General features: G+C 38.3%; 7 protein-coding genes and 1 long non-coding RNA gene across 24 annotated transcripts; 2 read left to right on the plus strand and 6 right to left on the minus strand.

Annotated features, from left to right (window-relative positions):
• Positions 1 to 3946: 3946 nt before the first annotated feature.
• On the minus strand, positions 3947 to 53840 carry SLC13A1 (solute carrier family 13 member 1). Its single transcript, XM_074901567.1, has 16 exons — positions 53807 to 53840; positions 27985 to 28118; positions 25969 to 26097; positions 25125 to 25261; positions 21036 to 21223; positions 20381 to 20438; positions 20229 to 20295; positions 19586 to 19749; positions 14923 to 15042; positions 13615 to 13713; positions 13424 to 13525; positions 7050 to 7153; positions 6058 to 6167; positions 5230 to 5391; positions 4192 to 4329; positions 3947 to 4090 (listed from the first exon to the last, which is right to left on the minus strand). Exons 2-16 carry the CDS (start codon positions 28081 to 28083, stop codon positions 3947 to 3949), a joined length of 1821 nt encoding a protein of 606 aa, XP_074757668.1. The 5' UTR covers positions 28084 to 28118; positions 53807 to 53840.
• A 4197-nt stretch (positions 53841 to 58037) lies between these two features.
• Positions 58038 to 112281, minus strand: ATP6AP1 (ATPase H+ transporting accessory protein 1). Its single transcript, XM_074901568.1, has 10 exons — positions 112169 to 112281; positions 105230 to 105356; positions 105056 to 105124; positions 98268 to 98461; positions 97172 to 97215; positions 92305 to 92390; positions 71959 to 72200; positions 71299 to 71352; positions 63376 to 63613; positions 58038 to 58247 (listed from the first exon to the last, which is right to left on the minus strand). Exons 1-10 carry the CDS (start codon positions 112279 to 112281, stop codon positions 58038 to 58040), a joined length of 1377 nt encoding a protein of 458 aa, XP_074757669.1.
• Positions 112282 to 120537: 8256 nt separating this feature from the next.
• IQUB (IQ motif and ubiquitin domain containing) lies at positions 120538 to 145540 on the minus strand. The gene is made up of 12 exons (XM_074903186.1): positions 145449 to 145540; positions 144776 to 145287; positions 143570 to 143728; positions 143298 to 143473; positions 142894 to 143049; positions 140165 to 140375; positions 136018 to 136193; positions 131069 to 131239; positions 129454 to 129630; positions 127753 to 128001; positions 123676 to 123861; positions 120538 to 121434 (listed from the first exon to the last, which is right to left on the minus strand). Exons 2-12 carry the CDS (start codon positions 145251 to 145253, stop codon positions 121309 to 121311), a joined length of 2265 nt encoding a protein of 754 aa, XP_074759287.1. The 5' UTR covers positions 145254 to 145287; positions 145449 to 145540; the 3' UTR covers positions 120538 to 121308.
• Positions 145541 to 149939: 4399 nt separating this feature from the next.
• On the minus strand, positions 149940 to 153759 carry NDUFA5 (NADH:ubiquinone oxidoreductase subunit A5). 4 transcript variants are annotated; one of them, XM_074903187.1, is made up of 5 exons: positions 153647 to 153759; positions 153100 to 153144; positions 151368 to 151484; positions 150583 to 150648; positions 149940 to 150144 (listed from the first exon to the last, which is right to left on the minus strand). In XM_074903187.1, the coding sequence occupies exons 1-5, from the start codon at positions 153713 to 153715 to the stop codon at positions 150043 to 150045; spliced, it is 399 nt and encodes a 132-aa protein (XP_074759288.1). In that variant the 5' UTR covers positions 153716 to 153759; the 3' UTR covers positions 149940 to 150042. The 4 variants fall into 4 exon arrangements, with proteins under 4 accessions (XP_074759288.1, XP_074759289.1, XP_074759292.1 ...); XM_074903188.1 differs by lacking the exon at positions 153647 to 153759 and adding an exon at positions 153226 to 153520; XM_074903191.1 differs by lacking the exon at positions 151368 to 151484 and having other exon boundaries at positions 153647 to 153682.
• A 967-nt stretch (positions 153760 to 154726) lies between these two features.
• Positions 154727 to 173029, plus strand: ASB15 (ankyrin repeat and SOCS box containing 15). 11 transcript variants are annotated; one of them, XM_074901571.1, is made up of 11 exons: positions 157524 to 157906; positions 160758 to 160856; positions 163923 to 164061; positions 165421 to 165473; positions 165569 to 165700; positions 166112 to 166270; positions 168297 to 168542; positions 169166 to 169337; positions 169703 to 170273; positions 170851 to 171004; positions 172520 to 173029. In XM_074901571.1, exons 3-11 carry the CDS (start codon positions 163952 to 163954, stop codon positions 172690 to 172692), a joined length of 1770 nt encoding a protein of 589 aa, XP_074757672.1. In that variant the 5' UTR covers positions 157524 to 157906; positions 160758 to 160856; positions 163923 to 163951; the 3' UTR covers positions 172693 to 173029. The 11 variants fall into 11 exon arrangements, with proteins under 11 accessions (XP_074757673.1, XP_074757676.1, XP_074757672.1 ...); XM_074901569.1 differs by having other exon boundaries at positions 160790 to 160856; XM_074901570.1 differs by having other exon boundaries at positions 157877 to 157906; positions 160700 to 160856.
• Positions 173030 to 181304: 8275 nt separating this feature from the next.
• Positions 181305 to 183517, minus strand: LOC141959330 (uncharacterized). Its single transcript, XR_012633432.1, has 4 exons — positions 183376 to 183517; positions 183120 to 183208; positions 182715 to 182814; positions 181305 to 181595 (listed from the first exon to the last, which is right to left on the minus strand). It is a non-coding gene; the product is annotated as an uncharacterized LOC141959330 (long non-coding RNA).
• A 247-nt stretch (positions 183518 to 183764) lies between these two features.
• Positions 183765 to 190198, plus strand: LMOD2 (leiomodin 2). 2 transcript variants are annotated; one of them, XM_074903192.1, is made up of 3 exons: positions 183765 to 184175; positions 188096 to 189442; positions 189780 to 190198. In XM_074903192.1, the coding sequence occupies exons 1-3, from the start codon at positions 183903 to 183905 to the stop codon at positions 189804 to 189806; spliced, it is 1647 nt and encodes a 548-aa protein (XP_074759293.1). In that variant the 5' UTR covers positions 183765 to 183902; the 3' UTR covers positions 189807 to 190198. The 2 variants fall into 2 exon arrangements, with proteins under 2 accessions (XP_074759293.1, XP_074759294.1); XM_074903193.1 differs by having other exon boundaries at positions 188105 to 189442.
• Positions 190199 to 209828: 19630 nt separating this feature from the next.
• WASL (WASP like actin nucleation promoting factor) lies at positions 209829 to 262393 on the minus strand. 3 transcript variants are annotated; one of them, XM_074903194.1, is made up of 12 exons: positions 261945 to 262393; positions 235645 to 235779; positions 234372 to 234458; positions 233733 to 233829; positions 228805 to 228828; positions 223296 to 223464; positions 220041 to 220083; positions 219488 to 219641; positions 218607 to 218624; positions 215682 to 216202; positions 214472 to 214580; positions 209829 to 212537 (listed from the first exon to the last, which is right to left on the minus strand). In XM_074903194.1, the coding sequence occupies exons 1-12, from the start codon at positions 262062 to 262064 to the stop codon at positions 212476 to 212478; spliced, it is 1539 nt and encodes a 512-aa protein (XP_074759295.1). In that variant the 5' UTR covers positions 262065 to 262393; the 3' UTR covers positions 209829 to 212475. The 3 variants fall into 3 exon arrangements, with proteins under 3 accessions (XP_074759295.1, XP_074759296.1, XP_074759298.1); XM_074903195.1 differs by lacking the exon at positions 218607 to 218624 and having other exon boundaries at positions 261945 to 262392; XM_074903197.1 differs by lacking the exons at positions 228805 to 228828; positions 233733 to 233829; positions 234372 to 234458; positions 235645 to 235779; positions 261945 to 262393 and adding an exon at positions 225597 to 226370.
• Between the last annotated feature and the right edge of the window lie 6067 nt (positions 262394 to 268460).

Raw genomic sequence — 268460 nt, forward strand, 5'->3', positions numbered from 1 at the left:
TTTAAAAGTACATAAGAGGATTTACACTGAAAGATTGATCTGACTATCCGATAGTAGTAATAGAACAGTCAATAAGCTTTTTCAAGAGTTCACTTGTTTTGTGGTTTCCAGTAGTCTAAAAGCACATCTTCCAAAAACAAAGTGAAAGTATATTAAATATAGCATGGCCATAGAAAAGGAAAACAAAGACCTGACACATCTCTCCTAATGAAATACATGGCAAAAGCTCCATTTAATTCAGCAACAAAAGGACCACAAATAAATAGTAAGTCATAAATATTACTTATGTACTAGTACAGTATATAATTAGACTAAGCTGAGACAAAGAAAAAACCACGCTATTTTATATGAAAATTATACACAAAGCAATTTACAAATAGTTAATGTAGTCATCATAAATTAATCAGCTCTTAAAGTAATTATAGATGGATTTCCACCATTTGTCACAGTACTCACAAAGCAATAAATATAATAGCAACATATGAAGATCATGTTTTCTGCTGGCATTCAGCATGGTGCCCTATGCCTGCAGTCAGAGCCAAATCCACCCACTGGGTACCCAGAGAGACAATCACTTTGAAATTCTCTTTTTCCTCCATTTCAACTCTCTCGGGCGAGGAGTTTTTACCAGTATTAATCTCTGCACTGCACAGTTGTTCATTTTAAATTAAAAGGTTCCTAAAAGCTTTAAAAATAAGTTATCAACAATAACAACTCAGCTCAAAGACTGTGTCTGACTCGTTCCTTAAACTTTTAACAAAACTAGGGGAAAAAATCCTCGTGATACCCTACATACATACTACCACCTGCTTGTTTATTCATGACTGGTTTACTTACAGGATACTCTCAAAAACTTTATAATTGATCATTTCATTTTTGTCACTAATTTGTTATGTTGTGACAGTTAAGATGCTGGTCACTGAAAGTCAGTTTATTTATAATTCTTCATTTCATTTTGATAATTTATAAATACTCATGGCCCAACAGATTACTAACTTCCTTTACAAATCCCACTCTTCTTTCTGTGCATGTTATTCACAGCATACACAGATTGTAATGAAAATAGTTTTTAAAAGTGAATCCTTCATTAAACAGTTTGAATCTTCTTTCTTGTTTACTACAATACTTTCTCATACTGTCTGTCCTGAAAAAATAGTTTAGGGAAGTTCTGTGGTCTGTTTTATGTGAGGGTTCAGACACGATGGGCCATTCTTATCATATTATCTATGATCCTATGAATAAGCCAAAATGTAAAGCAAATGAAGAGCTGAAAATCATCTGGCACAAACTGAGATTCAGCTTACACTGAAAACTGTATCACTTACTACAGTTGACAACTTCTGAAGAATTCTCTTACATGGTGAAAGATGAGTATTTTCTTCCATGAAGATATGCAACTTGAAGAGAGAATACCATGACTTCACAGAGCAGTGCGTGCATGGACCTCTGTAGACCTCAATGTCATATGCAAGGCTGAGGCTGCAACAGCTAATTCTGTATTGTGAACATTAATAAAATTGAGGATAGCTCATAAGCAGTCAACAAATTTCCTCTGGCTTAGCAACAGTTGCCACATGATTGTAGTGCTGGTGATTCTTTGCAGAGCAAACCAGTGGGGACTGAAAATACCACATTCACTGGGAGTGGTCAATGCAAGGCCATGAAGTGGACTGTCTCCCTTTTTCATGTTTCATTAAAATATTAAAAAATGGTTTTACACATAGAAAAAACTCTATCCCAAATAAATGGAAGAAAAATGAGTCTATTCCACTAAAATTAATATAACGTTTGTTCATTTGTTTAAAGACAAAACTTTTCACCACAAGGACAGTAAAGCACTAGAGAACATTACCCAGAGAATTTGTGAAGTCTACATCTTGAAGATTTTCAAGATGTGACTAGACAAATCCCTGAGCAACCTGGTCTGAATTCCGTGGTAACCTTGTTTTAAGCAAGAAGTTGGACGAGATGGTCTTCTGAGATCCCTTCCACCTGAATTATTCTATGATTCACTGTTCCCACTGCTCTTGAATAATCTGGAAATCACTGATGGAACTGGAAAGGTGATACTTGGAAACCTTAAAGTAAGAGTACTCTCTTAGCTGGTTCTCCTCTCTATGCCTGCAGGACCAAAGGCCTACATAAACCATGAGCTCCTTGTTTCTGCTGTACTTCCTTCTGGGAAAACACAGTGTGATATAATCCAAGACCTATATCTTCTATTTGTTAATTGCATAAGCATTTCCTTCTATTACCTAATGAGTTAGAGGCTTCATTTAGCCAGGTGTTGCAAATCTGTAATCATAATTATTACTGCAGGTGATCAGTTAACATTATTTGTACAGTCACAGCTCCTCATAGGCCTAGTCATAGACATAGCCCTTTCTTGCCAAGCACTGTATAAAAAATACAAAAAAAAAAAAAAAAAAAGGAAAACTAAAAGGGAGGTAGTCATCCTAAAGAGACAGAAGCCTCAGTCAGGCTGAAAAGTGTGGTGGCATGTACAGATAGCATGCACTTACAAAAAACCATCATCATTAAGAAAAAGTGCTTCTTTAATAATTTATATTGCAGCTGAATCTGCAACTAGTAGCTAAAGGAAGCAAACTATGTATATAACAATGTAATGCACTGTATTCTGGCATTATAGAAGTCATGACTGACACCTCTAAATATGCATTATCAAAACCAGATGTAAACAATTTAATCAAAAAACAAAAGCATATTGTTGTTAGGAAAAACTGATAATTTACACTAACTGTAAAAGACAGATTAAGATTTGCAGCCATCATAGATGTGCTACAAGGGATGACCCAAACTAAATACATGCAGCTTTGATTCATACTATTAGCTAAACACTCTTTATAAATTGCCACAGGTCTTCCCATCAGGTGAAAAGAACAACACTGTAGTCCTTACTGTGAAAACCATGTAACAACCATATAAACCATCATTATTTGAAGTTATCTTTAAACTTCAAACTTCCATTCTGACTACATTGCACTGTTTTGTGTTTACAACATTAACACAATCTAGTAACCTTAAACTATCCTGTAGAGATCACGAGCCTGCTGGTGAAGATGCATTGTAGTCTTGATTGATGGATTGAGCATCACATCTTCAGCACTCTATCTTGTGCTTTCATTCGTCAAGGGGATAAGTGTCTATTTTTGGCAGAGAAGTCTGATGATAATTTAGTCTCCATTTATACAGATAAATTCAGATCTATTAATACATGTCTATCCAGAAAAATACTAAATGACAATTACATGTTTTAGTGAGGTCCTGGAAGGAGGTAGACTAAACATATACTTAAGTATGTATTCTCCTTCCAGATTACAAGGTGCTGAACAGATAAAGTACTGTGTAAGTGGCTGTGCTGCTCTTCTCCATTTTCTGTGCATTTCTGACAGGTCTGTAAACTATGGTTCAAGACAATCCCCTGCCTGATCTTTTGTTTGTGATCAACACCGTTTCAAACAGACTTTGAATCTAGAAAACAGAAAACCAGTATGTTCTTTGACAAACCCCAAATATCACCAAAGTAATAGTAAGAAAATGTATTTGAAATAGTAAAATCTAAATCTCATTATTCCACTACCCTGAGAATAGGGGCAAATTGCCAGTGATAATGGCTATGCACATTTATTTTTCCTTCATAACATGAAGATATAAAAATTCAGACTCGCTGAACTAGATTAGAAACTTGATATAACTTTATGATACTTAGAAAGTCTACCACTATTTTTGATTAAACTCTCAAACTGGATCATCAGTCTCCAGGACTGTAAAATATAGCATTTATAGTAATGTGGATCCCTATTGTTGTGGGATTTAAAAAAAAAAAAAAAAAAAAGCGCATTTTAAGTGACTCACCACATGTCAGTGGAAAAGAAAAGAAACAAAACCAATCCAAACCAATCCCCAGGATTTTTTTTTCTTTTTTTTACAGCCCAGTGGTATTTGTAGAAGGTATGTTTGGTGCCCAAACCGGGTAAGTATAGAGATCAAATATAGGCACTATCCATGTCATAATTGCAAGCATAACTACAGCAACTCCGATGATGTTAATGCCCAAACCAGCTTTCACCTAAAGGAGAGGAAAAAGAAAGCAGAAACTCACATCAAGACACTGAAGAAAGTTTTTAAAATGCTAAAAATCCCCTTTAGGGAGTTTTGCTTAAAACTCACCATGTCCATAATAGTTAAATGACCATATGAAAATACAATGGCATTGGCTGGGTTTGCTACAGGAAGCAAGAATGCAAAAGAAGTACACAAGGTAGCAGGTATCAAAATGAAAAGTGGGTTCACATGTATGGCTTCAGCCTGTCACAAAATAAAAGAGAGAACAGCTGTCAAGGGACACATTTGCCAAATTAAATACATGAATACAAACTTATTACATTAACACAAGTGAGCTGTGAACAGAACAACCAGTTGAAATAGTGAGAAATAAACTTTTCTGTTAACTTATTTTTAAGGTTATAACTGGGAGTACTTCAGAGGAGAAAAGGTGATTCTAATACAGAATAGCTACTGAATTTTAAATTCATGCCTGATGTTTTCTAATTGTAGTTGAGTCCATAAAATAAGACTATTGCAAAGAGTATGCACAGTGCACAAGCACAAAAGAGCAAAAACACTGCAAGAAAGATGATAAAGTTGAATTTGTATGTAATACATGAAGGAATTCAATGAAGTGAGGACTAAGGTTTCTTTGTAAGAGAGGGAAAGGGCATTAGTATGTGTCTAGGCTGCCCAAGAGGAAAATTTACAGGCTAGAATATGATCTGTAAGTTTTGTAGAAGAAGAAAGAACTGGGAGTTTTGATAAAGATGATGATATATAAATACTTATAAAGCACATCTATTAGCCCTCTCTGCTCTTTGGTGATATTGAAAATTGCAGTATTAACCATTTTTGCTGAAGATGTGGTCCCAAAACAACACTAAGAGAGCTGTCCTTTTTAAGTTCTTCAACTATTTGCAAATAGGAATAACAACGTCAATTTTAAAGTGTTGAACTTTAACCTAATTTTACTGAATTTTCAGCATCTCTTGTAAGAAAACATCAAAGTAATCAAGTATCCAATGCACAACATGGCACAGCAAAAAGATGCATGAAGTATTTTATGGAGACTTTAAAAAAGATGCTTCTTTGAGCAGCCGTATTATTACATGGATGATAGAGGAGATTCTGATTAAAAGCAACCTGTGTTATACTCACCAAAGGAGATAATATGGGTAAAAATATTGTAATGGTAGCTGGATTGCTGGCCACTTCTGTTACTGAAGTGACAATAAGGCATGATATCAGGATAACCAACCACAAGGGTAATGATCCTAGAGGGGTCAATTTACTTGCTACCCACGCAGAAAGTTTTGAAACCTGCATAAGGAATATGAAAACACGATTATGTTTTACAAATCACTATTAAGAATATTTAATAAATGATATAGAACAGAAATTTACTTATTTGCTAATTGTGAAGTATTTGTGTAAAAGAGAAAAAAATCTGAAATATTTTCCATATTCCTACCACATATTTTTAAACACATTATTCTCATTCAATGATGTCCTATAGGAACCCATGCAAACTATATTCCATTTATTTGAGACGTCCTCTGAGACATTTAGAGGAGTCATAATCAGAGAATTGTAATATGGATATATCAGGCTTCATAGCCGGAGTTTGGACCCAAACCTGATGGATTTACTGGAGTAGTCAGCAGGGCTCCGTGTGGGAGGTACCTCAGTCACATGGGACATTAACCCTAAGGCTTTGGAAACAGTGTGTCTAGCAACTCTTACCACCATCAAATTAAATAACAAACAGTAGTCATCCTTGTGCATGGTGTTTGAAGACAAAGCAAACTCCTTTTTTTTGTAACCCTGCTTTCTGGACATCTTGAATATTCATCACATTTATTGTGTTCAGTATTGCTACAGAATAACTTGTTAACACAAGAGAATAACTGTGAATTCACTGCATGTCTGAATTGCTCCTGGTATGGGTCATGCTAGTTGTTCAGTATCTTCTGTAAATTGCTTTACCTCACAGCCGTCTGCCAGCGCAAACCCGCCACCAACAAGAATAGCTATTTCCCAGGGCATGCATGACTGAAATTCCTTCCAAGTAATCAGTGGAGTGTAACCAAAAACAGCTAGGAAAAAAAAAAATATTAAAAAACCCCCACCAACATTTAAAAACATATTGAAAAACATCTTGAAATAATCTCTTTGAGGAAGTACTTGGGAAACATTCAAAGGCAAAATCTGATCATTGTAAAATGAAGAAAGTCTTTGATGTGAACAACCTGTGCTTCCTGGGACAGGTCCTCAGCTGGTGAAAACTGTCACAGCCTGAAGACGGTACAGTGCTAACAGTGTTCGCCAGTGGAGCACTGGCCCCTCTCTCCTCCTTCCCTACATGGAAGAGAGCTATGGGATAGCAGTGAGTTTAATTTACTCAGTAAAACTGCACTACTCAGGCAGATTGTTGAGCAAATGCTGGTTTGCTTAGACTCGTTTAGGTTCTGATCTTGCATTCTCTGTGAACCCCCAGATCTCATTGATATCAGCAGCAGAATTGAACGTATAAAGAGGACAAGTTGGAGGTATACTTTAATCAGGGTAATTTCCATTTTGAAGGGGAAAAATTAAATGAGAACGGATTAATTTACCATGTTGAATTTTATAGGGTACCTTAAATAAGCACTAACATTTTAGAAAAATAAACCTACACCCTGCCCCATGAAGTCCCATTCAAAGCCCGTTGCAGTCAATGGAAAGGTGGTTTCCTTTGTTGGAAGAAAGCTGCAGGTAGCAGGTTCCTACACAGTTCTAGCTCTTGCAGCTCACATTGCGTAATTGTTGGCACTAACTTCCAGACCAGGGATACTTTATATCCCAGTAAGATATTATCCTGTATTAAGATTGTAACATTAATATTTAACAACATTCCTCTAACAAGTGCCGTAAATCATATTTAAGGTAGCATCTTAGATACCTTTTTGTAGTAAAATCCACATTAAAATATACTCAACTGTTTTCTCCATTTGAAGTCCTAGACAATGTTTTTGCTGGAATAATAAAGAACAGGAGGCCTATCACTAAGGCAGTTGTTGAATCAGTAGCATAGCCTTTATACCTAAGGAGAAATTAATAAGAAAAAAACCACATAAATATATGTAGTCAGGAGGAGTAGGGGAAAAGAGTGAGGAGGAGGATGGAGCAGAAGAAAGGAGCTGTTATGGATGGACCACAGCCCCCTGTTCCCCAATCCCTGCACCACTTGGTGCAGTTGAAAGAGGTAGAGGAGTCAGCAATGATGGAGTGAAGTTGAGCCTGGAAAGAAAGGGGAGTGGGGGGAAGGTGTTTTAGTTTTTGTCTTTGTTTCTCACCATCCAACTCTATTTTAAATTGATGATTAAAGTAAATTAATTTTCCCCAAATCAAGTCTGTTTGCTTGTGATGGTAATTGGTAAGGGATCTCCTTGTCTTTACCTCAGCCCATGAGGTTTTTGACCAAATTTTCACCCCTGTTGTGTTGAGGAGGGGGAGTGAGAGAGGAACTGAGTGGGCATCTGGCAGTTAGCCGAGGTCAGTTCACTACATCTGTAGAAATATTAGATGCAAACCCTCTAAATTAATAAACAAGCATATTAAGTAAACGTGTTATTTGTCACATATAAATGAGCTGGAAGAGGGGAATGTCTGGGAATAGCTGATGCTTAAACAACTAATTTTCACAGTTCAGTTATATATTTAATAACTTTAATATGCTCTGTAATAGATTCAGTCCAACAGGCCTTAAGAGCATTGTGCATACCCACAAAGGATGATGCTTTTGTAGCTAAGAGAAGGCAGCAGAGCTTTATTATCATCCTCCTATGGCTGTCACTACTAGGGTCATAGACTTAAGGGCCGTGTCTATTTTGGTCATTTCCAGTGCTTGAGACCTGCTTGCACTAGTGTTTCTTAAACTAATCTAATATCCTCCTAACTTGTACAGAGTAAAGATCTTGTACAGATCAGGTAAAGTGCAAAGTTGAGCTCTAAGGCCATTTTAACACATCCATCTGATTCTGTTACACACTGTTAGGTGGTAGCATATCCCAGTCTGTCTTATTTCAGTCAAGATGGTCATTCAAATCAGTAAGAACTTTGCTGAAGAAAATTAAACCCAACATTTTCTTAAACTTTGTTGTTATTATTATTTTTCTATTTTCTGTAAGTTCTTCTGTAAGTGTTCCTGAACCAATATACCAATATATTTTTTCTCTCAGCCTCATACCACATGCTTTTTTGCATATGTAGCTACAGCAGGTCCAATCATAACTTCCCAGCAGATCTTCCCAGCAGTTTAAGGTTTTATATTAAACCGGGGCTTTTCACTGAAAGGGTAAAATTATCTCCCAGTTATGTTACAAATGTATAATCTGGTAGATCCCTTTGTTTTAACAACCATGTTAGGTAAGAATCAAAAAACCTTAATATGCATGGCATAACCAGTATAGCTTTAGGTAAAATTGCCACAAAATGAAGCTGCCATAGAAGTTAGTTAAAGTGGTTCTCTAATGCATTCTGTCTCCTTCTTCCTGTTGTCTGCTAGCACAGAAAACACCTTTTAAAAAAACAGTTATTATTTTGTTATATTTTCATAAGGCAGATGGTTCTGCCTATATATCATCTTTAGCCTAGGGCCAGATGCACTGGATCTAAAGAGGAAAAATGTCTTCCTCTAGGATCCTTTCCTGCACTCTCTTAAGACTTGCTAGGAGTTTTGAAGGATGGCAAGATTTAGATAGAGAAACAATTCATGATGTCACTTTCTTCTAGGCAGCAGTTTCTTCGCAGAATAGGTGAGGTTGGAAGGCACCTCTGCAGGTGACCTAGTCCAACCCCCTGCTCAAGCAAAGTCACCCAGAGCCTGTTGACCAGGACCATGTTTGGACAGCTTTCGAATATCTCTAAGGATGGAGACTCCACGACCTCTCTGAGCAACCTGTCAATGTACATTCAACCTCATGGGTAAAAAGTGTTTCCTGATGTTCAAGAGGAACTCCCTGCATTTCTGCTTGTGCCCACTACCTCTTGTACTGTCACTGGGCACCACTTCTAAGAGCCTGGATCCGTCCTATCTGCATCCTCCCAGGTATTTTTAAACATTGACAAGATGACCCTGCAGCCATCCCTTCTTCAGGTTAAAAAATCCCAGCTCTCTCAGTCCCTCCTCACAGAAGAGATGCTCCAGTCCCTTAGTCACCTTTGTGGCCCTTTGTTGGACCTAGTATATCCTTGTCTTGTACTGGAGAGCCCAGAACTGGACACGGCACTCCAAGTGCTCCTCCTAACACAGCCCAGGATGCCATTTGCCTTCTTTGTGGCAAGGGCACGTTGCTGGCTCATGTCCAATGTGATATCCACCAGGACACCCCGGTACTTTTCCACCAAGCTGCATTTCAATTGGGTGACCCCTAGTGTGTACTGGTGCCTGGGGTTGTTCCTCCCCAGGTGCAGAAGTTTGCACTTCCCCTTGTTGAACTAGGGAAGTGCAGTTTTTGGCTCACAAAAGCATAGAATTCCTGATGCAAAACACCATTCTCAGAAAACCTGCTTGGGATACACACAACATCCTACTGTTAGTCATACTATTATGAAGGCACACATGGCACTATTCCAAACAGAAGCTTTTCAATCATTATCAAATTTTGAGATAAACATCTTTCAAAGTCCATTCATCCAAGCTGTAATACAATTTCATATACAACATCTACCTGTTTATAACACTGTAAATCTTATTGTCCTATAAGGAAGTAAAAAACTCTTGATTAAGGAGATCTCATAATGACTCCAACTGAGATCATTGTAGAGAACAGAGCTGTGAGCAAAAGCACATAGTGGCCTTAAGTTGGAAGTAAAGAAAGGAATAAACCATGCAGAAGAAAGAAAGAATACACTTAGGGAATAATCTGAGGAAGAGTGTGGGAAGCCCACCTTGTATAGATCAGCTGCAATCAGCTGCAGCCCAGCATTGAACTTTCTATTTCTTGTGAGGTTCATAAAGTCCTGGCCAAAGGCCAACCTGAAAGTCCTCTAATTGAAGCTTATACCCTACAGCCTGGAATCAGGCCAGAACATGGAAGGAAACTGCTGTGGAAGCAATGATGTGTGATCCTGTGCTGTCAACAGATGGGGAGGAAACAGGTGGTTTTATGCTGTGCTGCTCTCTCTAGTGTTATACAACATCTATTAAAACATCTTGATGTCTGCCTCCAGAAGGAGGTAACAGGGGACCAGAGCAGGACAGCAAAGGATTAGTCTTTAGTAGATTTACAAAATGTTATTAAGAATAATTAACTGGTAAAGGTAATGTATATTTGAAAGGCATCTGATAATGTTGCTTAGAAACGGGCTCTACTCAATACTGATACAGCAGAAATGTGGATTTAAAATTGGCTGACATTTCAAAAAGTAGCCCTTAAAAGGGGGGAGGTATCATCATTAAATACCAATATTTCTGCTGGGATTTAAAAAAAATCAGTGTTTGTATTTTAAAGGGGTATTCAGTAACTTGTGAGGATGCACACAAGGATCTGAGAACATGAACATGGGTGGTGAGAGTGATGGGAATTTGTTTCTGGAAACAAAACCTTGAGCGTTCCAATTCATTTGTCAAAACAAAGCTCATAATGTGATATAATTAAACCAGATACATATATCCTTAAAGCATCTATCATAGAAAAGTTTTTAATCCAGCAGGAAAGACAAAAACAGATGGCTGGAAAGTATATTCAGACAGAAAACTAGATGCGAGTTTGTCTTGTTTAGTTTGGCAACAGAGATGATTATCCACAAGGACAGACTATCAAGGAAAGCATTAAATTCCAAAATTTGAGGAACCTGGGCTTTGCTAGCCTGAAATCAAGCCTGGGTGCTTTCTGGGAATGTATGTTCTAATAAAAAAATCCAGTACTGGGTTTAACACAGAGAACAATGTAGCTCTTCTGACCTTCAGAATTGATGGTCCTGTCTGGTTTAAGAAGCTGGGAGTGGTGTGACTGCCACCTAATAGGACCCACTCACTGGTCTGGGCGGGTCTCAAGGTTACTTATAGCTCTGACATTCCGGCTTTTCATAAGGACAAAGCTCATCTGTGCAGGTGACAGAACTTCCCTGAGACTGGCTTGAGTCTGTGGGATAAGATCCTGTGGAAAGTATATACTACCAGATTTCTGATAAGAAATCAGATTTCTAAGAGCAGAGAATATTTCCTTACATTTGTTTCCTGAAACATAAACTTAAGGATGTTGTGTACATGCCTATCGGTATATTTAAATCCAAAGCACTGGAAAATTTTGTAGGCAGAGGCATTAGGGAACAAGTGTATGAGAGATGTAAGCTGCAGTTCACGCACTCCTAGAAGCCTCTTGGACATCACAGTGATGAGTGCAATGCAATCATTGATAGAACCACAGTTCCTGGGGTTTGAGTTCTTTTTCCTATTTCTTTGTTTTCTTTAAAGAAGATGGCTTACTACTACTCCCAGCTGTACCTGTGCCGGCTCCTTGTCCCACTCTTGGCTGAGAAGATTTCATTGCTCAGAAAAGTAAAAACCTAATTGCCTCATTTCATGTCTGTTAATGCAACTGATTGATAAATGAAAGCTATCTAGAAGGTCTTGAATAGTAATGTCTGAATAGTAAGAAATGCTTTCTTTCCCTTAAAGGTTTTGTTAGTGCGTAACACAGGCTTTGTTTCTCTTCAGTTTATCTCACCCAAATTATATCATGATTCAGTCTAATGTGACATGACACGTGCTTGCATTCGCTTCAAAGCAAAACATTAGAAAGCATCCACAAAGTAACATCCCTGTGCAGAACCTGTAACCACACATGAAAATATTCTGCTTTTCCCTGCAAGTGAATAAAATCCTCAGACAACAGTAACCAGACAACTTCAGATAGGAAAATATGGATCTCTGGACTGAAATAATTCATTCGAGCCCAAAGTCTCATATTTGAAAGATCGTTTACAATGTCTGTTTTCAGTATCAGATGTATCTTATTAAACAGTGCTTGATGAGAACTGAATGTTAATACAAAGCAGAAAGAGAAGCAAAGCCAGCCTGACTGCTTAGCTAGCTCATTGCTTGATTAGGTCAACACTCCAGAACCCCTTCAAGAATACAGTGTTTCATATGAGGCAATGATCATCAGCTCTGTTGTTGCTATAAGGGAAAAAAATACTCTTTTGCAGGTTTTTTGATAATTAAAAAGTAAATAATTTTAGAACAACCTTAGTTTTTAACACACTTTTTAATGCTATTTTTACACAAAATAATTTTGCTTTGAACTTTAAATCTTCAAAGGTCTACAATTATTCTTTTTAACATCCCTTACCAGACTTTCCGGCTGGGCACTGAGGAGGGTATGTCATTGTATGAATGGTGGGAATATATTTAAAGAGAGAAAGCATAAGGGATATATGGTCACATGTAATCTATGACAGACACACAAGAAAACAAAACAGAAAATTACCATCCAAGTCCAGCACTGGCCTCTGACCCATCCAGTAATAAATGGTAAATCCAGAAGGACCTAAACAGCACAAAGTTCTGCTCCTCCTAATCCTGCAACTACTTCCCAGTACACCACAGCAAAATTCAGATCTTTATCACAAAACAGAACTGAAATTACAGTAATTACAGCAAGAGAAATGTATTAGAAGTTCTTGCAAGAGTGACTGATTTCTTAGGGAAAAAAGTCTAGGTGATGTTGGGGAAGAGACTGTGCAACCAAGCTTCAGCAGAAAGCAAAAATCTTTAGTAGTTCCTGAATTGTTCCTGGCTTTTTAGTGGTTAGTTGAACTGTGATGTTGAGAGAGTTATGTATGAAAAGACAGTCATTTATATCATTAATTAGAGCTGTCAAAATAGAGGATGTTGGCCTGTATGCATATAAGTGTGGCTGTCATTAAGGGCAGTAGATAAAAATTCTAACGAAAGATTTATTCTTGAAATTGCAGATTTGATGAAGAAGTAGGATACTGTAACATCAATCATTATGCATTCACCCTCACTGGATCAAGTTTAAAACTGAGGTGTAATTCCTCTTAGGAGGCACTTTATTTTATCTTGTAATGGGTTTAGCACATTTCAGATATTGCACACACACATCTGAAATTGTATTTACCTATTCTGTATGCACTACAAAACTTTTCAACAACTTCAGCCTGGAATACTTCTAAAGTAGTGAAAGTATTTTAGGTTTCTGGGGTTTTTTTGGTTTGGTTTGTTTTGGGGTTTTTTTGGTTGGTTTTTTTTTTGTTGTTTTTTTTTTTTTTAATTGAGAAGAAAAGAAGGTATGTAGTTAAGACACAGTACAGTTCTTGTTGGTGTATCAGAAAGATTACTTACTCTGGGAAAAGTGAAGACCATCCTGGGATGAAGCCAGGCTCTCTGGTGAACCACAGCAGGGTCATTAGAATGAATAGGACAAGTGTAACAATTTCTGGGTAGCTATAGCAGAAACAGAATGGGTTATACATTTTCCTAAATTCACACTTGGATTTACTTGCTCTTGTTTACAGATTTATAGTTTGACATACCTCATTGGTCCAAGCTTCTTGTACTCCTCCTGAATCACTTGTGCTGAGGACTCTTCTCTTGCTGTTTTCTTCTTGCCACACTTGAACATGTTTTTAAAACTGTAATGTAAATCATCAATTCTGAACCATAAATTAGCAGTGTATACAGAAAAAAAAAAAAAAAAAAAAAGTCCAACCTTTCCAATTACCAATAGCACTTTACAAAAGTAAAATTTTCACTTTACAAAGCAGTATCTCCCATTTAATTATCACACACCAAACTCAGCATATTGGAATTAATTGACAAAGCCCAGTGAGAGATTGACAAAGACAGCAACAAAATGTGTCCTGTTATTGACTAGCTCATTTGCACAGGAAGGCTGAAACTTTAATCACGGAAACTAATTAAAACAATCAAATACATTACCTGGCTCTTCAATGAAAGTCATCTATGACTTTGTTTTGTAATGAAGAAGTTTGTATTGCATGAGTAGTCTGTATACTGATCAGCAGACTATTTGCTGTGAACAAGGTTTTCATTCTCGAATAAGACCCTTAAGACCCTCATAAAAAGAATGCTATCAAAACATCAAGAAAAATGAAACAATAAATGTTCACATCTAGACTGGTAAGCATGGGATGATTCTAAGTCTGCTTAAGAGTAGACAGTCTCACTCTTCATCTCTTCCACCATCAGCAGTAATGTAATTGTGGAAGACAGGTGACCCCATTGTTATTTCTGCAGATGTTAGTAACCTCATGGAGAATGAGGCTTTGAATAATCAGATCAATAGAAGTATTGTCTTCTCCAAAACCTTAAAAGCAGAAGCTCTGAGGGGAAAAAAATCCACTATGCCACCACACACAAATTTTGGAAAAGTGGAAGGTTTTTACTTCACATGTACAAATATAGTCATCCAGTTTATAACACAGATATTTCTCAAGTATTCAAGCCAATCCCTGACGCCAGCAAAGGGCGACATCCTGACTATAAATCTCCCAGTTTTAGACCAAAATGTATAAATTTTCAGTATTCTTCAGTCTTGCACATATGCACTGTTTAATGATGATGTGCATATATTCTAAATGAATGGGTATTATCATTTGTGATACGGACTTTTCACATTGGGCTGAGTAATCAGGGCTCCTTATTTTAGAAAATTCTTGTTCAGTACAGAGATTCAGCCATACTAATCAAGGATTCAAATTCACTGCTGCTGCATTATCTTCCTATTGAGCCTGTTAAACTTAAATGCAAAATTTACTCCTAATACAGAGTATCTCTTAAATCATTAACTTTTAGTTTTATTGATTATAACATTTACTTACTCAAACCCAAGGAAAAGCCACTGGAGCCAGACCCAGGAGAGCAGCAGAATAATAACTGTGATGGGGATGGAAAGGATAAACCAGGATCCAAAATTGATGCACTGGCAACCTGGGTAACGTCTGGATGAAAGTAAAAAAATCTGTTCAGTCGAGATTTGCAAAGGAATGGACTTGTGAGAAGTGCTAGAAAGCCCTGCTGCAAGAGTGCTTCTGGCTGGCAGCTGACTTCAGCAAGAGGTATTCTCTGGTGTCCTCTTCTTTCACCCTCTTGTCCTGTTCCTGATCATCATGACCATTACAGGAACTAGCTATGCCAGCTGTGACAGCACTGGATCAGCAACAGGTCTGAGGATCTGACACCTATCTAGGTGTGTCTAACCTGAATTCAGTAGGCAAGGAAGGGCCACTCACAGTGTTAAGGACCATTAGGACTATAAAGAAACAGAACTTGGAGAAAAGCAGTTCCTTGAGAGGAGACTTTAGCACAAGAAAATATACTCAAATGAACATGCTCCGATTAGCTTAGAAGACAACAGTGGAAACAACATTGAGACTTGTATTATTTAAGGTTCCATGAGATTCAAAACTGATTAAACCCAAAATTATTATTACTAATTTCCAAGAAAGGCAGGAATGTTGATTTGTTAGGTGGATTGTCTCTCCAGTTACCTTGTCTCTTTGAGGCTGTCTCATGTACTATTTATAGATGTGGGCCATTCAACTAGAGTCATGTGCATTTAAGAAAAGAAGAAATGGGCTTTGGTTTTATGAAAGAAATTATTTTACTCTTGAATGAAATAGATGCCAGGCAAAAAGGTGAGGTAAATGAATCCTGTTTTCCAATTTAATTTATGAACAGAAGTTACTCCTCCTTTGATCTCCTCCAGGTCTGCTGAGAGAGCTTTTAATGCTAAAAGTGAGAAAATTCTAGTCTCCTTGAACAACCTTCCTCCTTCATGCAAAAATCAGATGGAAGGGAAATCACAATATCCAGCCAGAGGCTGTAATGACTATTTCCAATTATTAGCCAATCTTCTGTATTTCAGGGCTTACTAGAAGAAAAGGAATTCTGATGGTCACATAGGTCTTTGAGGCAGTAAATGCTTATTAAAAATGCTTTCTCAAGTATTGTGCCAATTTTAGGATTGTTTATATTTGTTATGATGCTTACATATATTGCAATTAAAGTGCCAATAGGGACTGAAACCAAACTCCTACGAACTTCTTGAGGTGATCTAAATTGCAACTGTACATAGCAATGAGACAGTGAAACTGGAACAAGAAAAGGCATTGGGCTATTATATATATTGATTACATGGCTATTTAGCTTTTATTACATGATTAGCCACATCAATTTTTGAATGTACGAATTCCAAGACAGGAAAAAAATTACATCAGAATAGCAATGATTTAGCATTTCATCACTTGCTAAAGTGTTTATGATCTATATTGAATGATATGTTCTAATTCCTTACTGAGCAACAAAACAAGCTCCAGAAAACTTTATACTAAAGAGTCAATTCCTTTATAAAATGTTAAATTATTGTGGTCAGGTTTCACAGTCAGTTTGTGCAGGGCTGAATATATATGTAAATATTTCTAGTAATCTTAATATTAAAGTTAGGTATTATTAATCTCCAGAGCAAATATTCCTCAGGTAGAGTGGATGAGCAATTTAGATGACATAAAAGATGATTATATAGTGCTGATTGGATTATCTGATACTGTTGGATTATCTATTATGGGTCTTGTCTGAGGCAAGGATGGACAGGACACACTGAACTACTTATTTTCTAGACCTACTTCCTTTGAAAAATTAAAAAGTGTGATTAATTTTCATAATCCTTATTTTACGGTGGTTCAGTGCAAATAACAGTAAAATCTTTCCAGTCAAACGCTACAAATGCCAACAAATTTGGTTCATAGAACAAATCCGGGTAAGATTATTCCTTTTATGGATTTTATGAAATTGCTTGGGTTGAAAATAATGTAATGTTGGCAAAGTTTTATTCTTCATGTTGGAAGGTCAAAGTCAGTTACCAGACTAAAATTCAGGAAATTGAGTAACCTGTCAGTGAGCCTGACTGGAGAACCAAGGATTTCATAATCTTATTTACTCTTCCTCAAGCACAGGAGCACTCAGTTTTCCCCCTGACACAGTGATGTCAGGTAACCCTTTCTCTCTCTAATCTCCTCACAACCTTCCCCTCACACTGAGATGCAGCTGCCTGTGCTCTGGGGATCCATGGCCCTGCTCTAACATGACCCAGCTGTGAAACCTGGCTTGCAGTGATGAAGAAACTGCTTTGTGTGGGAAAGAGCTGTGAGAAAGTCTCTGCAGCAGAGCTATGTAAGATTAGTTAGGCAAAACTGCAGATGTGAGATAATGGACACGGGGATCTGCAGCAGACTGAAGGGTTCAGGAAGAAAAGTGCCGATAGAGAAAGGGATAAAACTAAAGGAAAAACATATGGAGTCAGAAGAAAGTGACTCAGCATCACCAAAGCTCTGTTTCAGGGCACAGTGAGGAGCAACCCATCTCATCCTCACTTATGTCTTCCTGGCCAATAAAGGCTTCTGGGTATCTTACGGATGGTGGTGAGCAGACTAATGTTTAACCTACTAGCTGGTTACACAACTTCTCTGTGTGTTAGCCAATACTTTTTTTTTTCTTTTTTTTTTTTTTTTCAGTTGGATATATTCTAGACAATATACTGTAGTGTCTCTTTGCATACAACTGAAGAATGAATAGGGTGACCCTGAGAGAATCAGTAACAAATCTGTCTTGAAAAGGAGCCCTTATGGAAGTTGGTCTCACTGGCAGGGATTTTTAGCATTGCATCAACATTTACAGTGTTTGCTTCTGCCCTGTGGAACACAGCATAATGGCAAGTCCTAAATGAACAGCAGGCTAAGGATTGCCAGCAACACACAGACTCTAATGCTAACACAGATATACTGGTTTCCTCTTCATGTGACAAACAAAAATGACAGAACTAGAGAACTTCAAACAATAATTCCAATTTATTTAATACTGAAATTAGGAAGATATGAGGAATATGGAATTTTGCAGTGCCATTTTAAGTTTTTTGTCACTGAGTGGGAAACCCAGAAATATGTTGTAGGTACAGCTCTTTTGTTGAACTACTCTACTTCAGATGCTTGTGATACATGAAGGTAGTCTGCAAATGAGTCCAAGTCATGCTAACAGGTCAATTCCCACTTCAGACAAGGCATAAATACAAATGAATCCTCTAAGGAGAAGGGCAGAAAGACAGATAAAGATAAAAATATTTGCACAGCTAGGTGGCAGATTCAGTTTAAGTTAAGGATTAGGCTCAGTGGTTGTGTAAGATTAAACAAAATCCAGGTGGGGTATAAAACTGGATTGCATATGCAGTGCTCCATGTATGGCCCATGCTCCTAGCAGAGGGTGAAGACCCAGGGAGAGAACAACAATCTGCTTATGCATTCTTGAAGAGATTGTTAACAGCTAAGACAAACTGAAAAAACAGCTGCAAGCCAGTTTTCTTCAAGTTTCCTACAACTTCAGGGAAATGAACAAGAACAGTTCTTATCCCTAGTAATCAATCCTGGATTCTTCTAGGCTCCTGAGTGTGAAGCCTGCTTGAACCAGAAACGCTTACATGTCTAAAACTTTAAATCTGAAGGATTTATAATGTCACAGCCTGCCCTGTGTAGTTCTTTGGCCCTGATAACAGGCACCCTTATAATTTCCATACTGTTTCTATTATTGCTATTCTCTTAGCACAGCCTCATTTACAAACTGTACCACCTTAGTTCGTTTTTGCAGCATGTTGAAACCAAATTTCATCCATTCATGGAACACAGGTTGGAAGAAAAGCTGTCAAGTATTGGGCTTTCAGCATTTTGCCATATGCAACACAGAATAGTGGGCAGAGGGTAATAAAAGGTTTGTGGTCTATTTTGTTCATTTTAAAATTAGAGTTGGAATATTTCTGGCAATTAGTAGTTTGCAGAAGAAAAAAAAAAGATCAGCAGAAACTACTGGTTTTTCAAAAGTTTTCGAATGAAATCTGCCAATTTTCTGTTTAAATTAGTTCTACTTAGAAAAGAAAAGGAATATTGAAGAATGTTTCAAATAACCTGAAAACAAATTGTTCTACTGAATGCAAAGTTTCAGACTGATTTGGAATTATTCTCTTTTTCTCTGATTAATGGACCTAAATTCCTCATTTCAGCAATACACTAAGCATAGCCTCCTGAAAATCTCCAGATGCTCTTTGTTAAGTAGACATGAACTTAACTCCTGCTGTACTTAGAAATGAGTAACAGTCAGATAGTGTCTGTTATATTCATGCTTAGTATCTTTCTCCTCAGCTAAGCCCATCTTTTTTCATGCAGCTATTCAAAGGGTAAAATACTGCCTAACCAAAGAATGTTCAACTTGTTGCACGTGTTAGGTGATCACTTAACAGCCTTTCTCAGTGTAAGGCAAATACAATCATGACATTTCATTTTATCTAATAAAAAATAACAAAATAAAGTAATAGAATCAAGAAATATCAAATCAAAAGGTGAGGTTTCTAATGCATTTTAGGGGACCCATGTGGGAGCTCAAGAAAGAACAATTAAAATTCTGGATTAAGAGGAATACGAATAGTTTAATACAGTATCTTACGTATTGAAGTGCTCAGCAAAAATCAGATTAGTTGATGTTCCTGTGATTGTGGTCAGTCCTCCAATGGTAGCAGAATAAGCCACACATAAGCACATCACTTTGAAAATCCCACTGTATTTGTCCTCTCTGCTCTTTCTCCCTGTTTCAGCAGGTTGTAGGTTCTGCTTAGAAGGAATATTCTCCAATTAATATATAAGAAGGGCTTATCATCAAGAACAAAAATAGGATTCAAGGATGTCCCAGAAGAGCCAGAGATTTTTCTGTCAATATAGCTGTATGCAATATGGTTTGGTTTGCTATTACAGTGGTACTACAGTTATTCATGAAAAGGAAAAGGAGTGAGAGTCAAATTCTGAAGTCCTTTTCCTGAGTTATCTCAGTCTTTATATATGCTGATATGCATACACACCTGATATAGAGAGTTTGTACTCTGGTGAGGTTGGTTTAACTTGTGTAAAATACACTCAGAGCACAAAACCACTAATGAAATGACTACATAAGCAAACTTTATGTATGTGTGTATCTACATGTATATCTCTTATTCACATGAAACTAGCTTCAATGCTAGCTATTACACAGAAGTGAGATTTAGATTAAAACTAAGTTACACACATTAGCTGCATAATAAAGACACCTTAAGTACCTGTTCCTTTTCTTTTTCATTTTCCTTTTCAATTGTGCACACAGTACTACCAACATTGTTGTTGTATCTGGAAAAACAAAGGCATGTATTGTAATAGACATTTTATTTAGATTAATTCTTAGAACAGAAATTAGTAAATTAATAACTATTACCCATTAGCTTGCTTTTCTTTCTCTTTCCAGTCACAACTTTTACATTCTCCTACATTTTCTGTAAGATAAATGCAAAGACAGATAAGTATTTAAGGGACCAAAACTGGAAAGGCTCCATCAGCATGTTCCATTCCATGCAATCACTTCAATTTCATCCCATGAATACATTTACCAATTTTAAAAACAGCTGAGTTGTACCCTACTCCTTCATGACTCCCATCCCCCAGAGTCTGAATCTTCTAATGAGGAGAAATCTTTCTGATTTACAATCTAACTGTGTACCTAACCAGTTTAGATTAATTTGTTCTTCCAACATTACTCTAGAGCTTACAAAGCTCTTTTCTCTTGCTAATGTTTAACCTGCAGTGTATTTATAGCCTGTAGTCATATTTCTTTTCAAGACATTTTACTAGGCTGAGCAAGCCAGCCCTTTCCCCCCCCACCCCCCAGTGTAACTGCTATATTCTGCACCTGTTCAGTTTTAAGTAATCTTTGTGAACATGAGAGACCTCACACGCAGTGGTCCAAGAGATGTCTTACAATGAAGCATATAATGATGCTAGTACTTCTATATCTGTTCAGCTTCATGTCATGTGGTGTTCATTCTGCTGCAGAGTGAGGGTGGGCAAAGACAAAAACTGCACAACATGCCTACCGTCCAGCTCCAGTGCCGGGTTGATAGAGCCATTAGAGCAAGACATCTCCAGTGCATCAGCTTCTGTTTCAGCTCTGATGATTTGCTGAGCTACAGCCTCTACAATTGGCATCACCATGGCAGCAGCAGAGGTGTTGCTGAGCCACATTGACAAGAAAGCACAGCTAACCATGAAACCCAGCATAAGCCTGGAACAGGAGAGAAGAATCTGTAGATGCTACAGCAACACCTCCTGTCACCACTCCATTTAATATAAATGGAAAGCTTATTCAACATAAAGCTTGAATGTAGGAAATTCAAAGCTTGTAATTGACCTCTAAAGAAGTTCATGAATTAAAATTATCTTGATCAAAGACATTGAAATGATTGTGGTTTAGAGTTAAAGGATGAAATATAAGTTGTAACAGAAGTAGTAATGTTTATTTACAGACCAATACTGTATTTTAATTACCTTTGAAGAAAGAGCTCCATGCACGTCACAAGTTCAAATGAAAGTTAAAATGGCTACATTGCTATTGCTATTGCTCTCATATTGTACAAGCTATGTCAAAACCCTGGACTTGTCGCTAAGGCTTCAAGTCCTCTAGATCCTAGTCCAGGTGTTACAGCAAGAAATATTAACAATTCAGTAAGTGGTACTTAACTTAGTTCTTAATCAGAGCCCTGTGACAGATGTAGGGATTATTTGTGATTCAATAGACATCATATTTGATATTAAATAGGAAAGTGAATGTTATTACAATGTTTTAGTTTTGTCTTGGTACAGCTTATGCTAAGTTTACTACAAATAGGAATTGCACTGATGCAATGCACTGAATTGCATCAGTGACTGGAGTCGCTCTAGTTTTAGACTAAAAAACCCAAATATTTCATGACGTGTCTGGTGAAGTTGGACAGTGAACTTAGAATACAGGCCACATTGTTATTTTTAATACATCTCTTGGAGCTGTAAATGAGTAGTCCTCTTGACTTTCTGTCCCAAGGTGTTGGCAGTGTCATTAAACACCTGCCATGCATCACCACATTGAGACAACTACTGTGAGTGGAGGGACTGTGGTGTTGCAGCATTTTCTGAGAAGTCATTTATGTGATTTGTAAAGCTCTTTGCCTAGCCTTGATCAAAAGTTTCACAAAATCTGTATAAGGATTACTCAGCACACAAAGACAATTATACAAAAATAATGTAAGCAATATTTTATGACATTAAAACACTGTTTAAAATGTCTCACATAGCCTTTCATGTCAGTTAACAGCAACATTTCAAACTTGATTTTTTTCTCAGTAGGGGCACCTTGTCTTTTTTCTATGTAGTTTTAATTGCATAATGATGAAATAATCTGCAGACCTGCAAATGGAGGACCTGATTCAACACAAATTGTCATCAGTGGTATAAAACACATTAACTTTATGCAGTTTTTGAATAAGTCCTCAGCTGGAAGTTGGGGAAGAACTGTGTTTATGCTGAAAATACTGGTCTGCTTAAGCTCACCGAATATGAATGTTCACAAAGTAGAGAAATATAATTTTAGTAAAAGTTGCAAGAGGATTTAAAATCAAAGCAAATTAAGACATTAACTAATGTGTTTCAGAACTGTTGGTCATAAATTTCCAGCATTTGATGAACTGATGGGCAGGTAACAGTTTAGTACAGTGTGGTGTACTCTAATGAATGACTCTAAAATGGATTTAAAAAATAATAAAATATATCCTAACCATTTCAGCCCCAGTTTTTCTACATTATTTTCCTGTAGCGGTGTTAAAAAATATTCTGCATGGAACCTTGGATGATAATTTAATTTACATTCAACTATAAACTCACTCTTTGCTATGTAATGCACAATCAATGTTTTATTACTCATTCTAGTCCTTGTAGGTTGCATAGACGTGTTCACCTTTCCCTATTAGTCTGCAGAACAGACCACATAGCTCAAAGGATGGGAGACCTTTAGGGACTCATAGAATCATTTAGGTTGGAAAAGGCCCTTCAAATCATTGAGTCCAACTGTTAATATAACACTGCCAAGACCACCACTAAACTATGTGCCAAGTGCCACGTCTACACATCTTTTAAAGACCTCCAGGAATGGTGACTCAGCCACTTCCCTGGGCAGCCTGCTCCAATGCTTGACAACCCTTTTGGTGAAATAGTTTTTCCTAATATCCAATCTAAACCTCCCCTGGCACAATTTGAGGTTGTCTCCTCTCTCCTATAACTTGTTACTTGGGAGAAGAGACCAACACCCACCTCGCTACAATCTCCTTTTAGGTAGCTGTAGAGAGTGTTAAGGTCTCCCCTCAGCCTCCTTTTCTCCAGGCTAAACAACCCCAGTTTCCTCACCAGCTCCTCATAAGACTTGTTCTTTAGGCCCTTCACCAGTTTTGGACACATTCCAGCACCTCAGTGTCTTTCTTGTAGTGAGGGGCCCAAAACTGAACACAGTACTTCAGGTGTGGTCTCTCCAGTGCTGAGGACAAAGGGACAATCCCTTCCCTAGTCCTGCTAGACATGCTATTTCCAATACAATCCAGTTTCTCCAGAAGAATGCAGAATCTAGAAGACTCCTGCTATTCTACTTCCACTGCTGCATCCCCCATGTCCTCTAATGCAGAAACCTCCTACAATGATATCTCTGCCTTGGGCTGGATGAGGCTCCAATTTGCACAGGCTGGCTGGGGACTCCTGCTAACGGAGGAGGAAGGCTGTGCACAAGGAACAGCATGCATCACTTTGTAGTGGGCACAGCTAACGAGCAGCAGATGCTGAGGTGGGAGGATCCTCTCCTTCACAGATCATCTTGTCATAATCTTATCATCCTTTTGTCATGATCAGGAAATGTGATAGAGCTGAGATAGTTATGAAGGATACTGCTTCCTCAGGGTTACAAAGCTGTCTGTGGAGTTGCTCTAGGTATCCTCAGCAGCTAGCTGTGGATTTCTGTATCCACAGCAAGTTTCCAGCACAGCACACCATCCACTTGTGTTCTCTTTTTCAAGATTTCAGCAAAAATGTGAGGATTTAGGAGTGGTCAAAGCAAGCTGAAATAACTGAAACTGCATAGCTCAAGAATATAGCTAAAGATAATGGGAGACAGTTGAACAAAAATATAAGGAGTATTTTGTCAAAAAAGAAAGCTACCAGCCATCAAAAATCAAAATATATGTGATATTTAAAATTAGGACAGACAATTCACTGAGGAATAGAAATAACCCAGCATTTCCATGACGTGTTATTAGTTAGATCACTTAAGAGGCATCTCATTTTTTTAGATCTCAGGTTTTTCTGTTTTTTTGACTTTTTACTTCCTGTCACTGTCTGCTTCCTGACAAGGAGTCATAAGCATCATGTATTCTGGGAAGCCAGACTTGCTCTACGGATCTTATCTACAGCCTTACTGGTGTGCTGACAGATGAATCTGTGGGCCTAAAGCTTTTCTGCAAGCTTGTAAAGCAAGTGAAGAACAGAGTTTTCATAAGATATATGCTGATAGCGTGTAGGTAGAGAGTATGTGATTTCATTTCCCTCATCACCTCATCCAGCTGGGGGAGTCCCTATTCCTTTGATATTTTCTTCACAGGTAGACAAAGAAAAAAAAAACAACAAAAAAACACATAAATAAAGACACTGTGTTTAATGTGTTTTTCCTTCCCCACCACATTTTTAGTTTTATAGCTTTTTTTCCTCACCATGTGTTTGAACTCTTCTTGTATTTTTGGGGAAGTGTCCAAACAGTATTGAAACACAAATTAATAATAAGCATATCACAGATTTTCAGTTGTAGGCATCAGATATGTAATGTACACTATTAAGAAACAGGACCCTTACATTATACACGAATTTTATACACAGATTTTTTTGTTCAGAAGGATCCTTATTATGAACAGAATCACTGCAGGGAACTTTAAATTAGGATTTCAGCAGAATAATAAAATGTCACTTACAAATCAATCATATAATTTCAAATATCTACTTTGTTTCAGTATAAAAGAAAGGCTGGATTTCTACTACAGTAAAAGCAGTAAGCAATTATTTCTGGAACATATAGCTTTCCACAAGTATTACTGTCCTTCAAGACATTGTTTAGCACGTACCATGCAGGGTTGACACCCACCAGCATCACCATTCTTAAAGCCACTCTTTTGTGGAAATTCCATTTTTCTATTGATGTTGCCAAACAAATGACTCCAATCAATAGCAGATGAAAGTCTTTAAAATAAGCAGATGCCACCTGAAATTAAAAAAAAAAAAAAAAGAAAAAAAAAGTTAACTAAATGGTGACTTTCTATTAGTATTTGATATTATCAGTTTAATGAAAATAAAATAATCAGTAAGGATATATATTGAAATAAGTACCAAGAAATATTTTTGGCCTAAATTTAGACTGTTAATCTTATTTAGCCAAATGATGCAAAAATGAATGCACTAAAGTGTATAGTGTTAAAACAAAACTAACAATAAGGTTTATGATATGAACAACGTAAGATCATCAGTCGCATCTCACATGAGAAATAAGTCACCCATGAAGTGCTGCTTTTATTAATTTAGTAATCTCTTCAACAGATAAAAGAACAACTTTAAACATAGAGTATGATAATCTGCGGCATCCTCTCTTTGACATGAAGATGTATACTCAGCATTTTTCACATGAGGTCTTTGGTGTGTCATCTCACTTCTGTAACATTAAGGATATGTTATATCTATCTAGCATTTTCCCATTGACTCATCTAAGCACTGAATCACAATCTAGAAAAAAATATTAAAGAAATATGAACAAGTCCTGACAAAGCATGCAAGCAAGTCTTGAGGCAGACCTACTGTGAATGACACTCGGCAAATCCATGGATTAGCCAATCAGGTTTCAACACTATATGGTTCTTTCTTTGGAGATCTTATCATTGAAATCCATAATATGATGAAGAGGAAAAAAAAAGTTACCTCCTTGGATTCCATTATACCAAACAATGGGAACATAAAGGCAGGGAGCAAAGCTGAAACAGCCAGAGGCAAAGCTTCTGTGAGCCAAAAGATGGCAACTACGAACAATGTGTATGCACATTCTGCTTCCTAAAATACAAAAAGCACCAACAAAAATATTAGTTGATCATCCAGGAAAAAAAAAAATCACAATTGCAAAAAGTCCTGCTATGTTAGTAGAGAGATTTGCCACAACTGAAACAAGTATGAGTCAAGGGACCTGGATTTACGGTACTTATTGTCTGCTATTGATAATCTCATTAAGATATGGAACATAGTCTGTGAAATAGTTTTAAAGATTTTTTTAAGAGATAGTAAAATTACTTATATTTTACCACTTATAAAAGGTGGGAAAAAGATCAGCTGACTTTTCCTTCAAGAACAATCATATAAATAATTCTGGAACATTGTCACACCATGAATTAACATAAATCACAAACATTCTGCAGTTGTAAGCAAAGCTTTACACCCCTAGGAGTACTTGCATTCAATAGTAGGTCAAATTTTGTCTCTCCTGTAAACAATGAAGTTTTGTCATCAGCATCAATAAGTCAAGGATACTATTTAATATAAAAAACATTGTGCAAGACTGACAAGAAACACAGTTGTTTTTAAGACTTGTAATTTTAGTGATTGTCTTTTATTTAAACTCCTGGAAAGTTTAAATAGGAGTTTTCTCCGTTTTTGTTTGTTTGTTTGTTTGTTTTTCAGGAGGATTTACTTCAGTGTTGCCTGTAGAATGCAGCCACAGACAAATATAATGAAATGAAGTTAGCCTAATTTCTTCTAGAATCCTAGAAACCTCTTTTGTGGAGTTTTGATTTACATTTCTGATCTTGAAGAAAATTGTTCAGATCTTTTAATGTCACTGGTTAAGGCATGAAACTACTCAACAGCAGCAGACGTGGTTTACACTGTGAAAGGAATAGCTTAATGAAATGAATCTGGCAACTTCTGACTGGAAAACATTGTTAAATGCAAGTCAGTCAGCTCTGGCTAGCATTTTTTATTTTGTGGGAAGCTTGTATTATGTATGAAAAAATTTGATAGTGTGAATTCATTTATCACCTAGCAAATGTTGATCTCACTTATGTCCTACTGCATTAAGAATTTCTCAAAAATTTCCACTCAGAGAGAAAAATTAATTATTGAAAATGTGACCTGAGACAGTGTGAAGCATGCTACTCTGTAACCACTACCTATCTGTGATGCAAGGACTTCTGAACTGAAATTTCACGTTTTGTTACATGATACATATAACACATGTGTGATAGTACCTCACAGAATTCCATTTCATTCTGGTGACATCAGAGCTGTACCGAATAGAACCACTAAAACAATTTGTAGATATCTGTTTCATCAGAAATTGAGTTGTCACAAGAGTTTCTGAATGCCATAGGAATTTATTTCAAGTAAAATAAAATTAAGGTGTCCTGCCATAACCTTTGCTCTATTTAAGAACCAGAGGGAATTTCTCAGATCATTGGTTCCAGTCATTTACTATCAGACAACGCAATATATGATGAACATAACAAAATCCATCATCAAATAAAAAAGTAATTACAGCTGTCTTCCTGACAATTCATCTCCGTTGTAATCACACTGAGATGTTTAGAAGTGACCAAAATGTAATAGTAAGGACAGGATTTTCAAGGCTGTCTTGATGATGTTAAATGAGAAAAACATTTCCTGAACAAGAAAACAAATATATCATTCAGAATTTCATGCACCCAACACAGAACCTTACATTAAAGTTGTTGTCTTCTCTACATTTCTATGCAAATACTCTGAGTTGACAAAAAAAAAAAAAAAAAAAAGAAAAAAGAAAAAAAGAAATCCACAATGCAAACATCATGAAAATATTCAAGGTCCCTTCCAACCCAAACATTCTATGATTCTGTGATTCTGAAAAGATCTGGGAATCTCGGGCTTGACGTACAGCTGCAAAATAATTACCTCTCAGAGCAGGTCACTTACTTTGGTTTTAATGATAAGTGGAAGTGGAAGTAAGAGCAGTGGGGTGAGGACAATGAGCAGGAACCTTCGGTAAGCCAGGAGGTAGCTAAGAATCTTCATGGTTGATAGCTGGTAGATGAACTTTCTTGCAGAAACTGCCAAAAAATAGGTCTGACTTTAAATAGCTGACTCTGATTAATATTTTCCCAAGTTGCCACCTTTAGCCATTGCTAAAGCAGGCCAGTAAAACAGGTTAAAATTAAATCTAGCTCTTTATTGTTTTAGTGAGTTTATTAACAGTAGGTTGATAAGATAAGTGTTCATCATAAACCAAGGCTAGATGTCAGACTCCTCATGACTTTCTCTCCTTGCCCTTCCTCATAACAAGTTTATGTAATCAGAGCAGGTTTTAAACAACCAGGTAACCAAAAATTTCAGGTGCTCTCCCAGTCACTGTTGGCTTCAGTAGGAAATCAAAACATCTAATATGTTCAAAACCAATTATGGCATTATATGAAAACATATACAAGATCATTTTGCTGAACAGACATAAAAATTCTTCATCTCCATCCGTGGAGATATTCAAAATTTTATACAACAAGGTCCTGAGCAATCTGACCTAGCTTTGAATTTTGCTCTGCTTTGACCAAAAGGTTGGATTGGATGACCTGCAGAAGTCCCTTTCAGCCTTAGGTTTTCTATTAATTCTATCTGTCTAGAATTTGAAATATATGAGAAAATCAGTTTTTTTCCTTCTGTCTTGCATGGCAGGGAGTGTATGATAGTTCATTTTATCTTCTTATGCAGAAACAGGATAAGGTGTTCCATGTACATCATATAAAGCTTTGAGGAAGGCTAAGAGTAGGAGAGTTTTTGAGACAAAAGTAAAAAGTAAATATTTTGCCTGAATTTTCCTGTTTTCCGTAAAATAAATCTTGGTACAATCTTTTTAATACAACAGAATAACATCAAATAAAGAAGCGGAAAAGGTAGGAAAGAGGCTTGTATACCATCTGTGGATGAAGATCAAAAGGGGAGAGAACACACTGTTTCATGCTCAGATTTTACATGAAGAAGCAAACTGGAAGAGGAGACAGATGAAGGAGTCTTTGAGCTATCATCAGAACCATTCCAAGGTCCAGTAATAAGCTTTTTACTATTCATATAACTTTTTGAATATAAGGATTCCATGTGTCAGGGAAACAGACAAACCAAGTGATCAGATTGCCAGGCTTGTGGACAAACTTTTGGTTTCAGGAAGGTAGGACTTTGATTCTACTAGGAAAACAATATTTCAAATCTAATGGACAGGAAGGAATTGATTGAAAACCCAAAGGCAGGAAATAATTTGGGGATGAAAGTAGTAATGAAATAACAGCCTTTGCTACTGCACAGAAAGAACTGGGAAAACAGCTTTGACATAACCTAGGGAACTCCCGAGAAGATAATGAGTCAGACCTCCTGAGAAGATAATGTAAGGGATAAAGAAGTTCAAGTGAACTGGTAGCTTATGAAATGGGCTATTCTAAATTATAATGACAAAGCTGGTTTAAAGAGTTCAGAGACAGTGAGCAGAGAGTGATATTATGGTGCCTGCATCAGGAAAGCTTCAAATATCCGAAAATGAAAAAGGAATTGTATGAGATCTGGAAAAATTGGCATCTGACTGAGGACTGCTATAAAGGCATAACAAAAATATAGACAAATAATTTCAGGAAGATTATGATGCAAAATCTGAGTGATGAAGAATGATGGAGATGTCAAAGAAAAATTATTTTAAAATGTCAGAAGAAGAAAACAGAGGAGAGTAGAGGGATTTAGTAAACAGAAGGGAAGACAAACTGCACATAGTGCTGGAGTATTCAACACTTTCTTTGCTTGAGTCTTCACAAAGGTAAATGGCAGCCAATTCTTTAATGAAATTAATTTTCACATGGAAAAGGGAATGTACTATGGGCACGGTAGTGGTGGGAGTGCTGAATATTTATATTTAATATATGTATTCAAGTCAATGGCTCCAGATGAAATTCACCCTTAATTCACAGGTGAGAATTCATGCAGTAATCTGAAAATTATTTAAGAATATATTTGAATATATTCTGATATGACATACATTTGAAAAACCGTGGCGGATTACAAATTCCTAGAAAATTGGTCAGACATACATAGAAATGAAATATAGCTAATATGTCACAGGAACTCAATCTAATTTTCTTCTTTTATGGGAAAACTAGCATAGTGATCAAAGATGTAAAATCTATGCATTTTATTTGATTTTAATACACTGTTTAGATGAACTAAGAGCAACTCAGAAGTAAGCACAGAAGCAGTGCTGAAGGGGAAATATGTTTGGGAGAACAACTGGCAAAAAAAGTTGGTTTTGAAGAGCAGTTACAAAAGTTTAACATTCATACTTGGATAACACTTCAAAGGGTGTTTTTAAGGGGTCTATTCTGATTAATTTTCTAGCCCACATTTTCATTAGTGGTTTGAATCATAAACTAGTAATGGGCAGGACAAAGATAGTACTTTGATATTAGACTATAAAGGCTCTTTTTTCAGCATTCTCAGATGATCATGGTTATAGCAAAATGTCATGTGGAGGTAGATGTACACATCAGAACAAAAGAGAAAAGGGAAAGAGACATCCAGTACTAATCCAAGTGAATTGTTGCTGCTCAGGCAGTAGAAATTGACCTACAGAATTAGCACTGAAATTCTCAAGCCTGTTGACAGGGCTCTGGCCAGGGCAAAACTACGAGATAAAAGGAAGATATTTCCTTCCAAACTTATGCTGAGATGTTTCTGGAGCAGTCAAGCTTTTATAGGTAACCTGAGACTGGAGCAACAGATTGATGCTTAGCTAAATAATGAATTTGTAGTGAAATAAGTTTAGTGGAGGAAGGCTGAAAGCTTCCTGAGAGACCATGGAATTTGACACAACACTTTCCTTATAGGTAGGGACGAGGAACAAGCCAAGGCATGGAAAGCTTCTTACAACGACCTTAAACATACAGCTCTGCATGTGAAGAGGAAAGGGGTTCTAATGTGATTTCAGGTATTACTGAATGATTAGGGGAAAAAATGGATAAATTCCATTTGAAAAATAAGGATGTGTTTGCAACAACAATAACAAAAATAAATAGAAAAGAGATGAAATTAGTAGGGAGAAAGAATATTTCTCATTATACCAGACACTGTTATCTGATCTTGGTCAGTATTGATCCCTCACTCCCTAACCTGCTTGGAATGCTTTATATATTTTTGCTATGTCTTGCGTTAACTGTGGAAAACTCCTGTGTGTTTTCTCAGTAGCTGAATTGAATTTTTTGCTTCATCTTTCCAGACCTCAGGAAAGCCTGTGGGGATGATCCTTTTATGCTGAAGCTTTGTCCAGATAGCTCTGTTTGCAACTTGGCTGAGGACGACTGTTTCTCTTTCATACTTGAAGAAGGGCTTGCTTGCTCAGAAACTCATAGTTGTGTGGGGCAACACAGCAGAGGAATTGTTTGAGAAGTAGGAAAGAAAAATTCTGATTCTTCAAAAAGTTTATTCTGCCATAAAACAAAGCAAGATCAAAGGACTTGCATGAGAGATCCAGTTATGAGGAATAAAATAGCAAGATGGGCATCATCACATCCCAATAGATATGATCAATAAGATAATAGTCATGTTCCTCTGGCAAGGAAAAAAGAAACCCAAACTTTCCTAGGCATTATGGGATTCTGAAAAATGCATATTCTGGTTACAGTCAGCCTGGGAGTCCTCTCTGTTGAGTGACCCAAAAGAACTATTTTGACTGAGGCCCTGAGCAACAGCAAGCTGTTGAACAGATCAAACAGCAGATAGTTCATGCAGTAGTCTATGGGTCAGTCCAAGCAGGACCAGATGTGAAGAACGTTCTCTATGCTGCCTTTGGGGAGCATAACTTCAGCTGGAGCCTCTGGCAGAAAGAAGCTGCAGAGACCCAAGGTCAGACTCTAGGGTTTTGGAGCTAGGGGTATAGGGCATTATTCCACTCAAAGACCTGGGTACAGTTGGTGGGCAATGTGGAAGAATGGGGAAATCTAGTGTGTACCCCGAGGAGATTAAACCTTGGAGGAAAATAACATGTGACTTGAGTTACATATAATAGGAAGTACTACATCAAGAATCACCTGAAACAAAGGAGAATGAGACTCAGCAGAAGCCAGGCAAGTTCAGCAGTGACCCAATCTGAGCCAATAATTTAACATGATATGCCATCTCTCCTGTCCGGAGCAACCACCATAATACATGAAACCCAAGTTATGAATTAAAGCAACTCAATGGACACTTTATGAACATTTTACAGGGGTGATCTATAGACTAAGGGAAAGATATATGTGTATATAAATATCATGTGACAGGAAGGAGTGTGGTACTTAATGGGGATGTATTAGATAGTATAAGATCTGAGCATGACATAAATGATATGGAAAAAGGGATGAAGATTGCACTGCCTCTGGGTAGATGGATGTATTTTGTTCATAACAGCCCGGATGGTGCTTGTTTGGATCTTGTGATGTTCTGGATTTCTGATTAAAAGCGTAGATAACACACCAGTGTTTTGGTTATTGCTGAGCAATCCTTGCACAGCAGCAAGACTTTCCCACTTTGCCCTCCCAGTAAGTAGATTGGGGGTGTTCAAGAAGTCAGGAGGAGACACACAAAGGCAGCTGACCCAAACTGACCAAAGGGATATTTCATGCCTATAAAATCATGCTCAGCAATAAAAACTGAGAGGGAGAGATGTTTAGGGGTGGAAGGCATCGCTCAGAAGTTGACTGGGCATTGGTCTGTTTGTGGGAGGTGGCCAGTGATTGCCTTTGTGTCAATTGTTTTATTTTGGTGGGTTGTTTTTGTTTTTTTTTTTTCTTATACTTTCTTTCACTTAAACTATCTCAACCCACAGGTTTTCTCACTTTTTCTCTTCCCATTCTCTCCCTGTAATGTTTGGGACAGAGACGGTAGTATCTGGGTAGTGCTTAGCTGCTGAACTGGGTCACCCCACCATACCTTGTTAATGGACTTCTAAATTACATTATCACTCTCTACTTTACCATGCATTTATCTTTTGACCATCACAGATACAATTGTAGTACTACTGTACAAAACTAAGAGGAAGACTTCAGTTAAATGATATTTCCTGGGAATGCCAAAAGCATGCAAAATTTTAGTACATTGTTCAGCAGGGCAGGATCCCTGGAAATGTGGAAAAAAAAAAAAAAAGCAAAAAAAAAAAAGCAGCAGTATTTCCTTGTCAAAGGTTGATCATATGGGATTAGCAGAATACCTTTATAGAATGAGATAAGCAACATTTTAGAGCAGCACATCTAATCTAGCACAAAAGTATTTGTTACACCAATATATGACTAATTACTGTAACAGAAAGGCTATATATCACTACAAGAGCTGTAAGATGGGTAAGGTACTGCCCAAAGGGAGGACATCAGTGGAAGAACAATCAGGGCAAAGGAATGTTATAAAAGCAGCTTATCAAAGATACTTGAGGGATTTATACTTTTATGAAATTTTATTAATGATCCTCAAGAGGATACCTATTGATAATCAAATTGACAGGCATTATCAACAACGTTGTGTTTTTTATATAAGAAGTTGAGAGCTTGATTTCTGAAGCTACCATGTTCTAAAACATGTAGTGGGCAGAGAAGAAAGCTCCAGGAATGGCCTGAGTAAGCACTGTGGTGAGATTCTCTTCTAGGTTTACACATCCATCTCTAAACTGGTTACCACAATCTTTTTCACAATCTACAGAGTGATGTAAGTACTTTCACCTTGCTTAACTGAGGTGTTTATACCAGGCTGAGGTGAATTACACTCTAAAGATGATTGTTTCTCTTCAGTGACGATAAAAAGCCCTAGGCAAATGGGCTGGAGCAAGATATCTAACTTTTAGATGTCTGTGCTAGGACAGATGTGTTCTATCCTTCGCCTGTTTGGGAAGAAGTCTTAAGAAGCTATCTTAAGTCAAGAACTGCTGCAAGAGACCTGGAGCACTGAGAAAAGAAACAACTCTCTTTTCCTTGGGTCTTAGAGTTTAAGCAAACAGATTATAGCATGTACCCATCAATAAACAAGATTGCATCAGAATTATAAACTTCATTATTATTATTATTATTATTAAATAATTAGTATTCACTCTCTCCTCATCATTGCAAAAAATAGAAAACATCTCTAATGTTATTTGTGTATTATTTTACCAGTGGTGGGGATCAAGGTGTTTTTTTTTTTACCAGAGAAAAATTAAATATCTTTAGTATGAACCCAACATTGATTGTCACCTTTTGAAATATGCCACTGAGAATAAATATTTACTAAACAGAAAGCATAGAAATTAAATCATAAGCACTAATTCCCCAAGATATTGCATATTCTGCAAGACTTTAAACCAGAGAGAGAGAGATATTCAAGACTCTGAAAAATATGTGAGCTTTATCTTCAGAGTGAGGATGGAAGCTTCTGAAAGAATTTGAATGTTGTATTGCTATGATCTTGGCCTGATTTACTAAAGAGTGGTAGTTAAAAAAACCTACAAGCCATGTTTTCTTTCCAATTTTCCTTGCATTTCTGTTTCTAAACTACAGAACTGCTGGGAAAGTGCTGTTTTGAAGATATTATTGACAACTTTTGAAGAAGCAGCTCACAGAAAACAGATTAAGCCTATTTTCAGCATGTGATGAGAGAAGAAGAATCACATTTCATACCTACATTCAGACTATTTCTGAATGGACAGAACCTGACATGTTGAATAAATTTCCAGAGTCCTTACTCCATAAAAGCAAACAAACTGAAAAGAAACAAAACCCAATGACTTGACTTTGAAAATTGTAAAGACTAAAAAGTTCACTATTCATTGTAAGCACATTATATCATTCCTTTCAGTTTTGAATAGAAACCAGCTGTGCCTGAAGCACATTAGTGCCATGATTTTTCAAGATGACCTGCACTCACAGCCTTTTTTTTTTGAACCAATTCAAGTGCTTCAGCAATTACTATATAATCTTCTATCTTTCTGAAGCAGAATCTTCTCTTCAAATGACACTAGATAGCACAGAGCTCCTCCAATATACTCATTATTCACCCTTGGTACTCTATTCCTGTGAGTCTTCCCACTGCAATCACTGGCCAGTATTTCCAAGGTGTAAACTACATATAAACTTCTTGTAAAAATGCAAAATGCAAATGAATAATGGGATTTTAAACCAACAAAGATCCTGGATACTGGTCTCATACCTGAAGCACACCCTGAAAACTTGAAAAGGCCCAGTTGCTTGAGACTACATCCATCTGCTTCTCCCAAACAACTCCTTGATAACGCTTTTCTTCACCTCTGAACTAGCTGTAAGCAAGGTAACTTCAGAACTGGAAGCAATTTAGCTTCATTAATGCAATACTGCACCTACAGTAAATAAGTTCTGCTGAGAGTGTTACCTGGACGGAGTATGACATTAACTAGGTGAGTTCAATTCCACATACTGAAACCCATCCTGGAAACCTGTCTCAGGAACCTGCTACTCAGCTTCCACAGCGTAAGTTATTTACTTGGCCAGGACCTCTCTGTTGAGCTCAGAATCATCCTCTTGATGAGGGAACTTCCATGCTTCCACTTTGTCTAATGTTTTGCTCCACCTTTATTCCAGAGGCTTCACTGAATGCCTCAGCTGCTGTACGTGGATGTTCAATGTGATCTTTTTAAGGACAGCAGACATTCTACCTTTGGGCAACCGATACCCATGCTCCTAAATTCTGGCAAAATACCCATGCCAATTATCAGTATAAAATACTGATAAAAAACAAAAAAGCCTTCAAAACCATACCATCTTCTGGCATATCCTGCTCACTGACTGAATGAACAATAATATCACTAAGAGACATGCCCTCTGGCTTGCTGTCATGGGACTCTGGCATGAAACCAGAACATCAATCTTGGATCATTTATAGGCCTAATTCATCATTTAACAACTTTTTGCCTCCCTAGAATAAGGCCTTCATATTTATTCTTGTTGAAAGATTGTTGTGCAGTTGGTGTGTGAATCCAAGGCTGCTGTGTGCACTAAAACGTTTAACCTGTAGTGGATCTGCATGGACAAATCTTATTACCAGAATAGACCCTATGAAAGCCTGGGTGAGTCTGTGTGCACACCAGCGTGGCCATACGGCAGATCAGTTTTCTTTCCTGAAGATTTTAGCACAAACTTTTCAGACTTCTTCCCACTGGAATGTGTACATTCCTTATATAACAAGGTGATAGAGACGGCACTAGAGTAAACATAGATTTGTAAGCCTCTTAATTTCATGAACTGCTAATAATATTCCACAAACTTACAAAAAACCACAAGCTTGGCAGTGAATTTCAAAATATATTTCTAAAAATAGAGCACAGAAAAGCAGATGTCATCTGATTAAACACCATAATATACTTTGAATTGTTATCATTTTGGAGAAGGAACTTTGATTTAAAATTATTTGCACACTATGACTCCCAGATCAGGATTTTCATTTTCTGAAGACTACACGTTCAAGGTCAAGTTGGATGGGGCTTTGAGCAATGTGATCTAGTGCAAGATGTCCCTGCACACAGCAGGAGAGTGGACTAGATCATCTTTAGAGATCCCTTCCAACCCAAACTATTCTGTATGTTTAGTCTCATACAGAATGCAAAAGCAGCAGGAGAAAAAGTCTGCCCAGAATGGCACTATAAAATACGGCTTTGTGTGCAGGGGGCTTTCCTTCATGACAACAAAATCTATTTTACATGGTCTTCTATCAACTAAAATTTGAGACAATAGTACCATAATGATGTCTGCCAAGAAACAACATGAGAAGGAAAAATATTTAAATCGTTTTATCAGCTGTTCGCTAGCTTAAGAGCTTTTTGTTTAATTATTTCAGGTGATGACAGCTAATCAAAAGTGGTATAATTATATATTTTGCAATTGATGTTGTCTGCGTGTTGATGACATGCTGATATCATCAACCATGCTGGCTTTTGTCTAAGATGTTTGATCAGTTGTGTTATTGTTGAGGAAAAATGTTCATCAGCCAAACCCATTAACTATTATCTTTGATTTATATTACGAACAAAATTCAACTTCCACTTCCTTGGAAACCACAGAGGAAAAATCTAAAGAGTACTAAATTTATTCTGGTGAAACACAAAATTGAATAGTTTGTCAAAAATATGTAGGAAGATTTAACTAATCAATGTCGCTATGTAAAATTTCTCAGTGGTGCAATTATTCTAAACTGATCATTCCCAGACTTAATCTTATTTTTTCATTTCATAGTTACTAGTAACTTTAAGTTTGCTTCCTTTCAGTAAAAGACATTTTTATTTCCATTTTATTAACACACTTTAAAAGTCTTTACATTTATTTAATATTCTGTCATCATGTTTAACTTTGTGGGAAAATAAATGCTTTTCTTTTTTCCCCTCAGGTGGCATTTTACTGATCAGATTTCTGTTATATTAATTATACGCTCTCTGCATTCAAGCTATAGAAATATAATTACATTTTCTTTTTTTGGTACAGATTTTTGGAATTCTTTATCAGATGTTTTCCTGTCTTGGCCCAAAACTTCACATTAATACTTTATTCTCCAAAATGGTGTGTTTTTCATAAATGTCCACATGTAAAAATACATGAAAAAATATATCTTATAATGGTTAGTTATGTGTAAAGGTTAAACTTCGTAATATGCTTGAGGTTGGAGGTATATATTCTGTCAGTATTCTTACATACTTTTTGTCTTTATAAAGTTTACCAAACTGCTAGATGAGCTCATCCAGATTCTTCTCACTGACAGGCATATATTTTAGATAATATTCAGTCTCATTTTCCTTGTTCCTTCCTTTAATTTTCAGTCATCCAAGTCACCCTTGTCCACCTTTAAGTGACCAGGTTATGGTCAACAGTAAAATTGTGGCAGTCATTTATAAGGTCCTGAGAATATTTCATAGCCAGATCAAAGAAGGGTTTATATTAATCAAGACTTCCTAATCTTTCACGAGTTTTGGACAATAAACACAGAGATATATTTACTCAGGGATTCTTTGTATTCTAAACTCTCTCAAAAAAAGCTTCTATGACAACTACCAGCAAAACAAACCACACAATTACTCCCATCTCCCCATGCTGAAGCAAGCAAACTCACAATAAAATTGGCTTGTGAAGTCTTGGATCTAGCTGAACATATTCCTCTGCTTACTCATTCAGTGCAAACTGTGTCAACACCTAGTAAACACTGTACAAGCTTGGCTTGGCAGTGTGTCCTCTGCTGCCTGAGTGCCTTGCTGGTAGTAAATGTGTGCTCGTAGTGTGCCCCAAGTCAGGAAGTCCCAATGAAATGGGCCAGGCTTGTGGAGCAAGTTGCTGCTTGAACAAGAGAGTAAGGTACTAGCACACATGACATATCACCAGCACCATTCAGCATTGAAGAATTTTCCTGTTAATGAAGTTTAAATTTCAGGCTGAAACTGCAGCAATGAGAGGAGGCTGCAGCCACAGTTTGCACTGGGGTGGGGTAGGAGGGGGTGGAGACAGTCTCTGCTCCCGTCTTCACGTTCATGTCCACGTGCACTTATTTTACTACTGACTAAAATTAATCACAGAAAATTAATGTAGCTATGTGGTTAATAACATGTCTTAATAGTCCAAAATGCAGATGCAGTGCTGCATCTACCTCTTCATTTTCCCAGTGTTTACACTATCCATGTCAAAGGACATGGCTTGCAGCCCCAGCAAAACCTGCTGCTGTCACGTTAAAGGGAGGCAGCTCAACTTTGAAGAGTAAATTGTGCTTGATAAGAATATATTTTCATAGATTATTTTTTCAGCATTATCACAAGGATTCTCTGAAGGAGTAATGGAGTGGCAGGAAAAAAATCACCTGAGAAGTTATTTTTTAAAAGATTTATGCTTCTGAGATAAAAACTGACCAAATGTAAATTCTCTTACATCTACAGAATTAATCTGCATGAATAAGGGTCTATGTGTCTGTGCCTTACTATTTTACAGGAAGTTTCACTGAGTTTGGGAGCAATCCGCTTAATGTGTCATGAGATAAGTAACATGAAACTTCATGTGCCATGCTGCAAATGTTTTTTTTTCTTTCAAGAAATCCATTTCTTGTGGGATGCAAGTGCAGTTTCATAACAAGAGAGCATATTTGTATCAATGTTGTTTAATCAACAGTGAAGGAAAACATGTATTTCAATGAAAAAATATATTTCAAGGAAAACGCATTTCAATGATTAAAAACTAAAATTCTGATGTAAAATCACATCATAAATCTCCCTTTGAATCCTGTAATGTGTTTATTAAAGTAATACAGAAAAAATATAGAAAAGAAATATATTAACCAGTAATTAATATTTTCTTTCAAAATACACCAAGTTCAGAGATCAGGTCCAGAATTTCACTGAACCAGATTTTAAGGCTCTTCCAATTGCCACTGGGTTTGAATCAGTGTTGAACTCTAACAGCCTGAAAGACCAGGGAGCAATAATCATGAGGTTTGGCTAGCACCCATCCCCTTGTCCCTTATTCTGCAATAATTACTTATTTCAGGTTCATAGCAAGCTGTAAATTAATATTGTAGGGCCATGACATTTTTGTGGAAAGATTCAGAATTCTTCTTAATTGTACCTAAGAGGATATATAAAAAACCACAGGAAGATGCTATTACTTTGTTATTAGAAGTAATTCTGAGCCTGTACTTAGGATCTTATGATATTTTAAGAGTGTTTTTTAACCTGTGTGTGCATTCCAGGTCTTCAGCAATTGTTCATTTAAAGCCTACCTGTGTCATCCTCTGAAGCCAACAGGGTTTCTCAGTACACAGTGGGCACCTAATGAATAACAAGTATGTTCAGTTACACTGCAGTCTGGGGAAATATTCACATTCTCTCAGGAGCTGACCATGATGGAAGAAAGAATAGAAGCCATTAAGGGATTTCCCACAGAAATGGCTAAGTGTAAGAAAAGGAGCAGGGCTAGGACTTCTGAAAAGTGCTGTTTTATTGAACATCCCCCATCCAACAACTGGAAACGTTCTGCAGAAGCCTCTCAGTCCTGATGATGAATTTTCATTGAGCCTCCAGCAGAATTATGCAATTTGTCCCCCAACAGAGCCCTGGAGCTGCCCAGTTCTCTGCCAGCTCAGTCACGTGAGGCTGAGCCTCCAGCCTCTGGGGTCAATGGGCTCGCACAAGTTTACATCAGTGGTGGGCAAAACTTCTCCAATAAGTGATTTCAACAAAATTCAGCAGATAGATTTACAGCATGTCTGCTATTACCTTTGTGCAGCAGATATGAAGCAGGAATGAATGAGCATGCTCTAGATCTTGCTGTATCAGTAGCAGTAATGCACATAAACTTGTTCAGGTAGCCAGGCTACATTTCCAGCAGCACCTGCCAATGCCAATGCCAGCTGGGAAGTTTAATTTTGGAAACATCTCATGCCTTAAAAAGAGGCAGCTCTACTGACCCACTCCAATGAGCTGCTTGCCTGAAGGATCTGCTTAGGTGAGTGAAGTCACATCACCAGATCCAGTGGGTGTAAATCAGGAAGAAAGTAACACAAAACATACTTTACAGGTCAGAAAAATGTCTTTTATGTTTTACAAATCAACAGTATTTCTTTACATTTATATGAAAGGCTTCATTAGCCATATGTTTCCAATTCCCAAGAAAATATAAAGGAGAAGGAGGAGAAATATACAACTTCAAAAAATATGTAAAGTATGGCAGTCTGGAATTCCCTACTGAAATGAGTTACGGAGAGACATTAATCACTGTACCCTCTAACTTGGCTTCAGGTCACTACCTTTACTCTTAATCTTTGCAATGATTAACAATCAACCAATTTACATATATAGCTCTGTAAAAGATTTACAGGTTCAGATTGCAGGAATGAGCTCCAGACATCACTGCAAGCTCCCTGTCTTTCTGGTTCTTCCAAATTAAACCTTGGATTATGTTCTATTCCCATCCTCCCCTGCCCCCCATGATCCCCCCTGAAAAATAAGTTGTCCAGACATAGTGGAATAATAATTTTAAAAAACCCCAAAATTTTGTATTTTGTTCTATTTCATAACATCATCATTTTTTCTAAAATATATCCTGATTAATTGTAACTTTACTCATGAAGAAGTCAAAAGCAAATATTTCAGGGAAAAATGTGTTTCTGTGTGCTGCTGGGTAGCAAGACACAGCAGCTCTGAGCTCTCAAGGGCTGGATTCTTACACACAAACTGAACAGCAATAGCTTAAATTAACTTCTTGATCAACTGTTGCATACACTTTTAACAAATTGTCAACATTTCAACGAAATTAAACTTTTCTCTCCTTTCCTGTTGTGTGACACAGTAACTTTTGTGGAACAAAAACACCCTTACAATCCCTGGTCAACTTCCCTTTTTACATTTTTACATTTTACATTTTACAAAAAATGTTGTTTTCTACCTGACTCAACAGTTTTAATCTCACTATATACACACCTATTTGTTCAATATAAAGAAAGTACTTAAAAACAAGAACTACATTCCCAGCTCTGGTACTCCAGGCCAGACTGACACTACCAACTATTTAGTCTCTCTATGTTTGACCCCCTGACAGGCGCAATACCGGTCCCTTTTTCCTGTCTCCTGTATTGAGATTGGCACAGCTCAGTGCTGGCTCATTCTGCACCTCAGCTTTTCCCGCGGGACACCTCTGCTGGGCTTTCTGCTTCTCCCTCAGAAGGGGAAACTGTTGGTTAACAGTGATCATTGCTCAAACAGCCAAATTCCTCCTGCTGGCCCACAGCTGCTGCTGGGGAGCAGAGGCCGACTCTGCAGCCCCAGTCAAGAGGAGGGATTGTAGCCTGACCTATGGATTTCAAAACCATATCTGTCTCCTCTGAGTGCTGAGGCTGAGACAGCTTGCCATAGAGATTTCTGCTGTGTGTGTTAACAGCATCCACCAAATGGGGTACCATTTCATTCAGGATCCTTGTGCTTTAGCTACGTACAGGCAATAAGCACTGCCAACCCAGTACAGCAAAGTATGATAAGAGTGGTTATGACAACTCTCCCTTACAGGATATACATGTTGTATGTTTATGCGGACACACACCCCTTTCCCCAGGTATCCTGAAAAATGACAGTTGGGGGTTAATCAGAGTTTCTGTCAGATTCTGGAAACTTTCTCCTGGCTAATCAAGTGGTGTGCAAATTCCTCTATCACAAGGTTCAATGCCTCCACATTCCTTTGCAGAGTGTCAGGGTGATTTAACAACAGGAAACCTGCTGCTGCTGGTTGCAGAGCAACCAGGGAGAGAAATTCTCTGTTATAAAAATTTGGTCTTCAGCCAGGCTCAAGTTCAAGTATTTGGGGCTGGAGAATAGCTGACCACAGCTAGGTGATGAGACTGAAAGGTATCCACAGCTTTGCAGTTTCCTCCCTAGACCACTTCCTTGCAGCGTTCCTCAAAGGAAACTGAGTGGCTTGAAAGCTTTAAAAAACAAAACAAAACAAACCCCAAACCAAACAGGCTGTATTATAAAGTGAGTCAGCTAACATTTTAAATTTGAAAAAATCAGCTAATTAAGACACTAATAAATTTAAATATATAAAAAAATATTTTTTTATACATAGCTGTCCCTCTCCAACATAGTCCTTTATTCTGGACTTGGTTTAGCTAGTTTTGTGGCTTCCTGACCATCGCAAACTCTGCACAGCTTTCCCTAATCTGGAGAGGCTTCCCCCTGGCCCTGTCAGGGGCTGACCGGCTGCTCCCTGCTCCTCACAGCATTCCCATCTCTGGGCTGCAGGTGCCCAGCTCCATGCCCTGCTCCCTTGCTGTCTCTTCCTGACGGCTCTTGGACCTGTCTGGAGCCTCAGCACACTTACTCATTCCGGAGCAATTTTCCCCATCTTGCCTTCTTTCCAGTTGGCTGCAGCCAAACAGTTTCTATTTAAAGGATCAGCATGAAAGCATCCATACTAACAAACCAAATGTCAAATCTGTCTGGCTCAAGATCTCAGCTGTGTGGACCAAATGGCTTTTTGGTGGCCAGCACTCAGGACAACATTAGTTAGACCCTGCTGCTCAGCCTTGGAGGCAAAGGGAACTGTGCAGTCAACAGCCTCATCAAAAGTCATTAACTCTGTTAATATCTTCCTCACCTCTCTTCTCTCTTGACAGGCCACATAGAGTCTCAGCTCTGGAAGATGCTTGCATAGTGAGCAGGAAGCATCACCGGGGCTGTGCCCTCATTGCCACATTTTGGTCACCTCAGCAGTCTGCCCTGGCTGCCTTCTCCAAGGCTGAGGTCCTGCTCCAGCTGTCCAAAGCCTGGAGCACACGGCTGCCTGCAGCAAGGACAGGCAGCATGAGTCTGGGACATGGGGAGCCCGATGGTGCAGACAGAAAGCAAAAGACCCTCCCTCTGTGCCTGTGCATCACCTGTGCGCACAGGGGCGACACACATCAGCCCTACCCCCTGCAAAAGCCCTGGTATTTTATCCTGAATTTGAACTGCATCACTGAACGTTGAGAAAGGCAGCTGCAGATCTGCAGAGAAGGTCAGGGGTATTGTGGATCTGACCATTGTAATTAAGGCCCATCCCTTAATTAAAAAAAAAAAAAAAATCCCAATCAGTATCGGCTAAGCTACAAAACAACATTCTTCTTAAGTGCATGCTGACTGTTATCAATACTGCAAGCAATGGAACTATAAATATAATCATTGGGAATAATTAGGAATGCAAATTAACATTGACTAATCTCTATAGCTAAACATATTTGGTTTACAGTTAGTAATCAATGTGTCACTAACAGTGGCTATGGCAAATTCAGGCAGCTTGGTGAGTTGTAGCTAACTGCATATGCACGCTGTGCTCTTCTTAGATGAGTTTCAAAAGTCTGTATACAGGATTCCCTAATTTCCTACTAATTCATTTTAACTAATTTTCCACTTACATTATTTTTTGCCAAGGTTGTTCTTTGCAGTGGTTCTCCATTGTTTGTTGTAGCATGATTTGACAAAGGTTTGTTACAGAAAACAGCAGGTCAACAGGCTGTCAATGCATTGCAGTAAAACCATACTCTACAGAAAGCACGTGCTGTATTTGTAACATAAGTGTGTATAAAGTTCAAAGTTATGACACAGCAACACAAACTATATTTGATACTCAAAATTTCTTGTAAGCTCTGTTACTGTAAAGGTCAGTAGAATGTGAATGGCAGTAAATTTTCAAACCTTTGTAAGTATATAATATTTACCACTTAAGGCAGGGTTTGGTAAAATTATTTATGGGCTACACAATGTAGTGTTAGTACATAACAGGAAATATTTATTTGTTAAAACTTTTCAGTAATCTTCACTAATATATATTTCTGTGTGTCTTACCATACACCAAAGGAAAGAAAAAGGGAGGTTGGGGGGGGGGGGGGGGGGGGGAACCGTACGTTATATTTGTTTATGTCTCTTTTGTTAATTATCCTTACTTTATTAAAGCTCATACATATATCCAAGGAGTTTATATTCATCAACTGGTAGTTACCGTTTCCAACAAGCTCACTAGAATATGCACCAAAACCAAATTAAAAATACGGAATGAATACAATCAAAGCAAATTCATTTAGAAGGTGAATGACTATTCACGGGATTCATTCAGCTCTAGCTGTTACATATATTCAACTTTACTTCCTCTGACCAGTGCCTTGCTTACAGTATCTGAAGCAGCTTTTTCAAAGGAAGAATGAGATTTTCCAGTGTTTTCTATATCCTATCATTTCTGTCTCTCTGCTCTGTCTTTCCTTTCTATCTGCTCATCGGTGAATTGCTGGCAGGCTGACCTGCAGAAAAACTGTATTTTAAAATGGTTTGTTTCTCTGCTTAACAGGACACAGTCCTCCCAGCTCAATTCATTTCACCACGGTGAGATTTGTGTCACAGTTAGGCAAACAGTATTACTTCAAGAGGAAGGGAAAAGTTTTCAAAACTGGCTTTTCAAAGTACTCAGCTTTACTGACTTGTTGGAAGTCTCCAGGCTTCACAAGAAATTGAACCCTCTGGGTCATTTGTATCTAACCTAGGTATAAAAATATCCTATTAATTTTCATTCATTCCTCAGATAATGAAATATAAAAATTAGTATCATTCTCCCTAGGTTTTAATATGTACTGGGTTTGAAGGATTACTTGCTCAAAGGGTGGTTGAAGGAGGAGGATGGACTTCTGCAGAAAGAGTAGGGGATTAAATGCATGTCACTTCTTCCACTTGCAATTTTTAAAAATCTTTTGAATAAAGGACTGTTTACAGAGCTTCTCCTCATTTTTTTCAGTTCATACACAATTAAGAAATCAGAAAGTTTCTCTCCTCTCAGCAAATTGTAAGGAACTAATGTGCATTAAATATCTGAGGATCTGATTCTGTTACAGTTACTTACTGAACATAGGGAGTTAAACTGACAAGGAAAACCACAGGGAGAAAATTGAAGAAATTAAAATGTTCTGAACATCTGACATTATGAAAATTGTTCCTAACACCAAAACCAATTAGATAGTAGAGGAGATATTCAGGGAAGTTCATGGGAGAGCTATGGTGGAAACAGTAAAAACAATTATTCAAGGTCTGAGAATAGACTAAATTATGATGAGATTTCTTATAAGAGATGGTGACACAATGAGCTTTCGCTATAGCTCAGTATGTGGCTGAGCGTAGCAATGGCAAAGCAGAGGCAGCATCTCTAATTCCCTCTAAGTGACAGCAACATGCACGGATTTGCTGAGCCATTGGCTTCTATAGCAGCATCTGGGTTCCCTAAATTTCTGTAAAGTAACCTACATATTTAACTAAATAAATACTGATTGAGGGTCTAGTTTTCAACTACAGTTTAAGTCCAAACTCCATGATTTTATGCAGTTAGCTTATGGCTGAAAAGATCCAGTCTCCTTAATAGGACTACAACAGTATTGTGGGTTTTCTGCTCTAAAATTGCCTTCCTTCTGTAGTTCTCAAAATTAACTGTGTTAAGAAAACTGCCGCATGAACTGAAAGCATGGACAACAGGAGAATGAATATGAATTTATTATCTCACTTTAGGTTCTTATCATCTTGATGCAATCATTGGGCAAAATATGATGAGATGATAAATGATAAGAGGATAAAATGTCAGTATTTGCCAATGATTTGAATGTCAGGGCACTTTTCCTTCCCAAATGTTTTTTAGGAGCAGCTGGATGCAAACATTCACAAACAAAAGCAGACAGAATTATAGTTTTGCAAAGAACTAGCAAGGCTTGCTCTGCTTCTCAAGAGAAGGTTAAAAAAGCTGGAGGAGAGGACAGTAAAAAACTCCCAACAACCAGAATTCATGGCTTCCAAGTACTTTCATATTACTTCATACTGAAACACCAACAAGGATGCAACTTGCTACAGATTCCTTTGAATTCTGGGAATCCTTTTTTTCCAGCTACTTAATTTTCACCAGCAAAACAAGCTGGAAAACTTCTTCTCTTCAGAGAAATGTTCAACTTAGATACCGCTACAGAACAAGATATAATTTACTAAATTCATTGAAGTAACTTAGTTAAATAAATTATGATCAAGGTTTATGTTCTTTTGGGTTTTTCGGTTGTTTTTTTTTTTAATCAGCCTCATCAGTGTGCTAAATTATTTATATTACAGTCTGGCCTACAAGATTCAGACTGAAACTGTGGACACATTGCACTGGCGATTTAACGTCTGGTTTCCTTCTAACTTGAAAACTTATCTTGAAAGAAAAAAAAAATCAAAACCTGCAGTAAAATAACCAAAATAACTTTAAAAGCTTCTTTTCATTTACTTCAGTGAAACAAACCTTGCTTTACCACTACAATAAGTGAGAGGAAAATTAAGACACCCGTCAAGGGTCTAAGTACCATTTAATCTAAAATAAAAACTTCTCCTTTTCCAATTTTTTAAACTAATGCTGCTTCACTGGCACAAAAGAAATAATGGTTCAGATTCTCTACCTGAAAAAGTGGATGTTCAGCTATCAAAAGAAGCATAAACCACTTTGCAGTTACATGGCATCATTTACCTGAGCATCTCCTGGCACATCTCAGTGATTCACCACTTTACTGAAGCAGAAATTGAGGCACACAAAGAGGAAGGTCTGAATTTTTGAAGGCAGCTTGTAATTAGGAGTGCTTTCACATTAGGGGGGTTAGCTTTCAGCAAAATTAACTTCCAGTCAATGAAAGTTTAAGTTCAACTGGCATAATGTTTGCTGCATTGGACAACATCTGCTTTTATTAACCCGTCTGGTGTTTGAGGGCCTCAGCTCTTTGTCTAAATTCCAATTGCAGGTATCATAAAACTATGTCCAAAATTTGAGACTGATGGTTTACCACTAAATGCCATGTTGTAGATTGTTGGTAGACTAAATGACAGTCAGAAAGAATTAATTTCCCCAGTTCTAACCTCTAGGTAATTTTGTCTCCCCACTCCAAGTCTTCCTGATGTACTTGCAAACTTCGTCTTTGAAGAATTATATTTAGGAGTTTAATATTTTAAGACCTAAAGAAAACTAAGAAAAAAGCATTTTATCTCAAGTTTCTGCTTCATACAGAGTAATTTAGAAGAGCAATACAAAATAATAATGCAAAGGAATGAACATCAAACCACCTGATATGTGAACATCTGTCAGTGACACCTACCTCCATGCTGGACCAAACATTACATCACACTACAGATATCTGCAACAGGAATGAAATCGCAGCTCCTTATCATGTGTCTCCTCCTGTATAAACTGAGGCTTTTCAAGGCAGAGTATAAAATTACATACTTATACAGAGAGCTTTTGAGGAGCAACAAGCTCTTTTATTCACTCCTAAATCTGCCTTAGAAAAGGGTTGTGGCAGTCTGCTGGGGCAAGGCTATTCAAGGATTGAGCAGGAGCAAGTACAGAATGATGTCATAGAGCTGAAATGTCCTACGGTTAACCTTCTCAATTGGTTTGCAGTCACTGAATGAGAGAAAAACTGAAAAATTATTTGGCTAACATGGCTGGTGAGCACTTCATTCATTTCAGAAATAAAAAGTCACTGAAATCTGACAGTTCCTATTTTGTCTGCTAATAAATGACCAAATCTCACTGACTTTTTCTGCTGAGAGTGAAAGCTATGCTGTCAGAGACATGACAGAAATACTCTTCAAGAATAATTAGTTCATCTAAGTGGTACACTTCTAACAATAAACTTAATTGAAGTTAAAGTTTTAAAAGTTCAAGCTTCACTTATGGAGCTATTTAACCAGTTACTTGCATCATAATTGACTCATCTGCTGCCATTTGCATGAAGATGGCTTTGGTGCTTTTCGTATTGCAAAAACAATTTCTGATTTGTTTACTAGAGATGTATGAGAGAAGATTGTGTTAATGAAACAGTGTGCATTTGTTTCTACATCAGCACTTCATTTAATAACCGTCCCTTTTCCTGCAGTATGTGTAAGCCTAACAAAAAGCCCGTTGATACATGGGCACTGCAGCCCTCTCTGGCACTGACTGCATGAGCCAGCCAAAGGAAATGGAGCAAGTGATGTTTATAACACAAGGACACAAGGGGTAAAGAAGTCTCTCCCTCTCCCTGACTGTGGTGAGGAGATTAAATTCCCAGTGACCAGATCTAATTCAGCCTGGGAACATAAACGGTTTACCTTTAAACACAGGAGGTTCACAATCCTTTCAGTCAGCCACATGCCTTGCAACCTCTTATTCGGTCAACTGTGCAATGAATGGGCTATGCCACATTTCTAAGATCAGGCCAAATCTGAAGCCCACAAAAGAAGATGGAAAAATTCCCATGCCTTTGAACCAGTCCATCATGTCTAACTGATGCTGTCCCTTAAATAGAGTTATCGTTTCAGAGCATCTGCCGGAGAGTGTGTATTATCCCTGGGCAGAGGGGGAGAGGGGCACCACATTGTGCTGGCACATCCCCTGTCATTACAGAAACAAGGGATGCCTGACAACTGAAAGAAATCAATGGCAATTTGCTCATAACTGCTTGGTAGAACAGCAGTTACTTTACTGATTAAATCATCAATTAACAAACAGAGGTAAAATTCAAAAGTTAACGGAAAATTCACAGTGTTGCTATGTAAAATATTCTCTATTCTGTTTTCAAGCTGTTATGTGATCTGGAGAAGTCCTGCTTTGTTCTCTCAGAGTCTGTTGCCATGGAAGTGTCTGAAATATCACAAGTTAAGTACTATAGCCTCTATTTCCTAAACAAATAAGCAGTTTTTCCATCTGCAAAGGACCACAAATGGTACTTGTGATGCTCTCAGATATGCGTTGCACTTGCCAAATGCTTTGAAGCACTGAGCTCAGCTCTAAGCAATTGGGTCACCTAACAGGAAGAACTAACTAGAACGTGATGCCTTGTCTGTGGGTAGAAGGGGGATGTTCTGGAATTTTAGAATTCACAGTATTTCCAAATCATATCAGGTCATCCCTCACTTCTGCTGCTTACCAGCAAAAACACACAGCAAACATGAAGAAAAGGGGAAACAAGGTGAGTTTCAACTCAGGCAAAGCTTAAAGTCAGACGTCCAGGTGGACAACATAGTCCCATGAACAAAAAGGATAAAACAACAGAAGGCTCGATATTCAGCTGCCAAACCACTTCTGCCTGTTAGGAAGCAGGATGATACCTTGTTTTTTTGGACAAAAGAGCTGACATCACTTGATTTGCTTCTCAGAAACTGTGTTCAGAAGAGCATAGATGCTGCTGCTGTGCCTGCTGCTTCCAAGGATAGAGAGGGAGAGAGAAAGACATCTTGCTTCCCCACTCCCTAAAATGCAAGATGACATGAGGCGAGCCAGCCCACAGTCTGCAAGGAGGTAGACCTGAACAGCGCAGCATGGTGTTTGTTTTCTCTGCCTGACGCATTCAGAACAGGCGAACAGGAAAACCGGGAGCAGTCTGACACTGCAGTCTCCCTCGGAGTCTGTTTTCAAAGAACAAATATAGTGGTGCTTACTTTTTCAGTAGGGGCAGATCTTATCTCAGAATAAAAGCTTAACTTGGAGAAAAATCTGCTTGTATGTTGTTTTTCATAACATATGCATTCTTACTGAACACAGTATATAGACAGAAAGATTTCCGACATTTAAAAACAGATGCTGTGGTTTCCCATTTATTTATTTATCACCATAAGAAAGAAATTAGGAAGAAGAAAGGAATTTCATCTTCTTCTTTAGAGGTTTCTTATTAAAACTTTTGCAGGATTTCATAGATTTATACAAAAGTATCCTGTGCAGGTCTTCCAATCTCATTCCAGAGCTACTATATATAAGAAGAAATTTTTTTTCCATTCCTCCATTTTCTAATTTCTAATTTGAATTTATCTAGATGAGAGCAAGTACAGCTCTTTTCATCAGAAGGAGACTTAAGGTTTGGCCCTTGACCATTGATCCTTCCAGCTTTTTGGCTAAAATGTCAGATGTAAATTCTGGGCTTCTTGTGCTTTTGGTGAGCTTACAAAAACTGAACTTTAGAAAAGTTAGGCAATGACTCATGATGTCCAGACCTAGCCACCTTGGCTAGGACTGAACAAGCTAAGCAAGGTCAGGTGCAGTCAGTGAGGTCAGCAGACCGAGTGGCTCTTGCTGGGAGCTGCACTGGTGGGCTGCACTGGAGCAGCAGCATTCCTGAAAGGTAGTGGGAGCACCACACCGAAGAAGGGAGGGGCATAAATCTGTATAGCCTTCACAGTAACACTTCTGGTTTTGGGGGAAAAGTGATAATTTCAGTGTCTTGGCCAAACCATATGGCCTGTACAACCAGCATCATCTTGTATATAAGCTGTGTTTGTCGTTTAATAAACAATTTCACACTGTGCTGTAGCACATCAGTAAATAGAGTATATGTTCTATGTTCTATGTTCTCTGATATGTTCTATGTACTGTCAAAAAGCTGCAGTCTTTCCATACACATGAAGCAATTTCCAACAATACTTTTTGATTTGGAGACGCTTTCCATATGAGAGTCTTGTATTAGTATCTGGTATGAAATGAGTGCCACCACAGTACCACCAGTAGAGCAAGGTTACTAAGTTCTTTAACAGAAGTATCTAGTAGGTAATCTTTTAACATTGGACTTAGTGTTTAAAGGGAAAAGATCATCCTCCTTCCAAATACACTAGAACAATAATATGTGATGACAATAATGAAATTCTTTCACTTAGAACACTAGTAACAGACATCATCTCCTCTGTTGTCAGTGCCATTTAGACTTCCTGTGCAAAGGGTGGGAGCACAGATTACATTACAGTTGAAGCTCTGCGCTAATACTTTGAGACAGGAGGTCCAATATATTACAGTATCAGAGGAACACATGAGCTATAATTTCGATCACTATGTAATTTCCAGATACAGTGACAGGCTCACCATAAACAGCTTTTAGAACAAGAGTCTTATTGCACAGCAGCTGAATCCAGTCCTGGATTTGCAGCAGACGCATACACTGCTGATTAGACAAGGTGCAGATTTTACTTAATGAGTAACATGCAATCTTACTGAATCTTTGAAGTGAAACCTTTGGCTATTCCAGATTAAAACGATGACCCTACTGAAGGAGTCCTTCACCCTTCTGATAAGGTAAGGTGGTAAAAGCAACTAGCTCATATGTTAACCAAGAGTTTCATAAGAAACAGAAGATAGTAATTCATTAGGCAAAAACCTATGTCTTTCTTAATTCTTAGACACAAATTTTATCCAGGGAAGAGTTTCAGATGTTACAATTAAGAAAACTGACTGTTAATCTTTAGCTCATTCATCTCTTGCCAGAAGCGTGCTCAGCTCAAAAATCAATGACCACTAAGGCCTTTCTGCCCCCTTGAACTTCAGAGTGCTATAAAAGCAATTATAACAGAAACATGTTCAGATTATGTCAGAACATGAGCAAACTCTAATTTTCCTGATATATTCAATAAAGAAATTTTTGTGCTAATTAGGGCAAACAAAAAATACCAAAACAAGACAACCCCACCACCACCACTAATTTCTATCAATTTAGGTATCTATTAATCACAATTAGACCAAAGAAATTGGTAGAAATAAGCCATTGAGGTCTAAATTCTGGCCTCAAAACCAACCAGCAAACCCACACAAACTTCTGTGAAAACCTAAATCAGTGAAAACTGATGCAACCGCTCTACTCTTGCTGTAAAAGTTGACATCCATGAAAGCTCTACAAGCAAAAGCAGGCTGTCTATTTTGTAATTGTAACACTAGTCAGTTATAAAAAGATAGATGAAACTTCATATTTTTACATTCAGAATTCAGCTGCCTGTTTCAAACACTCTGGGGTCCAATTCTGTCACTTTGTGCACGTGGTACAATAAATGCAGTATAGCTGCAGGGTTCCCTCCTCCCACTCCCTCAGAATTTCTGGAGGGTGGCCAAAGTGGCGGCTCCTGCCTTAGTTTGCAGACAACCCCAAAGAGTGGTTCTGAGAGAGAAAGATGAAGACTTGGATGATCTTCCAAGACAGCCCAGCATGGCACAGATTTGCACACCCTCACTGTCAGTGGCAGGGCCCTTCGTTGCCACCCTTGCTTTTCCAGGCAAGGACTCTGGTGACCATGGAGAAGTGCAAGGACTCTCACTGTCTATTGAGGAAAAGAGGATGATCCATATTTCCCTTTCTCTTCCACTTTTGTTTTTCCTCTTTTTCACTAACAAGAAGGGTTGAAACCACTGGGGGCCTGGGATATCCCTGTTCAATTGCAGTCTGAAGATACGGTAAGAAAAGAAGGCTACAGCTGGATCCTGATGCTCTTCAGGTATCTTCTGCTGTGAATAGATTTTAAGGGTCTTTGTTGCAGGTTATGAAACAGACAACTTCTGAGCCTGCCCTAACATATCGTATTAGCTGAACTGTGTTCAGGCATGTGGAGACAGAAAACATGCTGCCTAAAGTGGAGCCAGTCCTGACTCTCAGGCTATTGGCCATGTGGTCTTTGACCCTGACAGGGAACATGGCTGCTTGAAGGCTTTGGTTTCTCCTTTTGACAGCTATAATAAAAATCCTTCCCTAGTGTCACTATAATGTGTTAAGACATGAGTGTTTGCAGCTATCTGCTTTGCTCCTCTGACATGATTTTATTATTCAGCAGTAGGAATGACAGACAAGCACCTGCATCTCGTCTACTCTAGTGCAAAATATGATATATTACATCCTTGATGGAAAAAGAGAGCACAGTGGTGTTAACTTAATCAACAGCTGAGGTGCAAATATATGTGAAAGAAAGGCAGGGTAGATAAGGACAGTAATATGTCAAATCATGCCAGTATGCTTCAGTGAAAGGTATCTGTTAGATAAATTGATCGCTCTGCTATCCATATGTATCCATATTTATCCAGAATAAATAGGATACACAGAAATATAATTCAAACATTACATCAGAAAGTCCTTAACTTATCCACCTTCCAGAAGGACTTTTATGAAAGCATTTGTTGGGGCTTTTTTTTTTTTATGTTGCAAACATTACTTTTGCACATTTTAATTAAATAAAGGAAGTTGCATATGATGTCATGGTGACTATACACCATTCATTTTATGTTACTTCTATAAAACTAGTTAAAGGAGTACTAAGACAGACTCAAAATGGGTTTCCCAGTCTCCCACTGGAAACCCACATTGCCATTTGAAAAGCAAAAAATATTTAATCATTCAGTAAACTATCTTCCATTCTGGCAATAATGAATGATACATAAACCAGTCTAAAACTAAGTTCAACTATAATAATTCAAGAACATACCAGGTCCGAGGATTATAAAGAAATCCAGCCAATCTGGAGCAGGGAACCTGTGTTCAAAGAGGTGGCATACAAAATGTTGTGGTGAAGATATGGAAGCCACTTAATTTGTGGGACATCAGTAGCAGATTATTTGCTCTTGGGCTGTCACTGTCGTAAGTCTCCTTTCCACCCACACAGGTAGGAAGACTAAGAAAGACACTGTCCCACACTGTAGAAGTAAGAGACTACCTAGGGAACCACCCCTTGGCAAGATCTCATTTCTTTCTTTTTTTTTTTCTTTCTTCCCCCCCCCCCCCCCCCCCCCCCCCCGCACTTCAATAATTTTTAAGCCTTTAGAAATCTGAGTTCTGAAGAAACAGCTCTTTTCTCCTTGATTTTACATTATGTTTTAATAGGAAAGGGACTAATCTGAGAGCAGAACCTTTATTAGCAAACTGAAGATCAGGTTCCTTTACTGCAAGATACTAGACACCACTGATTTTTTTTTTTTGGTATTTGAGAAGACTGAAGGTGTTTTAATTTTGTTTTTGTTTTTCACTATCCAACCTATTTTAAACTGGCAATAAATCTTCCATAAGCCTGTTTTGCCCATGATAGTAACTGGTAAGCAGTGTCCCTGTCTTTATCTTGACCCACAAGTTTCTCCATCTTATTTTCTCCCCTGTTCTGTTGGGAAGGAGGAGGAACAGTGATAGAGCAGCCCAATGGGTGTCTTGGAGCTGGCCAAGGTCAACCCACCGCAGGATGCAAGAGAAAAAAACAGCCTGCAGGAAAAGGAGTCCCTGCCCACCTTGTCTGGGTTGTCTCACCCTCTTGGTCAATGTAAGATTAAGATTATCACTACACTTGCCTCCACAATCTTCACAACTTGCTGAGACCGCTGCTAATTTTTTTTTGCCAGCAGTGACCAGTATCCAACATTCAGGCTGCTTCTTGTATCTCTTGTTATCTTACGAGTTAGTTTCTCATGGACATTCCTTCTTTTCAGCATCTCTAGTTTCCCCTGCTTGATCCTTGTTTATGATAAAATAATTACAGAACCCTCTAACGGCTGGTCATTGCCTAATAATTCAGATTATTAAGTTTTACATATTAATTATTTATCAGTCACCCAAAAAGAAAGGAGGAGCCAATTACTTCAACTTCATTGAGTCTTCCCTTGACAGATGGAATGATTTATCTTCATTTACTGCCTACATAAAAATACTACTCTTTGACTATTTTTATATAATACTGTTTCATTATGATGGATTTCCATATCATTTATAACATAAAAAATTTTACAAGCAGAGAAACAAACAGACCAGGACACAAAGCAAACCTTTATCAGGTCAGGAGGTTCAGATTCCAGCTCCATCTCAGCTCCCCCCTCCAACAAATGATCATTACTGAATTTTGTAAAGAAATACCTTAACATGAGGCTTCAGGACTTTTGTGTTTAGGTTTGGGTTTTCTCTGGTTTTAATCCTGATTTTTCACAGTTAAATTGATTTTTCAAGTTGTGCCATAGTTTTTTGTTAGTTTCTGATATTTTTATTGACAAAGTTTCATTTATTTATATATTTAAAAGCAAACAAAAAGCTCCTACTTTTCTAACTGATGCTCTTTTTTTTTTTTTTTTTTTTTTAAACTTTGTAGAGAAATGAGCTAGCATTGACAGAAGTCAGTAATTCTGATAACTTCAGCGAGCTCTGGGGAAAATCCTAAAGGCTTACACCTTCCAGACGGAGCTAATATTCTGGCTGGAACAGCTCCCAAAGCAGGCATGTTTTAACAAGTACACCTGTGATTAAGCTGAATTGTGAAATCAGAAGTATACAGAACTGGAAAACCCCTGACAGGTTTCTAACTTTATTCAGAAAGGTAAACAAACTGGCAGGTCCAAATTCCTGATTTTTTTGAAGGCCAGCCCTATTTAAAAGGAGGGGATCCAGTCCTGCTGAAATCAGTGATCAGTTGTCTTTGTCTACAGCCACAGGGCACTGTGATGTGTAGCTGCAGGGGTTCAAGATGGTGTGGGGACTCCAGCAGCACACATGGCCCTGTTCATGTATAAAACAGGGAAGTGATCCTCTCAGGGGGGCAGCACATAGGTTCCAAACACAACACGAACCTGCCGCCGTACGTTCCTGAGAGGTCCCCCTTAACACAGCAAGGCAATATGGCACTCTCGTCTCTAGGAATCCTGTCTATGATGCCAATTTAATGTCTCAATCCAATGTTGGGGGAGGTTTCGATATGATCCCAAGAGCAAGATTAAGATTCAAATGAGGTCAAATGCCGTATGCATGTCGTATGAGGAGCGGCTGAGAGAACTGGGATTGTTTAGTCTGGAGAAGAGGAGGCTGAGTGGAGACCTCATCGCCCTCTACAGCTACCTGAAAGGAGGGTGCAGAGAGCTGGGTTTGAGAAGCTGTTCTTCAGTTCTTTATATCACCACTGTTGAACAAAATCTCTTCCAGATTTTGTTGAATCTAGATAAAAGTCATAAGAAAGTTGTATTCTACAAACCAAGTCCTTTGTAATAGCTTTCCTCTCTTCTAGCTATCAGTTACATGACTATTATGTCGGTTTTCAATTGTCACATTCATGTAACTTGCTTTGAAGGGAAAATCAATAAAACAAGTGCAGTTGTCTCTCCTGGAATCTATTTTTTGCAAAAAAGATGTGCCTTTCTAACACAGCATTTTTGTGTAGATCGAATGCCATTATTCTTTGAGGTTTTGAAAAACATTCGGGAAAAATATTGCAGCAGAGAAGTCAACTCTGCTAGTTACATGCCAGATTTCTTTTTGTTTTCCAGGTCAGGTTTGTATCATTCAGGAGGAATAGCTTCAGACAGCATTTAATTTACCTCTTTTACTGCATAATATAAATGTGACATCCAGGAATGATGGGTAGAAACTATTATTGGTCTAGTTAAATAGTTGACTCTAGCTGTGTTTCCTCTGTATTATTGTCCTATGACATGGAACAAGATCAGAAAATTTAGAATTTTTCTCATGTGACAAATGGAATTTTGTCAAAATTATAACTTTTTGTTCTTTAACTACTAATAGAACATGAACAGTCATAACAAAACATCACAGAAGAAAAATGAAAATGTTAATTTTACCATTTTTTACCATTTTACCATTGCTCTTTTACTGTCTCCTAGTTTTTCATAACATTTAGTAATTCACTCCATAGCCAGATTGCCCAATGAGAAGATGTAGTGTCTTTATTAATTGCAGAAGAATTCAGCACACTCTGAATGTTTTCAGGTTTTTGGAATCATTAAGATGACCATAAACATGCTCAGACTTAAACAGTACATAAGCACAGTGCTTCTAATGACTTTTTTTTTTTTCCTTTTTTATACAAATTTCGTAAGTACCCCAAAGGTACCTGGAAAAGAAGAGATGCTATGAAAATTACCTTATCTCTGTTAAGATGCTGTCTGACTGGCACATCGAATCATTCTAGGTTATTAGCTTGAACAGTTGTATTCACTGTCATGACACCAAATATAATTTTGTGGTCAGTTTCGACAAGGAGCTATCTTGCTTAGTAACTCCATTAGCTGTCCATGGCTAAAACAAACACATGGGTTAGTATTACTCAACATAATTCTCACAGGCATAAGTTAACATTAGAGGGAAGCTAAACCTTAAGCCACCCATTCTTATCTGTGATACCACATCTGAACAAAAAGATGTATTTTGAAAAGACTTTTCAAGACCATTTATTTAGTGACCTATACTTTATTAGTTCTGTACATTTCTGGATGGTTTTCTCAAGAGAAAAAATGACAAGACACAGTTCAGCCCTCTTAAGATGTAACATCAACATGACATACTTACTAAAGAGCCTTTAGAGAGACCAATAGTTTCAATATATAGTTTCCTATCAAATAAGCTATTTATCTTTCCCATTTATCTCTGTTGTGATATCCTTTCTTTGCCAATAATAATTAATCTGAAAGCAGTTTGTATTGCTCTTTCTAATATCCAGATAGAGTAATAACCTCTATAGCCTTACCTCAGACCGCTGTTAACAGATAGCTGTTAACAAATGATGGTAATAACAAGAAATATTGTTTCCAAGCATAAGGATCTTTTTTATATGGAGTTTAATTATCCCTTTCTGTTATGATATTTTTTTAGGTTACACATATTATGAAGCAGAAAGGTTATAAAAATTATAAATATCAGACCAGGAAAAGCCATAGCAGCATTAAGTCAATTCATGGCTATTCTGTCTGAGGAACTGACAGAGCTGGACCTTTGGGGTCATCGAATCTGCTGTTTGTTGTGAGCTGTGTGATCATATGGATTCCATAGGCCAAGATCCACAGCAAAACTACAGATATCACCAAACCCATCCAGATTCCAGGAGTGAAGAAACCTGTGCAGTCACTAGCATAAGAAAACCGGTTGTTTTCAACGTTGAAGCCTTGAATCTGAAAATGAAAAAAGGTAGATAGATGAGTTCAATTAAGCATGGAGTGTAGGCCCTACTTTCAGGAGATATGTGGTGATTACAAAACCCGCACCTGTTAATTACCACTCACACTCTGTCCATTAAAAAAGAGTGAAAACCAAGTCCTCTGCATAACAATTTTCCAGGTCTCCTTTTCACCCAAGAAATTAAAGATGCAGACTTAATTCGTTTGGCAAGAAGTAGTTTTCCCACTTCAGAAATTTTTATTAATTTTAGAAGTCCCAAAGGGGATGTGTGATCAGTATTACCGAATGACCACCTAAGAACCAGAAAACTCAAAGCTCTCAAAGACATGAGAGTTAAGGTGACTCCCAGATCATGAGATATGTTGAAATACTCTGAGATTTTTAGCTAATAACTCCTTGACAAGCAGAACTCCTGAAATCTACTTTAGAACGCATCTAATGAAGATGACCTTTTTGACTGAGTTCTAGTAAAAGTTCAAGGAGAAAAAAGTTGTGAAACTTTTCTTCCCCCCTCCTTAGACATCAGAGACTCAAGACAGGAGAGAGGGTTTGCTTTATTGAGATGTTGGATCTGTGTTGTCTATTAACATGTGAAATCCATAGAACCTTTTCCAGCAGTTAGAAAAATATGTAATATCTCTTTTTTGACTGGATTCTCAATGTCTGCCACTGACTGAGCTCCTACCATATTATTTGCCTCAGAAAAAACAACTAATTTGGGGATCTATTATCTGCCTAGATACCAATTTTGCAGACAGTATTAACAAACTGAATGCCATTGAGACCACTATCCTTCAAAAAAATTTGTTAAAAGCAGTCAAAGGATTAGAAAACTATGAAGGGAAGACAGTCCCTCCTCTACAAACATGCACATAATGACATAAGCACTGATTCCTTGAGAAGGAAGGGAATCTAACTGGTGGAAGAAAATGAAGGAGAGAAAGAATTAGTCTGATCTGAGGTTTTGAGTATTTCTTAAATAATTTTATAAAGACAAATAAAGACTGGGATTCTTATGTATTTACTGATTATTTGAAATGTGTGTCTAAGGAAAGCACCAAACATCATAAATCCAGCAGTAAAGAAACAAGGCCTTAAAACTGACTATTTTGTAGAAAATATTATAGAATAAAATAAAAAAGTATTATTTTAATTCACTTCCCTCACCAAGCAATAAGGAAGCGGAAGACCATGGATTACTACTTTTCTATGTTCCCACTCCTTGTTTACTCTATGTTTACAATAAACTAAATGGAAATCTTTGTGGTAAAAAAAAGTTTGTACTTCCTAGGAAAGGTGTTGGTACAAACACTGAAGAAATTAGTTTGTGGCTTGCATACTGTGCTACACCAGTAAGCACTCGGGATTTGAGTTTATTTGTGGCTCAGGCATCTAAAGATTATGTGTACACAATATGTGTGTTAAGACTAATACCTACACCTTCCAGAATGCTGACTAATAAAACTATGATCATATTCAGAACTAAGGACTATTTAGGTACTGTGGGAGTGAAGACAATTTTAGCATTTCAAGTTTTTCTGGGCCTCTTAGAAGAATCTTTCCAAGTCACATCATGGTAGCTAACTTGCAGAGACTGCCTGCTTTCACTATAGGCAGTCAGACTTCTGATTAAAGCAGGATTACTGAAAATAACCTTTTGGGTTGGTAACTGTTTGTGCAGTTTTACAGAACACAAGCAATTACCAAAGGCTTCACTTGTTAAGCCACTGCTTTGACAACAGATGAGAATGTGAATAGGAGTCATGAAATGTGGTCTGAAAGACTTATTCATAGTAAAAACAGAAAGCAAGTGATGATTTATGTCATTTATGTTCAAAAAATGGATGGAAATTCTGGAAAACCATACACACTTGCTACTAGGTTTACAAGAACTCTGAAACATTTAACAGGTATATTTGGTTTAGAAAGGCTTTACGACTTCTGATTTAGATCCAGAAATACTGAATTTTATTATGCCAATCCTATTGTGGGTTTTTTGGAAGCAGGATTATTCTTATTGAACCTTAGAGGTGAAAGCTTTAATTGTATATTCTTAAAATGCTATGTCTACTTCTAGGCAGGAGATGAAGTATATGCAGTGTTCTTTTATTGTTTTTCTGAAGCTATATGATTTCTGTGGGAGTGTTAGATCCCAGGTGGAAGATAAAAATGTGACTCCTAGCAGCATTTCTACCTATAGAAAAGTTAAAAATACTTTCACATATGCTTCTCTAATTTTTACGAATGTAAAAGCCTTTTGGACACAGGCTTCTGTACTGTGGAAGTTTTAATTTTAGTGTTTGGACCAGCATCATTTGTCTTGGTTATACTAGTCTTCATTTACTGTTAATTTTTAAAATATTTTTTGATGGAGTTTTCTCATCATCTGACCTTTGACAAAGCCTTCAAGTAAAATCTGTTGTTTTCATGACTCTTAAGTGTATACTGAACATCTAATTTTTGAACTTAGAAATATTTCAGCCACACAGAATCCTAATATTCTTGATTTTAAAGTTTATGGTAGTTTTTTCTTAGGAACAAAGAGGCTTCTAAACCACTGTGACACATGCTAAAGAAAAGCAGTGCTTCTGGTTGCAGCCTCCTCTTTAACCTCAAAGAAAATTCTGAGATTCTCAAAGGGATAAAATGTATCCATGGTAGAGCAACTATTCCTGTAACAACAAGAAAACCAACAAAAAATGCCACCAAAACCAGAGCAGTTTTGATACTGTGCACAGCTATGAGTGCTGACATCTTAGGTTATGGATATGCCTAGACAGCATCCCATAGAGGTTTTTTTAGGTGTGTCCTAGTTTCAGCCAGGATAGAGTTAACTTGCCTTGGACTGAGAGGGAGCACATCTAGAGGGGGCCTGGCCCACACTGGTCATTGGAGTATTCCATGCGTGACATCATGCTCAGTATATAGGCGAACAAGTGCTCTCTCATGGCCCATTTTGGTTTCAGTTTCCCGGTTGGTGCAGGGTGATTTCTGAGGAGGTCAGGATCGCTGCTGGGCGTGGGCTGTGTGCCGGTCGTTGGTTGGTGGGCCACTGCTGTATTTTACCCATTTGGACTTAATATTGTTGTTTTGTTGCTATTACTACATTTTTTTAATTCAATCTACGAATTTCTTCCCCCTATTTCACCGGCGAGGGGGGAGAAGTAAATGACTGGTCACGTAGTGATTGGCTACTGCCTGAGTTCAAACCACAACAAGATGGTAGTGACTGAGCCACCTCCAGCACTAAAGTAAAAGGCTTCATCATTTCTGACTGGCTTTAAAACAACAAGGTTTCACTGTTCAGGTGCTGTGTCCCCCTAATACAGGGATAATGTTTTCAGGACCCAGCATTGCAAGGTGCAATTGTACCAGCTAGATTGGCATTTGGATCCTGGTTTCTAATTGATTGCATAACACTGACATGAAAATCATGTACCTGAGTTTTAGCAACAAGATTTTGTGCTGGCTGCAACCACAGAGAACATCCCATGTGCTTTTTTCACCATGCAATAGAGCTTGGGGTTTTCGAAACCTCATTCTAGAACAAAGACTGATATTGAGATCAAACAGATTTTACTTTGTATAAGTGGAAGACATCTGGAAAGACATGATCTAGTTCAGATAGAATGTAGAAACAAGCCCAGAATGGTGACTTTCTGTTTTCTCACACAACAGAAAAGATCAGAACAAGACTTTACAGGTTTTTCCATGCTTAGGACTTGATCAGAGAAAAAGGTCTTTCCCAGGAGGAACTGCAAGTTCTGTTGTCTGAAGAGTAGAAGAAACAGCTGCTCCAAATCAGTAAGGAAGGTGGGAAACCTACCACTCCTCTCGATCAAGATGCCAGTGAAAAGTTGCCTACTAAGGATAGAGCAAGGCCTCTCTCCAAGCTTTAAGAAGGCAGCAGTACCAATGTATGTAGAAATTCAAGGAAAATATATGTTGTAAGTGGATGCCTTGTATTTTCATAGCCCATGAACTTTCATAGCCTAGTGATGCCAAAGTCTAAATTCAAAGAATTGACTAGGCAAAGTACAGTTGTGTGGACTCAGGTATTTTCAGGCCTTTCCATAAAAAATACCATCAGGAGGAACCTTCACAACATTGGTGTGTATTGCAACATTGCTTCTCAAAAAACTGTGGGACCTGACCCCAGAATTTATGGAAAATAAATCTCAGCACCAATGCTGCATCTTTGAGATATCCATTATTTAAGCAGAAATGTGAAATCTGGACTTAGATTACTGAGATTTTGTTTGTTATCAAAATCATAAATACAATTATATCAGCATTTGTATCCAGTTATCATGGCGTTAGCTCCTTGACAAAAAGAGACCTATTTTGATTTCCATGATCTCTTTGATCGAGATCCCTTAGTGCAATATTGGTTTAAGATATAAATGCTGATGTGCTTCTCCTGAATCAAGAGCAATGCTCAAAATACTAGATACAATGATCTACACCTCACATATATAGTCTGTAGTACTGAACTAAATACATAGAAAACATATGCCTCATAAAAAAAAAAAAAAAAAAAAAAAAAAAAAGCCACTGCTTTTCCTCTGGGCCATACAGGATCTAGTATTACGTCTGACTGAAGTCCATGGCAAAACCTTCTGCCAAATCTAATTGCACCTGGCTTTGTTTCGATCTGTAGTAGTACACAGTCTGTGTCACTGAAAAAGAGTAACCACACTAACAGGTACTTTCCTAGGTAAACAAAGTGCATAGAAATCAAATAAAAGCAAAATAAGCAGCATAAAGCCACCCACCTAAGAGGCCCATGTTTCCAATAGCAGCACAATTCATTAAACATGCATGGGGACTTAGTAATTCTTTACCTGATTAAGCTATTTGGTTTTATTGGTTTTTCTTTTCTGCCAACAACTTCACAGTTTTTTTGTTTTTTAAAGCTATGCTTTCATGTTCTTATTGTTCAGCAACTGCTGTCCTTTTTACCCCTTTATTGAATAGCTCACCTAGGGGGAACAGCTTTTCTTTTACGTTTTCCCTCAGGCTGAAATGAAAGTAAGGGCATTATGAATGTGTGTTGGTTAGCATCTACAATAGCAAGTAATAGTTCTTGGAATTATCTCTGAAATGGCAATGTGTACTTACTTGCAACCTGGAAATGAAAACATCCCAGTTTTTTGCCTCATTGTTGGATGGAATCAGCCTTGCAGGATAGAGATTGCTAGTTCCCACCAGCTGACAATGAAATGAATACTCCACAGGAGCAGACATGACAGAAACATTAAATTTAGCAAACTTTTCTCCATCTTGTACAATCTCAACTGAATCTAAAGTGGACCAATTTCTAGCCGAACCTCCATAGAACTTGTTGGTCATTAAAAACCTAGAAAGACAACAGAGGGGAAAAAAAGTGAAATTGTCAGAAAGAAAAAGACAAAATGACAGAAGAAAAAAGATAATAGTAATTTGATAAAGTACTGGTGGCAGATAAAGGTTCACTAATGCTAGCTGCAGACATCACAGTTGGCATCTTAGCTTGGCCTCCCATATCATTAGGATTGTTCATAAGTGAAGAGACTCTGTGAATATATTTTTACTACTTCTTAGAGTTTCACCTCACAAGCACAGTTTTCCATAGCTGTAGAAGGCAAGGAGCAAATGCAATTTCATTCTTCAAGGGCTTCTGCCAGTGCAATATTTCATCAGTGCCAACAGTTTATAATCAGTGGAGCATAACCTGAGAGACTGTCAGTAGGCCTGCAGTGGCTCTCAATAAATATTTTATGGGATTTTTTGAAAATTGCTTTTATGATAGGTACAGGCATGATAACCATTCTGATTTATCATTTCAATTCTTCCTTGGCTCAGATGCCTCTGCAAATGTCTGAATTTGCAGTAGAAGACAGAATTTCTTCACACTGGAGGGTGTGAAGGGGTCGTCAGCCCTAGTTTCCCAATTCGTAGTGGGTTAGGCACAAATAAATATTTTCTCAGTTTGAAAAGGTCTGTGTATGTGCAGTATTGTAGCAGTTTCCAGTAGTTTATAGTAATGGGATTTATATATATGTTACTACCACTGCAGTCTGAACACCTCCCAAATGTTCTGAAACAGAAATAAATGAGAACATCTAGAAATACATCCTGATCCTTTACAGTTCAGGGCTATGTCCTAGTCTTTACCACTTCTTACCCAGCTACTTTTACTTATTCAAGTTATCTCATAAGGAAATGGTAAACTTTTCTCCTTATTGCATGTTGCTTAATACTTTAACTATACTCAGTCTATGTATGGATTGCTCTATATAGTTTGCTGAAGATTTGTTTTGCTTATTGATAACCACAAAGAATTTAGAAGAGGAATATTTTTAGCAGTAAGTGAGACTTCTTACAAAATAGTATATTCTAATATGTCTGTCCCCAATGGGTAACACTGTATGGGCATTTTAAAATTTGAGGTATGTAAGGAACTGAAGGAAGTAATGTCTCAAACATTCATCAACACAGAAAACCTCAAGGACAAGCTGTGGCCTTTGTGATTAGCTTAAGGAATGTCACCCGAGGAAGCGGGAGTGTATTAAAGGATACATCCCCCACTCCCTTGCAGGTGCATCGACAAACCCCTTAGATAAGCCTCAAAGGGGGGAAATGTGGACTGAGTGAAACCAAATATTTCCCATCAGGCCCACAGACCACTAATCACTGGCTCCACTGTGTAAACCCAATACTTTGTGACTCTGTTGTGTAAACCAGATGCCATGCAGGCCTTGCTAACGACTGCCATTGAAGAGGTGACAAGAACTGGTAAGAGGTGAGCATTTCTGCCCCAGAAGCCAGATGATTGCTCAAGAAGCAGGAAGTCAGCAAAAATCTGGGAACTGAGGAAAAAAGAGATGGGCAGGGTGAGAATAAGCAGTCATCTGTAAATATGGCACAACACAGAATATTTTATATTTTATAGGGTATATGTATATATAAAGAGAATCTTCTCCGTTCGTTCAAACCAGTTGCTTTCAGTAGCATGTCATCCATACAATACAGAGTCTAAATTCAACACAAAAAATGCTCCTTAGGAGTAACATAAAAATTGTCAGGTTAGGTTACTACAGTAATTGACCCTTTTCTTCTTCTTCTTTTTTTTTTTTTTTTTTAAATAAGCTGTGGCTTTTGATTCATGTAACTTTATAAACCTCAAGAGTTTCAAAATGCTCAGAAGGAATTCTAGAACTAAAAGTGTCATTCAGGTAAGAAGAGGATATCTTGTCTTACATAATTCCTTACATTTTGAGATCAAACATCTCTTTCCATACAACATTCGGCTGCAAGCATCAGTGAAAAAGAAAATAAAATTGAATTTCAGCTGGTACACATTCACAAATACTTATGGAAAATATCCTATTGTTAAAGTGATAAAATTAGAAAATTAAAACATTCATTATATTAGATATTAATTGCTAGAAGAAACTAATCCTTTCCTGATATGCAGCAAAATCTGACCAAAATTTCCATGGTGTCTCAGTAGCAATGCTATAGGCACTAGCTGAAGGCCAGTTATAAGCACAAAAAAGTTTACTTAAATGTTTGTGCCAACAGCAGATGCTGGGTGTGCTCTGTACTTTTGCTAACAAGGTAAGAAAAGTGGTAAACAAGGAAATTCTTTGGAGAAGAATACCATATGAACAAACAAGTTTATAAGGCTATGTATGTGAATACAGTCTAAAGTGACATCCAAGAGAATGCAGTCTCTTCACATTGCACCAAAGAATAAAATTTTATGTTACTTACAGATTTATGAGAATTAAGGTTCTAATTAGTGAACTAGTTGAGTATGGTTAACTTAATACAGGCTTTTATTCTTAGTATTTTTCCAATCAACTCAAAGTGGATAGCCTCCAACAAGCATGTGTTTAACTGATAAGTGATACAATTATTCATTAAATTACAAGAAAAAAAGACATTCAAACAACAAAAATCAGTAGAATTACTGCATTTAGTTTTTCTCAGATGACTAGATACCAAGTAGAATGAGCATAAGATAGCAAATGAATGACAAGGGTAGGAGAGATAACTAAGGAACCCTGACAGGCTTGAGAGATGGGCCTGTGTGAACCTCATGAAGTTCAACAAGGCCAAGTGCAAGGTCCTGCATGTGGGCTGGAGCAATCCCAAGCACAAATACAGGCTGGGTGGAGAATGGATTAAGAGCAACCCTGAGGAGAAGGACTTGGTGGCGTTGGTTGATGAGAAACTCAATGTGACCCAGCAGTGTGCATTTGCAGACCAGAAAGCCAACCATATCTTGGAATATGTCCAAAAGAAGTGTGGCCAGCAGGCTGAGAGAGGTGATTCTCTCCCTCTACACTGCTCTCATGAGACCCCACCTGCAGTGCTGTGTTCAGCTCTGGGACCACCAACATAAGAAGGACATGGACCTGTTGGAACAAGTCCAGAGGAGGCCACGAAGATGAGTGAGAAGCTGGAGCACCTTCCTTATGAGGACAGGCTGAGAGAGTTGGTGTTCTGCCTAGAGAAGAGAAGGCCCCGGGAGACCTTAGAGCAGCCTGCCGGTTAAGGGGGCCTACGGGAAAGGTGGGGAGAGACTCTTTATCAGGGAGTGTAGTGATAGGATGAGGGGTAATGGTTTTAAACTGAAAGAGGGTAGATTTAGATTAGATATGATGAAAAAATTCTTCACTGTGAGGGTGGTGAGACACTGGAACAGGTTGCCCAGTGTCTGCCCCCTCCCTGGCAGTGTTCAAGGCCAGGCTGGATGGGGCTTTGAGCAACCTGGGCTAGTAGAAGGTGTCCCTGCTCATGGCAGGGGGGTTGGAACTGGATGATCTTTAAGGTCCCTTCCAATCCAAAACATTCTATTATTCTGTGATTCATTCTATGATTTTATCTGAAGAACTGGAACTACCTTGGCTATTATAGGAAATGTTGTGCTCGTACTGAACATTGGAGACAATACAGAAAGCAAACTTTCACACAGACATCATGTACTTTATGTATTGTGGCACAAACTACTTCTGATCATAAGCCAGACTCCCTTTGTGCCAGATAACCTAATGAACTCTAAATGCCACCACCTCTTATCGATCACCATCTTATATGGATATTCATTACAAGGAGAGATATTTCTGAAAAGAAAGCTAGCTGGAATTATTACTATTCCAACATGATTCCTGGGTCAATTCTATTCTACACATGCTATAAGCAACAACAGTCAAATACTTATCAGTGTGAGGAAAATACTAATGCTCTGCACTTCGATCCACTTTGACACCTTTTCCCAGAGAAGACGACATACAGGTGCTTGAAAGCTGGATGTAATCAGCTGGTGAGAGAGCTGAGATGATGCTTCTTCCAGCAAAAACTACTGCCCACTGCTCCTACCCCTCCTGCAGCAGTAGATCACTTTTCTAAAACTAGTACAACCAGGAACACTCCACAACCACTCCCTAAGAGCTCACCTCTCAGTGGCAAGTGCAGGAGGATGAATGGGACTGCTGCTCTTGCTAGAGAGAGGGAGAAGGAAGATGGCAGCTGTTTGCCTAGGATGAAGCAGCTATTGCAGCTGCTAGGAGGAGGTGGGATATGACTAGCTGCTCAGCATTAGGTGGTACACTAGTGGTGGTAAGGGCAGGCTCTGGATCCAGCTCATGCTGCTGATCTTAGAGCCTCTTTTATTGATGAATAAATTGAGATACTTGAATGTGGTCTTCTCTGTTGTCACTTTCAGTCTTCAAGGGATGCTCTCTTATACCTAAGCAAATAGCCTTTACAGGGGAAAATACTACAGTCATGGCTCTAAGCTCTGTTATTTCCCACCTCTTTGCCCTGCTTATGTTCTGTTTATTGAGGCAGACTGTAACCTTACCAAGGAGTTATCTTGAACAAAGATGGGGGAAAACAGAGGTTGTAATGTATCTCTGTGGGTTTTAGAAACTCTAGACATGCTGAGATCAACAAGGTAAATAAAGTGTTCCTGAATCATGAAAAGATCAATGGGTTGTTCTGGTTCTGTTGGGTATTTCTTATTATTTGCATTATATTCCATGCAATATTGTATTATGGCAGCTAATAGAGGCCTAAAATGACACAATTGTCTCTTAATTCAAGAGGTAATCCAAAAGAAAACAGCACAAATAACCAGATGTGTCTTTAGCAGAAAGTTTCCTTTATAAAGGCTTCTGAGGTGTTGTTGGTTGACACCAGCCTGTAGCCAAGCACCCATGTAGCTGCTTGCGCATTCCCTGGTCCTAGCAGGACAGGAAAGAGCAAAAATGAGGGAACTTGTGGGTCAAGATAAAGACAGCTTAATAAGTGAAGGAAAGAGGGAAAAAAGAGGCACAGAAGCAATTGCTCTCTACCTCCCACAAGCAGGCCAATGCACAGGGAATGACCAAGCAATGACTACCCTGGAAGCCACCTCCCACCTTCTTCCTCTATTCCACTTTTAATGCTAAGCACCTATGTCACAGATGAAAAAATAATCAATTTAGGCTTTTTTTTTGTTGTTTTTGTCTAAATGCCCTGAGGACCTATTAAAAGCCTGGATCACACTTAGCCCAGTGAAATAAATCAAATTCTCCTGCAAAACACAGTCTATGCTATTTTAATTACTTGCTGGGCATGACAGCAGTCAGTTCTTCACCTATTCTCTTTTCAAGTCCTCACCTATTGTTGAGTGTTAGTTTCTTATCCCAGTTTCAAGGGCTGTTTATGCATTTTGGTATTTAGTTATAATGCATTCAAGTAGAAGCACAGGTCAAGAGAAACCTTGTGAGTATTTCTGCCTTTACTACAACAGGCTCAAAGGATGTAAAAAAAATATTCCAGAATAAGAGAGAAAACATGAACCATTCACCTTTTGTACTGATGTTCTCCTTTAATTTACAGTCAGTGTGTCTGTAAAGTTGTTTCAAATTTCTTCTTTTCAGATGCACCTTGGACTCATGACCACATCAAATTTTTCTTCCAAAAATTAATTAAAATTATAAGATTTTAACAGATGACTGAACATAAATCTGAATAATCCTCATTAAACCATATGCATGCACTAACATCATATTTGATCTTATACCTGCTGCAGCAATCAAAATCTAAGATAAATGTTTCAACTGCCAAAGTATTTTGTTTCTATAGTAACATCCTCAGGTTTGCAATTTTCTGTTTTACAGTTGAGCAAAACCTGTTGACTACTTTAAAGAAAACCCCTCTAAAATCTATCAATTAACTTGGTAGCTAGTTTTGCAGCAGAGTGTCATGCTCCATAGGATTTTCAAGTGCTTTATGATTCGTATTAATTTCTTGGAACTGTAATTTTACTAGAAAACAGAGTATTATGGTGAGGATGGTCACATTCAGGACAAATGTAGAAAATAACCAGATTCACTCATACAGCAAGACATTACAGGAAAGCAGTGAAGACCTGCACTGGTACGAGCAAAGACACAAAATGAGAAACTAGGCCACTGTTTTGGTGGATCTGTCTGTATGAGAGTGAGACAGGAGCAGCAGACAGTAAACAGAGAAGCATCAAGGCAGCACCAGAGAAAGTGATATTTTGTGACTTGGAGTAAAAGTAAAGACAACTTGGTTTGAGAACAGTGTTTTTGGAATGAGATCCAAGGAAAATGTTTCCTTAATTCCCCATAGTATTCAGGGAAATGCATGTCCCTTTGATAATTTTACAGTATTGAAACCCAGAAATGTTTGATTCCATCACCAAGGACAAGTCTCAAGGATCCTAAACACAGCTAACTACAATATTCCAAAAAGTAAAAATACTATACTAACAGCAGTTTTATCTCTACATTATGTTCTTTCACAAATCTCTAGATTCTTGGGGGGGGAGGGGGGGGGGGAGATGTTAAATAACAAAGTATGTTTGTTTTTTTGCCACCTTTCATGGTCTCTGATGATGACTGCAAGTGTCTCTGTGCACTCTAAATGCAACTCCAAACACATCGCTGACTCCCTTCAACACAATTCCTTCTGGGGGCCCTTTTACATACGTGTAGAACGTCCTTCTATCTCAGTGTAAATAATGGTATTTATTAATTTGTGCTTATCATCTTTGTGACATGTGCCTGTTTTAATCTCCTACCAAAATGCTGTTCAAGCTCTGATTGTTTCCTACATTATTATTTTAAACTTCCTCTCTTTGGTTTCCTTGGATTTCAATTTCCCTTATTCAAGATGTCAGAAGCATTCTATATGGCAGAAGTAATTTGGTTTTCTGCTGCCCAGGCAAACATCCAGTCCCTCCTCTGATATATGCAAATTTGATTCAGTGCAAATTCCTTGGCCTGAGTCCTTCCCAAACAAGTTTAAGCAATTAACTGAGGTACCTAAATGAAAAAAGCAGGCCCCATTATCTTTGCTAGAGCTTAAGAAAATAATTTTAATGGCTGTTCCTGCTGCTGAGGGGAAAACTGAGGTTTGTGGACCAGCAGCTGTATGACAGCCCTCAAGCAGTAGCAGATGCTTTTCCCATCTCTAGAATCCACTAGCGAGAGCAACAGCTCCAAGTTCTTCCTTTGACTTTTCATCGCAAGTCTTCCCATTGCCTAACTTTCCTTCCTTCTTCTCATGGTAGGAGAAAAATGGCCTTGTCACCACAGAGCAGAAAAACTATGAGGTTTTGCACCCCTTATTAGCCACAAACTAGCTCTGACAGAGTACACTGGTAATCCAGATTAGGACTAAATACAACCCTGGCCATGCAAGTAGACTTCAGGCCCTAGAACTGTTTACAACTCACAGTTAGATTTCCCTGAGACAGGATCATGGTTTGATCCTATTAGCAAAACAGGATGTTTCATATACCAGTATCTTACAGTATGGTTATTTGCCTACACCACTTTTTCAGAACTTTAGCTGAGCACATTAGTATATTCTCTCTATAAAGACCGTATTATTGTTCTCCTGTATAGTAACTCATCAGAACAGAAACTAAATCCTAATTTCAAAAGCATTTTCACTTAACTCCTTCTCTTTTGGTACTAATTTACAAACAGGCTTTGTACGTCACAAAGATCTATTTAAGAATAAATCATAAATTACCTTATCTCTAGGCTGCTGATTCCATTCACTGGCTTTGTGTATTTTAATGACAGTCTAAGAATAAGAAACAGATTTGTAATGTTAGAGTAGGCAGCCTTAATTAGATCATTGTGACATTTCAATCACAGGGAATATTCTAAATCAATAGGCAATTATAGAAGTCATATAGCAAAGGTTCAGTACACAAAAAAATATGACAAAATATTTCTATAGTTCTTTTTACCCAAGAGCAGGTGCTTCAGAGTAAAGGAAAACAGAGATCATGTTTCATTAATGTACTTTGAGCTGAATTACTGCCTAGTAACTGGCAATACTCCTCTTCAAGGGAATTTTACAATGAAATTATGATCTCATAAATGCTGGTGGAGATTTCTGTGATTGTAAGATTGGGCATGGGGAAACCTGTTCGGACCAAATATAAACAAACAAGGAAGTAAGGAATGTAAGAGGGAAAATGCTGTGAAAGAAAGAGGCTGCATCTGAACAATTTTTGTGGTCTTTACTCAATCTCTTTCTTCCAAGAATATCCAATTTAAGTTTTTTGTATTTTGGATGCTTTAGAAAAAGAAAATTAAATTAGTATTAACTTGACATTGCACTATTTCTGATTAGTTTTCAGAATCACATGTATAATGATATGAAGTTTCTTGTGCTACTCACGTTGTGTTGATGTCTGAGCACTCAGAGGAATAAATATCCACATTCTGGGTTATAAATGTTGTGTTTGTCAAATCTATAAAAACTGAATTGTTGGCTTTGAGGCTGAAATTTCTAGCATAAAAAAGGATGCATGTATCATTTCCAGTGGTCACATTCAGAGGAGGATATGATAAACTGTCTTCTTCCTCAGTGGCCATTAACTGTCGTCTTAATCCCCGCACCACATCAGTTTTTCTAGAAATCTGGAATAACAACACATTAACAATTCATTTCCCTTGCAAGAAATATCAGTTGAACACAGAACTTCACCATTCTGTACCATGAGCCCCCTTCCCTCTTAAATCCTCAGTCAACCCAATATTTATTATTGTTTGCCTATTTACTTGGCAATATGGAGGAAAGTGAGGTGGTGTTAACCTAAGGTTCCCATGGTCAGGTGTCCACATGTGAAAACAAGCACCAGTGACTTTAGGCAAATGAACATAAAACCATGTTGTTAATGTTGCCTTAAGATAGTAGTATGCACTAGTGCTAACAGGTAGAAGAATTTTTTTTTTTTTACAGAAGATTATACTGAAAAAAATCAACTTTTTTTTTGCAATGAAATAACAAGAAAACTTCAACTTGCCAGTTCAGTGACCACCCCCCTTAGTAACAATAAGTTTTTGCACTCGTCCTTTTAACAGGCATGAAATCAGGCTACTTAACTACAGAAGTGTTAGATTTAGATTTAGATGGCTTGTGGAAAAAAGATCTATGCTCATTTGGTTGATATGGTGAACTCTGATAAGAGACTTCACTGCATATATACATTTGCTTTTAGGACTTTTCCAGGAATTCCCTTTAATAACTAATGCCTTTTTACAAATGTGTCCAGGGCATCCTTGATAAAACAGACTCATAGATATCAACAGTAAAAACTAGTGGACCTTATCAGCCAATAACTTAAACCTCTTGTTCATATCTTACTCTTCACTTCTTACCCTGTTCATATCTGGGCTATTCCATTTATTTTTAAGACCCATGTCAACTTTACAACTTTGTATTCTACAAGTGGCCTCTGCTCTTGGAAAACTTTGGGATACAAGAAACGAGAGGCATCACAGGGGTTATCAGAACTACCATTATGTGGAGCTATTGCCTGAAACCACTTTTAATGGGTTTAAAGACAGGCTAGGACCATTTTCGAGTCTGGAACAGAGGCTATAATATTGCTTCATAACCTGCCTGTGGAGAGGGGCCCGGAAGATTCTGTCACCTTAACTGCTGCTCTCTAAACATGGGCCATCTGTTATTTACAACACATCTTTGCAGATACCTCATTCTACAAACAAAGTACAATGGGCTGAGTTAAAAACCTTTGACTAAATGCTCAAATGAAGATTGCAATCTTCCTCTCCCATACATGCATACTTTATGAATTTATTTTTAATTCAAAGTAGTGCCTTTTCAAATACACCAGAACATGCATTATTTTAAATTAATACCATTTTCTTTAAAAGAAGAGTGTACAACAAAAGAAAATATTCCACTTTTGATATAAAACTTTTAATCTTCCCTTAGGCTCACCTGAAATGTAATCATTTCATTTCAAACTGAGAGGAAGAGCTGAAGTCTAAATTATATCCTGTCTAACAATTGACTTCACTATGTGGGCCCCGTGCATCGTCTAAAGAGGGCTTTAAAAACCACCTGCTAATAGCTGAAAAAATTCTACATTGGAGACTGTGACTGGACTAACTTGGGGGATTAGGTTTAAGTATCTTGAAATAAAAGAAAGCTATTAGAATATAATCATGAGACTACAGCTTTATTTCTTTTGCTCTGCTGCCAGTACTTTGTCATAAGGCTCTCACATAAAGATTCCCTCTCGTCTCTGAAAAAGCATATGAACTGAAAGAGCATTTGCCTGTGAAGAAGGGGTGTCAGGTATGAAGGAATCCACTAGTTGCCTATGCTTAAACCTATTTTAACAAATTTACCCATGACGAAGAAGGGCAGAAACACAGCTTGCCAAAAGCATTTCTAAAAGTGGGCTTTGCTTTGGTCATATTTGTGGCTGAAAATACTGTCAGTCACAGACTGTGCAGCCCAGCGAGTCCTCATTGTACAGCTCTAGGCAGGCAGGATGACTACACTAAATGGGAGCCTGAAGGTACCAGCTCTCTGCAGAAAAATGTCCCTCAAACACTTACTGGCCTGTATCCCTTCAGCCTGGAGATGCATTTCTTTAAGTTATCTGTGGGTGAGGTAATTTATCACATTCAAAATCAGAAAGCATTACCTCACAGAGATTCAAGAAAATATAGTCATGAGGCTGGAAGGAAGATCTCTGAAACACCCCAGTCTGTGACCAGCTGGAGACCTGAAGACAGCAGTCATTCCTCCCAGCTGACCTGCAGTGGGAAGCTGAGAGCTCACCCAGTACATCCCTGACTCTCTGTTTCAGGCACATTTTCTTATTCTGTTGTTGCTGGACAAACATGAGCTTACTGTATTAAAATCATTCTCTCCATGACATATAATTCATGCTAAACTATAAATTACAAGATACTTCCTTGAGAAATGGATTATATTTACATTGAATTCTTGTAAATCAAATTAGATTATTATTTCAGAACAATCCATGGTGGCAGTGTTGTCAATCAATGACCCGTATTTTATTCTGCTGTTTAGTGCTCCCTTTACCTAATCTGAAGAGTCACTGTCTTGTTTCTCTGGATTGATTAATGACCTTTTTGATCTCAGATATGCAGTGATCAATGACAAGACGTGATTAAATAAGATACAGAAAAGTATTTACATTGTCCTAGACCAGAATTGAACGTCGTAACTACTAACTGGACCAGCAATAGAAGTAGCCTGGTCAAAATTATTCCCTTTGATCTGTGTTACAAGCCTCCTAATTCAGAATCATCTCTTTTGGAAAGGAGAAAGGCAGCTGATCTGGCAACATTTTGATGCACCAACATACTGATATTTTTCAAAGCAAACAGACCTTACATCCAAAATTATTCATTTGTTTTGTTGTTGTTGCTGAGATTTTGTTGGCTGTTCTAAAATAGAATGGCTAGAGATAAGAAAAAAAAAGATTTGGGGCCATTTTATATATTTGAAATTACAAATATAAATTGAATAGTTTCAAACACATATAAGAAAAATAAAAAATACTGGAAAGATAAAATTTTCATTGGCTGAAATGATGAACGGTAATGAGCCACAGAAGCAGGCTACATTTCACACTAGTTTCAACGTGGGATTTTTTGGATATCAGTTCAACAGATGGTTATGCCTTCCTTTTCAGTCTTGTATTTCTTGGCTTTTTTATTGCTATGTTTAGGTGTGCACATCAAGAATAAGAAAACTGTCCTGGTGATGCTTGTTGCTCCATTTTTTTTCTGACAGTATGGATCTATGACCACATCCTCTCTGTGGAGTTGTTGCTCTTATTGTAACAGCTAGAGGAAGGGGAAGGTCTTTTTGTACTTTTAAGGAGGGAGGAAGAAGAGTCCACTCCCTTTCTCTTTTGAGGTTGTATCTTAGCCTAGTCACTACCTCCATACTGTACTGTATACTACATTGCACAGTATATACCCTACTTAGATAGCAAATGGTAATTTTTCCAAATGTAGTTATAACACAGTTAAACCAGCTGTTGGTTTCACAAAACCACATAAAAACCTTAGCTTATTAAAAAAAAAAAAAAAAAAAAGTGCAGTATAAGAACCAGCTATTGCTTAATGGTATCAAATTTCACAAATGCAGAAAAGAGCCTGAAAATATTTAGGGCATGCAGCTATAGAAAAAAGTTCAAAATATGTTGTGAAAGGGAAGGTCAAAGGATCCTTTTGGGTCACTTGTGGTGTCCTGAATCATGAGGTGTAACATCCGAGGAGGGGAGGGCAGGCACTGCAACTGCTACCACAGTACCCCAAAGACAAATACCTGTTATCTGAACTAGATTTTGGTTTTGGTATCTACTCATAATGTACCATCAGTAATCCTTTTGACAGGATACCAGGTTGACTGTACACTTGTATTTTCTCAATTTAACAGGGATACTTACCTTTTTTTTTTTTTTTTTTTTTTTGTGAGGTATTCTATATTTTTTCTATATAATTTTAAGAATGACACTAGGAGGCTGCTGTGTATGGAGTGCAGGGGTGCTGCTCCCAGCAGAATGGCAGATCATGCTGCTTTCTGGGGTTTGGCTGTGGCACATCAGAAGCCACTCAGCATTCATATCCCAGACAAGTATCAGCACATTTTGAATCCTTTTTCTGAAATTACCATTTCAGTTTCCTTCCCAAGCAAACAGGTCAGTTTTCCTCCATGTTTTCTAACTGGTGTAGCATCATGGCCTCACTACAGACAGCATCACCACCACCCCTGCTAATACATAAGTTTTTCTGAAAGATACTGTACCACAAATGCTGCTTGTATCGCAGTGATAAAGGTCAAAAATTGGAAAGGCAAGCATTAGAATTTGGTATAACCACAAAGATGTTCTTTGCAGTGTTATTTATTAAAGGACACGTATAGCAAGCAGAAGGAATGCATTTGATTACACTTATTTCATTCATCTGTCAGTGCAAGACTGTTGCATAACAGTGCTTTGAGCTGTCAAAATCTAGAACACTAAGCAAAGAGTTACCAATTATCTCTATTTTTGAGAGTTTGATCTGCTTACATTTTTATGATTTCTAATGTTTTATGGCTTTTGGTTTTTATTTCCCTTCTAGGCTGTCTTAAAATATAATCTCAATTTTGGCCCTAGATTTGGTGAATCTTGCACTCCATAGAAATCTCAAGCTGTTACCCTCTGTTTTATTGAGGAGACTGCATTTGTCCTGGATTCATCTTCTGATACACTAGAGGGTCTTACTGCCATCCAGAGGGACCTCCACAGGCTGAAGAAATGGGCTGACAGGAATTCCATGAAAGGGGAACTGCAAAGTCCTGTGCTTGGGGAATAACAACCCCAGGCACCAATACACACTGGTGCCAACTGGCTGGAAAGCAGCTTTGCAAGAAAAGGACCTGGGAATCCTGGTGGACGCTAAATTGAACATGAGCCAGCAATATGGCAAAGGAAACTAATGGTATCCTGGGCTGCATTAGACAAAGTGTTGCCAAGCAGGTCGAAGGTGGGTGATCCTTCCCCTCTACTCAGCTGGTGAGACCACACCTGGAGTGCTGGGTCCAGTGCAGGGCTTCTCAGTATGAGAGACATGAACATACTGGAAAGAGTCCAACAAAGGGCCACAAGGGTGAGGAAGGGTTTGGAGCATCTCTCCAATGTGGAAAGGCTGAGACAGCTGGAACTGTTTAGCCTGGAGAAAAGAAGGCTCAAGAAGGGAATCTCACAAATGTGTATAATTACCAGAAGGGAGATTGTAAAGAAGACAGAGGCAGGCTCTTCTCAGTAGTGCTCTGTGACAGGACCAGAGGTAATGGGCACAACCTGAAATGCAGGAGATTCTGTCTGAACATCAGGAAACACTTTTTCTACTGTGAGGGTGACTGAGCACTGAAGGTTGTCCAAAGAAGTTGTGGAGCGTCTATCCTCTGAGATGTTCCAAATCCAGATGGACATGGTACTGGGAAACTGGCTCTAGGTATTTTCCTGACTAGTAAGTGAACTACACATATTTTACCTACTACTTTCTCCAACTCCTATAGTTTGAATTAACTTATCAGCACAAAATGTGAACCATGAGATATTGTCTGTCCATCACCTACAAAGATATGAAATTAGGCATAGTACTTAGAAAACCCAATGGTTCAGAGCAGTACAAAATTCTAACCCAATGGTTCAGAGCAGTACAAAATTCTAAGCAAGTTCAAGTTGAAATGCAGGCTGTGATGCAGCAACTACACTCTTGTGCTCTGTTGCAAAGGATCTTACCTACCTGCAACTATTTTTGACTTTCATTCTTTATAACTAAAACTGACAGAGACAAAATTTCTGCTCTGCTGCAACTGAACCCAGAGGATGATTAAACTGCATTTTCCACCAGGAGTGTTTGTAAGGTGACCTAGTTATACTCAGAATCCCCCAAATATTTCTAGTGGATATGCTTAGCTTATCAGGAATTACCAGAAGCTCATCTGAATACATCTTTCTTGCTCATTTACCTATCTCATTCAAGGTGGTATGTTATCACAAATTCAAGGTATTTTTTCCAGTTTGAAATTTCTGTCCATATGAAATCACCTGAAATTTTATACCTTGAATATAATACAGCTAAAACTTACATATTTAAAGACTGCACAAATCCCAAGTAATTTCACTTGCAGGTGTTACCAGAACCAGAATTCAATTTCTGAAATTGCTCTTTCCTTCCGCATTAATTATCTTCAATGCAAACAGCATGAGGTAAAGCTACAATACAGTTTTCAAGGGAAACAAAGCAGGTAAAAATGTTCATTTAATAGATTCAGGATAATTTAGAAACCTTGCTTAGAAAAATCAATTTTTGTATATGTATATAAACCACAGTAAGGCCTTTGGATTTTAAGATCCAGGTCCTTCCATTTTGACTCAGACATATTTCTTGTCAACATTAATGATTTTTTTCCTGAGTAGAAACTTTAAATTGACCAGAATCACCAGTCTGCAGAAAAAGCAAGGAAGTATGTAATGCACTTCAGTGAAACACAAAATAGAAAATTTGTTCTAAAGTTACAAGCAAAGAGAGAAACATGCTTTAAAATAAAAATAATCTAATTCAAAATCCACCCATAATTGCACTATGACAATACTTGGCATAAGTATGGACTTGGATATCTGTATTGCTCACATATTTATGTGCATTCACACATACACATATATAGAAAGAATAGAGTGTAAATATACTCAGAAATGGAGAATTTCTCAGAAATCTTATTCTTTTCCCTGCTGACCACAAGCATCTATAGGTAGATCCAAATGGAGAACACAGGTCTGAAGGCATTTACAAGAGAACTGAGAGAAGGAGCTTAAAGTGGTCATACTTAACAGCACACACGAATTAAAATATTTTCAAACAGGATTAAGTTTGCATTGGTGAAACTGGAATGGACTCCTCACAAAAAAATGACATTAAACTTCCAGAAAATGCTTTCCTCCTTAACACTATACTTTCTCCTTTCTACTTCCACTTCAGTAGCTGGTAGGGAATCATTAGGCCACTGATTGCTGTCACACTGAAGTGAATTCTATGTTATTTCGCGCCTTTGCAATGCAACTATAAGCCTAACCAAGACATCAGAATAAATGTCAATAGCATGACATTTTGCCCAGAGGAATCCTTCATCTCTTTTTCCCTTCTTTATTAACATTCTGATAAATCAGGGGAAAAGGAATGCACAGAAATGAGGTACATTATATCAATAGCAATCATTAACAAAATCATTAACAAAAAATGATTACTATAATTTTAGTGCTCTGCAGGATATATGACCAAGCTTACTGTCTCACATTATCATCTGATGGCTTTCCTGTCCAACCATGTATACTTCTACCAGCAAGCCAAATGGCTCAGGGACTGTGACACTCAGCTCCTACCCAGTGTTCTGCATCTCCAAGGGTTTTTCACACAAGCAAGGCTGGGACACGAGTGTTAAAGTTAAATATAAGTCCCACTGTAAGAGATAATGATCTCACTGTGAAAGATAATGTTCTCTTTTACAAGTGATAGTAGTGTTACAACTTGTGGAGAGTACCCAAGTCATGATCAAGCACTTTAGATCTTCTGTTAGAAGGGACAATAAAACTGCAATATTTATTATACTGCTCAGTTCAGTGGACCGCATAAACACAATCTGCAGTGTCAGCTCATATGTTTATGGTTAGATGTGTTTCTTCATAGGCCTGTCCTTTTGCAGCACCGGGCTGTAAAACAGATCTCTTGACTGTCACTTATAGAGAATATGACTACTCTGTGCAACTGAATATGGTGCAGAGACGAGTGAGTTAGCAGGGACCATGCAAGTGACAGAAACCAGAGCAGAGGAAGGTGCTGTGATGCAGCACTTGTGACAGTGTTTTGCTTGGAAGACCTTAAAATAAGGCAAGGAAATTTTGCATGTATGGGATGCACATCCATAAATGCCACAGTAGTCCCAATTTTCTGAGGAAAATTATGCATCTTTCTGGTTATTTTCTCACTCCAACTTTTAATTGATTTTTACACAAAACTTTTTCAACTAACTTAAGGAAGAGTAGGAATTGGCCTATAAAAAGATCTTGATTTTACAAAGTAAAACAGAATATGTATAAGCTGGAATAGCACTGAAAGGAGCTGCTATACTTAATTCTCCACCTTAAATTTCGCTTAGGCCAAATAACACAAATACAATTATTCCAATTAAAACAATGTCTTGGTTATCTACCAGAGTGTTAAAAATCATTTACATCCTTTTAGCTAATCAGATTTTTCAATCTAATATACAAAAGAGAAAAAAAATATATTGTATTAAGAGCTTGCATTGTAAACCAGAATTAATCCTGAAAGGAATTTACCAGATTTATCACTCAAAGAGTATTCACTGATGCCAAGTTTTTCAGCTTTAACATTAGATTTTGGGCCCTGTTTCAGGCAATTGCACCATAAAGATAAAAGAAGCTACAGATTTTATATCATTTTTAGGCTGCTGAGGGGAATACCCACTCCACCTGGTTGTTTTCCCCACTTTCGTATGTCCATATGTGGAATCCAAGTTGCCATGGGAGATGTGAAAAAGCATGAGGAGCCTCTGCTGCAATAAGAAGAAATCAATATGTAGTGAGGGTTGGACTGAGGTTGGGGTCTGGTGGGTTATCTGATTGAAAAAATGCAGACAGGAGCCAAAATGTGTTATTCACAGTGCTGGGAGAGTTGCCAGCACTGTTTGTCCCAGATGTAGGCTAGTCACAGGGAAATCAAAAATATGAAGATCCATAAAAGTCTCCCTCCTTCCACTTAACATTTTGATCCTGCAGCACTTTGAGAACTAATATGCAAAACTAGGGAGCCTGTCTCCTTTTTTTCCTAACTTGAAGAAGGAGGTGTGGACAGGATGATAGTATTACATGTTACACTTTGAATTTTTATTGATACTTCAAGGACATGAATTTTTAACTTTAAGAAGTTACACATCACTCTTAAAATTCCTCAAGTCTGACTGTAATAAATCACAGTCTAAATACCAGTATGTTTTTCAGATAGTCAGATTCTCCTTGTAAAATACTGTGTTCAATGTGACGATGCCATTTTTTGCTCTCAGCATCTCCATCCGTGTGTAACAACTCTTTTGGGGAAAACAGAAAGGCAGAACTTGCGCTGAAAGACCTTGTGAGGGGATTCAGGCTCTGTCTTCCTAGTTTTGCTGAATCCAAAGGCAAAGGCCAATAATTCTAGCAAACTGGATCTCTTTGACAGAGAAGTCAAAAAAAGCATCTTTTTCACAGAAAATCAATAAAAAGGTACTTACCTTCTACTCTGCTGTCTTGCACTCAGTATCCACTTAATTTTTCTAACAGTAGTGTATGTAAGCTAGAAGGTATATATATAAATGAAACCCACATCATAAAGTCTAGACAAAGCTAATCTTAGAAATAACATCCATGCGTTTTTGGAGATCACCATGCTTTCTCTTCTCTTAATTAAAGTTTTTCTCAAAATAGATGTATTTCCATCAAAGCCAAAGTTAACCCTTCCAGTTAACACATCTCAGTCAATGTCATCAATCTCAATTTCATAATTTCCTTCATCTCTTACCAGTCTCTAGCTCATCAACTCAAAGAAAATGAGACCGAAGCATGCAACCTTTGCTAGTATTTAGGTATAACTGCCACCTCTGTGGCTGGTAGTAATTGACCCTTGTCATGATGCTTTGAAATTAAACTTCGGAAAACTGAATTGTATAAGGTGAGGGGTATTTTTTTCTAATACCAACCTGCTTCTAGCACTTTTGTGGGACTGCCTTAGCAGCTTGATGCCTATTAGCTGTTTCTACACCATAGCCAAGTTCAATGCCAGTTAATGGCAAGCCTGGCTGGGCATTTGGTTCATCCACAATCAGTTGCTCCTGCTGGCAGTTCAGATCCTGAGAAAAACTGTGGAGCAGTATCAAGGAATATTATTAGGGTCATAAGGAAATCATGTATTGGGGAGAAGGAAGGAGTTTTCAACAATGAGAAGGCAAAGTGGGATTCAACATTTACCTTGCAATAGTTCTGTTCAATGTAAGGCAAAAAACCCTCTTTATTCTGTTCTGGATTTTGAAAGTGATCTGGGTGAAAGCCCTAGAGGCAGACATATCTAGCTGTTAGAATACCTGGGTTTAACTTTCATACCATAGTGCACTAAAATGTAGAATGATAGTTTTTATGATTCATTAAGTTGTCTGTATGTGAAGTCACTCAATCATTTGGGCTAAAACAAAAATCCCGCCACAGAAGAACAGCTGCAATGTTTCGATAAAATTGTAAACATTGAGGGTTTAGTAAAATGAAAAGGACAGAACAAGAACAAAATATGCAATGTAATATCAAATTTGATGTCGGGTGCCATTTCATGTACGGCTTTTACAGCAATGACTCAATTAACAAATTAAATAAGAGGCCTGTGGCACTTTGGCAGGAAAAGGATGAGTTTCTTGCCTTTTTTTTTTGTCTACCAGTGACACTAAGGACATATATCATACAACAACCCAATAACAGTGATTCCTATGCAAGGTTGGAGTGAGCTGGTAAACCTACATGGATCTGTACGGGGCTACAATAATAGGTTTGATCCCATAAGAATCAAAGACTTGTCAACCTCATGCTGGGCAAATTTGCCTCTTCTCTTGCAGCATCCCCAGCTAACAGTCCAGAGGTCCACTGGAATGTCCTAGAGCCATTGGCTCTGGGTCTGCTATAGCTTGACTAGTGCTAACACAAGTGACTGCACAGGGGCCTGACTGTACAGGGCTATCTCTTCAAAAGATATTAGCACCACAAGTTTCTGTAATCAGTTTATAATTAGACAACTTTCTAAAAAGAAAGATATCATATGTTAGGTGACTGAAATCTGATTCAATTTAAAGTTGTCATCTACCAGGGATGCAGTAATACGGTCCTCAGAAAGAAATAAGATCTGTATTTCAATACACAAACACTGCCGTAACAGTCTGTCAACATTTTATTAACACCCTGGCCTAGTTCTTAGCTTTGTCTGCTAAAGCTCTAATGTGCAGACTTTGTGAACAGAGGCTTGTATGCAATTCCAGGTTCACAGATTTTTAAGGAAAAGCCTGTAGGATTTAATAAAAGTAAGTTTTAGAGAGAACATTTCAACAGAACTATTCACCACTAAAGCAAGTATATATTTCTCTATTGAAGTCATAAATATGCTTGAAAATTACACAAAAAAAATATGGTTCTCTATCCTAATTTTAGAGGTATGTATGCTGTACTGATGAGTTTAACGGCTGCATATGCACAATGGCTATGTATGAATAATGACAGCCCCTCTTTTCTGTTTCAGATGACAGAAGATCATTAGCTGATGCTTTGTAGAGAGTCTAATATTTCAGAGGATACCAGGCAGGGTAACAGTTAGAAAGTAGAGAAGAACACAACCACTACACGCATAGATATAACAGACCTAGAACTGTGCAACAAAATGTCTTCCTACCCCAAAACATTGAATTTCTAAAATTGGAACATTCCATGGCACTACATGAAGTGGATGAATTCTTTGCTGAAGTGAAAAGAAAGATAAAATATGATGTACCAGTTGAGACTAAAATGAAATAATCCAGGTTTCTTCTAACAAGTCTTAACTGTGTTACAGATTGCATGCACTAGAATTTAGGGGTTTATTATTCTGCCATCAGATCACCCATACTTGCCAGGATCAGGGAACTGCATTTTAGTGATTTTTGGCAAATTTTTATGTCATGTGTTGGAAAAGTGTGTCTTTGTTCCTCTAACAGCTATTCCTTTAACACAGACAACGGAGACTGCAATAGAAATCAAATGGTGCAGGATATAAATGTTTTGCCAGTGCATAGGCATCCCTGTGTTTGTACTCATTGGTTATTTTGCTAGATTTTTTCACTTAATTTCCTACAAATGGAAGGAAGACAAGAAAAAGTGCAGGTAGATGTTCAGGGCAAGGCTGCTCTGACCACATGCAGGAGGTACCTAGCCACACAGCACCAAGCTCCTGGCTCTTCAGCTGTAGGAGCATGTTGGGAGGAGACATACACTATGATCCCCTGGGTGGATGGGATCATTACCTGTTTCTAACACTTTGCTTCTCCAAAATGGGAATGTACCTCTGCCTCTGAAAAAGTTCATGCCTATGGGCTTTGGTGTCTGGAGAAGGAGCTGAAGATATAAGTCTCTGTGCTCACCAGAAGCAATGACTAGGGAAAGGATTCAGAGTTCCCTGAGGCAACTTGCAGATCCTTACTCACAAGGATCTTAGGAATCCAGCCTGTTTCACTGCACTGAAAGCAGAGAAAACTGCACCAATCTTGGGGTGCTACCTACCAAACTTCCAGCTGACACAGTCACTTTTTTTTTGTTATGGATTTCCTGGTTGCCAGCAGAACGTTTCCTGTGCAGCAGGCATTTTTTTGATGTGGCAACTATTTTAATTTTCAGAAGTGTTGCTTCTACAACTTAATAGGCAATCATGAGGAGGAAAGTCCGTGAGCTTCCTTTGGTGGAGCTTTGTTTAGCCTGTTGTGTGTCTCTTCTGGCTCATGGCCTTTAGTTAAGTAAGTAACATATTACCTTTTACATTCCTGCCCCAGAGAAATGCTATGTCAATATTGCAGCCTTCCACTACCAAGACACAAGACCAGCTAAACTGTGTGAGACCAAAGGTCTAGATCACTGCCAATGCTACTGGTAGTAACTGGCAGCTAAAAATAAGAAAAGGGTAAATACAAACAATATTTGTCCCAGGGTACCCTCCTTTATTTCTGTAATCTTTGGGTTAGAAACCTTCAGAGCTGAAGGCTGCAAATAAACACATGTAATAGGATCTTCTTTCATCCTTCCTATCTTTCTTCACTTTTGTCATGCAAAAATAGATTCTTTTGTTTCTTTAAAGTAATTTGGTGCTCCTGAATTCCTGCATTATGGTCTGTGAGTGGTGATAATCTTGAATACTGGCCAGAGATATTAAGTAATTATTTCCTGTTTAGCCTGTCCATGTTATTAATAGTTTTCTTTTTTATTTCCCTCTTGAATTGTCACTTTTCCTAACTAAAATATTTTAACCTTATAGCTCTACTGTATCCCTTTGGAGATGGGGTGGCCAGAAACACACACACTATTCCACTGGCAGTCCTGCACTCACCAAGGACTTAGTGAACTAGTTGATGCTTGCTGCTTTGCCTTCTTCCTTTCTTTCCAAATGATTGGTAACACTCTGTTCACTCTTCATTCCTCTGCTGACTGATGTTCCAAGAGATCTACCCACATTTGCACTGTAATCCCTCTTCTGAGAAATAACAGCCTCTCACCACAGTGTTATATGCATATTTAAGGTTTTCCTTAAGCGTGTTACTTTCCTTCATACTGGATTTCATCTGTCATTTTATCACCCAGTAATGCAGTGCTGTGAGCGGTTTCTCCAACTTGTCAGTACATCAGCCAACTTTGGCACCTTCAGATTTCAGTCCTCTTTCCACACTAACAACAACTCTGTTGAACGGTGCAGGCGTCAACATCAATCCCTACAGAATCTGGTAGTTACTCCCCACTGTAAACATCAATCCTTTATTTTTATCCTTTGTTTCCTACCTTTATATTTTTTATTTTTGACCCAGAAATAATTTCACCTTTGTACCTTTTTTACTGTAGCAACAGGATCACTTTTACCTATGTATTTTATACTTCCTAGAGAACACCAAATCCATATCATATTTTCTTCATATATGCACATATTTACTGCTTTAGTTTCAACTACTTTTGTCAGTACAGAAGGTAGGATTCCTGTTTATTTCTCCAGAGATATAGAGCCTTTTTTCAAACCCCATCTCACACTTGCCACTTCCTGTTCCTCTGGGATTAAGGCCAAACTGATTTATAATTCTTATTTATATATATCATATAAGTTACAAATTGTAAGTTGCATATTATAAATCATGACAATTAATAGTTTGGCAGTTTCTTAGTTTAATTAAAACAGGTGAAAATTATCTGGCCTTGGTGATATAACATTAATTTTATTGATTTATTCTGAAATCTCTTCTACTACCCCCTCAGTAACAGCAAAAGGTTTTGAGGCTTAATGATTACTGAAAAAGTCTTTGAAATGAGAACTTCTCTATGTTCCTCAACAGAGATGATCAGCACACAGACTCATTTTACTTTGTGTGGTCACTCATTTTTCTGAGTTCCTCTTTTTTATTAGATCAAATGCTCTCTGACAGAATTCCTGTCTAATGTGGTTTTATTAATAGCTTTTATGTTTTTTGCATATTATTCCTCTGAATGTCTTCAAGGCTGCAATATGATTTTGCCCTAAAATTGCAATAATTTATATTCCTTTTAATTTTCTGTATGCATACAGGACTTGGTTTTTGAAGCATGGATTTATTACATTTAATAGCCTCGTATCTTTCATTCTGTTGTTTAATTATGACACAGTTTGGGATGTTTCCATGTGGGGAGGAGGGTGAGGGGAAAGAAACAGTCTTTCAAAAATGCTGTTTGACGTATAGTTTTAGTTTTTAATATGCTGTGTTTAAACAGTTTGCATTCCATCTACACACAGTGTCAGTCAACATAATTAGTGGAGCTTACCGGGCAATTCACCAGATCACAGATACATGGATTATTTCAATTTTTAGGTTAAAGTTGGATGCTCTGCTCAGTCTCAGTCTTCAAAGGATCTGTTCCTAGAACAGGAATCTAGAATTCCCAGAATACTATCTTTGTCTCCTTGAATCCAAACTTCCTTTAAGATACAACAGCAGTCCTTTACAGATCTATTCTGTCACTCTAACAAATTTTTTTACCTTGGCATTTTCCTTCCAGAAAGCTTTTAGCATGCCTACCAACATGCCATATCAATACACTTGTTTACAGCTACACATTCCATTTATTCTATCTTATTTTAGCCTTATACCTTAACTTTATTCTGAATTATTGTGCTCATGACCTCTACTTATATATGACTGTATTTTTAAGAGCATTCATTTCAATTTTTACATGTACATTTTACCATTTTCTCTTTTTTTTTCCTAAGACAGAATCCACCCTCACCTGCATCCTTCACTACCATCCCACTCCAGTTTTCCTGGCCCTTAGTTTTAAATAAATACAACATTCTAATTTTGTATATATGGAACACCTCTATAGGCTTCATCTATGCCTTAAAAAGTTAGTTAACAACTGAAAATAAAAAAGTTGCTGATTAGATAAGAATAATAGTTTCATTCTATGTTGCTCTTCATTTCCCAGTGAAGTAGATAAGCATATATATATATAAAACCTAAAAAAAGCTAAAGTTGCAAAAAATTTTTAGTGAATCTTAATGCCCTAGTGTACAGTCTAGGGTTAAAGGTGAAACACTAGTTTTCAGGTATTTCCCTGAATTTCCCACTAACACATGGAATGAATCATAGAGAATTGCTAACAAGCATTTCTCACATCCTTAGCATTCAATTTCCAAACTAATTTGGCTAAATGTTTGTTCATTTTTTTCCCACTAGAATGACAACTAACTGGCTACAACCAGCCTTAAGCAGTTCTTTTGTAATGATTTAAAAAGACTCTATCTCTTTTAAATTAAAAAAAACATAACAAACCCCTGAGTTAGCTAGGAAATAATTAAGTGCATATTCTTAATCTACAAGTTAAAGTTTGTTTTTTATTTTAATAGAATTCTTTCAGTGAAGAGAGGACTAGAGGATGAAGAATTCCTGCTGTTTATTCTTTTAGGTTGGAAGCACTGATGCTTTATTATACTATGTCAAGCTATAATTGTTCCTTCAAGTGTAAAAAATACAAGGGTAAATGAATAAGGCAATTCCTATATTCAAGGATGCATAAAGATATTAACCCTGTAACCCCAACTCTGGCAAATGGCATTATAACCATTTTTCTAACATTTTGTTCATGGCAAAGCTCCCATTATATAATGTTTGAGTATGTTAAATGGTGAAAAAATTCTATTAATGAGAAGCTGTGAAGTCAGTGGGGTGGCTGTTGCAGAGTTTAGTCTCCTCAGAGTGGTGAACTGAATAATCAACAAAAAAAGAGAGGAGCCAGATGTACATGGAAAATGCAGCACTGCAAAATGTAATGCATTTTTAAAATGCATTAGGTAAAGGGCAGAAATAAAGAAAGTGCAACCACAAGCACTTGTCAAAGAAGATAAAAACTTTTCATATTCTTTTCAGCTGGGGTGCACATCAATAGCACCTGAAGATACCTTCAATAGACACTTTTTAAGAGTCAAATGCAATCACTTGTACTGCAGAAGCCCATGTTACTTGTGACTGAATAAAGTTCCTATAACTCATATTTCTTGGCTCTGAATGGGATCAAAGACTCAACACACTTAAACGCCAACTAGAACAGACAGTTTGTAGAATGAAGCAGTCAAAAGCCTACAGTAGCTGAAGCTCTCTGAAAATGTGGAGGCAGTAGACAAGGCTTAAAGAGCACTTCACAATGTATCTGTAAAAAGTAGAGTCAGCAAAATTAATATCAGCTGGGAAGTAGCCATAGATCTCTTTTTCGCAATATGTGGTTCCTTAGCATTCAATCTATCTGGGAAGAGATAACAACTATAAAACTGTCTTGCAGAAGTTTCAGAAGCAAACTTCTAAAAATGTGACCTAGACACCATCTGGATCTGAAGGATGGGCAACATGATGAGATTTATGATTTGAAGCATATCTATCTTTCAATCACTGCAGCCTTTTTAACCTCTCAATTACAGCAGCACTGGTAAAATTATGCATTACAACCACAAGCCAAAAAAACTAACTAGCAGCAAGCACAAGTAGGGGGGTGATTTTGATCACAGTCCCCAAGAACACAAACACATTCTCATAAATTCATGAGAACTCTTGAGGTAAGAGTAGAACAAGGACTGCAGAAGGGTTCATTCTCCCAAAGAAAAATAAGTTAACAAATGAGTTTCGAAGAGAAGAAAGGTCTTGGCAGGTGACTCCTCAATTCTCGGGTTAAGTTTCTGGTTTTTAATGAAAAAGAAGATGTGAAAAGTTGAGTGAGAGTTGTTTGATTAAATGTATAAGTTGAGAACTGACCTAAGCATGAGGACTGCATTTATGGTTGTCACACACAAAGGAGAAGGGTAAGTTTCATCTCATCCTACATCAGTCCCCTAAAAAATAGGTCAGAAGGATCATACCCTAAAAAGTCTTCGATTGTAAAGAGAACCCTGGTGGATGACTGCGGATGTAGACATTTACACTTCACTTGCTAAGAATCAGGTGATACAAATCAGTGTCAGCTCAATTCAGCCAGATCTCAAAGGCAAAGAATTTTAGAATGAGTGGCAGTTGCCTTGTTGGAGGAAGGCAGCTCCTTTATGACATGATAGGATATCCAGAGGAATCATCAACTGGTTAGTGAAACCATTTCATTTAAGCCACCAAACAGCCTCTGTTTCAGGATCTTAATTCTGTCTTCCAACTTCAAATGCTGAAACTGGAACAGAGCAAGAACCAGCCTGAATAAATCTCCATCGTGCATTGGGGTAATTAACTGACAACTATGATAGCCCAAAGGGGTCTGTAGCTGCACGGACTAAACTGAACAGCTCTTTCTTATCAAATCAGAAGACAAATTCAATCACAGAGGAGTTTTGCTTCTTGTCTCATTAATTCACTTTCTGTGAAGCCAGTACCAGTCTGGAATCTTTTCTAATATATGCATTTCTCACATTTCTTTTTCTCCGCTTGAGGCAACAGAAGAATGAGCGAATGTAACAAGATGATGCCACAAGCCATTAACTGCCCAACAGCAAGAAGGCAGAGCTATCAGGAGAGAAGTATCTCAGCTCCACTGTTTGGGATCTTCACTGCATGAAAATTAAAATTAATTTACTTCATCAGAAGGATGTGTCCTTTTTAAAGTTTTATATATATATATATATATATATTGTCATGCTTAAAGCTCATTTCCTTCATAAACAAGAAAAAGCCAACTTAGTAAATTCAAATCTACTGAATTGTTGCTATTGATTTTCAAATGTACTAAGTAATGTAAACTCTTTTCCTATATGATCAAAGACTTTTACTTCTCATATACAGTGATCTTGGTTCTCACTGGGGACTGACCCTGTAACTTCTAGATCATGGAATAAAGTCTTTATAGCTTAAGCAAAAAGTTAGTTCTTTAGCTTAAGGTTACAAAACAGTTGACATCTTCTGCAGTTCAAGTACAGCCAAAGATATGCAATACATACTAAGAGGTTACATGCACATGTACAAGCCAATGAATCTTCAAGGTACTTTTCATTTTGCCTTTTCTAGCTCTGTACAGAAGCTAATGATCTTGAACGCACTGAAATAACTTAAAGTTATTGTGGGGGAAAAAGCATCTTTCAAATGGGTTTATATGGTATTGAATTTACAGAATTAAGAAAAGTTTAAATTGCTTATTTAAAAAAAATGCAGAACATCTTAAAATACATTGCTTTAATTATTTAAAAGTGCTCACTAAGTCACTTTAATTTAGAAAGCCTGTTGAAATATGCATAGATTTGAAATTCAACAAACTTTTAGAATTGCTCAAAAAATTCCTTCTCTTGACACCAATTCTTTCATTAATTAAAAATATTTTTCATTCCAATTGTTCTAAATGCAATTTCCAGCGAAGAATGCTCATATCCTTTGACTTCAAACAGTAAAGAGCCATAATAACAAAATTATTTTTATTTTTGTTTTGGATCTTTGTTTAAAAAAAAAATTACAAAAAAGGCAGATTAAAAGTCCTGGACTCATGTCCTCTCCTTTACCACAAGAACATCCAGTACAGAGAATACCAATGTAAGCTTGCTTCCTCATTCTGCTCTGTCCTTGTATTCTAAGTCTGGTCTTCAAAACCCAGTCTCTGGAAATGAATTTCACAGGGTGGATTATTGAAGAAAGTTCTTGTTTTTCTTCAGTAGAACTAGCCTTTTTCCTAGAGTCTGAAGAGACTATTCTGATCATCTTGTTGGATACCCAGAGGTTCAAGATCCTACCTCCCTGTAAAAACCCAGATTGTTTCTGATCAAACATAGAACACCTTTGGGGGTCTAATCTGCTTTTGGCTTAAAGAATATTTATGAAGTGTAGTCAAGTTGTCTCTTATTCTTCTTTTGGATAAGCTAAAGGAATTTCACTCCATACTCATTTAAAACAACTTTTCTAGGTTTTGTTCTTGTCTTAAGAACAATTGTGAATTTTTCTTAGTGTTCCCTCCTGAAAACACTCCAGCTTCTCAAGATCATGTCTGCAATCCTCACAACTGAACTAGACAATTCCACTAATGGCTGTTCTGTTGCCTAAACCAAGGAAATGGTATCTTCTGTATTCTCAAATGACTTTATCTTGAGTTTGAATTAAAATTCAAATTAAACTAAGCATCATATTAGAAGCTCAGATGTGTTACCACTGGAACAGATTGACATGTTTCTTTCAAAGCTGCTGATTTTTAGGACACAGCCCATCCCTCATATGCCTCTCAGCTGGAGTTGTATTCTGTGTTCGTCAAGGCATGACTGTCTTCCATTTAATCGCATTAAAATTAAAATTTGAATATTTCTTGATTACAACCTGTATATCATGCAAAACAGATAACTCTATATAAATAACTATTCTGCATTGCTACTTACTGCTAACATATGACTTGATCTATAAATGATGTTCTGACTATCAGCAAGGGTGAAAACTTTACCTTCCAGCTGTAAATACCAAGTATTGACTAAAAAGAATGAAACCAGTTAATTAAGAAATGGCTACATTAGTTGCCTTCAGTTAATTAACAACACTCCATCTTTACTGACCAGACACACTAAGAAGCTCAATAAGGTTCCACATAGAATTTACTCTAAAACCGCTGGAGTTAAATAGAAGAAAAAAAAAAAAAAATCTAAAATTACAGTCCTTAAAAATAATAATAAGTTCTAAAGACAACGGCAGATTTATGGTCTCCTAGAACAGTAAAACTTGAGTAGTTATGTGATATAGCTATTGTACTTGAAAATTCATGCAATCATTTCTGGTCAAAACCTCATCTAATACAGATTGCTTGCTTGTATAATTTTGAAAATCATCTACAGCATTCCTCTGTAAACATTAAGTTGTTAGATGCCAAAAATCTGACAGTTCTAGGCACTGAAAATTACTCACCCTTGAAGGTCTCACTGCAGTATAAATTACTGAAAAATGAATCCCTCGTTCCTGCAGATCCATGGTCAGTCTTCCAATTATTTTGTCTATAAATAGAAACATGTATAATTTAACAAACACTGTAAGCTGAGAAAGCTAAAATTCTATAGCAGTTGGAGAAGTAATGAGCTAGGTGTTTACGCTTCTTTAGTTTATTTAAGCAATTTAGGTGCTCGTACCATTTATATGTCAATAGGTACAAATGGGATAAGACATGTTCAGTGTCTTGAAAAATGCACAATTTCAATGAGACAATACAAAACAAATACATTACAACAGTTGAGAAAAAGGGGTGATTTTGAAACTGAAAAGTAAATACCGTAGGAACAATACTTGAAAGGTTGAACTTTGGGCAATTAAAAGCAAGAGCAGAAAAAATAACTTCAGAAATTAAAACGGAATTACAAAGTACGCAGAACTAATCACTGAGAAACAATACTCAAAATGTAGTGTTTAGTTTGGGGCATGATATGCATAATATTGTCAGCAATATTCCCTTTTGCTTCAGTGGATTTAAAGCCTGATTCTCCACCCTCAACAGGATATGGAAAAATTTGCTGTTGATTGCAGTGGAGGCCAAAGGAGAAATATTGTGAAATATTTCTGAAAAAAGAAGGAAAAGTCAAGTAAGGAAGAGAGGACCCTTCAAAGACATCCAAAGACACCTCTACATAAGATTCTGCTTTAGTTCTGAAACCATAGGCAGTTGTCACAAATACCTGCAACTAATAAATGTTTACAAGCTGTACGCAGAAATATTAACATCTGCTTACGTTAAGGAGCATAGTAGTTGTGAATCAAGAACCATTTTTAGTGTTGTTACTGGGACCATCAGAGAAATAAGCAAGCTGACTCACATTTATTGTTTCAGTGCCTTCCCACTTCACCCATGTACCAGGCTGGTGAATGGATATTATATAGCCTGGACATAAAGGCTTCTCAGATTCTGAGGTTATACTTTAAAGAAATTGTATTTCATTTTCATGTACTGGAAGTGGAGGTTATATTATTATCCTTTTTAACCTCTTATATTTACAATAATTATCATCTCCTGGATGAGTAAAATGTTTAGCTTTTGTATAAATGCAAGCATTAATTTTTCTACAGGGTTTTAACCAAATCAGTCAAGAATCATAGCTATGTAAATTTTCCTTCTAAAAAAACATTGCTAGAATGATCTACTATAAGAAACGGAATTATTATGAAAAACAACTGCTTATATACTGCTAGTGTGGAGGTCCAAGGCATTATATAATGTAGATTTTGTATTCTATATGCACAGAGTGCAACTCACTGAAAATTCTCAGCAGCCTCATCTAAAATTTGTGGAAGAAAAAAAAATACACAGAAAAATGCACATCTGTCTTTGTTTTTTCTTTCATTAAAACGACCAATTGCTTGCTAAAATAACACATTATTTGCATTTCACTTCAATAAGGAGCTATGTGTAACTATAGTTACCAGTAATATCTATAATTCTTGCCTTTGGGAAGATTCTAGAGGCAATTTCTTCATTCAGAGAAGTTGCTATGAACACCCTTAAGACAATAGAGTTGATACAGATCTTTCTTTGCCTGTGATCAAAACTCTACCTTGCTTATGAAGTATCTACAGATTCTCCAAGGAAAAGTCCCCAGATTTTCCATCACGTTTTAAAGCACCTAAATTACATGCCTACATGGGAACATTAGTCATTGCAAGCTCACTCTTTAATGGAACAAGAGGCATCTCCAGATGGTGATATTGATGTTAGAGTAATTTTAGAGTGGTTCTACTGAAGTTTGTGGGTTTTTTAATTTTAGATAGCATGGATCAAGGAAACAGTACGTAGTCTATGAATGTAAAACAGTTTGTCTAGGATAATACTTTCCCATTGCCATAACTGCCTGCATCTATGCCCTGGTGGAAGGATTAAACCTTTCTAATTCATTGAAGACACATCCCTTGAATTTCACCAGGGAGTACAGGATTAGTGCTATTATTAATTTCTAATCTACCTTAATTTCTCTGTATGATTTTACACATGGATGGAAGGGATGGAAGAAATGAACTGAGAAGAAATGTTCTGGAAGGAGAAAAGTGAAAAGAAAGGAAGAGTACAAACTACAAACTAGAGAGAAAGAACAGAAAAGAGTGAGATGAGAGGGGGCAGAGAAGAGAAAGAGTGAAAAAAGGAATTCACTGAGAGTCAGAATGGAAAAAGGAATACATGCGATGTATTCAACTAAAGAGCCTCATTTTATGCAGATGGAGTCATAGGCAGCTTTGCCATTGATTTGAGGTATGCTGGATCCAGCAGGTAAGACAGAATGCAACCTTCTGAGCAGGGAAATGCTTAGGAAAACTGGCAAAAACTGAGTAATAATTTCAAATTCCACCTCATGCAAAAGAAAGAAGAAATACTGAAAAGAAGCATAAAACCCCCAGTACGTCTGAATACCTTGAAACTAGAGCAGATTTGGTTTCTGAATTCTAGTCTGGGTTTCATAATGAGCCTCATTTTAATAACGCACTAAAAACTTCTGCTTACTCCAGCTTCAAGATATTTCAGAACAGCACATTTTCCTTGGGCAGAATCTGAGCCCATTTGTTCTGTCTTGCAGAGCTTCCTGTCTGCAGTGAGTAAAACAGCAGGAGAGATTTCTCTGACATTTTATCACATTGGATTTTAAAACCCTCTACAGCTGAAAGAAAATAAGTTCCTGTGACAAACATAAGAGGTTTTTGAAATTCTAGGCAGCCTACTACAGGTCTGGAGTGTTTTTCTATGAGTTTACTGTTAATACTGAAAAAAAAAAAATTACAAGCAATATTTATGGGTTAACAATTCTCTTGTTACATTGTAGGTATGTGACAAACAGTATTTTTTGTTGCTTAACAAGGTAGGATTGAGCAGCAGTCCCTCTATAACAAACACCAATAACTCATGACCTTGCAAGCACTTCTGACCTTGGAGAGTCTCCTGACAGCAACATTTGGCAAATGACTGTAGTTGTGCTGCAAACAGTACCTAGACACCTAGACCTGCTGGAGCCCAGATTGTGTGTCTTGGAAGACTCTGTTTGGGACACATCCACTACTTTAGGAACTACTCTCTTCCAACTCTCCCCCAGCTGCTGCACAGACCTTCAGTGGGACAGTTTTAGGGAACTGTGGCTCAGTAACTTTCATTTGAATTAAAACTTCCTGGTTACTTCCACTTTTTATTCGCATTGAGTAGCTAAACCAGAAGGTGAAGATTCAGCCCACACTCCCGCTTTTCTAGAGAACAGCCGAGACAACGAATATTAAGTGAATATTTTGCACTTGACCATACAAAATGACACATCTTCCCTGATCCACACACCTTTTTCCTATAACAGGTGATGGACACTAACTGGAAAGCTGGTATAGCCTGTTCCTCCATCATCCCACAGGGACCCCATTAACTTTGCTGTTCTAAAACAAAGTGGCCTGAGGTAGGGTTTGGGGAGCTTACTCTTGAGTTTGTGCAGTTGATGAAAGAAATGTCCCATAAAGAAAAAGCTGATGTTTAGCCAAGGCAAACATTAAGCCAAGGCTTCTCCTATCTAATATGCTCTGGGGACAAGAAAGGAGAACTAAACAGTTCAGAGATGGAAATCCAGCTGTTTATTTGAGTATAAAAACCACACTCACATTGGAGTAGTGCAAAAACAGAGAAAAGAACACACCACTTGTAGTGGTAAGGCATTAGCTGTTTTTTTCCATCTGCTTAGCCACAGGGGTGTGGCTCTCAAATCACAGCTAACCCTTGCAGGAGGTTAACCTCCGCGGGAAAAGAGAGCACAAACGCCAATATGGAGGATGCTATCTGTTCAGTTTATTAACTGCGCAATTGCTTTATATACCCCTTTCTTTACATCGCAAGATCTTTAGTTCCCTGTGCTTTCCGTGCATCACGAGATCTTTTCATGTGCCTCTGTTTTTCCTGTACATCACGAGATCTTCCGAGCGCCTCCCCCTACAACCACTGAATTCAGCACTATTATTTTCTCCTAATTTTCAAATCTGCTTCTGATTTTACACCCCCAGCTCTGGGCAGAAACAGTCACAGGCATTAATGATACTGTTTAATTATCAGCTCACTACACTACACTACACTACACTACATGTCCCTGAAACTACCACTACAGTGATTTGAAGACTTCATAACTCAATCTCTAATTTAGAATAGTAAGCAAAGGCCCTGCAACAAACCAGATGCCTCTCAGTGCCTCTTTGGTATATGGCACCTCTTTTTCAATCAGATTCTAGGCAAGAAAAGTTTTATTACAGTATTATACGGAGACATTCAACTCTAACAAGTAGCCTTTAATACACGCAAAACCAATAAAAGACTCTAAAATCGAAGGCTGTGAAGGGCATCAGTATGGTTTTACAAAGATTAGAAAAACATTTCCTATTCATTCAGACATCCTCTGTTGAGACCAAGACCTTCAAACTGCTGGATGAGCCTGACACCTCCAGCTGCCAGTGTGCAAGGTGAGATCCAAGGTGACCATCCAAGCCACACAGATATGCAGGGTTCATACTCTGAACTGGGAGTATCTTGGAGCATGAGCAGAGAGGTGAATTATCATTACATTTCAGGTTCCAGAGCTGTATCCATTTTGATAGATTTTTAATCAGGCACTCAGCACTTGAACACTATGACTGCTATAAACTATAGTACTATAGATGGGGGAAAAGAAAACCTTTAAATAGTAGTATTACAGCAAAACCCAGGAACTAGAGAATAGAATCTGCCCAAGTGAAAACACAGACTTAAATGATGAAATGTTAATTACATCTTGGTCACATTGCTTACCATTCTCAGCAATTGCTTCCAGGGTGGAAACCTCATTTAAACCACTACAAAAAGAATAGGAGAAAAATAATTAAGTCTTTTCTAGGCAAGAATACTGTGAACCAGAAATGTACAAAGATACTGACTAGTAAAAGGATTACCATCAATCAGTCCCTCCATCATTATCTCATATCCTCCTTATGACCCTTTTTAATCTTCAAAGCCATTTGGGACAAGGACCACATCTTCAGCTGATTCATCAAACCCCTTAAATTTCCTTAACTGCAGAGAAGCCAGACTACTGATGTTATTTTGACCAGTCTCTGTGCAGCTTTCTTTTAATTTCATGTTGGTACCTTGTCCAACATTTGTACATGAACTCCTTAAAATGGGTATCATGTCTTCTTTTATGTGATATGATAGCTATAATTGCACTTCCTTAAGACCCATTGATACATCTACCATATACCAACATGTACAACAGACCAAGTAACAGGCTAGGAAGAAGAAGGAGCTGGAGAAGCTGAGCAGAAGTACTCAATACAGCCAGGCATTATATTTTCTAAATATACATTCACCTGCAGGAACAGTGTCTCTCTACATCTAATAGATCACAGTTGTCATAGGCCTGGAAACATGAATTTTAGTCCTCCTTTCTAGTATGATGAGAACCAGTCTCTTTATTCATATTAACTTCAGGTTTGTCTGTATGTTTATTTGCTTGCTTATTTATCCTGCCAGCTTTCTTGACCCCTGGAATGCCTTCTAGCAATTAATTCTGCAGGTTAATCATGTGTTGCATAAAATAATTCAGCCTTTCTACTAAAAGCATGTGCCATTTACTTTTATTAGTTGTCCCTTTGTTCTCATATAATGAGGCAGACAAAATAGGAATGCTTACCTGACTTTCTCAACGTAATTCATCTATTACACCTGGTAAGCTCATCAGGGACTTTAAAAAAACCAAATTCACCCTTGCAAGAAAAATAACTTTGCTAACCCTATAAGCTTCCACTTCAGTTTTTAAATTTCCTGAATATAAGTGACATTTTCAAAAGTGACATTTTTAAAAATCATAGACTCGTGTGGGTCAGTTTTGTTTGTGACAAGCTCCTACCTGCCAAGTGGTTGTAGCTGAACCACCAGTAAGTTTGGTTTAGATGTATTCACTTCAAGCTGAGAGACACTGAGATTAGTTATGTTTGTTAAATTCCAGTCTCCTGACTCCTGAAGAAAGCTCAGAAGATATTTGGTAGCCTCGCAGTCAACAGCTGGCAAAACTAAAGACGAAGGTGAATTCTGAAGAATTTCCTGTAATAAAATTATGAACAAATTATTTACTTGTTAATAATTAAACACAAACCTTTTTTTTATGTATCCTTAATTTAATATTCAAGGTGAGGAATCACCATGGAAAACACCATGTGAGTTCTCACCAGCTTGGTGCTGGCTGCAGGCTGCTTCTGGAAAGGGGCAGTGAAGGAGACACTCATGTTGCTCTTATTCATTCACCTTCCTGGGGCAAGCTTAAGGCATTTAGCAACATCAGGTTCTTACTGTCCTACATGTGTGGTGGAAGAGACAGATGATGTAGAAGTTCTCAAACTAAGAATGTATTGGAGAGACAGGTTTATGAACGCTGCTAGAAGCAAAGCTTATCAGATGTCCTCAGAGGTGAGAAGGATCAATGTCAGATACCTCAAGTTCCAGCATCTCTGTTCAGTAGAGTCATACTTTGTGTAATAAATACCCTTCGTGTACATCCTGGTGGTACAGCACACAGTAGAGACAAGTGTCTAATTTTTAACAGTTAAAGCAAGCTACATGTTTCACGATCTACAGAGCCTCCAGACACACAAACGAACTTCATATCATGTACTTTCTGTCTTTCTACTCAAAATACAAATGATAAAGCTCAGGCTGAACTAGTTCAGATGATCAAGCATCAGGGTATCTATCACTGTTTACAATTCTTATAGCTGAGTTTCTGATGGAAATATTTGAGTGAAATAAGTTAAAAACCACTTTCATTCTATGAATTTGAAACCTGCATAGTGAAAAAACATCTTTCCAAAGATTTTTCTTGATAATAAAATTAACTTGAAATATTCAGGGAAAGAAAATGCAAGATGGAGACTTGAGAATGATCAAAACTAATGTACTCCAAATTTAATGGGAATATTAGAAGATATTTTTTCAGAGTCCTAATTTACAACTTGTTAACGTTGCTTTCCCATTTTCTACATTTAGTCTAGATTGAGTCTGTCACTTGATCCAACATGCAGATATTCAAGTTGTTATAGACTCTCTCTCCCCCTCTAACGGATGCAAGTGTTGTGGTGTTGCTAACACTTTTCTCCACCTACTCTTTTTCCTTTTTGTCTGTTCTCAGACTGCCTACCACTTTTCTGACCTGCTCTGGCTCTTTCTAATTGCTCACATGTTTTCCTTCCTAGGCAAAGGCTAGTTATTTTCACATTTTTATAGATGCTCATAACAGAGGATTATCCAGTATTGTCTGATTCTCCATCCTGATAGAAAAATAATTGCAGATATTAAAACAGAGCAGAACCTGATCTGGTTCACAGGTCTTTGAGTAGCATTTTTAGCACCTCCTGAAAGGAAAGGATAATGCATTTCATGTTGGTTTGTCTGCTTATATGAACTTAGAGCTAAAATTCTGAGCAATAGTCAATTATTTTATTTTACTTTCAATATTTTGAAATCCCCTGCCCCCTAGCAGCAGCCAGAATGTCAGCAACCACTTCTTCCAAGGATATATATTAAGCAGATTACTCATTTATTGTAGAATGATATAAAATGCGTCATTAATGAGTAACATATGAATTGTGCCTCTGCTCCTAACCAATCCTGCACTGCCATCTGCCTCAGCTTCCAGCCACTGGTATACAACTGTTTTCCATCCAAAGGGCAAACACAGCTGGATATTTACCCAACAGCCTCAGAGAGCCATTCGGGTCCCATGCCTCTTGTTTGTCCTTCTTGACGTTTGGTCACTGCACATTTGTCTTTACAATACCCCTATGTTCCTTTACGCATTTTAAGATTTAAACTGCCATGCATGTTCAAAACACAATAACCCCAAAATAGGGCAGAGAATGAAGAGAAGTACTGTGAAACATCTGATTTTGCATTCTGCTAAAGGACTAATCAAAGAGGCACAACCACACAGTGCTAGGTAAAGGGAGAGGGAGAGGGAGAGGGAGAGGGAGAGGGAGAGGGAGAGGGAGAGGGAGAGGGAGAGGGAGAGGGAGAGGGAGAGGGAAGAAAACCTCCTATTGATCTGATGGACTGATAGCAAAACTTCCTACATTAAATGCCAGAATTTATAACCTGTCTATAGGCAGCTTACTCTGCTTATAAGTACATTTACCTTCTTTAGTGTCCCCTGAAACACCTCTCCTGAGTGAAATATTGCAAGAAAATTCACTTTTGGATTACATATATCACTGTTCGGGTTTTTTGGAAGGTATGTGTGGGATTACTGTGTCCACATTTCTAACCATCCTGAAGCCAACAGGCTGCACTATGATAAAGCTGTGCTTGGACTGACTTGCCCCTCTGGTTTCAGTGTTACGTTAACTGAATTGATATTGCACCTAAGCTATTTGAAGCTGGAATGGAGTAAATTTAGGTCTATCATTAAAAACTTGTGTTAAAATCTTTGTTAAAGACTCATGCATCCATCTATCAAACATCATGTAGGAGTACTCATTGTTCTGAACTAGATTACATTTGGTATCAAAGCTGCTAGACAGTATTGTAATAAAAATATTAGCTGGGAAAAAGGCTGCTGTTTCGGCTCTGGAAATAGTTGGGAACCTACACCCAAAGTAGGCAGGCTCTTCCGTGTAAAAGAGATGTTTTAAATCTTCATCTTTCACCTGTATGCAATTTAAAATATAAAACTATTGTATTTATTTTCTACAGCATTGGTCAATGGGTTATCTATAAAAAAGAAAAATCTATTCCAACAGATTTGGAAGCACATCTGTTTCTACACACAGTGATAATTGTAAAGAAAATTATAGCTGTTGCATTTTAACTTTCCAATTACTATTAATCTCACAGACTTACACTGTACTTGTGTTCTCCAAATGTATGCATAAAGCTATATATTACGATTGTAATGAAAATTGACCGGATGTGCTTTAGCTGATAAAATATGTTGCAGCTGCAGAAAGTATTGTTGAATAAATCTCCTTACTACTGTACTGTATGGTGGGAGACATGACACCAGATTTTTTTTCAAGGTTTATGGACAGATCCATGGAACTATAGAGAAGCAAACCTGAAGTCCAAGAATCAGATAAACTATTCCAAAGAATAAAATACGGACTATAACAACAAGGACTGATTATACTGGGAAAAAGCTGACATGGCTTTTGCCAAAAAATGTTGTGCCTCACAATTCTGCTGAAAATCTCTGAAGGAGTCAAGAGGCATGTACACCAGGGAGCTGTAGCTGATACAGTGTACTTCGATCCACATAAGGCACTCAACAGTCTTAAAGCAATGGCTCCTAAAGAAATTAAGCTGCTTTAGCATGAGGCAGTCTTCACATGGAGGTAGGTAAAGGATAGGTAGATTTGGTAAAGAGAGCAAGCAAGAAGTATAAAAAAGTATGTTACTGCACTAGGTTCTGTTCTGTTCCATAAGTTCATGAATTATCTAGAAAAAAGGCATAAATATTGAGCTAATGAAATCTGACAATTACACTGAATTATTCAAGATAGTAAAAGCAAGGGCTAACTGATGAATTGCAGAAACGACTTCTGGTACAACCTCTTGGGCAACAAAGTAGCTGACAAGATTCGATGTAAATTGATTTTAGCAGAGTGCAGAGTGAGAAAAAAACCCACTAATTTTATGTACACAATAACAGATAATAGAACTGAGTGTTACCCTTCAGTAATGAAACCATAAGAGGCACAACAGCTCTTTGAAAATTGCAATTCAGTGGCTGACAGTGATCAGAATTGAAAAATCAAATATTAGTAGTTTTTTGCAAAAGGCTAGAGTACAAAACACTATCATGTCACTGAATAGATCTATGATGAACTTATGTCTTGATTATTATGCAGTACTGCATGCCCCCTTGGCAAAAAAAAATAATACAATAAACTAAAAGAGGTAAAGAGAAAGGAAACAAAGAAAATCAAAACTATAGTAGGACATCTGTATCACACATGACTAGATAGTACCCAGTCTATGACCACTGAGTGAGGATATGATGGAGATTTCGAACCACGAATGGCAATGACTTACAATAATAATTATGCAGCTGCACAGCTGGCCACTAACTGGAGTGTGTTACCGTACACTGCAGTTCTAAGGAGCTGAGCATTGTCTGGGGAAAGCCAAAGCTATTATTACAGAAAAGTAGTTTGAAGGGTAGGTGACTGCTTGACAAAAAAGTTCCCCAAGTGCTAATCTTTGTATTTTAATTATTTAATTTTAAAGTTCTTTGAATGTTTAAGATAGATGATCTACCTATAAGATTCTTTTTGTACTAATGGAAATAGAATTCTTTTATTGCATACAAATTCATTGATCCCAAAAGCTCAAAACAGCTGCTAATGTAGCTGAACAAATCTAATATCTGCAAATGTCTCTGTGGTTTACAAGCGTATAACTCTTTTCCTTCTTATAGTACACATGCTGCTACATGCACATATACATTCTAAACGAGATCGCCAGTTTAGGTCTGTGAATAAATTTGCATTTCTGAAGTTCAAAAGGATGATACTAGAGTGACATGGAATGTCTACTATAGCTTAATTAATCACTTGTATAATATAGAGTATGAAGGTATAAAAAATGGTGATTATGCAACATCACAGATTCTGATTTCCCCAGTGACAAAATTCAGACCTGACCTTCATTTTGTTCTGTGTTCTATGAACATTACGGAAGAGTCTTTCATAGCATGATTAAGAATGGATTTCTTTCCCAAAGCAGCTCAAGGGGAGTGCAACTGATGCAATAGCAACTGGACAAATTTTTCAACCCACTGTTACATCTAAGATGGAACTGAATCATTAAAAAGATCCTTTCTGGCCCTAAAAACTACAAGTCTATGCAATAGATATTGACAGAATTCTTCATATGGGCACCTAGGTGAAAAATAAATATTTAATTTATACATCTCATTTTCTTTCACTCAAGTTACAGCACCTCACTCCCACAAAACTATGCCAGAAAAGTATTAATATTGCCAAGTCCAACAGAAGAAATCTAGGAAGTGCTGGAGTTAAGGTGAGCAATTTCTAAAGAAACGTAGTTTTAAAGAAGCTGTAATGAGAAAAAGTTTCTCAGCTCCAAGACAGAAAGGAAACAGATGCAAGGTCAGAAAGCAAACAGTTACTGACATTTATTCAGCTTGTTTAAAACCTGGGTTTAAATCTTTGCTTTGCCAGATACAGACCAAAGATAAACATGATAATTCATTTAGCTGAGTACCTCCTCACTAGGTTGAGGTTGGTCCCAAATCCACTCAATATAGCACACGATTTCTAACCCCATATCAGTCTCTGGACTCATTTGACCCTTTGGCTGTAGGCTCTATCTGTTGTGCTGATGAACTCCTGGTTGCAAGGCAAAAGAGGTTTTAAATACTTTAATGTCCCTCTTCTTAAACATCCAGAACCTACTTAAATAAGACCACCACATCATTAGGAACTTGCAATGCCACATGTACATTTCGCACAGATTTTGAAATCAAATAACTTTTGCAGTCAACCAGCAACAAAATTTGCTCCAGACGCAGCCTTGCATAGATTTTAAACCCAGAGAAGATAAGGCATACCAGAGAAATACCAGTACATCTGCCTGTGGACACAGCCACTGATCCTTAACACTACAAATGAATACTGCTCCCATTCATTCCTCAGAAAACCCATGTACATACTCTGAATAATTGTTTTTGTTCCAGCATCAGTGTTAAAATGCTCTTAGATGGCAAAGAGATTAAGATCTCCAGTATCAGTGATACAAGGAAGACATGAAGTTCTCACACAGTATAGATGTAGAGACAGGTAATATGTGAATATTTATGTATTGAATTACACATACAGCTTGCTGTGTGATGCTTGGGAATTTACACTTCCTTGTGTGCTCTGATAACAGTTACATTACTAATAGCTCTGTTCATTCCACACTGCCTGCAGGAATGCCTTTATGACTTCCACGTGTGAAGACTTCAGTTGTCTAATTACAGTTCAATAAAATGTCATGTAAGTACAAGCATAGCTGCTGTGCACAAAAATCTGTAAAACTCCTTAGTGAGGACAGAAGTTGAAGCTGCTGACCAGCTCAGGAGGATTCTGTCTTAGATTCTGTGCCTGGAGTTTACTTCATATCACTCAAGTATCATGACTTTTTTTCGTGAAGATTAAAGCAATCCAGTATCCAGTCATACAATAACCACATTCAAATATGGTACAGTTAACTCCCTGCATGAGCTTCTATTTTGATGAAAATAAAATGGGTGTTCGGTTCTGAAAATCTCTAATAAATAATTGATTCCTATAACTTTCTTTCTTCTATGGCTTCAAACGAGAATTTTGTGGTGGCAGTCTTGACATTTATACTGGGTTTTATGATACAAAATAGCAGCATGTTTAGGAAGAATTTTGTCAGTTATGATGAATTCTGAAAACTTGATCTTCAGAAATAAAATAGCTACAAGACAGATTTCTGCAAACTCAGTTGATTTTCTCTAACCCATCTGCTTAAACTGGAATAATCTCAATAAATAATTTAAATACGGAAACAGCAGCACTTCAATTTAATTTTCCCAATTATTGTCTGTTTGCATCTTTCTTACATCTTTTATTAATTTTAAATTCTGCATATAAAGAAATAAAAGAGAAAAATGCTTGCCTGAACATTTTGAAATGGATTCTTGTTACCGTAGGATTCACTGAGATACGTGAAATCATCTATGCTAAGCTGTAAAACAGAGAGAGTAGATTGGTAAGAAGGAGGAACGGCATCTCATTTAGGTACAGTCTTGTACTCAGCATTGGTGAGAGAAAAGGAATTAATGTTACATACCGTATCTTGCAGAAACAAAATGAGATTTCTGGAATTCTGGGTAAAAACAGGCTGCAAGAATACCATCAGTTCCTGTGCTGAGACAAGATGTCCTTCATGCAAAGCAGTGTCTGGATTCCACTGTGATCTACAAAGAAATTTATTATTTTTTTTCTGTAAAATTTGCTGCCAATGATGACATCTCTTCTTTAAATATGCAGCAGCAGCTAATGATATCGTCATGTTTGGATTAAGATCTGGCTTACAGTTCAATTTACTTTCATTCTACTCAAGAGGAAAAGATCTTGCCCATTTATGTTGATATCACATTAATTGTGTTACAGCAGGAATAAAATTGGTTCAACCATGATAACCGTCTCTCTCTACTTTCTTGTTTGTGTATGAGCACAGTTGCATTTTTCAAAAAAAATACCTACTAAGTGAAATGAAGACAAATATATTGAAAACATTCAGAGAGAATTCCCAGAGGGAATCCCAACTGCCAAAACACTTTCCAGTGCCATCAGATATCTTGGTGGCCAGAGAGGAGTACAACTCAGGCTAGATCACAAGTTGTCATAAAACAATATTTTTTAATAAATCTTTTGTTAAGTAAAAGTGACTTTTCAGTGTTATTGTAAGCAATATGTTCTCTCTGAAGGTTTTCATGATGAAGGAACCATTCTGTAGAAGCATCTCAGAAGAGCTGCCTTTCCAGAAGCAGGACCTCTTCTGAGCAGAATGGCTCAAGACACCAAGAAAGCTTAAGATTTTTTTGTCAGTCTGTCATTGTGAGGATTGGACAGAGAAATAACTCATGTATTCATTTTTACATCTACAAAAAAACAGTTATGGAAAAAACAAGAGGTGGCATTATTCTTTCAACACCTGATTAGGATTTTAACAGTATGCAACATGGGTTTATAGGGATGACATTTATTATGAAAATTTTGGTCCTAGGTAAAATTTTGACTAATGTAAAATTGTCATTCTGTAGAAAACCCAGAGCTTGAAGCACAATCTCCCATCTTACCCAAATGCACATCAGTTGCTAAAGCCTGAGAAATCAGGTATTCCAGAGCCCCTAACTGGTTCTAATTACAAAGAATAGAATATAGACAATTGCTGTGTGCTGTAGCATCAGCTATTATATGATTGCAATTTGGTGAAGCTGAGATGCTGATTAAATTTTCTAACCCCAAAGCGGTTCAGAAATGACCCTTGCACAGCAAGCTTTTATGAATGAGAACAATCTTTGCAGTCTCTCAAGATGGAGGCAGAACAGGGGTAATGAACACATAGACAGGTTTCTGTGTTGTTTCTTGGATAAGAAAAATCTGTATTTCACTTCAAGACTTGCCAGTAATTCCAGTGAAGATTGCTGAGAGTAAATCGAAAGCCTCTAATTGCACCCACAGCAGAGATAAAAACAGTGCAGTCCTGCAGTACTAGATACATAGCTTACTTCAGATCTGGGGCTTTGGAACAGTGTTAGAGCAAACCGTACTTATGGAAGACTCTTTCAGACAACGCACTGCAGATGTTAAAATCAAATTCTAGTAGATCTTCTGCCTGTCACTTTTCGAAGTTTAGCAGTAAACCTTGCTGTGCAGGAAGGAAATTTTTTTCTATTTGATTTAAATTATCATTTGATATTTTCTTAGTTTTACTCAGCATTTTCACTTTGTTAATTTGTGCTTGCAAATCCACACTAACTTATATTTATGAAGCCAAATAACTCTGAAATTGTAACAGACATGCCTCAACTTTTCAGAAAAGTCAAACCTCACGATCTCAAATATTTAAGTATAATCTATAAAAAATAAGATATTTGAAAACACGAAAACTCCCAGAGATTCTGAATTACTATCCCGGGACTGACTTCCATACTGACTTTATGCATGACATGGTCACACCAAAATGCTAATGATATTAAAGGAAAAGAAGACAGATTAAATTAAAAGGTGTTAAAAAATGCCTTGTGTGAAAGGAAATATTGGTAAATATCTTGTTATATTTATTTAAAAAGCTAACTGAATAAATCTATTTCATGCCTAATATTAGAAAAAATTGAAGATTTGAGAGCTTTTGGGACTTGCAATTAAGAATAAAAGTTAATAATACTGTTATAATGCAGCATTTGCCTAATACTTGTATTCAGCATATTATATATGCATTTATTATTCTTTTAAATAGTTTGCTGAGCACTATGCATGTCAGTAGGCAAGACTGCACCCTTCATTGAGTGGGCTGCTACTGTCAGCTGGGTGCAACAATATTCTCACCATGGTTCAGACAGGAAATGTCAGTGTGTTTTACTAGCTGGTTTAGTGTGAACTGTAGAGTGAAATGTTGATACGTGACTGCCACAGACAGTACATCATTGACGATGTGCTTTATGGAACATATAGATTGGTCCATCCCTTTGAACTCTTCACCTCAAGTGCTCAACAAGAGATCAGTAGGATGTAACAGGCAGTAGGCCAACACACATACTGATTGCTACTATTGATTGCTCACACAAAATTTTATGTCCGAAGATTCTCAGCCTTGCGCGGTCAGCTGCCTGCCAGACTTAACATCCCACCGTAGAACCATCCTGGGGTCCTCACCTGTGGGGGCTCACAATGACAAACATCTCTACTAATACATGTGCTTTAATGCTGGCTAAAAAGGAGGAAACTTAAAACTCAGCTGGTCTGTCTTTCCTCAAATAGCCAGACAATGCACTAAAGAAAGAGAGGAAAGAAATCTTAGCTTGGTATTTTGCTTCTTTCTAAGTGCTAACTGCTTGCCTAACTGCTCTGGCATGACAACAAGTTTAAGCATGCAGATTCTTCTCTGACCAGTGTTCTTTCTAGGTAGAACTGGGATTTGAACACTTGTTTTTAATGGAAGAAAAGATTTCAAGATTTCCTGTATCTGAACCCACCAGAAAGGGCAGATGGTTAGATAACAGGACGTCTGTCACTCTAACTTGTGAGCTTACAGATTTGCTTTGTAGCTGGCTTCTGAACTCTTGCCTACAAGTTATTTTTGTCAGTTGTCTCTTTCAGTCACCTTGTGATTACCATATAAGAAAGAATATTTTCTCCTGCACAAAAGAAGTAAACTGGAATGCATGTTAGCACATGGTAGCTACACAGAAGTCAAATAAAGCTAAAACATTCTTCAGTTCTGCTGTATCCTTTTTATGTTCCACCTTCTTCCATTAGATTTTTCAGTAAATTCCTTGCAGTTTTAGGAAACACCGCAAATGTATAATTTGACATTAATGCCTTCTTGAAGTCATTTATAATCTGGATTTGCCAGAAATTGATTAATTTCCTAATATAAGGATAGCATAAATGAAGGTAGTAATATATTTTCAATGACTGTAAGCAAAAATAATTCTTAAAACAAACACATGAGGGGACAATCGCAAAAGCTAATTTTAATGAATTTACTTCCTCAAACTCCCTGCCTTATCTGTGGAGGGAAAGAAATTCTTTTGAATTCAAAATGACTAAGTCAAGTTTCTGCTGCATATTATATGCAAAGGAACCTTCCCATTTCTCCTGCTTCTAAAAGCAACCAGAGGATATTAGTTTAAAGGCTAATTTAAGATGAAGGTAAATTTTTCCAGGCCAACGTTATTTGGGGAATATCCACTGATATATTAGTATTTCTTTGTGAAAAGCAGGACACTGTGATCTACTGAGTTATTCCCACTTCATCTTTCTCCTGAACTCAATGTAGAAAGATTATTGTTTGGTAGACAACACTTATTTTTCTCAAAGTAGAGATTTTAGATTTCTTTCTAGAGGAAAGAGGTATTTGATTTACTAATGTCCCTGTATGCTCTGCACACTGCATGTGTTTGTCAGTTGCAAAAATAATCTGCAGATGACATCATCTTTAATAGCATGATTACAGCACAGTAATAATGCATAAAAGAGAGACTTTGAAGTGTTATATTCTTCTAATATAGCTGTTCTGAATTATGACTTACACACACTGGCTAGTTCTAAAGAAGTGCAAAATATATCATCCTTCAACTATTCAATATCATATCCCAACAGATAACCTGGGAGAGGGTGATGGAATAGAAGTCTCAACTTCTATTGAACTTTTAAACTGGTGGGACATGTTTCCACAAAGTAAAAAGAAATCCATTGATAATTCCTGCACTTTTTTAGTTACCCTTCCTAAAACTCTTCATAGTTGTTTCTAGATTTCATAAGCCTGTTGATTGCACACTGCAAACCTTGCATCACTACAGAGTATCAAGATGTAAAGCATGAAGTTAAGGGTTAGTAATCAAAAGTTTCTCTTACTGTTTCTTTATTTTATAAGATAACATAAATCTTCTTTCCAGTTGCTTCTTTGACTTTCACCAGAACTAATTTCGGCCCCACAAGAACTTCACCTTTCAAAAATGCAAAGGTCATGGTAGGAGGAACACTTCTTCCAGAAAATGTTCTATTTGTGGAAACATGAAACTGGTTTAATCAGTCCACTATCCTGATATTCTTGCTCTAGATTTGCATAAACCTGAATAATCTGCAGTAGAGCAAGTTGCTAACTGCATCTTGGTGGAAACTTTGCTTTTATGACCACTGGGGGTTATATATTTTGCTTATATTGACCACAGGTGTGTTGTTTATATAAACTAGGCAGTAAGGACAAAGGAATCACTGATCTTTTCTTAGACTCTTGGGATCACTTTTGTCCTAAGACCAACTCTTTCCAACATTTACACTGTTTTTAAATACAGAGGTTTAGTACTCATACAACATGTCGATCATATAGAGGTAAATTAATTATTTCGAGTATAAAAAAAGCCTTGATGTCGAGACATCCATTTATTTCTTTCAGGTGAAAAAAAATAAAGTTACCAAATCAAACTTCATCAAAATTTTCAGATTTCAGCTGTGGCTCCCCAAGGACCAGAGGTTCAGTTTCTGGAAAGGGTTAAAAGATGGCTAGACATATGTCAAAGATGGTATTAATTACTACCAAAAAGAATACAATGTCCAGGATATGTATGAAAAAAACACAGTACACACCTCCTTCACATCTGTTTTCCATTGCCCTCAATATTACAGCACAACATATGAAAACACGGAAAAGTAGCATGCTTGTCTATATGACACTATACAGGGAGGAAGTTCTCCTGAAGAACTTTATCTAACTCCTGATGTTCATAAAATTTATGAATCCTCCTATTGCTGTCTAAAAATTTCTACATTAAAAAGCAACAGGAAAAAAAAAAAAAAAAAAAAGATTAACAAGATTTAGCTCTCAGATTTAAATCTTAATAATGTTCCCTAAAGACAAAATATTTACAGTGGGATAAATGAGAGCAGAATTTACTCTAATTCTCTTCCTAGCCTAGTGACAGCTTGGTATTTCAGTCTCCCAAATGTGTTGAAGAATGACTTGAAGGCTCATGAAAGGTAGAGTGAATCCAGCTCAACTATCTGAAAGGTTAATTATCTCCCAAGAAGCCATTGTTTGGTTCCTTTCTCAGTTTACAGAACAGGAAATCACTAGCAACACTCTGGGAATTAACAAAGCAACAAAGATACAAAAGAAGCAAATCCCATTAATTCAGACCTGACAAGAGTTGATGACCAAAGGCTTTCAGAAGCAAAACTCCCACTGCACAAGCACACACAGCTTGCTCACGCCAGCAGGAATCCCTGTCACTGCAGCCCCTTCTTTTTATCTTTACAGCAAAAGTGAGGGTTAACCTGTGCACCAAGGCTATTAACAGTACAGGAAAACATTTTATGCTTATGAAGTCACCCAGACAGATTGTGACAAATTCCAAATACTGTTAGTGTTATGGATTATTTATATTAGAGAAATGAATAAATACACAACTAGGATCAGACCTGTTGAACTAGGTATAATACATATGTGCTTGCAGAGGGTATTAGATGAAGTCTCCATGAGAGGATTTACAATTTAGACAAACTGGGTTAAGAACGTAGAGGATTTAGGAATTGGGAGGAGAGTCAAGTGATATACTCAGGCCAAAGCATGCCTTAGGCAAACCTGGAGTACAGTAGATCTGCTGTCGTCTTCCCACCCAGAAAAAGGACTTTGCCTTTAGGGCTTCCAATCAGTCCTGTGATCCCCTAAGCCCCTCAGGAGCATATTCTTACCAGCCGCTGACATTGGCTTACTGTGTTTTGAGGCAGTACATCCTGGACAAAACCAACGTGTATGCCCTGCAGGGACAGCCTTGTGAATAAGTGGCGCATAGTCCTTTGACAACTTAATACATCCAGTACCCCACCTGAAGCTACTGCGTTGCCCAAGTTGCTGTATTTCTGGAAATCCCAAGTAATTACATAAAATCCTTAAAATCTGCATGAATAAATTTCCTGGTTGGAAAAAAGAGGTCTGTACCTCTTTCAAGGCAGGTTCAAATTCTCATTTTGTAACTACATACAAACCCCTGAATTTCACATGTCTCTCTGGATCTGTCAAGACTCTGCAGTTGTTTCTAACTGCTGTACATACAGCAATGTATTCTATTACAAATTCTTCATTAAAAAGGACATTAAAGTAAAAACCCCAGGATTTAGGAGTTAGAAAATGCAGATATTGAGGTTCCCCACACAGTTTTTTGTCAGCTCCTTTTTGTGAGACTGCCTTATGTTGTGACTTATCACAATATCTCCAACAGTGGAGTTCAAGGTTGCTTAGGGTGAATAAAGCATATCTACTTCAGATTTGAAGAATATAGATTTTATTTACTTCTTACTGCCTAGCTTAGAACCCTAAAATTATAAATAAAAATGGGTAAATTCATCTGTTAGCTTGTTTGACTGCTGAGAGGCAAATTTATTTATTGGGCAATTTAATTGCCCAGAGATAATTTACCACAACTGATGATATACAACATATTCTGCACACACACACAAAGCAGTAGCATAAGTAGAGATACTCTTTTATTAGATTTCTTACCTCTGAGTTGACCAGAGCAGCATCGGTACATGCTCCACTGACAGAGACATTTTGAACAGCACAGCAAGGGTGCCCAACAACAAGGTTGGAAGAGCAGAGCAGGACTGTGACATGACTCCAGGCAAGTGCATACATAACTGGCCAGCTGCAAAGGAAAGTCTGAGCAGATGCCCAGCTTCACTTCCCGGTTGAGTTGCAGCTATCCGGATTCAGCCAGGCTGCTGGGTGAGGTTGCTCCCTAACAACAGCGGGAATTTTTCAAAACACGTTACTTCCTTAGCTTGAAGTAGGGAGTTATATTTTTATTAACTTTCAGGTTTATGTTTAAGCAGCTCATAAAACTCTCCACAGTATAACCATAGACAGATTCCTCTAACATTCTAGTGCAAGGGAGAGTCGTGAAGCCCAAACTCCTGTCCTACTGTTTTCTAACACCCTGATAACTGCACACTGTTAACAGTTGCTCAACTTCAAAATGGAGTTTATAGAAAAGTTTTCTGTACTGCACAAAATGTATTCTGACGAACTTCTGTCTTCTTCACTTGCTACATATTATCATGTCCCTCAGCTTAGCTCTTTCACATGTATTGAGAGCTGGTGTCACACATTTGGGTGTTGACAGGTTTGAAATCTGCAGTAAATCTATCCATTGCAGATTCCAGCAAGAAGGAAGAGAGTGAGAAAACGGTACGTTTGGAGTGTATCCACTGAAACATGGAATTATTTAGCTATCTTTCGCATGGAGCAATGCTGTCCCAAAAATCAAAAATATCAAAAGTCAGGAGCAAATTATACTTATTTCAGAACCCGACATGACTTCAGTAATTTCACAAGTCTCATACAAGATCAAAATAGTCATAGAGAATTTCTTCGTGCTGGGAAGCAAATTCCTCCAGCATACTTTTTTGCTCCTGCCAAGCATCGAGCTGTTTCTACACCTTGTGACTACATTAGGCAGCAGCAGTCACTCAGCGTGTGTTTGGCACAGGGCATGGATGCCTTGTCACAGTCAAAATAAGATGTTAGGGATAATACACAAAATAAATTGTTAGCTATGTTAAAACAAGTTGTGATAAGGGAAAAATAAGGAAGCACAGTGAAAATATTAAGAGAAGATATAAACAGATATCAGAAGACATGCACTTCTGATACTGAGCACACCTAGCTTGATTAATTAAATTAATTTCTCTTAACTCACAGCATACTGTTACAGGGCTGTTGTCTAATATAAAACAATTTGTTCATCACTTCAATCTGAAATAGGATTTCTGAGACAAAAATAATAATTTTGAGGGAAGCAATAAACCCAGTCATCTACATGTTCCTTTTCTTCTCCATGTTACCTTTACATAACACTGAATTTAACGCTTTAATAGCACTTTTTCCTCTTCTTCTCAGAGAGATATTAGAAATCTTTCACATTCCTTTTCACAAGTCCATGCTTGTTCATCTGTTTAAGGGTGCATACAGGTAAGACAACAATCCAGAGCACAAAGATAGGGGTAGAAATGGAATGCCCTAGGGAGAATTTAGTATGAATTGGAATAGCTTGGTCAACACAAGCAAAATACTTTGTAATTCTCTAAATGGTTGATTTTTCCATGGTATCTTCCAGAATGTGAGAGATCTGGTTTCACCCATAACTGTCCGGAATAGTCTTGCCAGTTTATGTGAGCATCTCCTGCCCACAAAGCCAATCCACTGTCTTCCTGTCTGCTTCTTACAGTTAACCTTCATAAGAGATGAAGATGAATTGAAGGTCACGATTATATAAGTCAGGAGTGCACAATGTGGTTGTCCACAGAATACTAAAGGAGTCAGACTTTTAAGCAAGACTTTCAATTTTGCAGAACCTGCTAGATTTCCATTGAAGTTGGCAGTCTAGAGAAATAGTGCATTACTACCACACTTTTATTCCAGTAAACCCATGCCTTCTCAGATTGTGATTCCTTTCATACTTTAGCTTGCACAATACAGGGACCCTTGCTTTGTGAAACAGCAAGAAAGCAGCATATATTCCTATTCTTCCAACATGAACCAATGAAGAGTAGTAGGTTCTAGTAGCTCTCCTTCATTACTAATACAGTTCATAAATATGACCAACAGTGCCAGGACTTCCACATCAGAATAAATCCTCAACAATCTGATCTGAATCTATGGAAACCAAGACCAACAAATACATAGTGCTGTACAAATATGTGTTGTAACCTGACAGGAAACTCACCACTAGAGCAAATGATTCCTTACTAAATATTTGACAATTCTATACCTTTTAAATGGCTGACTAGTGCTCAGCTCTATTATTACAGTGCATTCTCATAGGACTAAAACATTTACATCATTTCAAAAATTCCACTGCTGGCATGTGCAACTTCTTTTACAAGTTCATTCTCAAATGCTGACACCCTGGATGAAAAGCCTGTAAGTCATGTAAGAGAAGCCTACCTCTTTACCCAGAAAGATCACGGAGCAGATACTCCTGGAAACTATGCTAGGGGACATGGAAAATAAGGAGGCAATTGGTGTCAGCCAACACAGCTTTACTAAGGGCAAATAGTGTCCAATGAATTTGGTGGCCACCTACAACAAGGTTACAGTACCGGTGGATAAAGGAAGAGCAACTGTCGTCATCTAGCTGGGCTTCTGCAAAGCATTTGACACTGTCCCACATGACATCCTTGACTATCAATTGGAGAGACATGGATTTGATGGATGGACCACTTGGTGGATAAGGAATTGGCTGGATGGTTACACTCAGAGAGTTACGGTCAACAGTTCAATATCCAAATGGAGAATGGCATTCATCAGGTGTTGGTACTGGGACCAGTGCTGTTTAACATCTTTGTCAGTGACATGGACAGTGGTATTGAGTGCACCCTCAGCAAGTTTGCTGATAACACCAAGCTGTGTGGTGCAGTTGACACGCTGGAGGGAAGGGATGTGCCATCCAGAGGGACCTGGACAGGCCTGAGAGGCGAGCCTGTGCAAACCTCATGAAGTTCAACAAGGCCAAGAGCAAGGTCCTGCACATGGGTCAAGGCAATCCCAAGCACAATTACAAGCTGGGTGGAAAATGGATTGAGAGCAGCCCTGCAGAGAAGGACTTGAGGGTATTGGCAGATGAAAATCTGACTATGAGCCAGCAATGTGCGTTCACAACCCAGAAAGCCAGCCATATCCTGGGCTGCATCAAGAGAAGTGTGGCCAGAAGGCCAAGGGAGGTGATTCTGCCCCTCTCCTCTGTTCTCATTTAGATCCCACCTGGAGTATCATGTCCAGCTCTGGGGCCCCCAGCATAGGAAGGGCATAGATCTCCTTGAGCGGTCCCAGAGGCAGACCATGAAGAAGAACAAGAGTCTGGAGCACCTCCCTTATGAAGACAGGCTGAGAGAGTTGGGCTTGTTCAGCCTAGAGAGGAGAAGGCTCTGGGAAGACTTTATACTGGCCTTCCAGTACTTAAAAGGGACCTACAGGAAAGATGGGGAGGGACTTTATCAGGAAGTGTAGTGATAAGATGAGGGGTAATGGTTTTAAACTGAAAGAGGGTAGATCTAGATTAGATATAAGGAAAAAATTCTTTACTGTGAGGGTGGTGAGACACTGGAACAGGTTGCTCAGAGAAATTGTGTCTGCCCCCTCCCTGGCAGTGTTCAAGGCCAGGCTGGATGGGGCTTTGAGCAACCTGGCCTAGTGGAAGGTGTTTCTGCCCATGGCAGGGTGGGGGTGGAACTGGATGAGCTTTAAGTTCCCTTCCAACCCAAAACATTCTATGATTCTGTGATTTCTAGAAGTCATGACATTTTATCAGGAAAAGAAAACTGTTCCAATAAATGGTCAAATCTGACAATTTCCATTAGAACTGAGTAAATTCTTTAAAGGCACAGTTGATCATATTTGCTTGAACTTCAGAGAAGTACTCACAAGATGGTTTTGGAATCTGTTGGTAAAAAGGCCTTGACTTTGGAGCCTAGATCTTTCCAGTATAATGAGAGCAAACGATTGCAAAGTATCAATGCCTCTTCAAAGAATAGACTGTAAGGTGAAATTCTAACCCTCTCTCTTCACTTCTGAGAAGTGGCTAAAGTGATAGGCTTATAGAGTCTCTTAAATTGTCGCTTAGAGGCTGAGACCATGAGGAGTCCACATTCCTGAAACACGGGTGAGAAATGCTGGGTTCATCTCAGTTCTTTCCCAGATGTAGATACTCACTATCAGGAAAAGGGGATCGGTCCATATAGCTTGTATTTCTCCTTCTGCAGTAGCAGAGACATGTGGCCAATTAACACCTGCAGCTTACCTCACAGGACTCTTTTGTGAGCAGGACTCTTCGAGCATGAAACAAAATTTGCCTTCTACCCACCTCCAATGCCACTGGTAATCTGTTTCCAGAGGGAAAAGTTCTGGCTTTCTTCCCACATGCACAAATAGGTAATATGTTAATTTGGTAATGCACTCTGTTTCCCCAGTCCCAAGATGAAAGTTCATGCTATTTCCAGGATGTAATTTTCTCTATGTCTCAAAGGAAGAAGAACTCAGAGAAATTTCTCTCTTACCTCCTCACCCCAGAAGATGTCCTCATGAACAAAGCATTCAGTCTCCTCTTAGATAATAAAATTATTGTAAAAACTGATAAAACAGGATTATAATTTAAATGTGTGAGGATAGCAAAGTAGTTGCTGACCAGTATTTGCCACATGGAAAACACTTTTTCAATAGGAAATAATACTAATAGTAAATGAGATTTAAAAAAAAAAAATAAAAAAATCTTGGATTCTTTTAATTATTATTTATTTTTTTAAAGAGCCTAAATTTGAATATGTCTATTATTTGAGCTGGGGGAAGAGGTTCTTTAATATGCTGCCGTAATACCATGTTATCTCTCAAACTTATTACTCAAGGATCAAATTTGCATGCAAAATGGATGACACTTATTTAGTCACCTACCTATAGATAGTTCTTCTGGTTTATCCTGCACTGTAAATTGTCCTTGTTACAACAGTCATCCCTTTTATCCTGACTTACAGTCCTAAATTTACCTTCATCCCACACAAATCTGGAATTCACACTTCTTATTAAAATTTTTTTACATCAGGAATGTAGAATTCTGAGGTTGAGATGATTTTTCTTCTTTTTTCTTTTAAATAAAAGGACTCATAAGAATAAGTAATTAAGCTTCTATCATATTGGTCTTTTCAGTTATTTTGTATGAGTCCTATATTTCAACTTGGACAGGATAAGAAATACATAGCATATATGAGTGGCACACAGTTGTAAAAGAAAGCATGTATAAATCCAGTGAAATGGGTAGGAATAGAATGTTAATACATGGTACATCAATGTTACAGCTTCTCTTAATAAAATTATTTTGGTTAAACTGAGATACATGGTAATGGAGGTATTTTTTTCTTCATTGCAGTTAATGATTTGACAGCAGTCTGAGTTTCAGTATTTTGAATTTGTGCTGGATTTTAAAAAAAATCTTCATGTGCAAACAGTTCTAAACCTGGACTAAAGATCACCTATGGATTTTCAAAGAAAAAGACCTATGGAAAATGCAACAGTAAACTGTGTGTGCTTTTACGTATACCAACAGACATCAGTCAAAAGGGGTTTTAGGTTCCTGCTCACAGGTAAAAGAACCACTGAGATCTCATCTCATTTTAATTAAATGAAAGAAAGGAATAATTTTGAAAATTCTCTTTGCAATAGATATTTCTTTTTCTTATCATTTGGCAAAAAATCTTTATTTTTAGGAGTGAAGAAAAAAAGAAAAAGGAGAAAATATATTCAGATGCATTTGCGAGCCAAATTTACTGAGGGAGCGAAATTAAAATCCCACTCAATAGGTTTTTCTCATTCCTTTTTTTCAAAGCTTTCTTCACTTCAGTTGTTCCCAAACTGTGGTTTGTGGAGAAATATTAAAAAGGAAAATTCAGTTTGTTTTCAGTTAAAAGTTTGTTCATAAGTAATATGGTAATCTGAGAGAAAACAATCTGGTTTTGTTTCAAAAGTTCTAAGACTGTTTCTATAAGGCAGAATACAGACAGTATACCCACCAACTGTGCTCCATCTCACTTGTGTGTGATTTGGTTAGTGTGTGCAAATACCCTCCAAAAGATCTAGCTTAATACAAGGTATAACCTGGTTTTTGAGATACTACCAGCTGTAGAGACAGGGAGGATATACCTTTCTTTCATAATTGCCTCCCTAGTATTAACTTCTCTTTATTTTTCCATTAACCTACTTTAAGTCAGACATTTTGGATGCAAGAAGCCAGGAGTCACAGAATAGTATCATAGAACCATAGAATGTTTGGGGTTGGAAGGGAACTTAAAGATCATCCAGTTCCACCCTTCCTATGCTGGGGGCCCCAGAGCTGGACATGGTACTCCAGGTGGGATCTAAATGAGAACAGAGGAGAGGGGCAGAATCACCTCCCTTGGCCTTCTGGCCACACTTCTCTTGATGCAGCCCAGGATATGGCTGGCTTTCTGGGTTGTGAACGCACATTGCTGCTCATAGTCAGATTTTCATCTGCCAATACCCTCAAGTCCTTCTCTGCAGGGCTGCTCTCAATCCATTTTCTACCCAGCTTGTAATTGTGCTTGGGATATGCAGCATCCTAAGTATATATACTCTAGGATATATATATATAATCATTAATCTGAGTCTGAAGTTTTCAGTCAGGTTTTTCCAGTATTCATCACTGGCTGATACAGAGAATGCTTTCATTCTTCGTACTTGTCCACTACCTTTTTTAGTATCATTTGTAAGCTACATAAACAAGTGAAGCAATACAGTAACTACTACAGAAAAGTTTTAAATTAATTCCTTTTCAAAATGTAATAGAATTATGAAAGCTATGAACAAAAAGATGTAAAAAGTAATTGTTTTCAAATTCAGTACCAATGTCAACAAAACATTTATGATGATGAACTTAGCAATTAAAGAAAACTAACATGAATGATTTTATACTAATTTCAATTATACTAGATTTTTTTAAAATATTGTTATTCTATTTTTGAATTATGTTGGCTTTACTTGGCTTTTCCCTAACAGAAGGATTCAATTACATATCCAAAATATTGAAAATACTTTTTCAATTTTTCAGCAACTCTCAATACATCATGTCCTCCAAAACATTGTTTCCATGCTTTCAAAAGCCATTTTTGGACAGTGACTTGAAGGAAGACATGAATTTTCAATTTACACAGGTAGTCACTCATTTTGTGGACAGCCATCTCACAAATATAAGTCCTAAGTATCCAATTCACTATAATTGTGACACAAATTTTTAACTACTTATACAAGAGCCTTCACAATGTGATTAAATGGCACTGCCATTATCAGGGACTACCTTCTGGACTTCTGCATAAACCAGAAAATTTGTGTGTATGAGCAATTGTCTATCAGGCCAAAACACTAGCTTACTTAAGAATACTGAACTGCATCAGTATTCAGAACTCTTCAAGCATAAATCTGTAATACTGTATGAGTTTTGGGTCCCTCAAATCAAGAAAGGCTTTGATAAACTGGAGCAAGTTCAATAGAGGTCCATCAAGAAGATCAGGGAGCAGAAGCACTTGACACGTGAGGAAAGGCTGAGGGAACTGGGCTTGTGTAGCCTGAAGAACAGAAGGCTTGGGGAAAAACTGCTAGCCAAAACTTAAAAAGATATTATTAAGAAGATTAAGCCAGACTCTTTACAGGTGTGCATGTTAGAGGATGAGAGACAACATACTCTATTGAAATGTAATTTTTTTTTTAAGGTAAGGACAGTCAAGCACTGAAATCTGTTACCATTAGAGGTTATAGATTCTTCATCCTTGAAGGTTTTCAAGACCTGAATGGATAAAGCTTTGGGCAGTTCAGTCTGACCTTATAGCTGGTTGTGCTTTGAGTAGGAGATGGACTTCTGAGGCCCCTTCAAACCTGAATCATTCTGTGCTTATCATTCCTGCTTATCACCTTATCATCCACAAGGTGACCCACTTAGTGGATGAGGGAAAGGCTGTGGATGTTGTTACCTAGACTTTAGTAAAGCCTTTGAACTGATTGGTTCAGTACTGAACTAAAATCCAGAATCTGAATGCAATGGTAAAATCAATGGAAAGAGTCCAGTGATGTTAGAATGCACTGGTCAGTCAGTTACTGGTTCTACAGTTCATGTTCTGTTGAGGGAGTCAATCCACTTTACAGCTGCTTGTTGCCAAATATATGCTTATTTCTGTTTGTAAATGCTACTGCTTTTTCCTAGACAGTTTTATTTGTCAGAGAAAAAGGTTTTGTCCTAGGTCAAAAACACGTAGAATAGAGGTTTCAAGAAGAACACTGCAGTTTTTTGTAATTCTTTATTGAATGTAGACCATATAATATTTTTCTCTGTAACTATAATCGAACATAAACATAACTAAGGTTATGGAGAGAATTGACTTCTACCTTAAATAACACAAGCTCCTCAAAAAATAAACATCTTCAAAACAGTTTTCATTCTGCATTTCAAATTATAAGTCTGAGTTACAATAATTTTAAGATCTTGGATACAATAATTACATGCTGGAAGTTCCACTATCACCATAAAGATGAGCTATAAAATGTGAAGTTATTATTTTGCACCAATATTTTCAAAGCAAAACAACTATTTTTGGAAGGGCATATCAATTCTGTTCTGTAGGAATTTAGGGTTTGAGGGGTTTTCTGCCTTATATGCTTAAGATGAGAGAAATAAATTTAATACAATGGTTATAGTAAAATTTTTCTAATTAAAAGGTGACAAAGAATTATCTACATTCCTCCAACAGGAGTATTATACTACAGATGGAATGTTCCAAACAACACAGGCATAAACAGAAAGAAAGTCATTGCTATGAAAATTTAGAATTTACAAAGACCATCAACAGCATTGTACTTTTTAAATAATGAGGTTACAAAACATGAAATGCAGTTATATTGACTAGTCAAGAACAAACTATTTTATCCTCAGAAGTTTATTTTGATCTGTGTAAAACAAGGTATTGATGAAAAAGTACATCTCCTTAAAACGAAGGAAATCAATAATACAGCTAGCTTCTTTAACTTCAGTTAACTTCACTTAAGAGTTATGTTTTTGTACCAGTAGGAATAGGTGTAGCTATTAAAAATTAATTTTCATTAGCCTGATTGTCACTCCTATGGAAAACTGATGTCATCACTGGAATCTGAGCAAAATAGGTTTTTGCCTGAATATGCTTATGTTTTATTCTTTGAATAAATGCTGCTTCATAAGCCTGAAAGGAAAAAAAATGCAAATCCCATTAAATACAATTAAAATATCTAGCAATCTACATGTTGCTTCATATTTTAGACAGCATAAATAGTGACCCTGTAATAAACTCAGCCAGATAATTTATTCATATACGATACCTAATGAATATTTTGTAGTTCTATACTGCTACCTTACGGCCCAATAATGAAAATGACTGACCATACTTTGTGAAATATTAGTCACCTTTTGAAAACAGAAGAACTTCCAGCATTTTATATCTGTTCAAGATAAAACTTATTTATTTTCAGGTGAGAACATTTGTACTTACTTTTGAAAATTAAAAAAGGTAATGCTTAGATATCAACATTTGCAAGGTGATGACTATAAGAAATTTCCTCGATAAGAATCAGAGTGATTATTTACAAATAATCATGGCAGCAAGTATTTTGCCACATTTCAGTCAGCCTTTGTGTTCAGTGGTGATGCTTTGCTAAATTTCTAGTGATTAGTAGTAGCTCAGATGATGCAATAAATAACCATAATATTTAGTTGAAAAAGCCCTTTGCTATCACTATAGTCATTGTTATGAATAGATGCAATTAAGGAAAGTGCTTGAGAGGCCTTTTTTTGTTTCAGTGAATGAGAAACAATCACTCAATGTATGACATTCTAACTTTGCTTCATTTTCCTTATTTAACGCTCTTTTTTTTTTTTAAAAAAAAAAAAAAAAGAAAAAAAAAAAAAGGGTTTGGCCATTACCAGTGAAGAAAGGTGACTCCTCATTATACCTGCTCCACTTCTATTTTTGTAGAGCTAAGTGAATAAGTGAAAACACCTTATGATTTTTAGGTAGGCTTGCATACCTTACCTGATGCTCTTCTGGCCTAATTCTCAACTCCACTGAAGCTCTGGACCTAATCAAGTTAATGGCAGCTCTTTGACTATGACATCCAGACTTATGAAGTTAAACTGTATAATCAAAGTCTCTGCCTGCCATAATTCTATTAACATACATTTGGGGATGCAGAGAAGCATCACTAGATTCAGACTGCCTGAACAGCCTTGCTGACTGAAAGAGACAGGGGAGTCAATACAGGAATTTCCAGCTTGAAACTGATTTTACCTTTTAAAGGTAATGCTCACATAAACCTGTGTCTGCTTGAAAACACAGGTTGGGCACACGCATGAAAAGTATCATGGATAGCAGAATTCCCTTTACTTTTAAAATTCCCTGACCGATATATTTCATCCCCAAAGCAAACCTTTCATTATGAGAGCAATTCATTTGCTCTGTCAGTTTAGTGATCACATACTCTTAAGAATTCCAAAAAGAAGAACAATGCATAACAGCTGAAGTTGCATTTGTAATGCACACATTTTGTGTTAGAAATTGAATTAAGAACACCCTGAACAAAAGGACACCATACAACAATGACCTCAGGTCATTACTTACATAAATCAATAACTGAGAGGTGAAAGGCTTAATAATCCATTACTAATTGCAGGACAAACACAGTTCATTGAATTCTCCCACGCTTCAGAAAACTAAATACTCTACCATATGTTGTCCGGTGGAGTGAAATATTTATCAGACTACCATGTTTAGATATGGAATTTGGGGAGAGTGGTGTTTTAATGATTTCTTTAACAAACTATTAAGCTTTTTAATTCAGAACAGCAATTATGGTTTTATTGCTTAATTGCAAACTATAAGATTACATTGTCAAGGGTACTTAAATGACATCTATGTAAGAAAATTAATTGAGACAAATTTTATTATGACAACTGTTTAAGTTCTAGACAAAGAGCCATTCTGTTATTTGATAAGAAATTTATAAGGCCAGAAACTAATGAGGCCAGAGCATGTGCAAGAGCACAGGCACACAACTGTCATATGGTTAGTCTTTAATGTGTTTTTCATCCAGGTCAGCTCTTGTCTGATCTCAGCTGAGGGAGTAGCATAGGCATGGCACTGTTCTCAGTAAGCAGCATGGATAAGGCCACTTAGCTTCTTACATTTTGGGAGGGAGAATCATGGCAAGGCAGAGTTCAGGTACATGGATGCAAGTTGTACATGCCAGCTGCTCTCTGGAGTAGTGCCTGGTTTATTTAATAGTACAGGTGTAATCATTTAAATAGTCACAATGCACCAATTTAAGCATGGATGAGTGTAAGGACTAAATTTGGCCAAACATCTTTAGTCACAAGATTCTATTAAAACATAACATAAATATTGTAAAAGATTAATCCCATCAAATTTTACCTTTTGAATGTTACACAGTTTAAGATGTGCATCTGCCTCGTCTCTACTGAGGAGAATAGTGTTCCAGGGAGACCATTCATGGTGCTTATCCCATCTGACCATGACCAAATCATAGAGGTCACCGCAAGCACTGAGAGCTGACCGACAGCCCCATATGTTTTCAATCAGGTACTGCAGATCTTGAAGCTTAAATGGAAAATAAGGTTAAGAAGGAAGAAGCATGTTTCATTCTACAACAAAAGCATTGTAAGCATAAAAGAATGCAAATAAAGCTCTGAGTAAAAAACTTTTCTATGCATATGTCAAATAATCACTTGGTTAAAGAATGTCAATACATACACATCTTCCCTTAGTATGGTGTGGCAATTGTTAACTATATTTTTCTTGTATCATGTCTAAAATATTACATTCTTACTTCGATTGTCTCTGCCAATGGCAATTCATATCTTCCACTGACATTCTCATTGCTTAACTGCTCTTATAAAGCTTCTTAAATCTCATGTTTTTCCTCATACAGCATGCTTAAGCCTGTTCAGACCTTTCTGGTTAATAACAGTAATCCATCTCTGTCATTGTTCAGATGACTTCCCCATTTCATTCTGGGATTCAGAATTAATGTTATTCAACAAATGAGTTATTACACTACTAACTTACATAAAGTTTACATATAATCAGAATAACCTAGAAAATGTGAGAAATTAGGACAAGAAAAACTTCCACCTGTGACAGACCTCAAATCACCGCCTGCTTTGCTTTCTTCCCCTCACTCTGCTGTTGACATATGGAGAGTTCATTGTGCTCATGATACTGTTGCCAAATAAGATTATAAGACCAGGTAGCTATGCTATAATATTAACAAAATACAATATTAACAAAAAATAATAGAAGGTCTGTTTGTAAAGGTTCTCCAGTACAGAAAGGCCTTTTTTTAGTTCTACCTATAGTTTACTTTTTTAACTTTTAACCTGTGTCTCAGGTTAATTTATTTCAATCTTAATTTGTTTCTTTTACTACTAGCCATCTGAAATCACTGCTAAATCTTGATAAACATAGCCTCTTGAATGAAAGAAAAAAAAAATTGGGATGGCAGTTACCACTGAACTTTGGCAAGTTTTCCTGTTACTCTCCCTCTTCTCTGTATTAGTTATTCTCTGTACGTCATGGAAAATTATTAGAAGATTTTTATCTACAGGAATGTGTAAACAACAGACTTTTAAATAGATTTTCCTCCAAGCTAGCCATTTGAAGACAACTCATTCCTCTAAAAAGAAATCTTGACTTAATTAATTAAATAATGGTGTTTACATGTTGCTTATGAAATTTCTGACAAAGGATGAATGAAACTATACCAACCCAGCATTTTAGTGAAATACAGCCTCATGTATTCTCATCCATCTTGCTTCCAAAATCCAGGAGCCCATGTAAATTCTTGCCAGGGAAAATGTAAGATAAAAGCTGGGCTTAGACCCTCCACTGGTAATAAACTACTACTGATTCCAAGAACATAGGACTTGTCCTACATCTGGTCTTAAATCTGGTACTACAGGGCTTCCTTTATTAGGTTTCACTAACTGGCATCTATTTTCAGTATTTCCTCCTTTTCACAAAATTTCAAATAACTTCTGTATCTTCTTCTTAGAAGACAGAAATTTGCAAGCAGACATAGTAGCAAGTATTACTATTTTTGTGCTAAGCTACACATCTCAGTAGTTATCTATACTGAGGCATATAAGGGTCCATGTAGAACAGATCCACAATTTTACTCTTCCTTTTTCCTGAATTACAATTTTTTTTCTGCCTGAAAAATAGGCAAAAGCTTGTTCTATGTTAAAACTTCTCAGGTTATGGGAAAGAGTTTCATTTAAGATACTACTGCACTTTCTAAAGGTAGGCATGCATTTTGCTGTGAAATTTTAGAGTTAATTAATTTCAAATTATGTCTCCCCGCATTTGTTCTGTGCTCACAAGAAACAGAAGTGGCCTTCAAGTACTGTCATCTGACAGGTTGGGAGCAAGTATTATTGGGAGCAAGCACTGAATGCTCAGCAGGTGAGACAGGGAAACAAGGGTAGGCAGCACACTGATAAAGGAGTTAAGTGTATTTGTAACTACAAATGAATAAGACATTGCCATTGGGAAGTTGCTCATCAAGAAAAATCAAAGCCATATATGTACTATCGATTGGAAAGAGTATGGCATAGTTAAACTTTCTGAAAGAATAAAAGGTAGCCTCAGGCCTTGACATATTTGCTGAACTAGTTCATTTTGATACAAAAAAGGTTTTTAGCTGCAGTAAGTGGAACTTACTGGAACTACCTTAACTCTCACCAATGGGTTTTTTCCTTTTAAAACTTATCAGCACTCATATAAGTAGTCAGCCCAAACACAGAATCAGTATGCAAGAGATCTGAAGAAAAATCTTTTATCACAAAAGTCTTGCATCTATCCACAGACAATATAATCAGAGTCAGTAATGGTACTGCACTGGACAATGAATAAAGCTGTCACAGCTGCTCCAAAAGACTTTTAATTGGGCCCAAGTAATTTCTAGATGCCCAGAGCTGTTTTCTAGATATAAGTACACAAGGGGACAGACAGTTGTTGTGAGGGGAAGGAAAAAAAAACCCAAGTAGCTCAGAAAAAATTTAATAATTTAAGGAAATGTTAGGGGAAAACCCAAGGAAATTAATAAGATACAAACCTCTGTTGTTTAGATATTTACAGCTCTAAAGAAAAGAAGTTAATTTGGATGAAAATGACACAGTATCTAGAGCTGTTGTAGTGGTACAACCACAAATGGAACTGCAATGAGGGCTTTCGGCGTAAGCAGTTAAGCAGCAGTCATGTTTCAGTGCATCAATGGCCACCAGCCATTCACAAGTGATGTGAAGTGAGAGAGGTCCAGAAGATTTTGGAGGATGTTTACATATTAAGATAAACTAAGTTAGACACAGACAAAAAACTTTTCAGCTTAAGTGAAAACCAATATAAATGAACAACATCACAAAATCCAGGTTCTTTGAGAATATTTCTTAATACAGGCATGATAATTAAAGAATCCCAATCTTCCTTTTGACAGCTGCCATGGGCAAAGTGCTAAACCACAGCATGGCTTGTTTTGATAGCAGTGGGTTATTCATGACTGGCTTTTGTTTGCTTGGTTGTTGTTTCAGACATACCAAAAATATAGTTCAAAATCTATTCTATGAATGTTGATGCTGTAGAGATTATTACTGAATGTCAGAAAGTTCAAATAAATCTATGCTGTTCAGTATTTTCAATAAGTAACACTTTGCAATTACCTCAGATTTAAAACTTTCCCAGTGGATGTTGGATGTCAAATTCTTTTGCTGACAAAATAATAACAACTAAAAGAGAGAATTTGCTGAAGACAGAGGCAAGAAGTGCTTTAAACTGAGTTGCACCAGTAATGATTACTAAGAAACATTAGCTACTTAGTAATATTGCAGAAGATTACAGATGATTACAGATGATGGTAAAAAATTTAGAAGATTAAAATATTTAGTGAATCCCTTTCCTAATAAACGCAAAAAAGCAAAAATTCCAACTATACAGATATTCTACTGACATAGAATAGGAATGTCAAAACCTCAGTTCTTTTATTTTTTTTCTTTCTGAGAACACAAAACAATTTAGTTATATTACTAAAACAGTCCAAATAATGGGGTTCAAAATGTTTTACTAGCATTATGTATTGAACAATATTATAGTCACAAAAGCGTTATTGTTGATTTACTGATGATGCTAGTGTCTTTAAGCAACAGGATGGCCATAGCAGAGCCAGAAGAATTATTTGGATCATCTGATTCTTTGACCAGTCAGCTAGACTTCTACCTTCTTTTAATGCATAGCTTGTAAACACTTTTGAAAGTACAGCTATACTTCAAGAGTTTAAGTGCTGCTTCTTTACAGTATGGAATGTCCCGTATCACAGGAATAAGTTTTTGTAGCTTTTAGCCTATTTCTCAACCTGTCAACAGCATACACAAAATAAAAGGAAAAATTATAGTCAAAGCCATTGGTTTCCATTATTAGCAGTGCTCTTTCAGACAGTACCTGAACTAAGTAAACAATTTCAGCATCATCCTGATAATCAGCTTCAGACTTTCTGAGATTTTCTAGAATAAGTTTGTATGTCAAAAATGCATCTCGTCGCCGAGCCTCATTATCAAGTTTGCAACACAAGCGACATCTGCCAATGGTGCGGCAATTAGCAGGAAGAGGAAATTCAGTAGCTGGTAAGTAATTTTCACAACTATGACAGAAATTAACATTTTTATAAAGCTTTAAGGGATCTGGTGGAACCTAAAAGATTTAAAAGAAAAAAAAAAAAAAGTTAATTTACCACAAGTATCTTTGTATTACTTGTATTCCAACAGAGCTAGAGTTGGAATACAAGTAATATTTGCAGGAATATATATTCCTGCAAATATTCTAATATGTAAAAGCTTTTATTTATGCAGATTGTCAGCCATTCTGGAAAGATGGTAACACAGAGGAAACGAAACTAACTATTTTGCGTTTAATTTTTCATATAGAATCTGTCCTTTATGTCAAAGATAAAACCCTGAGATTATAGGTATATGGATATTTTGGCATAAGAATATAAAATCAACAGAACCACATGTCCAAAAACAATATAGGGGAAGACAATAAACTAAACTTGCTAATGACTTCCTCATTGTTTCATGGGTTCTCAAAAGAATATAATGTAGTCTGTGCACAGGGCCCAAGTCTGTAATTGGGTAGTCTGAGTAGTCTGATAATCCAGCTACCTATTGTGGTCATCTGCCTTTTTTTGAAAGTAGCCTGAGGATTTGGTCACTTTGACTGTCTCTTGATGAACAGCCATCTTTTTTGTGGTCTACAGAAGGTTACAAGATTCAAATATAGGTGCAATTCAGCCTTCAACTCAACATACAGTTAACCAAAAGGTACAGAAGACAAAGATCTCCCATCTCCAGTTTCTGCTATGGCACATCTAGGTAACCCTGTTCATAAACGTAGTGTAAAATAACTGTTAGTTGGTTCTAAATCCGACTAACAGTTACTGACAGATTCTCTACTCCTGAGATACCATCAACCACTGTAAGAGGAATCCTCTTCTGACAGATGCAGAATACATGTTGCTGCCTAAAGCTGCAACATACAATAGTGAATTATATTTTTAATTGTAATATGTAGTTGGAAAAGGAAAACAATCATGTGACTTGAGAGGTGTCTATCACTTTCTCCACTTCCTTGCTAAACTTCCTCACAAAGTAGCAACTGGTTGTACAACAGAAGCTCGTAACAGTTCTTGCTTAGGTGCAAACTCATTAGACATCACTTTAACAATGGCAATGTTGTTTCTTTCTGGATGTATGGTATGCTGCCCCTTCTCTGGTGGTAAAAAAGATAATTGTCCTCTCTGTTGGTTCCCCATTTGCTATTACATTTTGCTGCTACCATCCCATAAAATCTACCATTTATAATTCTCAGATCTTTTATTTCATACATAGAGCTCCTGGGCTCTCTCAGTGCTATCAGCCACTTGTCAGATTCTTATACCCGCATCTATGCCCCGTGCTTCCTATATGACTATATAAGCTTATCTGTGTGAAGCCTGTGTACTTGCTACATTCTACTTCTTGAGGAACAACTCCAGCAATTATACAACAAAATGTACAATAAAAACCTTTCATTGTTTTGCATTCCCCTTCTACATCAACCTTAGTTCAATGTCCACTATGTCAGACTGCAAAATAAGAATAATACCTTAAGTACCCTAGCAACTCCAGGGTTGAACTTTGGAGTTTTAATGTACTGAAGAAATAATGTACAAATTCTTTTCCTCAGTCCTTCTAAGTTGCATTCTTTCACCTCTCTCGACATAAGATCAACTTCCCTGTCAATTAATTCCACTATTTCCTGTGTTAATTTACATTCATGTTCCTGAAAGAAAACACAAAGTAAAAGGAAAACAAACACCACAACAAGGAAGCAAACAAACAAAATAATTCTAATGCAGATATGAAAGCAAACTATGGATTCAATACCAATCATCATTCATACCTCTGTATGTTCATGTAACAGTATGTTCATAGAAGAACCCTGCAGCGTCTTAGGAAAACAACCTTCAAGAAAATCAACGTAAACTACAAAGCTGAGAACACTAACAGATTCTGCTTTAAGGGGCCTGTATATATAACTAAATCTGTGAGGCACTGTAAACCTGGAGGCATTAAAAAATGCTCAACAGAGGCACACAATGTATGCTAAATTTGCAGTCTCCAAAAGCCCCAAGAACTACCTCTGTAAGAAGCCTCCTTTGGCTATGCAATGGGAGCTGTAATGTCTATACAAAGTAGATGGTTAAAAAACCCCCCAAACGTATAAAAAAACCCACCACACGAAAGGCAGGAGGGGCTTTATGAGTATGCTTGGAAATCAGTCAATTGTTCAAATGCTTAGGAGGAGATTTTTCAGAGTCAGATAAGAGGTAAATGAGTTCAATGTTTTCTCACCTAAAATAGTGCACTAATTTACAGGAATTCTAGAATTTGTTTGCTACAGCAATATCAACTTGTATCAAGACAGGTAGGAGTTCATAAACCAGCAGTGCTCCCAGTGCTATATTGGCTTTAGATCAAATTCTGGTACTACCAAAGTAAACAGCAAGATGTTTATTTAATAAGACCAGGAAGCAGCATTCTATTCTAGTTTGACATCAACAGTATCATCCTGAAAGTACCGTGAAACTCATATTATTATTTTGTACATGCATGCATAAATAAATAATTAAATAAAATATGAAATACTACAAGAAATGCAACCAGCTTCTAATTTACTAGGAACACTGGCAGCAGCAATGAGAGTAGGGACTGAGAGGCAAAGTAAAAAATTATTAAAAGTGAGTATTTGCTACCCATAAAACTGGTAACTCAAACCAACAGAGAGATTAGGTTCTAAACAGACATTCCAAAGAACTGAGAAGAAGAAATAGTAATAGCCACTTAAATCTCTGCCAAGGTTTTTATCAAGTTGTTATAAATGTTAAGCTAAACTTAACTACTAAAGTTAAGTACTTAAGTACTAAAATTGTATTCTTTATTAGTACACAAAAAAAGTCTAAAACCATGGAGTTAAAATTCTAACACAACTTGAAGAAAAATGTGCCCATCACAAAGTGAAATACGAATTTAGAGTATATCTAACTAGAATGTAAATTACACTCTTATGCCAGGTGGTATATTAGGCTTTCTCTTGCTGCCAGCTGATCACCCTGGCACCTGTCTGCCAGAAGGATTGCTTATGTGTCAACATAATTAAGTGACTGTATCTTTAGGAAGTACAGCTTCAAACTAAACATAAATAGAAAAATAAAACATACCTTCACTGTACGTCTGAGTGTTAACAGCACATCTATTCTCTCATCTTTTGGGATGTTGTTCATGCTAATGCTGCGGTAGATTTCAAATAGTTCTCTGGCATGGAGTGTGTACTGTGTATCCATTTCAGTGATTTTTCCATCATATGCTTTCCATCTCTTAGGTTGTGCACACTTCAGAAACAATTTGTATAACTCTGAGCTATTATAATCTGATCACCAGCTGAACAAGTGCATTATATTACATCAAGTTTCAACAGAGCAAATAGGGACTTAACATTAATGCTTGACTAATACAAAAGGCTAATTCTATTGTCAATATTTATACAGTACCTTTTCCACCAGAGCAAGTATTCAATTGCACACTTTGTTTAAAGTTGCAGGACATGAAAATTTTGACTTACGGTATATTAAAAGTAAATAATATTCTCCTACAGGGATATGCTCTACTTCTTTAAAGTGAATTTACTGACAGTAGTGTTAGAATACATTTGCTCTGTATTTCATCTTGTAGTCATAAATCCCTCTAAACTATCAGTAAAAATCAATGGGACTGTTGACAGTGTAAAGACAGCAAATTTAAGGCCTCAGAGTCTACTGCGGTACAAAATATCTCCAGGGAACTGTTCTATTTGTGCTAGTTATACAGATGGATAGAAGGCATAGACTTTGTTAAAGCTGACTAAGGCAAAGTATGAATTTACAGCTTATTGGATAATTCACCTAGCTTCTTGTTTGCTAACTTAGCCACATACCATATGCCTACTACTTCAACTGTCTCTCTGCACATCTTTAACTTTTATACACAGTGAGAAAGTACACGGTCTCAGCTGCCCCACTCAGTTCAAAAAGTCCAACCATTCTTCTCCTTCAAGAGGGCTGGGTTTGGCTGCAAATCACACTGTTATATAGGGAGGCAGGTATCTAAATCAAATAGAAAGATACTCATTCTGTGTATTAATTATTCTCTTTCACTGTATTTGCAACTTGAGTGTTCACAAGCACTTGTGAACTTTGCAGTCTCAGTGCGAGTTAACTACAGCAACACTTCATGCAGCATTCACATGCCTAGTATTTTTCTGGATATGACTCCAGCATTGACGTAATCATTATTTTGTCCGAATATACAGACTTGCTATGGTGATAAGTCATAAAAATACCAAGAATATTAGATAGTTAGAACAGATAGGATTAGTCACTACCACAATCAAAATAGAGCACTCCTCACTTTTAAATAAATAAATTGCAAAGTTAGGCAAGCAAAAGAAGGACAAAATAATTGAAAAAAAGGATTTAACACTGAATAACTGACGTTTAATTACATTATCAGTGGGGGTGGAACTCTAATTAAAGGAGGAATTGCTAATCAGAGGTCACAGTTGAGAGCCAAAACTGATTAAGAAATGCAATATCAAAACGAGACATTAGAAAAAATAAAACTCTTAATTCCTCAGTGAAAACTTCGAACTTCTGCAAAATTAGAGAGGTGATTTTCTCTCTGTCATGAAAATGGATCATTCTGCTATAACTTCATGACTTTGTTTCACTATCTTTGTATGGTACTAGAAATTCTAAAAAATCAAACCAAACCAAAAAAAAAAAAAACAAGCAAAGAGAAAAAAACCCCACCAATTTAGAAAGTGTAACGCCCTCCTTTGTATGGTAGACTGTACCTACATTTGATTCTCTTCAGTGAAATCACTTTTATGATAAGACAGAAAGGTAATTTGCTTATGTGAGGGAGAATCAATGGACAGAGTTTACCCTAGGAAATGGTTATTAAAACTAGGTTCTTCTGATAAATTTGCAACAAGCCATATATGACCTAGCAGTCTTGGTATTCCACTCTGCAAATGACTGTTAATACAGTCAAACTATATTATGATAACGTCTAAATTATTCAAAGCAAGACATCGTATCTGTAACTTCTGTATTTTATATTACAACCTCATCATAACTGGGTATTATATAAAATAAAATAAATTAGAAATTATGCAGCTTTTTAGTGGGGGGAAAAAAAAAAAAAAAAGACATCAATATAAAGAATTCCAGTATTTCAGAAAGAATCACCAGCTTTCTGATTTCAGGACTAGTTTCATATATTCAGAATTAATGCAAGAAAACTAAAACTTCAAGGTTTTTTGCCAGCTTTTTCCTGCGTTTTAGTCTGCTGGCAGTGCTGTGGAATTTACAATAATCCTGTTATCTGTATTACTTCAGAGAGCAACTACTACAACTGCACTCTGCTGCCAATGCATGAAAGCAAAGAAAAGCACCTGAGGAGAGAAACACACCACCACAGACATAGAAAGAAAAAGGTAAGAAAAGTTAAAAAAATCCATAGGATGGGGGCAGAAATAGCACAAAGTATGAAAGGTATGAACTGAATGATAGTTAATAACTACACAAAATCCTTTAAAAAACCATTATTGCTGTATAAAAGCTTAATCAAGTAGTTCCTCTTCAAAATACAAATGCTGAAGAAGAATGAGCTCAGCATAAAAAAAGTACCCCCCAGAATGTAGCAAACATACAACCAGTAGCAACCACTGTAAAAGCACACATGCATGAGGAGGAATATGCTTTAAGCAGCAAAGAAGGGAACGAAGGTTTCCATGGAGAAGCAAGTTTAATATCACATTGGCTACAGAAGCGAAGTGAAATGCTTGAAGTATTCAGATGTGAAAGATGTTATTTCAACTTTAACTGGCAAGTGTCCAGATTAACATTGTCATCTAAAAGTTCAAGAAATAATTGAATAAGCTATAATCTAGCACTCCAACAATAAATTTCATACTACAGTTTAAAGTATTGCATTGTTATAGTCATAACAAACCATTTGAGACTTCCAAAAATACATTTATTTTTTAAGAAATGCAGAAAATGGTTATTTTCTTTACCTCTAAGTTAGGCTGTTATCTATGTCAACAATTTAGTACAACACTCAAAATCCTATAGCGGACATGATAAAAAAACATGAAAAGAAAAAGTTGCACTAGTTCAGAAGCTCACTAGATTTTCAAATTAAAAAGAAACTAGTCTCTTTAATGAAAAACATAATTCAAACATTTAAAATATGTATAAATAAATTAGTAGTAAGGTGCTGCAGAAAAACGTCTACTGTTTGGAAAAAGAGAGCATCTCTTGTCTCTCCTGTGCCTCCTGAATCTCCAAACATCAATTGTCTCTAAGAATTCTGGTACTGAAGAATATTTTGCCTCTGATTCCTAAAGGTAAGAAAACTGTATAACTTGTGATAATATATACTGGAAGTAATCTATATAGGTTAGGACAGTGAAAAGCAGTCCTTAAAGGAAAAATAAAGATAGAGACTCAGTTGAGAGATAAATATATTTACTTTCACTGTTCCAGGCTTCTTTTTCTAAGAAGATAACAGAATAGACTGTAAATAGCAAAAGCAAACATTTAACATGATTCAAGGTTTTGATATCATTCCAAAATATGTAGTTTTCTGGTTTTTTTCACTCTTGAAAGCAGTAACATCACAGCAATAAACCTGGTAATACTGCCACCAACATTTCAGATAAGTAATTTGTTTGTAATGAAGAAAGGTAGTAGATTTTATCAAATCACTTTTTACAGCCCAGTTCCCAAACATCAGTAACAAAAAGAATGAAAAAAAGTATCTTTTGGCCAAAACAGCCATTTTTACTTTTTGAGCACTAAATAGTCAAAATTTAAAAAAAAAAAAAAAAAAAAGTTTAAAAAAAAAAAAAAAAAAGTAAAAAACCTATTTCTGTTGCAGTATTTTGTTTCATAGTTATGTCACATACTATGAAAACAGCCAGAAAATGAACTGTTTCTTTTTTCTGAGGGGGTGGACTGCTGGGACACCTACCTGAAACGGTCTTTTTTGTATTGTACATCAAGGTGCCATTGTATCTAATGCCATTTTATATCATCTTTGTATATGAATGCTCATCTTTGTTTTATAGATAAAAGCCTGAAGAACACTTGTGTTAAATTTCATCCTCAAAATTATTCAAGAATAAAATCTCAAGTTCTAATGCAACTGAAACTAGTGAATTAATAACTGTGTTCAATATTATATAAGATTCAGTCAGAGCTCTTCTGGGTTTCTATCTTGTACATGAAAACAGAGTAAATGCTTTCTTTAAAGACAGACATATGATGACCAGGCCTGTGCTCAATGGGGAAACAAATAACAAATCTAGTTTCTGAAGGATAATATTTCTCAGGGAAGAAGAAAAGAAAGAATCAATTAATCTATTCTGGAGGGTTAAAGTTTAATTTTGCAAATACTTGCTTAAACATCTGCATTTACGTTTAAATGAAATAGCGAACTTTGCACTATAGCGAACAATGAACAGGACATACCAGAAGGAAAATCACTTAGTCATTAGTTTTGATTAGTGAAACTGAGTGTTTTTGAAAGAGAAGCTAATAAGCAGATTTTTAAAGTTTCAAAACCAGATTAGGAAAGAGCATAGTTTCATGCATGAATTCCTACATCATTGCAATGAACACAATACAAAATATAGAATGGTATGCAATATCCTAATGCTTTATAACCTCAGATAACCATTCTGAATTGTTAGAATTTGAGCCTTTAATGTTGTTGAGTGCCATCAGAATCACTTTAGATCAGAATCAATCAGAATCACGTTCTTTATGCAGAATTGTTAAATAATACAAAATTCATCCACTCAGTTCTATTGTTTTATATTATATATACACACCTGAGATTTACCATAGACATAGGTAGTTAACAGTATTAGTGATGCAAGGTTAGTCCTTCAATCGGTCACGGGGCTAAGAAATTCTCAGCTTGGAAAAGTAAACGTACTGAACTGCACTGACATGAACAACTAGATAATCTGGATATTTATAACATTAGCATTCACAGGATTAACAAAGTTACAAAAGTTACTCTGATATTCTTTATGTTCATCTTAAATTACATCACTGACCTTATTCAGAAAGTGCAGTATTGCTTTTTGTTGATTCTCCTCATCTGCATTTAGTTTGTGTCTCCCAATGGCAGCAATCAGCTGTGCCTCTTTTTCCAGAAGTCCACAAAATGCTGCCTTTCTTTCAGCTCCAGTAAGAGTTGTATTAATCCATTCAGTCTCCTCCTGCCTCCATACTACAGATACAAATATTTTGGGTATTTTTACAAGATGTTTTCCAGTGAAACTTCTACTTTCATATTCAAGGAATAGCTAATTTTCAATATTCATTAAAAGCCAGTTTCTGTGTTAGGGAACTGATCATTAGGCATAGTTTTAATACACGCAAAATGGCCCAGAAATGAATGCAAATTATACAGATGTTCTGTGAGAGCATGTGTGTGTACAACCATTTCAAACTGCCAATTCATACTACAAACTCAAAGATGGGTTAGGATAAAAAGGAGCTCTATGTGAAAAAAAGAATTTAGCTCCTGTGGAAACATGCGATGAAATGGATTTCTTCACGATTTTGCATCTAAAATAACTGTTTCAGACTAAAACAGCTCCAAAAGATATGAGCAATAGGAACTTTTCAAACAATTGCTCATCAAAGTCACAAGAAGAGATACCATGGAGATCTTCTCAACAGATTAAGGACAACATCTTACTGTAGTACCACTAGTATTTAGTGCTGACAATATCACTGCTTCTCCCTGCGTAAATCAGTAAAACCTAAAGAAGTTTGAAGTCCTCCAAAACTGAGATAAAACTTGACTGACAGTCATGTTTAGCACTCCAGGTCTTACTAAATATTTGAGTGGTATCATCTTTTGCCATCTAAGGCAGAAGGATGCACATTAATAATTAGACAGATGTTGCTTTACTCTCCCTTTCCTCTTCTACAGCAGAACCCTTCAAATGGAAGTGGCATGCAAACCACAAGATAATGACAGCAGCAGGTGAATCAGTATACACCGTGTAAGAATATGGCCTTCTGACTCTTAGGGTCAAATCACAAAAACACAGGTACATGCCGCACTTACAAGTTAGACTACTTAATGACAGAAACATACAGATGTGTTTCTATCAGGGTTTATTTTGTAGTATTCATATTTTTACTGTAAGTACTAGTACACAGACTATATGCCCTTACAGAAATCTGTTAGCAAAATCAAACTGTGTTTACTGAATCCTTTGCATACACTGTAACAATTCTTGGCTTTTCTGAAGAGTCTGTTCCATTTCAAATATCTGGAGTTTTGCAGGGAATTTTATAAAATCCAACACTTCAACATTCCTGAATAATCTCCCAAAGTGTTGTTATTGCTCCAGAACAGTTATGCAAAAGCAAAATCCAATGTAAAAAACAATCCAGTAAGTGATGCACACTTACTGAAAAAGTCTATAACATCCTGTATCAGGTAAGATTAGAGGCAGGAGGAGAGAAAGGAGGAAGGTTTATTTTCTGCATGTTCTTCCTTACGTTTTCCATTTAAAAACATTTAAATTAATTTCCTTAAGGCTCTCCAAGATTTGGTATTAATATGACAGCTGTTTGACAAGTTCTCAGTACCCAGAGATATATTTTTAAATAAAGCCATTTCAGCAAACAAAAGCACTGCATAGAATTAATTTACACGAAGCTTTATATGCCTGAAGGGGGCAGCAATTTCAAAGGTAGAGCTAATAAATACTGTAAGCAATTTTGTACTTACAGAAATGAAGATGCTGTCAGTTATCATCAATACTCACCTCCTGATTCACCGTGTACATGCAATCAAGTTAAAAACATTTCTCTTAGATCGTGTTTTACAGATCTTTTACTCATTATTTTTATTTCATTTTTTATAAAACAAAGAAGTTCATGCTTTTCAAATAAATAATGAAGGTGTCTATATGCAGACACACTGAATATATAGATAGATCTCTTTTACACCATACAGTCAACAGGCAAGTTTTTGTACCAACAGGAATTACATGTACTGGTTGACCCTGTAATAGTATCCCCCTGTTGTGATCAGGAGCAATAACCTTCACATATCTCTAGAGGACAAGTCTCATTCTATTACTGTCACAATGATTTAGCTCGTATAGACTGTTGACACTACAAGAATGTAAAAGTAGTTTCAGATGCAGGTAGAAAAAACCACAACTTCCTAGAACCACTAAGCTCTATTAAAATAAACAGTATGACTACAAGTCTCCATGTAGAGAAGCAACTCAACACCAGTAAACAAAACACAAACCAAAAAGACTGATAGCAGACCATTATTTTTAACAAAATGTTAAGAACAACTTTCACATACTAGGGTTTGTTCTGTTCCAGTTTTGAAGTGGCACATGCTTTTTCAGGTTGCCTAGATATTAAATTCCTGAGTATGCAAAGCTGAAAGTTTCATTTGTGAATCCAATGACATTAAATTAAGCAAAAAAGACATGTAAATAACCACAAATTTTAAATCTGAAAATATTGGGAATATCAGCACTCATTCACAGCTTTGTCTGCTTTGTTATTTCTATTGCAAATAAGAGTCATTACACTTAAAAAAAAAAAAAGTGGATCATACATTTGATACACATTAGCTAGGAAGCAGTTTTTTAAAGAAAATATTGCAGGAAATCAGATACCAAATAATAGCACTTGCCATAAGTAGGGAGGAAAAAATTGTTACTTGAGTACCTTGGCTTTTGATTACCTAGTAAGACACCTTCAACAGGGCTTGACTCTTGCCGAGTGAAAAGCTAACCACCTATGAAGAAAAATGGGGTGGGAAAAACAACCCCTAACAAACCACAAATGTCATGAAGATACTATTTCCAGAATTCTAAGGTTTAAGAGCAGTAATAATTTTTACATTTGCCACAAACAGTAGTATTTGTAAGTCATTTATACATTCAGATAAACTATGCCACACAAAGTATGAGAGCATTAAAAGATTAGGGTATAACTTGGGAATTCTTGAATCATGATCCTAAGCTCTATGAATAACACACATTACCAAATTTATGCTCAGTTTATGATGGAAGAAATAGCTGGAATAGTTTAAGGTAGGTCATGTGGCTTTGTAATAAAGCAGGTAATGCATTAGGCCAATTCTGCTATAGGGACAGTAATGTCCAAATTGACAAAAAGTTATACCATAAGCAAGCACTGTAGCCTTGGATAAGATATGAGTCGCTACGAGCTACAATGCAAGCATCTTGTTTGAAAGGAGACATTTAAAAAAGAACTCTTGCAATTACATTATATGCTGGTACAAGTCCACTGCTTTCTATTACTTTGTTTTTCCAAAAGGACATTTTCTAGGTTTTTGTTACATTTGCAACATTATTCTCCTGTAAGTTATGTCAAATATCTGTAGTATTCACCTTATTTTTCCAGGGAAGTTTAGAGATACTTGCCTATATGAGACAACATCCACTCCAACAGGAAAAGTAAGTCTTTCAAGACACCTTGTAGGATACCTAACAGATTTTAGAATTTCGACCACAGCGTTTTGTGAAACATGGAATAAATTAGAGCAAAGAAAAATCAGAAGGAGAAGAAGACTAGGACAAAAGGAATAACTTCAGTCATGTATTGTAAAATTCTGGCCAAAAATTTAATCCGTTATAAAGAAATGTCTATATTAAATGACGAAAGATGGATCTTAGTAGTAATTTCTTCATGGTGTTATTTTCAGCATCCTAAATGTAGAGTAAAAGATAAAAGGAAGTCTGATCCAAAAAAACAGTTCCTATTACTCTAGCCTGCCTGAACACTAGAGATGAATGAAAAAAAAAACCCTCACAAAACCCCCTGCCAAATAGCACTATTCTACAAGCAGATTATTTCCTAAAAAGGTGTGACGGTTTTGGCTGGTATGGAGTTCATTTTCTTCACAGTAGCTTGTGTAGTGCTGTGTTCTAGATTTGTGATGAAAACAGTGTGGATAACATAGGGATGTTTTAGTTATTGCTAAACAGTGCTTACACAGTGTCAAGGCCTTTTCTGCTTCCAGAAATATATGAAAGTCAAATAATTCTTTAAAAATGAAAGAAATTCCATGTAAGTAAAAAAAAAAAAATCAAGGAAGTAGCTATAAAAACATGTCAAAACCAGAAGAGTTTGTTTTAAACAAACTGTACTGCTCATTTAAGAGTATCCCTTTAAGAAAAAACTTACATTCTAAAGCATGGTACAGTAGCTCAAAGTCTTCTCTTGTTTTAGGGTTCAGTCTTCGTTCCTGTTCCCTTCTCAGTTTTTCATCTTTCTCTTTTTTTCTCCGTACTTCTTCCTGTGCTTCCCATGACAGCCTTAACCTTTTTTCTTCCCTCAGATTTTTTACTACATTTATAGCATGCCAACGACGGAAATACGTCTGTAATACTATTACCTATATGTGATATAATACCAAAGAATCATGAATTCATAACAATACAGAATAGGGTTTTTTTCTTAACAGTTATCTTTTCTAGCACATTTTCTAAGAGTTATATGGTACTCAAACTAATTTAAATGTTACAAAACCAGTCAGTACTGTTAGTACTGTACATTCAGTACTGTACTGTTAGTCTAAACACTAGTATGCTTACTTATTCAGGTAACTGCAGGAGTTAATCAGTGAGTACAGTGGAGAAAGTAGGTTCAAGTAATCAAGATAACATATAAACTGCAATTACTTTTTTTTTTCCTTTTTCAAATCTCTCCTTAAAAAACACCTTTTGTCATGTATTGTTTTTATTGTTTTCAGCCTTGTGGGGAGAGGTTCTCATTTTACTATCCATTTATACAGTGTCTAGATTCCCAATCCCATTTGCAAAATTTCTTTTAAATTTCTCAATACAAAAATCAACACACATCCACACAAAATCAACTGCATTTTATTTGTAAACAAATAATGAAAGTGAAATTACCAATGCTGTTATGACTGAACCTAAAAAAACAAATTTAAAAATCCGCCTTCCAAAGCTGTGGCCGTTAAAGACTAGGGAAATGTCTATACTAAGCTACAGGTGCACAATGCACAAGCCTGAGCTTCTGCCAGCTGAGTTAGCACTTGTACCACAAGTAGTTTAGCCAGGTCGATACCATGAGCTAATAAGCATTGTTCAGCATCGAAGGCTGTCAAATACAAACCCACACTAATATAGTTATACTGTCTCGAGAGATATCTTAACCTAACATTTCTCTTGAATACATCTTCAGCTACACTGCATTGTGCAAATCCATTCACTTGAACCAACACCAAGCTGATGTCTCTCTACTGTGCATTATAGATTACCTGCAGATACATTATGGATTTCAGTAAGTGGCAGTAATGATCAGAGTAAAACATATTGGCAGGCCTGAGGAAATGGCTACCTATTTGGGTTTCACTTCTACAAGACCCTTATTGCCATCAGCTCATGCTGACCAAGCAAGTTCTTACAGAAGACTTCTACCCAGAATAATGTCAACCATGTCAATACAATTATCCTTGGACACACGGGGAACAACTGTCTCTCCATTTAATTACATTCAAACTACTTTAAGTAATCAAATTAATAACTAGACCATTTACAAAGCAGTAAATGATGCTGGGTGTACTTAGGCGTGCAGTCACTGAATACATGGTTTTCAAAAAGCAATTTGGAACACCTAAATGGCATCTTCTGTACAATGACTATACAGAATCTGTCATCAGAATCGCCTGCATGAGGCGACTCAGTGCACCAAAGAACTCCACAGGCCTGTTGTATGTGTTTGAAGAGTCACGTTCTACCTTAATGGCAAAGGAGGAGCTTGAACACAATCCAGAACAGAGCAGTATGCCAAAAGTAACCTATCAGGCCTGTTAAAAAAACCAAACAAAGCCAAAAACCACAAAACCCATAAGCTGAATTCAGGTCTCCTAAATCTTAACCCAATACTTTATCCATTTGAGGCCATACATTAAGCATGTAGAATCACAGAATCAGAATAGTTTGGGTTGGAAGGGACCTTTAAAGGTGATCTAGTCCAACCCCTCTGCAATGAGCTGGGACAACTAGAGTGGGTTGCTGAGCCCTGTCCAACCTGACCTTGAATGTTTCCAGGGATGGGGCATCTACCATGTCTCTGGGCAACCTGTTACAGTGTTTTACCACCATGTCCTGGTTCAGCTAGGATAGGGTTAAGTTTCCCCAGAAGGAGGAAGGGATCTCCAGCTGGGTTATTCATACCATGCTGTCATGTCCAGCGTGGCAGGCGGGAACTTTTTCCTTTGTGGCTTTGGTCGCAGGGAGCATCGCGAGCGAGCTGTCTGTAACCATTGCGGTATTTCTCTGTATATCTTTTGTCTTGTTCACTGTTATTGCTGTTTATTGTTGTCATCATTGCTACTGTTGTTGTTCGGATTGCTTATTACACTGTTGTATTAAATTTCTTCTTATTTTAACCCGGGGTTTGTGCCTCACTTCCAGCCTGACCAGCTGTGGGTTGAGGAGGGACAACAGCAACACGGTCTCCGGTCCCCACAGGGCTTAAAACCATCACACACCATCATCATAAAAAATTTCTTCCTTATATCTACTCTGTACCTTAGGTCTTTCTAAAGAGGTCTTGAGAATGCCATAGGGACAAGCCTATTTTAATCCCTAATGCTCTATACGGAAGCTTAACTGTCACTGTAAGTCAGAAATCAGTAAAATCACAATTATTAAACGTTTAAAAAACCACAAGGTCTCAAAAGTCATTAAAAACACTAATATTATAAGTGAGCAGACACCCGTTTCCCCCATATCTGAAAGATTACAAAAGGTGAACGTTAAGCAGACATTTTGCAGCGCACTGTTAAATTCACTCTTTGAACACTCTGAACACTTATTAAATATTTAGATAACCTTTGTAATACTTCATTTTACAGAAACAGTTTCAAACAGATGAGAACTTACTGCTTCAAGTCTACGTTCATGGTATTCTTTGGCTGTAAGATACTTCCCAGGATTTATTAGCTTGTCAGTCATGTTTGACACATACAGGCCAACTTTAGCCATCTGTGTTGATGTTGTATTTTTTGTTTGTTGTGTCTTATTTATTTCAAAAGCCGTCTGAGGAAAAAATGCATGTCAGATTATAACAAGATATAATGAGATGATTTTTTTTCTTCATGACAGTAAGGGGCAAAATTGGCTATTTATAACAAAAATCACAAGATTGATGACATTCATCCACTAAATACTTTCAGTTGCACACTTATCGCTGATCTACTTCCTCATTCCTATGGGAAATAACTGTGTCAACATTCTATTTTGTTTGGCAAAAACAGCATTCTAAAAACACACTACAAAGCCATTACCTGTGTTTCCCTACAAAATAGCTGAATTCCTTTGTCAGGTTGCTTTTTGCGTATCGTTTGTGATCCTGCATTATGAAATTCAACTCCTGTTATCCTGTTCTTAAATCCACCCAGAAATGGTTTACGAAAGGTAGGTCTTTCAATTTTAACAATCACATCTTGGAATGAATCAGAATCTGTTAAAATGGAAATTCCAGGATATTGTTCCTTTTAGTAACAGATTGAGAGTAGAGTATGATTACACATGATACTCATATAAAACCAGCATTTACCTCTTTGTACTCTGACAGTTATGACATCAGGCATGTGGTAATCCTGTTGAACTGCTTTCCCAGGAAAATATTTCTGATCAAGACATAACTTCTCAGACTGGATAGTTTCAAAGTCAGCCCTAGTCTTCCCAAGAGCTTCATCATCCTCAATCATACTTCCTAAAAATAAAATCAAAATTAATTCCTATATGCCTTTCAAACAAATAAATAAAATAACTCAAGTTAACCCTGAGATGATTTTATTGAAACACTGCAACACAGAATAATCATAGATTTTTGAGCTGGAAAGACGGTCTACTTGAAAGCTGAAACACTTTTAAAGAGCTATCTAACATAATACTGTCACCACATAAAAAGTCATTCATACCACAACCTACTAAACCTGCTCCAGTTTAGACCAAATATACAGCAGCTGAATCATTGATGTCTTTCATACAATACTTGACATGCTGTTTATTCAAAGACTACATTCTGAACCAGATCTACTTAACTCAGAGCTCCAGAAACTACTTGGTTTTGATTTAGAGCTAAGAGTCTATCTGGCTTTGGTACAGGGCCCTTCCCAGGAAGCGATCACCGGCTACTGACAATGAGAGCATCTGAAGGCAGCCCGGCCAAGAGGAAGGTGGTCAGCAGCTCCATACTCCAAAGGGTCACTCACTGTGCTCGCCTGCTGAACGGGATGTGCTACTGTCTGAAGACCGAAGAAACGGGGCACTGAATTCTGAAGAGAAAGTAACACAGGACACCCAGAATGGAGAGGAACAAATGCAGGAAATGACAGAGTGTTTCAGGGACTGCTGGAGAAAGGCATGAAGAATGGAAGGGTGGCAGGTGACAGGGGAATCTAAGAGATGCAAAATAGTAAAGTGATTGCTGTGGTCTAGTCTAAACAGTAGCCCATGTACTCATGAATTATGCACTGCTGTTTTTCAAATGTGTGTACAAAAGACATATACATATTCATGTTTCTGAAAATGAAGACCACTATAAAATGCTGTATTAGTTCATAAATTGCTACTGCATTTTGAGATAAAGAATACCTTCTTCACCTTTTTGAGCATGCTTTATATAAGAATTTTAAAAGACACTTCAAGACCAAAAACCATGAACGGGGGGGGGGGGGAATATAAGAAGCCATAATCAAGCTGAAGAAAAAAAAAATCTTTAAAGCATCGATGTCCAACATTTTAATAACTTTGTTACCTGTCACTGTCCTGCTTGCTATATTCTCTGATAGTACTGAGTTTTGAGATGTTTGTTCTTCCCTTTCTGAATTTCTTAATTCAAGTAAAGTGGAATAATTCTCTTTTGTTACAGGAGATGTACTCTCAGGTGATGTGCTGAATGGGGCATCTGGCTCAAATACATCTTGCTCGTTTTTTCTGATCACTTCTTGATTGCCTAGTCCTTCGCTGGGTAACTCCCACTGCGCTAAACTTGACTGCTGCTCCTGTTCCTTCAGAGCTGACTGCTCCAGAGAAGACTGCTGCCCGCAGCCCTCCTCCGACTGGGCCGTGCCTGTAGCTTCTGAAAGCAGAGGCTTCTGTGCGGGGTCCCCGTTCCCAGGGTCCCGGTTCCTGGCCTCCTCGACTGCTCTTCCTTCTGAGGATGCAGGTGGCTGCTCTGCACCTGACCTTTCCGTTATAACAAGTTCAAGGCAACTATCCGATGTCTCTTCCATTTCCTAAAGTATCAGTTGCACGTTTTTAACCTTTCTGGAAAAACAATCACAGTATCTATTTAAAATTGCATACTAGCACATTTCTACTACCACACGTATGGGTGACTCAATATCCTGAAAAGGTTTCTCTGTGTCTACTCCCGCATAGCCCGTTTAGAATTACAGCCCGAGGTCTTTGCTCCCACCACCTCTCACCGGTGTTAAACATAACGCTCCCTAGCGCTGCCAGCAGGCAGGCGGCGCCACTCTTCCTAACGCCAGCCTGTACAGAGGGAGCAGCACTACCCGCAGACCGCACACCTTTAAGGCTTTTCCGTGCTGCCACCGACGGGACATGGGCGGGAATCCAAACCCATATTCATGACAAAAAACCCAGCAGCAAGCGGGAGGCGGCTCCGCCCGCAGCCGGGCAAACGGGCGACGGCCTCGCGCGCGCCCAGCTCAGCCGGCACGGCCGCGCGCCGCCCGGGGCCCGCAGCAGCCCTTGGCACGGGGCGCACCGGGGGCCGCAGGGCCGCGGCCGCCGCTCGGCGCCCGTTGGGGCTCCCCCGCCCGGCCCCGCACCTGCTACTTCCCCGCTGCGGCGGCTCTCGCTGGCGGCGGCGCGTCGCGGTAGCTATAGCAGCCGGGGGGGCGGCGCCTGGCGCGGCCCGGGGCCGCAGGGCCGGGAGCACGCGCACTGCGGGGCGGGCCGGGGCGGGCGAGAGGGCAGAAGGGCCGCGGTGGGACGGATAAAGGCTGGCAGACCCGCCCGGCTCCGTTCTGCTCCTGCACGGTTAACGGAAGCACCCCGGGGCCTCAGACCGTAGCACCTGCAGCAGCTTGTCGCTGCTGCCTCCAGGGCGGCCTTGCCCGACCTCTGTTAGGTTGGTAAGGGCGCCGCGCACCAGCCAGCCTGGGCACACCCCTGCTCCCGACACTTGCCCTGGCCCACGGTGTGAGGCACAGCAAGGTGAAAATCAACTCTTCGGGGTCTATAGTGACCTTAATGTAAGAAAACACCATTTTCCCTAGATTGTAGCAGAAATTGTGCTAATACGCAAAACTGTTCCTGGATATTAGGAAGAGCGGGTGTGTTTGGATGCTGACAACCCCCCAGCCTGAAGACCATCGCTTCCCAGCTGTGTGTCAGCACCTCCTGCAGGATGTGTTCGGCTGAACAGTGGTGCTCTCCCCTGGAGAGTCTGAGGTTCTGGTGTGAGCACTGAGGCTCCTGAGTAGAAGCAAAGACACAGCAGAATTAAAACCACGTGAAACTGAATTTCTTGGTGTTTTGTTGTGTGATTTCTGAGGCAACTCTTGCAAGTGTTTCAGCACACTACAGGAAAACAGACTACACTCAATTCACACAACCATTTTAGAGGTGAAATACACAATTCTGTGTCACAACTCTAGGAGAACCTTGAAAAAAATTTCTATTTCAGCAGGCATATCCACAGTTGGTAACAATATCCCATGATCACTGTTACCAAGTTTCACAGACTTTGCTAGGTGTTTTGAACATAGGCCTGCTTCTCATCAAAAGGACAGAAATTTCCCATTACTACCTTTAATGCTCTTTTCTCTAAAATTTGGATCAAACTTGAACTCGAGGTAGAACAGAACCAGGAGTAACTGTAAAAAGATAGCATGTCATTGTCACTATTATATAGTCAACTTGATTAAAGATGCAAACACTTTTTCAGTTTGCAAGATTTTACATTTTTTTTTTCTAATGAAAAGCATACATGCTGTAAATTTTTAAAAAGCAGTTTTCACTCATCCTCCCTTTGAACACAATCAGAAACTATGTCAGAGATTAAAATGGAGTCCTTTTCAGAACACAACTACTCCAAATAGGTTAAGCAGCAGATAGCATTTAGGAGTAACAAAAACCTCAGTACTACTACTACCTGGCAATATGAAAGTTGTTTTTCTGGTTTAACAGGCTCTGCTTCTATTACATCCCATCCTTGCAAACAAGGCAATTTTCACTCCCATAATAACCTCAATCAGATGATCTCAAAGTGTTTTAAAGATCTAAAGTTTATTAACTCTTAAGTCTTTCAGTGATTTACCTTGCCATATTGCAGCTGCTAATGATGAAATCCTTTGCATCATCATGTATTTCCAACATCGGTAATGGAGAAAAATCAAGTAAAATCATTGCAGGTAGTCTCCAAATTATGCCTTGCTCGCACATTCATCTTAAAATAAGTCATTTGCAACATAGTACTCCTAATATAGATTCTCTCTTGCCTGTAAAATATGTGCACTGTTTTCTTGCTACTGTGTGAATTTAAATATCAGATACACAGTTACAGAGTTAGTAGCAAGGTAAAAATTACTGCTTCCCTTCCTGGCAAAGATTTATTTTGAAATTAGCCATGAACAAGGACGATGTGAACTACACAACACTGTACAGAAGTCATACACTGTGACATCTCAAAATTGCAATGCGATTTCTTTCCTCCCTTTGTTCTCACTAACTGCTATTTAAAATCGATGCTACAACATAATACTAATTAATTTAACAATCTTATGTAGCACAGCTGATTAATTTATGCCAAGATAATGAAACAAAATTTAACCAGTGATAAAATAATGAAGTAACACATTTTGAGAATCTGATAAAAAGCTCTGGATGAAAAATCCTTATTAATGATTCCTACAGCTGGCTTCAGTAGAATCTTTTTAAGACTCAAGTTAATTGATTCCTAAATTAAAGCATTTGTGAAGGCTAATCCAGTGTTTCAGATAGAAAGGTTTAGAAATTATCCTATTTTGAGTCACATGAAAGAAATGCATATAGACCAGAAAAATCACTGGGAATATAAATTAGGAAATACAGTTTAAAAAAAATCCCCTCAAAGTAGTAAACAACTCATATTAGGGTCTGTACTGAGGACATATCTGTGCATTTGAGAAAGGGAGAAGATACGGGCACAGTTTTGATCAGTGCAGCTGCTTTAAGAGAATAGATATCAAATTTCAGCAGCAATTGGCCAAGAAACTTTCTCTCCCCTGCAATGAAACTCATGAGCTTAGAGGAAAGCTATTCTCAGACACATGGCAAATATATTTTCAATTGGAGAAAATGAGCAAAAAGAGTTCAGCTGATGTCCCAGTTATGAGACCAGAAACAATTCTAATAGTTGTCACTATTCTGGCAACTTCCCCCCCAGATATTGCATGCTAGTATCATACTAGACTTCAGGGGGGTTTATTTATTTTTTATTTTTCTTTCTCTCACATCAGCTCAATAGTTATTACCTAAAACAGTTAATTTCTCATCGGACATCATTCGCCCTCATTAAAGTTTGTAATCCTTTAATGTTTATAACGTGAAAGCTGTGGTTAACTTTAGCGAAGTCCTCTTATGGCATGCCATCTAGTGGTTTTCTCTCAGAAGAGACCAGCTTCTGCCTATTCCAAGACTGAAAAAGTCCTCAACAACAAATAATGAGGCAAATTATTTTCCACTTTTTCAAACTCTAAAAATTTCTGTAATTATAGTACTAATAGTTGAAAATAATGCTAAAGAACGGAGTGAAAATTGCTAGAGTATACCTTAAGTATACTGTTTTTCTCTTCTACTGTCCTACTCCCCAATACCTTGATTGTACAAACTATTATATAAAGATGTAATTATTAATAATAGTGATGTCACAGGTAAAATATAGGCCTAATGACTATGAAAAACGGCTATGACAAAATATGTAAGGTAGTGAAGTGGTGCTCTATCATAAACATTTAACAAATACAGCTGTAAACAAATACGGTCATACAGATATATTCCTATCTTTAAACTTGCAAGAACTTAATGGTACTGAAAAAACATGAGTAAAGGCAAACTTGCAAAGTATCTTTAGATCTTAGTCTGGATATTTTAATCGGGGCTTATAAACTTGTAAGTTAACAGAAGCTTATAAGTAAACAGAAGTTTTCAGAAGAGTCTAGCACTGTTTCCATTGAAATGTTTGAAAGAACCTAGATGTGTCAAGAAAGATCCGCTATTTTTTTCATACTACTACGTAACATTCAAGGTCACCAATAATAAACAATTAAATCTATAAAGTATACATGTTTATATACAAAGTCTTTGTAAGACCCCAGTACTAAAGTCTGTACCATGTGTATGACACTAACATACCAGCTAACCAAGAAACCTGTTCCTGCTGTCACCTTAAGGGGTGGTCTTCCTTCTCCCCCTCACCCCTGCAATCCTGGGATTTCCCAGTGCTTCCCCTGAGTCAGAATTAAGTGTTTATGTGGGCAGCGAAGCCAGCCAGTTCAAGACAGTGATTCAGCTGAAATCTAAAAAACTGTTATTTTTGGTAAGCATTGTTTTCATTGCTTGAGATCCCTGATCTCAGTATCTGCATAGTCATAAAGACCCTGGCAGTGGCTGGCAAAAATACACAACCAAAGGTGGGAGAGAAGGGCAGTATCATACTTTTCTACAACTTTTTTTGATTTCAAATGGTCTATGATACCTGTATTTGTTAACATACAAATACAGATTAAAATAAAAAAAAAAAAAAAAATCAGAAGGATGCAAATACTCTGTTAATAATAAGTTATAAAAGGAAATACACCAAAGGTTGGGTAGTACAACAGCTGAGAATTTTCTTAAAACCATTTTTTCAAGAAATTGGAAGCAGTCTTTAGATTATTAAATGTAAGTGGACATCGGGACAAAACATATTTTTATGAAGTTATTATCTTTAATTTAAAGACAACTGTCAGTAACAATAGATTAATAATTAACTTTTTTTTTTACTTTCAAGAGGTTACACCATGTTGAACATTATATTGGCCATCTCCACTGGTCAGAAGGAGGTTCTTCAACTAGAGGCTCCCATGGTTTCCACTGTATCATTTTTCTTGCCAGGGAAAGCTCATTTTCAGCCTGTTAACAAACACCATACATAAATTCTTAAATTCTATATAACTGCCGAAGTATTAAATGACCTCTATTTCAGTTCATTATCTCGGTGATGTCACTACCTATCACATTCACAGACTACCACCAGTTTAATCTATAAATATCAGAAGGAACTGTGTGTTTTGGGGGGTTGGTTTTTGTTTTTAAAAACTATATTGAATCACCCTCAAATACAAAGACAGTTTTCTTCACCTAGTCATTCCCAATGACAACTTCATATTTTCCAGTCTATTCGGATTATCCCCCAATATTATTCAATCATCTGCCCTTTACATTGATTTAGACTCTGTAAGAAGGTATGCATGCTATATATGTAAACATAATACAGCAAATGTGTTAATTGTGTTTGGTTTTATTACAGTCATCCCAATCCCTACGTGACAATTCATTTTCAGATTTTACCTGCACAATGACTTCTTCTATGTGACCACCGTTCAGTTTGTCCTGTAGTTTTTGCACATCAGTCTCCTGTGTATTCAAATACATATAAATGAATGCTTTGTTTTACTGAGAAGTAGAAAGCCCAGATAAAGCATGAAAACAATAATTTAAGCAGATCACACTCTAGTCTTCCTCACAACTACCATCAAATTAGCTGCCTTCTGTCATTTTACATTATCAAAGAAATCTCACACACTTTTCATTGGAAAACAAACATCAAACTCTCAATGATAAACATTAAATGGATACTATTAAATGACATTCAAAGAAGCATTAGCAGCTAAGGGCTTTAGTATATATCTGGTAAGAATTTTGATCATGGCTTTTTACAAAATGATATGCAACCTTCCAGTTATCACCTTAAATACACAATAGCAGTACAGCACAGTTTAATGTACTAAAAAGCATTTTAAAATGTCAAAGGCAAGGACTGTGCTATGATAATACATTGGTAAGAGAACATGCATTTTTTAGTGCAAATGTGTGGAAACGACCACTGTTTTACGAATCTTAAAAAAAAAGCTTTCTTCTAATTTTCACAGAAAACATCAGTAAGAAATTATTCATTTTAATATACCACCAAATATTCCATTCAATAACAAAAATAAACCTCAAGACGTAAATTATTTCTGAATTGATACCTGAAAGTTACATATACTCCTGAAAAACACCCATTCATTTTGAAAATCATTCTCATCCTAAAAATCTTTTCATGTGTAACATTTATGAAACATCACTGTACTTACCGTTTGCACCAAATTAAATCGTTGATTTACAATCTGCTCAGTGTATTTCCTATATGCTGCATCTTTAGGAATATTTTGCAGGACACCAAGGATTTTTGTGTACAGTATTCGCAGGCGCTGAAGTGACCACAAGACATGGTTAGAATACACAACTAGAATTATTTAACTTCTTGTCCTACTTAACCTACTAGCTATCTATCTATACACAAAATATAGTGTTATGGTATTCAATCCAGAAATGTAGGATTAACAAAATAACTAAGACTGAACCACAGAACTGTCTTGGCTAAGACTGGGATTTATCAGGATTGGGAAGTTACCACTGTCAGATTCCTCAAGAAAAAAGGAAAGAAACAAACAAGTAAGTTGCAATCTTAAGTACATTTGATGCAAAATGGAAACAATAAAAGCTGTGTTTCTAATACTAACTAGACTTCTAAAAAAATAAGGCGAATTCATGTCTAAACAATCAGTTTCTGAAAAATTACCTGGGAAAGAAACAAAAAAAAGCACATAAGCTACCAAAGCATAATGAGATTGATTTTATTTTTTTGGCACTTCTCCTAATGCTGGTGCAAAGCTCTGAGTGACAGACAGATCTGAATTAAACTAAAACGTGAAACTTTTATTGCTGGATTTAAATGCAGTGATAAAGGACACAACGGGTGGAAGAAATTGCAGCTTTTGAGCCATATGTTGGCTGGGTAACTGCATCTAACTGAGGAAGAATGGATATCATATAGGAACAATAAAAAATAGAAGCAGATAATGCAGTCAAAGAAATACAAAGAAAAAACTGGAAATGAAAAGGGGACTGGCATAGAATCCATACTTCAACTAAAGCACTGTTGATTTCTTTACTCATGGCTTTAAGTCACTGAAAAAAAAAAATGTAGTAAGCTCAGCCAGAAGGTGTCTGACAAGGCTGTGGACTGCTAGAATCATTTGTACAGAAGAATAATGATTTCTTCTATGTTTCTTTTTGATAGTGTTCTTAACTTTTGGTGGCAAAAGCATTTTTGAAATAAAATCATTGCATGGTAGGAAATTTCAAAGCATGAAGAAATGAAAGTTACTGAAGTCCTTTCAAAGTTTATGCCTCCCGAATATGCAAGAAAGATGTGGCAAACACAGTTTCACTACTGAGCCTGTGGAGGTAAAAAAAAAAGTATTCAATTGTCACAAGAATCACTTAATGTGGTTCCCGAGAAGCACTTAAGTGTTCCAATCTCAACAGTGCTAGCCATCACAGGGCCTTGAGGTGGCTTTGCACCACATGGTTAGCCTCTATCATGTAAGACTAGCCTACCCTCTTAGTATAGGTGTAAGTTATTTCAGTACTTGTTGGAAACACAACATAGCAAGGCAGCAAAAATCTGTATGCCTGTGAAGTGGAAATTATAGTTATCAAGAACCAAATTTAAAGATTTCTTTGCTTTTGCACTGGAGATAAGAGAAATTAAATAACGGTTCATAAAAGTACTTATACAAAGGAGGTTTCTGAAATTAGCACATGCGACAAAAAGTACATGTGCAGAGTAACTCCTAATGATATGAATTAAAACTTTAAGAAGTAATTTGCTTCCTTTTATCACTCTGAGACGTTTTTACACTTTCATTAAGTTGTCATCCCTTTAAAGTACACAGCGTACCTACATACACAAATATGTAACAAAAACCTTTGATCTCAGTGACAATCCCCATTAAAAACAGAACAAAACACGTGACATACCTCACGAGGGTTTTCCGATACAGCCAATCCTACAAGTCCAGTGGTCTGCACAAAGAGCATAAGTATGTCTAACATACCAAAGCATGAAATCCCATGCAGGTTATTTTGATTTGGCTCAACACACACCTGACGGGGACCGTCCTGGGTCATAAGCCTCTGCCTCCCACCACACGCACGGGACCTCACAAATCTGCTGCGTTTTGACCGGCGCACACGACGGGGAGAGACAGCGCGATGAGAGGGAGCAACTCACACTACAGAGTGGCTACTGCAAAGCCTCCCGGGTGGGGTGAACTCCGCTTTACCCGCCTCCTGCTCCCACACGACGAGCCCGCTCCCTCCACTAACGGTCGCTGCTGCCCCGCAAGCAGCTGGTGCCGGGCCCGCCGTCCCCCGTGGGCTCGGGAGGGGAACCAGGCCCTTTCCCCGCAGGGCGCTCCACCACCCAGGCACTCCCTACCCTCTCCCCAGAAACGGGACGGGGGTCAGCAGCACAGGACGAAGACGCGGCAGACTGTCCGGCTCAGGGACCTCCGCGGCGCCTCACCTTCCTCAGCGTCCCCGCCATGGCTGCGCCGCGCGAAACGCCCCCTGCGCCACCCGCCGCCGGGCGCATGCGCAGCGTGGGCGCCTACGGTCGCCCGGTAGAGGACATGGCAAAGGACACCCGGCCGCGCATGCGCCGCAGCCGCACCGGCTCCCGATTCCGGCGAACAGAGACGAGGCGAGACGAGGCGAGGCGGGGGGAGCCGCGCATGTGCCGAAGCATGGGCTTCAAACAGCGCATGCGCCAAGGCGCCGCCATTTCTCCTTTCCCAGGCCAGCCGGGCGCTCGCTGCCGCATGCTCAGGCGGGGGCGCGGGGGATGGCACTGGCTCGGTCCGGTGGGGTTTCGTTCTCTGAAGAAAGTCTGTCGGTGCGGTGTGAGGGCAGGCGGCTAGGCCCTTGCTGTGGAACTGTGGGCGGGGTAGGGCAGGGCGCGCCGCCACCCCCCCCCCCACCGCCGTGTAGCGGCTGGCTGCCCAGCCTTGGCGGGGGGCGGCTTGGCCTCTCCCGCGTGGCCTGTCCCGGTGTGGGGAGAGGGTGCCAGGCCTGCTGCACATCCGCGCCTCGGAAACTGTCACAGACTGGCCCGTGCGCAGTCTTTATTCATGAGAGGCGTCTGAGGGACAGGCAGCCCAGGTTTTGGATCCCAGTGCTTTTAGATGTGCTGTGTGTGCTGTAGCAGTATGCTACAGTTAATGCTTTGCTGCGCTTAGGTAGATGTCAATATCCCTTCTTAAGTATAAAAGTTTCCTATTAGGCTGCCTACATGGAAGTGCTAAAGGTAGCTTGTGGTCAGTTTGCAGAAGCTAGCAGTTTCTAGATGAGGAATGCTCTGTTGAAAGATGTGCTTACTAGAATTGTATCACACAAAGTCGTAAGTGCTGTTTGTTGTGTTTAGATTTTCAGCATGTTTCTAGTAAAGATGCAGTACACATTTGATTGATGAGTTTTGTGTGGCTGGTGACTGTACTCGAAATCAGCTGATTTTTGTCAAGTGATAACTGCCAGTAATGAGCTCTCAGAACTACTATAAGTTCATAATTCCTGACTTATTTTTCAGAATGTTTTACTGAGTCCAAGTGTAGTCCAAGCTTCAGAGTTGATTTCAAAGCTCCCTTTCATGAGTCATACAACTGTGTCAAGCCTTAAAGCTTCAGAAGTATGTTTGGCTGCTGCTCAGAGCAGTCTTGTGTGATATGTACTTGGGAGATAAAGCTGTTTATGTCCACACAAGGTGAGATTTTCATGTAGTAGATGTGATTTGAATATGTGTCAGCTTCTGTGATTCTTTCACACTGACATGTTGAGGGTTTGTAGGAGTTTATAGTACATGAATTCTAGTTTTCTGCAACATACATGTAAAAAAATACTTTCTGATTGATAATAACTTTTGTAACTAAGCATTTTTATGCCTAGGAATAGGGTCTAATTTAGAAATAATGCAGAAGCTTATAAACAATTAGGAGATTATATATTTTTTGCAAAATTCATATATTACAAGGTTGTAACTGCATGTATGTATCAGTCAGGTCTTCCCAAAGTTGATAATTTTCTACCTCAGAGATTAGTCATAAGTGTTCTGGAATTTGTTTAATAAGCAGAAGTATGCATGTATCTTCTGTGAATTTTAACCATGAGATTGATTTGACCAAGAAGATGTTTTAAAAGTAGGCGATTAACTGCAGAATCAAAATTAAGCATCAGTGTAATAAAATATGGCAAATAGGTAACTTCTTAGTTAATGGGATGAGTTAATAAAGCAAAAAGCTGTAAAATACTGACAGAAAATAGAAAACTTAATTAAGGGACTTGAGATAGTGGGAGAAAACAACAATTAAAAGACAGTTTAATTGGTTTTATTGGTGGAGATGAACATGGTGTTCATCTGAAGGTCCAGTTGTCTTATGGCCTAGCTGCTAAGTTAAAGGGTGAATTTTGCATAGTGAGTAAGATTTGATAATAATTGTGGTGTAACTTTCTATAGTGTTTATTCTGGACAAATTTATCTAATTCCTTTGGCCTGCTCCTGAGCTCCCATTTTCTATAACTGGTAAACAAACGCAACAAACTGAGTTTCAGAATATCATGGAGTTCTCCCTGAAAGCCAGCCTTTTAATAAGACATGCACCACTGCCATTCCACAACTAAAGCAAAGTTATTAATACAGTTTATATCAGGATTCAGAGTTTGTGCTTCACCACTTCCAAGTGTTCTTTGAGATTTCATCAGAGAGACCTGGGGTTTGTTTCCAAGGCACTGAGAATCTCTCTTTCTTGTCAAAATTACATTGTTTAAAAATTTCTGCCTTTTTTATTGGATCATCCCTGCATTTTTACCTTCTCTGTGATGGTCCAACCAGATGATCTGTCTTATGTTTACACTAACTGACTACAACACCAATCATTCTGTGCCTGTCAATCTTTAAACAAATTAGCTCAGTTAGCATCATTCAAACAGTAGTTCTGTCTGTTTAGACAACCCAAGCATGTAGGTGTCTTTGACACACCCTAGTACAAAGAGTAAAATATAGTAAGCCATGCTGATGAGACGGTTCATGAAATCAATCCAGAGTGACACAGTAGGAAGTTCCCCAAACTGCCAAACTGTTTCAGTACATTTTTTTTTTTTTAAATATAACAACTCCAAGACACAAGAGGTAGTATCAGAGTACCTTCAATAATTATCTGGTTTTGAAAACAAACCAAAAAAAACCCTAAAACCACCCACACAGCATTTCACAGTTAATATCTGTGTAGCACTGGGTACTCTGTTAGGAGTATTATCCTGTGTGTTAATACATGGCACGTAGGCACCCTAAGAAGGCCTTGCTATAGCTGTGACTTCTCTTCCCTTTTTGGTCTCACCAATGAATTTATCTCACTGGGAAGTCTTGTTAATTGCCATATACTTTGGTATCTGGAGAAGAGCCTCATTTATTCTGACTTTACGTGCATGGAACATAGCTGACTGATGGATTTATACCTTTTAACTGTTCAAGAGCAGAATCAGACACTTTACATAGCAATGCAAAATATTAAAAATATCTGAAAAGCTAAACAATACTGGGCTCATAACGTGGACATGTACAAGTTCTGATAGTGTCCTGGTTATGTAAAGGAAATGAAAGAACTCAAGGTAAGCAATTAAAACATTTGTGTTGTTTATATATATTATAAATACACATTTTAGATATTTTTTAATTATATAAGAATATATTTCTGTTCTTACCTCTTAGTCAACAGTAGAGCAGGGTCTCAGCATTGTTTCTATGTGCATTTGTTCTGATTTTTTTGGAGGCTTTCCATGCTTACTTAGGTTGCACTGGCAAAAGAAGTTGCAATGAGTATTTATCATCATTAAATGGTTTTCTTGATCTTGTGTCCAAAGATGAGATGCATGTAGTGCCTGAGTTAACTTACAGTTTTAGGGTTCTATAAATGCAAGTGAATCATGGGGCACAGAAGAGTTCACAGTGTACAATTTCATTGCATGGGAACAATTAAAGATAAATTGGAAGTTTGTTCTTTCGCTTTGTTATATTCCCTTGCTGTCTGTTCATTTTGGTAAAGATAGGAACTAATTGGTTAAAACTAAAACAGGACAGAGGTATTGCATCAGTGGTACGTATCGAGCTTCTTCCACATCCCATGCTTGTGATTTAACTTGCTGGGTACTGCTATTCTCAGTGTTACTCTGCTTTCGCAGCACTGCTCTCTGTGGTGCTGTGCCTCCTGCTTCTCTGTCCAATTTCAAGGTACTGAATCTAGTCAAATAAGTACTCTAAGTGGCTGCCATTGACTCTATAAAGCTTTGCATCATAGCAGCTTCAGAGGGAGAGATTAGTGTTTGGTGATGTAATATGGCGGGATCTACAACCAGTTAAACACTAAACCTCCTCAGAATTGTTTTAATTTATGTGAATATGTTATCAGATTTTGTTAATGTAGCCCTTGAGACTGAGTTGGTAAATAATTTATTTTCTTAATGAGAGCTGTTGAATCAATGAGGGCACAGATAATCATCTTATACCGTTCAGACCTCGTGTTACATTTGATGAGATTTTAGAGAAGTCATGTGTAATACTTTCCTGTGGGTCGCGTCTGCTTATGTTACAGTTGTACAAGGTCAGACCTTAATTTATCTAGCAACTGCGTATTTAATTTTAGAAGTATCACAGGACACATCAGATTGCGGGGCACCATTCCTGGCGGTTCAAAATGCAGGCCCCAGAGTAACAGTGGCAAGATAATGGGTTGAAAAGGTGAGAATATATTATATGCTCGCCAATTAGACTAACAGAGAAATAGTTTAAAACTGTAATATTTAATAGACTTGAGTCCAAATTTAGACTGCTATTAATTATTTTTTTGCTATGAATAAGCTCTTTGCATGCCTAAGGGCCTTCTATTTATAGAGAGCAAAGCTAGGATTGTCTAGTTTATTTTAAGGATAAGAAATCAGAATAACATTAACACTCACCTAACTTTAACTTTATATCTATGTGTTTAAAAGCAATGAATGCTTGATACACTTCTTTCCAAGGAAAAATGCAACTTCCATGATTAACAAGTACCTCAGTTTTTTTCAATTAAGAAACTTAATTAACTTAAGAGAGCAAAACTTTTTTTTTAAGGAAAACAGCAAGAAGTAATGTCTAGTTTTTAGTCATAAATGGAAAAAATACCAGAAAAATATCAGACTATTTAGAATGTTTTTAAAGGAAAATATTATTGGTAACACAAAGTAAAACTGGCTTAGATTAAGCATCTGCCATTGTTTCTGGTGATCTAGTGCCTGGTTCTGGTAAATGTGAAACTTTCCTAGGTGAATGGAAGAAGATTTTGCTGCTGAGCTTTTCAGCCTTTTCATTGTCACATCAGGTAATGTGGCAGGAATGTCTGCTGCTGCTGCTCAGTGTACCAGCCGTGCTGTTATATTCCTCTGTGATCCTAGTGGAACATCTATGCTTCAGTCAGACCTTGTCACTTCGGCACAGCATATTACAAGCAGTGATACAGCAAATCAGGCTCTCAAAGCATGTATAGACCCCTGGCAGTGGGTCCAGCACTTGTGCTGTGGTGAGCTGTTTGCCTTATACTTACTCTACCATGTCACTGCCACTTGCTACCTTACTGACTTTCTCATTCTATAGTATATTTTTAATTTCTGTGGGATAAGATAATTTGAAAACAGTACACCCAACAATTCTGAAACACTGCTCGTCTGAGACCTTTCTGGTTAAGTGTGTATTCAGGCAGAGCTCTGTGTTGCCTGGAGCACGGTCAGTCTGGGGAAGTAGGAGATTGCTGACCAAATGGGTATGGATGTTGTATGACTGGAAAAAAGAAAGCAAGTTTCTATGATAACCTGGAAACTGATTTCTTCCTGTAATCTGGAGATAAATGTGAGGTAGAAAGGCAATAAATTTTTTCTGAAAATAAAAGGATTTTCTTATTAAATTACTATCCTGCAAGATGTTCTGAGCTCTTAACTCTTCTTGGAATCAGTGACGTTGGAGGGTATTGATCACCTTACAGGACTAAACCATAAGTGAACATCTTCATAAAGATGCTGTAATACACCAGAAGAGCCTTTTTTTCCGAGACTTTGCAATGTGAGGGTCTAATCTAAGGCCCATATTAGTCTTCAGGAGTCTTTTTGGTTCAGGCTCAAAGATAAATATAATATGATTGGCTGTAATATAACTTTCAGTTTCAGTTCTCCTAAGGACAGCAACTTCAGTACGGCTTGCAGAGCATGAAGATCCACTCATGTGGATCTGGTAGGGTGAGCATGATTCTTTAAAAAGATGCTTCAGAAATTTCAGCAATGGCATTAATTCTTCAAATGGAGGGTTTTCAAAACAAAAGGTGTGAAGAAAGGGAAGATAGCTTGTGTTTGCCTTTAAGCTGTTGTGGGGGAAATAGGAGATTAAGGATTTTACATTTTTTCTTAGTAAATTCCTTAATTTCTTTATTCCCAAATTTCCTTAATAAATTTTCTTATGTAAATTAACTGTTTGGTCTCATTTGGAGCACCTCCCAGCTACCAGTGAAATGTTTAATTTATTCTAAAATGTCCTGTCCTTTTAGCTGATGGTAAGAGATGTTGTAGGTTCATTTATTTAGATACACCTCTATAACTGCTAGTCTAAGAGAGGTTTTATCTTTGCTGTCTAAAAGGTTTGTCAGTCTTCAGAACAGTGTGTATTTGTGGGTTAAATGATGGAAGCCTTAAGGTGCCATGAGAATTAGAGAAGTGTTTATGAAAATGTGAAGATAAATGCTCAAAAGAACCTTGACTCAGAATTCTCGTGCCTGTCAGTGAAGTGCGTTGCCAGCAAGAGATGAGGAAAAGAGGCTCAGTTTCATGGCCTTACTGATGATGGGAATTTTACATTATGGTTTAGAAGAAACTTGTGGCAGCATTTAGAAAAAGATGGTCAGCTGCTTTGTTTTGTGTAGCTTTTTGAAGTTGCTGCTTTGTAGTACACCTTGGGAGTTTGACATGGGATATCTTCCTTTCTGCATAAAGCAAACATTTTTTAAAAAAACCTCAGATTTCTTGCTATTTTTTTTTTCTGCAACAAACTTGCTAGGCTTTCATAAGCTTGTTTGGATCCTAAGAGTTTCAGAACATTGTTACCGTTGTTTTTTAGAATTACAGAGAAGTTCATATTGTCCATCCTGTTCAACAGGTTGTCGGTCAGTCATCATTCTCTGTAATTTCATAAATCTTTTTTGTATGAGAAGTTACACCTAAACTTCAGTATGCCAGCAGATAACTGTGAGGACTTCTATATGTTGTGCAGCAGATTTAACATCAGGTAGCATGTGTAAAATTTTGGTAAGTGTGTCTGCATTGTGCTGACCAGTATATCAGTCTGACTTGTGTGTGAAATCATTTGGACTGTTATGCTGAAGCCTTCACAAAAGGAAGGAACAGAGAGACTTTCAGAAAAGCATTGTCTTTTATGAATAACATGAATGTCTATTCTTCTAAGTCCCAAAAGAAAATGTGTCCATGAATATTTTTTTATTATTATTTGTGAAAGATTTTTACAATTAGAGGTGGCAGTTCAAGACCAGAGTTGTATATTTTTTCCTTTGAAGAAAATGGGACTGAAGTGGAAATTTTTGTCCAGTTTCCTTCAGATTGTCCATCCTTGCAGTTAAAAACCTGGGCCGCAGTTCCAGCACATATTGAAAGAGGTGAGTGTTTTGCCAATTATCAGGCCTAGCATAAAGGACACAGCCAGCATAAAGATGAACCAATAACCAAATTGTATTTGATACAAAATGGTCAGTACATGGGTGAGTGCTGGGGGTACAAACAAGTCATATTATACATAATTGACATCAATTCCACTGACCCCCACAATGACACTGTACAACCAACAATAGGTGGAATAAATAGTGAAATACAGTCTCCCATAGAAGGGACAGGAGACAATCGAGTCAACAAACCAAACACATAAGACCAAGGAAGCCACATACTGAATCTCTACACAGCTCACATTTACAAAAGCCAGACCTGACTGGAGCCCAGTCCCAGGGAGGCAGGAGGTCCTTCCCCAACAGGGAACTCTGCACAGTGCCTCCACCCCACAGACAGACACTGCCCCTGCCTGCAAGGGGTCCCAGCTTTTATCCCTCAGTGGGACACCTGACCCTTGGTTACTTAATGCAGACACCTGGGGCTCCTTTACCCAATGGCTCTGTCTGCCAGGCCGGCCGCTCCCTGGAGGGAAGCCTAAAGGCAAACTCACCCCCCCTTTGGGAAGGGCTGTGGGAATCACCCATATGTCAACCTTAATTTGGGGCTTGGGGTTGAAACCCCAGCATTTCAGTGAGGAAACCACATTATGTGGGAATCTGAATCCAAGAGACCTTTAGCTTCTCAGTAAACGTGACTCTACGTCCTTACTAATTTCATTTTGGTTTGCAAGCTGTATCATAATATGCCAAGTAGTAAGATATTTGTGGACAGCATTATAACCTTGGCTGTGGTGCTTTGATTGACTTATTACTTATGGGGACAATGCAGAAATCAGTCTAAAAAGAAGTCTGGTTAGCACTTTCCCTTGAAGATCATTTTCAGAAAACGGACTCCACGTGTTTTCTACAATGTTCCTTCCCTATTTGCAAAATGACTAGGACAGCACACAGTGATTGTTCTCTGAGAAGCATACAACAGATGCTTAGTATAATTAATATTTGTGCAACACTTTGATAAGTGTTCTGTGTGGTAGATACAGTACATTACAGTGTGAACTGTAGGACTAGTAGTTGAAAACTTTTTAAAAAAATAATTCAGCATCTAGTGTCCCAAGTCTGATTAAAGGACAAACATGTTAAGCCACTAAGATCAAGTCAAACAAAAAAACGTTGGCAAAACCCAAAGCAAAGCCCACTTGTAAAAACCTAGGTAGGTACAGCTAGGCGTATATTAAGTTTTTGTTCCTTATATGTCTTTTATGATATCTACATGCTACATTTTACACTTCAAGAACCTACAGGAAGATGTTGTAAAGAACATTCCTGAGCTTCCAGTTATAATTTACTAGCAAGGCATTCGGTTGATGTGATATCAGTAGCAAAAACCATAATGAACATAAGCCATAGTTAAAGTTGACGATATGAGCAGACTGAATTTAAGCTGATGACTGTAGTTAAAAGGTTTGACATATTCTGTTACTGATCCAGTGAGCCTTCCATATACTCTCACAGCTTGATAATAACAACTGGCATGGCTTGACCATCACCCGGGTTTGTGTTCCAAACTCCTGTGAATGTCCATTAAACTTCATGACTGCAGAAATAATGCAGAGACTCAAAGTCCTTAGTCTTCTTTCATAGACCATGCTTTGGCAGTGTAAAAATAAAGCAAGATTTGCAAGTGCTTGTGGTTTTGGTTTGGTTTTTTGTTTGTTTGGTTGGGGGGGTTTTAAATATATGATCACTAAAAGTGATAATGACATGAGGCCGTTGTAATATTTTGTTGTAAAACTACCTGTCTGTGAAGTCCAAAAATCTTGTACGCTATTATAGTAACATCAAGTAGGTTTTGCATTTGGTATTGTCTCCCTCAAATCCCTTACTTTTCCATTTGAGAAAACATCCCCATTCAGCTCCAGGAGAGAAGTGAATACAGGTTACAGCTGAAAACTTTTCATAGAATCAGAGAATGGTTTGGGTTGGAAGGGACCTTTAAAGGTCATCTAGTCCACCCCCCTTGCAATGAGCAGGGACATCTTCAACTAGATCAGATTGCTCAGAGCCCCATCCAGCCTGGCCTTGAATGTTTCCAGGGATGGGGCATCTACCATGCTTCTGGGCAACCTGTTACAGTGTTTTACCACCATCATTGTAAAAAATGTCTTCCTGTGCCTAGTCTAAATCTACTCTCTTTTAGTTTAAAACCATTACCCCTGTACCCTATTGCTGCAGGCCCTCCTAAAAGGTCTGTCCCCATCTTTCTTATAAGCCCGCTTTAAGTATTACAGAACTGGATGATGTGTCACCACCTAAACTGTAATGACATGCTGTGGGCTTTGGCATGTTGAAATGCTGTGTCCAAATGGCTCTGGTTGGTGGATCTGTCTTGCATCTGCTGCCAGTGCCACCCTGCATGAAGGAAGTGGGGAAAAAATGCTTTTTCCCCATAAAAAAGAACAAGTTCAATCAGAACTTCTCTGAAATAATTTGATGTTTGTGTAAATCTTGAATAAGTACAATGTGTGAACACCCTTAAAACTGGTTGTGTGTTTAATTCTGAATTGCAGATGCTCTGTAAATAATTCTCAAACAATTTGAGTATTTTTTTTGTGTCTATAATTTTAAAATGTATGTGTTTGTGTTCATTAATTCTTTGTGAATGCCTGTTTGATAGGAATCATTCATGAGGTGATAACTTTGTTTACTCTTCATTATTCATGCTTGCATGGAAATCATATATTCACTGAATTGATGACCACAACTTTCTAAAGGGGAAAAGGTTCTTTTATGGTTTACAAATTGTCCAATCTTTTTCAGTAGATGACAAATGTACTATATGAACAATAAAGAGCTTTTCCCAAATGGCGTGTCTAGACTAAATGTTTCCAGGGTTGTTTTCTATCACCATTTTTCAACAGGAATTTTATAATTTTTAAATAGGAATAAATTCACCAAAACATTATTATATTAAATTTATGGAAACACCTAATTTTATTATAAAAAATACCTTAAACAAGATTATGATCTTTAGCGGTATTTTTTGTGTGTATTTCAAAATAGCTCATCATTATAGCTCACTGTAAAAAACGATGGATGAAAGAGAAGATTTGGATGAAGATCTCACTGAGTATGCCATACAGCTTAGCATTCAAGAATCAAATGGGGCCAAACCACCAGTGTCTTCCAGCTATAATGACAGGTACTGTCAATTCCATGTGTTAGAGATTATACCATATTTTAACAGTGTTTTGAGACAACAATATTTAGTTCCTTATGTTCCTAGTTTGACTATTACTCCTTTTTCTCAGTGGAGCGCTGTCTGAAGCAATGATTGAAAAGAGTAAACAAAGTAGAAATGTTGATTTTGTTTTTCTCAAACATTTCTAAATCTCAAACTTTAAAGACAATAAATTTGGATTTCTTAGTAATCTGTCTGCTCTGTAATTGTCCCAGTCTTTCCCTGTGCACTTGGATACATACATGTACAAGAAAAATCCAAACCAGAACAACAGCAAAACCCACAGGTGTGTTCAAGCAGGGTTTCATATATGACATTAATGTTATGGTTAAGAGTGGTTCCCAGAATTAGGAAATGTAGGGCTCAGCTGAGCTATAGCTTAGGGAAATGAGATTCACATGGCTAAACTAATACTTCCCTTGGCTTTTCAGGCCATTTACCTTCTTATGAAAAGTGTACATGTCAAGCAAAGCTAAGTTCTGTTTTAATAAAGCTGTTCAGCAATAATCCCATAAATACATTTTGTAGATTGCTCTGTCTGAAATAGAAGTACGTAGAACTGTAAGTCTTGGGGGACTGTTAACCTTTTCTCATTTCTTGTGGGATCTCATGAAGGTTTGGGTCCTCATGGGGCTGCTGTTGTAGGACTGGAACCTCCCTCTTCACTGAAAGCTCTCAGTAAAGCCATTGGGTACTCATGTTACTTAGCTGCTTTTTTGTTTTATTAAATCTGATCTATTTTTTAATATGTTTTTATCACCAAAATATCTCAAGGAACTAGCAGGCACCAGCCTTTAAGTTCCATCTCATGGAGGTTTAAATATTGTTAAAAACATTGCAACTCTTGTTCAGGGAAAAGGGTACTACTGATACCATCACACTCTCCTTCATTAGTGAATACTGACATTCTGACACTATCACATTCTTACTCACTGTCTAAGGTTTCTGAATCTGAAGGGCTTGCTTCTGTAGTGTGGGGAAAATACAGCTTTTTAGTTCATGTCAGATTTCTTTGCCAAATTAGTTGTTTTATCACATCAGCCTGCAGCAGGAATTGTGCCTAACTCGGGAACTTTGGATACTCTGAAGGTCCACAGAACAGGTGTAACGTAAGGTCACAAGGCTAATCAAGATTGTAGCTGATGTATCCAAAGGAAAGTTGGCTCAGATGAGAACCTTATGGAAAATATTGAATAAATAATACTACTACTTTTGGAAATACTACTAATAAATAATACTACTACTTTATGGAAAATATTGAATAAATAATACTATCTACTTTTTGTTTATATTTTCTATTTCTGCTTTTTTTTTGGATAGTTTTGTACCACCTAGTGAGGAAAATAGGAAAATTGTAGCATCCATAAAGCAAGGTAAAAACCCTAAAATAAAGTAGTCCCTTCACAAGACTGAACTTACCTTGTATTATTTTTCCAACTGCATCTCATTTATCTGTTGGATCTTTAAGGTCAAGTATTTGGGCTCCAAGAACTTGTGAAACAGAAATATGCTTTGGATGAAGCTGATGAAAGAGGGTGGTTTCCACTGCATGAGGCTGCAGCTCAGCCAATTCAGCAAATACTTGAAATAATTTTAGACGGTGAGTAAGAAAAATATCTCACAAGATAAGGGGAGCAGCAGAGAAACAGAGAGCAATAAACAGCCATCCACAACAGGCTAGAAATGTTTACTAAAAAAAGTATGATCAGATCCTCCATGGAGCATCTTGCTTATGTTGTTTAAATATTCAGGCAAATTTTCTTTTGGGAAAGTTGCATCAATTCACACTAGCAAAGAACTTGGACTATTTTTAACGTTTTTTTCAGAAACCTACAGACACAGCAAAAATTACTGTTCAGCATTCAGTGTGTTTGGCCGTACTAGTTGGGTTAAGTTAAACATAATTACAAGTAATTTTCGTAAAGGCTTAGTATTTATGGATTTCTGCTTTATGTGTTAACAGCATTGTGCTTCAATTTTGTTTTATCTTTTCTCACTTTTTTACCTCTAGCATCTTATAAAACAATGTGGGAATACAAAACATGTGATGGAGAAACACCATTAACTTTGGCAGCAAAAACTGGCTTGGTGGAAAATGTAAGAACGTTACTGGAAAAGGGTGTTTGGCCCAATACCGCAAATGACAAAGGAGAAACTCCACTTCTCATCGGTATTTGCCTCTTTTCCCTGGGTTTAAGCAGAGTGAATGGCAGTGCTTCCCCTCTGCTGAGTACTCACCTGAGTACTCCGGTTTGCTCATGTGGTTTAGATGCTGGTCATCTTTTTAGATGAAACTAAATGCCCAGCACTTGGTGAAACGTACCCAACATTCAGATCAGCACTCATGCTTTAGGTGATCACTGAGCTCATCTTAAAGATTCTCCTTCAGATGATGATTGAGCTTCTCCTAAGAAAATGGAACCTATTTTTTTGTTCAAGGTACCTTCTCTGTCTCTTCAGGTGCTCTAAGGCCTCTACCAACCTGGTCCTATTTGACCATTTTAAGGTACAAGTACGGTACAAGACTAAGCTGTTGCTTTAACTTGAATGTACTTTTTCTGGAGGTCTGGAGTTTATTGGAGATTTTTAGTTTTATTAGATGATTTCTTCGGGAGTAGACAGGTATTTTCAATTTCAAAATCTCCCATCTTATTTCTCTTCCCTCTTGCACTGAAAATAAGCTTCAACTATGTTTCTAGGTAATACCCCAGTCTAAAGAAAGGTGATTCCTTTGGAAGATTTTATGGTATTTGTAGACTTAAATAAGCTTTACTGTACATGAGTAATTTAGCCATATTACCTTTAATTTCTGTTGAATGTCAAAACATCTTTATTATTCTGGAGAGAATCTGAAATACAATATAAGAAAATACAATATATAATACAATTATCAGTATTAAAATATTCAGTTCTGAATTGTTGACTTTCTTCAGATGTGATGACCGTATTACATTTTAAGACCCTGAGGCATTTCTAGAAGGTTTCTCTGCAATGTCTTGCTTTGCATTGTTTCAGCTCTTTTCAATAATTATGTCTGTGAAACTTTTAAGCAATTTTCAGCCCTTGCTTTTAATGAATCCTGCAAAGAGTTAACTAGAGCTTATGAAAAGGGTCTTTCTCCCTTATAATGACAGTTTATTTTCCTAAATATTTATCTGTACAAACTCCTGAAAATGGGGTTTGTCAGCTCTGTATTGTTTACGTTATCCTTTTTATGTTTTTGTTTTACTTATCACTGAAAATGTGGAAGTAGATATCGTTCATCATACATTTCAATCTTAGTCGAGTGAAATAGAGATCAGGTGCTTAACACTTAATAGATGATGCTCAAGGTTTAGTTACTCCTTTTAATATTAAAGCTCTGGATTAAAGGGCTCTTCAGCACAAAGTTAAATGCTGAAGAAGTATCTATCTAGTGCAGTGACTTCTGCTTCCAGGTACATTTGGTAATACCCTACTCCAAAGCAGTTGTGGATAATTATGAAGAGTGTTGCCTCGCAAAAAACTTCTTACTTGTATAATGGGACATTAACAAAAGTTAAATTTACTAACCTTATGACACTGATCTCCTTCAGCTGCCTCATCAGCAAGAGAAGAGATCTGCTATTCCAGAAGGTAGTTAATTAGACTCCTAACTCAGGATCACTATAATTATGTAAATAATTTGCAGGTGTAGTTATCTGTGAAAACTTCAAACCTGGAACCTCAAAAGGGCAGAACATGGCCTTTAAATATGACAAATGTCAACTGTACTTTGGCTGACAACAGTAAATGCTAGGGTTAGAGTTACTGGGTGACAAAGTCACAAGTGGAATTTTCTGGGAATACTGGAATGTTTGCACCAACTTTAGAATAAGGATTGTGTTCGAATACTATGTTTTTTTTATTGTTGCTTTTCTTTGTGATATACTTCCTTCTGCTTTCTCAGAATTGAAGAGGTGCTGCTTTTGCCCTCCATGCTCCAAACTGGCATATTTTCTAGCTTGTATTGGTTTACCTTGATTTCCCAAGCAGCTGATATTAGCATTTATTTACCAGTAAATTGGATTCTCAGACTTCTAGGACTGGAACTCTTTTTAATTTCCTCATATCAGTACACAAGGAAAAGCTTTTCTAAACTTATTAGATGTCTCTAACTTCCAAAACAAAATAACTGAAAATGTAATTTTATTATTCATTTTTTAAATGTCTTTAAGCTATAAGAAGGGGCTCTTTTGAAATGGTATCCACTCTGATTAAACACAACTGTAGTATTCACCAGCCGTGTGTAAAACGTTGGTCAGCAATGCATGAAGCTGCAAAACAGGGACGCAAAGACATTGTTGCTCTTCTTCTGAAGAATGGTGGAAATGTGAACCTTAGGGATGGATATGGAGTAACACCATTAGGTGTTGCTGCTGAATATGGTCACTGTGATGTGCTGGAGCATCTTATTCATAAAGGTATGTAGTCAGGTAAAAGGGAAATACACTTCTGCACTGGCATACATCTTGCCTGGTTGCTCAGGTGATCATGGAAAAGGAAGGAAAGAGTAGTGATGAAGGAGGAGATTTGGTTTGTTGGAAGGAAAGGAACCATATATGAGTTTTCCTGCTAGACTGAAGTGATGCTTACACATTTCCATAATGCATGTGAGAGGATTGGCAGAGTTGATAACAGTCCATTTCATTCAAGGAAGGACTTACTGCTGTACAGTAAGCAGTATTTCTCTTTATTTCTCTTCACTCCCCGGCCCTCCCCTTCCTCCCTTCATTCATTGTACAGAATTATTTTGGCATTAATTAATGAAATGCAGTATTTTTGAAATATGCCAGAATTCTTTAAATCCTCAGTTATAACACACATGGTCAAAGCAGAACCTGCTCAGGTGAGCATTTGAACATGTATCTGTACAACTCTTGTTCTGCCTTTGAGTTTTAAATTTGTCACAAGAAGTATTTCTTGTTTTAGTAAAGTTTTAACTTAAATATGTCTGAAAACTAAGAGGAAAGTACTCTGGGCTTATTTTTATGATGATCTGCAAATACTTTTGGATATAGTTATAAACTCTGTATTCTCCTTCAAGGTGGAGATGTCCAGGCCTTAGCAGATGATGGTGCATCAGTACTGTTTGAAGCAGCCGGAGGTGGTAATCCAGACTGCATAGCCCTTCTTTTGGAATATGGAGGAAGTGGCAATGTGCCTACTAAGGCAGGACTGCTTCCCATACACAAAGCAGCTTATGAAGGGCATTACCTGTGAGTATGAGCTTGGATTTACATTTTCTTTAAGATGCAGTGTGGCACAAGGTCACATTGAAGAAGACTGTCATAAACTTCCAAATGTATAGATCATTTATATTTCAGAAGTGCCTGCTTTATCAGTTTTATTTAACTTGTAAGTATTTTTTAGTGTAAACAAAGCAAAATGCAAAACGTACCCCTTAGAACTAAGTTAAAGCAACTTAAACAAAAGGTCCTATTTGACAGTGCTCAAAATTGGCATTTCTGTTTGGATCTTCCTGTGTGAAGTGCCTAGCTGGTAATTTAGTATATAGCTGGATGAGGGTCATTTTCTTCATGCGGGAAGCGATGCCTAACTAGTTTTATTCACTGTTTTTTAGGGCCCTGAAGTATCTCATTCCGGTCACGTCCCAAACCTCAATCCAGAAAAGTGGGTTAAGCCCTGTTCACTCTGCGGCAGATGGCCAGAACTCGCAGTGTCTAGAGCTCCTCATTGAAAATGGTTTTGATGTCAATACTCTCTTGGCTGAACATATTTCAAATAGTTATGATGATGAAAGGAAAACAGCACTTTATTTTGCTGTTTCTAACAATGACATTCTTTGCACTGAAATACTGCTCAAAGCAGGGTCAAATCCAAACAAGGATCCTTTAAACTGTCTTCTTGTGGCAGTGAGAGCTGGCAACCATGAAGTTGTAAGGCTGCTTCTGTCTTATGGAGCAAACGTCAATTGCTACTTCATGTTGGTTAACGATACACATTTCCCCAGCGCCATTCAGTATGCTTTGAATGACGAGGTGATGCTGAGGCTGTTGCTCAATCATGGATATAATGTGGAGATGTGTTTTGACTGTATGCATCAAGATATCTTTGGAAATTCTTTTGTGTGGTCAACTCCAGAGGAAGAGATTCTCCCTGGGTGGACTTCTTCTGTAGTAAAGGATAATCCAGTAAATACATAACCTTCATTCCTTCTCTTAATTTTGCTCTTTTCATTCGCCAGCTTTAGGCATTCCAGATGATTGTGCAGAATTAAGATTAGCATACTAGCAAAATTCTTTTTTAAAACACTCTAAAGATAAACCAGCCATTTTTCATTTTCTACTCCGAGATAGAGAAATTTATGTACGTAGAGTGGTTTTAGTTTGGAGTTCATATGTTAGACATTTAGGAAGGACATTTTAAGAAATCATGAGGCAGGATTCTGGAATTTCTGTTTCTGTCCTAACCAACAGAGTAGGTGTGTTTCCAAATAGGTATTGTTGAACAAAACACTGCCACAACTTCTAGCAATGTTATAATAATTACTGTCTTTCAGGCCTGTCCAGACAAACTAAGGTATCACAAAAGTTAAGCATGGAAGAAAATGGCTTTTAAAGTTACCTACCTAGGCATCAATTTATGACTGTTAAAGGTCACTGCTAATACTTTGTTGAAATTATCCTGTGTATTTGCTTTAAAATGTGTTATTTTGCCATTCTTCAGCACCGATTTTGAAATTATAACTTGATGTGTTTTCCCTTTCAGTTCTGTGACTTTATTGCTGTTCCCTGGTTGAAACATTTAGCAGGAAAAGTGGTTCGTGTTTTTATAGATTACATGGATTACGTTCCTCTATGCACAAAAATTAAGTTTGTATTAGAAACACAGAAAGAATGGACGGAGATACGTCAGATATTGGGTAAATATCTAACTTCCAGTTAATGATGTTATGATTTATTATAGGTGACTTTAATTGCTTATGTGAAGTCACATTCATCCAAAGTGTTGTAGCAGTCCTAGTATGTACTAGCTAAGAACCAGGTTGTGCCTGTCATCCAGTCCTCACGTTGAGACAGATCTTTATCTATTGTCACTGGTCATAAATTAGTTAATTGGACTGGAATATGGCAAACATGCACCTGGTGAAAGTTAATCTCATAAGGAATGTCACTATTGTGTGGGAAGCCCTTTAAGTTAAGCAAGACAACTGAGGTAATTCTCAAACTCATTACCCCATGTAACACCAGTCATTGCACAGCTGTGGGACACAACTTTTTTTGAGGAATATCGCTCACACTTCCATCCTTCTTTTTGCTTCCTTGATCTCTCAAGTCTATTAATCATTCAAGGATTATTGTAAGAGCATGTTTTAGATCCCATTATGTTCAAGGTGCTAGGTGGTGACAAAGAGTGGGCCATCACAATCTGTGTACCATCATTTCCTAACTCCAGTTTACATGATAGACATCTGGAGTTGCCATTACTAGTACTATAATTGGATAATATTTTTAATGTATGCTTTACTTTAGTCTGGACCTTTACTTTACTTCTTCACATTAGTCTGGACCTTCTATCATTGGTGACACCAGAGCCACTCACCTTAGGTGAAATGACCAGGTTTCACCTATCTTAATTTTTAAAAATCTGTTGGAGAGTGTATTAAATGTTCTCTTTGCATGAATTAATTTTATTTGACTTTTTATTTTGTTTAATTTAAAATAGAAATTGATTTAACATCAGCTGTTAAAAACCAAAATATTTAGGTTTAAAACTTGTACCCTATATTTAAATTTGCTTCAGTAATTTGCATTGGCATGCTGAGGAACTCCTTTTTGTTAGTGTCACAGGAACATCCAAATAATTTGTTAGTCTTAACTATGGTGAAAGTTTTTGTTATGTTCAGGAAGGCTAAATTAAACTGAGCATTTTGACTGATGTATATTCTGTTAAGATGTATTTGTTTAGAAGACTCAACAGGCCCAAGCATGGTAAAGTCTGGTCCTGATGCCTTACTGATACAGCAGAAATGGAAGGTGCTGTGTCTGGCCTCAACATGCAATTTTTAAGATGTGCACCTAGGGAAAGAAGAAATTATTCATCAGTTACCATTCATTATGCTAAATAAAGTCCTGGTTTAGGTGTTCAGATGAGTACTTTGGAAACAGAGTACAGTGTGCATATTTCCAAAAGTGAGACAGTAATGTTAAACAGATATCTGACAGAAAAAGTTTTGCTAGTAACATCATTGTGTATCATCACAATTCTGATGTGAAAAGAATGGTATTTTATTCAGAAGTGGCAAAATAGTAACATCCCAAGGAAATAGATTTTTATATTAATTTTATTAGAGCATGTTTTGAGATTGTGAACTAGTTTATGATCATTGTTAATGGCATTGATTTTTCCACCATTTTTCTCTCACTATTGTTTTTAGATAACCCTCGCCCATTGAAACATCTGTGTCGCCTGAAAATACGTAAACTCTTGGGGTTAAGGAGACTCCAGAAATTGTCATCCATGAAGAAGTTTCCACTTCCACCAGTTCTCAAGAACTATATCCTATATAAAGAATATGATCTGTATGGAAAAGGGATACATTTAGAATAGTTTTTAAAAATAACTGTGTACAATCTATAATTTGACTCATTTCTTCAGTATTTTTTACTAGCTAAAGAGCTGCTTGGTGTTTCAGATACATTCACAACATTCTGATATTTGTCAATAGTTGTTTTATGGGAACAAATTTTTCTTCAAAACTAGCGCATTAAAGCTTATGTTTTAGCACAGCATTGTACTATCTGAATATAGACTAAAATCAGAATAAGGACGTTATAATAGTTATGTGGAACAGTACAGTCTAAATGGGAATTCAGATGAATAAAGGATAAAAGAATTTTCATGATGGACTTGCCAGTTAAGATGAAAAATACAATTGCTGCTCTCAGTTTGTGGCATTACTTTATCTATAAAAGATAGTAAATCTCTAATTTAGCCTGGCAAAGAAGGTTAAACCATTAACTGCACATCTCTGTCATGTCATTGGCCTGGAATGTAACACATCACGGTCCTATTATAAAATTCTCCAAACACTTAAAAGATCCTTTTTAGCTATGTTTGCTCCCGGATATGACTGCTGTGTGTGCCAGTACTGCATGTTTCAAGGCTTGGCAAAATTTGAGGGACTCAAGGCTGTTTTAAAGAAAGAGTAGATTTTGATGGACAACCAGACTAAAAAATTGAGCAGCTTATCCTCTTGGTTGAGAAATGTTACAATGTTGTAGCTTTAATTATGGTTCCCACAGAGTTTTGACAGATCACTTCTTGACCAGACTAAACAACACCCTCAGTCATGCTGTGATGCACTTGGCAGTATGCTTCTGCATGTCTAGAGAAAAGCACATCCAATTAAATATCTTTAAATTATTCTATTAAAAGTGGATTGCACTTACTCCCTTTGGTGTTCTACCATCCCTTCCATCTCTGGGGAGGGGGGGTAAGAATCTAAACCCTCTAAACACAGAAAATATTTCAGTTGGTGGATGTCAGGATTACATAGCATATAGTCAGAGTTTAGCTAAACATGTAATTTAAGAGATATGCTGGTTATGACACACATCCACACACTCACACAAACCAAAGGTCAACTCAAGCATCCTTCTGCCCTGCTCCCTACACTGGCTCTCCCTGTTCTTCAGAACTTCTCCTTATTTACTGGATGTCATTGTCATATGTAACTTATTAACACCTCAGTCAGAGATGTAAATTCCACTCCCAAAGGCAGTTATATCAGTCCTCTGTGGGCCTGTCCTTCCTCACAACAGATTTACGGGAGCAAATGGAGCGAAAATTACTAGTCTGGGACATGTAGAAGGTTGAACAGAAGGCTCAATTGCTGCTTCTGCTCTCACTAGGGCTACTATTCATCTCGCTTTCCAAGATATGTCCCCTGGGAGTTTTTTTCCAGAAATTTTGACCAGGATGAAAATGAATAATTTCGTCACTTGTGAAACATTTCTAGGTATCTGGCATCTGGGCCAGGCCCAGGTGGCTGGTGACTCCAGGCATGGCCTGAGCACAGGGTGCCCACTGAACCCAGCATGGCTGTCAGCAGTAAGGCTCCACTGGCCAATACATCCGGGACGTAATGAGCTAAATGCATGTATGCTCCATAACCTATAAACTGGTATTTCTATGTGATAATTCCTAAACAGAAATACACATACTTTTAATGAATACAGTGAGCACAACACAAGAATCTGGGTAGTCACGTATCTGATACAGTATACTGCAACCAGCAAAGGAAACATGATCAAATAGGGCTTTAGACAGGAGATTTTAAACCCTTTCTGTGGCTAGAGCCAAATTCCATTAGTAATTTTAGTTCATGGGCCAAGGTTTATATTTAGGACTTTATACACACTTCAGGCAATGGTTACATTGCCTGCAGCATCAAAGCATTCAGCTCTAGGACAGAGCATTGCCCCAAGTGTTTTAACATACCATGATAGTCTAAGGACTATCATTAGGTAAGCTAAAAAGACATGATATTGTGTTTATCTTTTAAACAATACATCCGGGCCATTTTTGTTGTTTGGTAGCCTCTTACAGAAGGTGGCCTAATCCTGTTCTAAAGCTTTTCCATCCTTCAACGTTGAAGTTGTTTATTTATTAAAGATTTCCCCCCTCCTTCCCCCAGATGCTAAAGGAAGTACAACATTATGAGAAAGCATCTTTAAGGCTTTCAAGGCATCTGTGAACTGTATGGAAGCATGAGGGGCAAGACTGTTTTGAATGGAATATAAGGTGAGATAGACACGGAAAGAGAGATATTTACCTCTGTCATGCTTATGGCACCGATAGAAATTGGACATAAGTTTTTTGACTCATGTTTTGTAGCCAGACCACTGAATACTGCCTTCATGGTGTTGAGTAGGTGGTGGTGGGAGCAGAAAATGTAACTGGTCCACGACTGGTGGTTGTGTGAAAAGATGCAAAGGCAGCAGCCCCAGCTGGAAGAAGAAATCAATAGGAAAAAACTGCTTATTTTTTTCCCTGCTTGGACTGTGATTGAACCCTTGCAACACTGGGATTTAATTTTCTCTGCTATTTGGGTGTGACTCATAGGGTGTTCCACTGCAATCCAATTCCATGGCATGCCCACCCCATGGGCGACATTGGCTGGAAGTAATTAAATGCCCTGGCATTGATTCAGGCATGATCTGGGGTAGGGACTCCTGTCGGTTTGGGGACAATGTTTGAAAGCAGAGGTATCACTTGGTCTCTGTTTCTCATAAAATCTGACACAAGCAGCTGCACCAGACTGATGAGCTCTCCAAGGAGCCAGACATTCAGCAGTGGTTACGTCAGCCCTTGCAGCACCAGCGAGATGGACTTTGTAGCTGTAAGTGTTTTCATAGCTCGGTGAAGGACCAAACCATAGCCATGAATTCTGTGTATGACCAGCTATTTTATCTAGGGACTATAATGTTGTGTGTCTTCCATAAAACTTCCATGCACGGGCTACCATCTTATCTTGGGAGATGGTGTGGCAGATCCTTTTTCTGGGTATTAAGGGGGGGGGGGGCAGGGGGGGCAGTTTTACTGTTCCACTGCAGCAGACGGTGTTCTGGCTGGGGCTCTTTGTGCCTGAGCCCTTTGTGCCCTTTCCCAGACTATTGCTGCTAGTACAGGAGTCATGCATGGAAAAATACAGTCATAAAGCCACAGGCTCTTTTGTGGGGTAGAGCACAGGAATTTTTTCTGACCTTTGCTGGTGGCAGAAAAAGGCTTCTAAAATACCCAGCTTTTAGCTATGGTTCGCATGGAGAAAAATGGCATAAATTTATGAGGGCTTATCTCTGTAGAACAGGTCTCACCTCTTTTGCTTTTCGATCACTCCCTTTTGTATGCACCTAATCAACAGCCTCTTGCCTTCATCTCTGTGTCTTCTGTGTTGCCAGCTTTGCCTCCCTGGTGTACTCTGCCTGCTGAATCAGTCCTTTTAAAGCCTCCCCCCCACTGTTTTTCCCTGCAAGCCTTAGGACTGGTAGATCTCTGCTCAGGAAAATGGTATCAAGAAAAGTAATTTCAACCAAAGTGATTTTCAGCCTTAATGGCCCTATTCTGGCCTGTTCTCTCTCTGACCTTTCCAATGGAAATTGTTTGTTTAGGCTGCAGTAATTAAAGCTGGCACATCGCCATCCAAGTTGTCTATCCTTTGGAGGCCTTTTCTGCACCCTACAGATAATGACCTTGAATCAAAAATACACTGGCTGTCTCCGAATGCATGGAGCGGTCTTCAGAGAAATCCATCGCAATTCTTTACCAGGACAAATGCTGGATAAATCAGAAAGAAGTACATGGGTAAGTGCACCAAATTACTATATAAATATTTTAAAGTGTATATTGCAATAGGAAGCATTTTCTCTCAGAAATGCTCCCTTAAGTGCCACTCGCACCAGCAAAAGAGGTACTTAGATCAGGAAAAATATTCCCCAAGGAACCTGTGGTTTGTGGTTCTCCTGAAAAGCTGTAAAAATATATTAGTAAATTATTAATAGTCATAAGACTGATATAAAAGTGTAGCTCTGGTGACATGTGACATAACAGTGTAGCTTTGGTGACACGTACAAGGCATTTACATTTAATTTTCTAAATTCACATTTTCAGTAGAAACCTCTACATTTGATCTCGCAAAGCCAGTGCCTTTTGTCTGCATATTCTGCGCATGGTAGATATGGTGCCCAAAATTCCTATCATCATTAATATTTAAAAACCAGATATAAATAAAGACAGTAAAATGGACAATTTACTTAGTACTGCTGCTTGTATTTCATTCCCTATGAATTACATCACTTGTTTATATTGCTGGGATCTCCTTTTCAAAAGAATCTTCATAAAACACACACTATAAAAAGTGACCAGAATTAAATATAGAAGTAGGTACCTATACTGCTTTTTGTGTATAAAGAAATAAAGCAAATTTTTTATCTGAATGGCAAACTGTAGGTTTGGCTAAGCTACATGGGCAAGCCTTCTGGGACTAAGGCATTCAACAAAGGACTAAGTCCATGCACTTTTTATAATTGGTTATAATTTAATAACTGCTTGACCTGGACATGCAAATACAGTATATTTGAAAATACCAACACAAATAATATAATGCTTACACTGGCAGATGTTACCTATTCTGTTATGCTTTTTTGGGAAATAGGCTAACTGCACATGCCTAAACAGCATCCCATTCAAACTGCACTTCCAAAACCGATATTTTTTGTGCATTCAGCAGTTCCTCTGTTACTTTCTTTGCAATACAGTGGCCTCTCCTTCCTGTCCAAACCTGTTGAGCAATATCGCAATGTAATTCCAAACAGCTGCTGTGATCACCCTATGTCTGTACATCAGTAGAGACTGAAATGATTTCTATATATAGTTTGTGAAGCACACTGGGATTCTTCCTGAGGGATAAGAACAGCTATATGAAAGCAAGAGCATTAAGATCATCATTGTGTACAAAGCAGTTTATCTTTTTGGTGTGGCAGAAACTGGCACCGAGGAAATGGCCAGTCTACAGAGATGTGGAGAAACACTTGCTTTGAGCAAAACCCTGGCAGGAATAGTTTGTTCTGTCAAAGATAAGCAGATTCATCTCATGTTGCTGTTACAGAACAAGACATCGTACTGACACAAGATGATTAAAAAGCATTGGCTGTGTAGGAAGGAAAGAAAACTGGGAATGGGAATCATGTTTATTCAATAGAATTTATTTGTCCCCTTTGCCTTCCCTATTTCAGTGTGATTCAGGTAGGCAAAGGGGGCAGGTCTGCTGCATGCTTGGCACCCAGCTGCATGCCTCTCTGTATAATCAAATAGATGTTCAGGATTTGTGCCTGAAGGACACTGGGTGCCTGTGCAATGTAGGCAGTGAGTTTTCCTTCTTTTAAGCAAAGGTTGAGGAATTTGGTACTCTCGAACGTTCTTATTGGCACCCAGATGAATATTTCCCCAGGTGCTTCCCTGCAGCCAGGTTGACCTCTTGACTCCTCTTCCAAGACACGTCTTTACACTTTTCCCATCAGCAGCACTATCAGAGCCCATTCACTTCTTCACTCGCTATGTATGACTCTTCTGTCTTCTTGATAAGCAAGGCAACCCCAACACCCCTGCCATCGATACACATTAGATTAGTGGTGGCCCCAAGGCTTGTTTGTATATAGTGTTGTGTATTGACTTCTGGTTATGTCTGCAGCAGCTGTTGGGAATGCTGTTTTCAGAACTAATCTGAGCAGTAAGGCAGCCCACATGCACATGTTTTTGAGTGAAAGCTGATCACTGTTTGTGATGGGTCTGAGTTGTTAAGCTACAATCTGGACCAGGAATCTGCCCTCCTGGTAGGCTGGGGTGCGCTACACAGGAACAGTGGGAAAAGTCCGTCTCTGAATCAGGAAGCTGAGTTTGATTCCCAAGCAAAGACTGGGTTTGGATCAGGGTCACCTTTAAACTTACCCCAGTTTTTGTTTCCCCATCATGGATGAAGGGAAAAATGTTTTTCTCCCGCGTGACTCCCTGTTTACGACATCACCAAGAGAGATGGACTGGACAACAGAATCATCTGGCATAGAGAAAAGCAGCTGAAAAATTGTTCCTTCAAATGCCTTCAGCGCATGCTTTATCCCATTCTCTCTGCTGATACCACTGTTAAATGTAGGTGATGACACATCCTTTTCAGGAACAGTATGGTGTCCACAATTTTCACAAGTTATGCTAATCTCCTGGGGGAAAGAACTACAGCTTGTCCCATCAGTCTGCCTCACGGTCCTGTTTAGATGCCAGGTTGCTGACCCTTTGTCTCTCCTGGCAGATTTGGACTCTGCATTCAACCTGGGCCTGTACAAGCAGTATACGGAAACTGAGACACACTACACACACCTCTCAACTGATGCAGGTGGGAGAGGGAAGGCAGGCAGCGCGGAGCAGGACAGGGAATGCGTGAGGAGGGCAGGGAGGGAAGGTGAGGTCAGTGAACAGGCTGCAGAGGTGGGAGAGGACAGCAAGGGGCTGTGCAGAGGAGGCAGGCAGGTGAGGGGGGTCTGCAGGGCCAGGGCTGGAGAAAGCAGCGCAGCAGCAAGGAGACAGGAAAGAGTCCGATGGGAGAGCTCAGGGGCTGGAGCCTTGGGGTCTGCCTGAAGGGATGGCAGGAGGGAAGGAGCTGGTGGAGAAATGAGGGGTGCAAAAGTGATGGGCGAGGTGGGAGCAAGTACTGTAGGCAGAAGGGCGGCGGGAGAGATGAGGAAAACCCAGACATGCTGTGGTGCATTGTTTTTAATGTGCTCTATGGCAATTGGACCTGTTCCTGCAGCGTGGGACTGCAGCTCGGTATGAGCCAACGCATCTGTCTGACAGGCTGTCCTCAGGAGCCGTGACTGAAATAGCCACTGTCCTGGGGCTGTCTGTGTCCCGCGCCTGAGGACAAGGTTGTGCAGCCCTCTCTCCTTCCCTGTAGCTTTCCTTGCACTCACCAGAGTGGAAGTAAAATTTAAACTGTGGCTTTGTCCTGCTGGGGGGTGACTACCACCCCTTGGGTTTTGTTTGTGTCCTTTCAGTCACTGGGCCAACGTGCCCAAAGTGTGGAAATGTGTGAGAAGCAGAACAGTTTTGTAGGGTACAGCTTGAAATAGTTAATTGCTTGGAAAGGAAAAAACTCCACATTTAGAAGTGCTGCTTCTTTTAAAACCAAGGAAATAGATCACCCAGGCTAGAAAAAATTGAAAGTCTTGTCTGCAATCTAGGGGCCGCTGAGTGGGGTCCGTTCCACTCAGAGCTGGGAACCTGTGTGCCATGTGTCTGCAATGGCAGAGTGCACCCTGCTCCTATTAAATGGGTGCTCACGGTTCTTCCTATTTTCTCTCATTTTATCCCAGGTCCTGAAGGGATTAAAGGAAAATTATTAAAGGAACCTTTTAATAATTCTGTAGATCGAGTGATGAGATTTTATGGCCTATATGTGAAACGGTTTATTCCCTACATACAGAATTTCAGCAGGACATTATGGAGATGAGTTTTCTGGGTTTTCTGTTGGAGAAGCTGAGGCACTTGAGAGGATTCATCCTAAACAGCCATCAACGCAGCCAGTATAAGCCTGCCCTCATGTACTGTGTACGGCTCATGCTCTTCTCCGCAGCCTTCTGTGATGAAGTTCACTGTGCTACTTCACTAGCACAAGGTCTCTTCCTAAGCTATTTCGTAATGGTGTGATCGATCATGTAGCCTGGAATGTGTAACAGCATGCTCAAACTGCTTTTTTTTTTTTTTTTTTTTTTTTTTTTTCAGAAACACAAACATGTATGATGCCTGAGAAATGGGACTGTGGAATGAGAACAAAAAGTTTTAGGCAGGGATGCTAATAACAGGAAAATACAATCACTCCCGTCTTTGCAGCAGAGTTCCTCTCAGAAGTTGGACGAGTCAGTTTAATTGTAATTAAATCATTTGAGTGTTAATCTGTGATCTGAACTGTTGAAGTGATAGGTGTCTTCAGCAGTTGCTGGTGCCCACAGGAACTGAGCCCTGACCAGCTGAAGTGTTGCATAATGCCAAATAGCCCCAAACAAGGAATCCTAAACTCCACATTAGTGGGTATTTTCAATCTTAAGGTCTTTGTACCTCTATTCTTCCTCCTTACAAAGGCAGTAACACCTTCACATCTATTGAAGGGGCCAGTGGACAAATAAAGCCATTGGTACTCTTGATATGCTGATAAACGGGGCAAAACAAAATGCTGAAAGGCTGTTAAATGTGCATGATCTCTACTGAACAAGAGTAAAGGTCTTGGGGACTCATAGGTCTAAAATCAAAGTACATGATTACAGAATTATGGAATTAAGGACCGTGTTTCAGTGCTCATCAACAAGCAAGGACAAATATTATCCTAGCATTTTCTACCTGTGAGTATTTAGCTTTACAGTCTTAGCATCCTTTTTGTTTGTCTAATTTGGCATGTGCTACAGCCTTATTACCTTTATTAAAATTGTTCTAGAGAGGGTTGATGGGTCTTCACCCTTGGCCATCTCCGTACAAAGAATGGGTCCTAAATTGCCATGGGTGACATGTACAGGATTAAGAAAGGATCCCAAACGTCTTATAACTGCCAATTTCTCCCTTGATTCAGGGAAGAAATACCTTGTCCATCTTTAGTAGCATCTTTAAATTCTCTTATCTCGTGGCTGGAATGGATGTCACTGATATTTTATATACAAAAAAACCATCACCACTGGTCCAGTGTTGTATCATGCCTCATAGTATCACTCATGTTGCTGCCAAGGACTGGACTAAATCTTCCTTTGGAATATTATTTTATGAGTGCATGTTGCTTTTGAAGTTCCTTTGAGTTTGGAAAATCTGAATTATACATAGAAAACTTCAAATAGACAATTCAGGTATCCATATGTTTGAACTTTGTATTACAGACTCTCAGCCCAGGAAAATTCAGAGACTTGCAAATTTTGTGGTATCTGAGGAAAAAAAGAAAAGCAGAAAGCTCAGAATTTTCTGGCAAACAGTATGTCTGAATAGATTTCATTTTAAGCAGCATGTTTTTGCTTTTAATATTGTATATATCAATGTTGTACATGTCAACATTGTACTAGTAAAATATAGCACATTTCTAAAAGCATTTCAGTTTCAGTCAGCATTTTCCAACAGAGTGCAAATTTTCTAACCAACTCCATCTAAACATGTTTTCAACAAAATGTTGTCTGCAAGAATGCACCCAAGGACATCAGTTTTATTGTGCTGCTTCTCTAACTCCAATGATAACAAAGCAAACCATTGTCCTAGACAAACTGAAGAAATAAAATTGTTTGGCGTCCTGTTATATACATTTAATTAATGCCAAAGTCAGCATTCACAACACAAAGTTAAAAGAAAAAAGGTACTTACTATTTTTTTCCGCTATTTCACATTTTACAGAATTTGACCTAAGCATCATTTCTGTAAGTGCAGCTGAAAGAATGAACAGAACTTCTGCTGACCCACTGACTTCTCTAGGCACAGATGACCCATCACAGGATCTTATACCATGAAGGTAACACTCTTAGCTCCATAAGCCAAACTGGTTTGTATCTTCCTCCTTTTTATTTTATGAACAGTTTTGGCCAATGTAAAAGATCTACAAATATTTATTTTATTTTAAGATGTACAATATAATTTAGTCTGCTTTATTAATGTATTTCTTGTGTTAGGGAAGACTAAGCTTGTAAGCTTTCGTCCCACTTCTTGAGCAAGCTAAACTGCACTAAATTCATATAGAAAAATGACCAAAGGATAAATCTAATTTCTTTATCAAGTCTGAAAGTTGTGCTTAAACTCTTCTCTCCCTTGCCAGTAAAGCAATATGCATAGTAATAAAACTAAATGAGCAATTTGGGTAAACATCATACATCAGGTTTCTAATCCATACTAACCAAAAAGAGATGGATGTTGGACAAGAACAATACTTCAAATTATTTTCACTTACATTTCCATTAAATACTGCTTGACTATCTAAAAATAAATCCTCTGTATATTATCATTTAATAAGGTTGATATATGTTGGTATAGATGTGCTCCTACTTCCCTGTGTGAAAACCAACCTTTTCTTTGTCTTTCCATCTTCCTCTCCCTCTTAACACAGGTTTGCAGATATTGCTGACCTGAACATTTCAGAAAATGTTGCTAGTTCACCATCATTCACTGTTAATAAAAGAATAAAGCATTGTGAAGTTTAACCTTTCATTCTGTAGTTTCTCACATTGGAAGATACCTGTCTATAAAAATAATAACAGAATAATATATCATTTATTATCAGACATGATAATGTAGATAGACATTTAAAATTAGGGGCACTCTCCAGCTGCACATCAGTCAGCTACAGCATGCAATAGCCATTAACTAAAATAGCCACTAGAGGCCTTCATTTGTTAGGGGCTGTCAGAAGACAGAGCCCCGCTGCCCACCCGGGACTGGTTCCCCCTAAAGCTCTGGGGGACTCTACTTACTCCCCCAGCAGAGCACAGTTCTCCGCATGAAAAAAAATCTCACAGGAGCTCCAAATGGACATGTCAAGCCGATTCTCCCTCCGATCATCCTCAGAGAAAAAAAAAAAAAAAAAAGAGGAATTAACAAATAATCCAGATGTGTGATTTGTTACAGGCGAGGCATGCCATTGCAGGAGCAGTGCTGCCCACAGGCACTGGCATGCTGACCTCCTCCCCTCAGGCTGCCTTCCCACCGATCCCAACCTCCCGCAAACACCTTGGCAGGATAACAGTGCGGTTCCGCTGGAAAACCGTGAGAATGAGAGGAAATCTGCTGCACTACAGCGAGGGTGTTTTATTTCCAGCCCCTGTGGCAGCTCAGGATTAAATGGATTTTCATTGTTCTTTCTCTACTGCAGTTTGGACATGAAGTCAGTGTAAATGTGCCCGGGGTTTTATTTGCTGCTGCCCCCCCCCGTCTGTGAGGCTGGTATTCTCCCGCTAGCCGCCTGCTCTAAATATGGCCATGGCCAGTGTGTCAATAATCCCCCTCTTTAAGGGACCTGCAAACACTAGTGTTGGGACATTCTTACTGTTCAGATGTCTAGCTGACGTCTGATGCTTAAAACGGAGCATGCTTTCATCCCTCCATGCATTGTCGTAAGCCCCTGATGATTACTCTTAAAAGGGTGCCTCCACTACGCAGGGAAACAGTTGCTGACCAAAAGAGACACAGCTTGCTTGCTTCAGCCTTCTTGAATGCCTAGTCACTTCAGGTTTGCACCAGCCTGACCAAGCGGGACCATGTCTACCTTTGGCTACAGAAGAGAGCTCAGTAAATATGAAGACATTGATGAAGACGAGCTCCTCGCTTCTCTCACTGAAGAGGAGCTTAAGGAGCTGGAGCGGGAGCTGGAAGACATAGAGCCTGACCGTAACCTTCCAGTGGGACAACGGCAGAAGAGCCTGACGGAGAAAACACCAACGGGGACTTTCAGCCGGGAAGCTCTGATGGCCTATTGGGAGAGAGAGACCAAGAAACTCTTAGAAAAAGAGAGATTGGGTGCATGTGACAAGGTAAGATGCTGAGGCATTCGCTGTTTCCTAGAAATATTTGGGCTTGTTCTTCCCTGGTATAATCTTGCTCACGGTTTTCATTTTCTTTCAGTCTCTTGTAGCATTTTTAGGAACACTGTTAGCCTTACTTTTGTGTCCGCTAAAGCACTACATGTTAGCTCAGGAAGGTTATGCTCTCTCTCTCTGAAGGTACCTTAAAAGCTTAGTTAAGAACAGAAGATAATCATGTACAAACTATTGTTAGTGACTGAAATAGGAATAAATTTTAAAGAGTATATTACAGATTATTTCCAGATAGTGATGTGGTCTTTGGAGTAACTTTTGATTTGGTTTATAAGTTAAAGATTGACTTTTCCTTTCCTTTAAAAAATAATCTGTATTGACTGCTGAAAAGCATATTAGGAAGATAATTTTGACTACATGTTATGTCAGAAGTTGAGTAAGCGGACGCCAGGCTTCATGCTTGCTGGAAGGAAGCTGCATTGCAGTCAGCAGCTTATGTTGCTTTGTTCCTGCTGAGGATCCCTGGCACGGCACAGGAGTCTTCTAGCAACTGTTGTCAGAGGGTAGCTATAAATTATTTAAAAAGTGGCCTGGGGTAGAGTAATCAGTCAAACCATTTATCTGTATTCCCCAAAAAACAATCAATAGTGCTTGTTAGGCAATTTTTGACCCAGAATAAAAATTTTAATAGTAAAAGAGGGTCCCTAAACTGGAAATGAACAGTACAGCTGGGCAGGACTGAAGGGCTCAGTCCTAGCAGGTGATGAGCACTCTCAGTCTAAGCCAATGTCCATCTCAGCATCTCCCAGGCCCTTGCTAAAACAATTTGTGAGACTGAGCTCTATCAAAAAGCAGCTTCTGTTTTCACACTGTCTCCATGTAATTTCAAAGCAAAGTGAGGACTTGGGGATGTGAGTAGCTTTTTGATTTTTAAGCACTGCTTCATACCAAGCTCCGACTCTTCTTAAAAGGACAAGTTTTCCCATGTTTAAGTAGAAAATAATGCAAAAATGTAAAGACAGCAGAACTGGACTCAGAACTTCTAACAACCTTGATTCAGGAGCTCCGTTCACTTTCAAGGCAATTATTGCAGTTTGTACATTAGATATAATACTCTCTTTAAGAAAAAACACCTGACTTAAATTAGCCTGAAATAATAACATCCAGGATTTCTTTACGCTTAAGTGTTCTTTCCTGCTGGTGAATGGTGGTGTAATGTCTTTGTAGGCAAGCACACAGACCACTAGCTGTCAACAGACCGTTAGTATCAGCTTGCAGATGTTGACTTCACTCCCTGTTTGTCAAATCCTAGGGAGGCAATGGCAAGATTAATGTTTATTTCCAGCTGAGCCTAGAACTCAAAACCTGGACAAGTCCAAAAACCCCTCTGTACAGATCTAGTTTTGTGTCTTATACAATGGCAGGATTTTTTTTTTCTTTTTCCATGTCTATACAGCATTAACTACGGGTACTGGCTAAAACCCTTAAGCACTTGCAAAACCTCCGTACTTTTTGATCTGAGAAGAAACTTCCTAAATGCATCTGTAAATATGAAAATATTGACACGCTGATGTTGAAGGCACTGAAGGCAGTAAGAAAACTCCTTTTGAGTTTCTTGATAGCAATTTTCTTGCTGCACTCAACTGTCTGAAAAGCAGACACCTTATCTAAGATGGTTATTTGTGCTCCTTCTATAGTTAGCGGTGAGAGGTCAACCCCTCCAGAAGGCAAACATCCTGCTGATAGCCTTTTAGGGTAAATGACTTGCCCTCCAAAGATACTTACCTCTCTGCATTGACTATCTTAGTCCTAACTTTTCATTGAGTTACTGCTAAGAAGTAAGATGAAGCCTTGCAGGCTGCCTGCAGCAGTCCTGTATGGAAATGCTGCCACAATAACAGAGCATGCCTCTATGGATCTGCAAAGAGAGGAGTACTTGATTTCAAAATTATCATGTGGATTGTTATGACGCCAAATGATGTATGTGACAGGAAACTAAATTCCCCCTTTGACCCCAGAAATGCCACTCAAAAAGAAAAAAAAAGTGTGGGTTGTTTGGTTTTTTTTTTTTATTAATGTATTATCGTCAAGTGTATTAGCAATTCATTTAGAGGCACCAACTTCTGCTCACCTGCAGCTGTGTTGAAGGCTGTAGTATATATTCTTGGATAGATAAAAGCATAGCCATGAAGACAGGTTCCTGGATATCTTGTGTTTTCAGCTTTTAAAAGTCTACATATACGTATAGAAGCTACAGATCTAAATCTTAGTCCCATAACAAACCTGGCTGAAACACAGCCCTGTTTCTGTATGTAGTACAGCATCTCTTAGTGTAAGGGCCTTCATGCACATGATCTGCACGCAAAGCAACGGGGCTGGGCCCTACAAGCCCTCCATCTGCTTGAACACTCAGGAACAACAGGATGGAACAGCAAAATGTTCCATTTCATTGAAGCCACACTTCTGCACACATTACAATTACCGTCTGTTTTGCATGTGTCCCAACACAGAAATCTGATTAAGATTGTCAAACAGTACTGTGCAATCTGTCATTACTATTATTTTGACCTTTACCTTAATTTTTAGAGCCAGATAATTAAGCAAACCTAAAACTGCACGGGTTTTCTAAAAATAGATTGTCATGTTAGTAACACTTTCATTTTCCAAAAGCACAAAACGGAATCGCTGTGTCTCCTCAGAGTGTACTCACTTTGTAAAATACCCTCTAGTATTTTACAAAGACTAAAACATGAATGTTGCTTAAGTAGTGCATACAGAGCAATTATATTTCATGCAAAATTCATAAACATTTACAAATGTACATAAAAAGGCATATGCTATGGCTTGTCCAATAGACAAAACAGGGACATGGGAAGTCTTTTTGGGAAAGAGGCTTAAGGTTGGTGGTAGTGTGAGGGTTCAGTCATGGCCTACATGCTTTTGGAGTCTTCTGACTGGAGAGCGAGACTTCCCTGGGGTGCAGGCCTTTTGCTGTTCCTGCACAGAGAATTGTCCCCTGCCACCGTAACTGCTGAGGGCACCAGGCAGAACTTTGAGAAGCAGATCCAGATTTGTCATTTTGGTGCCCACCAAACACACTAAAATAACCTTGGGGTTTAGAAAAACAGTCACTTTACTCTGTAGACAATGAGTTATAATGAGTTACTCTATGGCAACTGACCTGTGACAGCTGTCAATGAGCACAGTCTTAGCTCTTGGCAAACATTTGGGGATTATTGACATATGTTTACTTGTTACCTGTGAGAATGCGTCTGAATCTTTTCTTCACAAATAGCTTCTAAGTGTGTATAGCCCATGCAGTGCATCCAGAGTCTTTTTGACATGATTCCTGCGATTCTGTATTATTTTGCATGTTGATATCCATGTTTACATGTGCAAATACTATTGATGTTCTAAATCACAGCAGTTTTTAGCCTTTTTAGATGTACTAACATATGCAAGGGAGTCTGAGCATAGACACAGATGTCTAATCCTTATGAAATCAAGAAACTTGTTGCTCATAGATCATGTCCATTCTGAAATTGTGGTCTTATGTTTCTGCTGGCAAAGATCCAAATAACATCCCCTTGTGGACATGCCAACACATAGAAAGCATGAACTATGTCCATGTCACAATATCTTGTATCAAGTTTTCTCTTGGCAGAAATAATTCATGTAATTAAATCTGTTCCAATTTACGCTAAGCATTTATCTTCTAAAGAATATGTAAAAAATACTGTTAAAAAGGTGTTAGGTGCTGAGACATTTTCTGTTCTCCTAACTGTCTCTGTTTCTGGAAATTTATTTTTAGCTTTCAGTATTAACTTACATAGTTTCCTGATAATTAGTTTTATGCAAAAAGGCAGTAGCTACATTACTGCAATCAGGTTTAACACCCAACCTACTTTCCTGTTCAGGACTCTGAGCAAGAAGAAGACAATTCAGAAGATATTCGAGAAGAATATTTTACAGAAAGCAATAGTGAAGTGTCTGAGGAGGCATGTACTGAAGAGGATGATGAAGAAGAAGAAGAAGAAGAAGAAGATGAGGAGGAAGATGAAGATGACAGTGATGATGAGGATGAGGAAAAGCAAAATGCTGCAGCTGGTGAAAGACCTGAGGATGGCGGGGGTTCTGACCACATCAGACGCAAAAATTGTAATGGTGCAAAGGACAATGAAAACTTACTCAATGGTCATGATGGAAAAGACACTGATAATCTGAGCGTAAAAAGCAGCGCCATCCACCCTTGTGGAAATCCAACAGTTATTGAGGATGCTTTGGAAAAAGTTAGGAGCAATGACCCTGACACCACAGAGGTCAATCTGAACAACATTGAAAACATCACTTCGCAAATGCTTATACAATTTTCTCAAGCCCTGAGGGACAACACAGTGGTGAAGTCATTCAGCTTGGCTAACACGCATGCTGATGACAACGTTGCAATAGCTATTGCTGGTATGTTAAAGGTAAATCAGCATATAACTAGTCTGAATATTGAGTCAAATTTTATCACAGGCAAAGGAGTGCTGGCCATCATGAGAGCTTTGCAGAACAACAAGGTTCTAACAGAACTGCGGTTCCACAATCAAAGGCACATCATGGGCAGCCAGGTGGAAATGGACATAGTTAAACTGTTGAAAGAGAACACCACTCTGGTCAAGCTTGGATACCACTTTGACCTTGCTGGCCCAAGAATGAGCATGACAAGTATCCTGACAAGAAATATGGATAAACAAAGACAAAAGCGTATGCAGGAGCAGCGGCAGCAAGAGTCTGGTTGTGATGGAGCCATCACAAAGACCAAAGTCTTGCAGAAAGGGACACCTCGGTCCTCACCTTATGTGTCACCTAAGAGCTCACCTTGGTCCTCTCCAAAGCTCCCTAAGAAAGCACAGCCAGTGAAAAGTCAGCCTCCAGCTCCTGCACCCCCACCTCCCCCTCCACCCCCACCTCCTCCTCCTCCTCCTCCCCCAGTGATTCCAGAGAAGAAGGCACCAACCAGGAATATAGCTGAAGTCATCAAACAGCAAGAAAGCTCAAAAAAAGCCTTACAAAATGGACAGAAAAAGAAAAAAGGCAAAAAAAGCAAAAAACATGAGAACAGTATATTGAAAGAAATTAAAGATTCTCTAAAATCGGTCTCGGATGGAAAATCAGAGGAAGGTTCACGACCCTCTACCCGTCCCTCCACCCCACAAAGGTCTCTCCATGACAACCTTATGGAAGCAATTCGGGCAAGCAGCATAAAGCAATTAAGGCGGGTAAGTAAAAGATTATATTTAAATAACTGATTGTGGCTCAGATATAGCACAAGCTTCATTAATTTTAGTGCATACACATTTAATTAAAAAAAATCCGTAGAAATGTGAGCATAAGAAAACATTTGGAAGGAGATTTTTCTTTGATTGGGCTTTTCTTAGCACACTGATTACTATTCAACTGTGATTTTGACAGAAAGTAGGGTACTTCCCCAGGTTCAGGCTTATTACAGGAGATGATGCGTGGCACAGGGCACTTTGGAGCATGTCTCTGGTAGGAATTTTGCCATACAGACTGTACAGCAAATGTAATGAACACCCTCCCCACCCCCTTTCCTAGGTGGAGGTACCAGAAGCCCTTCGGTGAAAGCCTGGAATACAGAAGAGGCAGAGCACTGCAGTGGTCGAGGAGAGGCTACTCGTCCATTCACTGGTGGTAACAGACTGTCTAGCAAGCTTCTTCCAAAGCACACTCTTAGATTCAAAACATTTCTCTTTTATTTCAAGGAAATAAACCAGCTAAATACAAAACAATGCTGTAAGGATACATTTGACTTGTAATCTGTAAATATGGAAGTAATTTTTTATTTAATGAGATTTCTATTGAGAAATTGCTGCTTATTTAGATATTCTTTTCAATATCTGATTGCACATCACTGGACAAGTTCTTCACACCGAGATGTAATAGTTTACCAACCTGTGGTTTCTTCTTTTTTTTTCCATGAATTTACAATAAATGTGGTTTGAAGCTTCCAAGCAGACCTGAGTTTCTGTGAGTGAAAACCTATCAGATGTTTGCATCAAGTTCATGAGCATTAGGGAGTTCTTCTGAAAAAGAACCTGAGATCTTTCTCAGCTGCACCCATCAGGCCTGCTTGGAGGATAGTACCCAAGCCCATATGTTGAGTTTCATACTGACATAGGAAAAAGTGGTTCATAAGTCTATATACAACTAAAATTAAGTTGTGGGCTGTGTCAGGTCACTGATGTTGTGTACCAGGTCCTAAACCTTGATCTAACAGAAAAGGTGATGAATAGAGCTGCAGTTCATGTTGACTTAGAGGCTAAACATTAATGTAGATATTTTAAGGATGCAGCATTCAACTGCAGTCATTTAGTACATGTACACGCTGCTGTATCTAGCAGAACTAACCCCAGTGCAGACAGTCGGTCAGAGAGAGAAACTTAAAAATCAGTCTAGCATTCAGATGAAAAAAGACTTTCATATGATATCAGCTCAACAACAAGCAGGGTGTGAGCTGTCAATATGATATGGTGGAAGCGGTGCCAGATGATAATTTGGAGATACACGGCTGGAGGTATCACATCACAGGCGATGGCATGAGTAGCCCTTCTTCATGTAGTACTAGACATCTCCCTCTGTCAGATTAGTTATGGTTCTGGGTGCTTCAGCTAGTGTGAAGGTAGCGATAACATGAAGAAAACTGAGCAGTGGCCAAAATGTTGAAAGGCCGGAGGAGATACGTGTTTAGAAGCACTACTAGATACTAATTGGTTTGCTCATTTCAACAATAAATAACAGAATTAATATTTCTTTTACATAAAACCACACCAAAGAGAAGTAATTAGTTAAGGTTACGCAACATTGCAGTGGTACTGAAAAAATACAGGTAAGTTTGCATCTAGAAATATTAATGAGACAGATTTCCCCAGAAAGAGGAACGAACTACTGGAGGGAAATGAAGCATAATGAAGAGGGGATCCATCAGTGAACTGTCAGGAATGTTACTGTTATGGCAAGAAAATGGTGAAGATATCTTTTTGCTTTTTTTATTTACTGACTACAATACCACAAGCAATTTATAACTAACTGAAAAACTTTCCAACATTTTTCTCTTGCCTCAGGATCACAACTCATGACTATTTCTAGGCCCAGTATCGCAGGAAACATGGTATGTACAATTAGTTTTTAGTTGCCTTTATAATTACAGAGGCTCCCATGGCATAAAAATCAACCTATGATCCACCTCCCATGTCCAAATGAAAGCTGAAGCTTGGGATCTTCTGAGGATGGAAGCAATGCTGGAATGCAGACCACAGTCAGGAGGAGACCTATGACCCCAGACCTTGTTCCCAGCAGGTTTGTGAAGGGTGAGAAACAGGAAAAATGTTTAATCAAATGCCAGAAGCAGCTAAGCAGTTGCAGGGGAGAATGAAAGATAGAGTGGGAACACAGGGAAAGCACAGTGGAGAGGATTTGGAGGAAGACAAGAAAATGCTTTAATAAACCAAAACAAAACCTTTAAGGAAAGAGGGAGAGTGAGAGGTGAGGAAACTATCTGTATGGGAGGTGAAAACTGATATAGAAAAAGAAGATGATATAGAAGAAAATGAATACTGAAAAGTGGCAGATGAGAGAAGAATGCAGAAAAGAAGAAAATGTAGGAAAAGGAAAAAAGGAAGGCAACATTCAGTTTTCAGGTCAGTAAGAGCTGTTGGAGTTGCTCTTTTGCAGAAGGGGAGGGTGATGGGCACAGCCCTGATGAAGGCTTGGCCAGAGCTCCTGACTGCTCTTGCTGACCAGTGGCTCATCAGTTCTCTCTGGTGTGAGGCCTGATCTGATGATGGAGATTAGTATTTCAGCTAAAATGTAGTCACGGAAGTGGCGGCCGTGTGTGGTTATTTAAGCTCCTGCAGTACACTCCCTTATGAAGTGTCAGTCCTGTGCCTTAGCCAAAGTCTAATCTGGGTAATTACCTTCTGCCTACATAAATTTCACAGCAGTTTCACTTGGAGGCATTTCAAGGCTTGTCTCCTATTTGCAGATTTCGTGAGGCAGAGCCCCCAAAACACATTGTTAAGGTTTTGATGCACCTCTGAAGTGAAAGGCAGCCCCCTTCCCTCCTCGGGCAGGTGTCAGCCCTGCTGTGCTGAGCTCCCTCATGGGTGCTTCCAAGGAGCAACCTGTTTTCCTTCCGAGTAGGCAAGTGAGCACTATGACAAGCATACAAACCCCCTCTGAGGGGTACTTCCTGGACTGGAAGATGGTTTAGCAGGAGTCAGGAGGTGCCAAGCCACGTTCCTGCCTGGGGAACAAACACGCCACAACTGTGTATTTCCCCTGGGGCCCAGGTCCTGCTTGTAAACTCAGTTCACTTTCTGTACCTTTCCCTTGAGTCACAGGGAGGCAAATAATCTCCTTTGAAGGCCTGACTGCCTCTTGGTTGACCTGTAACGAAGGTGTCTCCTGGGTCAGCTCCTGCACATCCAGTGCTATGCCCCCGTCAGAGCTGGATGTGGTGTCTGGACAAGGGAGCCCCAGGACGCTCATCGTTTGGATGCGTAGGGCTCCCTGCAGTGGATGGCAAAATCCACTTTCTTTCAAAGACCAGTCAGAGAAACAGATACACCCAGATCTGTCAAAATGAATTGGTCAGCAATAAAAGAGCTGCAAAGGATAACCAAGTGCTTGCTGTCACTGAAGAGGTAAAGAGACAGGAGAGGACAATGGGTTACAATATCTTTAGGAACAGATGATGTATCCTTAGAACATTATTTATCTCTTCATGAGTTGCAGAAATAACCAGTCCATTGAAGAGCAAAAATACTGTAGCTTCCCAAGGAAAACAAAAAACAAAACCTGCCTTCCCTATTTACACTGAGTGAAATCTCTCCTGTGAGTGTTCCCCCAAATTTGGGCTGGGGGGAGAGAAGGGAGGGCTGGGTACTGTACAGACCACACAAGCTTCACACTGTGGTTGAGACTGACATGGGGTCCTCCTACCCCACCACAGCCACCTTCTCCTGTGTGCCACTGTGGTGATCTGCCACCAGCTGCACTGGGCAAGGGCTTCAGCCTTGTGTGGTGTTTGGAAGCTGGGCCACCCTGGGAAGCCTCATGCTCCACGTTGTCCGACAAGGAGGCACTGTCTCCACTGCAGCTTCATGCTTTGGCCCTTTCCCATAACATGTGTCCACATAAGCATCCATGTTGTGTAACGTGGTGTGAGAGAGCTGACCCACCGTAGCACCAGAAATATCAAGATCTTGACTGCTACCTGTAATTCTAGTATCTGGCCCTGTAGTTTGTGCCTTGTCACCTAGGGAAGTGTCTGAACTTACAGAAAGAAAAGGAGTTCATAGAAGTCCAAGAGATTTTATTTCCATGTCTTGAAGCTTCCTGCCTCTTGTTGAATTCCCTGTTACAATAGATGTTCTGGATAGTGACCCACATTACTCTGCAACTTGGGGGTTTAGCTGGGGGTAGAGGCGCTTCCTTCAACCGGCAGAGGTTCCTCCTTCCTACCAAACAGGGCAGGCGGCCAGCAAGGCTCCTTCCAGGTGAAGCCACATCCATTTCTGTGGGCTGAGTCTGTGTTGCACGCAACCAGGAAGCCAGAGGAGCTGGTGCAACACAGTCCCAGCATGGCATGGTGGGAGGATGGATGTCCTGGGGCTGGGAGGCTGCGAGATGGAGGGGAGGGGGAAGTTACGGCCAAGATCTCTCTCTTGCCCACATGCCAGCACAGCACAGGTGCAACCCTCCCAGCACAGAAGAGAAGATGGGAGTATTCAGGACTTCCACACTGCCACTCAGAAGTTCATGAGATGTATGAAAGTAATGGTTAAGGCAGAGCAGCTCCACAGCCAAAACAGAGGGGATTTGTCTGTAGGTTGTTTAGAGTGACACCTTAAATTGAGGGGGTTACCTGCAGTCCCTGGGTATAAGAGGAGAGGCAGCTCCAAGAGCTATTCCTGGGTGCAGGCCCAAGAGAAACAGCATCTGTACAATTCTGGTATCTAACAACAGCCAGGAAAAAAATGTTTTGAATCGGAAGAGGGGCAGAAAATGGCTAGGATAATTGGGGAACTGGAGAGACTGTCCTATGAGAGAGATGAGAACAGGTGGTAGGATCAGTCTAGCCAAACAAAGGCTCAGAAGGATTTCAGCTCACATCTATAAATACTGCAAGGGAGAAAGCTACAGCACACTGTTAGCAGTAGAAAAACAAAACAAAGCAAAATAAAAGCAAACCAAACCAGGACAGAAACTGTGCATGACTGCATTTGGATTAGAAATTAGAAAACGTTTCCTAACTCTCAGAACAAGAAGATCCTTGGAACAGTGTTCCTATCAAAAGGGAATGGGCTAATTCAGCAACTTACTGTTAAAAGAATGCAAGAAGCTTATGAAAGGGTAATATGATATGGTGCTCTCAGCAGCAGAAGCCTGAAACTGTGATAGCACAGAAGCTCCTGTCATTGTTCACTCCTATATGTGATAACTCCACAGGGTCTGCAAGCCAGAACAGTATCGAAAGTTGTAAGTCTCCTACAATTTGTAGTAAGATGCTTTATTTTCAAATCCATGCAAGTCAACTTTAGAAACAGGCTATCAAAGCCAAAGTCTTCTGCTAGGTGCTGAATTAATACCATCTCCACTTGATACCAACAGGAACCAAATACTTAAAAGAGAGAGCAGAATTTGGTTCATATATTGATAAGTCCAGCACTGTCCTTGGATGGTAGATCTCCATTTCCAAAACAATTTTTGGAAAACAGTATTTTTCAGGAAACAGATTCCTTCCTGAAAAGTTACAACTGAAGTTTACTTTGAGTTGCCTGTTCAATGACTTCATTTTGAATGTTATGTGCTTAAATGAATAGTGATCGTGGTCCCCTACACACTAGGAGAAAACCTGCTATCAGGAGAAAAAGCCTTGTTCAGAAATAAAATTGTGTGCCTGTGTCGCTGAGAAGATACTCTTTAGAAGCACCTAGTGATTCGGAGTGGCTGCTTTTATATAAGCAGTGTGGGATATTTTTCTTTTCAGATGTGCAAAATGTCAGTGCATTAACACAGTTTTGTTAAGCACTTGAAGTTTCTGAACTGGACTGTGATTTTTGCAGTATTTTCATCATTTTATTTTATCAGATAATTCTCTTGCTTTTGTAAGTACAGAGGGCTCATATTTAATAGCTGCTACCCAGAAAAGACCTTCATCATCTGAGGGGAGACATCTCAACATCTCACCTCTCAGATGGGACTTGGGCTTCCCAGTCCTCAGCCTCACCCCGAGCTGCCCAGAACCAGAGCCATGAAGGAGGAGGATTACGGGCAAGGGGTGCTGTCACAGCTCGGGTAGACAAAGAGAAGGTATGAATCTGGATGAAGTCAATGGGCTACTGGTAAGGGTTAGCTGCAGCAGGGTATCTCCCACCATGGACTGACCTTCTCCTCTGCAGCTTGCCAGGGCTGTCCTGTGAGGGGAGTGGAGGCCGAAGGTCCACTGCAGCTTCAGGTCTGCCAAGTGGTCGTAGCCTTGTGCTGAAACGGAAAGGTGAAAGAGCAAACTGCAGTTAGTGTGCAGCAGTTGAAGGGCTTACTTCCTTTCTGTGAAGACAGTGGAAAAATAGGACAACTCTCACCAACTGGCTGTGGGGTGGCTGGTGCACTGTCAGCCCTAGTTGTAACTGTTCTGTGTGAAGAGATCGGTCCGAAAGAGAAATGGAGATATGGAAAGATTCTGCCCTTGTTGAAAACAGGACAACAGTCTGCCTGTCAGATGTATTTATTGCTATCTGTAACATTTGACTTCTTTCGGCTTCAAATTAATACAAATTTTATAAAGCCTTTTTAGTGGCAAAAAATGAATGATTTTGTACAGAACTCTTAACACAGGGAGAGATGCTTCTCTTTCCTTAAAATATTGTCACAGTAAAAATTCTCAGGGGGTTTCTGGTAAGAGCCAGAACATATATCTCAGAGTCAAGACTGAAGGTTATATCCTGGGCTGTGCTCCTGCTATTTGTGTACTCTGCGGTATATTGCTTAATTTCTTGTGCCTCTACTTTGCCTTGCGGATATCAGTACTGATCTGCCTCACAAGGCTGTGTTCATATAGACTCAAGTGTGCTCCCCAAGATCTTCAGACATCAAGAGCTATTAGATGCATTATTTTGTTTTTATTTTTATTTTTGCTAACAGGTATGTTTTGACTGGCTGAATATAAGTGAATATGATGCGTGTCAGTGTATTTCTAAGCAGTAAGAGACGCACAGCCCACGACCCAGTGCAGGAGAGTTTTTAAATGTGGATGAAGCAAGCCATGAGGACGGGAATCCCGAGGCTGACTTGGCTGTGCAAGAATGCTATCAAAAGGAAGACATGCAATTTGTCATTTAGCCAGCTAAGAAATAAGCATATGAGGAACAGAAAGGACAGTCAGAAATGCTTATGCACCCTAAAGAGGATAAATTGGGGCTGTTTCTCCCTAGCAATAGCCTAGGAGACAATTTCACCAGACTAACCAAGTATGATCTCTATCCATCAGACTTTTTCTTATGTGGGCGATACCTGACGTTTCAATTCTGTAGGTAAAAAATTCATCCCTTCTGCACCCTCTTATGCCTTTCTGCTGAGAGCATTAGGTGAATCCACCCATAAAGGGCTAAATATTTCCTGGGCTTTTCTTTCCAGGGCTTTTTCTGGGAAACATTTGGAGCCATAGCTTTATTTTTTTATTAACATATTTATGACTGTTCTTGAGGCCTGTCAGTGAGCTACAGTTAATCCAGTGAATATTACAGTACCTGAAGGAAATGTTTTTGTGTACACAGAGTAGGGTCACTCCTTTCACTTGGTCTCAGCTTACGGCTCTTTAAATCAACGATACACGCCTGTGTTGCTGTGTTTCACAAACAAATTGGAAGGCAACATTGCTCATATTTCATGTGCTCTTGAACACTTCCGCCAAACTCCAGCTCTTCATTTTCCTCTTCACCAAGTCTGCCCTGACCATGGCAGGTTAGTGTCGATAGTGTAGGGAGGGCAGATACAGGCAAACTCTGCCTGTTTTGTGAGCTGGTGAGACAGGCGCCAATGCCAATCCAGGTGGTGTGTGACTGCATGGGCAGCTCTCAGACGCTGCAAATATTCTTGTCTTTCACCCGGTTTGGGTGCCTCACTAGCCCCTGTTACATGACTTTTGGTCTGCTTTCACTCATCTGCAGTGGGCTCTGTAGGCTTCTATAGTGCTAGGGACTGAATAATAGACCCTGAAACAAAGTTGACCTCTAGGTGAACCTCACAACAAAACGTTATCCATTATTAGTATCTGTTAATTAGTAAAATCTGTATTACCATTAGCATTTATTATTAGCATCTGATCATTAATGAAATATGTGTTCACTAGTGGAAGATGTAGCTTAGACAAAATATAATCAGTAGTGAGGATGAAATGTGAGAATGTATATCCAACTTCCCTTGTTTAGCCTTGTTCAAGGCTGAGAACCCAAGTATCTGGCCTTGTTAGAAACTCCCTTGGTTTCCCCCCCCTGAGCCCTGGCCAGGCTTTGGGTGGAATCCAACAGGAGAATGAAACCAGAAATTCTCCACTCAAAACAAAGGTGCCAGCTATTCTGGTTTGCTGATTTTTGGTATATAAGGCTGGGCCCTCTTGCTGCAACTTTGGAAGCCTCACCTATGGGTAGACGCACCGTGTAGGATTTCCCCTTGCAGGGAAAGGTTCTTCAAGTCCTTGGTGCAACCGGGGCTCCCCAGGCACTGCGGGGCTGAATGTTGGTAATGTATGCAAGTGGTGATGTATCTTTATTAGTCACTATTCTCCCTGTCGTGTAGTAATGATTAGGTGCATTACCTTGCTTGTTCTTATTGTCTATAATAAACTGTATGTAGTAATAATTGTGTACTATTCTGTATTTTTCTTATTGCTTATTTTCTGTATTACTTAGTTATATCCTTTAATTATTAACATTAAGATAAGCCTACTCTTTTCACTCTGGTGTCTGAGTTTAATTGGCATCCTCGATCAGCAAAACAGCTTCCCTGTCACATCCCATGACAGGCTGATCTTTTGTCTAGCCAGTTATGAGACAAACTTTTCAGTTCAGAGTGTCTCCAAACAGTCTAAGTGAGATCCAATCACTCCAAACATCCTGATTTCTGGATTTTAGGTGCAACAAGAGTAGGAGCAGCTCCAGGAGAATTTTGCAGCTCTGGATCAGCCCTGCCGTGGTCCCTGTTCATGCCTGCCTGTCTGTGTGTTGCTGCCCCATTTCTCACACCAAAACTGCCATCAGTCAGTTTGGGGAGTTAAACCAGCACCAAAAAAAAGAAAAAATAAAAAAAAAAGAAAATAAAACCAAACAAAAAGGAAGACTGTTCTGGTTTGGTTCCCCAGACCTTTCACTGTAGGTTCAGTGCTGTGTTGCTGGTGCAGGTGAGGTGGTGGGAACCTCTGGCCAGGAACAGAGGGAGGACAGTGTTGGGCAGCATGGATTTAGTTTGGCTTAAATTGTTCTGGATCCATACCCTAAGCTCTTTGTGACAACAGAACCGTGGATGTTGATAGCCAGGCACAGCTGAGCAGCCTGCATCACCTACTGTGTTGTTGGCTTCTGCTCCCAAATTCCCACTGAGATGAATCCCAGAGGTCACATGGAGAACTGAGCTCACAGCTGGGTGTCTGACAGTCCGGAGCTCTAACCCCGCTCTGCCAGCTCAGTGCTATGAGACACAGTGTGCCTCAAGGGCATTGGGCACATTGTGCCAGCTTCCTATCTCTGTAAGCATAACATTTAGTTATAGAAAACACTTCCAGAGTTGCTCTTGCTCCAAGACAACATCAAATATAATTAAACCAGTCCTTTATGTAGTAGATAGAGCTCCTAGTCTCCCTAAACAACCATCCATTGGAAAATTTTCTTTAGTGCTTTGTCATCTTCTCAAGTGGAAAGCAAGCCCATTACTTCTTGTACCATCCACACGGGACATGGAGAACCATTCACACTGGATAGTCATTGTCTGGCTACCTCAGAATGGCAATGCATGGCCTCATCTGTGAGTGACTGTAGAGCATGTTAATACTGCAAAATGGTGTATCTCATTCTACCACTTAATTAAAAGTAGGGTGATGAGACCTGTTCAGTGCTAAAGGTACTGGATCCTCTGACAGTCATTCATTCAAGAGCTAATAGGACCCACAGCTCATTGCATGATTAGCTAGCTGTGATCCCATCAAAAGCACGATTAATTCTGAAGCAGTCAACTGTTCCCCCTGCCGTGTGCTCCTCTGCAGCTCCTCAGCTATATTCGCAGCCAGAAGAGACGTGGTGGTGAGTAACTGAGAATATGGGGTCATTATCACATTTGAGGATCTGCGTGACCCAAGATTGCTCTCCCATCACTTGCTTTATCTGTCAGTTTTCTGATGCTATCTTGTGTTGATGCTGGTAGTGCCACCTGGGATAAAGTGGGAATGGAGTCATAGCTGCAGAGGTGGTTCTTTAATCAGGTATGGGCCAATTTATCACTTCCAGAGTGGAGTTTCTGATCAGAGTGAGAGAACCAACCTGACCCTCCAGGTCTCGAGTGCTGCTGCTGTGGTGGGACTCACATGCCCAAGACCAGTCAAAACAAAGATGCGAACTTCATTCTGTTATATTTCAATGAATGTTTAAAAACCTCATTGGCTTAAAGACCTCATCAGCCTCTTTCTGAGCTGGTAAGTGTTCACCCCTTCTCTAGAAAGAGTGGTGGTCTCAAGAGAATTTAAATTTGCTTTGTTTATAGGATATTTCCTTATTTGTAATTCAAGGTTAATGTAACTTTGGGGCAGATTCTGGATGTCTCTCTCTCATTTTCTTTTCATGAAGAAGTCTAAAGAGTTTATTTCTTCCTGGGGCAAATGGTGAAACCATTCAGTTCTTCAACAAGACGCGGGATGAAAAACTTCTTGCAGGGCCATTCAGTTCTCTGACAATGACTGGGAGAGCTGCACTGATCATGTGCAAAGGAGAAAGAAGATTCAAATGTGTCCACCTCATTCCAGTCAGTCTCCAGGGCCATTGGTATCATTCAAAAGCAAGTAATGGACGTGGGTATGTTATTTCTACACAGAACATCATACTTTAAAAGCAGTACATCTGATTTAGTTGAAAGCAGCTAGGAATGGCTTGAAGACAGACCAGGAGTTGCATAATTTATTACAGTCAGCTTTTAAGTGAAATTAGGAGTTTAGTATGGAAACACAGCTGAAGTTTTAGCTCTGCCCTGATTTCCTAACTCTTACACCAGATATCCTATAATGCTTTAAAAAGCAAACACTGAGCTAACCAGTGGCAGAATTTCCTGTACGCTCTCAGCACAGCTGCTTGTGAGCAGGATTCCCATTGCAGTACATGGGGGAAGGCTGCATTAAAAATATATGAGGAACTAAGGATGCTACATCCCTTTATTTGCTTTTTCAGCAAGTGGTATGTGAGAGAGCACCTTGCTGTGAGATGGAGGTGGGCACTAGCTGGCAGTGATCAGACTTCTCACTTAAAGGGCTGCCTCACCATCTTGGCCTCCACACTGCATGGCACCAAGAAATGTTTAACTGTGGTCAATGTTTCTTTTTTCTTTCCATGTCTCTTCCCATTCTTCCAATTACCACTTTCAAAATTATGGAGGAAGCATGCCCCATCACTTCTGTTTTCTCCTGCTGACCCTTCCTTTCATTTTGGTGTTTTGCACAGAAGAGGCTTGTTTTTTTCGTGTGTGTTTTGGGATATTTTTCTGTTTAATAAGCCTCTCAGAGACATCCTCAGTGTGATCCAAGTGTTATCAGCTTGGGTTTAGGATGCTCTCATCATTGTCAGTCCTTTCCTCACATGTTTCTGTGCTAGACTCCACATGGTCATGTCAAAAGACACCCTGCAAACTTTTCCTTCCCTTCTGGCATTGCTCAGATCATGGGAGATGTAAGTATATGAGGTAAGGAAAAGCCAAACCTAAACCATGAAGACAGTCTGAATCAAAGCTCCATCAAGCTGCTTTCCCTCCCCACTGGCTCTGAATCATAACAAAGAATAAGACATCTCTTCATCTTATGTCTCACTACTGAAGAAGAATATACTTCCTAACTGACATCACATAGTCTTTAAAATCCCTGAATGTGTTTCAGGTAGAGGGTCCTGTTCTGGTGGTTGGAAGTGTGGTAAAAATAAATGAGAGGTTTTTCTGGTGGATAAAGAAAGATAAAACTGAAACTTCCACTATGAATCTACATAAATGTTCTTCAGCATTAATTTCTCCAAGGCAAAAAATCCACAAAGCATTTTTAGTATAGATTTGCTTCTTTTCTGTATTCTAAAAAATATCTTTTACAGATTTTATTGGAAAACATCTACATAATCACTTGCACCACATATAAAATACTTAAGTGCAACTTGGAGGAGAAAGTTTGTTCTGGTATTAAAAATTCTCCATCAGAAGGATTTGATAAATTTTATGTGGCATGCAGAATCAGCCTTTTATTTTTATTTTAATTTGATTTTTAATTTAAATGCCTTTTCCAGCACCATAGGGGTATGTTTTTCATGCAGCTCCAGCCTCTGGGTAGCCAAACACTTACCCCTGTTACAAAGGCCAAACGTTTTGCCAGTTTGCAAGAATTGCCAAAATGTAATATGAACTCATGGATCTCTTGATACATTCTTGTACACACTCATGTCTTTCTGTGCAATGGGGCACTGCCTCAGAGAGCCTAACAAATCCCTTCTCGAACCTCTAATTCCAGTCGTTTCTGCTCTGTGAATTCTGCCAAATGCTCATGTGCCCCAGAGAGAGAAGCCTGGGGCCTTCAATTGTACATACTGTGCAGGTTGCTTCAGATGCTCCCATCTCCAATGTGACCTTATATTTTGTACATCAGCTAGGTTCTTCTCTGAGATAGCATACATTTAAGAGGAAACAGTGATGAAATGCAGACACAACTCCATACCATCTGTCCCCAGCAGGTAGCTATAGTACACGAGATGTGCTCAGTGAACATTATGAAAACTAACCCTATAGGGACTCACTTTCTAGAAATTAATAGCTCTATTGCTTACCAAACTGTGGTTGAAGTATTACACCAATTAAATACATATACTTCTCTGAGACTGGGACTACTGCCAGTTAAGTTCCACCGTACCACTGCATTTGCTGTAGCAGACCTCCCGTCCCATCTATTTCCAGAACATCCCAACAGTTTGACTGATTGAGTCCATACCATGACTTCACTCCAGTTTAGTAGTTCTAAATAGAGCTTGGTGGAGAGATTTCATGACTGGATGAAATTTAATGCTGCTGGAAATAAGGAACAATGGGTAGAGCACATACCTTTATCACAAAATTTTGCAAAAGCCTTGGTCCCCATTTGCAACTTGAGCAGTGACATTTTATTGCCTGAACACATTACAGAATCTCTTGCAGTTTGATCTGTTCAGTGTTAGGAAAATGCTTAGAGATCCTGAACAAAATGCTGCCACATGTGTGCAGAGAATAACCAGTATTTAAACGGAATGAAAAACTGTGGGGTTAGTATGCTGATGAGCTTCACATTAAGAGGTTGCACTGGGCAGAAACATTTTGCCAGTTTCAGTCTAATTAGCAACACAAAACACAAAGTTTTTGTTTAGTGGGTTTTTGTGTGTGTGTGTGTTTTGGTTTTTTTGTTGTTTTTTTTTTTTTTTTCTTATTTAATGCTGTAAAGTAGATACTGCTCAATTAGAACCCAACTGTTTTTGTAGTAATAAAACAGGAGGTCAGATTTAAAGAGCCACATTTGCCCTTGTGTTTCTTCGAAGACCTCTCTGTCTCTAAGTTGACGGTGCAACTGTTCACTGAAAATTACGCAGAAAGATTAACAAAATCTTAGTTGGGATCTTAAAATATATGGCAAGTTCAACAGTTTTAAGTAAGCATGGATCATATTGTTCAGCTGAAATAGCTGACACATTTTTACCCTGTGGCTCTAGTATTTACCAAGTTCAAAGAGTTAAAAAAAAAATTAGTAGAGGAAAGTAAATCAATCTGATTTCAGCCGTGTCCAGTCACAGTTTCTCCTGTCCCATGGTGATCTGAGAGGCTGGGGGATATAGAGTGTGGCTGTCATCCTGCAGCAAAAATATCATCACACACTTCGAAGCTATTGGCTGCCTTTCCTCAAATAAAGTCAGAGCTTTAACGTGCACCCTGATGAAAACAGGATGGCCCCTTTCAAACCAAGATGATAGAGACAGATGACGCAGTAAGATGAAACCAGCAGGAGCCAGCACACACAGAGCTGCAGTAAATACAAGACATAAGCAGAATACCTCCTGTACTTAAAATCTTCTGAGGCCCCTGAGGTTTATGAAAGCGTGGCAGCAGCATTGCTGCACCCCTTGGTCTTGCAGACCTGCAGGGATACAGAAGAGACACCAATTCCAGCGACTTTATTATGACTTGCACCCATGAAACTAATGTTCTTTCCATCTTTTGGGAGAAACACGGGACCATTCGTGGCCAACCAGCAAGAAGTCTGATAGATTAAAGAGGCAGAGCTGAATGGCCGTACGATAGGGCCATACATAGCTGCTGCTGCTCGTACAAACACTGCCTACAATAATCACGCACTTGGGCTCAGTTGGCTTGCCGTGGCGAGGACTCCCTGTTCAGGATCAGTTAAGCTTCTGACACCGTCAATCACAGTGAAGTGCTCTGGATGGGAGGGGTGAGAGGGTGTGCTGCAAACCTGGCTTCTAAACCAGTGGATTAGCAACTGCTCTGTAACTTTTAAGTCACAAACCTCATGTCTTTCACATAGTTTATTAAAACTTTTTTAGCTTATTAAAACTAAATCCATGGGGAACTGCACGCTGTGGCTGGGTTTCCAGTGTTCTGATCACACAGGAGATAATGAATGCAAAAGGACAGTTTAAGACAACACTAGAGTGTGATCCAGTATTTGCACACACAGATAACTGAACTGCTCAGATTAACTCTAGTTTACAGACATGATTCATGTAGTTTTTCTTTTTGAGAGCTTAAAAATAGCTGCTGATTCTGAAAAACAGGCCTTGTAGAAATAAAGAAGTCTTGCCTAATGTTTTTATTCTGAGAATTGAGATAACTACATTTTAACAAGTAAAATGTTTTAGGCTAGATATCAGGAAGTATTTCTTTACAGAAGGGGTTGTTAGGTGTTGGAATGGGCTGCCCAGGGAGGTGGTGGAGTCCCCATCCCTGGAGGTGTTTAAGAGTCGGGTCAACATAGCGCTGAGGGATATGGTGTAGTTGGGAACTGTCAGTGTTAGGTTAATGGCTGGACTGGATGATCTTCAAGGTCTTTTCCAACCTAGATGGTTCTGTGATTCAAAAATACTTAAAATGTCACATGCCTGGACTGCAATACCACGGTCTATATGTATTTACATATATTACTTTTGATATGCTGTTACCACCATCACACAGATGGGCAACTAAAGCACAGGGCAGGCTGGGATGAGATCTGGTTTCAGGTTAAGACACCTACATCTAAGTGTGAAGTATGGATGCCTACCTGCTCAAAGGATGTCTACACTCTCATTACAGCTGGTGGAGATAAGAGTGACTGAGTTGGACAAATGTAGGAGCTGACTTTGGGATGCATCCTACCCTGACTTCTCAGTAACATATCATCTATTTCTGAGAGAGAATACAGCTAAATCTCTTGAATGCTGAGCCATGGGGTCTGTTGAACAGGGACTTGACACCCATGATGTTTGGTGTAGGTTTCTGTACACGCCAGTGAGCAATCCCATGCAGACAGTCCTCCCTGATGGCCACCGCTCTTTAGAGTCACCTCCAAAAGAACACCAAGAGATAATGTGCTTGCGGTTAGACAAGATGCTTCTTCCACACACAGGAGCAGCTTCATCCAGGGCACTGTCCTCCAGCTAACAACATGAATGAATTTTATGGCAAAGAATAGACAAAATGGCAAATGTTTAGATAGTTTGACTTTTTACTGTCTTCCAGAAGGTACTAGTTCTGTCTATGCAGAGAGAGAACGTCTGAAGAATGGGCCAAAGGTAAGAGGCTTAGTGCTGAAAATGGCCTAAGAAAGCATATAACCTAGTTTTATTGGGAAGTCAGGAACCACAAAGATCTGTAATTATCTCATATCACACTTCTGGAGGATTTCAGGACCAACAGAAAGGCTTTTCTGACAGTGAAAACAGAAGGAACATGACTAACAACTTCAGCTACCACAGTATTTGCTATCAATGCAGCTACAGCCTTTCAGGGAACACATTATCCCTACAGGTAACTGTGACAATTCATTTCTACTTGGTAGAATACACAGTCTCACTAAATCCTCTGCACTGCAGGGTAGCTGAAGGTTAACTTGTAGCATCCACAGCACGAGGTATAATGAATGCTGCTCTAAACTCGTCCTAAATCCAAGTATCATTTCTGGACTGGATGGGCAACTTGATTGAGGAGGCATATTCCTCACATAAAATAGTGGAATGATGATGATCATCCTGAGCAAACGCTGCCCAAGGTCCATGTAATTTCCTGAGGTCCATAGCCTCAGGACGTTATTGGACCAGGCGATGTGTCCAGCAGCAAAGAAAGATTCCAGTATTTTTTTGTTTTCTATGCCAGCAGTGATCTATGATAGGTTGACTCCTTGGAGAATGCATCTTGAATTACAGCTATCCTTTGACCAGCCACCCATCTCTCATGTTGCTTATTGGAGCAAAGCTTCTCTATTGGTCATTCAATATTTCAGCTAACTATGTAGGCAAGACCATTTCTGACCCAAAGAGGAATCCACATCAGGACAACTGTTCACCTTGAGATGGCTTGTGTGTTACACTAGAGCTGCATGCTGCAGGCTGCTGAAGGTATGTGTTAGGCAATGGTGCTAACTATATTTTTGTCACAAGGTTTGGAGAGCTGTCCAGGAGTAAGACATTGGTAGTGGAGACCAGAATGGCTGAGAATAGTAAGGGCTGAGATGTGCTAATGTTGCTATCTGGGTAGGACATCAGTTTAGCAGGAGTCAGAAGCTCCTGTAAAGTCCTAGCTCCTGTAAGGCAAGTATGAAAGGTGTTATAGCACAAAAGGGATCCTTTAAACATTAGAGAATGATTTCATACAGTCTTTGTTGTCTTCATCTTGCTTTACTGGACTCTATTGGTCCTTCTGCAGACCTGTATTCAGATTTTTTTTTTTTTTTTTTAAGGCCTATGAACACTCTTGGTATATATTTATTTCCATTTTGGCCCCTAAAAACCCTAGTAGGGCTGTGCCTTCTTCCCAGGCATTTTGCTGGTTCAGGTCTTCAATTTTGTTGGTAGCTTTCTTTCTAGTCTGATAAGAATTCTGCTTTATCTGATAGTTCGCATTAGAATTAGGGTAATTCATAAGGAATGTATGGTAGGTTTTTAAGAACTATTTTCTTAGTAAGTCGTAACCTACATGTGATGGGTTGCCTGGCTGAGGAGCAGATTAGCAATGTATTGTGCCATATTCAAACACTTTTCCAAGAACAGTCTGCAGGGAGACCTCCTGCCAAGAAAATCAGTATTTCTCTCTCCAAACCACAGCATGCCATTCGGATAGAATTTTTGGAAAAGTCATCTAGAAACACTTCTGAAGAGGTATCATTTCTGCTTGGCATAGATATGGTGAAGAAATGAAAAGGTCCAAGTACCATCCCGCTATGCTTTTAATCCAGGAACTGTATTGACTCACATATGAAAAGGGCAGCACAGAACGCACACAGGAGCTGGATGGGAAGCTGAGAACTAGTAGCATCCCCATTTCAAAAACAAACCTAAGAGCAATATCATGGTATCTTCCCTGTCATGTGCTCTTGGCACCAACCTTGATACAAAGTGCTTGCCATTTGTTTTTGTACCTGATGACCTACTATTAGCCTGGTCAAAAATACAAACCACATGCCTGAGCACTGTTTAACACAACTGACAGCAGAGGGGCTCACTTGCTCTCCAGAACTATTATTCCCCTTATCTGTCTTGGGGAGAGCAGGGTAAGTTTTAGTAAAATATTCTCTAAGGATTAGGTACTAAAGCTACTACTGGTGAAAACTTAATTCCTGATGTAGGACCTTGAAAGAGAATGCTACTACCTAGCAGATTTCTGCTTTAGCCACTTGCCTTTCACGCTTACACACATTACCCTCAGGAGACTTAAACCACAGAAAACGTGTTTTATGTTAACTAAGACTGACTTTTCCATTTCATTTTGAATTTAAAAGTAAAGACAGATTCTCTGCTGACAGTTGAACAGGCATAACCCTGACAAAGGACTATATGCTGAAGATCATTTCTTCTGTTGATGAAGAAATAAGCATTGTTTGGGTCAAAAAGATTATTCTGACCAGAAAAATTATATAGTAGCATCTAGTAACAAAGAGGAAGAAAAAAAAGAATGCAGGTTTCTCAACAATCTGTCAGTCTGTGCAACTTGTATCCTGAGCATCTGGGAAAGCCCCCTCTACCAACAAAAGGCTCCAAATTCAGCTCAACTTCTCTGGCATCAACATCCAGAAGAGCCAGTTCCCGAATCTGTGTGCCTGCTGATGCCATTTAAGCAAATACTTTGTGTGTGATATATGATACAAGCATTATCATATTTCTTACACTTTAAACTCCAGATCATATTGTGTCCCCCAGGTGGCACACAGAAAAATCTAATCACAGAACCATCTAGGTTGAAAAAGACCTTGAAGATCATCCAGTCCAGCCATTAACCTAACACTGACAGTTCCCAACTACACCAGATCCCTCAGCGCTATGTCGACCAGACTCGTAAACACCTCCAGGGATGGGGACTCCACCACCTCCCTGGGCAGCCCATTCCAACGCCTAATGGGGGTTAGGGCTGGTTTTGAACTTGTTCTGTTTTTTAAAAGTTCTCTGAAGCTTTTTCCTCTGAAAACCTTATACCCTCTCATCTAATTCTCAAGAAGTAAGTTTCAAATTCATACTGCTTGAGTAACAAAAAGATGATTAAGCTTCTGGGAGGGAAAACACACATACATGAAGTAACAGCTCAAGAATTTCACTCCAAAAAGACTCCAAAAACTCTTCAGAGCACTAGCAAAAAGGCCTTTAAGTATGTTTGCCAGTCTATTATACTAATAGATAAAACCAACAATAAATATATCACGCTTCAGAATTTCAAGTGTGTATTAAGCTGTTTATAGATGGCTAAGTCCTGCAGGTATTATCTAAAACTACATTAGAGAAAAATCTGAATACCTGATAAATTACTGTTCTAGCTCATTTTATAAAGTTACCCAACAAATACTATAAAATTAAGCATAAAATAAAATTTGGCAGAGAACAACTAATTTTTTATATTTCAATACTGATGCAATGATTCTACTTCTCAACATGTATCTGCATTCATTTCAAATCTGTGATTTCAAATAACTAATGGTTTATTTTTTCAAGCACAAAATAGCAGATGTGATAAAAGCAGTTTGGTGATTAAAAAAGAAAAAAAGTCTCTTCCACAAATGTATAAACATCCTTAAACTTTCAAACACTACCTTAGAGAGAAGCGTTTAGGGTTAAACATGGACATTAAACCTCCCCAGCTCACATTCTAGTTTGTACTACCCTACCCCTTCCTTCTCACTTACAAGAAAACTCCAGGCAGTAAACAAATACCTAGCAACAGGAGTCCTCACTGAGTGCTAGAGGGTAACACTGGTCCTTTGAGAGACAGAGGTTTAGTATCTTCTAAGCTTTCCTACACCATTTTCACTTTTCTAAAAATAAAGCTGCTTATCACTGTACTTAAGCTTCAGGAACTTTAATTAGCCCAGGAATTCCTCCAATGATTAGATAAAGGCTGTTGCAATGGATTGTTAACAGTCTTAAACAAAAACAAGAGGATCTCTCCTCCTTCCTCCTCTTTACATGCATCTCACTTGGGAAAGTAACCACTGTCAAATAAAAAAAAAAAAAATAAAGAAAAGCCTCCTTTCAAAAGCAGGTTTTAAGATTCTGTTTACTAAGTGGAGAGGAAATATAATGATATACCTCAGCAGACCCTGTAAGTAACAATTCCAACTCTGCCTTGCACTTAAGGCACTAAAAATCAGAGAAGTACTGAACTTCAACAGAAAGTGTACACCAAATAGAAATCTTCAGCTGCTTTAGAGGAAAGCAGACCAGTTCTGAAGTGTCCTGAGCTCAAACATTACAACAGGAAGACAAAGATTTACATCTGCAAAAACCTCCTAAGTTAGAGCATTCATTAACAGGAGTTAACTATTTAGTACTTCTAGAGTGTTTATTAATGAAGCCATGTTTGTTTGACCTTGAACTGGATTATTGCACTTGCCTGCAGCAGTAACTGTTTCCAGAGAAGCTGCTGAGCAGCTGTGAGATCTGCCAGGACAGGGTGTCACATTCTTACTCATTGTGTTTATTCACTATCATAATCCAAATTTCCAGAAACATAAAAACTAATGCTTTGTGAACTTGGCTAGGCAACACAAGTTACTTTTAAAGTGTGTAACCAATATGCAGATCTATTTTAAAAGCTATGCCACAATTAGCACTTAAAAACCACACAGTTTTACACTAGTTGGGTCAAATTAATTTTATTATGCTCCATGATGAATTGCCACCAGTGCAACATCCTATTCACTGTACATTTCAAAAATTCACATACTAAAAATTTCAGTTTGATAAATGGAAAACTGAATGATTGAGAAGTTCTTACGGATTTCATACGTACAAGTGGCTAGCTGATATTGTCTATGCACATAGAGTGTTGAGATACAAAAGCCTCATGCTAGTTTGTTAATTGCTAAGGCTATCTGGACAGTCATTTAACCAGAATATATAAGAGAGGCCTTCATTACAATGTTTAGCAACAGTGCACCAGTATCATGAAATGCTATCTTCTGCTCATAGTGCAAGTGGCGGAGTGCTGAAGCATGCAGTTATGACTAACTTAACTGCCACTGCAGTCTTTATGCCTGAAATTTATCGTGTACAAACACTACTTGAAAGTAAATATAAACCTGGATGCCACAGAATGTGAGTGTACTTTTTGTATGAAGAAATAGAAAACCGAAAAGTTTTCTTTGGCCAGTATCTACAAACCAAAGTTTTATTCAATAAGGTAACTTCAGAGTTCCCAAAACCTGTAATAAAAGTTTAATTAATGAACTGTGATGCTTAATTATTAACTATAGTACAGACATTCCAATTGTGGGAACATAACAGCTAAACATATCTAGTAAGTAGCATGTTAGGAGAACCTCTAGGCCTCACCTCTTAATTTTAAAATGCCCTATATGCAATAAAAAATAAGGGAGCAGTGCCAAAAGTTATATGAAAGCCATACAAATATTTTCGTTATACACAAGTTCTTAACTCCACTGCCATTAGCCACTCCAGGTTTCACTTGCACTTGATTCAGTGCTCAAGCCATTACAGCAGAAAAGCTAGAAGGAAGTGTTTCTAGCAGCAGAGGGCAATGCAAAAGTTACCGCAAGAAACTGAGACCACCTGGAATTTTTTTTCCTCAAGTTATGTGCTTAAATTACTCTTAGAAGGAAGTTAGCATCCTCTGAATAATTTAACTACAACCTCACCTCTCCCTCTACTTTTCAGCAACTTTCCTTTCCTCTCATGTGACTAAATTAATTCTCTAAAGACTAGGTTATAACTGAGTTAGAAATCCAAGCCGTATCATGCAGGTCCAGCCTGTCAAGATCAGGTCAACACTGGGTTTCAGTCAATACAATTTCGATAACTTAAATTTAGTTTGATAGCTTGACTACAGTCAAAGACCCAGGACACTATGCATTAACTACACTCCAAGTATGACTGACTTAACTAAACATTCTGTGTCAGATAATGTGGTTTTTCAAAAGATTCTCTACCTGAAAGTTACAGTAAGTACAGTAATTAATGCTGCAGATATTAAATACCCACGTAGCATAGATTAGTATTTTGTAATAGGCAGATATGCCAATGTTTACTGCACTACAAAGTACAACTTATCTAAATGTGCAAGCTGTGAAATGAGAATCCCATTTTCCGTCCATTTATTCAAATACTATTCTTGTGAATTGGGTTCCTGATGTTCACCACAACCCTTGGTCTTAAAGCCAACATATGAAGACAGAATTTTGCCATAAAGTTCAGTACTTATTCAAAGTGTATATTCTGAGTTAATGTCCTTTCAACTTTATGGATGTAGGATTGGTGTTTCAGCATTTGTTGTGTACCATAACGCAAAGACTGCAAAGTAATACCACTTATGTTTACTTTATTAGTACACCAATGTCCTACAAATTTTAAAAAGTAATTAAACATTATTGAAGCAAGCATTAAACGCAGCCCTTCAGCCTGAAAACCACATAAAATTGATTTTTAAAATAAATCAAACTGTAGCAATTGCCAGCCTCCAGTATAGGCCCCAGTAATTTACACTTCTTCATTCTGAAAGTAAAAGCTGGGAAGGGAAAAAAAACCACCTGAACTTGTCTGCATCAAAGATGCCTTTACCACTATTACAACGTAAAGCCACCCTGTTTAACTTCAGATAGAAAGTTCCCTAATTTAAGGATTTAATTACTACTGCTGTTCAGTAACAGTCAGTATTGCTAGAGTTAGGGCAAGGTAATCTTCACAACTACCTGTGCACTTCTGTAGTGATTTTGTTCTATGTAAAGCATACTGCTAAGATTTGAGCTGCGATGTTGTGATGTATTTGAAACCATGCAATAGTATAAACCAGCCTCCACATTCATGTAGCATTGCATTTGAAATGAAGGGGCTAAATAAACTAAGAGCTGCATCACTTAAAGAACATAGTGCTATACTAGGTTTTAATAAGAAAATTTAGATACAGAAAAAGTAGGGTATGAAAATAGTGTTTTCCTTCTTGCATTATAGCTAAATTACATTAAGGTTTTTGTCAGTCTCACATATTACATTTAAACTCCCTTATTGATGGAATGGAAAGTATTCACATGTACATGATCATCCAGGTGTAAACTTGCACACATTAACAGGGAGTAGCTTTGTAGAGGATTATGACAAACCTTTACAGATTAAATGAGGTATTGCACAGATTAATAAAAAAGCAAAAGGCAACAAAAATATACAGCAAATTGGTAGAACATTTACATGATAATTTTACAGAATCCATAGACAGAAAGTAGTGTTTAGTATATCATTCACCTTAAAAAATATATATATATAATAATATATGATCAATCATCCCATTCATCATCATCCTCAAAGTCTTCTTCATCATCTTCATCCTCATCTTCATCTGTAAGATAAAAAAGGCAAGTCACTTGCATGCACTGAATTAACATGACAAAAGTGTTACTGATTTCTCCCACAACTTTCTGAAAACAGAGCGATCAGTTCAAGGAGGTCACAACAATATATTTGGTAATACTCTATTTTAAGATTTCTAGACATGATATTCAGTTTAGATAGATATTGGCTGAAAGTTAAATTTAATGTTTCCTTTCTCACTCCCTTCCCCAGGTAGGAAAAATAGATCTTGTTTCCTGCTATGAGAAAAAGAATCAGAACACTTACTACCTGTAACTCTTTCTTAGAGAATATGAGAGTGGCCAGCTTGTTCTAGACTGGGTTTTAAACTTCAAGGACAGATTAATTTCTGAGATGTAAGAACTGCTTCCCTAGGTTTACTATACAATGGGATTTCTGTTTACTGTACAGACAGTACCGTATAAATTAAATAAATTGTTAGCTAAGGACTGCTGTGATAACTGGAATATTCTAAGTTGTTTAATGCACATCAAATGCAACATCAATGTTTGTTGTTTATTTAGCCTTCTACTATTTTGATATGTATCATAATTTAAAAATTGGTTAGGCAAGAACATTTCCTTCGCTAAGAAACTGCATCCTTCTGGCATTTAAATTATGTAAATGTACTGGGTCTGGCTGAGGTGGAATTGGTTTTCCCCTATAGCAGCCCTCGCGGTGCTGTGGTTTATGCTGGGAGCTGGCAGGGTGTCGATGGCACCCTGGTGCTGTGGCTGCTGCTGAGCAGTGCTTACACAGCACCAAGGCTCTTTCTGACATTTTTCCCCCCAGTGGGACAGGGGGCAAGATCCTGGGAGGGGACACAACCAGGACAGCTGACCCGAACTGACCAGAGGGATATTCCAGACCATGTGACGTCTGCTCAGTATAAAGCTGGGAGAAAGGAGGAAGGGGGTGGGGTCACCCTTGGTCCTCCGAGGCAACCACGGGTATGGGAGCCCTGTGTCCTGAGAAGGCCCGACATCACCTCTTCATGGGAAGGAGAGAATAAGTCGGTTTTCTTTTTTTTTTTGCTTCCGTGCATCGACCTTTGCTTCGCTTTGCTTATATTGAAACTGCTTTTGTTTTACCCGCAAGGGTTGGTCTATCTTATTTTCTTTCCCCTCTTTGCCCTGTTGAGAAAACAAGGGGAAAGGGGGGGAAGTGATAGAGTGATTTGGTGGGTACCTGGCATTTAGCCAAGGTCAAACCACCACAGTAAAGTATCAAAATTGGAGATTACTACATAGGGCAGCAAATCAACAAACTCTATTGCACTTAGTCAAATGGTCTGCAGACTGCAAGTGCAGTTTTGGTATTAAGGCAATTCTCGGAGAAGAATATATCAAAGCCTAAACAGAAGAGATGTGAACAGCTGCACTACAGCTACTGAACTGCATTTATTACAAGCTGGTATTTGAGAAATGCAAACCCTCTTGCAGCCTTATTTTCTCTGAGCACTGAAGTGTGGAAAGTTGATTCAGTACTAGTATGGGACTAGTCAAGTAACACTAGTTATCTGATTATTATCCAGTAGGTGGCATCCAAAGCACACTGGAAGCCACAGTTTTAAGAGCATGAATCTTTTAAAGAGCATTGTCTTCTAGAGACAGAAAGCATTAAAAACCTTCCTTTCAAAATATTTTGACAACTTATTTGATCAGACAACTAGTGGATAAAAATAAGTCATTAAAAAAATCTTTATAAGGATATTAACCTTGGTTAGTAATTTTTATTTCAGTATTACTGCAAATTACTATAATACCAGTAATGCAAAGCAACATGAAGTAACCATTCAACCCATCACATTCTGTATTGAGCTATATGCTGAAATCCATGCTTTTTTCCAACAGTATTTTATGTTGAAGTGTTAACTCTTGAAAACCCAACATAGTGAGGTCAGAAAAATTCCATCAGACTCACCTGAAGAATGAATGGCTTTGCTCCTTTTCTGCATAACCTCCATTAATGCACCCACAATTCCTGAGGTGGGTGCAGGTGTAGGTGGTGCACTCTCCTGACCATCAGATACCTTGGAAAAGAGGATACGTTAGAAAGATGCAATTAGCAAAACAGAACCTGTGTATTTCGAGACAAACTTCCTTGTAAGATTAATAGTTTATTTTCAGCCAGAAGGAAGAGTGAAACGGCAGTTTGTTTCTTCAGCTCAAGCTAAGTTTTTATTTAGGAAAAAGACAACCTTTTCTCTTTTACCATATAACGCAACTGTAGTTAGTCCATACTCAAGATTAAACATTTCAGCTCTGACTATCATTAAGTGAGCGCTCAGCTAAAAGAGAGCTTCTTAATATGGTTGTATAGGCATGACTTGAGTGGCTGCATAAACATTACTTAGTTTATCCTTGGTATATATCACAAAATATTTTTTCTTGTTTGCGTTTGTTAATCAGGTCTGCTTGGGTTGATAATCCCTTCTGAAAGTGATAGACTTTGATGCTGTATACCTGTAGTGACAAATAAATATTAACATGCCCTCACACTTTTTACTTCAAAAGCCTCAAGGGCAGAAGAGTGACAAAAAAAAAAAAAAAAAAAAAAAAAAGAGAGATAGCCACAGGTAAAATTATTTTTAAGATATTCAGTAATGTCAAGAAGAAATAGTAATAGCCTGAGCAGGAACAGCAGAGGTACTCCTCATGGGGAGCACTTTTCTAGACACAGGCAGCCACCTTCTTATAAGCCTCCATGTTTGCAGAGCATGGGTCTATTTTAAGATGAAACAAATAAATCTAGTGTTTGTCTTCCACTACCATTACTGCTGAACTCATCCCCTGCAGCTCAGACAATTTTACTGAAGTATTCAGACCAGTGTTCTTGGAAAAGCTCTTTACAACCATGATACTGTGGTATCATCACTGTAGGATTTATGCTTAAAGCTTTTCAGTAAAGTGAGAAATTAGTTTGAAACAAGAATAATTTCATGCACCAATACTCATTCATAGCAAATATGTGTTCTAAGCATTTTCTCAGTACTACTTTTTAAAGCATCACTTCAACACTCTGAAAGTTAAGATCAAGCCAAACACAGAGCCACAAGTCACCGTTCATTCTGCAATACTGCAGCTCTTTGCAAGTCCCAAGGGGACACAGATGAAAAAGAGCTTTTACTCACGGATTTCAGCTGTATACCCTGTCGTATCTGGTCTAACAGTGCATCTCTTCCTGAGCAGGACACTGGTCGACTGTTCTGTTCTACTTTCTTTAACTGAGCTCCTTCTCTGATTTGATCCAAGAGTGCTGCTTTGTTTCCTGCAGGAACTGGAAGCTGGTGATCAACCTCTGAAGGAAGGCCTGGTGGTGGAGGAGGACCAGGCGGGGGTGGAGGAGGAGGGGGTGGCGGAGGAACAGATGACCCAGTTGCAGGCGGTGGAGGTGGTGGAGGAGGGCCGGATGGTGCGGATGAGGAATGCACTGGTGGTGGTGGAGGGTACATCCTGTTTGGAGGAGGTGGGGGCACTGTTGCACCAGGTCTAGATGGAGGTGGGGGTGGAGGTGCTGCTGTGGGAGCTCTTGAAGGAGGTGGAGGTGGTGCCCCTCGGCCCCTAGCAGGGGGGGGAGGAGGGCCAGAGCTATGGGGAGGTGGTGGAGGAGGTGGAGGGGGTCCTCCTCTGCACGGTGGTGGCGGAGGTGGAGCTGAAATGAAACAAAACAATTTACAATTACATGCTACTCAACACCCATAAGTCTTTCAGAGACTAGCAGAAAAAGACAAAAGGCTCTGCCTTGTCTTTTGCAAGGATCTCTGTGCCTGTGCAAATTTTACCAATTCTGGATTAAGTTGAACATAGCCGAATATAAGCTATGCTTATATGAATGCAAACCAAGCTGAATATAGCCCCTATGTCTATTGTATATTTTGTAAAAGAATCAACACTGCAGGAAGCAAGTGCTTAAAAAAACCTAACAAAATAACAAAACAAGCTTTGTCATTAATTTTGGTTTGTTCCTATAGTAGTAATTTTCTTCATAATCCAAGCATATGTTAAGACAATGTTTCAATTTCTCATGACAAAATGCAGAAAAAATTTCAAAAGAATCCTTGAAAATTTTGTTCAGCTAGGACACAAGGCAAGAGAAAGGTTTCAGAAAATACACTTGAGTGAAATACAGAATTTCCACTTCATAATCTATCCATTATTTTATTAGGGAATTAGAGGTAAATATTTTTTAAAGCAACATCATCTAGTAACACCCCCCCCCCCCCCCCCCCCCACTAATGCATTACAATGCAGAATAAACTGATCCTTAGTGCCTTTTACTGAAAATTAGTTCCAACCATATCTTTATTGGGACTGCAGAAAGGAAACTACTTCAGGGCTACCTCAACGCACAGGATCATTTCTATATGAAGTGGCCTTTAAATGTACTTGCTCTGTTAATGGCATTTTAAACAGCACCGTTTCATTTCCTCTTCCATTAAGCATCTAACGGCTTATGGTACTTCAGGTTGTGTGGTTTTTGAACGTAACTACAGAATAATCCAGGTGCTGTCATACAACTAAGAAAATTCACATTTGATTTCATATGCTTTGATAACAAAAAGGGTATTACACTCAAGAGAGAGTTCTTTACCTCTTCTATTATCTCCTTCCTGTTACATGCTGAGAAAGCAGTCTGTCTTCACTGGAATAGAGGGGGGACATTCCTAAAACAGGTATTTTGAGGAAGTAGGAGATACTAGTGCCTCAGTGCCTCCTTCCCTGTTCATCTTAGAGAAACATACCCCTCCTAAAATTATGTGCTATGTTCTTAAGTTCCACAAACTGCTCTGTTTTTTTCCATCTCAATAGAAGAATAACATGGGGAGAATCTCCTCTCAGACTTCGCATATTTACCAAGAGACATACTGCCAACATTCTTGATTTAAAAAAAAAAAACCCTAACCCACCACTTTTTGGTTGACATGACTGTAGCTTCCTTTTTGGCCATTGGAGGCCAGTATTTTCAAATATAAATTAGCAAGCACTATAGTTTTTCTGTATTACTGAAAAGATCATGCTCCAGAGTGTATAGTGTCTGCAGATTTTGAACACAAGTTTTAAGTTTTCTTGTGGGAAAGCGGTTTATTTGCATCATTTCTAGAGAGAGCTCTATGCCACATCAAATCTGTGGAAACAGAGTTCAGGAGTTATTGTAAGGCTTGTCTGCACTCAAATGAAGTGAAATGAGGGAGGAGGAGCAAGGAGGGAACACCAATACCTCATACTCTCTCCCCCAAACAAATGGTATAAGCAAAGCAAGAAAATAATTTAGTTTCTATAAATGCACATTAATCTGAACTTTGCTATTAACAAAAAGTTTGTAAAATCTTCTACTGATGGTATTGCCACTGAAAAAAAAACAACCAACAGCACCAAAACTAGCAAAAGTGTGGGGAAAACCAGGAAAGTAACTTCTATCTGAGCAGAATGTATCTGCATCTCTCTAGTCAGCATCCTAGCAGGTTGAATATGCAAGCACAGAAATTCTTGCAATAAACACAGAAAAATGTGTTTCAGTTGAGAAAGAACACTTCAAACAGCAGTCAAGACTACACATCAAATAACGTAATTGCAGATAAACGCACTGAAATACTGAAATAATTTATCTACCCATATCAAAAAGCACATTATTATCATGCATGTTAAAGATAAGGCAGCTTTTCTTTCAATTGCATACATGCAAGTGATCATAACGTGAAGTTAACACATACATAATAGAAAAATAGACATTTTAAAAGTGTTTTAAGCTAGTCATAAGACTCCAAGGCAAGTCTTCTCAATCCAGTCCTATGGTCAGCAGTCTGGGATCAACAACTACATAAACGTTTAAACAGGTGTAAACAGAGTTAAGATTATATAAAGAAACTGACAGATCTGTTCCTGAGAAAAAAAATCATAACTGAAATTTTGCTTGAAATTTAACTAAGAAGTTTGACTATAATTTTTAGTATTGCAGTCAAACAGATGTAGACTAAGGTTTCTCATCTAGGAAAGAAAGCACACAGCAGCATGAATACTTTGAAGCATATACTTAAGACACCAGCTCAAATACATACCACTCCACCGTGGGGGACCTAAGGAATAAATGTAACAAGTCATTGTACCCTGAATCTCTATCTCTTCAGTCACTCCAACAACTTACTCACTAGATTCAAAGTTGCTATTACTCACTGCTATTACACACTAGTTGCTGTAATTTCAATGACATTTATATGCTATTTCTCTTGAGAAGTGTTCTAGGCAAGTTTTTGAAAGTTTGACATTGGCAGTGTAATTTTCAGACTGACTTGTTACGTTCCACTAGACAGTGCATCAGCTAAGAGCACATTTAAAGTTTAGGTAGGAAATGGTTTATTTGAGAATTTTCTTGCAGAAGAAGCCTTCTCAAAAGTCACACTTTTAACTTTAAATTAGAAAAAACCCACCTTTTTAAAAAAAACTTAAAAAAACCCCCCCACAACAAAATTTGCAGGTCTCTAGCTGTTCCAAGGCTCATTACACAGTGCTGCCAGGGTAAACAGGCACCATACATACAAGAGTCAATTATGTACTACTATTACAATTAACAACAACAATATGGCTTCTAAGACTTTAATTTATATATAAGACTCAGATTATAAATAAATATGCAAAACACACAGTCTGAAGAATCTATATTGAACATATTGCATAGCTTTGCAGTCAAAGTGTTACTGGAAATTACTTAACTGATATAGGTAAGATTTATTCTTTAGAGAACAAGTACTCTAATGGCTCATGCATGAACATTTTTATATAGCATACAGTGTACAGAAACATTATGAAATCCAGTGCAACTGCAGTGACATGAAGCCCAGAAAAGAGAATCAAAAATTGCTCATCATCAACTGCTTCTACTCTAATCCATAAGGTAAAAAATGCCCTGTTAATTTTTACATGGAATTAAAAGGAAACCCACCTTGTCTGCGCAGTTCGTTTTTAACAGCTTCCACACCACCTGTTTTTTCAATGAAATCATATATGGCCTTTGACGTTTCTTTGTCTTTTAGCTGAGCCTCTGAAATTCCACACAGATCAAACAGGTTTTTCAGTTCTGGGTCTAAGTTGTTCACCTGCAAGTCAGCGATACATTAGTTTTAAGTAGCTTGAAATAGAAGATCTTTTTTTTTTTTTTTTAAATAATTTGTATTGGAAAAAGCCCACACACCATGTAGTTAAAAGGAATAGTAAAGCCAAATACATGTCCCTCTGGGTTGACTTTTCAATCAGAAAGGACTATTTTAGGAGAGGTAAGTACCTAGAACAAAAATTTAAGTTTTGCATCTTTTCCCCTCAATCCCAGATCCCTCCCACTCCAACATCTCTCAATTTTTGCATCATAAAAAAATCACAATTTATAACTATTTTGATGTACAGTTAACTTTTTATTTTATGTCAATCTTCACAACTTGCATTAAAAAGCCTCAAAAGCTTTTAATCATTCAGTGTATTGAATATCTTAAATTACTTACATCAAAACCTGTGTTTGGATCCCAACCAACATGTCCAATGTGTCTAAAAAAAACCAGAAAAGTCCATTTAATCAGCATAAAAAAGACCTTGTTAACTAAAATAACAGGACACAATATAACTGGAGATTACTACGAGCTTCTAACCTCCAGTCTCATTAAGACACTAAGCAATTCTTACTCCTCAGTGCCCCACCTTAAGAACAGAGTATTAAAATTTCCTTTATTCCCACTTTTTGTCTTGTGTCAAAAGACCAAGAGGAGAAGTCATTTCCCCCCTTAGGTTATGGTCTGTGGTAAAACATGAAGGCTGCATGCCACCCTGTGGTGCACATGGATGGTGATGGAAGGACTGCACAGAGATCAAGGGAGGAGTTTAGCCTTTATACAGTAACTGGACTTGAAGCTACTGCCAAGGTCTTCAGTGTCATGCAGCTGGAAACCTTCCTCCCTGTCATCACTATTTGTTCCTCGTTGCCCTTTTCCCGTTCACTTCTTTCAAAGAAAAGTGGGGACTGTTTTCAGTTGCCATCTTCCTAGGCTTCTAAGCCATTTCATGTGGCTACTGGAGTAATATTTTATGTGATACTATAATCAGCTAAAAAGGAAGAAGAGTTTGTGCCTCTCCAAGCTACTTCATGAAACATCTGTTGGCTATAGAAGACAAAACCATAATGTTACCAGCACTCCATGTTTTGGGTTTCTTTTTGCCAGCGGCCAGTTCTAGAAACTCAATGCAGTATACAGAAGTCCAACTCAGAGTTTTAAGAATACCAGGTGAGCTGTTAGTAGCCAACGGAGTTTAGGCTAAGCTTGTCAAATTACAAGGACTATTTCACTGCCCTTACATGGTGCCTAGAGCAATGTGCTGTTAGTACCACCACCAACACAAGTTTTCTTAATGAGAACACTGAAGCTCAATGATCAATTTTGGTCTTGGTGTAACTATGATTAGTTAACTACTTAGCCTGAGGGGTAAGAAGAAAAGATCTGGTTTAAAATGACATTATGTTACAGAAAAGGAAAAAAGAGGAAAGACCCCTGTTTTGCTTAAATGTTTAAATGACTTTCACTATCAAAATATGGAAAGATCTATTGATTACAGAATTCTGTACAGCTTGCTTCACATCATCAGACATGCATTTCCTAATACAGTCTCATATCTGACTGTAATGTATTAACTGGCATATGTAATGTACAGTACAATCACAGCCAGTACAATCTTACCCACATATTTCTGTAAATCTGTGCAACTCAGGATGCTCTTTTAAGAGGTCATGAGCATACAATTCAGAGCTTAGTGCACTTAATTAATATTGAAGTTTATATGTAGTAGTGTTAGCATTATTTCTCATTTATTTTTCATCCCTCAGAGTAAAATAAGTTACTTGTATACAATGACTGCAACACATTTGTTTTCAGAGGTCTTTTCAATGAAAATGCATACTTACCACATAACTACAACTCTTATGTTACTTAAAAGAATGTATACAGCAATATGTTACATTAATGTTAATTAGAATATTTTTTTTTCTCAGAACACTGGAAGTCTACATCTGTCTAAGGGAAGGCATTTAAAAATTTTATGTACTGATTGCAACTTTGATTTAGCATAAACAGTGACAGTGTTGGTCTTCACCAGTATCATAATTCAAGTTATATGTAAGTTATCCTACTAGTATATTTGCCTAACAGTACCAAACACCAGTTCCCATATGTTTGTACAAAACCAGCAATTAAAGTATTTTACACAGTAAGATGACACATAGCTGCAATCTGCTGGAAACTTAACTAGACCTTAAGCTGAACCAAACAGATTTCAACCTTCTTTTGCGAAGGTTCACCATATAATTTAATGTTACATTTAATGATTCTAGAATGTATCCTTTGTTTGAACTTCATTAAATATTTAATCATCTTATTCTCAGCTTTTCTAGGTCAGAACCTGATAGACATTACAAACAAAGTCTCAAATTAATTTTATATCTACACTGCCGCACAACCCCTTCCACAAATTCTGATCAAAGGTAAGACACACTAATGAAAATCATTATTTGCAATTTTGTCCGTGTATGAAGTCTGCATCAGTAGAGCCACAACAGTGACCAGCTACCAATCACACTTCAATTTTCGTTTCACTCTTCCTTCTTTTCCTGTATGTTTCAGTTTAAGTGACACTAATAGATGCAGCACTTCACTGATACCCAGATCAGAGAGAACATGGCTGATGTCTGACCTAAGCAGAGTCTGGTCAGGGAAGCATTTTAGCCCATCTCTCCTTTTACTTTCTGCCCACTACTCCATTCTACAGAGCAGTCTCTCAAACCACTGTCTAGTAACATTACTGTAACTGGTCACACCAGCATTACTTTTATGAAGTTTTATTCTGGGAAAGCATATCAGTGAAGTGGTGTAAAATAATGGTTCAAAAGAACAGCATATTCACTTGGCATGTAAACCTTGCACTGGTTTTCTAATACTTCACAGGAACTTACCTTTCCTGTAACTAACCCAAACTCTTTAAATTCCTGTTGCTTTGGAAAATAAAGTACACTTATTTTAAAAGGCAGAAGATTAAAATACCAAATTATAGTTCGGTAAAACAACAGTTAATTCAGTAGTGACCAAAACGAAGTTTCACAAAAGTGAATCTTGAAGTGATACATAACTATTCTAAAAGACTGAAGATACATTAAGAAACTGTATTACAAAAAGCCCAACCTGTTCCTAAGAGTTGTATACATGCATGCTGTACTTTTATCACAAGATATGGGTACTAGCCCACATATCAGAATAAGTATGTTTGTAAACAGAAAGCCAGAGATAAAAATATGGCTATGTCACTTCTGCTGTTATTACAAGTCAGGACCTGCATGTGTATTTTGCATGACAAAGCACAGATAAGCAGGCATAGTTGTAAGTATAAGTGTTAAAGGGTTGACCATTGAGGTTGAATATGAGTCTGCACTGAGCTGATTACTCCAATAAGGCATCTCTATGCAGCTAAATTGTTTTCTAAGATATTTCAGGGTAGCAAGTTACTTTTTGTTTACAGTTACAGTAAACTCCTCACCTGTGTAGAAGCTAACTTGCTTTTAAACCCCACAGCATCCCAACTAGCATTCATTGTAGTTCAGGTTACACACATTCAAGTCTTGAGCATTTGCAAGTGTCATTGACACACACACACAAAAAAACCCCAAACCAGCAAACCCCCCACCCACCAAAAACCAGAGACAAACTCCAAAGAGTCCTTACTGGAAATTAGATGGCGTTCCAATATCTGCCTTTGTCAATCTTCTCTTTTTAGTCTTTCCTTTCTTCTTTTCTTTGGTATATGAAATATTGTTGACTTGTGGAGTATAAAACCTGTTAGTTGTAATTTCTGGGTTTTTGATATCAACAGTTGCCATTGGTAGATTTGGGCCTGTGAAGGTAAAGTACAGGATTTTTACTATTATGTTTCAAAAAAGCCATATTAAACCTAGAAACTTTTTTAATTGAGTGGTAAAATATTGTAGCCATAGTTCTACATGCCACACGAATCTACTATCTGTCTGGGTTCTGGATGTCAAATACATAGACTAAGTTACTTGCTGAAGAAAAAAAAAATGTTGCTAGAGCAGAGCAATGGCAAAAAAAATTGTAAACTAGAATTTGTTTTTTGCAAAGTTGGCAAAGAAAGTAATTTTAAACTAAAGAATTCTGTGCACAGGACACAGAATGAGACCCATTAAGGTACAGCATAGCTACAATGCTAGACAAGATCAAAGAAGTGAGTGCTGTAAACAGTAACACCCAGCACACCATTACACTGGCAGCACAGTAAACTGATCTTAAAGGAGAGAGAACCTTTGCTTAAGAAGCCCCTAGTGGGAATGCTTTCTGCCACTGCACACAGAACCCGAACATCACAAGAACTTCAGAAGGCTGCTCTGGACACACTCCTGTCTTCAGGTATAGGACAGTATCTATGGAACTATTCAGGATTCCTTATGTTTTACTCTTTGGCAGATTTGCAAAATAATTGAACGCCCAGATAAGAAACAGAGATTGAAGACTAGTGAAAGTAAAACCAGCACCAGAAATACAAATTAAACACAAATTATGAGTAACGTTCTCAAACCTCATTCTTCATTATAATCAAATTTTTAATTATTACTCTAGTTACTTAAAATGCATCTGATTTATACTCATGCCAATTTTAGCATTATGTTTCTTGTGTAATACTAGCATGCTTTCCACGCAGGTTTTTAGCTTTGACAGAAGATAACTCTTGACATAAGCAAGTGATAGTAGTATTTAAATACTAAGAGGCAATTTATGCCTCTTTCATAAATATACATATGTATGTTTATGTATTTTTAAAGAAACCTGTAAAGATGATAAGTAATTTTAGTTTTAGAAGAATGAGATTAAGCAGTTAATTTAAGACCAGTTCAGCCAGAAATACTTTGGAAACATCCTCTTCTTGCCTGTGAGTTAACACCCAATGGTTAGCAAATCAATTAAAATAAGCTTCATGCACCCACTCTTACTGGGCAGATGATAAAAAAGCCTAAGTAGACTTTGATAAATCTGAACCTTATTTTGACACTATTTTTTCATAACTGAATTTTGTATGGATAATTCAAAGTTCTACAAGCATTCAGAAAGGACCTGTTAACAAGTCTTAGGTTTTACAGTCTGAAGTCCAAATCAGAAAGGAGAAGTAGACAATACAATGGATAACACAGGCGACACTTTCAGTTTAACACCTCAGTGGGAAGCACCTAGTACTGGCCAGGACAAGAAACAAGAACAGAAACATGACATAGGGCTAGACAAAACTCATCTAAAAACATATGACAAAACATATGACAACAACTACCTTCCTGCAGGAGTCAAAGAACAAGATTTAAAACTGCAGGAAGAAGAGTTTCTGAAGTGCCTTCTGCTAAGCAGAAATGTTTTGATCTACAACTGTTACAATCTAAACAACTGTCCTTTGAGAACACCAAAGCACAAACTCACCACATACAACTATGCAAAACAATTTGCATTGTTAAAGTTCCACTTAAAGTCAGCATTAAATTCACTAATCATCAAATAACATCAACCCAAAACTTAACAAGTGGAGTTAAGTAAAATCTTCAGAATGAATTGGAAATTACAGTCTTAATTTCATTAGATACAAAACCAAAACACACTGTAGGAGTTCATTTTCACTTTAACCACCTATTATATTTTCTCTATTATATCCTCTCTATTTTTACATATTATACTGATACTTGTAGTTCCAGCAGCTGTACGGATGTTCAAAAAGCAAGACGTACTTTTGCAATGCTAGGAAGTTTGTGATATTCTTGTCATAATTCCTAACAGTGAAAATGCACCTTTCTGCATGTAAAATCCTGAACTAACCATACATGGTTTTAACCGTGTGAATCAGCAGCCATTTGCAAACTGAAGTGTTATTCAGATAAGCTCAAATTAAAGACTGATAGCCTGATTCCCCTTGATACTAATATTCATACAAGTGATCACAGTAATATCTTAAGAGCTGAAAATTTTTCTTACCGTCAAGTTTAGACCTTAGATGTCCACGAGAGATAAAAGAACCTTGGAAAGAATTATACTCTTCTAGAACTGCCATATTTATATCCAGTAAAATTTTTCCCATCATAAGACATGCTCCTTCCCCATCAGGTATAGATAGCTCATCAAATGAAGATGAGAGAGGCATACAGAACTCATCGTTAGGAAGTACCTGACAGTACAGTGGCCTTAAGCATCCACTGTTATCAGTATCTGTGCCATCTTCAGAAGGGGCTCCAGAAAATATAGTGCAGAACATCCTGAAATGTTAATTCTACAAAATTATCTGTATTTTATTTAGAACCTCTCTAGGCATCTGTCCCAGACTACAGACAGCCCTACAATAAATGCAACTGTTCTAGTTAACAGCTGAAACAAAATTCTGCTGCATGGTTCTTAAAGATTCCCTCAAAACCTAATTCTCTGACAAATCCTTGTTTCATCCAGAATTTCACTAAGAGGTCAGTTCAACTATAATGACTCTTCTTTATTTGCATAGATAGACCTAGCTATTACAAATGAGTAGAACATAAATCCCAGGAAATTACAGACTAATACATTTTATATAACTGTTAATGCTAATTTGATTTTAATCCTCCAATTCTAAAAAAACTCAAAAAAACCCAAAAACCCACACAACCAAACTTAAATCCACACTATTGAAAATGTCATACGAAAAGACAGAATTCTTTCTCCATGAAGCTTCAACATATGCAGAAAATCCAGACAAACAAGACCCACTAAAACAGAATTCCCCACAGCATTTCAAGCACGGATCATGTGAGTACAGAAGTGTGACTCTTCGTGGTTTTCTGTTTTAAAGGTCATTATGCATTTATACTCAGTACAAAAAAAGCAGGTGTCCCTTCCCCCGCCCCAAATTTCATTGCATATGGAGAGTAAAACAAAAACCAGCTGATACTACAACAGTTTTTTCCCAGTTACATGCTGATAGTACGTATCTGCTCTAGTCTGAATTCCAAATGCTGAAATGCAGATATAACCCATGTCCTTAGCATGTCTCTCCTGTGACTACAGAGGGCACAAACACAACTAACTCTGGCAGCAGAGAAGCTACATGTTAAAGAATTGTACAGAATTAGAAAAAGAAAATGAGTCATGAAAGAGTACATGGACTCCCAGTGAAACAGTTTCATAAAAAAGCAGAGATGCTCAGAGCTTTGACTAATGATTATAAACCTGAAACACTAGTCATAAACCTATGTATTACACAGAACATTCAAGATAAAGGCAATGGATGCAAATTTGGTATGCAGTATTTTTCTCAAAAAAAAAAAAAAAAAAAAAATTGTTGCCTGGAGGATTACAGGATATTTTACAGGATTAATTATGAGAGTATTTTAAGCACAAATATTTTTACAGATTTAGTTTTCTTAAATCTTATTCCAATCACAGATAGCAACCTAGACAAATTATTTGTGTCACTATTGGTAACATTTACAGAAGAGACAAAGACTAAATTTTTTGAGGTAGGTGGTACTACACAGTCACCACTGCTGTTTTAACTTCTACCTGCTCTGCAGATGTTGCTATCATGGATGTGCTGTTTAGGTAAGCAGAAGCAAGTGTCACTCAAGATGCAAAACAGTTAAAAACTTATGAAAGCTCAGAAAAGCTGGTAAGATGATCATGGATGGTATTACTATGATTGTTTAGAAACTAAACAACCCAGTCCCAGTTGAAAGAATTGATACTAAAAATGCCTGGCCTAAACTGATGATTGCCTGAATGAACTTCCTCAAAACTGAATGTTTATGAAAGAGTATTTTTTGAGAAGCATTCCACATGAGGGAGGCTTTATTTGGATATAAAAGATATCAGCAGTTCCTGTAATTCAGTATTAGTTAAAGACTGGATGTTAGTACAAATTTAAGACTACCTCCTTGGGCTGTAAGGGGACCTCAGATGATCAGTTGACTATACCCTTGCTCAAGCAGCAAACTAACAGATACGGTGATATGATCTGTCTGGATCACCAACAGAAATATCACAGGAAAAAACACTTTTTAACTTCAGTGTGAATTCAGAACTACAGAGACTCCAAACTTGACATTCATTGATATACATTTTTCATTTAATTTTAGAATTAGATGGCAAAACAAATTCTGATCAAATTGATACATAGTTTTGATTCCTTCCATCAATTTAATGAGGGTATCTCCTGAGGAACACCTATCTTCGTGTCAGTGAGAAGTATTCCTGAGACGCAAAGAGATTAAAATAATCCTTCATGCAAAAACGTTTAATACTGACAAACATATGACGTATGACCAAAAGGCTATGTTACATGGTTAGCCGGATAAACAATTGAAATTTTATGGATGTTTTATATCTGTCATCATTATGCCTGCCTTTAGACAAATACGCTAACTTTTAGTTTCAGCAAGCTTCTGCATAGTGATCCTATACATGCATATTACGAAGACCAAGCAGCAACTGCAAGGCACAAAGTTTTCTTCTCAGTTTAAGCTGAGGGCCTCTGTCCTATTTACAACAAAACATGCTCCTCCAAAAGCGTTCTTTATAAATTCGAGCTAAGCCACAAATCTTTCAAGCTACAACTAGACAAACGGCAAAGAACAGAAACAGAACAAGTATATAAATCTCCAGAATAAGGGCCGAAGCACCTCTCTTATAGGGACAGGCTGAGAAAGTTGGGGTTGTTCAGCCTACAGAAGGCTCCAGACCTTAGAGCAGCCTGCCAGTACTTAAGGGGAGCCTAGAGGAAATGAAAAGGTGGGGAGGGACTCTTTATCAGTGTAGTGATAAGATGAGGGGTAATGATTTTAAACTGAAAGAGTGTCAGTTTAGTTTAGATGTAAGGAAGAAATTCTTTACTGTGAGGGTGGTGAGGTGCTGGAACAGGTTGCCCAGAGCAGCTGTGTCTGCCCCCTCCCTGGCAGTGTTCAAGGCCAGGCTGGATGGGGCTTTGAGCAACCTGGCCTAGTGGAAGGTGTCCCTGCCCATGGCAGGGGGGTTGGAACTGGATGATCTTTAAGGTCCCTTCCAGCCCAAACCATTCTATGATTGCTATGATTCTGTGAGTAAGAGTTTACTGTTTTTGCCACCACATGACTATCTGGATCAAGTCCAAAACAAAGCTATACAAAAACAGTAAGTAAGAGCAGTAAAAAAAAATAAAATGCAACGATTCATGCAAGAAGCTTACCATTTGGTGGGTCTCGTCTTTTTTCTGTTGAAAAAGAAAAGAAGAGCTATTTATTCATGGGTATCACAGAAAAAAATTAATTCTAAATGTTAGTTTCTAGCGAAGCTTTCAATGACCTTGAACTCAAACTTAAGAATCTATTAATATTCTTAAAGCCTTCTTGTGCAGTTGAAAAAAAGCATTACAGAACAATAAAAACCTAATCCTAAATAATAAGTACTAATTTCAAGTGAGAGAGTAGGAGCATAAGGAAATAGCTGAACTGGTTTCAGACATTTTGACTCCAAAATATGGTGAAATACCCAAAAAGTAGCTGTTTTGGTACAACCCATCACAGCAAGATTTTTGAAACGTTATGCTTTCTGATTTCCACTGAACTAGACTGTTCCTTCATTTTTCTTTGAAATGTAAGTAGCGCTTTTATACGGTACTGTTCTCTCACAGAACCTGAAATCTATTATGGCTATTTTTGGTTTTGTGCAAAGAAAACAGGATACAGAGGGGCAAGATACTTCACCTATGTTTTCCAACCAGTAATTGAACAATATGGAACAGAACTAGAATCTCCTTAGTACTAACCTGATACTCTATTCACAATACCAAACTGTTTCACAGACTATTGAGAATTTGACTTGATGATTTCAAAGGTAGTAGTAAACATTTAACACCCCAGTATTCTCCACCTATAACAGTAAATTCTTCTTTAAAGGAGATTTCCCTCACTATTAATTCCTATCCACCACAAATAACATTTGCTTACCCTGCAACCATCCTTCAAAACTGCCAGTACACGGTTACACTCTTTGTGTACCTACACACACACACTCTCAAGAATTTTGGATTTAGCAGTACCTGTATGGGCAAGCAGTTTGATATCTTACCGCATCAAAAAACGGCTCCATAAGGAAGGCTGCACATCCCTCCCTTTCAGATCTGGAGTATCTGAAATCTAACAGGGACTCCCGAAGAGTTTTGTAGCAAGAATTCATAACAGACATTTCACTCTTCAGCAAGCCCCAGAAAAACTGGTAACTTGTCATATTTTTCCACACACAGAAACATAAGGGGAAGGGGCCTTCACATACAGTGTTGACCCTGTCATAGCAATATTTTTAAAAAATCTACAACCTTAAGTGTGCAAGGCAAGTCAGCCTTGTATCTGTCAGCTAATCTTCAGGTAGGAATAAAGAAGTTGTCATGGTCATCAAACCTCCAGAGGAAGGTGACCAAAACTCCTTGAGAATCAACTGTTGCTGAGCAAGCCTTCTAAAGACAGACAGTTGTCTCTCAGCTCACAGCAGGTTAGTCTTAGGCACAAAGGTGGAGAACCTCTGCAAGGGTGTCTCAGTGAAAGGTATCAGGTCTGAGGAAGGGAAAAAAAAAAAAAAACCAAACAACAAAACCAAAATCAACTATTTTTTTGCCAAATACTCTTCCTAGAATATTCAGTTTAAGAAACCACTGATGGTGTACTGCCAAAACAAAAAAAAACGCAACCCAAACTCAACTTTTGGAACATAATTAGTTTTATTCAAAACCTGAGACAGCAAAGGAGAGTGCAGGACTGACTGCAAGTCATTTGGTACAGGATGAGAAGCTGTCAAAAGCAGGAGGTATTCACAGCAAGTGTTAAGTGGCTTTGTGCCAAACCATGGGAATCCATTACAATTTTCATTAGAAGAGAGTTCAAGAAAAAAGATAGCAGAAAACAAAGGAAGACATTTTAAAGACTTCCTAATTTTTGCTGGGTATATAAAACATTAATTTGTGGCCCAAAGATACCAGATCTGTGTTGTGTGTTTCCCAGTGCTAACTAGAAAATATGAACTCCTGATCTGAAGTGCAAATGACCTGACTAGAGAGTGGTGGATTTCTCCTATTTTGAATATGGAGATGCCTACTGATCTAAAAGAGATCAACTTCACCAGCTGCCTATGTCCAAAAAACACACCTCCCTTCAGTAAATATTCCCGGAAACAAGAATGATCTCTGCTGAGACTTGAATCCAATGCAGGCTAAGCACTTCAGAGATGCTTTTGTCTCCCAAGCAGCAAAAACAAGAGCTGTGACCAAAGATGACAGAAAAAAAAAAATAGCTCTCCATATTAAGTATCCAGCTTGAGTTTTACAAAGTGCATTAGGAAGGACATCAGGAGCTAAAAGCTTGTGGAGGAAAAATGCAGCTTCAGAGAGGGCTAACAGAGCTCCCATCCATGAACTACAGGCAGTCCACAAAAATTAGTCAAGAAGCCTCCTACTTCAGAAAGGCAGTTAAGAACAAAGCTCAGTTCTACAAGTCTCTGCTCCCCTTTTATGGCTGAGTGCTAACGATGTGGAGAAGATGGTTGTGTGTATACACACATTAACATTTCTGAGGCAATAAAAACCAACAGTACCTACATGCAAGAATACTCGAAGTGAGAATGTACTACACTGCAAGCACTGAGAAGAGAATCAATGTTCACCCTGCTTACTGGGGGAACTATCTGGGATCAGTTTAAGAAATAAATGGAGAGATTATTTAAGTAAATCTACCAGAGAAATTAACCAATTATAGTAATTTCTTCCTAACCTAAGGTTAAGAATTTAATTTACTAAAAAAAAAAAATTATTAGAATTTAGCTAGATGAAAACCATATTAAAAGATTAATACAACAGATCAATAATTCTTTCTCTGCCTTTCTCCCTCATTCTATTCTCTATGAGGTATTATGTACATTTGCAAGCTTTGGTTAGATTTGGAATTCCAGATACACTTACTCAGAAATTGTCTGTATACTCCAGTGCATTTCATGCTGAGTAAGGAAGAACAGAATACTGTTGCCTCTTCTTGCAGCTGTTAGACAACATTTTGGGTACTAGTCTTGGCATCAAGACATAGTTTTAGTGAGCCAAAACTGCTGTTCTTGATACCTTCCAACAACATAAGCTTTCCACAAGACTCCTGGAAAGGTGTCCTAGCAAGCTCTGAATGGCATAACAGACTGCTAAGTGGAGTACTCATTTGAGTTGAGGGCATGTCAGGTGGCATTGCTATGAAATGACATTTTGGAAGGCATGGGAATAAAAACCCCATTAAAACAGAGAAGCATCAAAACTACCAGACTATTACCTCTGTGTTTGAAAAGTTAAGATGCATTAGAACACACACACACGATTTATAGATACACATTGTAAATTATATACAACTTTTATATCATTTATATTATAAATAAATCTATGTATAAATTAATATTTCATATATGCATTTTTAGATCAATCAGTCAATAAATATATAAACACCACCAGCATCAGCTTTGACTTGGGCAAGTGTGAAGCCTGTTATTTTAGAAGCACAAATACAGAACTCCATCTGATGGCTTGACTAAGGAATCTTATGATTGTTTTTAATTCTTGTTTTGCAGATCATAAGAAAAAAAATAACTCGGGAGTTTTGAGGGTTTTTTAGTTACAGTTGTCTTCAAGTTGTGTTTGGGGAGATTAAGTTGTTAAAAGACAATAAATGGAGTATGCTCATCCTACAACATAAGTTTGTTGTAGGATGAGCATACTCATCCAACAAACCAAAATACTACCTCAAAGAGTAAAAAAGAAAACCTACGTGGTCCTGTGAAAAAACCCTCTGTGTGGAAGGACAGATGTGAAACTCTGTCCTGTGAACAGGAGATCTGACTGAATCACTGTTTTCAAACAAAGCTTGCTATGGCCAGTAATACAAGCACTTCTTTCCAAGTCACCTCTGTGCACTGTAGCACTGTTTTAGACGCATCATAGAGTGAAACTTCAGGAACAGGAGATACAAGGTGATACAAGATTACTTTTACACAACAAGTATGAGGAACATTATTAACAAACTTCTTAATGACCCCAATTACCATGAAACCCTATGAACTTATTTAATTCCAAGCAGAGGGAATCTTAAAGAAGCTATTTAAGCTTCTGGAACAAATGTTCTGCACCTGAGTCACCATACGTAAATGAAATCCAAGTGAATACATAGATCATGTAGCTTCCCAAGAATACTTGCAAGGATGGCACTCCAAGATGAGGACTTCCTCCGTTTACATTAGTGTGCACTGCATGGCTAGTGCAATTCAGTTCCTGAATGGACTACAAAAATGCATCCTGTAGCTTCAACACAAGTCCATGCTACAGTTTACAGCAAGCCTGAGCACATCTGTGTATTCCCAGCCTATGATTTATATCACCTTATCCTTCACGGACATATGGCTGTCAGAGAGGCAAGTTGTTTATGGGGTCCCTGGAAAAGGACCAAGACAAGATCTGTAGGAAGTCAGAGCTCCCTTTAAAACACTGAACATGTTCCTAAGGCATCTTGCAGCTGGCAAAAAGCATGATGTGCTGCAGACTGTCCTGTGCTGCTAAGGACAGTATAGGCACATTACGTCTTCTGTTCTTGGCCTCTGCCAAGATCACTAGTTTTGACTAAAAGATATTTCTCTACTAAACGCTGGACCAATGCCAAAAATCCATTCACATGAACTACTAACATACCAGATGGTAAAATCTTTGTTACAACCCACTTGGGCTGAGTTTAAACAAATCCGTTATAAACAGCCCAGAGCTAAAAGAGGGTTTAGTCAAATGTGAAAACAGCTTACAGAAAGATTTCTAGTTTTCCCATTGACAGCTTACCATTTTTGCTTCCTCCTGATCTGTATTTTCAAATACCACAACCCTGAAGTCTCAGCTTACAAAAGGAAGCTTACAGCAAGGAGCACCAAGTATTTCAGAAAAATATTATTTTTGCACAATAGAGAAAAGAAGCACGCTTTAATAACACAATTACTTCTAAAGATAAATATGGCAGTAGTGCCTTCAGTAGCTTTCAGACATAGAAGTAGCTTCCTGCCTCCCCCCAAAACAACATAAACAAGCCTGAATTTAAGATTAATTTGAATATTTACCAGATTTTCTCTGCCGTCGTCCAAGTAAATCTGTTACTGTTTTGCGGAATAGTTTAGCTTCTTCTTCATTAGCAAAATTAAGACCAACTTGACATGTCTGAAAAACATTAATATTCCCCCACCCATGACTAAGAAAAAGTTTCAAAGGCTTTCTTAACTGTTTTCTTACACCTTCTGAAGGTATAATCAGAAAAAAATCATCACTGCAAATTTGGAACCAAGTCTTAGTGAAGCATTCTATCTTAGGAATGTCTGTCTACTCATCAAGTTTCTAGAGATCATGCCTAACAAATTTGAGCAAAATCTTGCATCTGAAATCAAAGGAGGGGACAGGAAGATTTATGCTTTAAGAATATGATACTTCACAAACCTCATCTACAAGTCAAATGTAATTTCATTAAAGGGCGTTGAAAATAAAGAATTACATTTTATGCTTCTGTCCTATGGATTAAGTTTTCTAATTGAGATACCAAAAAAATCCTTTTATAAATAAACTTAAAAAGCTTCAAGGAACACAACTAACAATGTAGTTTTATAAATAATTTACAAAATGAAATTAAAATTTCAATTATATTAAAAGAAGATACTGTTCAAATAAAAGGCATTTTAAAATAGATATTAAAAGACACTGAGACTCACATCTCCAGCAAAGGTATGAAAATATCCTCTAGGACTATTATATACAAAGTTATTGTACAGCTCCTGCTCCCACAATAATTTCCCATCCTGAAAAGAAGAAAAAAAATGTTTTTAAAAACTTAGACGAATTGCAGAATTTAACTTAATAGTTGGAAGCTGCATGGTGTTAAGCATCTACCTTGCTATTAACCCAACAAATGAGCTCAAAGTCAAAAATATACTGGAAGTTGGTGAAGACTATTCCATCAAGTCACTGTGTTCTGTTCAAATTCCTGGTTGTTTTCAAGAAACATCCTTCAAGTTCCACTATCCTGCAATAGTGATACTGGAAGCAGCAACAGTCACCAGTGATAGGAATACAGTGATAACAGCAATAAAGGAGACTTCCAGTCTCCTGTTACTATCTCAGGCTCTACACAAAACCAGTAAACTTAAAGAGAACAAAAAAATCTCACCTTTTTAAGAAGTTTTACATATTTAAATGGCATTACAGTTCAGCACCCAAGAACAGGTTTCTCACCAAGTCTAATAGTCAAGTGACCAAATTACAAAGTCAAATTCAAGTGCCAACTGGCAATCCTGGACAAATCTGAGAGACTACAAGCACTGAACACTGACAGATAATGAGTCGTTCCTGGCTACAGAGATAATGGGAAGCTTTCCAAAGTCTCAGCAAAGTCAGTAGGACTTAACACTTCTCAGTATCATTTTTGTTATGAAAACACATCTTGGACACTTCATTTCTTAGTTCCCACTGTTCTAAGTGAAATATTAGAAAGATCTTCAGGATGAATGTATATATTATGGAGGGGAAAAAAAACCCCAACTTGTTTCTCCTGCAGTTTTCACATGCACCAAAACAGTAATCAAAAATATTGTTTCCACCTATACAGAAGATGGCATCTATTTTGTGAATATCATCCAAAATAGTGACATCCACTAGAATTTTGTCAGCTATCTGCATCAGTGACACTATACTAACTTTTCAATAGTTTGACTAATCAGATCTGTAGAAGACAGTTTCTGTGAGCTGTTAAGAAAATTTTATCTGATATTTATTTCATCCATAAAAGCTGACATCTATGAAATAATTTAGAATACCTGAGAAAGTTGCACTTGCCTATTAATAAGCACTGTAATTGCACTGCTTAAATCACAACCATTTACTTGAGAATATCTATGAGTTGTAGCTACGGCAACCTACACGCTCAATTCAAGATGCAGAATGAGTACAACCAAGCTTAAAGAGTGAAAAAGAACAAAAGATGCTTACCTTAATGTCAAATATTCTGATAAAATACGACCTCTGCGGATTGTCCTTTACAAGGCAAGCTACACCACAGCATTTCTTTGACCACATGGCATTGCGATCTGCTGCATATATCTGAACAACTGCTGAAGACATAGTCTAAAAAGAAAAGGTAGCTATTACTTTTAAGGTAAAAATCACATTTAATCTTTTATCTCTTAATTTTGTTCGTTGTTCTAGGCAGCAATTTTGGTAATTCCCAGGTGGTAACACAGTAAAGTTCAAACGACCCCAGATCACTTTGATTCAAGATTTAGACAGCTTAAGAATCCAACTGAACTTTTTGTTCTTGCTCATAAAATCAGCAAAGAGATTTTGCCTGTAAGAGGCAGACCAATAACTACAGTGGTTACACAGAGAAGCCCTACTGTGCAACTAAATTTCTTTCTATTCAGTACTTCAAACTGGATAGAAATGTAATACTCAGGCTAGAACCGTAAATTACACAGTGCCTGGAAACACTCCCAGGTACTGGAACATGACCGTCTACATTGCTTAATTGTTCAAATGGTCTCTGGCATAATTTTAGCTGATGCCAACTAACAAACTCCTAAAATTCTTGGGCATCGTTTGAGAATTCACATGAGCTAGGCTCATTCCCAGCTGGCAACTTGAAATCATCCTGTTTTCAAATTGAGAGATTTTAATACGAGATGAAGATTATTCCACACCAGATTGCTTCAGTCACTGGGAATGTTCCTCAGCATGTTTGCTAGTATACACATGTCCTACCTTAAGAGTCCTATGAGCAAATGAAAATTGGAGCCTTTGAAGAATATTTATTTAGCAGTCAAGTCATAAGGACATAAAGCTTAAAGGCTCTGTGATGGGACAGGCCAGCGGCTATCTATCCCAGGATCTACTGCCCAACAGCACCAGATGCCTAGGTAAGGATACGAGAGTACACCGTTACACCATGGGAGTATAACCCCAGCAAATGGCAGGTTGGAGCTCAAAGCTCCCCTGAATCAGCATATGTATTTTACAGCACATGTTGGATTTTTCCTTTGTGAATTTACCTAATCACTTCAGACCCGTGCGAACTTCTGGGCATCACAACAAGGGGCAGGACTGTATTTCATGGTTTGCTTATGCACTGTGTGAATAGTTAGCTACTTTTAGATAAAAGTTTGCCACCTGCTAGTTTCAGTTGAGCGTTCCTCCCAGTTCTTAACACTAGAAGATGGTGTTAATGGTTTCATAGTTGCCTCTACATGTTGCACATGCTTTTACAGATAATTGTCACACTTCTGTGCCCTGTAAGTTCTCCAGCATTTAGGAAGTGATACTAGTTTTAAGTCATTCTTGTACCAAGAAAAAAATTGTATAGTTTTACACTTTAATTAGCCTTGTCACTCTCGTATGGATCTTACCTAGACCTACTATATCCTCCTTTGACAGGGGATGAGACTTATGTTGTATTAATCCAGTCTGTTAGTCTTTTGAACATAGGGTCACAATAATACTGTTTTCTGGTTTTGTTCTCTACTTCTTCCCTGTAAGTCACAGAGTTTTATTTCCTTTTTCACTATGGTACATAAAGCAGATGTTTTCACAGATCTGTTACAATGTTCCAAGAGCATTCTGGAGGGGTCATATCTAGTCTGAGTAATGGGCTCCATACTATGTTTTCCCCACCTGCTCTACAATCATCATTTTGCCTTCATCAACACTACTTGCCAAAACAGCTGACATCTAGGATACAGGCATGTCTTGTTACACTGTAAGATTATCTACTAAACATCAGTACTGCCCATGTCACACTTTTCAACTGGTTTAAAATAACAAAAGAATAACCAAAGTTTCATGAGATATTTTTATCAAAAAAACTTCCAATTTTCTTAAAATAGAGTCAAAGTAATATAGCCAGACTGACAGCTACTCGTCGTGGGAACTTTAACCTTTGCTCAAGAACTATGATGTAACTTTCACAAGTTAAGATGTAATTCTGTTCTTCTTTGAAATCACCTCTTCAGAAGTTGTCAGGCTGACTACTAATCTGTCTGGTAACCTACAGAAAAAAGTTAGTGCATGACTGATGAAAAGAAAGATTTGCAGTTGCCTCCTCAAATGCTCTACAACTAACTGTAGAGTAAAATTTCTGTCCCTGTAACCTACAGAGTAATATGAATAATTTAATCATAACTGGGCTCATCAGATAAGTAAAAAAGGGACCCTTGAATTAACCATACTACCACAATGAAACAATTCGCCAACATTAATTTGCAGGTATAAGAGATGGTATTTTTCCCCTTATATTGCAACAGGCAAAGATTTCATTTTGGGCACAACTGGCCAGATTTTGTTCAAATCTTCTGCTAACAGTCTTTTTCTCCAATATCATCTCCCTGTTAAACTGATAATCTTGCAGACACAAGACAATAAAAAAAAGCACAGGTGGGACATTCTACAGTTTTAACAAAGGCATTACATCCAATCACAGCAACTATCCCCCTGTCTGTGCAAGAAACCTTCTCAACTCTCCAAATCAAGCCCAATTCCCTACCAAGACTACCCACAGAAATGTGTCGTCTTGGCAGGAATTATGCAACTTAAATTCAAGGCATGGAAGACAGCTATCTGCATCAAGAAAGGGCTCCTTACATGTTGCTTCCTATGGTATCCAGCAGCAAAAGCACCAACTGAATTATCTGGGTAAACCAGTAACTGTTGTAACTTGATGACGATTGCATATAAAACCTTGAACCAGCACATACCCCATGAGCAGGCAGAATATTACGCAAAGAGAGTGTGTCCTCATTCTGCATAACCATAACAGATTTAATGTACACTTGGATACCCTATGAGCAGAGCTTAATTTACAAGCTAGACGGCAATTTCACTGAATCTAAAGTAGGTGCTGTTTTGAGGCCTACAAAGCTTAGAGTTCAATTACATTTTAACTTATTCATTAGCACTGTGCAAATTCCTAGTGTTGACAGACTGCAATGAGGCTTTCACATGTTAGAACATGTAATTATAAATTCCACTGTCATATATCACTGTCTTTTTTTTTAGTAGAGGGACAATGTAGAAAAAAATACAAGGTGTATTTTTTGGGGGAGAAGGACCACAAAATACAACGCCTTTTACTTCAGCCACTGTTCAGTTTCATCATGCAGAGCAGTGATGCCATGCTTTATGCTGTACAGGTGGCAAAAATATTTAATCATCCACAGCCTTTGGAAACTTACAAACATCAGCAAAATTTAAAACTTGTAAAAATATATGAACCATAAACTTAATCTATATCATTATGAATCCTAGACACATAAATTCAACTTTTAAAAAAATAATTTAACTTTAATTGCAGAACTGTAGTATCTGAGAACATTTACACACATATAATTTAAGTATTCTACTGCATTTTCTGAATGAGCATTTACTTTGTCTAGTTTTAAGTCAGTTAATACAACCAGCTCAGCTTCTCACAGCGTTCTTTAAGAGAATGCGGCATTTAAAAGCAGGGCTTCTTTAAAGTTATATGCAAACATTTCTGCACAAGAGATCACGTCTGACTTCAGACAGAACTGAACAGGATTGCCACTAAATACTCAATGTAATCAGTGTATTTTCTCCGACATAGTAAGTTGATTTATTACTTACTACCTAAAGTATTACTGCATTTTCAGGAGGAGGATTTTGAAGTTGGCACTACTGCTTTGTGTAACAGTTTTTGAGAAAATCTTGTTCTTTTTATATACCTGTATATCTGGAAAAGGTGTATAGGGGAAAGAAATAAGGTAGCCCACCAACAACTGATGGGCCATGGAGATGAAAATCAAATCCCTTCAGTTCCCTTTATTTTTTCCACAGTCAACCTCCAACTAGAGGACATGCCATTCATTCCAGAGATTTGTCACACCCCTCAAACTGATTAGCTATGAAGCAATAAGCCTGGTGCTGTTGCTTATACACTGGCTGCCTCACTGGCAGAGCTGGTCTCATCCTTGACACACATACTGCAGGATATGCGGTATCAACACAAGGCTTAGGAAAACACCACCTGCCTGCAAAAGGTAGTCACAAGTAGTCATCACACATTTGTAGAATGTGATCACAGCAGTTACTGATAGTTTCCAACTGGGCAACAGATAGCTGTGTACTTTGATCAGCTTTTGGTGTGAACATTTGCAGCAGTAGCCTGTCAAGTTAATGACTTGCTGTAGTTCAGTGTTTTTCAAAAACAGTAAAGCACACCAACACAGACAGTCGAACATCTCATTACAAGAAAGAGCCATCACACTAGCTCTACTGTGGTTAACATGGATTATGAAAAGCTAAGAAATTACAGGAGACTACAGACATTAACACAGTGGATCAAAAGTCGCAACAAAGAGCAGCAGCAAGATTGAGGCTGTAAGAGGATGTTCAGCCACCTCAGCATACACCAGAACAGAAAGCATTTCAAGACCCATTGGGATGGTTTTTGTAGTGCTCATGTACATCTGACAACTGCTTGTGGTTTAAAGATCAAAGACTCATAAAATAACTTTGGTTGGACATGACCTCTGTAAGTCTTCCAGGTCAACCTCCTGCTCACAGCAAGGGTAATTAAAAGCCTTGAGTTCAAGTTGCTCAAGGTCCTGTCCAGTTAAGTTTAAAGGCTCTAAATCACCTCTGGCAAACCTATTCCAGTGCTTAATCACTCCAATTTTAGTGCCTGTAAAAATGCAACTAAGTTTAATGCATTCCACTAATGGTTCAGTATTGTTATGTGTTACGTGTTGACAGTAGTACTGAAGACATGCTAGCAGTGATTTTCAGTCTTTTTCCAATAAAAGTGCAGACCCTTTCATACACACGTAATTTAATTGCTCATGACAGGTTTGCTTTTCTTAGCTATCCTTCCCAGCGCCTGGAAGTATCTTACAAATAAAACAGGAGAAAAAAAGACCCTGCCCTGTAATGTAAGAATACAAGTAGTAGCAGTTGTTTCCAAGAGTAACCTCTTGAAAAAAAACATGCTGATACAATGCCTGTAGCTTCATCATGAAGTCAGCCTGAAAACTTTTGGCCTGCAAATCACAGTGAACACAATTTGCTACTGTTAGATTTCTGTGAAGAAAAGCCATGGTGAATAGTTGTGAGCAATCCAGACCCAGTAAAAACCGAAATCAGTATTTCCATTATCTTCTCCTTAAAGTGCACATCTGGAAAAGTCATCCTGATCAATACTACAGCTGGGGAAAAGGTACCATGGGCAGGCATTTTTTAAGATCTACTATGGTCGCAATTCTTACTATGGCTAAATCAATGTGATGAAGCCTGACCATGTGATGCTGGGTGCTCCTGGGTCACTCATTTCTTCTTTGATACAAGACCAGGAAGATAGCCTGCAAGTTTGCTTATAGGGCGACTGTTAAATAATGAGTGCTTGTTGCTATTCATTGACATTAAAACAGTGGTAAGCAATAGTCTTCTTCAGACAGCAGGGTTCAGGAGCTAACATCAAGTACCACTGCACTGTGGAAAACAGTGAGTTGTAACTAATCTTGACCACAACAAGGACAGGAAGCCTCAGTACCAAGGCAATCTCCAGTAGCCTAGTATTATCTGAGCCATGGAAGAAGATGTGGAAACTCATTAAGACTCATGAATGAGAAAGACAAGAAGCAGAAGTGAGAATGCAGGATAGCTAACTCTAAGAAATCAAGCCTAAACCACAGAAAATTAGACAATTAGAACTCAGTGGTTCCCATTTCTTTCTCTAGATTACAATTATTCTGCAGAAAAAAAATCCAAAATGTAGCACTGACAAATCAAGCAAAAATACTGCTTGAAACCTTAGTTTATCTCAAAAACCCCTTATGTTTAAGCAAATAAACATTTAAATGTCAATAATAAATTCACGTTATTTAAAGCAAAGAAAATTGGGGTTAGACAGTGCTAACACCTTCCTGCTGTTCTGCAATTACCTTATCTTCAGTGTCATAAATATATGGAGCTTCCAAAAATGTTTCTGCAGTGCTCAACACAGCCACGCATTTTATCTCATCACTCTTAACACAGGAACATAAAACCTGCTCCAGGAACCAGGCCTGGAACCGCCTCCCCTTCTCAGACAAAGGCCTTTGGTGGCCCACACAACCAAGCTCTGCTCACTCTTTCTGGCAGTTTCATTTTCCTTCTGCACAGTGGTCCCCTTTCAAGAGGAAAAGTAGCTATTTTCTTGGCATTGAGGATGTCTTATGCCACGTGGGAACAGTGTGTTCCCTTCCTGCTACACCAGGCTGATAACCCACTTCCAGGGTGAATGTTCTCATCACCACGCAATCCTACAGAAGGCACACATTGCAATCTCCTCCAACGGTGCTTTTAAATGAACTGAATAAAAGTGACTATTCGGATTATCCCTAACTAATTAGGCCATGTAAACAACATGCAAGTATGTTTCCCTAACAATTTCCACATTGTAAGTAGAAGAGGTATTTGCTAGATTAGACAAAAATATTTGCTAGCACTTTCACAGAAACCTAGAAAACTTGAGTTTAATTAGGTTCAGAATCCTACAATATTTATAAGTCCTGGATAGTAGGTATCCTCTTAGGCATGAGCGTCTAGTATGATGGTAAGGTGCAACTCAGGCATAACAGCAAGAAATACAAACACAACATTTTCATCAGATTTTAAAGGTCTCAATAAGTATTCACAAGAATCAACTTGTAATTAGTTACTTGGGCCCAGTCCACAGAAAAGCGAGTACAATGGATGCATCTGACTGTCTTTCCAAGCTTTTCCCCCTTAAGAACAGTGGATCAAGCTATTTATGATTACTGCATCTTGCACAAAAACTGGTGTGATGATACGGTCTTGATAAGACTCCACAATATTTTCCCTACAAAATCAGATTTTAAAAAATCAGATTTCACAACTCTCAGACTGGCTTATAATTTATGTTGTCACACCAGGTTGCCTCCAGAATCTTCAAAAATGAGTCTGATATGTGACAGTGTTCATCCACTGGGGATTTGAATACTTCTTTATTTGCAGTTTGGGTAAACTGAAATTACTGCAATGTTTAACGGTATAATAGTTTTAAAGATATATTTAACAAATTACTAATAATCTTATCTTTAAAGACAACTGTGCATGGCAAAAAAGTTATCTTTAGATGCTACAGACAGGGTTTTAAACTAGTTTCCCATCAAAAGAAGAAATACAGAACTTCAGAAGTTTGCTGGCAGATTTTAACAAGTTAAGCAGCTGGAAAAAATCGTCTAATTTTAATGTCATTTACATGACATTATTTTCAGAAGACAGACTGATTGCTCCACAGACAGGAAAACTAAAGCAAGTTTTCACATTGCTTGACAGAACTGATATAAGAGAGCCTTTTGTAAATATCCAATCCCATGAGAAAAGCTTTATTTGGTGAAAGTTGAAAAATTACTCAACTGAAGACACCGAGGCCTTACCAGTTGTACTGCTTGTGAAATTATTTGCTACAATCACAGTGTTCAATTTTAAGCTTAAAGCTTTTTCATTTCTTAATTTCCTATGATCACTCACTGATTTAAAAATGCACTGTACACAGATGCTAAGAAAATAATATTTTTTTTCCACCTATACACAATGTTAGGCTATGTTAAAAATAAAGCCACTGCATAAGAGATGCTGCCTTTTTCTTATTTGAAGGGAGAAGAAAGAGGAAGTTTTTCTGAAATAACAAAAAGCCACTTCAGGTATTTCCTATAGTTTCTGAAACATGAGGATCTTAAAGAAAGACAGTTCCACATGACACATTTAAGGGATTCCTTAAAAAAAAAATAAAATTAAGGGATCAAGAGACCAAACTCAATTTAAAAAAAAACCAAAACAAAACACCCAATAACAGATTCCCTGCCTTGTTCTGATAAGCACACAAGTCAGTTGCAATATCCTCAATGAGTATCTTTTACTGATGTGGAGAATGCAGCAGTGATCACTAAGTGATATTACAATAAAAAAGAAAGGAAACAAAGGACTGCTGTTTAACAAAACTAAAAAGTGCTATAAAAGTGCTTGTCCAGACTTAAACCTGAAGTTGTCTGGCAAAGTGATCCTTCACTCCTAACCCTTGATCTGCCAGTTACAAACAACTCACATTTTTCTGAGTGTCTTCAGATACAAGTTCATTTACATTTCCAGTACCTCCCAGAAACCCCCCAGTTCAGCTAGAGCTGGCCAACTCTTTTCAGATACTCATTGCTCAACTGTGGATCAGAGAAGACCAACAATTAAGATGTGGGTAAACAGCATAGCATATAAAACCAAATCAAATAGCACATGATTAACTGAGACATGCTTTTATCAGACACAGAATAAAGATATTTTTAAATCCTACAACCTCAGTTCAGAAAACACATGCAAGACTTCAGCATTCCAGAGATACGACAGCCATAACCACAAGCATGTTCCAGATTGTAATATTCCAATCTATCTCAATTTAGCAGGTCATTTACAAGATGACATGCACAACCTGGGGTTTCCAGTGATGAGCAAGCTGAACACTGTCACTTCCTGTTTACCTGCACAGCATCATTAGCAGCTTATTCAGCTGCGTCTTACTGCTTAAGTCTCATTGCTTAATGCTGCTCAACTCCTGGCTGGCCAGAAAGCAGCAGACACGTGACAAAATCCAGTTTTTTGTGTTCTGTTGTTGAAGTCATACATTTAGTTACTTCCAAAACAACAGAAAGTGTGCTACACGCAGGCCATCCACAAATTTGTTACCGTGGTACTGCCATGGAGCAAAAATTCTAACTACAGAAGACAGACATTTTGTCTTGCAGTTCCACTCCCACCTCCAGCATGTCAAGACACTCAGAATCAAGTCATGTAAGACTGTTCCTTTTCAAAACTCGGGGAATTTTTAGGTTAAATGTTAACGTCTAATTTAAAATGCCTCAAAATGGAAAGGTAATCAAGACTCCCAAGACTAGAATGATCCTTACACAAAAGGAGCACTGTACAGATATACAGATTAACTGGTTCTCAAAACGATGTTTCATAGTCATACACAGAAATTGCAGATTGGTGTTTCAAGCCATATAGACTCAAGGCAAAACCCGTGAGTTTCATGCACCCCATGGGATAAAACTGGAGCTTGAATCTATTTTGTCCTGTTCCACTGTCTATTCAGTTACAAGGGAAACCAGCTCCTTTGATTCAACATTCTCTTCTACTAGCAACCCGATGCCTTCACTCACGAAGGTCCTCTTTCTTCAGCCTTCACCAATCACTCAGTTTTCTATGCAATAACGTTTTTCTAGATGCTACATACTAGTTTTATATTTAATGCAGGGTCATATAAGAAGATCCTCACACCCACTTTGAACATGAGTATGTTTCGAGAAAATGTGAGAAAATCTCATCATCCATAAAAAACAAAACAGGTTTGCTTTGGTTTTGTATGTGTTTTTTAAGAATTAGACCCACTATATTTCTTTATAGACCCACTTAATGGTAAATGTATCACCATGGTCACAAATAAAAATCTTCAGAACAACAGTTAAATTGATTAAAGAAAGGATGTGAAGCATAAGCCTCAGGAATTCCTGCATTATCCCAGCTCTGGAACACTCATTAATGAGCCCTTGAAAATGCTATTTAGTATCTACTGATATTCCCAGGTCCAGATTTAAAAATATAAAAAAATTAATATTTACTTTGCAGAGGTGAGGTTTAGGTGAACTTTTCTTATGCTCTTTACAGTTGAGGGCAGAAAAAAGTAAGGAATGTTGACTTCAGATGAAATAAAAGTGTTTTGAAATAAAAAAAAAACCTTTTATAAGACAGCATTAACTTCATGCCAATACAAAACAAAGAACCCCCTTCAAAATATTAACAAATTTGAGAAAAGGCTATTAAAAGTAAAACCTCTTTGAATAACAGCCAGCAACTGGCCTTGCAATCGTGTATACAACTTGCATCCTGCCCTGTAAAGCAGACTCAATCCACTTACATAAGGGTACTTAGGGATGCAACCCCCCTCACACTTTCACTGTGCCACAACTCAACATGTTTTAATTCCTCCTTCAGCAGTTCACATTTGACTTGAATATAACTGCCATGTTCAGATATAAGGAAACTCATAATTGTACATAAGATTTTATCTTTTTTTACATCACCGAGTCTGCTATGAATAAAGTTATTCCCAGTTATAAGTTTCAAAAAGTAGATATACTATGGGAGAACATTGCATGAGGATTAGTTGCATGATCCCTGGATATATTCAAAGCTCATTCTAGGAATACAATGCTAAAACCTCTTTTGGAGTGGAAGATGTGCCTAATAGTGAAAGCACGAGCTGAATGTGTGGAAGACTGCTATTCTTCATTTAGTTCTGGCAACAGCCTGCTGCATCATGTTTACGTTTATTTCTCCCCTATGACTCAGTTCCCTCATCTGTAATACAGAGATACAGACCTCTACCTCTGTAAAGTCCCTTGAGAACTACTGATGAAGGAAAAACAAAAGAAAAAAAGTATGCTGCCACGACAGATATACATTATTTTGTGGGTGGGGGGGTGTGTGTAGACACTACATTATCTTCTCTGTCAGTAGCAAAACCAACTTGATTTCCACATCACTAGCGTTAGTTTTCTCCCCCATGCATGAACATTAATTAATACCTGATAGCCTGGTCACTGTTGGCTGTTTTAGATAAGGAAATTAACATATTCTTTTACCATGAGGGATGCCCCTTGAGTAAAGTGAGATTTATTACAGCTAACAGTTACAACTGTCACTGCCTGTACCAGCTCCTTCTTTGTAGGTCCAAAGCACTTCATTTACCAGTGGATTGTGGAGGCCAAAAGCCATTTAAATTCACCCATATGTAAACAAACTTTAGTAGTTTGAAAGCAGCATCACAGAATGGTGGTCTTACGTGGACAATTCTATGCAAACTTCAGGCTTAAGTTATGTATTTTCATTTTAGACAAATCACAGCTGTAAATTCTTTGTAACAAACTTCCTAATGTTTCTGTAAATCATCATCACTTTTTTTTTTTTTTTTAAGATGGGAGAATAAAGAGCACAAAGCACATAAGTCAAAACTTAACAGCAAAAGAAAAATTATTTTTATGAAACAAGAGTACTTTCCCACCTACCTGGCATCTCTCAGATGTCTCTTCTGAGAGAGACTTCTGAGATCCTGACCCCTGAGCAACAAACCCCCCCCGCCCTGAAGCCTCAGTACATAAGGACTGAGAAAATCATGAGACCATGCACCACAAAAAAAAATGAATCTGATGTTGGCACTACCAGAGGAACTAGATAATGACCTGACAAAAGTAGTTTTGAAAACTAGGCACTCTATCCTAGTTCCAGCACAGCCCTTCGATAAGGGCAATCATCATCATATACATCTAGGTTCTTTTACAAAGAATTTGGCTACATAATAAAAAACGGTAGAGATATTTTAGTTTAGCTTTTGGTATTACTACTTATGCCTCTTAAAAACTGCATTAAGAGCTTGCCCCCAGCCATATCCTGTAGCATGGGCTCTAAATTATCTAAATTTAAATTCTCAGGCCAGGCATTACTGTGAAAAAAATCCTTAATTTCTACTATGTAAGAAAAGCTCCCCTGTACAATCTGTGTTTCTGTTACACTCTCCCCTTGGATTATCCAAATGAATAGTACAAAGGTAATATTTGATGTAGGTCATTGATGGAAAGAAAATAAACCTTAAGGAAAGGAATTGCTGTGTTTGCAATACTCAATTTTCAAGGTGAGAAAATAAATGATACAACCGACCTCTGCCAAGCTAGGACTTAGAAAAAAGTTGAGATGAAGAACAATTTTGAAACTCAGATATTAATAACAGAATTGACAATTCCCTTTCTGAACTTACTACCCACTACCGGAAAATAAATGCAGAGGGCAACTGAATTGGAAAGCTCCTTCCCTGAAGCAGAAAATTTTTCCTCGGTACTCTGTAAGGAGTCAGAATGTTACTTATCACGAAGCTGACTGCTCTGCTAGGCACAACCAGAACAATAAAAACTGTAAAGAATCTACTCATTTACACTTAAAGTGTTTATTTATACACAAAATGTTGCAGGAAGAGAGCAACAGGATGTATTTTTCCTCTGCACTCAACACTTTGTGGTGTCCATGTCCATTCACCAGCTTCCAGTTTAAAAATCACACAATACATCTTTTTCCCATCATTGTGGAGCTGATAGTACAATTTCACATACTTCTAATGAGCAACCATAGACAAAACCAAGGAACAGAGGCAGTGATATTGTTCTTAGTCTTTTATTCTTATATATTCATATGTTTGGATGGGTCAGAACAAAAGCATCCCCACAAAAAAATGAACGTAATTAGCTCTCCAGTACTGTTGCGTCCCTGTTCATAACTTGTGAACATTGTTCAGCATCAATAACAAATATGCAACATGAAAAATTAAAAGTATGTACCAGCCAGAATTTACAAATTATAAAAATTATTTCACTCTACTTACAACAGTATTAAAATAGCACTAGATCTTGTGTGAGAAACGAAGTTTACAATAAAGAAAATCAGTATTTATTAGATCAATAATAAGACTTTGGAATCCACAACATCACACCAATATAATTTTAGCAGGAACACAGTATTTTAAAATATTTTTAAAACTCTTCAGATAGAAAATATTTGTTTCAAAGAACATTTACATTAGGTTTGAAACTGACCTCTTCTCTTTTGGTAAGTATTGTCTGAATTAATGAAATACAGCCAAATGAGCCAAAATAATAACTTTAACAAAAAGGATCTTAAGATAGCATTGCTTTTGATTCCTATGAAAATGAAATACTGGAAACAATCAAACTGTATTGCACTGGCAGTCTAATCAGCCAGTATCATTACCCTAAACAAGCATCAGATTTGAAGCATTACATGCTTCAATTTGAATGCCTTTTCTGCAAGTCTTCAAGTCTGTTCTGAAGCTGACAGTAAGGCTAACATGCTCAGTGTCACTGGTTCTTGCTGCTTGGGAGAACTGGCAACAACCTGACTGTCAGGCCAAGTGTTTGTCACTTTTCTGAAAACCTCCACTTACACAATGATAAGTCACAGTGCTTTTTATGACAGTATAAAGATAGCAGGTATATTGTTACACCACACTAACAGAATAAAAATGTTCATTAATACTGGTTGTAACCATTAAACAGAATAAAAAAGTTATTATAAGGACATAAATTTTTCAGTAATTTTTCCAAAATTCCTTTGGAAATGAGATATTCCTCCATAAGGGCGCTGATGCAACTTAAGCCCCCACAACTGAAAGAAGGTACGTATGCCCTGCCAAAGCAGACTCTGGGTTTCCAGTTTTTATATGGGTATTCCCTCCCTTTGTGATCAACTAACTACATCAATTGCTCTGAGCACCTGAACAGCCTCAATCTGTTAGCACAGAAACAAAAAGCTCTTGATGTTGAGTGTACAGAATACCAGTTCCAGGAGTATACAGTTTAGAGAAAACAAGCTGATTACCCAACTGTCTAAGACAGTGTTCAAGAAAAATAACACCCTACTCAAAAGACTTTATATGAGTTTAGATAAACAGAGTATCTCTTCCAGACTCCTGGAATGAATAAGCACAGGAGGGAGACCTACATAACAGCAATGCTACTGCTAGAGGTTCAGCATGGTAAATGTTATGAACATCAGATTAAAGTCTGATGTTCATAAAGTACAACTGGGTCCTCAAAAGATATAAGAATTCAATTATTTGCCAGAAATGTCGAGGCTGTGGTATAAACACTGATGATCTTTCTACCAGAAGATGGTGTTGGGCGTGTTCCAGTAACACAGCTAGACCTTGAGCAAGCTGGGGGGTGGGGAGCAAAGCCTTGATTTTTTGGTAGTCCAGACTTCACTCCTGGGCACATGGACTATTTACAGAAGATGAAGCAGATTTATAGAAGAAATTGAAAGGCTAGCCAACTTCACCAATGAAAGCATCCTATAGAACATCTGTTATTCAAAAGTGGATCCTTCCAAAGGCGGCCTCTATCATCCACCACGCGATGTGCAATATGATACAGAACTTGAGTTTTATATTAGCTGACGTGGAACTAAGATCTTTAAATCTTCCCATCCCCATGTAAAAGCTTCCATGCTGCAACAAACACTACAATCCTCTGAAGAACTCCAGAGTCAAAGAAGTGATGTCAGTCATCTCACTTAAGGACCAAGTTACTCTGACAAACCAGGGCACCATGCTGCACTTCAACAAAGTGCCCAAAGCATGTGAAATGCAAAACCAGACTTGATGACAAATGGCAGACATCCTTATTTATGGCTGGTTTGCTTATTTGAAATAAGACAACTATGTAACACCCTTTGCTAAGTCAGACTTGCATCACAATGATATTATCTGTATGTGGTGACCTTGGAGAATATGTTATTTCTAGTAACATGGATGTTGGTACTACGTCATTTAATTGCTAAAGCAATTATCGCAGCCAACATTTACATGCAAGTCACCATCCTGAAATTAAAACTAAAAAGCACTCAGCTTCTGAATACTGTTATCTCCCTTCTGCTCTGAAGCAAAGACTACCTGCTGTGGGAGAACTGCTTGTACAGCACCAAGCATCACCAGTTCCTGACAGTGCTGACTTATAAAAGCAGACATTGAAAAAAAACCATGGCTTGAGGGGGAAAGAGATCACAGGACACTAGGGGGGGGAAAAAGATGAAAACTTCAGGGAAGCATTGATAGAACAGAGACATCTAAACACGATCTAACAGATCTATTGATGTAGAAGACAGAACTGGAAAGGTTCCTGGGCTCATACCTCTACATCCAAGACAGAACCAATTATTAAGGTGAGACACCAGAACAGAATATGTGACAATTAAACTATCATTAAATATGCTACTTCACCTCCTAGAACTGTCTCTGGAGCTCAAGCAGGAAACCAATTATTGCATCTGAACTGACAGAAAACTGGTAAAACACTCCAAAATGCAGCCGCAAGAAAGATTCCAAGAGACCTCAGTGCAGCCCTGGAGTGTCTGAAGATGCACAAAACTTTTCCTGAATTGCTTACAAAATACTCATCAGAAAACTCTAGACAGAAATTCATTTTCTTGGTAGGCCAGTGCTCTGTAATCAAGTAGTGCAGTAAGTGAAATGCAGCAGCCCTTAATGTCACCCCTGCTGTACCTAACACAGCCTGTAGAAGCACAGTTACAAGACAGACAGATCTCCTTAGCAGAGGGCAAAATAGATCTTTTTTCTCCTGAAATCGGAGAAGAGGATGAAGAACCTTATGAGCTTGTGTCTGTAGTATGTCAGATGCACTTGATAATTTTTCCACTGCAGTAGGTTGTTACATGCACAGGCACACCTTTGCTGGAAACTTGTAGTCACCTGCATTTTCTCAGGTTTCCAAAATCAAGTTCTAGGAGCAGAAAGAAAAGATGGAATTTTGTTCCTGGCAGGACAACCAGGTTTGACTCTGGCTTGATGTCAGAGAGGACAGTTACGGGACCAGTACCAGAGCTGACCCTTAATCTGTGATGTAGATCCTACTGACAATACTAGAACAGATAGCTCACGTCCATCTCCCCATCCCAAGCACTACAATTGCTTTTGTCTCCTGGTAGCTTTACCTGGTTGTGCAAATATTAGTAGCTAGGTCCAGGGGCACTTTCTGGATCTAGTGGCAAGTGGTACAGCAGAATGCACATCTGCACAGAAGAACTCTCTCCCTCCACCCAACACAACACAGACTGGGTAAGGCCCTATTAGGAACTGTGTTTACACTATTCTATTCCCAAAACCATGCTTGTTAATTTGAGTGAATACTAACTAGCACTACCCAAACCTGTGCCAGGAAGTGTATATTATATACCATGGACAGTCACAGAACAGTGCCTGAGTTCATACTACTGCCCTACTTAAGTCTGTTAGGATCAGTATGTTAGCACAGACGGCTGACAGACCAGAGGTGAGAGAAAGGACAAGATCCATCTTTCTGCTACTAAGCTTCAATGTACACTGGGTGGGTATTTTGCATTTTGAGCCTGTCAGTTCTGGTTATTGAGGACAGAAAAGTATGGTCCAGACAGGTATGGCCAGTGTAAGGGATGGACCCCTTGGTTACACACTATGAAGCTTGGAGCAGCAACAGAAACACTTGTTCAATAAGCAGCTCTCAGATAAACAATATGAACACAGGGCAGAACAACAGACAGGATTTGTTGTTTACAGGCAAAGACCAGAGATGTTCAAAGACACTGTTAAGGAAAAGTCTCAGTGAAGAACTGAAGCACTGAATGAGAGACCTCCTAAACAACATAAAAAGATGAAGTCAAAAACATGATATGGAATAAGCTAGATCTACATTTCCTACAGAAACGCTGAGCACCAAATCCATCTCCATTCATCCGATCAAACAAAACTGTAATGCAACTAGGTGTGTTGCATCTTGTCCACACTTGAATGAAGGCAAGGAAGGGCATGCTTTCTGCAGAGGTTCAGATGTCCTAACAGTCTCTCAAGTACATAAAGATTGGAGCGTGAATGAGATATGAACAAATCTCTCAAAGACAAAACTAATTTCTTTTAATAAAAAGTGGCTTGTTGAATTACTACAGAGTTCTAGAGATCAAGCACAACGAGCATTTTCTGTTGCAATGACACTTTAAAACCTTGTATAGTTTTAAATGTAAAGCTCCAGGTACACAAACTGAGAACAGTGCTAACAGTGCAGTGCAACACTTAGAGGCCAACATTGTTTAAGAAAGGTCAAAGTGACATCTACTGTATGACTGAAAAATACTGGCTGATGTAAAACCACACAAAATTAAGCCCCACATATGTATTTTTTTGAAACTGTTAATAGTCAGGTTACTAAAAATAAAAACACTAATGACTGTGTGTCCAGTTATAAAATTAATTTCATACCAGAGATACCCTTAACTACAGACTAAAGACAAATAAAGAAAAAACAGCTCTGCATTTTGTTAAAAAACTACTGCTTCCTCTTTGCAAATTCATGGGGAAGCTTTTGCCTGTGGTATTGCACAGAACACATACCACTACAGGATGTTCATAGTTTTCTTCCTCTTTTCAGTTAACCGCAAAAATCAAGCATAGTTTTACAGAGAGAAGCCTATTTGGATGTCTTTGTGTATATTTAGTGTCATAAGCCAAGTGATGTTTCTGTTTGCTTTGGCTGATTGAGGGGGAGTAAAGGAAAAAAAATGTCTACTTACAAAGAATGACCACATCTTAGCTGTGCACAGAGAGAACTGTCACATGGCTAGCGGAGCAGGAAATAACTTACAGTTCACTCAAAGCTGGACTAAGCAATTCTGTGGTTTCAGATCTGAGTCTGTAGAGTTGCTGAAGCTGTATCTTCCAGTATACAGTTTCTTAATATAGCAGCTTAGAACTGGAGAGCCTGGTCCTCCCTGGAGAAGCAGCATTGGAGGGTGGAGCAGTGCAAGAAGCCTGAGGAATATCACACTCTGACTTTTGCTTCCCCCTCTTACCCATCAAAATTTATCTTTTCTGTAACAACATTAACAACGACTTTGTGCCAGTGAAGATGAAACAGGAGAGAAATGTCTCATGGCTGTATCTCAGGCTGAAGTGCACTCTATGTATGCAGCAGCAAACAGACTGTCTCCTCATCTCCTTCCTCATGCAATGCTCTGTTGACTTAGAAGAATACAAGCTATGTCTATCTGGATATGAGTAGAAGGACTACATGTCTTATGAGATACAAAGTTCATCAGCAAGAACAAAGCTCCTGTGGAACTGAGAAGTAGGGGAGTAAGGGGATGAAGAACGGTGAGGAAGGGAGACACTTCTAGCTGGAGATCTTTGTGCAGATTATGGATGCAGGGGCTGAAGGGAGAAAGGAAGATCCTGTAAGCACTTGAGGTACAAGGGGGAAAGAGGAAATAAGGGAAGGAGACTCTTTTTCTAGGACGGAAGGACAGAAAACTTGTTAAAATAGAGGGTGTATGATAAGAGAGTGCAAGGAGACCCTGATGAAAGCTGAGACAAAATTCAGAGGACAGAGATCACTGTTCAAGACTTTAAAGTAAATCATCAGGATGGGTCTTACAAAAGAAATAGTGGTTAAATTAATTCCTAAAATATCATTACCTACTTTACCGTACTCTGCTGTATAAAAATCTTAAAACTTTACTTTCTACGCAGAAACCAAGATTCTTCTTAAGTCAATATATTACTGCTTCTATCATAAAATGTACTAAGAAGGTTGTAAAACATCTCTTACTTTTCTTTATCCCTAACATTGAAAGAAAGATATTAATACAACTAATTAATACTAATCTATTTTCTTATCCACAAATCACATACAGATAAATAAATCTCTTGGCTGTCACCCTGAGGGGGAAGAAAACTTTTACGATTCAGTGCCAAATTCCCATATTCAAAAATTCTTGTTGTTCTTCAGCCTAGACATCATGACAAGTACTAGGCCTTGTTACTTAATACTCAGAGAACGTTATTTAGGAATCCATATTTTGATTTCATCTATCTTCTAAATAACCTCACCAAGTGCTGGCTAACTTTCTGGAAAACCATCATTGGTAACACCTGAAGTAAATGCATTTTTTAAAGTGTTTGCAATCTTAGAGGCAAGAGTTACATTTCCATAATTAGGAGTTCAAATAGTGAAATATAGTTTGCTTAGCTTTACAAAGAGGAGAAAGCTACATTTTCTTTTGTTAGGTCGGTGTTTCTCAAATTGCAGGCAGAGTATTCCCACATATAAAGCATGCTTGGTGAGCACAGGTATGTTCCTCTATAACTATACCACTCCTATGCTGCATAACGGCTAGAGTAGATAAAGTCGATAACAAAAGTAGATAAAGGCAAAATAATCACATTGAAGGGAAGCAAGATGAATGCAGGAGAATTCTGAATTACACATAAAGTTCTGAAGGGAAAAATGGTGTGTGAAACCATCTTACAGAAATGGAAATATGACCTTGAGTAGCAAGCATTAATGGGATCTTTCAGCTTTAAGCTAGACACATTGGATAACCAGAAAATGTACTATTTCTCAGAAAACTCAAATTAAAAAAAGCTACCTTACAGTGAGGATTTTAAGGATGGCTGAATAAACAGTACAGGGAAAACAGTCTCACCAAGGTGGGGATCCATGTATGAAAGGAAGCGTCTACAGTGAGCTGCAATCTGCAAATCTGCCAGTATGCCGTGGAGCTCTGCAGCAACAGTTTCCTTGCCAGCAATGATCTTCTCCATAGAACATTAAGTCTACAGGAACTGTACAATTAATGAACTTCTTCCAGAATCATATATTCTTAACACAGGCATTCCAATTTGAGATGCCTAAAGTGTCATTCACTGCATAACCACAAAGAGGTGTCAGGAAAATTGTCTGCCTTTAACTCACAGTTAAGCTGAAAATAACGCTACTATATTTGAACAATTAAGCAAGTGAGCAGCTTTCTAAGAAAGTACCTCTATGATTGTTTCCATTACATCTCTTCTTTTTCCATTTGGGCTTTCTAGTACACTGCTCCTGTTATGTGAAGATCACAGCACACTTGAGGATTCAGGATTGAATTTAACTGCAACTGTCCCTGAAGGTAGCTGCACACCTACTGTGCACATTTTATTGGTTATCCAGGCATAAACATGATGTCTGGAAGCCACAGAAGGTAGTGTGGCAGTGTACCCAAGGAAATACCTCGAGAAACAAAACTATCTTGTACAACATCTGAGTCATGTCACACTTCTGAAAATCCACTTTGAATTATTTCCAGTTACAAGGAAAACCAACAGGCCAATTAAAAAAAAAAAAAACAAACAAAAACCCACCACAAAAAAAACCCACCAACCCTCTGTGTCCCAGTAAAGCATAATGCCAACCTTTCTTGAGAAAATTGTACCCTAACCCACCAATAAGCAACTCTATCTAGTGGCCATGACACACTTTTGTTACTTCCTATATTTTATTATCTGAGTATTAGGTCATGAAACCCTAAGTGTCCTGCGCTATACTAAGTTTTATTTCTGTACTACAAAGATTCCTCAAGAGACGAGCCTGTGAAACACACTCACTGAAAGAGAGGACACCATAAATCTTACCACGTGGCTTAAAGTGAACAGCAAACTTATGACAAACTAAGCACTTAATATCTCACCAAACCCCGTCTCCACTGCAGACAGCACTGCCTATAAAAAAGGCCAATGCAAGAACCAAGCCTTTCATCATATTGGTTAATGAGCCACTGCGAAGTTCCTAGATGACACTCACTCATCACACACAAACCACTTCAATGCTTCACCCATTCTGGCACTGAGCTAGGAGCTGCCAGTGGCAATTGCTGCCATTGCTGGCATCTGCAGCCAATATTTAACCAATGATAGCAGTAAACAAGTTCTTAATTCCAGCACTACTAGAGACCCTAATAGTAGAGCAATAAGGGTCATAAGTTCTACAGAAAAGACAGGGGCGTTTTTTCAGGCAGAAGTACCAGAACTCCTCAGACAGAAGATATCCGAGATCTAAAATTAGAACATTCTCCATTATCACCTTTTTACCTTGAAATTGCATGGTATAAGATGGATCTTATACACGCTACTTGCTACAAACTGTGCTTTTACTAAACCTTTGAGAACCCCAGAAAAAAATATTCAGAGGAAACACTCTAGTGATAACAGATTCAAATCGATATTTGTGATCAGATAATGCAGAGAAATCACATCAATTCTCATTAAAGGAAGAATAAAGAGGTTTTTCTCTGCATGTCTTCATGAAATAGTAAACTCAATCTTTATCTTCTAACAAAAACTACCTCTTCCTTAGGTGTTCTCCTAAGTAAGTGGTATCTTGGTAGAAATCTTGTAGTCAACACATGACTGTTCATTTGAATCCTATATTAAAACTTCTGTGTTCTTCTAAATTCCTCCATCTGATTCTTAGCTGTGAAGAGTTGGTAAGTTACAACACAACAGCTTGTGACTACAAATTGCTTTCATCCTGTTACATCTGTACACTATAGGATTCCAGAGCATGTTATAGGAGCATGAGTGGTATATTTGACCAGCTGATTAACCACAGGTATGCTAAAAGACTTTCAGCACTTGACTACCTCCAAAACAGAGGAAAAAATCTACAAAGTAGCTCAGAGAGAATTGCAAGAGTGCTGAAGCCTTAATAGACTGAAGTACTTGTCTATATTACTATATCACCTTCTGTTTAGCAATGCATAACACTTCCGAACAGAGATCTACAGTGACTCAAATTTGTAGCAGGACTCATCCTGCACGTCAAGAAACAAATTTATGTGTTTAGAACATCAGCTACAAGCATGGTCACGAGATGTAACCACTATAGTCACTGAAGCAAAGACAGAAATTCAACTGATAGTCGCTAAGTTTTTTAAAGTAAGTTGAATAGGAGATTTAGATAACAGTCAGTGATGTCTACTGACAATGATGGGATTTTAATACCTAAATTTGTCTCTTACTTCTGAACTGAATCCCATCCTTTGTGAATAGATGCTTTGTCTCACAGACATAGAGCTATGAGATGCAACGCCCTGCAGAGTGTTCACATGCGGTCTCAAAACACTTCTCATCCATGGGCAAGTAATCTATTTACAGCATAGTTTACTACCTTATCTTAATAGCAAGTTGTGAGCAAAAAAAAAAGCATGAGAAACACTTTATGATAAGCCTACTGTAGATACATGGAGGACGTTTGAGGATAATGGCTAAGCCACTTGCTCTGAAGAGTCTGATCTGATCCATTTCTATGAAAATCAGTTTTGTAGACACAGGTTTGGTTCAGAGAAACTGTCAAAAAAACAATGTAATTCCCTCTAGAAGGGAAGATTATTGCTGATAAGTTGTTTGGGTAAATGACTCCAGTGGATACTAGTGAGGCATATGAAGATGTTACATGTCTTTTGTTAGAACAGGACAAACCTCAAAGAAATCCAGGCATAACTCTCAATATTCTTTTGTTACACAAGATTCCTTTACACTTTGTCTTCTTCCTCTGCATCTCATTTAAAAACACATGCAAAGATGAGATAACCACCTCTGAACTTATGACTCAGTTCTTCCTATCTGTTCAAGAGAGAACTGCTTTTCAAACTACAATCTCAACCTTTTTTGGATGTACAGCATGCAGCATAAACTTCTCGGCCACAGAGGTTGCTTAGACCTGTAGTCCACCTTCAAGTCTCAGTTCATGCTGTTATATGCATAAGTAATCTTACAAATCTTTTCTTGATAAAACATTTAACTCTTATCAATTAAGAGCTATAACTGCCATTCAGGTTTTTATTTTATCTCAACTATTACTGTAATTTGTCCTTTGGCTCTGACATACAAACTTATTCTGGTCGCATGCACTTTAAAAGCAGCCAAAACAGTTTTCCTAGTTAACTGCTGTGTCACTTCTCTTTCTGCATTCTTTACCAGTTCCTGTTTACTCTATCAACCACATCAAGATCTTACAAATAACCTATTCCTAGCCTTACTCATTATACCTAATCCAAGCGCTGAGTCCCACTTCTAAGTAGTGTAAAATATCCATGCTCCATTACCTACTTCTAACATTATCTAGTACACATTTTTCGTGTTTTAAGACCTCTCACAAATATAAAATTATTTTTACGGAATAAAATAATTTTTAATCAGTGACATTACTGGCCAATGTTAATCATGCAAATTATAAAAGTATCCTCTATTAAAAATTATTAATGGGACACTTAGCATTTGCTTTTCCTTACAAAACTCATTGCTTAGGACAAAATTAAAGTGACTGATTTATAACTAAGTACACTTAAGTAAAACCTTCCAAGTTTGGCATAACCACAAAAATATTTCATTAATATGCACAGAAATAGTCTCATAGCCCACCTTAGCATACGTTTACATAGACTTATTTCTACACTATGATAAAAAATAATTATTGAAAAATTTCTACAGATAGTAAATTTTACATCTGACCTAGTTAACAATGTCATGTACCTGAAAAAAAATTAGTTACATGCCTAAGCCACAATAAAAGTCCTATAGAGCTACCTTATGCTGGATACCTACTGCAAGTAGTTCTACATTTGGATTCATATTTCAACCAAATCAACAATAGCTGCAGCTTTGACTATTAGCCAGTGGCTAGGTTTTGAAAACCCAATCTGTCATGGGCAAAGGTATTTTAATTGCTTATAGATTCAGATAAGCATTTTACAGCTCAGCAAGCAGAGGGAAAAAAAGGTGGTAAAAAAAAATGTAGTAACCTTCTGTATGCACATTTGCCTACTAGTCAATGAGATTCCTAAAGTATCAGTAGTAATTCAGAAAATGGTATCAGCTTCAGCAACACACAAAGAGCAACGGCTCTTCACCACTTCCCCCACTCCCAGGTAATTTTTGTGTTCACCAGTCATCATTACTTAAGATGCCATTGAAATTATGTCAGTATCGGAGTTCACAGGTTGCAAGTACTCAATCAAAATAAAGCTACTTGATAAATTCCTTTGCTTTCCATAGAACAAAAATCAAGTAGTTGAATCCTCAATGTTATATCAAAGTAGCTGCCTTGTTATCAGTAAAAAACAGAGAGAAAAGAAAGACTGTTGAAAAAAATCAGGTCCAGAACACCACATGCTTTCTTAACCAAGTCCCTCAGGACTGATACTATCACTATGCCCTCCATAAGAGCACTATAAATTATTAGTACAAAAAGAGTATCTAGGATCATAATCTAATGTCTCAACTGTTCCTCTGGCATTCATTTCACTAGCAATCTAAACACAAAGTCAAGTAAAATATAACCTACAATTCTGATGATATGGCAGATGCACATCACATCCAGTAGCATATCCATCACACACTCTGACAGAAACACTACCCATAGCAGCCAGGCAGCACGGACAATTCACCTGATGGGAAAGTAAGCTTGTAGCATCCTACAAAACTCGCAAGCTCTTCCTTTCTTTAAAAAGGATCATTTACAGTGTGAAGCTTCACTAATAATTCAGACATGCATATTAAGAGATCAAATATCATGTATATTACACCAAAAAGGCATTTTTCAGCATAGTGTGCCAACACTGAGTAGGACTAGAAGGTCAAGAGTATCAAGAGTACTATCAGGCTCTGAGAAACAGACGCCATGGATTCAAGTTAGACAGTCGAAGTTGTTACCATCTCCAGGCGCCCCTTTCACTTCTCTGATAGACATTGCCCTCCAAGGGATAGAGATGCTCAATCTGATCATTAATTAGTTTCTGAATTGTCATTGTGGCTCATGCCACAACAAACCAAAAAAGCCTGGTTAAATATCTCTAGAGCTTCAACACTCAAATCCTCAAGATCAAGCAGAGACCCTCACTTATAGTAAGATAAGCCTATGCTTAACCTAGAAAGCATGTAGGGCTGGGGGAAAAGGGGAGAATGGGCCACAATTAGAAGATACTCAGTTGGATACTCAGTTGAATCAATGGAGATTCTGTGAAAACCACAAGAATGCGTAGTTTCAAGAAAAATACAAAGTAAGTTATGTCTAGGAAGTTATCAACCTGTCACAAGTCACATGACACCCAGATACTGTGAAGATATCTACCTCCAATGTCTGCTTTCAACATGCTATTTATGCAGAAAAGTTGAGAACTTGAGTAGGTGAGTGTTACAGCTGAGCATAATGAAAACAAAAAATATGTTCACTTGACAAGAAAATCCAAGTTGTAGAAAAACAAACTGGAAATCATCTTACACACGCAAATTCATGTACCATTTTTTAAATTTAGAGAAGAGTTATATTTTTTTTGCAAAGGAGCTAAACATATGGAATATGTGCCAGAAGGCAGTTCAATTAATTTGTTTTTTGCAAATCTATTACTTTTCAAAAAACATGCTTTACAGTGACACCTTCTGACCCATTTAACTTAGTTACTGTGATAGCATCTTATTTAACCCACTCCAATGTAAATATCACCTACTTCCTGTTCAGTTACTACATCTTATGCCTTCCTTGCAACAGTCAGTTTGATCAACAATACCATTTCAAAGTCCAAACAGTTATGTAGAACCATTATGACAGCACGGATATCCTGCTTTAAATCACAATTTTAAGTTCATTACTCTTCACGGAGATGCAGGAGGACGCATGGTGCCTAACATTAGTATGTTAGGTGTTGGACACAAGGCATCAGAAGACAGCCAGATAACCTGATTTTCAGTGGCTTCCAAATTATAGCATTTTTTCTTTTTTCAAAAAAGCATTTTTAGTTTTTTTTTTCAAAACCAAGATTTTTCTAAAAGCTGCTTCTTTTCTAAAGAAAGTGGTTAACTTGTGAGCCTTCAAGCAGTTAATACAGATTAGTAGAGTTTTATGTTGACATGCAAAAAGGTATTCTGAAAACGAAGAACATATTGATATAGTTGGTAACACATTTACTACAAGGCTTTTTCTTTTAACTGCTATGTTGCCTTTTTATATAGATACAGGAAGAGATGCAGTATTTAAGTTGCATTTGAGTACATGAGCCTGTTGTTTAGACTAGGAGGAGTACAGACTAAATCCGAGGCAGGCCTAGCACGGATACAAGCCTTCCAACAACTTCAACAACGTTGCTTTGTTGTACCGCAGGTGCACCTGGGGCTCGTCGCGGCCTCGTCCAGCAACTGAACTGCTGCCACCGAGCCCCTCGGCTGCTCCCTCACTGGCCAGTTCCCGCAGCAGGGCGCGGGTCGGCCGCAGGGCAGGGGTGAGCCCCACCGGCCGCCCCCCCGGGAGCTCAGCGCCTATGGGTCGGGGAGCGCGGAAGAACGGAACCCACATCTGCGTTCGAGGCGGTCTCGGAGCCGTCCCGGTGCTCGCGGCTGCGCCCGGAGCCGGCCCGGCGGAAGAGTAGGCAGCCCCGCCGGGCCGGTCCGGTCCGGTCCAAGGGGCTCGTCACACGCGCTACGGGCCGCGGCCGCCGCCATTCACCGCTTCCCGCACCCCCGGTCCGCTCCGACCGCCCAGGGGGCTGCGAGCGAGGCGGGCGGGGAACGAGGCCTGCGGAGGCCGCCCCCCTCCCGGGCGCCGGGCCGGGGCAGCGGAGCGGGCCGGGCCGGCTCCAACTTCCGCAGCCCTCAACTTCCCGGCGCCCCGGCCGGCCTGTCCTCACACGCCCCCTGCCCGCCCCGGCCCTGGCCCTCCGCGCCCGGGGTGGGGACGGGCTGGGGGTCCCGGGCTCGGAGTCCCCGGCCCGGGACAGCCGCGGGCCGCCCCCTCCCCTCCCCGCGGGCCGGGACTCACCACGCATTTCTTGCCGAGGAAGCTGAAGAGGCTCTCGTTCTCCTGCGGGGTGAGCAGCAGGGAGCCCACATTGGTGACCCGCCGCGGCTGCGGGGGCTGCTGTTGCGGGTTGCCACTCATGGCCGGGGCCGGCGCGGCGCTGCCCTCGCCGCCCTGCGACCGTTGGCGCCCGTGGCCCCCTCCTCCTCCGCTGCCGCCGCGGCCTCACAGCAGCCGCATCACGGAGCCTCCCTCTCGGGGCCGGGGAAGGAGGGAGGTGGAGAGGGTGGACGGAGCCTCAGCCAGCTGCCGGCGGCCCGCGGGGGGGGCGCCGGGGAGCGGGGCAGCCGCGCCGGTGCCGCTCCGCGCCGGCGGCCGATCGCGCCCGCCCCTCCGAGAGGCGCTAAACTTCCAACTCCGGCCCGGCTCCGGCGGCCGCGCGATCCAACATGGCAGCGGGGGCGGGCGAGACCACAGCGCGAAGCAGCCAGAGGGGAGCCCGGCGCGCGCCGCCGCCGCGACCATGCGCGCGCGGGGAGGGGGGCGCCGCCTCCCGCCCCGCCGGGCCGCGCCTCGGCAGCCCGCGGGTCACCGCCGCCGCCCGCGCCCTGCCCCTCGGTACCTGCCCGGCCGGCCGAGCGGCTGCCGGGCGGAGGCGGGGAGCAGGAAGATGAAAAAGAGGAAGAGGAGGAAGGAGCCGAGCGGTCCCCGCCGCCTGCCCCGGATAGGGCCTGGCGGGATACGGCCGCACGGCGGGGACCGGCGCGGCGCTGTCCCGGAGGCGGCGGGGACGGCGGCGCCGCTGGGTGCTGCGGGCGAGGGGCCGTGCCGCCCGGGGGCGGGGGGGCCGGGGGAGCACCCCGAGCGCCAGGAGGTCCCGAAATCCGTGAAGCGGCCCCCTTGCCTGAAGTCAAGCTCGTTACCGAGCGAGCGCGCGGGGTGGCCGGGCCTCACGCAGGGCTTTGGACGACGAGGGCGTGTTGGAAGCCCTTACGTTTTTAGTGAAACCTGATTTAATTTGTAACTGAAAAATCTTTTCATCTTTTGTGAATGGGGAGGAAAATGTTTCTCCGTGGTTCGCCGTACAAATTACCGAGCCGGTTGCATTGTTCCGTGCCGCGGTGCACGGGGCGGCTGGTTCAGGCAGGGGCGGGGGTTGCCTGGCTGTGCGCGGGGAGGCGGGCGGGGGCTGCCAGCCCTCACGCTGCCTGGCGCAGGCTGCTACAGTTGGAGGTGAAATACCTAAAAATAGTAGTAGGCACCTCAGGCTCTCCACGGGTCGGCTGCTGAGGAGAAATCGTATACAATCAGCAGCCTTTGTCAGCTGGATTTCTCTTCCCCCTGCTCCTCTCTCTGTGACAGCAACTTGCGGGGATGGAGGTTGAAGACCTTTCAAAGTCTGAAGATCCAGAGCGCAGCAGCCTTACACTCAGCCTGGCTTTCAGCTGCAGGAGAGAAATGCTTATGTTTCTCGCGTGCAAAGGTGAAAACCAGATGTCAAAGTGAGCACCTTGCTAGTTTTCTCTGTGTTCTTAGGTGAGGGATGTGTTGGCTCCACATGATGCTCTGTTAATTCCATCGTCCATACGGAAGGTGCTAAAGCAATCCTCCAGAGGTGATTTGCTTTGCTTGTATTGTGGGAAAGAACTGAAGAAGCACAGGAGGAAAACCTCTGAACACAAGATTTTGTATGAAGCTGTACTGACTTCATATCTTCCAAAAGATCAGGCAGGAACAGATGGCAACCCCTTCTGCTCTGCTTACAGGCCCTTTTCCCTGTACTTAAGAGCCTGCACCTGTGTCCAAAGGTATAAGGGAGGAAAGTGTATGATGGAAAATCCTGAGCTTTCAGCATAAAAAGAATTTAAAATATATGCATATACATGACTCCTCAATCTGCACATTTTGCAGAAGTGGCTTGGGCCTTTGCTATAAAGGAAAAAAAGTAGGAACCAATGGTTCCAAAGTACTTCTCAGCAATCCTAGATTCTTCAGATTTCATTCCTTTCTTGTGTAAGTATGTGCATATTTTAGTGGAAGAGGAAATATTTTAGCTAAAGAATATTGGCAACATTTTGGTCATTGAAAATGTACATAAAAACACAAAGCACATAGAAGCACTTTACAAGGCACTTAATATTTGGGGGGTTTTATTTCATAAACCAAGCAATTATTTTATAGCCAAAGCTGTTTCAAGGAAATTTATGTACCTCTGTTGGTGGTCACTGTAAATAGCTAAAAATATAGTACACCTTCAGCGGGTACATGCTGCTACTGTCCTCCCCTCTCCGACCACTTATGTTCCTTGATCTTTTTTCTCATTTCTGTTAACTTTTACTCCTGGTTCCTTATGGTATAGGTCTTGCCATTCAAAGAGAGTTCTGGGTGTTACAGGTGATAGGTTTTGCTTCATACTGTTCTTCTCAGACCAGCTGGCTTTTTCTAAGGGCCCTTTAACCTTCAGGCTCTATTGTTAGGATTTTGTTTGCTTTTTTAATAGGGGTAGGCAGGAAAGGGAAGAGAAAAAGGACTATTTTCAGACCCTGTGCTTCATTAATTATGCAAAAGCTGTTTCTGTTTTTGAAACATGGCAAAGCAGTGAGTCCTGAAGAGAAATGGAAATATCAATATCTGGTGGTAAGTCCAAGGGACCCACTGTAGAATAGATTTTTGCCTTTGATATTTACGTTTGCAGTAATATTGACAAAGAGCTGCTATTCCTGCATAAAACATCCAATTTCAAGCAAAGTTCTCTCAAGGAAAGGCACCAGCTAGAATTACCTGTCTATATTTTAAAGAAATTGCAGTGCTTCTTTTGATCTCTCTTAGGGAAATTGCTGTCATTGTTTATCCGAGGCTTTCCTCTGAAATTCTTACTGTTGTCCTTAGGGTTCAAGCTGTGTTACTCGCTGCAGAGGTCTGTAAGCTTTATGGGAAGCTGCTCTTCCTTTATATTTTTCCATTACAGGATACCAGCTCTTAGCACCAAGGTATTGAAATGCATTGAATGTGACATAACATGTATCAATATGAGCAAGTCTAATGATTTTAAATATTTATAAGTACTTAATAAACAGTTTTTATTGTCCTTGTCAGGTTTATTTTTGACAGAAAATAGGTATCTCTGAATTTGGTCTTTAACTGGGAACCTCTACAGTAATTTTTTGTACTCATACTTTGAGTTTCAGAGTTTAAATATTCACACAATTTCAGAAATAACATTCTGCAATTGAAAATGGAGTAAAATTGTAAGGAAAGCTTTCTAGTTAAGTTAATTTTTCTAATGCTATGAATCATATTTTAAATATTTTATCAAACTCCGAGTTATCTAAATGCAAAAAGTTAGTTCTCCAAGGATTTATTATTTTTTAGTAGTGTCACTGCATTTCCCAAGTCTTGGAATTTCGCCTTGAATTTAGGTCACGCAGTTTGGTTTTCTTACTTTCCATAAGATGAAGAGACAGTTGATTACACCAAAGAACAAGCAGGCTTAAAGGAGAATGTGGCTCTCCATAGAAAAAAATGTCCTATCATCTCTCTTCCATCTCTTGCTACTCTTGGTGACAAATGTAGTAGCCTGGGACAAGTGCAGACCTCGCTGCAGTGACCACATAAGTGTGGCTGGGGGAGGTCAGAAGGGAGAGCATATGATTACTGGCACCACACAGGAGGGGTATGTCAACAGGGCAGCCCAAGAATGAACAAAAGGGAGGAAGAGCTTGTTTCCCTCAACCTCCTTTTTTGTTGGGCTTGTAGAAAACACCAGCCCACTTGCTGCAAAACCGCTTGTGGTAACCAAAAAGGAACTCTCTGTGGTTGAAAGTGGGTTTTGAGCTGTGAAGACAAAAGTTCTCTTTTTAAGTAAAACGAATTGTTGTTCTCAACAGAAACCTCATCAAGGAGGATTGGTTTTGTGTTATTATTGAATCAATGGCAAATAACGTATTAGTTATTTTAATGACAAGAGGTTCATTCACTTCTACTCTCTGGGCACTGAAGCTTTGAATGTTTAGAAATCCCAGCCCACTCTGAAGGTAACTGGATCATCTATTAAGTTGTGTTTCATTTCAGGTTCAGTCGCTGCATTTAGTTTCTCACAGATTTTATATTACCTGTTTCAGGCGGGTAGTAGTCTGGAAGAAAGAGGAACTGGAGCCCATGGTGTTTTATTTCTCTATATTGAAGTTCTATCTTGTAGATTTCAGTTACAGAAGGACATGAAGTAGCCACAGAAGCTGCAAAGTTGACAATTAAGTTTTAATTAGTCAGGAAAGCCTCTGCTAATTCCATATGGATGTGGAGGTGTGGCACTGGTGGTAAGAATCCTCTCCTTTTGTGTGCCAGCCGTGCAACAGAGTGTCCTCGTCACAAGAGTGAGCAGGCTGGAGCCTGAGAACCAATGCCGTGAGATAATAAGTTCTTTCAATTCCTTGCACGAATGCCATCTTGGGTGCCAGCTAGAACTTTTTCTCTTGCTGTATTGTCTGTTACATGTGTCTTTCTGTTTGCTGTATCTTTTCTAGCCCTCATTTTCAACCTCAAGAGTGTTTACTTGAAGGAAAGTAATTTGTGCCCTTCCATTTTGCTCAGCAAAGGATAACATTGATTTTGCTTTGGATGTAGAATTGTATTTTCAATATGCTGGGGTAAGATTTGAGCAAGTCTGGCTTAACTTTGAAATCAGTTATGGGTACATCTAGCTGTTTTTTCAAGAGCTCCTCTACAATTCCTTTGTGGCCTGAAGCATTGGACTCCCATCACTCCTCTTCAGGACTGTGGAGAAGATGGACCAAAAAACATACTGGAATTTGAGGCATCCCCTCTCTCCTCTTAATACTTATTTATTGATCATTGCTTGCGGTAACTGTGGAACAGTTTTGTAGCTGCTCTGTGAATTAGAGGAAAACATTTTCTTGACCCAGCCCAGCTAGCATCTAGCCTTTCATCAAAGCTTGTATTCAGAATTGTATAGTGCAGGGTTTGTTGAAACACTCTTCATTCTCTTTGCTTGGTTTTATACCTCAGCAGAGGTGTGACTTCTGAGTTTTAACACCCAGCCATAACCATGAATGGAGTAAATAGGTTCATTTTGATTTATCCACAGGTATTAAAAGAAATGTTTATTCCTTCCTCTAAGTTTCCTGACAGTTTTTAAACTCAGTGTAATGAAATTTCCCTTCAGCCATTAATCAACCACCATAAAGCTCAAGAACTTCACCAGTTATAAAAAAGAAAAACATGTTCTTTCTTTACTGCAATCTGTAAATCTGTTGTTAGAGCACATTTCCTTAACAACAGAAATCTTGCTCTGTCTTTGAAACGTTCGTTCTTGTTTGCAGCGTGACTGACCTCCCACCCTGATCAGCATGGTTCGGAACAGGAAACCTCGTCCTAGCTGAGCAGGGGGTAGCACAGGCAAGGGCATTCAAAATTCACCCTTTTTACTGTAAGTGCCAAGTATGATGTACATACCCTCTAAGAGCTGGCTTGAGATCAGTAGTTTACTCCCAAGAGGTCAACGAACAGCTAGCAAATATGTAGTGCAACTCAACAACAATTGCAATTCGTATCCTGATAGATGCCTTAATATTCTTTAATATAGTTTTTCTTTCTCTTTTGTGTGTGTGTGTGGTTTTTGTTTTTTAATTTCTTTTAATTCTGGCATATAACAGCCCTAAGGAATAGGCATGAAATGCACCTTGGTTCTTGTTGGGGTTGTGCTGGGGCTCACGATACCAGATCCTTACTGCAGCCCTGTGGTGTGTCAGGGCTGGCTGTGTCCTGCCAGTCCTGTTCTGTTGCTGCCTTCCAGGAGGCCAAAGAGATCCCATCAAAGGTCAGCCTTCGTCTGCCAGATGGGTCCTGGGGCTTCTCTGTTGCATCAGACTGTCTCTGATGCATTAGTACTTCTTTAATCATCTTGCTTCTGTGTGGTTTTGCTAGTTGATGCAAATATTTAGGGGGAAAAAAAGAAAAAGAGCAGTCTTTATGCATCAGTGTTCTTGAAGGTGTATGGCTCCACCTCATAAAGCAAGATTTAGAACATGCGTATCTTGATCAGCCTGATTTTTGTGTTCAGGGAATTTACTTATATCAGCTCCAGGCCAACTAGAGCCACTGGTGCAGTGAACTATATTGTTTTTATAGGAAAAAGAGACTAGACTTAACAAATCTAGAAGCTTAACAAATATAAACAAAATGAAATTAAACATGCTACAAACTGGCTTGAGAAGATGGATGAAAACTATCTATTTTATTTTTTTCAAAACTATATGTCTAGTTAATTGACTTGCTTATGCATATGATGCATCAACAAGAAAATCTGCAGTCTGTCCAGTTGTTTCACCTGAGAGATAAGTAAGTCTCAAAATAAATCTTTGTTTTTGATTGCACCCTAGTAAGTAAGATAATCAAATTTCCTTAAGACCTTAAGAATATCTAGAATTTAGCACAGACAACCAAGTTATTTTAATTGGTACTTTCCTGGATACCCTGTTATTACTTTCAGTTATGGACTCTTCCCATGGTATGTTAAGA

Source organism: Athene noctua, chromosome 3 (assembly GCF_965140245.1).
Source record: "Athene noctua chromosome 3, bAthNoc1.hap1.1, whole genome shotgun sequence".
In the NCBI taxonomy this organism is placed as follows: domain Eukaryota; kingdom Metazoa; phylum Chordata; class Aves; order Strigiformes; family Strigidae; genus Athene; species Athene noctua.

Bases quoted from the DNA above. Each gene is read 5' to 3' on its own strand.
- SLC13A1 (XM_074901567.1), bottom strand. From the start codon at position 28,083: ATGAAGATTCTTAGCTACCTCCTGGCTTACCGAAGGTTCCTGCTCATT. The intron at 20,439-21,035 runs GTAGGCATGTTG...TTTATCTTACAG, and splicing joins CCCGGCACTGGAGCTGGACG to AAAATGTAGGAGAATGTAAA. The intron at 7,154-13,423 runs GTAAGTAATCTT...ATTTCTCCTTAG, and splicing joins TGGTCTTCACTTTTCCCAGA to GTATAAAGGCTATGCTACTG.
- ATP6AP1 (XM_074901568.1), bottom strand. From the start codon at position 112,281: ATGTCACAGTCCTGCTCTGCTCTTCCAACCTTGTTGTTGGGCACCCTT. The intron at 105,357-112,168 runs GTAAGAAATCTA...ATTTCTTTGTAG, and splicing joins CTGCTCTGGTCAACTCAGAG to ATCACAGTGGAATCCAGACA. The intron at 105,125-105,229 runs GTATGTAACATT...TCTGTTTTACAG, and splicing joins TTTTGTTTCTGCAAGATACG to CTTAGCATAGATGATTTCAC.
- IQUB (XM_074903186.1), bottom strand. From the start codon at position 145,253: ATGGAAGAGACATCGGATAGTTGCCTTGAACTTGTTATAACGGAAAGG. The intron at 143,729-144,775 runs GTAACAAAGTTA...TTTTATTTTTAG, and splicing joins AGCAAGCAGGACAGTGACAG to GAAGTATGATTGAGGATGAT. The intron at 131,240-136,017 runs GTCAGTGATGTA...TTGTTTCTGAAG, and splicing joins TACTGCACTTTCTGAATAAG to TGTGCACAACCTAAGAGATG.
- NDUFA5 (XM_074903187.1), bottom strand. From the start codon at position 153,715: ATGCGCCCGGCGGCGGGTGGCGCAGGGGGCGTTTCGCGCGGCGCAGCC. The intron at 153,145-153,646 runs GTGAGGCGCCGC...CTCTTTGTGCAG, and splicing joins TGGCGGGGACGCTGAGGAAG to ACCACTGGACTTGTAGGATT. The intron at 150,649-151,367 runs GTAAGTACAGTG...TTGAATACACAG, and splicing joins GATTTAATTTGGTGCAAACG to GAGACTGATGTGCAAAAACT.
- ASB15 (XM_074901572.1), top strand. From the start codon at position 163,952: ATGGATGAAAGAGAAGATTTGGATGAAGATCTCACTGAGTATGCCATA. The intron at 164,062-165,420 runs GTACTGTCAATT...TTTTTTGGATAG, and splicing joins TCTTCCAGCTATAATGACAG to TTTTGTACCACCTAGTGAGG. The intron at 170,274-170,850 runs GTAAATACATAA...TTTCCCTTTCAG, and splicing joins CTGTAGTAAAGGATAATCCA to TTCTGTGACTTTATTGCTGT.
- LMOD2 (XM_074903192.1), top strand. From the start codon at position 183,903: ATGTCTACCTTTGGCTACAGAAGAGAGCTCAGTAAATATGAAGACATT. The intron at 184,176-188,095 runs GTAAGATGCTGA...TTTCCTGTTCAG, and splicing joins GATTGGGTGCATGTGACAAG to GACTCTGAGCAAGAAGAAGA. The intron at 189,443-189,779 runs GTAAGTAAAAGA...CCCCTTTCCTAG, and splicing joins GCATAAAGCAATTAAGGCGG to GTGGAGGTACCAGAAGCCCT.
- WASL (XM_074903194.1), bottom strand. From the start codon at position 262,064: ATGAGTGGCAACCCGCAACAGCAGCCCCCGCAGCCGCGGCGGGTCACC. The intron at 235,780-261,944 runs GTGAGTCCCGGC...TTTTCTTTTTAG, and splicing joins TCCTCGGCAAGAAATGCGTG to ACTATGTCTTCAGCAGTTGT. The intron at 233,830-234,371 runs GTGAGTCTCAGT...AATGTTTTTCAG, and splicing joins TTCATACCTTTGCTGGAGAT to ACATGTCAAGTTGGTCTTAA.